Source organism: Chelonia mydas, chromosome 7 (assembly GCF_015237465.2).
Source record: "Chelonia mydas isolate rCheMyd1 chromosome 7, rCheMyd1.pri.v2, whole genome shotgun sequence".
NCBI classification, from domain to species: Eukaryota; Metazoa; Chordata; order Testudines; family Cheloniidae; genus Chelonia; species Chelonia mydas.
In genome coordinates, this window is record NC_057853.1 from 121,934,672 (window position 1) to 122,140,403 (window position 205,732).

Below are 205,732 nucleotides of genomic sequence, written 5' to 3' on the forward strand. Positions count from 1 at the left end.
GCATTAGTGTTGCTCTCATCCTCTGAGCAGATATTGCTCCATAGAAGAGGAATGTCAACAACTCTGATTAATACACGGAAAGCTTCCAATAACAGTAACTGTGTGCTCGCTGGCATCTTTCTGTATTTGGTCCTGAGTAACATTCAATATAGTGGCACCCTGCTTCAGCTGTTCCTGACTTTAGACCCAAATTTAGCTTCTTTTTACCTATACTTCGTGTGTACCACTTTTAATGTTAAACATTATTGATATTGGAAATGCTGACTCGTGAAAAGTAGGTTACTACACCAGTTGTACAAAGAAATGGAACCCACATAATTTCAAGCTGTTTCTGCTAAAATTCCTTATTTGGACCTAGATTGGGTGAAGGCAACAAATAGTAGAAATCTCCCTGTTGCGTAGACATTCTGTTAGTGCTATGGAAAATCTGATGTCCTGCAATTGTGTTCTGCCCCTTATCAATCAGAAGTTTCTTATTCATTAAGCTTGGGTACATAAGGGCCGACGTTTGCTAACATTGCATTCAATTCACAGTGAAAAATCCTGGAAGAGTAACTGCTAGTGTGCACAGTAGCCTGCTTTCAGTGTTTTACTAACCCTGGTACTATGAAGTAAAAGAAAATGCAAAGGTTACTTGACCATGTTAGACTAAAAAAAAAGGAGTACTTGTGGCACCTTAGAGACTAACCAATTTATTTGAGCATAAGCTTTCGTGAGCTACAGCTCACTTCATCAGATGCATACTGTGGAAAGTGTATATAAAAAGATCTTCTACACTTTCCACAGTATGCATCTGATGAAGTGAGCTGTAGCTCACGAAGGCTTATGCTCAAATAAATTGGTTAGTCTCTAAGGTGCCACAAGTCCTCCTTTTCTTTTTGCGAATACAGACTAACACGGCTGTTACTCTGAAACATGTTAGACTAGCAGTTACTTTCCAAATAATTCTTTCACAGTAAAATCAAAGTGCTTTTGATTGGAGGTGACACTTCATCTCAAGCCAGCAATAAGCCTCTTTATATTTATATAATTTAGAAACATCCGTTTCTCTTGAAAACTAATATTTTCCGTATCTTTATGCATGACTAGTGCACCCATCACTGTAAAATGTAGATGCCAAGCCTTTTAAAGGTGATACATGTGTCCCCTTTTGGGGTTCTTTAAAATGTATAAAGAAGGATTGAAAGGTTTTCGTCTTTTTTTTTTTTATTTATTCAAATAAAATTTTCTGCTGTAGGACTATCAGGAATGTCAAGTCTTTTTTTGCTGGAGAACACATTGGGAGTCTCAGAGATGTGAACTGAGAGGTTTTGTAGCCTTTCGTTAAAAGAGTGAGCTGTAGACTCTTTAATGAAGGCTTATTATTATTATTATTAATTTACTTATACTACAGCAGTGACGAAAGTATGCCAGGCACTTAGTAAAACTTAGACAGACACCATCCATGCCCTGAACTGGTTATATTGTAAAACTACAAGCGGAGAATACAAAGCATATTAAATAAATGGCCAAATCCCAGTGGCCTCTGTACCTAGCTATATTTAGCCAACTCCTTTCATGCAGGCATCATGATAGAAATGGGTCTTCAGGAGGGAGATAGGCCCTGGTTCACCCAGGTACTTAAGTATATGGCTACCTTTAACCCATTAAGTTCAAAGGGACCACTCTGCATGTGTTAGCACATGCCTAAGGTTAGGTACCTTGCTAAACTGTGACACTAATGAGCAGAGAGGAGCAGCCCATGGACAAGCTGAGGGAATGGCATTTTATGCACCATGGGGCAGCACGTAAGAAAGTGCAGCGATGATTTGGAGAAGTGGCCAGTGTTTTAAAACAAACAAAAAGAAAGTATTTCTTCACACAACGCCCAGTCAACCTGTGGAACTCCTTGCCACAGGAGGTTGTGAAGGCCAAAACTATAACAGGGTTTGTAAAAGAACTAGATAAATTCCTGGAGGATAGGTCCATCAATGGCTATTAGGGCCCTACCAAATTCATGACCATGAAAAACACGTTATGGACCATTAATTCTGGTCTTCCCCCACGAAATCTGGTCTTTTGTGTGCTTTTACCCTATACTATTCAGATTTCACAGAGGAGACCAGCGTTTCTCAATCTGGGGGTCCTGACCCAAAAAGGAGTTATGGGAGGGTCATAAGGTTATTTTAGGGGCGGGTCATGGTATTGCCATCCTTACTTCTGTGCTGCCTTTAGAGCTGGGTGGCTGGAGAGCGGTGGCTGTTGGCCAGGAGAGCTCTGAAGGCAGCACCCCACCAGCAGCAGCCCAGAAGTCAGGGTGGTAATGCCATACCATGCCATCCTTACTTCTGCGCTGCTGCCTTCAGAGCTGGGTGGCTGGAGAGTGGCAGCTGCTGATGGAGGGCCCAGGTTTGCAGGCACAAGCAGAGAAGCGAGGGTGGCCATGCCATCCAGCAGCCACCACTCTCCAGCCACCCAGCTCTGAAGGCAGCGCCACCGCCAGAAGTAAGGGTGGCAATACCGCAACCCTCCCTGCAATAACCTTGCGACCCCCCCCCCACACACACACACAACTCCTTTTTGGGTCAGGACCCCTACAATTACAACACTGTGAAATTTCAGATGTAAACAGCTGAAATCATGAAATATACGATTTTTAAAATCCTATGACCATGAAATGGACCAAAATGGACCATAAATTTGATGGGGCCCTCGCTATTAGCCAGGATGGGCAGGGATGGTGTCCCTAGCCTCTGTTTGCCCAAAGCTTTGAATGGGCGACAGGGGATGGATCACTTGATGGTTCCCTGTTCTGTTCATTCCCTCTGGGGCACTGACACTGGCCACGGTCAGAAGACAGGACCCTGGGCTAGATGGACCTTTGGTCTGACCCAGTCTGGCCATTCTTATGTAACGGAACATTCCAGCTGCTGCCATTGCGGGGTGGCGAGGGATGCTGCTGCTGCAGCCGGCGAGGGTGGGTAAGTGAGGCGGGGCGAAGTGTGTGGCTCCTCCAAGGCAAGTCCAAGAAAGTTGAAATGGATGCAGTGGAAAAGGAGGAGGGATTAAAACTGAGGCATGATGTCTTTTCAGTTAACAGTTTCCTCCCACATTCGAAGTAAAGGGGTGTTGGGATGACAGAGGAACCCGAACAAAGCCCGGTATTTGACTTAAAATCACGGCTCTCAAGCTGGTTTCCTGGCATGGCTTTCCAAACGTCATAACTAAGGCTACGTTTTAGTCACGGGTATTTTTAGTAAAAGTCATGGACAGATCACGGGCAGTAAACAAAAATTCAGGCCCTGTGACCTGTCCATGACTTTTACTAAAAATACCTGTGACTAAAACTTGAGTGGGGAGCCGCGGGTGCTCTGGAGGGGCTGTCTGGGGGCACCCCGGGTGCTGGGGGGGAGGTCCGGGCCCCCTGCTGGTGGGTGGGTGGGAGCTGGGGAGTGGGACCCCGCAGGTGCTGGAATGGGGCAGGCCATGGCATGTGGCCCAGGACCTATGCTGGGGGGAGGGGTGCATCCCAGGACCCTCGCTGATGCTGAGAGGGACCCCTGCAGGTGCCCGGGGGGGCATGGCGTGCAGCTCGGGAGTGGGACTCCCACTGGTGCTGGTGGGGGGGAACCAGGCTGCGGCGCATGGCCTGGGACCCCCGCATGTCCTTGTCCATAATAAAGCATCAGAAGAGTGCAAACTCTGTTTTTCCTCTTTGCATGCCAACTTCAACTTCATAGAAATTTTATAGGGATACTCAATACACAGGAGCATTTGATGAAATAAAAATCACTAGTGTTCCACTAAAATGATTTCTTCAGTCTCTCAGAATTCCCTTTTCTTCCCTGTTTCTCCATCTGCTGTTCAAAAAGTCTCTAGGGTGCTTACTTTATAAGTGTCTGTTCTCCCCTTGCTGGACTCTTCTTCTTTCTTGGGGAATTGTTTTGAAAGTAACTTTTTAAAAACAAAGAATTATTAAACAGGTTTATGGAAGGTGACAGGAGTTGGCATTCAGCTACTGATGATAGTTTTATCCAGCTCAAGGAATTGGCACTAAAACATTTCTTCAGCTCGGGCAATCACATTAAAAATAGAAAAAGGACATGGTAGCTGTTGAAAAAATATATAAAGCACAGCAGTTGATCCCAAAAATTAAAGGTGAGAGTTGGTATCTTAAGTGCAGAGAATATTTAGCTGCATAGAGGATTTCAATTGGGTTGCTTTTTCTAGCCTCGTGGAATCAACAACACAGACAAATTGAAGAAAGTGTCTAACACTTTTTTTTCAAAGCTAAGTTACATAAATGCCATTTCCTCAAAGTTCAGAGCTTGTGAGCATTAAAATGCAGCTCTGCATCTTCCCAAATGACTGGCCAGAGCCTCGGTGACTCAACTGTCTTAATTTGTTTCAGAATAAAATCTCTGGATTCTGAGGCTGCCTTTTTTGAAAGAATTGCTTTCTCTCTAAACCCAAAGCTTTAATGCTTTACTTCAGCACTGCTGAGCAGTTCATGAAGCAGGTTTTGACATTCATTGTTAAATTTTAATAGTGGGTTGTGTGAGGAGAGGATTGAGTCTATCCGATGCAGGTCAGCCAGCCATTTTCTCCTATGACTAATGCACATGCAATGTAGTTTTAAGATGTGGTGCTCGTGTATCTGATGAATTCTCCTGCTGGGAACCTTGTTGTAACCTGAATCTAAAATGCTTACATATTGGATCAAATAATGCAACCATAGTTTAGAATCCTGATGGGTTTTTCTTTGGCTGCACAATAAAACAGAAATGGTGACCATGTTCTTGTGTTTAGAGCATATCTCTGGCCGCTGTAATTTAGCAATACATTGAATTTGTATTTGTTACTTATACTGTTCTTTCAAAGGGAGGGCATGTTGAGGTTTTTCTATCAGACTGATTGGAAATACTGTCCTGTACAACCCAACAGTGACTTTACAGTTGTTATATCCACTAACAAAACCCCACTGTGGTGCTTGATCGAATGGTGATAGTGGAAGAGGCAGGTGGGACCGTTATGGCTAAGGTAGTGAAGAGGTGATTTCATTTCCTTTTTTTGACCTGTTTATAAATCTCTGCAATGCTCTATGTAGAAACATTGTTTTCTGCATGTCGTCAAGCTACACAAACCAGAAAGAAAAGGAGTACTTGTGGCACCTTAGAGACTAACCAATTTATTTGAGCATAAGCTTTCGTGAGCTACAGCTCACTTCATCGGATGAGCTGTAGCTCACGAAAGCTTATGCTCAAATAAATTGGTTAGTCTGTAAGGTGCCACAAGTCCTCCTTTTCTTTTTGCGAATACAGACTAACACGGCTGCTACTCTGAAACAAACCAGAAAGGCATTTCCAGTTCCTACAACCATGTGACAAGTTCAGAGGGGAGTTTCTGCCCCTCCTACTTCAGTAGTACACTGTTGTGGTTGGATATCTCATTTGTTCTGTTCAGCTTTTTATACTGTACCCATCACCATGGTACCTGAGCGTGATTACTTCCAAATCTTTGAAGAGTGTAACCACTTTTGAGATATTGACAGTGTTTTAAAATGTCTTTGAAAACTGTCTTTGTAAAATGGCATTGGGGATTCCGTTTTTGTGTAAGTAATTTCCACAGCAAATGCACTCTGTTTTTTAGATTTCTAGCCCTTCAATCTCAGCTGGGGATTTGAAAATCAAACTAGGTTTTTCTATCTCAACCTTATTCATCAGTGATAAAGTTTCCATAAGGCAAATTAGATTCTTGGATAGACAGGTGTAACCCCATTGCTGACAGTAGGTTTGCATTGGTGTAACTCAGTAAACAATTCTGTTAATGCACAAAAAGGAATAGAACAGTTTACAGAATATTTAGATAAGTTACATGTATGCTAGTTGGCAGGGCGTGGTGAAATTCACCCTAGGGTACTTAAGGAACTAGCTGAAGCAACCAGAACTGTTAGTGATTGTCTTTGAGAACTCGGGTTCTGTGTTTGCCCTTCTTCAGTCCTCTGGAACCTCACCCGTCCTGCCTATCTTTAAAAAGCAGAACAAAGAGGACCCAGGGAATTATAGACTAGTCAGCCTAACTTCAATACCTGGGGGCTCCCCGGACGCAGCGACATCCCCCTCGCTCAGCTGCTATGTGGAGGCATGGCCAGGCAGCTCTGCCTGCAGGCACCTCCCCCGCAGCTTCCATTGGCTGCCGTTCCCAGCCAATGGGAGCTGCGAAGCCAGCACTCTGGGTGGAGGCAGCGCGCAGAGCTGCCTGGCCATGCCTCTGCTTAGCAGCTGAGCAAGGGGAATATCGCTGCTTCCAGGGAGCCCCCCAGGTATGCGCTGCCCAGAGCCTGCCTCATCCCCTCCTGTGCCCCAACCCCCTGCCCCCTCCCACACCCAAACTCTGCTGCGGGGTGGGAGGGCGTAGGGGCCTAAGACTGCCCCACCAGCGGCCGGTGCGACTGGTGCAGGGGCTGCCTGTGCTGCTCCTGAGCCAGGCTCACTGGCCACTGCAGAAGTCACGGAAAGTCACAGAATCCGTGACAAACTCGCAGCCTTACTCATAAGCAAACTATTGAACAGGTTTATGGAAGGTGACGGGACTTGTCATTCAAGCTACTGATAGTTTTACCCAGATCAAGGAATTGGCACTAAAACATTTCTTCAGCTCGGGCAATCACATTAAAAATAGCAAAAGGACGTGGTAGCTCTTGAAAAAATATATAAAGCACAGCAGCTGATCCCAGATGAAGTTACTATAAGGTGGTTGAGCAACTGGTTGACAAACCGTACTGACTTGGATACTTGAGTAGAGTATATAAATTGGCCGTCAACAAGCTTAGGTTTGAAATTAGATGAAGGTTTCTAATCACCCGAGGGGAGACGTTCTGGAACAGCCTCTGAAGGGAAGCAGTGTGGGGCAAAAAAACTAAGTGGCTTTAAGACTGAGCTTGCTTGGTAAGTGTCTGGAGGGGGTGGTGTGATGGGACTGCCCACAATGGCATGCAGCTGATCTGCGACTGCTGGTAGTCAATATCCCCCAGTGACCAGTGATGGGTCACTAGGTGGGGAGGGCTCTGAGTTACTACAGCGAATTCTTTCCCAGGTGTCTGGCTTCTGGGTCTTGCCCACATGCTCAGGGTCTAACTGATCGCCATATTTGGGGACAGGAAGGAATTTCCCCCTAGATCAGATTGGCAGAGATGCTGGGGGGTTTTCGCCTTCCTATTCAGCATGAGCACGGGTCACTTGCTGGTTAGTGTCAATGGTGAATTCTCTGTAACTTGAAATCTTTAAACAATGATTTGAGGACTTCAGTAGCTTAGCCAGAGGTTAGGGGTCTATCTCAGGAGCAGCTCGGTGAGGTTCTGTGGCCTGCAATGTGCAGCAGGTCAGGTTAGATGATCACAATGGTCCCTTCTGGCCTTCAAGTCAATGAGCATGCTAATAAAATGTCCATCTGACACCAAGCGGGGAGGGGTTGCTGGCACTTTGGAAACCAGAGTCAGAAATCAAAAGGCCCTCAGCAAATAGGAGAATTGGTCTGAAACCAGCAAGATGAAATTCAGTAAAGACGAGTGAAAAGTGCTACACTAAGGAAGAAAAGGTCAGATGCATTATGAAATGAGGAATAACTGGCTGGGCGACAGTGCTGCTGCTAAGGGTCTGGAGGGTGATAGCGGATCATCAATTGAATATGAGCCGACAATGCGATGCGCCTGTGAAAAAGGTTTATATCATTCTGGGGTGTATTAAAAGGAGTGTCATATTGGAGACTCAAGGTGGGTGAGATCAGATCTTTTATTGGACCAGCTTCTGTTGCTGAGAGAGACAAGCTTTCAAGCTTACACTGAACTCTTTTTCACGTCTGGGGAGTGTTGTATGTAAGATGCAGGAGGTAATTGTCCTACTGTACTTGGCACTTATGAGGCCTCTGCTGAAGTTCTGTGTCCAGTCCTGGGCACCAGACTTTAGGAAAGATGTGGACAGATTGGAGAGAATCCAGAGGAGAGCAACAGAAATGATATAAGGTTTAGAAAACCTGACCTATGAGGAAAGGTTAAAAAACTGGGCATGTTTAGTCTTGAGACAAGAAGTCTGAGGGGAACCTGCTAACAGTCTTCAAATAAGTTAAGGGCTGTTCTAGAGAGGACGGTGGTCAATAGTTCTCCATGTCCACCGATAGGAGGAGAATAGGACAAGTAGTAATGGCCTTAATCTGCAGCAAGGGAGATTTAGGGGAGATGTTAGGAAAAACTTTATAACTCTAAGGGTGGCTAAGCTCTGGAACAGGCTTCCAAGGCAGGCTGTGGAATCCCTATCACTGGAGGTTTCTAAGACCAGGTTGGACAGACACCTCTCAGGGATGCTCTAGGTTTACTTGGTTCTGCCTCAGTGCAGGGGTCTGGACTAGATGGCCTCTCCAGGTCCCTTCCAGCCCTACATTTCTATGACTCCAGCTTCCATTTCTGCAGCTGTGTCGGCTTTACAGAGCACACAGGATTAAAAAGCAGTCAAAACATAAGCTTTACCTACATACAAACTTCCCTGGTTGAACTGTACCATTTTAATTAAACTGGTACTCATGCCTCTGGGGACACTCTTAGTTTGGTTTAAGAGTGGCTTATTTTCTTGTATCTTAAACTTGATTCCTAATTGACTTGAGCCCAACTGAAATAAGCCTGGTGTGACGGGTTCCCCCCGGGGTGCCACTTGGAACCAGGGTACCACTGAGCGGGCCTGTTCCACCAGCCTGGGCTCCCTTACACTGTCCTGCTGAGCCAGGCCTCAAGCCTCCTCCAGCATAGACACAGGTAGAGACATGCCCACTGCAGAAAGACACAGACCCTGAAATCAGCACTGCATGGGAAGGCTTCAGCTAAGGAATTGCCCAGCACTCAACTGCACACCCCCTCTGGGATGTAAGCCTAGAATTGTATTGTCTTGCACAGAGAACTGTATAGCGTAAGCTCATGGGGTTCGCTCCCTCCCTCAATGTGGAGGAAGATATGCACAGCTTTCTGCCCTCCTAGTTATGAATTCCACAAACTGGTTTTGGAGAAAACAAAAACAAGTTTATTAACTACAAAAGGTAGATTTTAAGTGATTGTAAGGGTTAGCAAACAGATCAAAGCAGACTACCTAGCAAATGAAACAAACACGCAAACTAAGCTTAATTCTAAAGAAACTGGTTACAAGGAGTAATTTCCCACCCTAACTGTTGTTTTAGGCAGATTGCAGAGGTTCTTGAAGGCAAGCTGCTCTTACTTGCAGCTTAAAATTCAAGGTATTTCTTTCACAGGCCAGACACCTTCCTAGCCTGGGCTCAGTCCTTCTCCCCCTGTTTGTCTTTGTTTCTTAGATGTTCACCACAGTCATTCTGGGCGGGGATTCAGTGAAGAACCCTGATTATGTCCCTCCCCGGCTTTAAATAGGTTTTACATATAGTGGGAATCCTTTGTTTTTCAGTGTGGAACACACACACATACACACCCCCAGTGGAAAAATACTGGTATTCTATCATGGAGTCCAGTACCAGGTGACTTAATCACATGACCCTGCAGTGTCAAAGCAGCCATGAGTCAGAGGTTGTTTGTAGCATCTCAGGAAAGCTTCTCGGGAAGGTGGGAGATTGGCATCTTCAATGACCTATTGTTCTCCCTAGTGGTTCGTTGACTTGTTGCCAGACCGCCAGACTGATTGCATTCTGTCTGGTGGGCATTCCCCAGGTGCAAACACTTTTGTAGTACAGATGTATAGTCGATATTCCTAACTTTAGATACAAAAATGATATAAATGGGATAATCTTATTCAATAAATCATAACCTTTCCAATGATCTCTCACATGCATTAGCTTGCACAAAATATATCATATATATATTTCAGGGGTGGACTAGATGACCTCCTGAGGTCCCTTCCAACCCTGATATTCTATGATTCTATCACAGTTATGCTATAATCATATTATAACAATCTATCTATGAAGAATATGGGGCATAGTATCACACCTGGTTTAATCCAAACAAACGTGTCCATGCAACCTCTTACAACAGTTTAACATAATCTGCTTAAAAATCACAACTTCAGTTAGAAATTGATGTCACGGTGCCTGTAGACTAGCCCACAGGGACAGCTCTGACTCTGAGCGACAGCATCAAAACTCAGCTTTTTCTGGAGGCAGAGGGAGGAGAGTTGTAGGAATTGGGGAATGAAAGGGGTGTTTGAATTTGAGAGTCACTAATGATTCCAGGGTTTTTTGCAAGGGCAAGGCTTTGCAGTGTTTCCTAAACATGGTCAGACTCTGGATTCACCTGATCTGAAGTTAGACAACAGTAGTAAAAATGCAGGTGTCCTGTAAAGGCTAGAGCTGGCACAATGCTGTCGGCAGTTAGGGACATATGGGTCCTAATTGCTCTAGCAGAGACAGGGCCTTCAGGGTTCAGACATATGTAATTCCCAAAAAGGAGTTACAAATGTGTTTGGCAGAAGAGATCCATGAGCCTTTGATGATCAGCCTGTGCTAACTGGCTGTCGTAGGCTTTGTGTAGAGTGAGAAGGGGGGGGATGTTCTCCTGGTTGGTAGCACCAGAGGAACTGCCTGGTGAGAGAATCTCTGAAAAAGTGTCTAGTAAATGCAGACTTTGTGTTATTTTGGCTTCTTCGTTCATCTTTACCCTTGGGTGTGGAGTGGCTGGTTACATTCACTTCTCTGAGAGCTCGATTCCCCTCAGGGTACAAGTTAGCGGGGATGAATTCTGACTTATTTTTTTATGGCTCAGGTTTTTTTGTAAATTTTAAACGGAACCGTTTTCTTGCTTAAATGAAAACTGCACAGAAATATAAAATATATTCTAACCACAACAGCTAATTACAAACAGTAAGTCGCTAAAATCTATTTATTTATTTATTTGTATTACCATAGCACCGAGGAGCCCTAGCCATGGAGCACAAGAAAACAATGAGATGATATTGGTCAGCATCATAGGTCCTGGGTGGAGTTTGCATGCTTTAAATATAATAAACCACCACAAAGAAAAATAGTTGTTTAAATGATGACAGCATGTTCGGGCTTTAAGTATCTTACAGTCTACCCAGGCAAAAACTGGACACTGAAACACCCTGGGAGACTTGGGCTGAAGTGCTTACTTGGAGGGATGGGAGATGGCATGTTCTGGACAAGGATTGGGGTTTGTGAGCCTTGCGCTAGCATTGAATTTTGTCCAGAGATATGGCTGGAGAGGGCAGGCACTCTTGGGCCAGTGAGCTGAGAAGGAAACTTCAGGGACAGGGAAGCAAAATCTGTAAGACGTAAGGATGAGCTAGGAAGCTAAAGAAGAGCTATCGGGGGTAATAAGAAACGAGAACAAAGATGTAGGTAGGAGGAAGATGTGCAGAGCTTTGAAGGTGAGGATAAGAAGCTTGAACTTAATAGGCAACGAGGTATGTTAGGACACAGGAAATGCTCCTCTTCATTGGAATGCATGAGAAATTCAAAGATTTCCTATCAATGTTTTTGTTTTAACAGATGTCTAACTACTGCAAAATTAACCTGTATCATTTAATAGCAGTTGAACAACAGCTAAGTTAACCCACATTTAAAATAGAACTTACTTTAGCCATCAACTTTGAGTTAGTCTTATTCCCCAAGCATTCCAATGGTGAAATGCATTTTCCTTGTCTTAACCTACTTCCCAAGCAGCAGTCCTTCTGATGGAGTGTCAGCAAAAAGTCAATTGCCACTTGAAGGACAACAGTTGGCTGGAGATACTGACATATTTCTGAAACTGGTCATTCATATTTCAAAATATATCCTTAGGCAGTACATTTCAGCATTTGTGGGTAGAGAATGCTAAAGTTGAGGTTACAGAAGTGTTTCTGTTACAGTACAGCCGTGTCTGTCCAAAGCTCAGTTATCTAAAACTCCCTGTTATCTGAAATGGGGTCACATTCCCAAACGTCAGTTAATTACGCCGAAGATTCCCACTATTCTCCGATCTTATTCGGCATCTCCCTCCTGACGTCGGAATAATTGCAGTTGTGCTGCTTGTATATTTTGCAGTCTCAGGTGCTATAGCTAATTGCTGCATCTGATCTTTTACATCTTCAGAGCAAAAAACCCTGCCTCATGTTTGCCTGTTTCTGCAAGAGTTATGAGACTGAAACCCTTGAAGTTTCCCTGTGTTGGATGGTGGCAGTGCTTAGTGCTAGGGCTACAGGGCTGGGTTCAGGAATGGCTCTGGGGTCGTTTGCACTGGAGATGTTTACACGCACCAGCATAAAGCGAGGCTCTCGTCTGTGAGGCGTACCCTGGTGTAAGCCCTGTGTGACCCTAGCGCAGGGCATCTCCGGTGAGGGTTTATGCTGGGGTAGCTACAGTGGTGCAAAAATCCCTAATGAACACAAGCTATAAGGTCCCCATCCTGCCACTGAGCCCCTACTAACTTCAGTGTCTGGGCATAGAGATCTGACTATAGGATCTGGGCCTTAGTGCTTCAGTTCCTGATTTACCAGAGCCCAAACCAGGTAGCAGCAATGATGTGTTTGGAGATGTGGAGTAGAGTTGTCTACACACTACTCTCCTATGGGGAGAGTTAGATGCCACTTGCCTCTTCTATGCTCATGGAATCATTCAGTTGGACAGTGCGTCCTCCTGCTTAGCAACGGGATTGTTCCCTGCATTGTCCTTCTCTAGTGTCCTGTCCAGGTGCTTTTACATTTAAAAAATGTGCAATGCTGTGAGAAGCCTTTGAAGAGCTCTACACGGCAGATGTGGTTTGCCAGCTGTCTTCTGGCTTTATAATATGCACCTCACTGTAGTAGCTAGGTACCACCATCTTCCATAATGCCATGCTCAGCGCTGATGCTATTCGAACCATCTCACACAGGAGCACTCGTGCTGATTTCTTTTTCCACCCCTTAAAAGAAAAATCCCAAATGTCCTTGGTAATTAGAGAAATCAGTCAGGACAATTCTGAAAAGCCCTTGAAAGTCAGTACGTGGGGCAATGTTTGCAGCTTGATAAATTTCCCCTGGTTTTAAACACACGGGCTCTATGGCAAGGTTTTTAATTAGCCCCAGCGAGGCTAATGTTAGATGTGTCACAACTGGTGATAAACCCCTGTACAGGAGTGGGGTGGAAGGAGCAGAGACAGGAACGCTGCAGAAACAGAGCGTATTATGGATTGTGTTTGGTTTTAATTGTGTAAAAGCTACATTGGCCTTTCCTGGCTTTGTTTGGATACAGGTGGGGAAGAAGGTTGCTTTAAATGTGTAATCCCACTACAAAACGAATACTCTGAAGGGTTAAAAGTCTGACCCAGGGTTGGGTGCCTGCTGTTTATCTGAGCCAGTTGATTCATTGTACATCCTGAGTAAATTGATGAGCCAGTGCAGTTTGCAAAAAATCCCTACAACTTTTTTTCTTTCTGCTTTTAGTTTAAACGCACGCTTTATAAATCCCCAAAGCACGTCACTAGGGGCAGCAGAAATCCAGGGGCCTTGAAAATTCAGTGGGCCTGTGGTCTTTTTCTGTAGCTATTTTGCTTGTGCTCTGCAGCACTTAAGCTTTCAATTTAAGTTAAGAAAACATTCTCTCACTTTCTCCTCGGTCTGCACTGCTCATCTGTTTCCTCTGCAGTCAGACTGAATCACCTCAGCACCAACAGAGCTGTAAACTACCCCGCTCTTCTACTGGGAAGCGTTAAGTTCAAAGCATATGCTGAGCACTGAAATGTGTTACAACTAAACTGGTTCATCCAAAACACACTTAATTACTGAGGCCTTGTATACACTAGAAAAGCTATAGCAAAAAACCCGCCTAGTGGAGATGCAGCTGCTACTGGGTGCAAAAGAATTCTTTTGTTGGTAGAACGTATGAAATAAGCTATACCGGCAAAAGGGCTTCTCTGGGTGGGGTAACTGCATGTACACTAGGGCTTTTGCCAGCATAGCTCTGTTGGTTAGCAGGGTTTTTTGTTTTGTTTTTTCACACTCCTAACTGCCGTAGCTATGGAGGCAAAACATTTAAACGTAGACCCAACCAGAATCTCCACCCAGGTTACAAGGACAATGCTTGTAAATACCTTTAAAGTACACTACTGTGTGTTGGATTGATACATTGCTGTAGAAATAGTCAGGTCGGGTATAGTAGCACTCGTGAGTCCTGAACAATGTCATCCGTTCCTTTAATTGTGTTCTAAAGGCAAACCTGCCTGCACCACTCAGACACAAAGCAGGGCTCCAGTGTTAAGCAGATTCCTGTTGCCCCGTTGGTTTGAGTGGTTGGATGCGCTCCCCTCCCTGCTTTGGCAGGGTGTAGTTCATTGTGCACTCCTGCCCATCACAGTCATCTGCATGATCGCAGCAGAGGGAGGGGGAAAGTCTGCCCAGTAAAATACTCAGCTGGATTTTATAAGTTTATAGCTATGTTTTGTTTCTTTTCAGGAACTATATACTCGTGGTGCTTAGAGTGGTCTGAAAGGAACAGAAACACTTAGCCTTGAACTTTTGTTCTGCTGCTGCTTCTTGTGCCTCTGAGGTACAAAACATACCTGTAAACTTATAATCTAGCCAACTGATGCTCGGGGCTTAAAAAAAAAAAAAGACCCAGGCTTCCCGTTCAATAGAGACTCGTGGGGTGGGAAATCGGAATATTGCGGTGCCAATGGACAGGTTTTTGGAGACCAGCGTTCCAGGTAGGTTGGCGTGAAACAGTCGCACTCCTCTCACTGCCCCCCTCCCCGCTTTCTCTTCCTCCCTGTCCCCAGAAGACACACACAGGATCCTGGGCTCCTTCAGCAAGAGGCTGCCCCTAGCCACGTGCATCCTGTGTACAAATCCGGAGGAGCAGGGTGACTCCATAAGCAGTAATGGCAAGGGCAAAATGAGTTAAAGGAAGAGCCTCTCAGAGCTACAGAGCGCACTGCGGATAATCAGTTGTTTCCTCCCTGCCCTCCGCTGCCGTGCTCCGTACCCGGGCAGTCCCTAGTTATTACTGAGAAATAAATAAGTGCCTTTTATGGGCTAGATCATTTATGTCTGCTCACCCTGTGTAAGAGCCCCTGGATTTTGTGAGAGCTGGGGAAGGAATGATTGTGAACTCTACAGAACAGTGGAGGCTCAATGCAAACAAATGGATTACAGCATGCAGCTATGCAAATTGCTTCAGAGCACAGCCCATTTTGCTGAGCATTAATTGCTACACCATGACTGTTGCATAGCAACAGCTGCATTTGTACAGCTAACAGCTACTGCCCCTGGATTTCTCTGCCACCCTCAGTGACAAACTGAAAAGAAGGGGGCTGTCCCAGGGAAAGCTAGTAGGTGCTGATAGCATCTGGGTCAGGCCAGGGAATCTACTAGGGCTGCCCAGTGCACACGTGAAATTGTGTACGCAGCAGTGGCCGCGGAGCCGTACTGTGACTGGGACAGCAGAGCGAGGCAGGGATTGAGGTGGTGCAGACCAGTGAACTAGTGGAGTGTGTGCAAGAAGGGGTCACGAAAACGTCTAGTGACAGCTCGGCGTGAGTGGCTTCAAAGCTGGAATGACTGGCAGCAATCACTGGTACTGCTGTAACTTCCTGGGGTGAGACTAGTAATCTTAGTGCTGGAGCAGCCCTTTCCCCCACGGAGTCAATCTCTCTGAAGAGCCCCTTGTTGAGTTCCTGACCAGCTGGCTGGGGCCTGTCCCCAGACAGGATGATCCTCGCAGATCCACATGAAGCTCCCGTGTTCCCAGCAGATACTCAGTCCCTCTGTACTCTGGTAGCAGAACTGCATTAGCAGGGACTCTCCCTGGCCATAAAAAGAACAGGAGGACTCGTGGCACCTTAGAGACTAGCTAATTTATTTGAGCATAAGCTTTCGTGAGCTATCGGTAGCTTCTCCAGAGACCGCCCTGAAAGGGTGATACATTCTTTGTGTGCATCCAAGTAGGAAACCCCTGAGCTCCATCCCCAGGGAAAGAGGACAAGTGGGGAAAGATCCTGGAGAGAAGGTCATAGAGGTTAAGGCCAGCAGGGACCATTAGATCATCTAATCTGACCTCCTGTGTAACACAGGCCATTATAATCCACCTCGTTACCCATGTGTTAAGCTCATTAACTTGTTTGGCTAATGCATGTCTTCCAGAGAGTCATCAGTCTGGGTCTGAAGCCACCAAGAGGTGGAGACTCTGCCACTTCCCTCGGGAGTTCATTCCACTGTTAAAAATGTGTGCTGGATTCTTAATTGTTCCTGGCTTCAGCTTCCAGCCCCTGCCTCTTGTTCTGCCTTTCTCTGCTAGATGAAAGAGCCCTCTAATACCCCCAGGAAGGTATTTATACACTGTAAAAAGAAAAGGAGTACTTGTGGCACCTTAGAGACTAACCAATTTATTTGAGCATAAATAAATTGGTTAGTCTCTAAGGTGCCACAAGTCCTCCTTTTCTTTTTGCGAATACAGACTAACACGGCTGTTACTCTAAAACCTGTACACTGTAAGCAAGTCATCCATCCACCTTCTTTTTCATACACGAAGCAGGTGAATGATTTCTGTGCAGTAATCTACATAACCTGCCTAAAGGACTCTGGGTGCCTTAAAGAGCCCCCCAAACACCATTTATCCTGAGGGGGTCACATGCCCAGTCTGTTTCATGCACCATCCATGGTTCACAGTGCTGCCAAAACAGAGACAAATCAGTGAGGAATGCAGCGAGGTAATGTGGAAACTACTGAGAGCCACTGTCCCCAGTAGACCCGAGAATGGAAGCAAGTAGCAGCCTGCATCTCATCTGCACCGTAACGCCTATAACCCTACACTCAGCACTGAAAACTATAGGGGAACCCAAAAGACCGAGTTATCCTGATAGATCTGCTCTGCGGAAGAGGAGAGTGTTGCTGCAGGTAATGGAGAGATCTCTACCCGAGTTCACCCTTTGCAGCCCAGGGAGCTGAGGCACAGTCAGAGGCAGAACTACTGTTTCCAGCTGAAGAGGGGATGGGTCAGCTGGAGATGAGATATTGAAGGGAATCCCCAGGACTGAAAGTGTTGAACTGGAGAGTTCTGAACAAAGGATGCCCCGAAACAGCTGAATGGCCCTGGGTGGCTTGGGAGGGGGGCTGTCAGTTTATTGATGATAAACCACCCCCCTTTATTTATTTCCTTTACAAAATGCAAAAGTTTTTCCTCCCTTGTAAATCTTCAAGTTAATGGAACTAGGAGTGAACCCCACCGGTGCCAGCTGAGTTATGGGGGTGTAAATGAGATCAGAATCAGGCCCCCAGCCTGCACACCAGGAATAAAATAAACTATGCAAAAGAAGAAGAGAGAAATGCCCCGTGAGCTGTTAAGAATGGGAGCTTGGTACCGTCTTAGTGATGCAAGCAGAATGTGGGCTCTGTGGACTTGCTGCTTCCCCACCGTACAGCCCAGAGAGTTATTCACACTGTGCAAAGGGGATGTAAAATGCCACCCCCTGCCTTGCACACTCACTGCACAAGTCCAGGTTACCGTAAAGCGGGGGAGAATCACCACCTTTCCTTTCCCAGGATTAGGGCTCCCAGATTTGGCCGTTGAGGACTCATAACCTCGTCCCTGGCAAGAAACTTCAGACCACAACATGCTTTTCCTTATACCAAGCAGATCCAAATAAATCCTGTACCTGCCTAGGGTCTTCCTTCACAAACACCATTGTTTTAACCCCCCCGACCAATCCTAACAAGGAAGAAGTTCATTGTTCTGCCACTGTAACCACTTCCTGATCCGCCATCATCCCAGCATTCTTTTGAGCATACTTCGCTAATTCCACAGTAGGCAAAGGAGTGTGTCACACAGGTGGGGCTAGGCGGTAGCCACGCCCCTGAGTGTGCTATAAATTCAGGCCAGATTGCTGGCCAACTGCTTGAAAATGGCTGCCATCCTCAGAAACTGGGCTTTCAAACAGGTAAAAGAACCCACGCCTCTCCCTTGTGAAATGGCAGTAGCGTTCAGTTGGAGTAGGTACTGCAGAGCCCCTTCTCTCTGAACAGTCAGGCTGAAACCAACCTTCTCCTCTCTCTAGTTGGGGTTTAAGGCTTGATTTCTCCATTGTTACTCTGCAGACTGGGGGAGGGACAAGCCTGCGTAAGGGATTTGCTCTGACATGCAGGGAAACCAGTTCCTATACAGAGACCTGGAGAGAGGCCAATGTTGTACCTGCGCCTTTTAGAACGTTGATCCCAGGAATCTGTCTCTCAGCAGGGTCAGCAAACCCCTTTCAGACAGTCACTGAAGGCAGAATGATAAAGGAGAGTAAAACTGCGTGTAGTAAAATGATACCTCTGGCACTTGTAAAGGGCAATGATGCCTCTCTAACCTGTTAGATGTTTTCTGAAGGAGCTAAAGCGGTGGCTGAAGGAGACCTACTAAGTGTCATGTAGTCATTCTTTCAAAAGTCTTTGCTAAAGCCCTACACGAAACCCTGGTAAGGACCCTTGGTAACCAGGGTGTGAGATAGGCTGCTTATGAATTCAAAGCTGGCTGAGAAGTGGGAAGTAAAAAGTAGCCAGTGGTTAATCCTGGGGTGCCCAGGGATCAGTTCTTTGAAATATATTAAAGAGCTGGAAGAAGGGGTGAGGAGATATTGAAAAGACTAAGACTGTTCAGCTAGGCAAAGAGACGACTAAGGGGGGATTTGATAGAGGTCTATACAATCATGACTGGTGTGGAGAGAGTAGATAAGGAAGGGTGATTTACTCCTCCTCATAACACATGAACCAGGGGTCACCCAATGACATTAACAGGCAGCAGGTTTAAAACAAACACAAGGAAGTGCTTCTCCACACGGCGCTCAGCCAACCTGTGGAACTGTTTGTCAGGGGATGTTGTGAAGGCCAAAACCATAAGTGGATTCAAAAAAGAACCAGATCGGTTCCTGGAGGACAGGTCCATCAATGGCTATTAGCCAGGGTGAGCAGGGATGCAGCCCCATACTCTGAGTGTCTCTAGCTTCTGACTACCAGAAGCTGGGAATGGGTGACAGGGGATGGGTCACTGGATGATTCCCTGTTCTGTTCATTCCCTGTGGGGCACCTGGCACTGGCCACTGTTGGAAGACAGGATCCTGGGCTAGATGAACCATTGGCCTAGCCCAGTCTGGCTGTTCTTATGTTCTTAAGGGGTGGGTTGTAAGATGCTGAACTTGTAAATGAAATGATTCCGTGGGGTGGCTGAGACTAGGGAGGAGAGCAAGGAGCTTCAGAAGGATCTAACAAAGTGAGATAACTAGGAAACATGATGGCAGATGAAATCCAGCCTAGACCAGTGCAGAGTCATGCATTCTGGGAAGAGTAGTGTGAGCTGCTTCCACATTGATTGGCCTCAGTATAACATCTTGAGGGTGGGAGTGCAAAAGGGCTTTGAATCTAGCACTTGCAGTCCATTGGGAGTGTTTGCACAGACTCCAGTGGGTTTCGGATCAGACCCTAAGGGTCCCTGGGGAGAGATCACTGAAGACACCAACCCAGTGTTTAGTAGCTGTAGAAAAGGGACTAGGAACCCACAAGTAACTGTGTGATACTCACTGGGGAGTGCTCTCCAGAGCTCTCTCACATAGACCAGACACTCATTGTGTTAGTAACATACTGTATTTTCTAACATGTCCAGTTACTAGCTTGATCTCTTCTTTCCCCATCTCCTACCCTTTGTCTGTCTGTAAGCTCTCTGGTTCAGGAGCATTGCCTTCATGTATGTCAAGAAGGGGCCAAGTGCATTGTGGGCATTATTGAAAATATAATAACGGCAATAGAATTCTAGGATGTATTACGGGAAACATGTATGAATCCTAAGTCTGGAAGGGACTTTGAGAGGTCGTCTAGTCCAGTCCCCTGTACTCATGGCAGGACTAAGTATTATCTAGACCATCCCTGACAGGTGTTTGTCCAACCTGCTCTTAAAAAATCTCCAATGAGGGAGATTCCACAACCTCCCTGGGCAATTTATTCCAGGGCTTAACCACCCTGACAGTTAGGAAGTTTTTCCTAATGTCCAACCTAAACCGCCCTGGCTGCAATTTAAGCCCATTGCTTCTCGTCCTGTCCTCAGAGGTTAACGAGAACAATTTTTCTCCCTTCTCCTTGTAACAGCCTTTTATGTACTTGAAACCTGTTCTCATGTCCCCTCTCAGTCTTCTCTTCTCCAGACTAAACAAACCCAGTTTTTTCCATCTTCCCTCATAGGTCCTGTTTTCTAGACCTTCCATCATTTGTGTTGCTCTTCTCTGGACTTTCTGCAGAGAAGCCATTATTACTGTTCTCTGCCCTTCCCTCGAATCCTGCAGTGAGTGGTGACCACTCAGCCCAAAACAGGATCCAGCAGAAAGAGAGAAGAGCTAGGAACGGTAACAAAATAATGAATGGTGGGGGGGGAGTTTCTTAAAGAGAGAGGATTAAAAAGACCAGAGCTATTTATTTAGCGTGAAAAGGGAATGAGGAAGAAGAGAGAAGCTAATGGCATTATTATTATTATTTTTATTTATTTATTTATTTATTTATTTATTTTTAATACCGTGGAACCTAGGAGGGCTAGTCAAAACCAGCCCCTGCCCCCATCTAATGGCACTGTGTGGTGCATTTTACAGGACTGACTTATGCAGCCTTCTCTGATCTGAAACCCAGCCACGGTCTGGCAGCCACACTGATTGTTTCACACAGGAGGCAGCGAAGAGCCCGGATCCAATTGAAATTGTTGGTGGAACTTGGGGAGTGATTTGGCCAGGCTGGGAGGGCTTGGCCATCCATTTTCCATGGGTTGTTAACAATCCCGGGCAGTCGAGCCCCTGAGCACCATGCAGGGATGGTTAGTCTGTAGTGACTGCCTCCCGTCACCAGCCTCGCTTCAGCATTCCCTTAGAGGTCTCCCATGCAAGTACTAATCCAGCCAGTTTAACCCAGGCGTTATGTCACAGGCCTATGTGGTTTGGTTGTAGCTTGGACCGTGGGGAGGGAAGGGGGTTAAATGTGGGGAGTCCAGGATAACAACACACCTTGCCCTCCAAACAGGCAGGGGCTGATAGAGGGAGGCCGGGACTAGCCTGGCACCAGTGGCCCTGATTCACTTCCCGGCTCTGCCAGAGGCTCCCAGTGTGACCCCAGCTGGGCCTGTCACTTAGCCTGTCTGTAACACAGGGATAGCTTCGCAGGGGTGTTACCCATTACACACTGTGGTGCTCAGCTCCGCCTTGGAGCCATGTGAGGAGCCTTCAGGGGAGTGAAAAGAGCACAGCCGTGTGATCTTCCCCAGGAAAGGCACCTGCATTCTCCAGGGCGCAGCAGGTGTGCTGAGTGGAATCCAGCAGTTCCCTCTTCCCAGAGCTTGCAGAGAGGACCCCGCCCGGGAGGGGGTGGGGGAGTACGGGAACATAGGCAGATGGAAGCAGACCCCAGGTCCCTCTAGCCCAGTGTCATGTCTCTGACAGTGGCCAGCACAGCTGCTGCAGGGGATGGTGTAAGATCTCCTGAGTAGCGGGCAGGGGGAGGGCGGTAATCTGCTCCTCACATTAGGTATGATCCTGAGTTCTAAAATGAGATACTGAAACATGGTGGGCTAAGGAGCAAAAGGGTCTAACTGTATATACAGGGGGCCATGTGCGTGGAACGATAGTCAACCCTCTGCTTAGTCTGGGGCAGGGCAGCTAGCAGTAGAAGTGACCTTGCTCAGGTTAGCGTAGGGGTAACCTATCTCAGTGCTGGAGAACAGCTGGAGCTACATACATGCAGCACTGTCTAGTGGTTGAAGCCATGAGTCCTGGTTCTCCTCCCAGCTCTGCCGAGACCTGCTGTGCTTCCTTCTATAAGTCACCTGCCCTCGCTCTGCCTCAGCATCCTCCTCCATGCTCCCCGCACTCCCAGGAGAAGGGAGCCGGGGGTGGCTGCAGACAGCACAGAACCTACTAGCTCTGCAGCGTGTGAGAGGGGTCTGAGCCAGGGGCCCCCAGGGCGGATGTGAGAGCAAGCGTTCCAGGGACGTTCTCGCTGGGTCCAGAGAGCAGGTGCAGAGATGTCAGAGGGGCATTAGTGCAGGGAGGACCAAAGGGGCTAAGAGGTTTGTAGCCAGCCCTTGGATTGCGTCCACCAAACTGTCATCCAGCCCAGACAGTTAATACCCGAATGCAAAGGGATTGCAGAGGATGTGATGCCTCCATTAGCACATGGGCACATCTGTCCTTGGTGTCGGACCGGCTACCAGAAGGCTGGGGGGGGACTTGTTACTTCTAGCTTTTAAAAGGGAGAAAGATGTTAACAAAGGAACTATAGGCCACTGCCCCTCGCATCTGACCCCGGAGATGTGCTGGAGACCAGGCTCGTTCGAAGGAATGGGTGGAAATTCAAAGAGCTGTAATTGGGAACTAGCATGGCTTTCATACTACACTGTCAAAGACTAGGACAAACATTAATGAGCCCTTAACCTCACCCCTGGTTAATCCTAACGAGTTGCCTCTGTGCAGCAGGTAAGTATGGTCACCCCCATCTTAGAGAGGGCTAGAGACAAGAGGAGCGTGTAGGACGATGATCATCCAGCCGTAGGGCCCCAGAAGTCCATGGTTCTTGGGCTGGGCTTGGACAGCAGCCCTGTAAATGGCACAGCAAGTGTATGCAATGGGAGTAAACCAAAGGTGGTTGTCAATGGCAATGAGCTGCAGTGGAGAACTCGCCCGTGGGGCAGGGTGTCTCGGAGGCTGGTGTTTGTCGGTTTGTTCGTGGCCTCGTCCAGGCGTCATCCTGCAGAATGGCCACAATTTGAAATCTTCCCTTTCCAATTGTGGGAGTGGGGGTGGGGGGGATGTCCCAGCTGACAGACCAAAGTGAAATGCAAGTCTGGATCTGAATGTGCATGGAGGATAAGTGTCAATCTCCACGAGTGGTCAGAGTGAGCTGCCAAACATATAGTGATAGGCCCCTTTCTCTGGCAAACAGATAAAGCTTTGCCTTCCTGAGTGGATTGCTTTATGTGCACCCCTGGCTAAGTATCAAGGGCGCTAAGGCCTGTTGTCATGTGAGAAGATATACTGCTAAGGGGGAGGAGAAGGGTTTCTGTAGGTTTTACAACACGAATTCTCTGTCCTCTGCTTTGCTGACTGTTTCTCTCTTTGTCTCTCTAGTGAGGATACAGCGGAGACAATAGCAATAGACCCTAACAATCAGCCGAAGTCTCCCCTGGAAAAGTTTATGGTCCGACTGTGTACACATCACCAGAAGCAATTCATTCGTGTGCTAAACGACATATACACGGAAGTACAGCCAGACTGCGAGGGCCGGCCGTTACCTGAATCCGAAAACATGGATGCAGCTACATGCAGCTCTGGTTGTAGCCAGCAAAGCACTGAAAATTGGAAGAAGTCTGCTCCCTGTTCTGAACTGAAGCCTCTTACTTCCTCAGACTCGGACAGAGACCCAGTGGGTCTTCATAGCCCTCTGCGTGCCGCAGGGCAACCCTTGGAGCAGCACACAGAGGTGAAATCCATGGACAGAACGGAGAATTTCAGTACTGCTTTCAAAAGAGACTTCTCTGAACTCTCCGCACCTAGAACTAGTTCTGTTAGTCCGAAGGATAGTTCCACCCAAGGATACCTCACCACTTCGAACTCTTCCTCACTGCACTTCCACCCTGGCACCAGGAGCCCGGAAGGACAAACCACTGGACAGGAGCAAGAGGCTGGTGTCAGAAAGTGTGAGGATGACAAAGACCAGATCCAAGGCAAGAGCTTAGCAGACAGCTACATTGCTGTAAAAGTGGCCCATGTGAACGGCAGTGAGGACAGCTCAGAGAGCTGCCTGGGATCTCAGAAGAACTCTTTCAAAGCTTTACCAGAAGAGGGTTGGGATTCAGGGTTTCCAGTGAACTCTCCTAGAAGAGCTGACAAAGAGAACGCTTTACAGTGCAGCTCCAAAGCATCTTTGCACCAGGATTTAGAAACAAACGAAGAAGATGCAAGACCAAAGCAAGAAAACCATCTCCATACCCTGGGAAAGACTAAGGGGGGCTTCCACACACACCCTGGCGAGAAGAATCCATGTGAGCGTTCCAAAGACGGGTGGATGGCCCCTGCACCAGTGCCAGTGATTCACAAAGCCTCCAGTGGGCGCTCAAGAGCTAAAACAGGGTCCTCGTCCGTCAAAACAGCTCGGAAGAACAAAAGGGCGTCGGGACTGAGAATAAATGACTATGACAACCAATGTGACGTTGTCTATATCAGCCAGCCAATAACTGAATGCCACCTGGAGAGCCAGCGGTCAGTGTCGTCCCGGAGGACAGCTCGGAAGAGCACCCGCGGGTATTATTTCAATGGTGAGTGCTGCGAGCTGCCAACTGTCCGCACGCTGGTGAGAAGCTCCCGAGTGGAAGAGAGAGGAAATGGTCCAGCCCTGAGGACGGAAGCATTAGTGAGCTCTAAGCAGAGCCCGGCGCTCTCTGGAGGTGAGCCTTCGGAGGCAGCCCAAGAGGCTGACAAAAGAGCTTCCCTCAAGCTCCTGTCCAAAGGGGCTCCCCCCAGCAGAGAAGCTAACGAGAGAGCAGAGAAGGAGCCCAGCGAGGGCGGCTCACTGAAGTCAAGAGAAGCTGCTTACACTCAGCCACTGCTGGTTCTGTCTGCTCCCTCCTGCCCTGACACTGCTCTAGCCGTCGGCCCCTCTGCTGCTGAAGGAAGTGGGGAGAGGATGTGCCAGCCGCTGGAAGACGTGGAGGCTAATGTTCTCCAGCAAGCTAACAGCGGTGCTGACCTCTCTGGGGGCTGTGGGCCCACAGAAGACAGCAGCAGGGAGGCTGCAGATTTGACATCTCTTTCTCCGCCAGAAGCTGCTAGTAGGGAGGAAGCTTCTCCATGCTCAGAAATACAAGCTATTCCGGCGCCTCCTGCCAGCCTGGACCCCACTCCTCCTTTGCAGCTTCCTACCACCGTGGACCTAGTGCTTCCTACCGGTGCAGACTTGGTGCACCATGCAGAGCCTCCTTCCAGCATGGACCCTGAGCCTCCTGCTGGACTAGACCTGGAGCTGGCTGGGGCACTTCCTGGAGAGCCCCCAACTAGTACAGACCTGGAGCTTCCTGCCACGCCCCCTGCCAGCATGGACCTGGATCCTCCCATGCAGCCCCCTGCTAGTTTGGAGGCCGAGCCCCCTGCTAGTTTGGAGGCCGAGCCCCCTGCTAGTTTGGAGGCCGACCCCCCTGCTAGCTTGCAGCCTGCTGATGTGACCAAAAGCATTCCTGCTGACCCAGAAGCTGACGTCAGGGAGATGCAGGAAGGCCCACCTGAGCCAGGGGAGACCATGCCGACTATTGCAGAGCTCAGTGGAATCTTGGCAGGCGAGACTGCGCCAGATAGCAGCAGGCTGTGTGAGAGAGAGAATGGCAATGGCGAAATGCCACCAGGACCTGACACTTCAGAAACGGATGGCAAGGGGACCGTCTTGTCCAAAGAAAACCCAGAGAAGAAGCAAAAGAAAGGCAGGAGAGTGCATGTAGCATCAGACCGGCGTCTCCGCAGCCAGCAATTCCAGCCACCCACAGAAGGCAGAGCTGAAAAGTCCGGTTCTTCCACCTCTCTGCAGCTTCCTTGTCTTCAGATTAAGCTTTCTAAAAGTCCCGGTGCAAAGCGTTTTAGGAGGGAGGTGCACCTTGATGGAGCAGCATCCGTGTGCTTCCCAAAGGATTGCTTCCACAAAACACTGCTGAAGAACATCCAGGGCCCAGGCACTGGGAGTGTCCTGGAGAGAGAGCCCATGCAGCAGGGAGGAGACGAAAATGGCATTACTACTAGGCAAACTTACAAAATCATGTTGGCAAAAGATGGTGCAGCAGAGAGAGAAGGGTCATCGAAAGATGCCCCCCCTGCTAACGCCAGCCATAGTAAGTCAGGGGAGATGCTTGAGATCTGTGTAGAGGCTAATTCTGATAAGAGAAGTGTTCTCCTTCCTAGGGAAAGTGGAACAGGTGTACAGGATGGAGAGCAATCGGATGAGAAACCAGGTGATGTGGAGAACCCAGACAATGCTGTAGATGCTGGAAAGGTACAGTATAAAGATCCGACTGATTCGCCTACAGGTCCCAGCAGTAAAAGTGGAAGCAAACACATCCCATCAAAGACTTGGAAGCATAAAAAGTTGGCCCACCCAGTTTACAACTTGAGACACACCCCTACCCCTGTGGACACTGCAAAAAAGAATATTCCAGGAATGGAAGTTTTGCAAGCAAATCAAAACCAGAAGGAAGAACGCAGTTCAGGGAACAAAGACCCCATAGGTGTGAAGGAGGTGGACACAGTGGCTGAGGACAAACCAAAGTTTGTGGAGTGGTGTGCTGAGGAAGAGAATCAGGAACTTATTGCTGACTTTAATGCCCAGTATGTGAAAGTTCAGAAAGGATGGATTCAGCTGGAAAAAGAAGCACAGCCAGCCCCCAAAGCAAAGAACAAAGCTGACAAGCTGAAAGAGATTTGGAAAAGCAAGAAAAGAACCCGGAAATGTAGAGCGGCTCTTGAAGTTCAAAAGCTTTCCCCTGTCCAGATGCTGTTTATGAAAGCCTTCAAGTTGTCCAACATTTGCCGGTGGTTCTTGGAGACAACTGAAACCAGGTCACTAGTCATTGTGAAGAAACTCAATACCCGTCTCCCAGGAGACGTTCCCCCCATCAAGATCCCCCTGCAGAAGTATTGCTCTTCCAGCCTGTATCCCAGCTCGCTGCAAGCTGAACGCTTAAAAAAACACCTCAAGAAATTTGCTGCAACTACCCCCGCTAAAAATAACTTGAAGAATCAAAAGTTATGGGCCAGGCTTCGGGAGAACGCTGACAGTACGGAGCCCGGGGAAGCTGCCAGTCCCAACCAGATGCCTGCTTGTGAGGCTAGCTCAGAAGAAGCTGGTGAAGACAGAAACATGCAGCCCCCTCCAAGTCTGCCAACGCAGGCCAGCACTAGGATCCTGCGGAAATACTCCAATCTGAGGGGCAAACTGCGAGCCCAGCACCGCCTGGCAAAGAATGAGAGAAAGGGAGACAGTGCAGCTGATCATCCTTCAGTGGAAAGTAAGCAAAGCCGGAAGAGTGTCTGCATCAACCCACTGATGTCTCCAAAGCTGGCCTTGCAAGTCAAAGCAGATGTGTTTCCTGCTAAGTCCATGCGAGCGGAAGCAGCAGTGAAGGGAAGAAAAGGGAAAAGCAGGTCCCAGGAGGACTCCTTGCCCAAAGCTGACCCTCAGCCAGGCAGAAAGAAGAGAACGCTGCGGGAGAAGAGCACTGTACCAGAGCTGTCTCGCCCCTCCAGTAAAGACCGCCTTCCAGCCACAAAGGGCAGCAAAGTAAAACATTCCGAGGTTCCCCCGAAAGCTCCTGCTATCAGAAAGCAGGCTGCCATGGAAAGAAGCAATAAGCTCGAGAAAAAGGTATCTTCGAAAGAGAAGAGAGTCCCAAAAAGGCAGCTTGGCAAAGGCAGGCTCCCCATCCCGAAAGTCAAAGAGAACCCCGTCAAAAGAGCTGCAGCCCCGCCCAGCCAGGAAGGGCTCACAAAATCTGCAAAGCTGAAACCGAGGGGGGAGCCCTCTACCAGGGCACAGAAAGCAGCCGATCAGAAGCCCAGCGGTGGGAAAACTCTGACAAGGTCTATGAAGAAAATTCAAGAGAGCAGCACGTCCCAGGGCAAGAGAAAGTTAAGGGCAAAAGTTGACTGTGCACACAGCAAGCGAACACGACTGGATGCAGAATAACCAAGAGAATGGCAGCCATGTAAACCTGTTGTACAGTAGTAACCCTTGATCATGCATTAACTAAAGCTGCTTTTATAAGCTGTAGCAAGCCTTTAAAAATCCACAGCTAAAGGATTACACCCGTGATTTTAGGCGTCAGAAGGTGTGTCTCAGACAGAGAGGAGAGCTGTCTGTCTCCACTGTTGAGGAGGGAAGTTCCTGCAATTCGAATGTTCCTTGGGTTTTAAGCTTGGAACCAGGCAGTTTTAGTTAAAAGTACAGTGCCTTATTTATCATTTTTAAACAAATAAATAAAAAAGCTAGTCTGTGTGATTTGAAGGCTTGCATTTTATACTTGATGCACAAGCACTTGTACTGTAGCAGAAAGGAAACCACCTTCATGCACATAAAGTAGCTTTCAGCAGCCTTTTGAGGGGCGTGCACACAAACCCTTCCCTTTGCATTAAACATCCTGACTGTTTGTTTGTGAGTGACATTGGAAGCAAAACCAAAAGCATTTTTCTTCTAGCCAGAGAGGGAAGGGGTAATTGGTCATTACTTCGTTCTTAGCAGCAGGTGGTGGGCTAGACAGTTGGTAACTATTTCAAGATATGAATTGTTGGCCACTTGTGTATAATTTATGGTCTTTAGGGTTAGACAGCTATTTCTACTCTGCTGCTTCTTAAGCCTTGAGGTAGTGTGGTCTGATCAAAACCGATGTGGCAAAGGGGTTACTGCTTGGAATATTGGCGCGAGCTCTGTAGCATCTCCCGCTGTTTGCAGGCACAGCGGGCTGAACTCATCCTTGGGGATCTCCAGTACATCAGGGATGAATCAGTCCCACTGTATCTGACTGTTGGGCAAAACACCCTCTCCGATCAGCATTTTGTTTCATAGCACCTCTCCATGTGGATTTCTACTTTCTCTGACAGTAGCTTTTCACTCATAATCGGGTATTTTCCTTCCTGTGAAAAGCCAGGGCAGATTTCCACTCGTTATTTAGTCAGTCTGTGTGAAAGGGAAATCTTTAGCCTCCCCACATTGTCTCCCCCACTCCCACAGAACACCTGTATTTTAAGGAAAAAAATTTTAATGTTGTCTTTGAATAATGCTGAGATTTAAAGTATCCGATTCTTTTTTTTTATTAACTTCAATCTCATTTTAAAATAAAGTGAAGCTGTTTTGGTTCCTGCCAGTGTTGTGGTGTGCTGTAGAGTCTAGGATCGGATAGTTCTCCTCACTGTCAGAACAGCCCGGGCAGTGTGTACACCCCGCCTTGCTCTGGCTTGCAAACATATCCTTGAGGGTCGAATCAACACAAACCATGCACTGCTTAAAGGTCAAGCAATAGTTTCCAGTGGAGAAACACTAAGAGTAACAGCTGATACACAGTAAAACCTATTAGAAATGCAAATAATCATATTCCCACAGCACACATTGGCGGTGGAGCTAATTGGGGTGAGGGTGGGGAGTTTTATATTGAAAATTCCCCCCCCCCCCCCTTGTGTAAGCAGCTGTAAGATGATGGCGTCAGCTCCCACTCAGTGCCTAAGTTTAAAAGCTCAAGGCCAGCCATTTTATTTCAAAAGCTCCACTTCAAGCCCGTACAAAAGAAGGGCTGTTTGCACAAGTTTCTAAGCAAACTTCCTTCCATTCACTAGGTTCAACACCTGAAATCTGATTGTGAAGGCTCTGAAATCTCCTGACCTTTGGAGAATAGCTTCCAGCCGCCATTGTCCTAGCAAGATCTGAATACACGTGCATATCTTTGTTACACTAGGCCCTCCCCTCAGAGAGGTTTACTGCCTGCGGAGAAAAGCATGCCTTTTGGGGTGTGCAGCCGGCCGCGTTGCGGAGGAATTGATTTTCACGGTTAGCGTTGAACCTCAGATACCAAAGCTCATTACTGGAGGCAGAAAGTGGATAATTAATTGTCTTTAATCTCTTGCTGGATCCATTTAGCACAGGGGATGAAACTAAGCTGGGGACTCCACAGCATCTTTTTCCAGTGCAGTAGTTCGCTCCCCATGCTCTGGAGAGTGCCGTGTGCTGAGACGGGCGGGCACCCGCACCAGGGGTGCTGCAGCCACAGCCCAGGGTCAGGTGGGCTTGGAAATCACTGACCTTTAAGGAGCTGTTATTTTTTAAATCATGCTGAATAAAGTAAATGCTGGACAGTTATTTTGTGGCTGCCAGCCCTGTACAGGTTAATATGAAGTTATCGATTACTTTAATTTTACTGTGCATATTAAATATGTCAGGCATTGCAACAGAACAGATCTAAAGGCATTTAAGGAGAGGGGGACTGTGCCTGCCGGTGAAGGATTGGTCCTCAGCTGTTACAGGGGAACGCTGGCTCTCTCTCTCTTTTTTTTTTTTTTTATTCTGATCTAGAATCTTCTTGTTTTCTGTAGTCTGGACTGCTTTCATAAAGAAACACTGTGTGTGCGTGTGTGTGCGTGTGCATGTGTGCACATGTGTGTGTGCGTGTGCACACGCCCATGTGCAAGGACCTCTGTTGTCTGTGTGCTATCCAACTTCATGCCAATAAACCCTTTACCCTCCCTATCATTTTTCTCATGAATGCCAGAGTGTAAAGAAAAGTTGGTAGGTTCCGTGGGGTTCGAATTTCAGAGCTTTCTGCTAGTCACGTGTAGCCGTCACAACCCGGCAGGAACCGTAGGCTCGTTTAATGTCCAGCTTCAGGCTGGGGAGTGACAGAAATAGGAGAACAAGAGTGAGCTGAAATAGCGCTTCTGGGCCTTGGAGTGCTGCAGCTCGCCTGTTAGGTCTCCAAGGCTAGCTACACGTGCGTGCACCGTGGCCGTGATGGGCGGGCTCGAGGGCATGGTTCTAGGCCTGGCGGTTCCTGCGGTAGCTTGTCACTGGTTCAGGTCGGCTCGCTGTCTGCCCTGCCTTTGGCCTCCTGTCCCTTTCTATGGGAGAAGGAAGCATTTGCCCAGCAGACTCTTGAGGGCACTGCTTGACGTTGCCCAGGGGCCTGGCTACATTACTCGTGGCATATCTGGATTAGAGTCTGACTGGGGTGAGAGACTGGCCAGTGTGCCCGTCCTGCGAATGGGGCAGCCATGCCCACCTGCCAGTGGTGTCCAGCTAGGACACAGTCACTGGAAACAGGGGAGACTCTCGTCCCAGGCGGCTACATAAAGAAAAGAAAATCTTCCTGTCTCCCCTGCAGGCCCCTGCCTGTGTCCTTGCACCTCCCCTTCTCGTGTGTGTGTGTGTGTTCGTGTGTGTGTTCAGTGCTGAGAGGTTTAAAAGAAGGCAGCCCAGAACTCGGAGCACGAAGCCCTGCCGGGGTACCCAGGGCTCAGCAGTGGAAACACCGCGGGGGCAGCTGAAGGCAGCACTGCTGAGCCGTGCCTCACCGGGCGGGGCACGTTGCTGCCCCGGGCAGAGGGGTCAGATACACACAGCTCAGCACAGGCTAGAGTACGGGTGTTTGTCACATGGGTCCAAGCAGCTCCTAGACCTAGAGCCTGTGTCCGAAGGTGTTACGGGAAATGTTGGTGTCCCTCAGCAGATATGAAGTGCTCAAAGCAGGGGTCCGATCCAACGCCCAGAGAAGGCAGTGGAAAGACGCCCTTTGCATTTGATGGGAGCTGGATTATCGGCCGTGTGTTAATCGGGAGTCGTACATGTTGTGTTTAATGCGGGAGCGTCTAGCTCCAGCCTGTAGGGACAGTGTAGGGGAAGGGAGGGGAGGGCTAGTGGACTGTGGGTGGGTGGGTGGGTGTGTACGCACGTTTGTGTCTGTAGAAATCAGGAGAGAGGGGGCAAAAGGAATTTCAGGTCTTTCAGCTGCAAAGCAAACCCTATTTATTTATTTATTTATTTGAGAGTGAGACTGGGACGCGGTGGGTCAAAGCCCTGCGTATAGTCGGTGAAACACGGAGCCAGGCAGGCTGCTGTGCCTCGAAGGTTGCCCTGAGCGGCTGGCGGGGCCCAGGACTGTTCCACGCCTTCGGAAGGGCCAGGCTGCACCGTTCCAGCATTGATGTAACCTTCCTGGGGCCTCTCCTATGGCAGCTCCCGTCCCCATGCCAGTCAGGGCCCGCAGCTGGCTTTCTCGCTGCGTTAACCCGACAGATGCTGCCCTCATTGGAGGGGCGTGGGGCAGACGTTACCGTTTGCCGCAGCCGCCCCACGCTGGTTCATTTGGAAGCTTTCAGTTGTTTGGGTACCCTCAGTGCTAACTGTGTGAGTCTGAGAATGTAAACCCTCCGGCTCAGAGCGAGCTGCTGTCCCCCCCACAACAGCTCGCAGCTATTTACCAGCAAGCGTTCGCCCCCAGCGCCTGCTCGCTCTCCTCTGAACCTCACGCTCACTCCCAGCACATCCGCATCACAAGCAAGCAGCCCCGACATGAACGCAGCCAGAGGTCTCCGCTACCATTCCCAGACACAGCTCCCGCTCTGGCTCTGCAGCCTGGCCATGTGGGCCTGCGTGCCTGGAGCAGCCTGTCCGCAGAGCGACTAGGCCTCAGCTCTTCCTCAGGGCCCAGGCAGCCTGGCTGGCTGCAGGCCTGGGAACCCTGGTCCAGCCAGGAGGCCCCTTCGCCCTCTCCTCTCTCACCCAGCTCAAAGGTCCGGAGTTGGACTTCAGCAGCTCGCCGATGGAGCAGTTGTGCTGACTCAGCGCACCACCTAAGCTGTCCCTCTCGGCCCTGGCCGGAGACGCTGTAGGGGCTAGCCCCACGGACTGAGCCGGGCATTGAAACTCGTAGATGTGTGTGGAGCGGGGCCTGGAGCAGCCCCAGCCTCCCGCATGCACGTTCTTGTGGAGGGGAAGGCCAGCGAAACCCTGGGCGTTCTCTGCGAGCACACCCTGGGGCTGATGGTAGGGAGGGGTTACGGGGGGACCTGGCCTGTGAGGAAGTGGCCATGACAGGACTACAGGCCACCCAACGCTGTGGACCCTTCAGTCATAGCCAAACAGTTAGCCTTTGGGCGGAGACAGCAGCATCCCCTTGCTGGTCCCTGAGCTGCAGACAGTCCTCTTAACCGGCACAGTCGCTGTCCACATGGGCTGTGTGGGCTTTTAGGGCATGGAAATCCCACAGGGCGTTCTCAGTCCCCATTGCCATGGACTCCTGCTACGGCTCAGTGCTCGGGGGGAGACACACAAACGTGCACGCTCCCCTGTCCGCCTCCCCTGGGTCGCTGGGCGCAAGCTGACGTGTACACCGGGAGTCACCACAGCTTCCAGAGTGCAGAGTCGAGCTCGTCGTCCGGCGGGCACTGGGCTCTGGCTTTCTTTGGCAATTCTGGGGCAGGGACGAATTAGAAACCACAGGGTCTGTTTTTTCCTGTGGGGCAGAGCTGTGTGGGCAGCCAGGCCTCAGGTGTTAGCCTCTTTTTCCCCCCGGCCATCTTTGCATCACACTGTTCCTCATCTCCCCTCGGCGCAGGCCTGTAATGTACTGTTGTGGGCTGGAGATCGGACATGCACCCAGATGATACTGTACAGAACCTGTCTGCCTGCTGTTAATTAGGTGCACGTGCTCCTCCTATCTACTCTGCGCAGCCTGACGGTGCACGTGGGTGGGCTGGCAGTGAGCTTTCTGCAGCCACCGGCTCCAAATTCCTGCAGCATTCCCAGAGTGAAGACACGAGGAGGCTGGAGCCGATGTTGGTTAATGGATGATGATAAGCCGTGTGTTTTACTGCCTTCATTCCATGCCTGGCCTGGCCTGGCCTGGCCTGCGACTCTGCGCTCTCCTCTCCCATCTGCAGTAAGGCCACTCTCGGCTCTCCAGCCTTGGGACTCCTCATCTTAACGGCCTGCTCGTCCATCTTCCCCAAACCCACCGTCTGGCCTCTGCAGAAAGCTGCAGCTGCCACAAGGACACATCACCCCGATCTTCAAACACCACCCTGACTCTCCTCAGGTTGGGATCCATCACAAAATCACCATCCTGGGGTTCACTAAAAAACACCCTCTTCGGCTGGCCCCAGACCTTCTCCTGGACCTTTCCTGTTAGTCTAGCACTGGCCTCCCTCGCTTTCCAACTCCCTTCAGATGAACTCAATACTTCTCTGCAACCCCATCCATCTGGAACAGCCTCCCGGGACATTTCCACCACATCAACTGGCCAGTTTTGGTCACATCTCCTCTTTAAATACATCGTCTCTGGCTAGCCCTCCTATTGTTCTCCCTTTCCAACTGGGTTCAATTTATTCACCATGCAGTGTCTTCAGCCCCACTGCATCTGTAATGTAGCATTTTACAGGGAACGGCTTGGTTTGCAGTGGGGGTGACATGCACTTTGCTGAATTCAAGTGAGATTTGTCCTGTATGTTTACATCAGACCCCAAAGCACCGCTAGGGCTCTGAACGGCTTCCAACAGCTGCTCCTAGCTGGGAGATGGTCCCTGGTAGGGAGCGTCTCTCCCGGCAGGGGTGGGGTATCTGTGTGTACACCTCTCCCCCCCACACACTTGTACCCACCACTCTAAGGTTTACTGTGTAAAGAATGGTATTGCTCTGTTCAGACACCTCCCCCCAAGCCACTTCGGTAGCACCGATTCACCAGGAATTTTTGGAAAGATCTGCCAGTCATGTGGTAACAGGTAGGACCAAACTTTCCCAACTGTCGTGTTTTGTCCTGGAAACCCCCTGAGGCAAAATCTTTTCCTGCTGTTCCCTGGCTGTCCCATGTTTGATGGGTTGGAAATTGTCTTCGGCCCCAAGTATCTTTGCACCTTTGGCAGGTGAACAAGGCCCAGGACCTGCCCAAATTTCAGCTCTTTGTCCCGGTAGATTGAACGATTGGAATTACTGTCAGTTTTGAGAGCTCTGTCGCCACCCCTGGGTGCAGCTGTGAGGAATTAAAACAATCGGAAAAGGACGGGACCTCATTTGTGCTGAGCTGTTTTTATCGCTGGTAGTGGAAGGTCCGTTTCCTGTCCCCAGTGACGCATCGCACGCTCACCTAAAGGAGCCAGTCACACATGGGGCCAGGCCATGAAAACCAAGGCAGAGAATGGGTCACTGCCCCACTGAGTTACATTCTCCTCGTCATTGGCTCCTCCCAGTCTGAACGTCCCAGCCCGATTTACTGATTGTGCAGTATGTCCAAAACGGGCTGGACCCAGCTGCCTTTGATGCCAGCTCATCCGCACACCCGAACGCAGGCGTCCGCACGCAGCACACCCCAACGCAGGAAGGGCCTCCTGGAGGCTGACCATAGAAAGTCCTGGCTTTGTGCCGCTCGGAGCTCTGCAAACCAGGGGCGCTTAGTCGGGCCCAGCCCTTTGCTCAGCATGATGTCCCTGTGCTGCTCGTCCGCTTCCCTTTGCTGAGACTTTAGCTTGGGGTTGTGATATGAGTCATCTGGGCTAAGATGTTCTCAGGAGCCATAGTCTGCATTGTGATCATCCCCAGGGTTGGAAGACGTTACGGTCTCCCCCGCCTCACCGTATTGGACTTCCCCTTATTCAAGAGCACGTCCGTCACCTTCCCTTTAGGCCGGGGGCCAGGGTGTTGGGTGTGTCTCTGGGCACGTTGGCAGTTTCCAGGTCCTGGCAGTCTGAGAACTTGAGTTGCAAGGTTTTGATGGCCTCTGTTGACCCTTTCAGCACATGGTCCCTCCAGTTGTGGTTGGTTTCTAAGCGTCTGTGTGTAAGAGTACCTCTCTCTATATGAATGACCGGTGCTGGGTAAAGTAGCCAGGAGCTAGCCATTGAAATGTGGAGCTCCTTGATAAGCTTTTGGGGCAGGCTGAGGCATTTCCTCCCACTTGGAGTTCACAAAAACTAGGCTTGTAAATAGTTTTTATATTTATTTTGTGTTCTTTCTGCAGCTCAGTGTTCCGAGTGCCGGTGCGTGGCCGCAGAGGGCCATTGCCTCGCATTGGACTCAGCTCAAGGCAAGCACCAGGCCAGTGACCTGTGCTGGAGTGGGATGATTTTTTTTTAATGATGCAACATTAAAAAGTCAAAGCATTAAATATTTTTCTTCATCTCGTCTTTTAAAGCTGGTCGTAGCTAGTCGGCAGGACCTGGCCGGCTGGGCTCTGGGCTCAGTAGGCCTTGGCACCATAAGCAATAAGATTCTTAGTAATAAGTTCAAGTCAGTAAAACTGAGTCTCCAGGGGCCGTGGAGGGGGTGGGGAATCTTGCTGCAGATTGGCTTGCCTTTGCATGGGGACCTCATAGCTTAGAATCATCATTTATGGTTCTGTGTGCACTGTCTCCTTATGAGAGGGAATCACGAACCTGATGGCGGGGCTGGACCCGACACAGGCTGGGGGAGTCTGGGGAGGAAAGCTAGCAATGGGCTTGTTTTCCAGTGGGCATCTGACTGCAGAAAAGCCCCTGATTATTTTAGGAATCCCCTAAAATGGCCAGGACAGACCAAGCTACTTATTAGCCTGTTGCAATTTAGGACCTCTTAACTAACGTCCCCATCTTGTGTCTGCTCTTCTGATTGTGGAGAACGTAATTCCACAGGCACAGAGGAGGTGACCTGCCCACCGGGTTCTTGTGTTGTGCTGATGTTCTTAAGGCATTTAGCCAGACTTCCTCTTGACCTGCCCAGGATGGCTCCCAAATGTCCCCTGGCTCTTTGCTAGTAGCTTTTGTTCTAGGGTTTTGTATTTATAAATGTGTTTAGAATTTTTTTCACTTTTTGTCCTTGATGTACGTCTTGGTTCTAGCCCCCAGGCAGAGCAAACCTAGCCCCCAAGCTGTCTGCAGTGGCGCATAGGAGTTAGGTTGGATCGTCTCGTGCTTCTATTCATTTAACTTCTTCTGATCTTTTAGACAGTGGAATCTTATGAAAGCTCCCAAACTTTTGTTTCCTGAGATTGGTTTTCTTGGTCACATAGGACTCTCCCCCGCGCCCCTCAAACTTCCTCCTTCGGGACATTGTAGAAACCAGTAATTTTCCCTTTTAAAGTGTTTGTCAACTTTGAAATGGTAGTTCCTTTTTAATAACAAAAATGTTTTTCTGCATCTACATCTGCTACCCTTGTAGAACTTTGTAGTTTCCCCATGACACTGATATGAGAAGCCCAGGACCATACAAGTCCCCTGCCACTCCCTGTCTGGTACTGTATGTATGAGCCTAACCAATGTGAACTTTAGAAAAGAGCTATGAGAACTGCAGGCTGGTGACTGTCTAGGTTTGAGGATCTGGCTTGGATCTGCATTTCCGTTCTGTTCTGGGTATTAGGAAATACTTCAGCATGACTGGAGAAAATGAAATGTCTGCTGTGAATTGCGGGTCGGAAGTGTTGAACAAGGTTTTCATTTGCTAATGTTTACATACCTCACCTGAAGAACCTTGGAAAGTGTATATAACAAAATAGAATTATATTGAGTTGCTTTAAAACAATACATAGAGCTATAAGAACTGGAGTGATCTGAATTGTGTCTCAAGTCTCTGAATAGTGACATTGTGAACTCTGTGTTCCTGTGTTTTATTTCCTGTTCGACTCTGGGAGAAGTTGTGTTCTTGTTACTGGTTAAACTCCTTCAGGATTCCCACCACCTTGTTTTCTTTTATTCCTTAGACATTGTTGATAACGACCCAACGAGCTTTCTAAAGGTCCTTATTTTATTGCAGCTTATTAAACTTCCCTTTGATATCGAAGCCTGCTTGGTGTGGTAACTGGGGGGTGAGTGGATGGGTCTGGTGGGTGTCAAGTCTCTTCAAGTTCCTGACTCCTAGCAGCTGCAGAAAAAAATCACCCGAGCTCTCCTGCCTTTCTGCTGGTGCTACCCCCTCAGCCATGCGTCCCCCCCTCGCCCAGGCCGGGGAAGCTGGGCGTGGTGCTGGTTCCATGGGGCGAATGGCACGGGACGTGCCTGGGGCCCAGCCACGACCACAGCAATGGCAGGCAATCCCTGAATCACCAGCAAAGTCCAGTGTAACCCCCGTGTGAGCGGGGCCGCCTTCCCAAGGACGTGCCAGGCCCCTGCCAGCAGCTTCTCAATAGAGCACATGGGGCGCGAGCCCTGGGGTTTTTAAACACGTGTGAGCGAAAGGATCCCTCCGCGTGGAACATGAAGAGGGAACAGCCAGGGGCTGCCGTCAGCGAGCAGAGCCTCTCTCCGATCCCACTCCAGCCTGGGCCCAGCCAAGCCCTACCCTGACCCTTCGGTGCTGGCAAAATGGCTGGTGGCCCTGCGCTGACACGGGGTGGGAGCTGGGAGTGTCCGACCAGGGGCAGGATATTGGTGCAGCCGTGAACCCGCCGCAAGCCGCGCGGCCCTGCCTGGAGGACTCACTAATTCCAAGGGTTGCTATACGGGGAATAGGGCCCGGCGCGGGTGGGTGCTGCAGGCCCACAGCCATTGGCATTAGGCCCTGCCCAGCTCACGGCTGGGGCAGCGGGAGTCTCAGGGCCCAGGCTCCCGCTCTCGGCTCGGCCCTGCACCCAGGGAGTCTCTGTGGGGCCCGGCCCCAGCACCCGCCCTCCGTGACTGGGCTGTCCTGCTGGGAGCCTGCATGGTCCTCCCGTGAGTCATCTTCCCATGGCCCCCTCTTGCAGCACGTCATCAGGCTCTGACTCCCGAGCCTTGGGCCCCCGGCCCCTACGCCAGCAGGGGCAGGTGTGAGGGGTTGCTGCACCTGGCTCACCCCAGCTACTCCTGTCTCATGCTGCTGCTCTTGGTTTCTGCTCCCAGCACCACCCCTCGGCCCCGTGCCCCTGGGGGTAGGGGCTGTTTTGTGACGTGTGTCCCTGGAGCCTTCTGCGGCTCTGGATGTCCCTAGTCCTCTCACCCCAGCCCCGTGCTTGAGTGGGACCCGCATCCCGGCCAGCGTGTCTGGGCTGCCCACAGGCTGCGCACCGCCGGGGCCATGTGCCGAGGACGCGGCCCGTGGAGAGCGCTGGGGACCGGGCAGTGTTCCACATGGAGCTGCGGGCTGCAGCGGGACGGGTCCTGGGTGGGGATCCCAGCTCCAAGGGTGCCTAAACTGGGCCAGGGCACGCCCCTTCCATGGCGCTGGCGGGCGTCCTGGGACAGGGGACCGGCCCGGGGCTGCTAGCAGGAAAGATGAGACCAGCCGGCATCGCGGAAGGAATAAATGTCATGTTCACATGGAAGACAAAGCGACAAGATCACACAGCTTCTAAAACAATACGGCCTCTGCTAGACACGGCCACGCAGGGCGCCTCCCTGGCCCGGCTCAACCCCGCAGCTCGACGCGTGAAAAACAAACAGGCAACCAGAGCCGGGGCCTTCGGCGGCGGTGCCGCAGCGGCCACCGAGCCGGCCTAGGCTTGCCCTGAACGTATAAAAATACTGTAACAAACTGAAATACAAATATATATTAGAATCTGTAAGTATTCTGTATAAAGAGATACTTTAGAGGTTAGCTTACAACGAGCAACAGAAAATGACCCCAGCCTTGGCATCGGGCGAAACACGGCGCGGCCCTGCCAGGCTCCGCAGTGGGCAGCCGGAGGGCTCAGGATGGGGGGGTGGGTTGCTTGGTCGGGGGAGAAGCCAGCAGCAATTAAAGCTCTTGACAGAACTTGCTGCAAACTGCCCTGGTGCCCCGGGGGGGGGGGTGAGCGATGGGGCCCAGGCAAACGGCAGCTGGCACCCGTGACCTGGAGCAGCCAGCCCGTGGCGTCTGGTACATTGGTGTAGAACTGGCTGGGGGGGGCCCTCAATGGGCCGGGGACCAGCCACCCCCAGGGCGAGAGGAGCCCGGGCCGGGGCGCTGAGGCTGAAACGGGGACAGGTGCAGAAGTGGGAAAGCAGCAGGGGTGCGTCTCAGGAGCAATGACCCCAGCTGGGGGACCAGGCAGGGGAGCTGTGCTGGCCGCAAGGCGAGTGCCTGGCCTGGGGTATCTCCACTCACCTCGCAAAGCCCCCAGGGACACATAAGTGCTGGGCCCAGGGGGTGGTGGGGGGTGGGCTGTGGCACCCCCAGGCTTGAAGTGGTTTCCATTATATCCAGGTTTTACAGTCTGGCTCAATGGCTCAGCCTCTCAGGACCCCCAATATACATTGGTCCAGCCCCCCCTGCTGCTGAGCGAATGGGCTGGGCCAGCCCCCCTTGTTGGGGTGCCAGGTGTCCAGTTTCTGACAACCCCCGGTCGAAAAGAGACCCTGGCGGCTCCGGTCAGCACCGCCAACCGGGTCATTAAAAGTCCGGTCGGCGGCACAGTGGGGCTAAGGCAGCTCCCTGCCTGCCCTGGCTCCGCACAGCTCCCAAAAGCAGCGGCATGTCCCTCTCCGACTCCTAGGTGTAGGGGCAGCCAGGGGGCTCTGCACTCTGCCCCCACCCCAAGTGCCAGCTCCGCAGCTCCCATGGGCTAGGAGGAGCTGCGAGGGCAGCGCATGTGCACAGGGCAGTGTGCAGACCCATCTGGTCGTGCCTCTGCATAGGAGCCGGTGAGGGGACATGCCGCTGCTTCCGGGAGCTGCTTGAGGTAAGCGCCGCCTAGAGCCTGCACCCCTGAGCCTCCCTCCACACCCCAATCCCCTGCCCCAGCCCTGATCCCGCTCCTGCCCTCCAAAGCCCTCGATCCCAGCCCAGAGCACCCTTCTGCACCGCAAACCCCTTATCCTGAGCCCCACCTGCGAGCCTGCACCTCCCCCATCCCCCCTGTGCCCCAATCCCGTCCCAGCCCTGATCCCCCTCCTACCCTCCCAGCCCAGCGTACCCTCCTATACCCCAAGCCACTCATCCCCAGCCCCACCCCAGCATCTACACCCCCAGCCAGAGCCCTCACACCCACCCCCTGCCCCAGCCCAGAGCCCCCTCTCCCACCCCTTATTTCTGTCCCCACCCTGGAACCTGCACCCACAGTCCAGGGCCCTCACTCCCCCCCTCCCTCAGCCCGCAGCCCTAAAATCCTCATCCCTGGCTCCACCCCAGAGTTCTGTGGGGCTGCTTCCTGCCCACACCAGAGCAGGACCCAACCAGGCCTTCACAGTGCGCCAGCTGGTGCCACCGGGACGCCCCGGCCTGGGCCTCATAAGCACTTAGCTGCTGGGCCCCCAGCCACAGGAGGCCCCTGGTTTTTCAAGTGCCCTATTCCAATGGGGTGCAGGGCAGTGTGGGTTTGGCCCTATCGGCCCCGCCCCTGCCACACACACACACTTCAGCGTGCAGGGCCCTGCGCCGGCCAAGCCTGGCCGGGGGGTTGGGGTCAAGGGGGGTTAAATAGCCCAGCTGTTCAACCATTCACTGTTCCCCCCCCACCCCACCCCCGGGCCCTTGTCACACAAACACTAGGGCAGTGACGCATGGCCCCATGTTAACTGGTGGGGGGAGGGAACACCCAGCCCCCGTGGCACCCAGCGGCTGACACAGGCGCGCCTTTGGTACTCGGCCCGGCCCGGGGAGGGGCTGCAGCTCCGGCTCCGGCCGCGCCCACAGGCAGGAACAGCCCAGCCTGGCTTCACGGCCACCGCAGCAGGCCCTGCGCTTGCCCGGGCACGTGGCCAGGCCGCCAGCCCAAACACTGACGTCCTCCCAGCTCAGCCCTGAGGCGGGGGCAGTGCCGGGGGCCTGGCACAGCAGGGGTGGCTCTGGGCTCAACACTCCCACGGCGAGGGGGTGGGGTGGGGCAGGGCATGTCTCTGGCCACCGCGGCTCCGGCGCGGCCCACGAACCAACACTGCTGCCGTTCCAGCCAATGCTGCACGGCTGGGACTGGCCTTGCCGCTGAGCCGGCCGTGTCCCGCCACCCCAGGCAAAGGCAGCAGGGTCAGAGCCCCCCGCCGTACCCCCGGCTGCCAGGCCCCCAGCCCATGGGAATTCACATGGCGGGGCTGAGCCCAGGGCTGGGGCTGTACAAAGCGGAGAAAGCAGAGACAGACAGGAGGGGGCTGGGGCGGCTCCCGTGTCCTGCCCACTATAAATACATTGGGGGAGCTGCAGGTTTAAAAAACCCTCCCTATCTACACGGGTGTTTCGTGCTGGCTCGCTGCATGGGGCAGCCCCTGCCCCAGGGCGGCCGGGCGGGGCCCGGCTCACGCCCGCGGTGCACACGGGGGAGGGACAGCGAGGCAGGCTTTGGGAGTGCCAGGCAGACGGTCCCGGCTCATGGGCGGTTCCTCCGGCGGCTCCGCCCCTCGGTCTCTATCGGCGTCCCCCGCCCGCCCCCGGCTGCTACATGCACCGGGCGCAGCCGCACTTGCTGGCCTTCTCCACCTCCTCCACGAAGGAGGAGCCGTCGCTGCACTCGAAGGTGACCTTCCTCCTCTTGAGGCGCAGCCCCGTGCAGCAGCCCTGGCCCTGGCAGGAGCCCCGGCACTCCACCCAGGAGACGGGGCGCGTGGTCTGGCAGATGGCATAGCCCCGCTGCACTTGGGGGTGGTCCCGCACCGGCTCGCCCCGGCACGCCGACTCTGCAGGGCCAGAAGGAGAGAGGCAGTCAGACCCCGGGCTCTCCGAGGCGCCTGGCACGCTGCCTCCTGCACACGGGTGAGGCCCCGGCCCTGGGTGCGCTGGGGCCGGCCCTGGATGGCTGCTCCGTGGCACCTGCTGGCTGAGAGGCTCTTTGCCTAGGCCCAGCCCACGGGGAGGAGCCCACGAGGCCGGCGCTAGCTCCCAACTGCCAGCAGCAAACGCCACCAGGAGCCCGGCTCCGGGGACATGGGGCCGACCTCACCCGGGGCAGCTGCACCGCGGCCGGCAGTGCTACGCCAGGGAGCCGCTGGGCCCACTGGCTCCACGGCGGCCCTGGGCACCTCTCAGCGGGAGGGGCAGGCCCGGCTTGTCCGTGGGGCTCTGCCGTCACAGCCACGCACGGGGCTCTCCGGAGCCGCCCGGGCAGCAGGGCCGACCCCGGCCGACTCAGGGCAGGAGCATGGGGGGCCCAGGGAGGGCGGGGCGCTGACCTTGGTCGCACAGCTGGCCGGCGTAACCGCTCTGGCACTCGCAGGACGCCTCCCCCCGGTCCGAGATCTGGCAGTGCCCGTGGCCGCACTGCAGGCTCTGGCAGGGGTTGTAGAGCTCCCCCTGCTGGCTGCACAGGGCGCCGCGGTACCCGTCGTGGCACTGGCAGCTGTAGGAGAGCGCGTCGAGGGGCACGCAGTCCCCGTGGACACACCTGCGGGAGCAGAGACACGAACCTGGGCAGAGCCGCCGGGAGCCCGGCCTGCCTGGCGGGGACCAGCTCCGCTGTCTGCCAGGGGCCTTGTCCGTGACCCAGGCAGCCCGGCGCGAGCTCGGCAACTGGCGGGACGGCGCCCGCGGGGCACCCCTGGCAGCAGAGGGCGTGACGCGGCCCCCCCCGCCACCCCCGGAGCTGGTACCAACCCAGCGACTCAGCAGATCCGAGCTGGCTACTCCCGGCCTGCTCCTTCCCCGGCAACACTCCTGCCGGGCCCGCTGGGACGCAGCCACCGGGGACAGGTTAACAGCGCCCAGCCGCGCCGCCCAGCCCCGGCCGGGCAAGAGCTCGCGCCTCTGGCTGCGCGTGGCCTCGGGGCTCGGGCAAGGGAGCAGCGGGCAGCACCAGCGGGAGTGCGACACAGCACAGAGACGCGGCAAGTGCCCGCTGCCCTCTACACTGCTCACTCCTCCTGCCGCAGCTCTGCCGGTGCCCCTCACTCCCGACCCGCAGCCCCCTGCCAGCCCAGCCCTGCTGGTGCCCCTCACTCCCGACCCGCAGCCCCCTGCCCCCCCCAGCTCTGCGGTGCCCCTTACTCCCGACCTGCAGCCCCCTGCCCCCCCCCAGCTCTGCGGTGCCCCTTACTCCCGACCCGCAGCCCCCTGCCCCCCACAGCTCTGCGGTGCCCCTCACTCCCGACCCGCAGCCCCTGCCAGCCCAGCCCTGCCGGTGCCCCTTACTCCCGACCCGCAGCCCCCTGCCCCCCCCCCCCAGCTCTGCAGTGCCCCTCACTCCCGACCCGCAGCCCCCTGCCCCCCCCCAGCTCTGCGGTGCCCCTCACTCCCGACCCGCAGCCCCCTGCCAGCCCAGCCCTGCCGGTGCCCCGCACTCCCGACCCGCAGCCCCCTGCCCCCCCCGCAGCTCTGCGGTGCTCCTCACTCCCGACCCGCAGCCCCTGCCCCCCTCAGCTCTGCAGTGCCCCTCACTCCCGACCCGCAGCCCCCTGCCAGCCCAGCCCCGCCCCCCCCAGCCCTGCCGGTGCCCCTCACTCCCGACCCGCAGCCCCCTGCCAGCCCAGCCCCGCCCCCCCAGCCCTGCCGGTGCCCCTCACTCCCGACCCGCAGCCCCCTGCCAGCCCAGCCCTGCCCCCCAGCTCTGCCGGTGCCCCTCACTCCCGACCCGCAGCCCCCTGCTAGCCCAGCCCTGGGCCCCCCAGTCCTGCCGGTGCCCCTCACTCCTGACCCGCAGCCCCCTGCTAGCCCAGCCCCGGGCCCCCCCAGCTCTGCCGGTGCCCCTGAACCCTCTCACTGGCTAGTCCAGTCCTTGGCCGCCCTGTGCCCCTTTCCATGGTGGTTTGAGACGCAGACAGGCCCAAACTGATTTGCTGTTGGCCCTGAGAGGGGGTTTAAGCCCCGGTTCCTGGAGGGGCCCGTGTGCTGAGCCCCCGGGGCCCGTGCTGCCCTGCTGGAGCCCGGCCTTGCTGCCGGTGCCCGGTGCCGCGAGGCCAGCCCGGGGGAAGGGCGCTGGCACCGCACTCACTTGTGGCCCTGGCAGGGGCTGTGGCCCTGCTGGTCGCAGTGCGGCCCTGCCCAGCCCGGCTCGCAGTGGCACACGGGGCCGCGGGCGGCGTCGGGCTGGCACAGGCCGTGAAGACAGTACAGCTTGCGGCAGGGCTCGCAGCCGGGCACCACCCCCGGCTTCATCTGGGTCTTGGTGAAGTCCTGCAGCTCGTGGTTGATGTAGAGGTTGCGGATGCAGCCGTGGAAGCTGGTGCCGTTGAGGATCTGCCAGAGGCGGAAGGCGGCCGAGTTCACGTCCACCGGCATGCCTGGCAGAGAGCGGGTGGGGCGGGCGTGAGGCGGGCGCTTGGGGCACCCAGCCCCACCCCGTCATCCCCCAGGCAGCCAGGGACACACGCCTGCCCCCCGGCGCGGAGGCCCCACCGGGCACAGAGATCCGAGCGCCGAGATCCCCTCCCTCCGGGCCCAGTGAAGCCTCCCCCCGAACGGTGCCACCCGTCCCGGCCTGCCCCCTGCCAGCCCCGTCTGCCAGCCTCCCCGACGGCTCCTGGCACCCACGGGCTCCCCCCGGCTGAGCTCAGCTCCTGCTCCTGCCCCCGGCCAGCCCTGGGACCCCTCCCCGCGAGGCTGGCACCCCAGCGCCGGGACCCACCTCCCACGTAAAGCGGCGCCTCGCTGGTCAGCGTGTGGGGCTTGCCGAAGCCGTCCATGGTCATGGGGCTGCCGCCGTCGATGGAGAGATTCACCATCTGCTCGAACGTCACCAGCTCCACCGTGTGGAACTGCCCGTCGTTGATGGTCTCGGCGCTGGGGGCAGGCCCAGGCCCCGGGTTAGTGACTGAGCCCAGCCCCCAGCCCCCTCGCTGCCCAGCCCCGCCCAGACCCCCACCTCAGCCCCCCGGGGCTCGTGACAGAGCCCAGCTCCCCCCCCAGCCCCCTCGCTGCCCAGCCCCGCCCAGACCCCCACCTCAGCCCCCCGGGGCTCGTGACAGAGCCCAGCTCCCCCCCCAGCCCCCTCGCTGCCCAGCCCCGCCCAGACCCCCACCTCAGCCCCCCGGGGCTCGTGACAGAGCCCAGCTCCCCCCCCAACCCCCTGGCTGCTCAGCCCCCCCCTGCCCCCAGCCCCCTGGAGTTAGTGACTGAGCCCAGCCCCCAGCCCCCTCGCTGCCCAGCCCAGCCCCACCCTGCCCCCAGCCCCACCCAGATCCCCATCTCAGCCCCCCGGGGCTTGTGCCAGAGCCCAGCGTCCCCAGCCCCCTCGTTGCCCAGCCCAGCCCCACCCTGCCCCCCATCTCAGCCCCCAGGGTTCGTGCCAGAGCCCAGCGCCCGGCCCCGCCCTTCCCCCAGCCCTGGCATCCCTGAGCTGGGCTCAGTCACTAACCCCAGCTCCCGGTACCCCTGGCCCCCTTGCCACACGTCCCCACTCTGCTGCCCAGCCCAGCCCCCCACCACCACCCCAGCCACCCACACTCGCTGCCTTCAGGGTCTGTCATGGGGGGGAGTGCCCAGACCCGGGGGGGGGTCTGTGCCCAGACCCAGGGGGAGGGGGGGCTGTGCCCAGGCCTGGGGGGGGCGCGTGCTATCCCAGGGCACAGACGGGTTCAGGGAGCGGCTCCTCGGCAGCTGGCCCAGTCCCCTCCCCCAACAGGGCTCAGGGCCTGCACCGCCGTCGGGGATGCACTGAGCGGGGGGCGCTGACCTTGTCTACACTGGGGCATCCCTGCCAGGCTGCGCCCCCCGTCACTGCCACTCCAGCCAGCCGTGCTGTGGGGCAGCGGGACGGCGCCGTGCCTGGAAGAACCCTCCGGCACAGAGGCAATGGGGCAGGGGGCTGTGCCGGGGCCGTGGTGCCCGCGGCTGGGCAGGGAGAGGGGCGCGGTGTGCGCCAGGTTACGCCAGGGTCTGCCCCATGCCCTGCACCATGGGTCCGGCTCTGGCAGGGGCATGGCCAGGCTGGGCGGTGGCGGGGGGCACGGGGGCTCCTAGACGCGCTGAGAGGAGCTGTCCCCTCAGGAATCGCCCCCCCATGGGAGGCCATGGGCTGCCCCCCAGTGCCGGGTGCAGCCAGCGCCATGGCTGGCGGGGGGTGGGGGGGGCGGGTACCTGTAGATGGCCGAGCTGGGGTAGCTCCCGGGGTCGTAGCTGACCCGCACATGGCCCTGGTACAGCTCCACGGCCATGTGGTCCCGGTCCCCATTGTACAGCAGGATCCCGTTGTCCTCGGCCGTGGAGACCTGGCGGAGGGCGTGGGGGGCGGGAAGTCACTCCAGGGGCCGCGGCCCAGCAGCCGGCCTGGGCAGCTCCCCGGCATCCCGGCCCGGCACTGCCTCCCTGCACCCCAGCTGGTACCCAGCCCCGCCCCCGGCACCCAGCCCACCCCTGCCTCCCTGCACCCCAGCTGGTACCCAGCCCCGCCCCCGGCACCCAGCCCACCCCCGCCTCCCTGCACCCCATCTGGTACCCAGCCCCGCCCCCGGCACCCAGCCCACCCCCGCCTCCCTGCACCCCAGCTGGTACCCAGCCCCGCCCCCGGCACCCAGCCCACCCCCGCCTCCCTGCACCCCATCTGGTACCCAGCCCCGCCCCCTGGCACCCAGCCCCACCCCTGCCTCCCTGCACCCCACCTGGTACCCAGCCCCGCCCCCTGGCGCCCAGCCCACCCCCGCCTCCCTGCGCCCCATCTGGTACCCAGCCCCGCCCCCTGGCGCCCAGCCCACCCCCGCCTCCCTGCACCCCAGCTGGTACCCAGCCCCGCCCCCTGGTGCCCAGCCCCACCCCTGCCTCCCTGCACCCCACCTGGTACCCAGCCCCGCCCCCTGGCACCCAGCCACTCCCCTGCCTCCCTGCACCCCAGCTGGTACCCAGCCCCGCCCCCGGCACCCAGCCCACCCCTGCCTCCCTGCACCCCATCTGGTACCCAGCCCCGCCCCCTGGCACCCAGCCACTCCCCCGCCTCCCTGCACCCCACCTGGTACCCAGCCCCGCCCCCGGCACCCAGCCCACCCCCGCCTCCCTGCACCCCACCTGGTACCCAGCCCCGCCCCCTGGCGCCCAGCCACTCCCCCGCCTCCCTGCACCCCATCTGGTACCCAGCCCCGCCCCCGGCACCCAGCCCCACCCCTGCCTCCCTGCACCCCATCTGGCACCCAGCCCCGCCCCCGGCACCCAGCCACTCCCCTGCCTCCCTGCACCCCACCTGGTACCCAGCCCCGCCCCCGGCACCCAGCCACTCCCCCGCCTCCCTGCACCCCATCTGGTACCCAGCCCCGCCCCCGGCACCCAGCCCCACCCCTGCCTCCCTGCACCCCATCTGGTACCCAGCCCCGCCCCCGGCACCCAGCCCACCCCTGCCTCCCTGCACCCCACCTGGTACCCAGCCCCGCCCCCGGCACCCAGCCACTCCCCTGCCTCCCTGCACCCCACCTGGTACCCAGCCCCGCCCCCGGCACCCAGCCACTCCCCCGCCTCCCTGCACCCCATCTGGTACCCAGCCCCGCCCCCTGGCGCCCAGCCCACCCCCGCCTCCCTGCACCCCAGCTGGTACCCAGCCCCGCCCCCGGCACCCAGCCCACCCCCGCCTCCCTGCACCCCAGCTGGTACCCAGCCCCGCCCCCGGCACCCAGCCACTCCCCCGCCTCCCTGCACCCCATCTGGTACCCAGCCCCGCCCCCGGCACCCAGCCCACCCCCGCCTCCCTGCACCCCAGCTGGTACCCAGCCCCGCCCCCTGGCACCCAGCCCCACCCCCGCCTCCCTGCACCCCACCTGGTACCCAGCCCCGCCCCCGGCACCCAGCCCACCCCCGCCTCCCTGCACCCCAGCTGGTACCCAGCCCCGCCCCCGGCACCCAGCCCACCCCTGCCTCCCTGCACCCCACCTGGTACCCAGCCCCGCCCCCGGCACCCAGCCCCACCCCCGCCTCCCTGCACCCCAGCTGGTACCCAGCCCCGCCCCCTGGCACCCAGCCCCACCCCCGCCTCCCTGCACCCCACCTGGTACCCAGCCCCGCCCCCGGCACCCAGCCCACCCCCGCCTCCCTGCACCCCAGCTGGTACCCAGCCCCGCCCCCGGCACCCAGCCCACCCCCGCCTCCCTGCACCCCAGCTGGTACCCAGCCCCGCCCCCTGGCACCCAGCCCCACCCCTGCCTCCCTGCACCCCACCTGGTACCCAGCCCCGCCCCCGGCACCCAGCCCACCCCCGCCTCCCTGCACCCCACCTGGTACCCAGCCCCGCCCCCGGCACCCAGCCCACCCCCGCCTCCCTGCACCCCAGCTGGTACCCAGCCCCGCCCCCGGCACCCAGCCACTCCCCCGCCTCCCTGCACCCCACCTGGTACCCAGCCCCGCCCCCGGCACCCAGCCCACCCCTGCCTCCCTGCACCCCATCTAGTACCCAGCCCTGCCCCCGGCACCCAGCCCCACCCCTGCCTCCCTGCACCCCATCTAGTACCCAGCCCTGCCCCCGGCACCCAGCCCCACCCCTGCCTCCCTGCACCCCAGCTGGTACCCAGCCCTGCCCCCGGCACCCAGCCCCACCCCTGCCTCCCTGCACCCCAGCTGGTACCCAGCCCCGCCCCCTGGCACCCAGCCCCACCCCTGCCTCCCTGCACCCCAGCTGGTACCCAGCCCCGCCCCCTGGCACCCAGCCCCACCCCTGCCTCCCTGCACCCCAGCTGGTACCCAGCCCCGCCCCCTGGAGCCCAGCCACTCCCCCGCCTCCCTGCACCCCAGCTGGTACCCAGCCCCGCCCCCTGGCGCCCAGCCACTCCCCCGCCTCCCTGCACCCCAGCTGGTACCCAGCCCCGCCCCCGGCACCCAGCCACTCCCCCGCCTCCCTGCACCCCAGCTGGTACCCAGCCCTGCCCCCGGCACCCAGCCCACCCCCTGCCTCCCTGCACCCCAGCTGGTACCCAGCCCCGCCCCCTGGCGCCCAGCCCACCCCCGCCTCCCTGCACCCCAGCTGGTACCCAGCCCCGCCCCCGGCACCCAGCCACTCCCCCGCCTCCCTGCACCCCAGCTGGTACCCAGCCCTGCCCCCGGCACCCAGCCCACCCCCTGCCTCCCTGCACCCCAGCTGGTACCCAGCCCCGCCCCCTGGCGCCCAGCCCACCCCCGCCTCCCTGCACCCCAGCTGGTACCCAGCCCCGCCCCCTGGCACCCAGCCACTCCCCCGCCTCCCTGCACCCCATCTGGTACCCAGCCCCGCCCCCGGCACCCAGCCCACCCCCCTGCCTCCCTGCACCCCACCTGGTACCCAGCCCCGCCCCCTGGCGCCCAGCCCACCCCCCTGCCTCCCTGCACCCCACCTGGTACCCAGCCCCGCCCCCTGGCGCCCAGCCCACCCCCGCCTCCCTGCACCCCACCTGGTACCCAGCCCTGCCCCCGGCACCCAGCCACTCCCCTGCCTCCCTGCACCCCACCTGGTACCCAGCCCCGCCCCCTGGCACCCAGCCCCACCCCCGCCTCCCTGCACCCCACCTGGTACCCAGCCCCGCCCCCTGGCACCCAGCCCCACCCCCGCCTCCCTGCACCCCACCTGGTACCCAGCCCCGCCCCCTGGCACCCAGCCACTCCCCCGCCTCCCTGCACCCCACCTGGTACCCAGCCCCGCCCCCTGGCACCCAGCCCCACCCCCGCCTCCCTGCACCCCACCTGGTACCCAGCCCCGCCCCCGGCACCCAGCCCACCCCTGCCTCCCTGCACCCCAGCTGGTACCCAGCCCCGCCCCCTGGCGCCCAGCCACTCCCCCGCCTCCCTGCACCCCACCTGGCATGCAGCCCCGCCCCCTGGCACCCAGCCACTCCCCCGCCTCCCTGCACCCCATCTGGTACCCAGCCCCGCCCCCTGGCACCCAGCCACTCCCCTGCCTCCCTGCACCCCATCTGGTACCCAGCCCCGCCCCCTGGCGCCCAGCCCCACCCCTGCCTCCCTGCACCCCATCTGGTACCCAGCCCCGCCCCCTGGCGCCCAGCCACTCCCCCGCCTCCCTGCACCCCACCTGGCATGCAGCCCCGCCCCCTGGCACCCAGCCCCACCCCTGCCTCCCTGCACCCCACCTGGCATGCAGCCCCGCCCCCTGGCACCCAGCCCCACCCCTGCCTCCCTGCACCCCAGCTGGTACCCAGCCCCGCCCCCTGGCACCCAGCCCCACCCCTGCCTCCCTGCACCCCAGCTGGTACCCAGCCCCGCCCCCTGGCGCCCAGCCACTCCCCCGCCTCCCTGCACCCTATCTGGCACCCAGTCCCGCCCCCTGGCGCCCAGCCACTCCCCCGCCTCCCTGCACCCCACCTGGCATGCAGCCCCGCCCCCTGGCACCCAGCCCCACCCCTGCCTCCCTGCACCCCAGCTCGTACCCAGCCCCGCCCCCTGGCACCCAGCCCCACCCCTGCCTCCCTGCACCCCAGCTGGTACCCAGCCCTGCCCCCGGCACCCAGCCCCACCCCTGCCTCCCTGCACCCCAGCTGGTACCCAGCCCCGCCCCCTGGTGCCCAGCCACTCCCCCGCCTCCCTGCACCCTATCTGGCACCCAGCCCCGCCCCCTGGCGCCCAGCCACTCCCCCGCCTCCCTGCACCCCACCTGGCATGCAGTCCCGCCCCCTGGCACCCAGCCCCACCCCCGGCCCCACCTCCATGCACCCCACCTGGCACGCAGCCCTGCCTCCCAGACCTCCACCTCCCTCCAGCTCTCAGCCTCACCTCCTGGCAGGGCCTGGGACACAAGGCCAGGCCCAGAGCCACGCTGCCCCTGCTCACCCCACGTGCCGGCCCTGCAGCAGCCCCAGGTGCAGCCCTGGCAGGGGCCGTGCCCGGTGCTGACGGGTGGGGGGCGGCGCGGGCCGTACCTGCAGCGTGATGTTGGCCCGTGGCCAGTTGTGCAGGTCGGTGAATTGCAGGTACGTGTCCCGGTCCACGAAGTTGACGCTCAGGAGCTTCTCGCACTCGGGGCCCCCGAAGCCAGGCCGGCAGCGGCACACGGCCCGGCTGCCCAGCTCCACGCAGTCGGCCCCGTTCTGGCACTCGGCCCGCGCGCAGAGACTGGGCTGGGCGCGAGGCGGCATCTCACACAGCTGCCCGCTGGGGAGAGGGACCGGCCAGCACGTGGTGAGAGGAGCCCGTAAGCCTGGGACCCCAGCGAGACCCAGGCCAGGGCAGCTGGTCCCCTCCCGGAGCTGGGAATGGAGAACCAGGCCTGGCCCAGATCAGCCACCCCACAGCAGGTGCAGGGGCTCTGGGTGGGTGAGGGCGACGGCCCCCCACAGCAAACTCCAAAGAGCAAGGCCAGGTTCTGGGCCCCCCCTCGGCTGCACTGGGGCAGCAACATGGGCAGGACCAGACTCCCCGGACCACGAGGTGCCTCCGTCTGGCTCTGGTGCGTGACGGGGTGCCTGGGGCCCGCTTGCAGCAGGGCACGGCCCCCCCGCCGCCCCCTCACCTCCAGCTGCATGGCCCAGGCTGGGCCCCGCCCGGGCCACGTGTGCAGGGGCATGGGATGGAGGTGCTGGGGCCTGTGCACCCCACCCCTCCCGGGGTGCCAGCGCGGCTCGGCCGGCCTGACCTGTAGCCCTGTGTGCAGAGGCAGGAGTAGCCGTTCCCCTCGTCCTGGCACTGGGCACCGTGCTGGCACCGGTGGTCCCGGCAGGCGTCGTAGTCCAGGCTGCAGTTGTCCCCCCCGTAGCCGGGGGCGCACTCACACCTGGGGGGAAGGGAACCTTGCTCCGAGATCCACCGGGCCCCGCAGCCCAGCTCCGGGCCAGGGCAGGGTTAGGCCCCACTGTCCCTGTGCTTGTGTCTCCGAGGACTGGCTGGCTGCCCCACGCCCCTTCGGGGCCTTCCCCCAGGTTCCATGCCCATGCATTGCCCTGGCCTAGCCCCCGCCCCATGCCAGCACAGCTCCCCCTCCCGCCCGTGGGGACCTGGCAGAGCTGAATCTGCCCCTCAGGCTCTGCCGGGCTCTCCACGCCTCGCGCCGGGGGATCCTTTGACTCTCAGGGGCCGTTGTGACCCAGGGCCCCGGAGCGCTAGGTGCTGGCCGGCCCCAGAGCCCGACAGCCCCAGCCCCGGAACGCACAAGGGGGATCTGTGCCCAGGCCAGGTGCCCCCGACAATTCCTCCAGGCTGCCCTCCGGCACCAGGGCAAACCGCCCCAGCGGGACGTCCGGGCACAAGCAATTTCAAGCCAGGCCAAAGGCACTCGGCACCCCGGGTGTCCCCCGGCTGCAGGTCCATCTGGCTCGTGGCTCTGCCCCTCTGGTGTGAATTCCTTGCCCACCCTCTGTGCCCCCTGCAGCCCGGGGGGAGTGGGGGGAGGCCCTGCACAACGGCGAATGGGGTCCCAATTCAGATGCTGCGGTGACCGGCGCTGCCTCTCCCCAATGCCTGGGGACTGGGGGGGTCTGCGGGCTCGTGCCCACGAACATGGCATGTCTGGGGCAGCCCCAGGTGCCTTGTGCCCAGCCACACGGGCAGGGAACAGGGGGATTTAACTCACCGGGGCCCCTCGGCGGTGACGACGCACTGGGCACTGTGCTGGCAGGGGCTGAGGTCCACGGAGCAGAGATCCACCAGTTCCTCGCAGGTCCGTCCTGGACAAGGGAGGGGAGAGGCCGGGCTCGTCTGGCTGCAGCCCTCTGCTCCCAGAGCTGCAGGGGCTGGGCAGTGCCAGCACTGACCCTTCCGAGCCTGCTGGCCCCCCGGGGCCCCGGCTCCGCGAGGCGGAAGGAAGGGAGCAGCCAGGCCACTGAGTCACCGCTGGGGCCTGGGAGCTGTCCCCACGGCCGCGGGGAGCATGCAGGGGGTCTGCGCGGGAGGCTGGCGCAGGGCACCACAGCCTAGCAGAGAAGGTCCCCAGGCCATGTGCACGCCAGGCAAGTCCCCCCGTTACCCAGCCAGGCCTCTGCTCCAGGCGCCTTGCCCGTTCGGATCTGGGTCAGGGAGATGCTGCACGGAGGCCTGGCCTGTGCTAGCCGGAGCGTCCTGAAATGTCCCTCTGGCACAAGCAAGGAGTCCCAGCCCTGGGGCCTGTGCCCGGCTCCCAGAGGCAGGGGCTGGGACCCTGGCCAGCGGCAGGGCCAGCGGCTGTCTGTCTGCACCAGCTGCTGCGTGCTCAGCCTCGCTCAGGTGAGCAGGGCGGGAGAGGGATGGCTGGCTGGGGGGGTATGCAGACAGACAGACGTGTGTGGGGCCAGGGAGAGCATTCTCCTCCTGGGGGAGGACAGCGCCCAGCTGGGGACCTCGGAGGCTGATTCCCAGGTGGGCTGTCCCCTGCCCCGGCCCGGGGAGGGCCCCTCCTGCCCCGTACCTGTGTAGTGGGGCTGGCACAGACAGGTGTAGTTTCCGGGCCCCTGCACACAGGTGCCCCCATTGGCACAAGCGTGGTCCTGGCAGGCGTCGCTGATGCCGCTGCAGGTCGGCCCCTCGAATCCTGCTGCACAAAGGCACCTGCTGGGCGGGGAGGAAAACAACCCACAGGTTAACGCCCCGGCCCCCCGGCTACCCCCCCGCTGAGCTGGCAAGGAGCAGCCACCGGTTCTGTGTGGCCCACCAAAACCACTGCGCAGGCTCCCCGCTGGCTCTGCAGCAATTGTCACCTGGCCCCCCCCACCCCCCCCGCCTGCTTTCCCAGTGGGGCACATCCCTGGACTGCCAATGGAGCGAAGCACAAGGGGCCAGCCGCAGCACGTCTTGTCCAAGGGAGCCTGCGCCCTTTGCAGACACGACTGCCTTTGAACCCCCATTGCTCTGTGAGAGGGAGACCCCCATCCCCAAGGGAACCGACGCCCAGACTGCGAGGGGACGTGCCCCAGGAAACACCCCAAGGCAGCGGAAGAGCTGGGGCTAGAAACAGCCGCACCCACCAGCTCCCTGCTCTAGCCCCTGGCGCGCAAACCCTTGGGGCAGGACCCAGGAGTCCTGCGCTCTATGCCCCTCCTGACCAGAGCCAGGCCTGGGCAGAACCCAGGAGTCCTGCCTGCCAGCTCCCCGCTGCAGCCAGGCGCCCCTGCCGGGCCCATGGCATGACTGTGGCAAAGCTGGTGATCAGACCCTGTGCCCAGCCCTGCTAGTTCTGAACTGGCACAGAGCTGCAAGGGGAGCGAGCCAGAAAGGCCTCTGCAGGAAGCTCCCCGAGGCCCGGCGCCCTTTGCAGGGTGGGCCCAGGGTGGGGCTGTGGCACCACGCAGATCAGCGGGACCCCAGGACAGGCCCAGCCCGGGATGCACTCAGGGCCAACTGCGAGTCCCGTGGTTGTAAAGGGGCGGGAGCGGGGGACAGCTTCACAGGACGCCCCGTCCTGAGCTGGGCCGGGGTTCAGCGCTCCGGGAGAGAGGAAGCCGTGAGGGATGAATTACCGGGAAGCACCAAAACTAGCAGTGCCAAGAACCTGCCTGGCCCGAGATCTCTGCCAGTGTGTACGGCACATGCACAGTGCGTGCGTGGCAAGTGCACGCCCTGCACGCGTGTGTGCAAAGGAGGCTGGGGGTGGCTGGCTGACACGAATGTTTGGCTGTGGGCCCCGGGGCCAGGGCTGCTTGGCTGGCCGTGCCCGGAGCCTCCGGCAGCCCCGGCTCAGAGCGCTGCATCCCCCCAGGCCAGGCTGGCTGGCGCGGCGACTGGGCTGCTGTGGCGACGGGCTAAGGCCGTTCAGCATGGGCACTGGTGTCCGGGGGTGGGTGGGCGCGCGGGGGCAGGGATGGCTGTGCCAGGAGCCCATTGGCTCTCCCTGCCTCAGCAGTGAGTTACGGGGCGTTTCTCTGGGGCGCGAGAAGATTTTTTAGATGGGGTAAGATCCAAGTTACCCGGGAAAGAATTTTCTGTAGTATCTGGCTGGTGAATCTTGCCCATATGCTCAGGGTTTAGCTGATCGCCATATTTGGGGTCGGGAAGGAATTTTCCTCCAGGGCAGATTGGAAGAGGCCCTGGAGGTTTTTCGCCTTCCTCTGTAGCATGGGGCACGGGTCACTTGCTGGAGGATTCTCTGCTCCTTGAGGTCTTTAAACTACAATTTGAGGACTTCAATAGCACAGACATAGGTGTGAGGTTTTTTTTTTGCAGGAGTGGTGGGTGAAATTCTGCGGCCTGCGTTGTGCAGGAGGTCGGACTAGATGATCATAATGGTCCCTTCTGACCTTAGTATCTATGAATCTATGAATAAGAGACCCCGCTGCCTCCGGCTTGCAGTGGGGAGTGCGTGAGCCCCGCTCCCGGGGCTGGCTCCTGTGCCTGGCGGGGCCCCCCTGCAGGGACCGGCCTGGCACACAGACCTGCTTGGACTCGGGCTCAAAGGGCATCGCGCCCGGGCACCTGCCCTGGCACTCAGCTCCCCAAGCTCCGCTCTCATCGACGGGGGAACGGGGCGAGCGGCTGGGCCAGGCCGCACTCGGGGCTCCTCTCTGAGGGGTGGAGGGGCCGCTCAGCACGGAGCGGATGCAGGGATGGAGGGGGGGACCCAGTGTCCCTGCCACACGGCCCCTTGGGCTGCAGCATGGCCTCCCAGTCCCTCGCTGGGCCCTCTTCAGCAGCTCCCCGCTCCCGCCCCCACAGCCAGCCCCACCTTTGCCACAGCCGCCAAGCCCCACCTGGCCTTGGGCCGCAGGGTCCCAGCCCCCGGGCGCTATTCCTGGCTCCGGGATGGGGAGCTTGGACAAGGCCGCTGGGCCCAGGTCTCAGAGCTGAGGCGCAGCCCATGCACACACGCGCCCACTCAGCTGCGTGGGCGCCCAGCGCCATCCCCTGGTGCCCCATCTCCGGGGTCCCACAGCCGTAACCCCCCCACGCTCGCACTCACGTGAACCCAGCTCCCTCCCGCGCCGGGGGCTGGCAGGTCCCGCCGTTCACACAGGGGCCACTGGAGCAGCTGTCCACGGGCTCCTCGCAGTCCTTGCCCTGGGGACGGAGAGCTCAAAGCTAGGCGCTGTGGCCACAGGCCGCGAGGTCCCTGCCCCGTCCCCCGTTGCCAGTCCCGTGACGGTGTCATGAGCAATACCCTGGCAAGGCCCCATCCTGTGGGGAGCGACGCCCCGCCAGGCAGGATTGGGGGCAGCAGCTGAGCCCAGCAGCCAGTGGGTGCGAGTGCCGCCCCCCGCCCCCGATTTGAGCTGTGGGCAGAGCCCTGGGCTCCTGCCCATGTCTTGCTGCCCGCGACTTGCAGCGGGAGGCCGTGGCAGTGAACGAATGCCCGGTCCACCCGCCCAGGGGCTGGCGCCCGCGCCCTGCTCACCTTGTGCCCGCTGGGGCAGGTGCAGCGGTAGGCAGCCAGCGGGTCATTGTGGCAGGTGCCTTGGTTCTGGCATGGGCTGGAGAGGCAGGGGTCACACTTGGCCTGGATGCTCAGGGCCGGCGGACCTGGTGGGGGGAAGGAAGGAGGGAGGGTCCCTGGAGCCCACTGGCAGCGTGCGGGGGGGGCTGGCAGCAGGCGCCTGGCGCGGGGGACACAGGCGCAGCTGCTGTTTCAGCCAGGGCACTTTGGCCTTGGGGCCACACTCCCAGGGCTGGATAATCCAGGAGCAAGCCAGTCCCACAGCCCCAGCCCCTAACACACGGCTGGGCTACGCAGGGAGGTGTTCAACCCCAGTGCAAGGCAGCCAGCGCCGAGCGCAGCTCGACCGTCCCTGGAGCACAGCTGGGCAGCCCCCCGCACTCAGCCACCGGCTGCCATGGGCCGGGGGGCAGGAGCAAGGGGTCCCAGATCAGCAGTGTCTAAGGCCAGTCTGACCTGGGGCACACCCAGGCCAGGGCCCCGCCCCAAGGCCCTTCGTCCAGCGTTCAGAGAGCAGCCCCATGAAAAGCCTCCGGTGATGGAGAACCCGCCCGTTCCCTGGGAGGGGCCAATGGTTAATTACCCTCCCCGTTAAATGGGCATGTCGGGCTTCAGCATGGTCAGCGGCAGGGCTGTCCCTAGCCGAACCTCTCCTCCCCAGGGCGACACTTACACACCTGGATCCAGGCACCTGCCAGCCACCAGACACTGAACAGCCCGAGCTCCAGCAGCCTCTCAGCCTATGGCAGGTGCCAGCCCCTGAACCAGACTCAGAGAGTCCACGGCCAGGAGCCCTGTGATCAGCTCCTTGGAGCTCTGCGCAGCACAAGCCACGCGATGGCCCTGGATTCATTGCGCTCTGCACCAGGACAGAGCATTCAGGGAAACCGCCCACTTCCATTAAACAACGGCCAGTGATGCAGAATCTGCCCAAGGCTGGTAATGCGATCCAGTGGCTAGTTACCCTCACTGTTAAAGAAACACCTTGTTTCCTGTCTGCGTGTCTAGCCTCAATGTCCAGCCACTGGATCATGTGAGACCTTCCTCGGCTGGACTGCAGAGCCCGTGGTTAAATACCTGTTCCCCAGGCAGGTGCTGGCAGACTGGGATCAAACCATCCCTTCACCTTCTCCTCGTTAAGTGAAACAGATTGAGCTCCTGGAGTCTGTCACTATCAGACAGGTTTTCTAATCCTTTAGTCACTCCCGTGGCTCTTCTCTGACCCCTCCAATTTATCAACATCCCTCTTGCACTGTGGGCACCAGAACTGGACACAGGATCCCAGCAGCCGTCGCACCAGGGCCAAATCCAGAGGGAACATAACCTCTCTGCTCCCTCTCGAGAGTCCCCTGTTCATGCAGCCCAGGATCGCATTGGCCCTTTTGGCCTCACACTGGGAGCTCCTGTCAGCTGATTGTCCACCCTGACCCTCGTCTTTTTCAGCGTCGCTGCTTCCGAGGACGGAGTCCCCTCTCGGGTGAGTAGGGCCGAGTCTTTGTTCCCCGCTGTCGTTACAGAACCGTCCGAAACACAGACACAGAATCACAGACCTGTCGGGCTGAAGGGACCTTGCGAGGGCAGCGAGGCCAAGTCACCTAACCAGCCCTGCCAGGCGTGTGTCTAACCTGCCTTAAAAACCTCCACAACCTCCCCCGGGAGCCTGGCCCAGAGCTTCGCTGCCCTGAGCGTTCGTTTTCCGAATACCAACCCAACATCCCCTGGCTGCGAATTAAGCCCCTTGCTACTTGTCCAGCCTGCAGTGGACACGGGGAACAACCGCTCCCCGCCGGCTGGAACAGCCCTGCTCACAGGTGTAGGCTGCTCGCAGGCCCCCTCAGTCTTCTTGGCGCCGTACTGAACTGGCCCAGCTTTTAGCCTTTCCTCAGCGCTCAGGGTATCGACCCCTCGGGGCACGTTGCTGTTGCTCCTGCTGCTTGTGCCCAGCTTGCCAAGTCACCGCACACCTGGGGCTAGTGACCGCGCTTGCGGGTTCTCCAGGTCACCGATCCAGATGTTACCTGCCGTAGGACCAAGAACCCATCCCCGTGGGCCCCCATGCCGATCCCCCCGTCAGTCACGCTGCGGACCGACCAGCCAGCCAGCTCCTGCCGCAGTCCCCGTGCGCCAAGCCCAGTTTGTGAGGTTCTCATTTGTAGTGGCCGTGTCGTGGGCCCCCAGCCACTAGCACGCCCACACCATGAGCAGTATCAGCCAAGCCTGTAGCCCATCGAACGGGAGCTCTGGCTAGGCTGAGCGGCTCCCTTTCAATCCCTGCCAATCCTGGGGGAAGCGGGGGCAGCGCTGACCCGCCGGGCGGAAGCAGGGGCCCACGCCTGGCAGGGTGAGTCTCACCCTCTTTGGGACAGTTTGCAAAGCCCCAGGCCTGGCCCAGCGGCAGCAGCCGCGCTGGGTTTCCTTCCAGCTCTTTTCTTTCAAGCCCTCTTTGGTCAGTGCAGTGTGGGCCAGCTCTGGGACCGAGAGGTTAAAATGGGCTCATCTCCCCAGCAGGCCGCGAGGGGGGGGCTTTCCTGGCCTAGCGAGGGTGGGTTCATTTCTCAGAGTCACAGGGTTGCCATACAAGACCCCAAAGGCCCCTCTGTGGTCTCTGGGTAGCGATCGGCCAGTGGAAGACGGCCACGGCCGGACCATGTCCGTGTCCGGTCTCTGATGGGCCAGTGCAGCCACTGTGGGATAGGCCCCCTCCCCGCAGGTCTCGTCCTGGTCTCCAGTATCTGGCTCAGCCCCTGGAGCCGGGGGTCTCACACGCGGCTGGAATTCTGGCTCTGCCCCCTCGGGGTGGGGGCTCCTCTCGCCCCTATAAATATCTGCTCCTCATTGGAGAGCGTGGCCCGAACTGGTGCCTCTCGCTGCCGGAGCGTCAAAGTCCTCCTGGGAACGTGGGACCAGCCGGCCCGGCCCCAGGCCCCCGTGTCCCTTTCGCCCTGTGGGGCTGTAACGGTGCAAACGCCCAGGCCTGGGCTGTGCTGGGGGCTGGCCCCAGGTCAGGGCTCCAGGGACCCCCGACCCCACAGCAAGGACAGGCACTGGGACAAGGCAGTGTCCGCACCCGCTGAACCAAGGCCAGGCAGGTGCAAACCCCGGTTAGCTCAGCGGCCTGCACCCAGGTGTGTTTGCACGGCGCTGGCGAGGCACCGGGCGTTCTACCACGCTGCGGCCAGTGCCGGGGGTCGGTTACTGACCGTGACTAGCTACAGCCGGGCCTGGGCCCTGCTAGGGTCTGACCCAGTGTTAGCCATCTCCACAGAGTGTCCTTCTCTCCCCTCTGAGGGTCTGCTCCGGCTGGACTGAAGCAGGGCTGCAGCCGTCAGACCCTCTAGGTTCAGACTTACCCACTGGCCGGCATGGGCTAGGGGTTGCAAGTCACGGACAGTTCGAGCCAGGCCCTGGCAGCCCCTGGCATTGCTCAGAGAGCAGAGCTGCCCTTCTCCAGCCAGGCACCTTTCCTGGCACAGCCGCTTTGCCAGGCTCCGCATTGTCCAGCCGGAGCTGAAGCCAGACCCATTCCGACTAGAACTAAGGTGAACCCCATTTCCACCCAGCAGGGAATTAACCCACCGAGGGACGTGGGGTTCACCAGCCCGTGGTTGGACTCTTCTCCCTGACAGACACACTCCAGCTCAGCCAGGGGCACGTCCACCCAGCAATCAGACAGCCGCTCTCCACTGGCGGGGCTGGAGAGACGTCTGGGGCCTGGCTCTGGGACCCCAGGAGGGGGGAGGGTCCCGGAACCCGGGCTGCAGCCTGAGCCGGAAAGTCTACACAGCCGTGCTCAGCGCTGCAAGCCCGTCGGCTGAGCCGGGCCCGCTGCGGGCAGGGGTAGACGTATCCAGTGTGACTGGGCTGGAGGCAGAATCTGGGGCAGGTTCTCCAGCCTGTGCTGTGCAGGACGTCAGATGGGCTGTTTGGCAGGGTCCCTCCTGGCCCTAGCGTCTCTGACCCTCGCAGCAGCCCAGGAGGCTGGTCAGGATCAGCAGAGGGAAACTGAGGCACAGGGTGCGGGAGGGGCTTTGCCACATGGAGAAGGTGTCTCAGAGCTGGGCATTGGACTCAGGACCCCCGGGTCCCAGCCCTGCATGGGACCCACCATGGCACACGATCCCCTGCCCGCAGTGACCCCACCAGGCGCATTCGCTCCACCATTAACCTGCGGGGGGTGACAGCCAGGGCAGAGCAGGGCAGGGGTCAGAGTCCACGGGACCCTGTCTGTGCCCATCCACTGGGCACAGCCCCCAGTAACCGGGCGCTGAACGGGCCCCTCACCTTGGCACTCAAACTTCTTGGCCGGGGTGGTGAGCAGCAGCTTGCCTTCCATGTCGGGCGGGCCGGCACAGCGGGCAATGCCGGGCTCCTTGTAGCCCGTTTTGACCCAGCCCGAGAGCCAGCGTAGCTGGCAGTCGCAGTACAGGGGGTTGGCCCCGATGGCGCTGCACAGGGGAGACAAGAGCAAAGGTGAGTCAGCGAGACCTGGCCCCTGGCCCCGGGGCGGGACGAGCCCGCCTGGCCCCGCTCCCTTCGCAGCCCCTGGGCTGAGCGAGGCCAGCCGGCAGGGCCAACTCCCAGGGCTGGCGCTCACGGGGAGCTGCTGGTTCTCCCGCCACCCGCGGGTGTGGGGAAGACAAGGGTGCAGTGCCACGATACCTCCTCCAGGGGGCACACCACTCCCACAAATCCATCTCCAGCCCCAGAGCCGGGAGCTGCTCCAACACCGGCTGGCCAGGCGGGAGCCCCCCTTTCCCCAGAGCCAGGCGCGTGGCGTCCCTCTCGGCGGGGCGGACGTTTCTCGGGGGCTCGGCACTGAGCGCTCTGAGGGCCCACGGCACGGTGCCCGGGGAAGGAGACAGTCCCGGCTCCCGGGAGCCATTCCCTGAGCACCCCCTCTGGGGCCCCCCTCCCCCAGGAGCTGACTCTGGGGCCCCTCTCCTAGGAGCTCGCAGAGGCTGCTGGCCAGGCCATGCCCCAGGGCACGTCAGGACGTGTGGGGCCCGGGCACTTCCTGCTCACCGGGGTTTCGGCCCTTGGCTGCCCGCCTGCCACGGTCTCCCTGCCACGGTCTCTCCTGTAGCCGATGGGTGCCCAGGTCAGGGGCTGGCTGTCCTGGGCCAGTGCACATGCCCTGCCATGACGGGGACCGGAGAGAAGCTGCGTGGGGGCTGCCAGGGGTGTTCGGGGTGAGAGGGGGCCTCGCAGACCCTGTACTGACCCCGCTCCCAGCAGCACCTCTCGCCCCCCGGCTGGGAGCCTGGCTCCGCTCATTCCCAGCGAGGCTCCTGATGCCAGGGGTTTGCCGGGGGATCCCAGCTGCCGTTGGAGCCGAAGAGCTGGTCCTGCCTGCGAGGCTGGCTGCAGGCAGCTGCTCCCGACTCGCCTGGAGTGAGAGCAGCCGCACGGCCCCGCGGCGCAGAGGGGCTGGAGCGCACCGGCAGCATGGAGCAGCCGAGTCCCCTCTGCCCGAGCCAGAGAGCCGGGGGCCTGGCTGGGGCCCGCGCTCGTGGCACAGCTCACACGGCGGTGACGGCAAGGCCTTGGTCACATGTCGCCGGCCAGGCTGCAGAGAGACCCTGGGACCTGGCCCCAGGTGTGGCCTGACGGCGCTGACCCCAGAAGGAAATAACCCCCCACCCCAGCAGTGATTGTCTCCTGCCCTTTGGGGCCCGTCTGCGATCTCTGAGCTCTGTGGGGAGCCTGGCCCGGCACCGGGGGGCCTTCCCGGGGCAGCCGGGCGCAGGGAGCTACTCACAGGTGGGACAAGGAGGTGACGTCGGCGAAGATGCCCTCTGGCAGGCTGGAGATGTCGTTGCCGTGCAGAGACCTGCGGGAACGAGAGGCTCTGAGCCCAGAGGATGCCGGCAGCATGGGATCAAAGCTCATGGCAACACAGGGCCAGAGTGCGCCACCGGGCAGCCCGTGCATTTCCATGAGAGCCAGGCATGCGCCCACCCAGCGCAGGGCCCAGAGGGACACCCAGGCACCTTAGACCCTCGGGCTGCATCCACCTGGAGGCAGCCCTGCCCCTCGCCCGCCTCCACCCCCCGTTCCCTGGCACTGCACCGCATCCGCCCGGCACCTTCCCCAGCCCCCCCGTCCCCTGGCACTGCACCGCGTCCGCCCGGCACCTTCCCCAGCCCCCCGTCCCCTGGCACTGCACCGCGTCCGCCCGGCACCTTCCCCAGCCCCCCGTTCGCTAGCACTGCACCGCATCCGCCCGGCACCTTCCCCAGCCCCCCATTCGCTGGCACTGCACCACGTCCGCCCGGCACCTTCCCCAGCCCCCCGTTCCCTGGCACTGCACCACGTCCGCCCGGCACCTTCCCCAGCCTCCCATTCGCTGGCACTGCACCGCATCCGCCCGGCACCTTCCCCAGCCCCCCAGCCCCTGGCACTGCACCGCGTCCGCCCGGCACCTTCCCCAGCCCCCCGTTCCCTGGCACTGCACCGCGTCCGCCCGGCACCTTCCCCAGCCCCCCGTCCCCTGGCACTGCACTGCGTCCGCCCAGCACCTTCCCCAGCCCCCCGTTCCCTGGCACTGCACCGCGTCCGCCCAGCACCTTCCCAGCCCCCCACGGCTGAGCCGAGCTGGGACACACGTCCTCACACCACGCACCTCGCCCCTGGCGCTGTGGGTGCTCAGCACCTTTCCAAAGCAGGCCACTGACAGGGCCACGGAGGTGCCACTTGGGCCCCGTGCTGTGAGCAGGGCAGGACCCCGCCCTGGGCACGGGGACGTACTTACAGCAGCCGGAGCGCCCGGAGCCCTTCGAAGGCCAGTGGGGGGATGCACTGCAGGGCGTTGTAGCTGAGGATCCTAGGGACGCAGGGGAGGAAGCAACACGCGGTCACGTCCTCCGAGCGCCGACACGCACCCGGCGAGGGGCGGCGCCCCGGTGGGGCTCCCCTGGGCTGCTCCCGCGCCATTCTCCCTTACGGGATGCCTCCGAGTCACCCCCGGGCAGAGGCCCGGCACCCCCCGCTCACGGCCTCTGGGGCGCCCTCCAGCGAGGCCACAATGACGGTTCTTCTTCGTACAGGATCCGGCCCTGGACTGCACGGCCCAGAGGCCTCAGCAGCAAGCCAGGTGGGGCTGCGTTTGGAGGCAGAGCCCAGTCTACTCTCTGCAGCACTCCCAGGCCTCGCCCTCCCGCCCCTCAGTGGGTCAGTAGCCGCAGCCCCCTCCCCGCGGGGCCGGGACTTACAGGGTGGTGAGCTGGCTCGTGTTGCTGAAGGAGGAGTTGCTCAAGGAGCTGATCTTGTTGTTGCTCAGGTCTCTGGAAAACACGAGGGCAGCAGGGTGCCAATTGGGCTGGGCTCTCGGCCTCGCCCAGCCTGTGGGGTGGTGCTGGCTGGTGTCACGCCATGGGGGGCGCAGGACGTACAGGCGGGCGCAGCCCCAGGGGCCAGGGCAGTGGGAAGGAACCGTGGTTTTGTAGAGATGCCACCCCCTGTGGCCAGGCTAGGGCAGGCGGGCGCTGTGGAGTGAGCGCTCTGGGTGCCTTGCAGGTGGTGTGATTCCTCTGCCACCGCGGGCTCCCCTCGTCCACTGGGGCCCCGGGACACGACGCGCCGGCAGCTCCAGGAGGAAGCTGTTTCCTGTGGCAGTTTAACCACGTGCCACTCGATTAACCAGTGCTGCCAATGCTCAGGTCACTGGCAAGTCTCCTGGCTGTCGGTGTTTCTCGTGAAGCCCCAGCTGCCGATCAGGCGCTGAGCTGAGCGTTCACTTTGCTACGCTTGTTTCCAGCCCTCCGGGTTGTACAGCAAAGCTTGAAAACGTCACCTCCCCGTGCCGGCACCAGGAGGCAAAGGAAAGGCACCCGGATGCACTCGCTGGTTGCCCTTGCGGGCACTAAGCCAGCATCGTGACTGTTTGCGGCCTGGTGTGACTTTTGCAGGGGACGGTGATGCAGGTTCCACTCGCCCCGTGTGGGTGGCGGGCACAAGCCCTAGGGAGGAGAGCGGGGCTGCTCCGCTGGGTACGTAGCTACTGCGGTTCGGTTCCCTGCTTTGTCGCAGACTTACCCCGAGAACAAATGGAGACAAACTGGCCGTCAACAAGTTTGGGCTCGACATGAGGTGAAGGTTTCTAAGCACTGGAGGGGTGAGGGTCTGGAACAGCCTCCCAAGGGGAGCCGGGGGGGCAAAACACCGAACCGTCTTCAAGCCTGAGCGTGATACGTGTGTGGAGGGGATGGTGTGATGGGACTGCCCACAATGGCCAATCGGCAACTGTTAGTAGCAAATACCCCCAACGGCCGGTGACGGGACGCTGGACGGGGAGGGCTCTGAGTTACTACAGCGAATTCTTTCCCACGTGTCTGGCTGATGGGTCTCGCCCACCTGCTCAGGGTCTGGTCGCCATATGGGGGTGGGGAAGGACAGACTGGCAGAGACCCTGGGGGGTGGGGGGGGGGGGAAGTTGCCTTCAGGTTTAAACTAGTGTCAATGGTGGATTCTCTGTAACTTGAAGTCTTTAAACCATGATTTGAGGATGTCAGTGACTCAGCCGGAGGTCTGGGTCTAGCACAGGAGCGGGTGGGCGAGGCTCTGGAGCCTGCGATGTGCGGGGCAGAAGGACCAAAAGACTCTATGGCTGAGAAGCTCACCCCAGGGCCTGGGGGGTGTTGGGGTCTGCGATGGAGAAAGGGGGTCACTCCTAGTTTCTCCAAAGAGAAGGGAGTTGTTTTTTCTCAGACAAGGGACTGGGAGCACCCACCTACCAGGAAGGTTCCCTGACACGTCCCCATATAAGCCCTAATTTTCAACTGTTTATAACTTTCCCAAATGTCAACCAGGGGGGCTGAAACTTTCCTCCCCAGGGGCTGCCTCAGGCTGAATTTTCAGGGAAAGTTTCAGCCAAACCAGCGCAGCCCTTTCTGAGAATGAGGCTGGAGAAACAGACACGGTCGGCCCAGGAGTAGATTGGGGTAAGGAGACTGGTGAGCCTGGCCCTAGAGCACGGGGGCTGTTGGGGGGTAGGAGACTGGGTCTGGCAGGGCTAAAAACTGGGTGAAAAGAACAATAGGGAAGTTGCAGAGCCGAGCGCTCGGCCGATAGGAAGCGCCAGAACAGAGCCTGCGCTACCTTTGTTCACCTCCATGGAGAGATGAATTTTCTCTCCAGGACTAGCACGGCCCCAATCCTGCAGCACCGGAGCGCTCCGCGGCTGGTACCCCATTCATCCTCTGCCCGCCCTCTGCCCACAATCCCCTCTGGGGCCCAAGTCAGCCCGGTCCCGTTCCTGGTCACAGCGCAGGGGACGGAGACAGAGATGCCCAAGCCCTGGGCTAGTGCCTGGCCCCCGGTGCCCCCTCGGTCTGTGATTCCACCATCGCCCAGTGCGCGGGACGGATGGTCTCCGCTCGACAGGGGCGCGCGCTGTTCTCCCTCAGCACCCGCCTCTGCCAGCGCACCGGCTGGGCCTGCTCCGGGGCTGGCTCAGGGCTGGGCAGCGACGGAGGCTGCTGCCTTGGGGCCCTGCCTCGTCCGTTGGCGCCGCGGGCTGGGCAGCGAGCGAGCTGGGGACTGCAGGAGGAGGGAGGACGATCCCGTGGTTAACCCAGTTGAATGCTGCCCTGGAGAACTGGAGTCTGTCCCTGCCTCTGCCACAGACTTCCTGTGAGATGCTGGGCAAGTCACTTAAAGGGGCCACTAAGGTGCGTGCCCGGTTTTCTGGGTGCTAATGGGAGGCGCTGGGGGCTGCTCTGCAGAAGTGCTGGGCTGTGCCCTGAACAGCGAAGGGCAGCATCAGGCTCAGTGCTCTGACCAGCCAGGTCCTCGGCAGCTCGGAGCCCCGGTGGGTGGGCACTTCGGACATGGCTGTCTCTGCGTTTCTAACAGGCTCACAGCCCTTCCCCAGGGTGCCGGGGGAACAGGACGTGGGACTGGGACGGGGGCAGGGAAAAGACAGGACGGGGACAGGGCAGAGGGGGTGAATTTGGGGGCGAATGGGCAGAAGACGCTGGGCCTGCTAGAGCACACGCCCTGCCATCGCCTGGCCGGGCCCCCGCGGTCCCTGCCCTCACCGGCCCCCTTCGGGAAAAGCAGCTGAGAAACCTTCCGCGCCGCAGCGAGAGAAGCGGCAGGTTGGAGCCAGGAGCCCGCGAGGGCTGATCCCAGCTTTGTCACGGCTTCCAGGCTGCGCGGCCTTGAGCGAGCGCCCAGACGCCGGGCGGCTCGCTGCCCCCACCCCGCGCACTGCCCGGCCTTCGCGGCTCGAGTCTCAGCCAGCCCAGCCGGCGGGATCCCTGCCGCCGGGGCCCACGCAGCAGCAGAGCCGGGCCGGGATACTTACACCAGCTGCAGGGATCTGAAGGAGGAGAGCTCTCCAGGGACCCGCGCGAACTGATTGCCGTCCAGGTAACTGCGGGCGAGAACAAAGGCCCGTCACCGATCGGGGCTGGGCTCAGGAGGCCAGTGCACGGGCAGTGAGGGGGCAGGGCTCACGTGTGGGGTGCAGCACCAACCGTACCCAGTTCGGCCCTGGGGTCCGTCCGTGCAGAGACCCCCCGACCCCACGCTGAGGGGAGCACTGTCAGAGCCACGCAGGGGATCAGGGTCCCGCTCTGACCACGGGGGGCACACGTGTGTGAGCGTGCAGGAGTGTGTACGTGTGTGTGGCTCCAGGTGGGCTGGAAGTGTTTGTGGTTCCCGGCCAATGGGAGCTGCAGAGCTGGCGCTTCGGGCAGGGCAGCGTGTAGGAGCCGGAGGGGGGACGTCGCTGCTTCCAGGAGCTGCCTGAGGTGAGCCTGCACCCCTAACCCCCTCCCGGGCCCTAACCCCCTGCCCCAGCCCTGATCCCCCTCCTGCCCTCGGAACCCCTCAGCCCCAGCCCGGAGCCCCCTCCTGCACCCCAAATCCCTCATCGCTGGCCCCACACCAGAGCCTGCACCCCCAGCTGGAGCCCTTACCTCCCCCCCTGCACCCCAACCTCCTGCTCCAGCCCAGAACCCGTACCCCCTCCCACACCACAACCCCCGGCCTCAGCCTGGACCCATCTCCCATACTCCAAACCCCTCGGCTCCACCCCCAGCCCGGAGCCCCCTCCTGCACTCCAAACCCCTCATCCCCAGCCCCAGCCAGAGCCCTCACCCCCTCCCGCATCCCAACCGCCTGCCCCACCCCAGAGGCCCCTCCCACACCCCGAACCCCTCATTTCTGGCCCCACCCCAGAGTCTGCACCCCCAGCCGGGGCCCTCCCCCCCCGGCCCCGCACCCCAGCCCAGTGAAAATGAGCGAGTGAGTGAAAATGAGGGTGGGGAGAGTGAGCAACAGAGGGAGGAGGGGGTGGGGCCTCGCAGAAGGGGCGGGGCATCACAGAAGGGGCGGGGACTCGCAGAAGGGGCGGGGCCTCGCAGAAGGGGTGGGGCATCACAGAAGGGGTGGGGCCTTGCAGAAGGGGCGGGGCCTCACAGAAGGGGCGGGGCCTCGCAGAAGGGGCGGGGCAGGGTGTTTCGTTTCGGGCGCGTAGGACGTTGGAGCCGGTTCAGCAGCCCCCGCCGGGAGCAAGGCCCATCGCTACGGCGCAGCACGAAGCGGGCGAGGTCACAGCCCCAGTGCAGCGGGAGCTGCGCGAACACCCGGCGAGAGACGGCCCCGCCCCAGAGTCCCAGCTGGCGCATGGGGCGCCCCATTGCTAACGAGGATTTGTTCTGCTCCTGTTTATTTATGGGGCATGGGGGGGTCACAGGAGCAGGAACAGCTAATGGGAGGGTGAATAATTAATGCCCCCCCTGACTTTAATGTGCAGCCTCCATTAGCTGCGTTTCCTGCCCCCCCAGCCCCCCGTCTCCTGCCGGGGGGTCACACACCTGGTCGGGGCCCGAATGACGTGGCGCTACCCTGACCCCTCCTTGGAGCAGCGCAAACAGCTTCGTCTGGCCCAGGCATTCCCGCAGCACCCACGTGCGGCCGTGCCTGGACGTGCCCAGCCGTGCCCCAGGACACCAGGGAGCGTTCACGGGACTGGGCTCTCGCAGACTGTGGCGGAGGGGGAATCCCCTCTGGCTCGGGGGTAGCCCCCCCCCCTCCCCACGACACTGCCGTTGTCAGCCCGCTGGCTGGGCCAGTGCTGGCCTGGGCACCTCTCCTGGGGCGGGAATTCACACCTCCAGCTCCCCATCGACGCCCGCTCCATGGCCAGGCTCCGCTCTTGGGCTGCCGGGGTAAATGCCACTGAAGCCAGTGGGGTCCCTCTGGATTTACACCAGCGTGCGATGCACGCGGCTCTGGGCCCGTTGCCGGGCGGATCAGCTGGCCTGAGCGTGCAGGGTGTCACCGTGACCTCCGGGGGGGAACGGCTGCAGCAGGGGGGCCCGGCTGTTCTGTGACTGTCACCCCCTCCCTCCTCCCAGCCCCTGCTGGGAAATCTGTCCCGCTCTCCCTGTGCCCAGCAGGCCTGGCCCCGCAGGCTCCCTGCCCCGTGAGCCGGGGCCTGGGGTGGGCGGTGAGAGGAATTGGGCCGAGCCCTGGGACACTCACAGCTCAGTGACGTTCTTTGGGATCCCCTTGGGCAGGGACTTGAGGTGTTTGTTGCTGCAGCGAACGACCGTGTCCAGGCAGGTGCACTCCTGAGGGCACTGTGGCCGTGGGACGCAGCCCGTCTCTTCCTGGCCTGCAAAGGGGGGCGGGGGGCACAGCAAGTAACGGGCCCATCCAGATCCAGGCTCTCGCCCCGTCCTGGGGGCAGAGATTCCTACACTCCAAGGCCTGCCCCCCAAGTGCCCCAAAAGCAGATCCCATGCTGGAGAATCCGCCCGCCCTCGGGTCACTTGTTCCAACAGCTACTTCCCCTCCCTGGCACAGATCCACGCCTGGTTTCCAGCCTGCAGGAGTCTCGCTCCAGCTTCCAGCCCCTGGGCCACGTTAGACCTTCCTCAGCTGGTCGGCAGCCCACCGCCCAGGACCCGCTCCCCGTGGCGATACCTGTGGGCCGTAATCAAGTCACCCCTTCACCGTCTCTCTGGGAAACTGAGCAGACGGGGGTCCAGGGGTCCGGCACTACAGGGCAGGTTTTCCTCACTCTCGTGTGCCCTTAATCGAAACCAAACCAAGGCTAAAAATCAAAATAATGCTGTCCCTGACGCCCTTGGGGCGGGTATAACTCCCCAGCCTGAGTTAATCCGGCCCAGCCACCCGCCTGCTGGCCCGCGTGCCTGGGCCCTGGGTAGCGTCCCAGCGCCAGCCTCCACTCTGAGTCTGAGACCGGCCGGGCACGGCGTGGTGCTGGGGGCTAGGACTGAGAGGCTGGCGTGGGGTGGCAGCGGGGCCCGACGTGGCCAGCCGGGAAGCACCCGCCGGGGGACCTGCTGCGGGGTGACCCACCGTCGGCCGCCCCGCTCAGCCCCATGGCGCCTGTGAGTTACCTTCCTCACACCTGAAGTCGGGGAAGGCCACGTCCTGGAGCGGGATCTGCCGCAGGAAGTCGGGGTTCTGGCAGCGCGGGTTCCCCGTCACAATCTTCCTCCTCCGCAGCCAGTCACCCAGCCAGGCCAGCCGGCAGTTACAGTCGAAGGGATTGGCCAGCAGGTTCCTGCGCAGCAGAGGGGAGCGAGGGGCTAACGTGGTACCCGGAGTCCCCCTGGCTCCCAGCTCTCGAGCCAGCGGGGCCTGGGCCAAGCCTCAGGCGTGCGCATCTCTGACGTTATGAGTGTAATATAATATCTCATTGAAAGGTGACAGGGCCAGAAAGAGTTAATGAACTCCCAGACTGACCTGACCCCGGCCGAACTTGAAAGACTGGTTAGGAAGAGATGGAAATGGAGAGAGCTGGGAAATGCAGCCGGCATGGTGAGAGAGAAGGGGAGCTGTGTGCTCAGGGCTTGTGATGTCAGCAAACGAGGCTTGGCTATGGCTATGGCTTTGATTCAAAGATCGAAAAAGGAGGATTAACATTTAGGAAGACACTTGAGTGACATAGTATTGTTGTCTATGTGCCTCTTTGAAGGTTGTGGTAACCTGTGTCTGAACTGTTAATGGATAAATGACCCTGTGCTAATTGCCAGGGTGTTTGGGAGAAGGAAAGTGAAGCCGATTGTCTTCTCGGGCCAAGAGGCTGCTGGAAATGTATAAAAACCTTGGGACATGATCCTTCTTCATCTCAGATCTGCTTTGGGTTTCAAGAAGGGGAAACCCTGAGCCATGAGGATTGAGATCCCCAGTCACTGACTGGAGTCACCCTGAATATGGACATTGGACTGTAACCTGTGGACTATTTCTAAAAGGACTTTTGGCCACTACACACTCACCATCTCTGCCATGTACCTGGACCTCAAGAACTGAACTCAAGTCTGCCTGTATATTGATCTTTCAGGCAACTCTCTCTCTTTTCTTTTTAAATAAACGTTAGTTTAGTTAACAAGAATTGGCTCTAGCCTGTATTTTGGGTACGATCTAAGTTATCATTGGACCTGGGAGTGTGGCGGATCCTTTGGGGTTGGAGAATCTTTTTTTTTCTAGGATGAGATAACATGTTCAGTAACCATCCTCGTGTCTGACAGGTATGTCTGGAAGGGGGCCTGAGGCTGGCACTTTAAGGGCAATGTGTCGTGTGGACGTCTGAGTACCCGGGGAGGTGATGCAGAGGCTGGTTTGGGCTGGTTTGGGAAATCTCAGGGTTGGAATATCCACCAGCGTGTGGGGTTTGTCTGCCCCGGTCTGTTTGCAGTTCACCCCGATTGAGTGACCTCAGCGGGCTCCCCCATCGTTCCAGCATCACCCACCCCAGAGCCCAGAGGCAGCGTGGCGGGGCCGTCAGGCAGGCAGGGAGAGGGAGGGAAGGGTCCCCAGGCCGGGCTGAGCCGGCTGGGAGCGGCAGGGACGGCGGGACGCCCCGACTCACAGCGTGGAGAGCGACTGCAGCGTGTCGAAGGCGCCGGGCGCGATGGTGCTGATCTGGTTGTCGTAGAGCGAGAGCAGGCGGACGCTGCGCAGCCCCGTGAAGCTGTCGTTGTGGATGCAGCTGATGCGGTTGTTTCGCAGCATCCTGGCAGGGAGGGAGGGAGGGTTAACGGCCCCCCAGCAGCGCCCCGGCCTGGCTCCCTGTCGCCACGCCAGCCGCACCCGCCCGCTGCCCGCCTCGCCCCCCACGAACCCTCACTGCAGTGAGACTCAGCCCTGCCCGGGGCCGGGGCACCGCCTCGCGCACGGGGCGCTGGGCGCACGGACCCCCCAGGAGCAGCCCCGGCGACTCAGGCCAGCTGGGGCCGGGGAGGCAGCAAAGGGCCTGGCCCAGACCAGCAGCAAACAGACGCCCCACGTCAGCGCAGCGGGGGCAGCGCCAGAGGGTGCCACTCCCCGGCTGTTCCCCATCCCTCCCGCCCCCGGCCCCGGCAGGGAGGAAGCAGGCACGGGGCACCCTGCTGCCCCGACAGCGCCGGGGTGAGTGGGGGGTCTCCCTCTCGTCCCCAGGGCCAGGGTGAGTGGGGGGGTCTCCCGCTCGTCCCCAGGGCCGGGGTGAGTGGGGGGTCTCCCGCTCGTCCCCAGGGCCGGGGTGAGTGGGGGGTCTCCCGCTCGTCCCCAGGGCCGGGGTGAGTGCGGGCGGCAGGCAGCAGTCAGACAGAAGCAGCAATGCTCAGGCTCTGTGCCAGGGCAGGGGGTGCAGTGGGAGGCTGCCCCGAGTGGGGAGAGCCGTCTGGGTCGCGCCTGCCGGGGCAGCTGCAGGGGCCCGATCTAAGGAGCAGGCAGCGTGAGGGCGGGTGCGGCACCGGGGGGAGGACGCAGGCACTGGGGCGGCACGAGGCACCCAGTGAAACCCGCCCGCAGCCGCCCCAGCCCCCCAGCCAGATCTGGCCCCGGCTCCACTCACAGGGTGCGCAGCCCCGCCAGGCCCCGGAACATGCCGCCGCGCACCGACTCCAGCTGATTGGCCGTCAGGTGCAGCTCGCTGACGGACGCCGCCCCCTCGAAGGCCCCGTCCTCGATCTCCGTCACCTTGTTGTTGCTCAGGTTGCTGGAGAGAGAGGGGAGCGGCAGGCTGGGCCTACGTAGGGGATGGGGGGGTGCAGCCCCCCCAGAGAGCCACCCCTGTGCACTGCGGGCCATCACCTGCTGGGTCCCACCCCTCTATCCCCTGGGGGCGTCCAGTCCTACATGCCGTGGGAACACGGGCAGGCTGGGGGCGTCTGTCCAGCAGGGGCCAGCACCAGCTGCTGCAGAGAAGGTGCACGGCACCCCCTAGGGGGCACTAGTAGAATAACCGGTCTGGGGCGGGGGCAGTTCCTCCTGGCCCTGTCCGTGAGAGGCTGGCTTGTGCCCTGGAATGGGAGGTTTACAGTAACTCTGGCTGTTCTTACTAGCCACAGAAATGCCCACTCCTGCTCAGTTTGTGGCCTCAGTGACATCTTGCGTCAGTGAGTTCCACAGGTAAACGATGCAGCGTTGGCCTCCCCCTTCCGTTGGCCGTGCCCCGTTCCCCGGCCCTGCCTGCGGTGTCTCCCATGCCCTCACCGTGGCCACGAGGACTCGCTGGGGTCGCACTCACATTTTTTTCAGGTTTGGGAGGTTTTTGAAGAGCCCCGTGGCCTCCAGGACCGAGATCTCGTTGCTGTTCAGGCGTCTGGGGGTGGGGGAGGCGGGGAAGAGAAGAACAAAGAAGCTGACGATGAGGCCCAGGCAGGGCTCGGCCCCCCCGGAGGAATAAAGGAAGCCCCCAGCCCCCCCACGGGTGTGACGCATGCAGCCCCCTGGACCGGGCGGGGGCTCCGGCAAGGCGAGTGCGTGTGCGACAGACAGACAGACCCGGGGCAGGACGCCCAGCGCGCGGGGAGCCGCCGGGGGCCCTTACAGCTCTGCCGTGGCCTGCGGGATGCGCTCCGGGAGCTTGGAGAGTTTCAGGCTGGAGCACTCCACCACGCTGGCCTCACAGCGGCACTTCGGGGGGCAGCTCACGTCGCTGCTGCACTCGCGGTTCAGCTGCTGATCCTCCGTGCCTGCCACGAGAGACACGCCGGGGAGGCCAGGACGCCAGCCACCGCCCTGGGGGGGCCAGGGGGGCGGGCACTGGGCTGGGGGGGGCTGGCCTGCCCCAGTCCTGCCCCAGTGCAGCGAGGCCAGCAGGGGGCAGCGCAGCCTGCCGCGCATGGAGCTGCACCTCCTGCTCCCCCGGGGTTTAGGAGCAGATGCCATTTCCCTGCAGCGATCAAGCCCCCGGGCCGGGGGGTTCAGGGCCACTCCTGCCCCACATGGGGGTTGAGATTGCAGTCCCCAGCTGCTCTCTGCTAGAAGCCCAGCCAGTGCCCGGCAGCCAGGCGTGGGGAGGGGCCATGGCTGGTTTTCTTCTCTCATTCAGCCTCCATCCCAGCCCCTGCACCAGCACCGTGCCAGTGTGTGGGGCTGTGTGGGGCGTGGGCCAGGCTGGGTTAGGGCCTTTGACTGCTTAGCAAAAGGCCATTCGCCCACCTCTGGAGCCGGACCCCAGGGTGCCAGCAGCCGGTGGCAATATCTGTGCCGGGCCGGAGAGCCGGGCCATGCGCGTCCTGCGGGGCACCGTACCCAGCGACTCAGAGCCCAGGTACCCGGGAACCCAGTGACTGAACCTTGCAGGACGTCACACGGCAAACCACAGCCCCTCCGAGAGAGGCCCATGGACAGTCCCTGGGCAGACACGTCCCCTCAGCCCCGGCTCCCGCCCGCAGGCCTCTGCTCGGTCCTTACCTGGGATAAAGTACTGCTCCTTGGCTGCGGAGAGAAAGGCACAAACACGTCAGCGGGGCAGCCGGGCGCCGGGGCCCGCGTGGGGAGGGGGACAGCTGGGCACAGCCAGTGGTGCCTGGCGAGATCTCCTCCTTCCCGCCCTCGGTTCGCTCAGTGAGACAGGCTCTGGTGGGCTGGCACTCAGGGCTCGAGCCCCGGCTCTGCCACTGACCGACCGGCTGAGCTTGGCCAAGTCCCTCCATCTCCGTGCCTCAGTTTCCCCTCCTCCCTTGCAGGGCAGGGCGTGACGTGGTGTCTGCGGCGCCCGGCACCTCATGGCTCCGTTAAGGCCGCGATAGCGGCGGGGAGGACGGACGCTCTGGTTCCCCAGGGAAGGGCCCGGGGCTGGCGGAGCAGGAGCCTGGGCTCCAGCTTCCCCGCCCCCTTTGGCTGCATGGAGACTCCATGCCCCAGCTCGCCCCTCTGCCTGCTCAGCACCCGGGGGCACCGGCCCCTCGCTCCCTTCACCGACGGGGCCAAGATCCTGGAGGGACCCCGGCTGCCTTCCCCGGTCTAACAGCAGCTCCCCGACTAAGTGCCTGCGTGCCCCAGCCCCGGGTCCCGCGGCGGCAGGGGGCAGGGAGGGCCCCGGGCAGAGGGGAGGGACGCACCTGAGCAGCGAAACTTCTTGCCCTTGATCTGGCCGATGCGCTTGTTGGCCAGGCGGCGCGGGCTGGCGCAGCGGGCACCGCTGGTCTCTATGGGGTTGGCGCGCAGGAAATCCGCCAGCCACCGCAGGTGGCAGTCGCAGACGAAGGGGTTCTGAGCCAGGTGCCTGGCGGGGGGACGCAGAGGGGAGGAGGGTGAAGCGGGCCCCAGCGCTGAGCATTATTGGCCAGGCCCTGAGCGGGGGGTGCCGGCCCCACATGGGCAGGGCCCTGGCTCTCAGCTGGGCCCAGGCAGGGAGCGCCAACCCCAACAGGGCTCTAGGGACTCTGTGGGCAAATCACAGCAACCCCCGGCCTGGCCCCTTTGCGCTGCCCGGGGCCTGCAGAGCAGCTCATGACCCCCAGCCCCAGCTAGCCCTCCATGCTGCCCCACCAAGCCCTGCTGGGGGGCCTGCAGCACGTGGTGCTGGGACCCCCCAGGTGCCGCTGACTTACCCGGGTCCAGGGTTTTATCCCCCTCTCAGCCCCGGGGGAGCCCAGGATCCGAGGGCGTGAAGGCCCCTTTGCCCACCCCCCAGGCTGCACCTCCTGGACCAGAGCCTGCCCCACGTGGGCCTCGCAGGGGGGCAGGCACCCCCCGAGCCCGGGAGCTGTGGCTGGCGGGGCGGGCGCTGCCTGGCACTCACAGCGTCTGGATGGCCCGCAGGGGGGCGAAGGTGCCCTTGGCCAGGCACTGCAGCTTGTTGTCATACAGCGAGAGCAGCGAGAGGCTCTGCAGGTCCCCGAAGGTGTCAGCACGGAGGCAGCTGATCTTGTTGGCGTTGATGAGCCTGGGGGGGCAGGGAGACGTCAGACAGAGACGCAGGCCGGCCCTGCCCTGGGCCCAGCCGGGGCCAGCCCGGGGGGGCACCGCAGACACCGGGGCTGGCACTCCGGGCTCCCGAGAGCAGAGCCGGGCAGACCCAGCCCCTGCCCGAGCCGCCGCGTCCTTACAGCAGCTGCAGCGCGTGGAGTCCCCCGAAGACGCCCCTGGGCAGGTCTGCGATCTTGTTCCCATACAGCACACTGGAAAAGACAGAGCCCGTCGCTCGCACGTGGGCATCGGCCTGAGCCCCCGGCCCCGCGAACCGGGATCCCCACAGGACCCCAGCCAGGAGCCCCGCAGCCCCCAGCTTTGCTGACCCCCAGCACGGGCCACCCCACGCTGCTGGGGCCCCCAGCCTTGGTCCTGGCCAGGGATCTTACCTCCGCCTCCAATCCAGACCCACCTCCCAGTGCGACGGGCTAGCCTCAGCCGAGGGGCCGTGGGTCGGGAGCGAGGGGCGTTGGGGGCGCGGTGGGGGCCCAGGGCTGGGGGCCGCGGGTCGGGAGTGGGGGCATTGGGGGCGCGGTGGGGGCCCAGGGCCGGGGGCCGCGGGTTGGGAGAGAGGGGCCTTGGCGGCACGGCGGGGGCCCAGGGCTGGGGGCTGCGGGTCGCGAGTGAGGGGCGTTGGGGGCACGGCGGGGGCCCAGGGCTGGGGGCTGTGGGTCGGGAGTGAGGGGCATTGGGGGCGTGGTGGGGGCCCAGGGCTGGGGGTCGGGAGTGAGGGGCGTTGGGGGCGCGGCGGGGGCCCAGGGCTGGGGGCCGCGGGTCGGGAGTGAGGGGCGTTGGCGGAGCGGCGGGGGCCCAGGGTTGGGGGCTGCGGGTCGGGAGAGAGGGGCGTTGGCGGAGCGGCGGGGGCCCAGGGTTGGGGGCTGCGGGTCGGGAGTGAGGGGCGTTGGGGGCGCGGCGGGGGCCCAGGGCTGGGGGCTGCGGGTCGGGAGTGAGGGGCGTTGGGGGCGCGGCGGGGGCCCAGGGCTGGGGGCCGCGGGTCGGGAGTGGGGGCATTGGGGGCGCGGTGGGGGCCCAGGGCCGGGGGCCGCGGGTTGGGAGAGAGGGGCCTTGGCGGCACGGCGGGGGCCCAGGGCTGGGGGCTGCGGGTCGCGAGTGAGGGGCGTTGGGGGCGCGGTGGGGGCCCAGGGTTGGGGGCTGCGGGTCGGGAGTGAGGGGCGTTGGGGGCGCGGCGGGGGCCCAGGGCTGGGGGCCGCGGGTCGGGAGTGAGGGGCGTTGGGGGCACGGCGGGGGCCCAGGGCTGGGGGCTGTGGGTCGGGAGTGAGGGGCATTGGGGGCGTGGTGGGGGCCCAGGGCTGGGGGTCGGGAGTGAGGGGCGTTGGGGGCGCGGCGGGGGCCCAGGGCAGCGTGGCTCCGTAGCAGCTCCCAGGGACCGTGTGACGATCAGTGAGGCTGGAGGTCGTGACTCCCGGGGCTCTGGACGTGGCGAAGCCCTTGGCCGGGGGTGGCCCGGGGAGCCGGGGACTCACAGGGAGTTCAGCGAGCGCAGCCCCTGGAAGGCGTCACGTGCGATCTCCGAGATCTGGTTGTTGCTCAGGTCTCTGCAAGGCAAAGGGGGAAAGGCCCAGCGTTGTCTTCCCTCCCCAGCCCCCCTCTGCCACACCAGCCCCGCCCAGCTGCAGCCCTGGGGGGCCCAGGGAGCGTCTCCCCCAGGGCTGGCCAGAATCCCACTGCTCCCCACAGCACCCCATGGAGGGGCCAGGTCTTTGCCCAGTCGCCCTCCGCCGGGCGGGCAGGGACAAGGCTGTGGGGTGGCTGGCCGCCCTGGGGCAGAGGGGCAGGAGATGGGTCTCTCCCCCACGGGCGCTGCAGGGATGACAGGGGTTACGGGGCCGTGGCAGGTGCCCTGAGGGGAGGGTGATGGGCTGGCGGATGGGATCGCAGGAGTGGGGCTGGGGGTGGGTCAGGAGGCAGAAGCTTCAGCTGTTGCTCTTGTGAGCTGGCCGGTTGCGAGTCCCGGTCCTTAGGGCTGGCAGGCCAGCGATGGGGGCAAAGGGGGAATTGCCCAGGGGCCTGGGCGATGTAAAAGGGCCCGGGGAGGTCCCTGGAAGCGGCACGGCCATGCAACAGCCTAGTTACCACCGTGCAGGTGCTCAGGGAATCCACCCAGGGACCTGCCGCGGCTCGGGTACCCCTCCCCCAGACCCCACCTAGCCCGGCCCGGCCTGGACGCAGCTGGGGTACCCGAACTCTGGTGTGGTGGGGGTGCCCCTCCCCAGGCCCGAACCCAGCCGCAGCCCTGCTGCGGGGAGAGAGAGCTGGGGGGGGGTGTCTTCTCTCCTGCTGTAGCCCTAGGGCAGCCTGCACCCCAAACCCCTCATCCCTGGCTCCACCCCAGAGCCCGCACCCCCAGCTGGAGCCCTCATCCCCTGCACCCAACCCTCTGCCCTGGCCCTGAGCCCCCTCCCGCACCCCAAACCCCTCGGCCGCACCCCCACCACATGGATTTTGTTATGTGCACGAATACGGAGGTGATGCATCACACAGGGTCGTGTCCCACCTCACCTCCATATTGGGGCATGTAACAAAATTCATTCCACACACAGGTGGGAAACATTCGAGAGAACTCGGCAGTGGGGCCGTTTTAAATTGCCCGGCGGGCCACAGGGCTCCTAGGCGTGCGGGGTGGTACCGGCGGCCAGTGGTGCAAGTAGAAATAATTTCTTGCCAGTACTGCACTCATGGGAGGGACACAAGGGGGGGCACGTGACCCTCCATGTGACCCCGCCAAGCCCCAGGCCCCCACGCTCTCCCCGTCCCCTCTGACACTCCCGTTACCTGTCTACAATTTAACAGAGGCAGGTGTAAAATGATGCTTTGGGCCCCTGGGGCCACCTGTACCTCCAGGTGTCATTGAGGGTCCAGCAGCCCCCCACATTGAATGACAGAAGGCTAGGGGGGACAGCCACCCCACTTGCCGGTAACACACTATCAGTGCCTCCCTTTTGTCCAAACTAAGCTTCTGCCAGCCTGCCTTTCCCAGCCCCTGTGCCTTTGACTTGGCCCTGACCAAGGTAAAACAGCTGTGCACATGCTAAGGAAGCCTTCCTTTAAGTTTGTTAGCATAGGGATTGTGCTGTTAAGAATGAATGGCCCCAGAGGCACAGCCCTGCCCCCCAGCCACGTCCTCTGGTGGGGCTCCGTGGGTGGGTGTTGGAGCTGCTGCCATGGGGCCGTCTGGTGGCCCCACGTCTTCCCAGTACCCCTTACCGGCTAGAAACCTCCTGCAGGTTCGGGGGCCGGGGGGGACCGCTGTCCTGGCACTCCTGCCGGCGCGGGCAGCCGGGCGGGCACGTGGAAGCCCTGGCCGTGCCGGAAGAGCGCGCCCAGCAGCGCAGCCAGCCAGGGCCGGCTCCAGGCACCAGCCAGCACGGCTGCAGCCCCGCCCGATGTCAGGTGGCCCCTTCTAGGGGCCCATGGACTGTTCTGCCCTGGGGCCCGGAATTGCTGTTGGCGGCTGGGAGGGCTGGTTTCGCCCCACAGGCGCCCTAAGCCCCACTGGGACCTGCTGCGTGAGCCTGGGGCAGAGGGGCCCAGTGCCGGGGGCCCCGCCCTGCCTCCCCTGGGTGCGGAGCTGAGAGACCACAGGGCACCCAGGACAGGACCAGTGCCCCTTGGGCTCCTCACGGGCTGAGACTCCAGACGCGGCAGCAGGGACGCGGGGCAGGCGCTGGGGGCAATGGGGCAGAGGGCATGGGGGCAGTTCTGGGCACGCCCAGGGTCAGGCTCGGGGCACTTACATCCGCCGCAGCTTCTTGTAGGGTGAGAAGGCCCCAGGGGGGACAGATCTGATCCCGTTCAGCTCCAGGCGTCTGTGGAGAGACAGAAAATGAACCAAACCCGCCTGTCCTGCTGGCTGCCTACTGCAGCCTGGCCTCTCCCTGCAGGGGGCGCTGTGGGGAGCCCAGGGGGGTGCTGGCTGTGGGGGGAGCTGCCCCAGCCCCACCTCTCCCTGCAGGGGTGCTCTCCGCGGCGCGGATTTGCCCTGGGCTGGCTCAGCTGGAGCTCCCGATGGAGATTCGCTCTAGTTACAGTTTGGGCGAAGTCCTGGGGGAACCGGCGAGCAGGGCCACTGCCCCCCCGGGGGGGGGGGGGTCGTCGGGAAACCGGGTGTGATGTTATTGACATAATCTGTATAGATCACAATCAAAGTCCTGGAGTGGCACCAAATCTTGTATAAAGGGGGTCAAATGAGGTGTCTAAGGCGAGATTATGGTTTGCTGGTTAGGATTATGCGATCTGTATGTGGGTATCATTTCGTAGTTGAAGTTATGAATCTTGGCTCTGTACTGTCTCTATTTCAAACTTATGCTCTGCTTCTGGGTGACACCCCAGACAAGTTGTGTCAGCTCTGCCTAGCCTGCTGGATGGCCCATTAAGGACCATCAGCGACACAACTGACCCACTGAGAGAAGGCAGACACGCCTTGGGACTCAGCAAGGTGTGCAGGGACCTGCCTATGGACAGAACTCTGAGGGTTTTCCAGGCCATGGGATGGGCAGCTTGTCCTTGGGACAAAGAAAGCAGAGACCACATGGCAAGAGACTATAAAAACCTGCTGCAGCTCCTCCATCTTGTCTTCAATCCTGCTTCTGACCTCTGGAGGGACTTTGCTGCACTGAAGCTTTGAACCAAGGACTGAAAGATCCACCCCAGCTGGGGATGTTCTCCAGAGACTGGATTTGAAACTGCTGTTTATTCCATCACTGCTACAAACCTGAACCAAGAACTTTGCCATTGCTGTCTGTCATTGATTCCATTTCACCACTTCTAGCTCTCATCTCTCTCCTTTTCCTTTTCTGAATAAACCTTTAGATTTTAGATGCTGAAGGATTGGCAACAGCGTGATTGGTGGGTAAGATCTGATTTGTACATTGACCTGGGGTGACGGTGCTGCCCGTGGGAGCCAGTTGAGGTCACTCAATCGGGGTGAACTGCAAACAGACCGGGGCAGACAAACCCCACACGCTGGTGGATATTCCAACACTGAGATTTCCCAAACCAGCCCAAACCAGCCTCTGCATCACCTCCCCGGGTACTCAGACGTCCAGCCTCAGGCCCCCCTCCAGACACACCTGTCAGACACGAGGATGGTTACTGAACATGTTATCTCATCCTAGAAAAGAAAAGATTCTCCAACCCCAAAGGATCCGCCACGCTCCCAGGTCCAATGATAACTTAGATCGTACCCAAAATACAGGCTAGAGCCAATTCTTGTTAACTAAACTAACGTTTATTTAAAAAGAAAAGAGAGAGAGTTGCCTGAAAGATCAATATACAGGCAGACTTGAGTTCAGTTCTTGAGGTCCAGGTACATGGCAGAGATGGTGAGTGTGTAGTGGCCAAAAGTCCTTTTAGAAATAGTCCACAGGTTACAGTCCAATGTCCATATTCAGGGTGACTCCAATCAGCGACTGGGGATCTCAATCTTCATGGCTCAGGGTTTCCCCTTCTTGAAACCCAAAGCAGATTTGAGATGAAGAAGGACCATGCCCCAGGGTTTTTATACATTTCCAGCAGCCTCTTGGCCTGAGAAGACAATCGGCTTCACTTTCCTTCTCCCAAACACCCTGGCAATTAGCACAGGGTCATTTACCCATTAACAGTTCAGACACAGGTTACCACAACCTTCAAAGAGGCACATAGACAACAATACTATGTCACTCAAGTGTCTTCCTAAATATTAATCCTCCTTTTTCGATCTTTGAATCAAAGCCATAGCCATAGCCAAGCCTCGTTTGCTGACATCACAAGCCCTGAGCACACAGCTCCCCTTCTCTCTCTCACCATGCCGGCTGCATTTCCCAGCTCTCTCCATTTCCATCTCCTCCTAACCAGTCTTTCAAGTTCGGCCGGGGTCAGGTCAGTCTGGGAGTTCATTAACTCTTTCTGGCCCTGTCACCTTTCAAGGAGATATTATAACATCACACCTGGGTCTGGGGCTTGGTCCTTTGGGATGGAGAGAACCTTTTCTCTTTTACTGGGGTGTTGGTTTTCATAACCATCTGTCCCCATAACGAGTGGCACGGATGGTGATACTGGGAAACTGGAGTGTCCAGGGGGAATTGCTTGTGTGACTTGTGGTTAACCAGTGGGGTGAGACCAAAGTCCTCTCTGTCTGGCTGGTTTGGTTTGCCTCGGTGTGCACAGAAACCCCAGCCTAGGGCTGTGACTGCCCTGCTCTGAGCAGTTTGTCCAAATTGGCCCTCTCAGTGGGGTCCCGCCAGAACCAGCCTCGTTACACCGGGGCAATGGGTTTGTCCAAGGGCCGGCTCCAGCCTGGCTAGCGGCACCACCCTCCTGCTGCCGAGGGCTGCCCTGACGAGCGACTCCTTTCCCAGGCGGCAGGCGGGGGCCACACGCGGGACGTGACACGCCTGGCATGGCCCTGGCCGCCATCGGGAGCCGGCCTGTTGTGCGCCGACGCCAGGTCGGTGTCTGCCGGGGGCTCCCTGGGTGTCTGCCGGGGGCTCCCTGGGCGAGCAGGATGCCCGGCGCCCGGCGGACACAGGCGGGTCTGCTCCCTCAGCCCCACCCGGCCCTGCAGAGCCGTCCCCGGCCCTGTCCCCTGGGGGCGGGGCTGGGCCCAGCTGCCGCGCCCTGTGTCGCCGTGGGGCTGCTGGGGGTCCGGTGGGGGGCACTGGCGCACTCACATCTCTGTCATGCCCTCGGGCAGGTTGGCGGGGATGGCCGTCAGCCCCTTGCCGCGGCAGTCCACCACGCTGTTGCTGCAGGTGCACATGGCGGGGCAGGAGCCGGACGAGAGGCTGCAGACCTGGGCGTGGGAGGCGTCCGTTTGTCCTGCCGGGGAAGCAGAGCAGCGGCCGAGTGAGACGGGGACACGGCCTGGGCAGGGGCAGGGAGCTCGAGGGCGCGGCTGGTGCTGGGCCGGGCGGAGACGCGGCCTCACCCTCACCTCACCTCCCAGGGCACCAGCCCCCCGGCAGCCCAGAGCAGCTCCCTCCCCCCAGGCAGAGCCCCCCGCAAGCCAGACACCCCCCCAGGCAGGGCCCCCCCAGCCCAGACCCCCGCCCAGGCAGGCCCCCCAAGGCCACAGCAGCCCCCTGACCTGAGCAGCTGAACTCGTGTTTCTGGAGCTCGGGCAGGCTGGCGCCGCGGAGGGGGGGGGGCCCGGCGCACTGCGTGAAGAGCCCGATGGTGGGGCGCTGGCGCAGCCACCCCGCGAGCCAGCCCAGGTGGCAGTCGCAGAACAGCTGGTTGGAGTGGAGGCGGCTGGGGAAGGGCAGAGGGTCAGTGTCGGGGTCTCCCCGCGGGGACGTCCCCAGCCGCCCGTCCCTGGGCTGCCAGCTCCTGCGGAGCCCCCAGCCGGGCCTCCCGAGCGCCCACAGCCCAGACCCCAGGTGCAGCCCCCCAGAGCCCACAGCCCAGTCCCCCAGGGCCCACAGCCCCAGCCCCCCAGGTCCAGCCCCCCAGAGCACACGGCCCCAGCCCCCCAGGTCCAGCCCCCCAGGGCCACGGCCCCAGCTCCAGGGGCGCGCGGGGACCCCGGGAGGGGCAATGGCTGAGCTGCGGCAGGCAGCACCAGAGCGTGGGAACAAAGGGGGGGCCAAAAGCTTCTGCAACGCGCTGGGTTGGAGGCAGCAGCACGTCCCCCCGGCCAGCTTCCCCCCCCATGTCCAGCCCAGCCCCGGGGCCCTGCCCTCCACCCATCCCCGGGACCACCTGCCCCCACAGGTGCTGGGATTAGGGGTGCGGGAGTGTGGGGGGGCTGCAGTGCCCCCTGGCTTGACTGGGTTCCACCATATCCAGGGGTTACAGCCTGGTTCAATGGCCCTCAGCCCCCCACTGTGCACCCTGCTCCAGCCCCCCCGCCCGCCCCCCAGCCCCCCCCGTACTCACAAGGTCCGGAGTCTGGGCATGTGGTTGAAGCTGGACACGGGGATGGCGCTGATGTTGTTGTTGTTCAGTGTCCTGCAGGAGGCGACGGAGACGGGTCAGGGCCCCCCCCGCCGGGACAGACCAGCCAGAGCCCGCCCCCCCCACGTGTCCCCCCGCCGGGACAGACCAGCCAGAGCCCGTCCCCCCCCACGTGTCCCCCCGCCGGGACAGACCAGCCAGAGCCCGCCCCCCCCCACATGTCCCCCCGCTGGGACAGACCAGCCAGAGGCCCCCCCCCACGTGTCCCCCCGCCGGGACAGACCAGCCAGAGCCCGTCCCCCCCCACGTGTCCCCCCGCCGGGACAGACCAGCCAGAGCCCGCCCCCCCCCACGTGTCCCCCCGCTGGGACAGACCAGCCAGAGCCCCCCTCCCAGCGGGGACCCCCAGGCAAACAGACAGATGCACAGACGGGTCCGAGTGGCTAGGAGGAGCCACTTGGCTCTGGCTCTGAGAGGCTCTCGGGCGAGTGCAGGGGGCCGGGGAGGGGGCAGGCACTGGGGCAGGGCTCACACGGGCTGTGAGAGGGCAGAGGTGCCCAGGGCCAGGGAGTTCCTGACCCCCCAGCTCCGTGCCCCCTGCTGCCCGCACTTGGGGCTGATCCCCCCCCCCAGCTCTGTGCTGCTGGCGACTGGGGCTTGGGCTGAGCCCCGGTTTGCTCAGCGAGGCTTGGCCAGGCTGGCCACCCCCAGACAGCCTGTTCCCGGAGCTGGCGCCTGGAGGCCGGGCAGGTGGGAGCCCCCCTCCCCCCCAGGACAGCCGAACTCACGGCTCCGAATCCCGTGCCCCATGCCCCGTGCCCGCCCCACTTACAGAACCTCCAGGCCCCGCAGCGCGCGGAACGCCCCGTCCTCGATACAGCTGATCTGGTTCTTGTCCAGCTGCCTGCACAACAAAAGGGGACCCAGCTTTGCCGAACAGACTCCAGGCCCCAGGACAGTCTGCAGGCTGGGCCGGCGCCCTGAGCTGGGCAGAGGAATGTCAGGGCCCAGAACAGCCACAGCAGGGGCTGCAGGTCGGGAGTGAGGGGCACCGGCCGAGCTGGGGGGAGCCCAGAGCCGGGATAGCAGGGGCTGCGGGTCGGGAATGAGGGGCACCAGCCGAGCTGGGGGAGCCCAGAGCCGGGATAGCAGGGGCTGCGGGTCGGGAGTGAGGGGCACCGGCCGAGCTGGGGGGAGCCCAGAGCCGGGATAGCAGGGGCTGCGGGTCGGGAGTGAGGGGCACCGGCCGAGCTGGGGGGAGCCCAGAGCCGGGATAGCAGGGGCTGCGGGTCGGGAGTGAGGGGCACCGGCCGAGCTGGGGGGAGCCCAGAGCCGGGATAGCAGGGGCTGCGGGTCGGGAGTGAGGGGCACCGGCTGAGCTGGGGGGAGCCCAGAACAGCCACAGCAGGGGCTGCAGGTCGGGAGTGAGGGGCACTGGCCGAGCTGGGGGAGCCCAAAGCTGGGATAGCAGGGGCTGCGGGTCGGGAGTGAGGGGCACCGGCCGAGCTGGGGGGAGCCCAGAACAGCCACAGCAGGGGCTGCAGGTCGGGAGTGAGGGGCACTGGCCGAGCTGGGGGAGCCCAAAGCTGGGATAGCAGGGGCTGCGGGTCGGGAGTGAGGGGCACCGGCCGAGCTGGGGGGAGCCCAGAACAGCCACAGCAGGGGCTGCGGGTTGGGAGTGAGGGGCGCTGGCAGAGCTGTGTGGGAGGCTTACGCAATATCTGCCCCCATGGGGCCCCCTCCTGGCCTGAACTAAGCAGATATTGCCCCAGGTGTGCCCCAGGGCAGGGCTGGAGACCCTGGGCACCACCATGCATCCTGGCTGTGAGCCCGGGGCTTTGCCCAGGGGCTGCCCCCGTGCCATGGAGACGTGGCTCTCCGGGGCTGAGCCCCCCTCGTTGCCACGCTTGGTGGATCATCCTGCCCCTTGCTGCCCGGCACCATGTGCCATCGGTCACGGCAGGCAGAGGGGGCAGGCTGCTGGGGCGTCCTGCTGCCCTGTGCGCTCCCACTGCAGAGGGTGGGAAGGGCCGGGCGGTGCAGCGCTCGGCCGTCTGCATCCCTGGGGAGCAGCAGAGCACGGGACGCCCCAGGGACTCACGGCTGTCTGCATCCAGAGACCCGCCCTTCCCCAGCTGGACTCCCCACGCTCCAGCACCCCCAGCGTGCGTGATCCTGGAGCAAAGCACCGGGGAGCCCCTGACCCAGTTCCGTGGCCCATCCCGGAGGAGAAGAGGAGCCGGGCCAGAGGAGGGCTGGACCACGGCCACTCACAGGTTCTTCAGGTCGGTGGCTCCGCGGAAGGCTTTCCTCGGCACAGCCTGGAGGAGGTTCTCGCTCAGGTCCCTGGGGAAACAAAACGTGGGCGGCGAAATCAGCGAAGCCCTGAAAGCGACATTCCCTCCCTGTGAGTGGGGCAGGTGCCGGGGGGAACCGGGACGCGTCGGGTCAGCTCAGTGCCCGCGGCTGCTATCGCCAGGCCATGGGGCAGGGACAGCGCCTTCCTAGCCGGCAGCATTCAGCATTAGCGATCAGTGTGATAGCTGGGGCCTGCGACCCCTGGACCTGCCTAGCACACCACAGAGTATCACCTCCTGCTTTAGGGGGCTCGGGGAATTTGGGGCTTCCCGTGTGACCCCCGGACTGACACAGGGGCTCCCCCAGGACTCTCCGGGCCAGGCTACGCTGCAGTGAGGTAGGTTAATTCTGCCATTATGCTGCCCGAAGGCCTGGGGCGGGCGCTGGCAGGCGGATGGCAGAATTCGTCCCTCCACCTGGCTCCTGTCTCTTGTGCTACGTCTACACTGCAGTGCTCCAGGGTGGGATCCACCTACGCCGATGGGGGGTCGCTGCAGGTAACCCTGTGTGATGAAGCGGGACTGTTCTTAATGTTTCCTCTGAATAGTGTGGGGGTGCCTCAGTTTCCCCTAGGCAGTTCTTAAGTATCTAGGGGGTGCGATAAGGGTGTATGAGCCTTGCAGAGCCTAGAGGGCAGGTGTGTGCAGGGGTCTGGACACAGAAAAGGGCCGACACCCTGTTTCCTGGCAACTGATGGCCTGGGCCCTTCCCCCCTGCAAGGTGAGAGCTAAAGGGTTGGAGACCAAAGGAATCAGGTGACCTCCTGGCCCAGGAAAGGGACAAAGCCCAGAGGAGGAGGGGCTGGAGGGAGTTTCAGTTTGGGGCTGGCTGGGACATGGAGTGAAGGGCAGACGGGGTTGTCTGGCTCACGGCCCCCCAAAATGGACCCAGCTGAGGGGTCCTGTTCTCTGCACCTACAAGCTCTGTGTTAGACCATGTTCCTGTCGTCTAATAAAACCTCTGTTTTACTGGCTGGCTGAGAGTCCCCTGGGCTCTGGCTCAATCCCATATGCACCAAAGCCCATTCAGGGCTCAGTGCAGACACCAGCGAATGGCCCCAGGGCAGGAGCTGCTCTGTCCTGGCTGGCAGGGGCACCAGGAACACGTGGGCAGAGCCGTGGGCAGCCCTCGGCAGGAAGCTGGCCAAGAGCCATCCCATGCAATGGGATCCAGATTCCAGAGCACACGGACACCACCCGGTCACGCTAATCGGAACTGAATTCTCCCAGGCTTGACTCTGAACCACAGATCTGGCGGGGGCCGGGCAGCACTGACCGGATGAGAGCCAGTGAGAGGCAGAGACACCCAGGGGGATCACGGGGAGACTCCACTCCTCCCGCAGTCCTGACCCCTGCGGGCTGGGACTGGCACCCCCGGCAGGCAGCGCTTTAAATCCAAACCAAAGAGGAAACGTGGAGCAGCTTCCCTGCAGCCAGGAAGGGCCTGTGGCCCCAGCAGCCACTCCCAGCCCAACCATCTGGAGGGGAGCGGGTCCCAAAAGAAATCAGGAGAGGGGGCATTACGGCTGCTAAGCCCCTTAGGGCGCGGATCTCACCAGCCCCAACGTAGAGCGCTAGCTCCCTCCGAGCGGCTCTGAAGCTCTCTGCTGCTCGTGGGTCAGCCAGGCGGAGATGGACAGACAGACAGCCCTGCTGTAGGTCAGGAGAGAGCCAGTGGGGCTGGGCCCAGGCCCTGAGCAGCCAGTGACTTGGAAAGTTGTTTCCACAGAAGACTCTGTCCTGGCCTCCCAGGGAACCAGGGGATGGAGGAACAGGGGCGCCTGCAGCCTCCCCGGGCTCGCGGCCAGGATGAACGCTGGCCCGGGATGGCTAAGGGTGAGGTGGAGCTGCATGGAGCCGGAGCAGGGCATGTCCGAATGGATCTGGATGGGACACGTTAAGAAAACCAACCTGAAAGGGAGCCTGATTGGCCTGCACTGTCCCTAGGCCATGTGACCCAGAATCAGCGCCCGCCCCTCCTGGGACGTCGCCAATCATCCAGGCTGTGCGCTGAGGGAGAGGCGCTCTGCCTCAGTTTCCCCATCAGTACAACAGGAACGATGGTCCTGCCCTGAGGATGAATTTGCAAAGGGCCTTGCCAGGCACAGCTTCCCTGGGACTAGGAGGCAGCAGGTCTCCCAAGGAGAGAGGGGCAGGCGGCCTCGGTCCCCCAGCAGTGACGCAGGGGGGAAGACTGGCCTTCAGCTCCGAGAGCCAATCCAGGCTGCACAAGGAGGCAAATCCAGCGTGGGGGACATGGGGCCAGAGCAGAGGGGCCCCTGCCCCAGAGTAGCCGGGTGTTCAGGGCTCTGGCTGCAGGGGGGCGCCCGCAGGCCCAGCGAGCCCTTGGCCGGCCGCGAGCAGCTCTCAGGGACACACGCGGGGCGGGCAGGATGCCGGGGCAGTGGCAGGGAAGTCAGAGGAAAAAGCTCTTTTGACACATCGGAGCCCTTTGGAGAGCCGGGCCCTGGGCCTCGCACCAACCGGCCACGGGCCCAGGTGGGGTTTTAAAGGGCCTTCTAGCTCTGTGAGCGCTGACCTGCAGTTCATGTTCTGCCCAGGGGGTGGCGCTGACAGGCTGTCCTGGAGCTGTGGGGACAAACCTGGGTAAATTACCTCGTCCCCCCAAAGAAGAGCCCGGGGACCTGGGGTGGGGGCTCGTCTCTCTCACCAACAGCCCTCGGTCCAATAAACGACAGAGCCACGGGTGTAGACAGGATCACAGGGCTCACCTCGTCTAACCCCCTGCCGAGATGCAGGAGTTATTGGGTCTAAACCATCCAAGCCAGATAGCTTGTGAAGTCCCCAGGCGTCTGTTCCCCTGTCCTACTGCTCTGGCAGGTGGGAAGCTTTTCCTGAGATTGAATCTAAATCTGCTGTGCTGGAGTTCAAGCGAGTTGCCTCGTCATGCCCTCTGTGGCAAGAGAGAACGACCTGTCTCCCTCTTTTTGAGGGCAGCCTTTCAAGTGTTCGAAGGCTCTCATGTTCCCCTGCAATCTCTTCTCTTCCAGGCTAAACATACCCAGTTCCTTCAGCCTTTGCGCCCTGGGGAATACTGACGAATGAGAGGAGTCAGGGTAATACGGAGCCCCAGACCGGAGACACTGCAGACCCCTCCAGAGTCCAGCACAGCTCGCCCCACAAACACTTCCCCCGCGGGAATCGCGTGAGGAAAAGTGGGCCTTTTATTGTAAATGAAAGGGCTTGTTCCTTGCTGCTTTCCTTTTCTTCCCTGATTTCATTTCTTTCCCAAAGTTTTCAGTTATATGAGGAAGAAGAAAATGTTTTGTTTCAAATGCATTTTTTGCACAGAAAATATCACTTCCCACCCAGCTCTATTCACACCCCCTCCCGCCTTCTCTTTGACCTCCAGAGACAGTCGCTGTGTCCTTAGCACGCCCCGTCTCCAAGCTCCGACTGGCCCAGCCGCAGCGTATCGCCTCCTAGTGGGCACTGCCAGCACTGTGCTGAGCGCGTCGGCACTCAGCCGTTCCAGGCCACCGCACGCGTTTGCTCAAAGGCTGACTCCCGAGACTGACGTCTGACGTCTCAGCCCCCTGCGATGTGCCCGTGCCGAAGGAATCCAAAGTATGAAACGCCAACAAATGGCCTGACCCTGCCTGTGAACCCCACTGGAGAACCAGAAAACGTGCGCCCATCGGCACCTCCCTCCCCTGCCCGCCCGCCTTGAGTCTGTGGCAAGTCTGTAATTCCGGGGGGTCTGTGCAGCGATGAGGCCTGATCCTGAGCGGGCCCCCGGGCGCTGCTGTGACACGTGTGCTAAATAACCCTTCCAGCAGACATGCCTTGGAAGGGCGCTTGGCCGGCAGCTGCCTGGGAAGGAGAGCAGCAGCCTCCCTGCTCTGGCCACCAGGGAGCTGTGACAATTCATTGCCCTGAACATCCGGCTAATCCCCGGCGCTGGCTGGGTGGGCAGCGAAACCTCCCAGCGAGACTCTGGCAGGGAGGGGCTGCAGCCTCTCCCCGGGGCGGCTCGTGTGCCCCCGGCTGCTTTGCCACAAGCTGTGAGGCTGCCCAGGCCACGCGCCCCCCACGCACTAGACGCCAGGCAGGGCTCAGATCTGGGGGCCGAATTCCCGGCCCCACGGCCGGGGCGACCCCTGCAGGGACACTGGGGGTTCCCGTCTGCCCCGTGCACAGGCCCCATCCCACGCTCAGCCAATGGCCGGCACCGCAGCACGGCTGGGCTGCAGGCACCAGCTCAGCCCCCCACAGCCTCTATTCTGACTGCTGGGGCCCTCCGGCCCGTTCCCAGCGCTCCCTGCCGGGCAGCAGAGGCCATGTCCCCCAGAGGGGCTGCTCCAGGGGGCTCGGTGGGGTCCTGCGGGGTCAGGCCTCTCAGAGAAGGCCGGGACTCAGGCGTACCACAGACTCTGTGCATGTGAGCGTGGGCGAGGCGCGTGGGCCCAGATCCACTTGCAGTGCCCGGGGGGACGACAGCACATCCTGCCCTGCGCTGGGACATGCAGCTCCCTGGCGAGAGCAGAGCTGGGCCACATCCTGCAGCTTCCCTCTGTGCTGAGCTGCCTGCCCGAGGGTGCTGCCCCGTCCGCTCGCTGCTGGGCTGCGGCCGCAGGATAAAGCCCTGTGCTGCCCGGCTCCGCGGCAGATCTTGGTCGGGGCGTCACGGGGAAGCCTGCAGCCCCCAGCGCGCTGCCCGGCCTGGCACTCAGCGGGGCAGCAATGGATAACTTCACTAGGACACGGCTTCCCGGCGGGGAGCCCACTCCAGCAGACAAAGCAGGCAGGGTTAATCTCCGGCCCCCGCGGCGAGCGGCAGGCGAGGCCAGGCAGGGCTGTTACCACAGCTCCGGCTCCGGGCTAATCCTGCCTTCACACTTTAACCTGATTGAGCCTTGTTTGGAGAGCGGGCGCTGGGCCGCCGGCGGGATTACAGCAGGGTGCAGCGGGGAGGTAATTGCAGCCTGGCGGCCTGGGCCCTGCATTCTCTGATCCCCGCTGGCTGCCGGCCGGGCAGCAGAGACCTGGCCTCAACTGCGAGACGTCTCCTCGTGGCATGGAGTTCCCCACACCCCGTCTCCCAGTGCTGGGCGGCTGGGCCTGGCGGGCTCCCCTCCCCATCCCCTGAAATCAGGGGCCAGATCCCCACTGGGCACATCAGTGTCACAGCTCCATGGAGAGCCCCTCCGGCAACGCCGAACCCCCCGGCCACAGCGACCCCAGGCCAGCGCCCACCCCCTGATCACCCTGACCCCAGGCCAGTGCCCACCCCCTGACCATGCTGACCCCAGGCCAGTGCTCCTTCCCCCGGCCACAGCGACCCCAGGCCAGCGCCCACCCCCTGACCACCCTGACCCCAGGCCAGTGCCCACCCCCTGACCATGCTGACCCCAGGCCAGTGCTCCTTCCCCCGGGCCACCCCGATCCCAGGCCAGCGCCCACCCCCTGACCACGCTGACCCCAGGCCAGTGCTCCTTCCCCCGGCCACAGCGACCCCAGGCCAGCGCCCATCCCCTGACCACGCTGACCCCAGGCCAGTGCCCACTCCCTGACCACGCTGACCCCAGGCCAGTGCCCACCCCCTGACCATGCTGACCCCAGGCCAGTGCTCCTTTCCCCCGGCCACCCCGACCCCAGGCCAGCGCCCCAGGCCCATGCCGACCCCAGGCCCACACGGACTCACAACCTCCCTCCCCGCAGTCCCAGGGCTCAGCATCTCAGACATGCTCAGCTCCTGGGGGACCACAGTGGCTGGGCCAGCCCTTCAGACAGCAACGCGCGCTCCCCCGCAGCTGGTGGCTCCAGGGGCCACGGCCCAGCCCTGCTCCTCCCCGGCCCCCGCCCAGCCCCCCTACACACAGCACTGGGAGTGACGGGAAGGTTCCCTTGAGGGAGGGCTGGGGCCAGTAACCCCCCCAGCACCCCAAGATGGGCGTACACCCCCTGCCCCCTGGCGGGCGGAGCTGAGAGACCTGCGGGGCCCAGAGCAGGAACGGCGGGATTTCCCACGCACCCGCACCCACAGCGCTGCACGCAGCCTGCGCAGGACGCCCAGAGCCGGGGCAAAGGGTCCCGTTAACCGAGTCGTGCAGAGCAGCCCCATGAGCAGTCCCCCGCCCCCCAAACAGCACGTCAGGGCAGGCACGTCACAGACTCCACCTTAGCCCAGCGGGATGGGTCACTGGTGCCAGGCACAAACCATCGCTTCCAGAGTCCGCAGCGGGGGGCTGGGCCGGAGCAATCTGCGGCACGCTGGCCCCCAGCTTCCCGAAAGCGCAGCGCTGGGCGTGCTTGGAGACCCTGGTTGCAGCGCGCCCGCAGGGGAGGTGGTGACAGCTCCTGCGGGATCTCAGGGTGCTGGCGTTCCAGCGGGGCACGGGCGGCCGTGAGCCCAGCCAGCGAGTGCAATCCCGTCTGCACGGGCAGGAGGCCGTGGGTGTGAATCCCGGGTTGACTGCAGCGGGGGATCACACCCGCCCTTTGCAAGCCCCTAATTCTGAAAGCCAGGCTCTGAAGTACCAGATCCCGGGTCCTGCCACACACACAAAGATGGCTCTGGGCCACCTCTAGCTCCCTTGCATCCTGGGCACTGCCTGGACCGAGCTCCTGGCCTGGCAGCCCTCCAGGGGCGGTCAGCAATTGCTGGAGCACAGGGTGCTCCCGCCTCGTCCCCTACCCCAAACGCGGGGCAGGTGAGGATCAGGCCCTGACTGCAGAGCCAGTGAGATGCCTCCCTTCCCCTGGCATTACCCTCCGTGCCGGCGCTCTGTGCCCCTGCGCCCACGGCGGGTCTCCGCCCGTCCCCTGCCTGGTGCCAAGCAGGGAGCAAGGCAGGACTTTGCCTCCCTCCCAGCTGGCGTCTGAAATCGTCCGCTGCCGGCTCCCCATCCTGCCCCCGCCCCGAGCGCCGGGGTCTCTCCTCCCCCCTGCACTGGGCCCTTCACATCCCCCTGCTCCAGGCGGGTCCAATCAAATGGAATTTCTATTGCTCGTTAATTCTTGCCTCGCCAGGCCTGTGTGCTGGGAACTCGTTAGCATCCAGCGGGCGCACAGCTCCCGCTCAGCATGGGCAACACGCTCGCGAGCAGATCAAAGGCATTAACCCTTTTGCTGCTGCCAGGCTTCTGCTCCCCAGACGAAAGGCTGATGCACCACGGCTCTCTGCTCATCCAGCAGGCCGGTTCTGTCAGCTTCGGTACTTAACTCCTTCGTGCCCCCCATGCCGGGGACAGGGTGGCCCAGCTGTACCCCAGGAGCTTTCCAGGCCTGGAGCAGGACGCTGCGCCCGGCTCCTCTCTGCCCTGCCCATGAGTGGGTGCCAACGCTTCCGGAACGGGGGTGTTTCCAGCCTTCCCTCCAGTGGGGCTGGTCTGGGGAGAGGGACCCAGCTCCCCGCGGAGCCCGCGCCCCCCAGAGAGGGGGATCTGCTGGGTTTAGCTACAGAAGCGGGGCCAGAGCCCACCTTCAGCAGCATCAGCGTCAATCTGCAGTGACCCCCAGAGAAGCCAGCGGAGTTGCACTGGTGTACGGGCCAGCAGGACCTCACCCGGGCTGCCTGCCTCACACGAACTGCGCCAGACACTGCCAGAACAGAGACCGGGTCAGCCCACAGACCATCCAGCCCAGCGTCCCCTATGCCAGAAGGCAGCACCAGCTGCTGCAAAGGAAGGGCACGAACCTGCCGTGGCAGCTCTGGGACCACCGACTAAGGGGGAGCTAGTCAGGGGTTGGCACATAGCTGGATGCAGGAGAGGTTACAGCCCCATGTAACGGGCCATCAGATGGTCTCATTATCCACAGAAATGTCCAGTCTTTTGCTGAATCCCACTGATCGCCAGGCTTCAATGCCATCCTGTGGCAGTGAGTTCCACAGGCTAACAGCACAGTTCACAGAAATGCACTTTGTTTTCTCAGTTTTAAATGAGCCGCTGTTTCATTTCCCATTGTTTGTTTATAATGAGACTGGGTCAGGCCAGCCCATCAATTATTCACGGCTAATGGCTCATGGCCGCCTAACAGCTGTGCAACGGCCCAGCCGAAACGGGCCAACCTCCTCAGTGTGGCCAAGGCCTGAGCAAGCGCCGGAGTCCGAACACCCCTCTTGCCCCTTGAGGGGGCTCCAGCAGGGCAGAGGGAGCACACCAGCAGGGGCTGGGGGAAGCCAGGGTCTCCTGGAGCCTAGGCCCTGTTTGGTCCTAAGCTGAAGCAGCACCTGGGGCCCCCAGGGACGGTGCAGGGGGCTGAGGAAGGAGATTCACTGAGGGCCAAGTGCAGCCTTAGCGTAAGGGGGAGCAGCGCCGCTGGTTGCAGGGGATGTCATGCTCTCTTACCCCAGGACTGATCTGGGCCCCGCCAGCGTGTCCCCCCCGATCCCTGAGCCACGGCGAAGGCTGCAATTAGCACAGAGGCCGCACAGCCAATTGTGCGAGGCCGTTTCACAGCTGTTGGTCTCCCTCTGTATCTGGGGGGGATGCAGGCAACAGCTGGCAGGCAGGACTGGGTGGGGGCGGGGCTGTCTGCAGCCGGTAGCCCTCTGTGCTGCAAGCAAGCCCCTTCTCGGGGAGCGCGGCCCTCGCAGGGGGCCCAGGCAGAGGGAGGGTGTCACGGGGTCCCCGGGCGATGCTCTGGAACTGCTCCCCATGAAGCCAGGCAGGACTCTGGGGAAGTCTCCTGTCTGTGAGCAGCCTGTCTGCAGGACACACAGCTCACCCGGCTCCATCTTCCTGGGTCTGACCTCGGAGCATTCAGCCTCCTTTGCCCCTCCGGGCGCTTCCCACAGCGAGTCCGCCCAGGCGGGGTCCTGGGGAAGCCAGAGGGTCCTGCCCCCCAACTCCACAGTCAGACGTGACTCTCAGCCAGCCAGTAAAACAGAGGTTTATTAAACGACAGGAACATGGTCTAACACAGAGCTTGTAGGTGAGGAGAACAGGACCCCTCAGCTGGGTCCGTTTTGGGGGGCAGTGAGCCAGACAACCACGTCTGCCCTTCCCTCCATGTCTCCAGCCAGCCCCAAACTGAAACTCCTTCCAGCCCCTCCTCCTCTGGGCTTTGTCCCTTTCCCGGGCCAGGAGGTCACCTGATTCCTTTGTTCTCCAACCCTTTAGCTCTCACCTTGCAGGGGGGAAGGGCCCAGGCCATCAGTTGCCAGGAAACAGGGTGTCGGCCATTGTCTGTGTCCAGACCCCTGCACACACCTACCCTCTAGGGCTCTGCAACAATCATACCCCTTACCCCACCCCCTAGATACTTAAGAACTGCCTAGGGGAAACTGAGGCACCCCCACACTATTCAGAGGAAACATTAAGAACAGTCCCACTTCGTCACACCCTGCCCCTTCATCTCACTCGATGGCCAGGCGACCTCAGGGGCACGGGGGCTGGGATGAACGGAGCTCGTTTCATAAGGGTGATTTGGCCCTTGAGCTCAGTGGACAGGAGGGTTGGCGCGGCCGGCTGGGAACAGCTGCCAGTTTGGCAGAAGTCCGGCGGAGCTTGTGCCCAAAACCCCAGGCCTCACCCCTGCCCCACACCAGTCTGCTCCTGTCTGTGCCCGGGCTCAGCTACGTATGCGAGGTCCGTCTGGCAGGCTGGCCCGTCACCCACACCCCCGCCTGCAAGGGGGCAAGGCCGCACAGCCCGAACACAGCCCAGGTGCCCCTGATTCCCACCCCCAGGGGCTGGGCACGCTCATGGCCACGTCCGGCGTATGTGTGGGACGGGAGGACTATCCCCGCTGCTGAGCGCCCAGCTATGCCGCTGCAACCCTGGGAGCGTGGAGTAGGTCTGGCTAACTCAAGCTCGTTAAGGCTGTGGGAATGGGAGGGGTAACTGCTGTCACTCTTGTACTCGTCCCCCTGCCTGGGGGATTCAGCACTGCTGCAGCGTAGTTGCCATGATCTGGGATCAGAGCCCCGTTGTGCCCAGCCCACGACACCACGAGGGTCCCTCCCCAGAGCTGCTCCCACGTGCCGTGTAAGGCAAGAGGCTGGAGGCTACACCAAGCCCAGGAGAGTGGGAGCACAGGGGGATTAGGAATGAGAACCCCCAAGAACCCCAAAAGGCAAAGCAGGCTGCTCCCTAAAACGGAGAGGCACGTTCACCCCCCTTGCCCTAGGCTGGCTGGCTGCAGAACTGCCTGCTGCTAGGCCCAGCTTGCCCGCTTCCCCCAGAGCCCCTGGCCTGCAAGGAAAACCCCGGGGGACTGAAAGTGACAGATCGCGAGTTTAACACTGTTTGAATGGTTTCAGAGTAACAGCCGTGTTAGTCTGTATTTGCAAAAAGAACAGGAGGACTTGTGGCACCTTAGAGACTAACCAATTTATTTGAGCATAAGCTTTCGTGAGCTACAGCTCACTTCATCGGATGCAACCTTCAGCACAGACCTCTGTCACTTGAGCTAGCAGGGAAACTCCCTTCTCTGGCGGCTCGTCTCTGGGCAGCCCAGCCCCACACTCTGCGAGTGCCTTGCACTGAGCTGGCACCGCTCGTACGGACGCCACGCTCAGCGCCTCTGAAAACAAGGCCCCTGCACTCTGCAGAGAGGAGACAGGACCAGGAGCTGGGACATCTTAGCGCAACCCTGCCTGAAACTCCGGGCCGGACGCAGTGACAGCGCAGCGGGGCTTAGCACAGAGTTTGAGACGATGCCAGATACTTCATGCCTGGCGCCCAGACCCCTCACCACCTTCTCCGGCAACAGAGACCCCCTCCAGCTTGTGCCCAGAGATGACTCCTCCCCGGCAGGCTTTGTACTCTTTGTCCCCCCCAAATCTCGACGCTCAGTTGACACCCTCCTCCCCTGCCCACACAACGTTCACGAAGCAGAGCGCTCTCCAGCTTCCCCGGGCACTGCACGTGCGGGGCTGCTGCGAAGGGCTGCTGCGGGTACTGCCCACGCTACGGGGTGAGTGAGTCCACACGGGCCCCGGCATGCCACACAGGCTGGCTCACCGCACAACAGTGCCGAGCAGCCGCTACCCAAACCGGTCAAACGCCCCGTGGCTCTCAACAGAGGCCGGGATGGGGAGCGACACCGGACAGCAAGAACTCGGTTTGCGGTGCCCTTTCATCAGAGAAGTCTGGCCGGCTGGTGACCCGCAGGCGGGAACACAGGGTGTTGGGAAGTACCGGGCACAAGGATTAGCCCCCGAGTGTCCCGGCTGTTCTGGGGGGTGAGCTGACCTGTGGTGGGAGCCGTGCAGGGCTGTGGTTCTGAGACCCCCATCACCAGCACCACGTACTGCCCCGTTCCTCCGAGGATCCCCACACGGTTCACAGTCACTGGGCTCCGTTGTACTGATGAGATGGTGCCGAGCTGCACTGCCCCATTGGGAGCGCCAGGAGGCGCCGTGCCTCAGGGAGCCCCTGAGCTCTCTCCCGTCCTGCCGGCTCTGGCTGGGGCTGGAAGGGGGGTCCCGTCAGCTGAGAGGTCTCCCCGCCAGCACTGCTCCTCTGAGGTGCAAATGGAAAAGCTAACAGCCCTTCCTGCCAAGCCAGTGCTGAGCCCCTTGGGGAGCAGGCTGCCGCTCTCCATAGCCAGCCAGCCCATGGCTTTGTGTCCTGGCCGAGCTCAGAGCTAATTTACTTCTGGGCTCTGGGGCTTTTAATTGCTAATAAGTGTGAAGCCGGCCCCGCTCGCCCATCCGGATTCAAGTCAGGTGAGCGTGAATCCGAGCGGAGCTGAGAATTGAGTCCCAGCTGGTCCCGGGCTCTGGCAGCCTGGCCAGCCAGGGTGTGATGCTGCTGGGGGCCTTTCCTCACCGCAGGCTCTCACCCCATGCCTAGACCCCTGGAAAAGCAGACTGGAGCCCTCTGCCAGGCTCTGCTTCCCACAGTCACTGTATCATTTCACAACCCAGCTCCTCTCCCAGGTACAGATAGGCCTCAGCCAACTCCCAGAGCCAAACCCTGATCCAGATCCAAGTCTCTGTAATGGGCTGAACCAAACCTCCACATCCCAGGGATGCAGGGTTTGGAAGGTTCTGAAACTCAGATCTGAACCCTGCATCTTGGCAGAAAGAGAGTCATCCCGTGAGCAAACTGTGCTTGGCAGAGATGAGCTGCCTCAGTGGGAATTGAAAGCACCTTCTGGGCTCCCCACACTCAGTGTGCATACTTGGAAATAGGCAAAAAAGAGGTGGGGGGGGGCAAGAATTATTGGTCCAGGTTCCCTGAAAGGTTCCCACCCATGCAGGATCCCTATAAAGAGGGATTTGAATGTACAGATGAATGTTTGAACTTCCCAGGTGTCTCCTAAATTAATATAAATGAGAAGCTAGAAATTATACAAAATTGATGAGGGAAGCAAAGGGACACTAGGAGACCTCAATGGTTAGGTGAGTTAAGAACAATAAGGAGTTTTTTTAAAGTATATTATGAACAGTAAGAATCCTAACAATGATATTGATGCATTACTAGATGGAAACAGTAGAATTATCAATCATTCAGAAAAGGCAGAAGTGTTCAATAAATATTTCTGTTCTGTATTTGATGTAGTTGTGACGAAGCGGGACTGTTCTTAATGCTTCCTCTGAATAGTGTGGGGGTGCCTCAGTTTCCCCTAGGCAGTTCCCCCCTGCAAGGTGAGAGCTAAAGGGCTGGAGAACAAAGGAATCAGGTGACCTCCTGGCCCGGGAAAGGGACAAAGCCCAGAGGAGGAGGGGCTGGAGGCAGTTTCAGTTTGGGACTGGCTGGGGACATGGAGTGAAGTACACACGGGGTTGTCTGGCTCACTGCCCCCCAAAATGGACCCAGCTGAGGGGTCCTGTTCTCTGCACCTACAAGCTCTGTGTTAGACCATGTTCCTGTCGTCTAATAAACCTTCTGTTTTACTGGCTGGCTGAGAGTCCCGTCTGACTGTGCAGTTGTGGGGCAGGACTCTCTGGCTTCCCCAGGAGCCCCGCCTGGGTGGACTTGCTGTGGGAAGCGCATGGAGGGGCAGAGGATGCTGAATGCTCCGAGGTCAGACCCAGGAAGGTGGAGCCGGGTGAGCTGTGTGTCCTGCAGACAGGCTGATCACAGAAAGGAGACTGCCCCAGAGTCCTGCCTGGCTTCGTAAGGAGCAGTTCCAGAGCATCGCCCGGGGACTCCGTGACAGTAGTCATATCATATGATGATAATGCTCTTTCTATTCCACTAGTATCTTGGAGAATGTTAAACAGCAGCTAATAAAGTCAGAAATTTTTAAATCAGCAGCTCCAGATAACCTGCATCCAAGAGATTTAAAAGAGCTGGCATTGGTCTGCCAGTGTTGATTTTCAGTAAGTCTTGAAATACTGGGGAAGTTCCAGAAGGCTGGAAGAAAGGTAATGTTGTGCCAATATTTGAAAAAGGTAAACAAGATGTCAGCCTGATATGGATCCCAGACAAGCTAATGGGGCGGCGGATACAGGACTCAATTAATAAAGAATCAATGGAGGGTAATGTAATTAATGACAATCAACAGAGGTTTATGGAAAATAGATCCTGTCAAACTAATTTGCTATCTTTTTTGGATGAGATGATAGGATTGGTTGAGAAAGGTAAGAGTGTTAATGTGATACACTCAGATTTCACAAAAAGAACAGGAGGACTTGTGGCACCTTAGAGACTAACCAATTTATTTGAGCATAAGCTTTCGTGAGCTACAGCTCACTTCATCGGATGCATTCAGTGGAAAATACAGTGGGGGGATTTATATACACAGAGAACATGAAACAATGGGTGTTACCAGACACATCGTAACCAGAGTGATCAGGTAAAGTGAGCTATTACCAGCAGGAGAGTGGGGTGGGGGGGAACCTTTTGTAGTGATAATCAAGGTGGGCCATTTCCAGCAGTTGACAAGAACGTCTGAGGAACAGAAGGGGGGGAATAAACATGGGGAAATAGTCTGTCTGGTAACACCCATTGTTTCATGTTCTCTGTGTATAGAAATCTCCCCACTGTATTTTCCACTGAATGCATCTGATGAAGTGAGCTGTAGCTCACAAAAGCTTATGCTCAAATAAATTGATTAGTCTCTTAAGGTGCCACAAGTCCTCCTTTTCTTTCTGCAGATACAGAGTAACATGGCTGCTGCTCTGAAACTCAGTTTTCAGTAAGATGTTTGCCTGGGCACCGCATGGCACTTTAACTAAAACACTTGACTATAAAATTCACACGACCCATTCAATGGACTGAAAACTGGCTGACTGACAGGTCTCAGCATTTCACTGTAAGTGGGGACTAGGTGTGAGTGATTTTACCGCATGAAAACTATTTAGAGTCACAGATTCCAAGGCCAGCAGTGACCATTGTGATCATCTCATGGGACTCCTGTGTAAGGTCTTTTAGGAAAACATCCCATCTTAATTTAACAATGGTCTGTGCTGGAGAATCCCCCTGGCCCTGGGGGAGCTGTTCCAATGGTTAATTCCTGTCATGGTTAAATGGACGCCTTATTTCCAGTCTGAGTGTGTCTAGCTTCAACTTCCAGCCATTGGATCACATTAAACCTTCCTCGGCTGGATGGAAGAGCTCAGGATTAAATATCTGATGCCCCTGTAGGTGCTGACAGACTGTGATCAAGTCACCCTTTAACCTTCACTTTGTAAAGCTAAATAAATTGAGCTTCTTGAGTCCAGCTCTATAAGGCGGGTTTTCTAAGCCTCTGATCCATCTCATGGCTCTTCTCTGACCCCTCCAATTTATCAACATCAACAACTGCCAGACTGCATGGAGCTAAATCAGGGGAGGCGGCTGGGGAGAAACAAACAGGAAACGAAACGATGACAGAACTAAGGTACCTTCAGAGGGAAGGCCCAGGGTCCTTCAAGGAACGAGGTGGGAGCTGTTAATTGGGAAGTGCCCACCTGCCTGGCTCCCACCAGACTAGCAGGTTCGGTTTCCCAAGGCCTAGGATCAAAGGGGTACCAAACCATGAAAGACCCCAGCCTAGAGAGGAGGGGGACAAGGGGGCAGCAGTGGCTGGAGATGAGTCTCTGGCAGAGACGCTGGGAGAGCACGACAGGGGCTGTCTGTCTCCCCCAGGCCAGGAGTAGGGGTCTAGGCTGAGTGGAACTTACCCAAGCCTTGCAGGGAAAAGATACAGGTTTGGTAGGATCTGGCATACAGGCCTTTTATTGTTTTATCTCTTTGATCTGCTGGCTGTGGACCTTTGGGGGAATAAATACTTTGCTTCAAAGAAGCTATTTTTGAGTAGCTCACGAAAGCTCATGCTCAAATAAATTGGTTAGTCTCTAAGGTGCCACAAGTCCTCCTTTTCTTTTTAATCAGTTGCTGGTCACAGGCTCCCGCAGGTAAAGGGCATTCAGGTGCCCAACCCAGCAGGGCCTGTCGTGTTATCACAGCCGGTAAACGGGGGTGCAAGCCCAGAGATCCAGTTGAAGAGTGCTGGGACCATGTGGTTGGACGAGGGTGAAGGTGGCACAATCTGTCACCAGACGGCTGCACGCGGGAGGGACTCACAGGGGCCCAACGCGCAGGTCCCCATCACCGTGACACTGGGCCTCCAGGAGGATTCTCAGCCTGGCCATAACTGCTGGGGGGGTCTGCACACAGCGATCCCCTCTCAGGAGTCCCAGAGACACAGCAGCTCGCTCTGTGCAGCGGTCCAGGGGCTCTAGGACCCAGCGGAAGGAGCCACTCCACCCCATTACCCCGGCGGGTTTATTTTAACAGCTCTGATTGAAGCCAGTCTCCCGCTGACAGTTACACTCCTTCCTCATTATCAGCTCCCAGCTTCCAACAGCCAAGATGAAAGGGGGTGAAATCTCCCACCAGCGGGGTCCTGGCTGCAGGAACCAGAGAGGGAGAGATGCCCGGACTCAGGCTGCAGAAGCTCCCTGGTGGGGGAACAGATCTGGCCAGGGACCTGTCTCCCAGGGGGCAGGTGGGGAGCCCAGCACTTGGGGCATCGAGCGCTGGCAGAGCCAGGTAAACGTGCCATAGGCCCCGCACTGCACAGCCCCCGGGAGACTGGCCTAAATGGCCTGTCCCCTGTCCAGGCTCCGGTTCTGTGATCCTGTCAAACAGGCGCTCTGCAAGGAGCCAGGGCTAGTGAGGGCTGGGCGCGGCCGGCCGGGGAAGCCACGTCTCAGCACAGGGTAGGGCGCTGTGTTATCTCGGGTACACCGCCCCCCGCCTGTCACAGCGCCCGCGAGAACGCGGCTCCCCATCCGAGGAGCTCTCGCTTCTGCAGCGCCCTAACCAGGGCACCTGACCCGCGCCCGCCACCCCTTGGGAGGGTCTGGAGGAGCCGGGCTGGTTGGTTTCAGCAGGCCCCATTCTTCCAGGAGCTGCGGGTTTGGGCTGATGCCCAGGGCTCTCTGCCACTGGCCCCGGTGGGCTCCGCTCCCTGGATTCTCTCTGCCCCAGGGACAAGCCTGGATCAGGGTATGCGTAGCTAACACAATCCTTCTTCAAGCCCATCTCCCTCGGGACTCTGCTTCCGGGGTTCCCAGCGGCTCAGCTGTCCCCTGCTGATTTAATGTCATTCCAAGACCAGCCTCCTTCGGGGGATGCTGCCTGCACGGCCCGGGGTCACTCCCCTGCTCTGGGGAGAGGGGTCCCGCAAAACACGCAGGCTCCCTGGGTAGGGAGGCAGATACAACAGCCACCTCCCTGCAGAGCGTGCAGGGCAGCACAGCCCCTCACCCGCCCTCGCTGTCCCTGGCTTCCTCTGCGTGCTCCTCTTTTCTGAGGTCAACAGGGCTTGCCCAACCCCGTCTAGGCAGGGATTCCTACAGCCGCCATCTCCAGAGCACCTGAGAGCTGCCGCCATCCCCATCCTCCAGCACACAGCCGAACCCTTCGCACCGCAGCTCCCTGGGCTGATGGACACACAGCCGAACCCTTCGCTCCACAGCTCCCTGGGCTGACGGACACACAGCCGAACCCTTCGCACCGCAGCTCCCTGGGCGGACGGACACACAGCCGAACCCTTCGCTCCGCAGCTCCCTGGGCTGACGGACACACAGCCGAACCCTTCACTCCGCAGCTCGCTGGGCGGACGGACACACAGCCGAACCCTTCGCTCCGCAGCTCCCTGGGCTGACGGACACACAGCCGAACCCTTCGCACCGCAGCTCCCTGGGCGGACGGACACACAGCCGAACCTTCGCACCGCAGCTCCCCGGGCTGACGGACACACAGCCGAACCTTCGCACCGCAGCTCCCTGGGCGGACGGACACACAGCCGAACCCTTCGCTCCGCAGCTCCCTGGGCTGACGGACACACAGCCGAACCCTTCGCACCGCAGCTCCCCGGGCTGACGGACACACAGCCGAACCCTTCGCACCGCAGCTCCCCGGGCTGACGGACACACAGCCGAACCCTTCACTCCGCAGCTCCCCGGGCGGACGGACATACAGCCGAACGCTTCGCTCCGCAGCTCCCTGGGCGGACGGACACACAGCCGAACCCTTCGCTCCGCAGCTCCCTGGGCTGACGGACACACAGCCGAACCCTTCGCTCCGCAGCTCCCTGGGCTGACGGACACACAGCCGAACGCTTCGCTCCGCAGCTCCCTGGGCTGACGGACACACAGCCGAACCCTTCGCACCGCAGCTCCTTGGGCTGACGGACACACAGCCGAACCCTTCGCACCGCAGCTCCTTGGGCTGACGGACACACAGCCGAACCCTTTGCACCGCAGATCCTGGGGTGACTGACACACAGCCGAACCCTTCGCACCACAGCTCCCTGGTACAGCTGAAGCCTTTGCACTGCAGCTCTCTGGCACAGCATCACCACCCAAGGACGAGGAGGCGTTGGAGAGAAAGGGGAGCTGGATTTGGCTGGGAAGGTTCCTCCTAGGCCAGGCCGGCAGGGATGGCTGTAGGGAAGGCCCCAGGCGCCCAGCCAGACCATTTCCTGGTGGCCAGAGAAGTTCCCTCCTGCCTTGTCCATCCAGAATCCATGTCTGAGCTTTCCCCGGAGGGACTGTTTGGCAACAGGTCTCCTCTGGGGCACCTGGACTCCCGCCCTCCCCTTGCACAGCCCAGCACCGCTCGGTGGCCATTCTCCCTCTCTCACCGTCAGGACAGCCTTGCCTTGCCGGCGGTGGAATAGTGACAGCTCCTGGCCGTATCCCAGGAGATCCGTGACGCTGGGCGTCACGGCAAACGCAAGGAGATGGCGCCGCAGTCTGGGCCCGCAGGGACAGCTTGGCAGGGCCAACGCTCCTTCTCTGAGCCTGGGATCGTGCTCGCCGACGGCGGGGCTCTGGCACCAGCTCTGCCCATGGCGTTAGCATGTCAAGCCTGCGCCCAGGTATCAATCTCACAGCCAGCCTGAGGCCCGCGGGAAGCTGCTCTCGCCTACCTCCCACCCGCCGGGGTGGTAAACATTCGTGCCGAACCCGGCACTCCTCCGCACAAGGCTGGAAGCAGCACACTGAGTGCCAGCTGTGCCGCACTCGGGCCACGGGGGCTCCCCCCACAGCGAGGGAGCAGGGGGGCTAAGGAACCACCGGGGACAGGACTGCTCTCCCAGCCGCGGGCTCTGTGCTGTAGGCCAGCAAGCACTGCTCCTGAGCCAGGAGTCCAGGGGCCTGGGGCCCCCTCTCTCCCTAGGCACCCCTGCGCTGGCTGGCATCAGGTGAGAGCCCCTGCTCGAGGGCTGGAGACAGGCTGCTCCTTCTGGCAGGCCTGTCCCCTGGGGCCCCACATTTCCTGGGCTTCCGCAGGGGGAGCAAAGCCTGGCATTTCTTGTGGCAACAGAGCACATGGCGGGGGGCACGCCAGCAGGGGTGGTACCCACCACGGCTCTGGTCTGCCATGTGGCCAGAAGGGGGGAGCTCAGCCAGGAAAACACTAAGCGCTGAGCACTGCTTGGCCCAGTGCCTGTGGGGGCCCTGTGGGGACACCCCCCTCTGGCCCCTCCATGCAGCAAGCAGCCGTCACGTGTGTGCAGGGCAGTCGGAAAGTGGGCTCCCACCCAGTGGAGCCTGCAGAGCTCGCTGCCCCGAGGGGGCATGTCTGGGCAGCATGCGGACAGGGCTTGGGCTGTCCCCACTGCCCCCCAGGCACAGGGCCCTGCCCCCAGGGTCCCCCGCCTGCCCTGCCTTTCCACATGCAGAACTTTCCCTGAGCACACAAAGGGGCCGGGGCCAGGCACTGCACCAGCCGGAGCAGGCGCTAACCCCGCTGCGATGCACAGCCTGGCAGGGAATTTACACAGAGAAATGTGGGTCCCAACGTGTTCACGACGGTGAAGTGACCCAGGCCTGCTCCAAAAGCCGCCCCCTCACTCAGCAGTAACCTATCACAGCTGCCACACACTGCAGCTTAGCGGGCAGTGCCGTGGGACGCCGGCTCTGCCGGGCTGCCCATACCCCGGGGCCCAGGTGGGGAGCAGGGCCCCAGTCCTAGAGCCGCACCCCGGCCCCGGCCCAGCAGAGCCAATGGGAGGTGTGCGCCTGATCAGCTAAGCAACCATTCCTGAATTGTCTGCGAGCCCGGAGATGGGGCTACAGAGGGAGCAGACGTGGGGCGCTGAGCAGGGGCGAGGAGGTCGCAGGGGCTGGTAGCCAGCCTGACGCGAAGGCTCCCCGAGCAGAACGTGCTGCCCAGTCTCTGGTTTGTCCGGGGCCAGGCCAGCTGGACAAGCAGAGCCCTCGGGCTCGAGCCAGGAGCGCTGACAACAGGCAGCGTCTCGGCCTGGGGCAGCGTGTGAAAGGGGCTGTCTCTGCACAGAGCCCTCTGAGCCCTTCGCCCACCACGCACAGCCGGGAAGCCCTGTATCCCAGGCCCTGGGCGACCCTGCCCGACCCCCAGCACTCCACTAGCCCCCGGGGATGCCAAGCCCATACGGAAACTGCGGTGGGAATGAGGTGCCAGCCGCTGCCCTAGGACACGTCAAGTGACTCCCTCCCTCCGTCCCCTCGCCAGGAGGCTACAGGCTCCCCTCTAGCAGGATGCACGCGCCTGCCCAGTGACTCACATTGGAAGGCCTACGGGGCCAGCGAGGAAGGACCGGCTGGTAGTGATGGGGGTAGGGTGTAGAGAGCTGGTTCCTGGGTTCTAGTCCCAACTCAGACAGTCCCTTCCTCCTTCTATGACTCAGTTTCCTCAGCTGTAAAACACCCTCAGGGACTGTGAGGCTCCACTCACTGAGGCCCATGGGTAGACAGGGAAATTGTCACCACAGCCCTCTAACCAGCAGCAAAATTAAAAGCCTCTAAAGCAGAGGAGTTTGTTTGGCCTCCTCCATAGCCGACAGTCTGGAAAGAGCCGGTGCAGAATTCATTGACTTTTCCCCATGTAGATTTGGGGATGGGGGCGGGAGCTTAGACTATTTGTTTAAAAGCTCCAAATGGACTTTTAGGAGCCAAAAGAGAAAACGCACAAGGACCCACCAGGCAGAGTCCAGTTTTCATAACACTCCTCTCAGCTCCCCCGACTGTTTTAGAAGGCCCGGGGTTCTGGGCTTGGGGGGAGCTCCCGGCTACTCCAGCCCCAGCCTGTCCCAGCAGGAGGTGCTGTGGGGCACAGGACCGGTGAGCCGGCAGGGGAAGAGGCCAGCAGTTGCTCCAGAGACCAGTGCTGGGGACTGGGCTGGAAGTTTACTCGGCTGTTCAAGCTGAAGCCCTGGGGCCAGGCTTTGAGCAAGAAGGCGTTTCGTGGTCCTGGCCTCCCGCCAGACCCAGAAGAACGGATGAAAAGAGACAGAAGTGTTTGAAATTCACCCTTCAAAGTACATCTCTGAGCAGCCTTGGTGGGCGCTTCCCAGCCGGAGAGCTGGAGGTGAGCGAGCGAGGACCGACCCTGGGCTCCCCGAGGATTTTATGCTGGCTCAATCGCCTGCTCTGCCTTTCCGGGCAGTCGGAGAGGAGGCTGAGCCACGGGGACTGCCGGCAGGGCAGTCAAGAGGAGGCTTCCAAGACACCCTGGGGCGGAGCAGACAGCCAGCCTAGGACGCTCTCTGGAACGGCTGTAAGCCCTTGAGAAAGACAGATGCCAAGAATGGACTGCAAAGGGGCCCACGGTGGGAGCTGACGTAACCCCGCGTGACCTCTGTTCCCGGCCCCGCTCCTCGCAGACTGACTCATGCAGCCACTAGGGAACGCGAGAGGCCTTTTGGCCACCCGAAGGTGCACTGGAGTGCTCCGGACAGACAACGCTCCTGTGAATACGCCCAGAATGACAGTCGCCTTTTACACCCCTGCATCCCAGGGTTGGCTCATCTTCTTCAGCACCAGCGACCAGTGGTGAGAAAGAAGTGCCCCTGACCTGCCAGTGTTCGAGGCACCTGTGCCCAGGGGAGCTGGGACGGTCACACCAGGAAGCTGTGCTGCCCCCCTCTGCAGCCCCAGGGGCCAGAGGAACCGCGGCCTCAGGCAGGAGCGCAGTCCCCGCGTGTCCTTCCCAGGGCCCCCTCCCTGGGAGCGTCCCATGGGGGGTGGAGGGGGGGGTGCGCCTGCCACTGGTACCGGCTCTGCGGGAGGCCGACTCTGGAGCTAGACGCAGGGAGTGACACGCTGCTGCACCAAAGCCATCGCTCGGGCCAGAAAAGCAAATGTAAGGGGTGGACAGGGCCCTCTGTGCCAGGCAGGAGGGGCAGCACCCCCAGCAGGGCAGAGGTGGGGACTGGGCCTTGGTCTCTGTACCCGCCTCCAACCATTGCCAGCCATGGGGTGAAAATGAATCCCCCCCGGATTCCCTGGCAGCAGGAGAATGGAGCCGTTTGGGGTGGGGAGGTGGGAGGTCTGCGGTTGGTTGTTTAACCAAGTGCCCCCGTTTCTAAGCATCAAACCCACAGTCTGTTTCATGGTTCGTCCCAGGCTACCGGGATGCGGGGACCGTGGAGCGAGCTCTTGGCCTGGGAGCGCTGCTCTGGGCCCCGTGCTCAGTGACGGCACCCCGGGGCTGAGGCCAGGAACCGGGGGGTGAGGCTGGGTTGACACCATCTGTGCACTCCATCATTCGGGGGCACTCTGCTGCCGTGGCCCTGTGAGCTGTGGGGACGGAGGGACGAGCCCGAACATGGTGTCCGCTCTAGCCCCTCCCTGCTCCCGCGCTAGGGGCTGGGGTGGGGAGTCAGGCTCTTCCCCGCTAAAGCACGAGTGCAGCCGAAAGGGGACTTGCCCCCACCCCGGTCAGGGATCTGGAGGAGCCATCTCCCAGCCCCGCTCTCCACCAATGGAGCAAACCCGGCTCAGAACCCGGCTCTGCAAAGCCCAGGCAGGCACTGCCCTGCGCCCAGCCGAATGCCCCGACGCTCAGGCTGCGTCCCACCGTGAGCCGAGCGCGAGGGCTCTGACCCACTGCCCGCTGGACTCAACGGGAGCCATTGCAATGGCCTCGCTGGGGAATCATGGGTCCGTCTACACTGCAAAGAAAAACCCGCCGAGCTGGGGCTTGGGCTGCACAGCTAACCAGGGCCGTGTGGGTGTTCCCGCTCAGGCAAGGGTCCTGGAGCCGAGTTCCAGCCCAAGCGGGAACAGCTACACGCCTCTGGTTAGCCCTGAGCCCTGGGAGTCTGAGCCAGGTGACCCAGGCTCCCCGTCTTGGTGCCGTGGGTTTTTCTTTGCAGTGCAGACGTGCCCTGGGGATCGGCAGAGGCTGCAGGAACCTGCATGTCAGACTCCAGACAAATGGGAAACTGCTGCTCAGCTCGGCTCGGCTCAGGGGCTGGCCAGTGTGGCTGGCGAAATTCCTCATGTCAGCCTCCAGAGCTGTATCTGGGAGCATGGGGAGGACAGCTGGGTTGGTCTGTTTTATAATAAAATATCGGGGACCACGCTCCCTGCTGCTGTAACTCGAATGACTCCCGGAGAGCACTCCCCAGGCCCCGCTCCCCACGTCCCACAGCCACGAGCCAGGCCCCAAATCACGTGCTTTTTCAGAACAATCAGTGTTTGGCTTCACTTCTTTGCCGGCTGTTTTTGGAGCCTTTCGGAGTCACATTTTTAGGGTTCTCTCTGCAACCTGGAGGGCTAGAAACTGACATTATCGTAAAACCCACGCAGAGATGATCACCTGGCTCCCGGAGCTGGGGCTTGAAGAAAAAACCTCAGATCCTGCGAGACTCGAGAGCTGGCAACACTGGGCGCGACGGTGCCCTGCTGCATGGCTGTGCTCCTTTGACCGTTCCCATTTCTTGTGCATGGCAGGAGGACCTGGAGCCCAGCACAGGCCACCCTCCTGCTGCGCTCCGGCTCCTGCGTTGCTGGGTATCCGAACTCCCTCCCATCAGCCCCCAAAGGATCCCGGCAGGAAGCCAATGAGGGAATAAGGCTGCTGGGCTGCCCCCAGACAAAGCTGGGAGCCTTTGCTAGCAGGTGCTGCAGGGGAGCAGAGCCCCCAGCCTTCGCGTGGGTCTGTGCCGCACGGCTGCCGCAGGGGGGGGACGGGGACGCAGCAGCTGTCTGACAGCTGGGGTGACGCTGCCCAATATCTTAGGACAGGGACAGCAGGGGGTTTCTGCACCTGCGTCAAGCTGGGGAGGCAGAAGAGAATGACGAGCACTGGACCCTGCCCAGGCCATGGGGGTTCACGCGCCAGCCCTCGGGGGAGTGCTGGAGAACCTTTAACGACCACAGAGCCAGGACTTCACTTGCCACACCACTTGTGAGAGCCAGCACCTCCGTCAGCACGGCGCCCCCTGGCACCACAGCACGGTGCCCCCCATCAGCACGGCGCCCCCCGTCAGCACGGCACCCCCTTGGCAGCACACTGGGGCATTGGTTCTGTGCAGACAGCAGGAGAAGTGATTCTCCAGCCCCAGTCCCTGCAGCCTCCTGCATCAAGCTGAGGTCTCCCTTCCAAGCACTGACCGGGGGTGACTGGGCTTAGCTTGTGTGATCACAGCTGAAGGGGGAGTTGCTGCCTAAAAACCACCCTCAGGAGCCCACTACAGAGCCAGTCGAGTTGGGGGGCACCGGGTGGGGGATCACAGCTGTGCATCGCACTGGCTACCCGGCATGACAATGCCCCTGCCCTGTCAGGACCCAGCCATGGGACTGGGCTCACGCCTGGCTCTGAGTTAGGTGCCTTGGCTTTAGTCTGGCTACATGATCCCTGGTTTCCATCTGCCCATCCTGATGGAATCACAGTAAAAGATGGGACCAAAGTGAATGTAAGATGCCCAGATACTGCAGGGAGGGCCACCAGGCCAGGCGGAGGGCTGGAGGTGAAGACACGGCCGTGCTCAGGATGCTTGGCTGGGCTCCTCGTCAGCACTGGGCTCACCTCTGCATGCCAGGGTACGCTCCATTCGCACTGGCAAGTTTGGCTTTGCTGCTCCTCTTCCCGCTAAGTGCTAGGTTGGGCACCAAGGGGGCAAACCCCGGCCCGGGATCTAGCTACGGCGAAGATTCTGTCAGGGATATTTTTAGTAAAAGTCATGGACAGGGCATGGCAATAAAGTTCCCGGAAGCCCGTGGCCTGTCCCTGACTTTTACTGAAAATATCCCTGACCAAATGGGGCGCTCAGCTGCGGGGTCCCCACACCCCCTGCAGAGTCTGGGCAGCTGTGGGGGCCGCTCAAAGCTCTGGGGGCCCCCCACTGCCTGTGGGGGTTCCAAGCTCTGGGGGTCCCTCTACAGCCTGTGGAAGGCAGAAGCTCCAGGGGTCCCCCCGCCACCCGTGTGGGCTCGGAGCTCCAGGGGTCCCTGCACCACCTGCTGTAGCCAGGAGCTGCAGGGGGGCCTCTGGCTGGTCCCGGCTGCCGCAGGCTGAAGTATTGGTGGCTGCTGGAATCACGGATTCTGTGACTTCCGCAACCTCCGTGAAAAAATCGTAGCCTTAATTATAGTCAAGAATAAGACTTTGCACCTACTCGCTGCTTTACACCGGGGATCTGAAGCGTTCGCTTCATTTTACCGAGAGGGGGAAACGAAGCCCAGGGTGGGGACACGGGGACAAAGCCAGGAGTAGATCTCCTGTCTCCTGTCTCCCAGCCTAGGGCTCTAGCCACTGGGCCATGCTCCTCCCCCCCCCCCCCACGACCCCCCCCTCCAAGCAGCTCGGCTTTTCAAAGCAAAGCTTTCCCCGCTGCAGGCGGCTGTCGGAAGCCCAGGAAAGTCTGGATAAGGACACTTACTAGCAGGAGTGTGGCACCTGCCCCTCGCTCACCGGGCAGCCTGGGGCTCCCATGGCGTCCCACGGAGCTGGAAGGAGCGGACGCCCAGAGCACGGCGGTGGGATCGGGGAGCAGCTCGCTGGATCTGGGGCGGCGGGGCAGCACCGCTCCGCGCAGGGCTCTGGGAGGAAGGTTCAGCTCCAGTTGACGCTAGTGGGTGGCTGGGCTCCAGGGGAGAGCTGGGGAAGGGGGAGGAAAGCGGAGTGGCCAGGTGGAGAAGGCAGTCCGGCAAGCCCAGCCGACCCAGAAAGGGGGCTGTGGGTGAGGCGAGAGGCCCAGGGCTAGATCTCCGGCGGCTTTCAGTCAGCACAGCTCCGCTGAGCCGAGAGGGGAAGTCAGCGGAGCCAAGGATCTGGCCCAGCCCATTGTACAACCAGGTAGGAAGCCCCGGCGCCAGCTCTCCAGCCAGTAGCTTATTCCAGTGCCTTTGACAGAGCCTGCGAGGGGCAGGGCAGGGCAGGACCTGTCTGGCTCTGATCCCACCCAGCGCGGCAGGTCTGGAGATCTGTCGGAGCCAGGAACAGATCCTAGGGAGCGAGAGAAAGAGATGCCATGCCAAACGGAGCGGAGACCAGGAGAAGGGCTGAGGAGGGAGGCCTGGCTTCTGGGTTGGGACACAGTCCGGCTTGGGCTGGCAGCACCATCCAGGAGGGGAAAACACACAGTCCTGCCTGCCCAGGGCCTGAACGCGCACAGGACAGCCCAGCCTGGCCCTGCACTGACATGCTCATCAGCCACCCGGTCAGCCGACTGGCAGGGCCAGGCTGATGGGGGGTTTAAAGCCACAAATGGGACGGAGCTGCTGCCTGTTCCAGCCCCGTCCTCGGCCCATCCTCGGCGGAGGTGCAGCCCGAGCGTGAGCCATGCAAACAGTTCTCGCCTTCTCCTTGTTACTGCAATGCAAGAACGACCCTATAGCTCATCAATAATTCACGGCGACAAACGATAATGTAGCTGTCACGGGCGGGGAATCTCCATTGTGCTGAGGGGGGAGGGGGCAGTGGTGGAGAGGATAAATATTTAACAACATGCTCTGAGCCAATGTCCGGGACCAGGTCTGAACACAGGTTTGACAGAGCTGCTGCGGCCCTGCGAGAGTCATTAGCATGGTAAAAGCCAGCAGTGCCGGCTGCGGGAATATCCCCCGCAGCCCTGCACGGGCAGCTCCAGCCTCATGGGGGGTGGCTGGATGCATTTTATTCCTGATGCTGGAACACAACCATCTCCTTCCTGCCGAACGCCCCTGGCCTGAGCACAAAGGGCTGCGCTGTGCCAGGAATGCCGCTGACTCTGCTCTACGCTCATGGGGCTGGAGCAGGATCTGCCCGGGCAGAGGCCTTGCTGTGCACACTGGGCTCTAGGCCGGGGCAGCTTCTATTGGCCCCAGGAGGGCACCTCAGGTTCCCTTCGTTCGGGGGGTGGCCAGGGCAGTTCACTGTGCTGCAGAATTACACAGTAAAGCCACACACACGGCATGTCATGTGAGCTGCCCCACCCAGCCAGCGGGGTTTATTCTCCTGCCAGGGCGAGCTTTCTGTGCAAATCCCCAGTGTGTTAAGAGGAGAATAGGTGCCTTTGTTAACTGGGGCTGGAAAACATGAACCCGTCCCAGAAACCGAGGAGGAGAATGTAGCAATTCCGAGAGCCTGGGACCAAATTCCTCCCACTCGAGGCTTAGGGGTCAGCATGCCACCAACGAGCAACTGTGCTGCGCTCAGGGAATTCGACACACACATGGGAAGTTAGGTTCCCCACATCCATGTGCTTCCGACGGCCATGCAATGCCGCGCAGGCTCTGGCCACATCTGACACGCTCAAGAGGGGGGTGGGATCAGGGCTGCTTGTTCAGAGCCACCTTCTGATGGGTCACCTGGGCCACTCTGGTGATGTCCCAGCCACGCAGAGGGACTTCAGCACGGCAAGGTATGTAAATGAAATAGAAATGACTGCAGAGACAGGCACTTCCCTGCCCCTACACTGCCACGGCTTGCAGGCAGGAGCAGCATGAGGAGGGAGACCCCCTGCCCTCCCCACTCCTGGGGCCACAGGGCTGCGCTGGTTGCTTCTGGGAGCGGCGTGGGGCCTTAGTGGAGCCCCGCTGTGCTGCCGGAGATCGTGATCGACTGGGAGATTCTCTAGGGTCGACCGGTTGGTCACCACAGCTCTATAGTCTGATCTCCTGCAGAGCACAGGCCAGAGTCTCACCCAGCGATTCCTGAACTAAACCCACAACCTCTGGGGAGCCAGCACCGAGCTAGCAGAACGGCAGCCTGTCTGGGACCCAATGCCGGGGAATGCACCACATCCCAGGGCAAACTGTTCCAATGGTTAATTACGCTGTTTGTTTAAAAAGACACTTCATTTCTAATCTGAATTCAGCTTCCGAGCCTTGGATCCTGTCTGCCTTTATTTACAAAGAGCTGTCTGCTCTCAGAAAACTTCTTCCGTGGCCCCCTCCAACTGGTCAACACCTCTGCTGAAGGGGGGCATCCAGAATGGACATAATATCCAGCAATGAGGTAATACCACCTCCCTACTCCCATTTGGTATGGCTCTGTTTATACACCAAGGATCGGGTTCCCCCTCTTAGCTACAGCATCGTGCTGGGACCTCATGGTTAGTTGGTTTCTCTCATGACTCCAAAGTCCTTTCCCGTGTCACTGCATCCGACACTCCTGTCCCCCATCTGGACTATGTGACCTACATTTCTTGTTCCTAGATGTCTGCCCCTTGCATTCAGCTGTATTACATGCATGTTTTCCAAATACGCTCACCTGAGCAAATGATCAAGGCCAGGCTATAAAACTGACCTGTCCCCATCATCATCTATCACGCCACCAATTTCTGTGTCAGCTGCAGATTTTACCCACAGTTATTTTATATTTTCTTCCAGCTCACTGAACGACAGTCACTAGCACTGGGACCCTGAAAGCCCCCGAGAGTCAGCTGGCACACTGCTGTTATGATAGACATCCAGAACGGGGCATGTAACATGCCCTTGGAAAACTAATCATTAGTATTTGTCTCGGAGTCCCCGGGTGATGCTCTGGAACTTCTCCCTACAAAGCCAGGCAGGACTCTGGGGAAGTCTCCTTTCTGGGAGCAGCCTGTCTGCAGGACACACAGCTCACACAGCTTCCACCTTCCTGGGTCTGACCTCGGAGCATTCAGCATCCTCTGCCCCTCTGTGTGCTTCCCACGGCCAGTCCGCTCAGGCGGGGTCCTGGGGAAGCCAGAGGGGCCTGCCCCCAACTCCGCAGTCAGACGGGACTCTCAGCCAGCCAGGAAAACAGAAGGTTTATTAGACGACAGGAACATGGTCTAAAACAGAGCTTGTAGATGCAGAGAACAGGACCCCTCAGCTGGGTACATTTTGGGGGGCAGTGAGCCAGACAACCCCGTCTGCCCTTCACTCCATGTCCCCAGCCAGCCCCCAACTGACTCACCCTCCAGCCCCACCTCCTCTGGGCTTTGTCCCTTTCCTGGGCCAGGAGGTCACCTTTTTCCTTTGTTCTCCAACCCTTTAGCTCTCACCTCGCAGGGGGGAAGGGCCAGGCCATCAATTGCCAGGAAACAGGGTGTCGGCCATTGTCTGTGTCCAGACCCCTGCACACACCTGCCCTCTAGGGCTCTGCAACGATCATACACCCTTATCCCACCCCCTAGATACTTAAGAACTGCCTAGGGGAAACTGAGGCACCTCCACACTATTCAGGGGAAACATTAAGAACAGTCCCACGTCGTCACAGTATTCTTGCGTGATGTATGTACAGTAAACCCACAAAGAACTGCATAACTCTGTCGCACAACTCCTGGAGATATGTTCTTCAGATGTATGTGGCAAGCAGTGCCCATGCCACACCTGTTCCAGAGAGAGGAATGTGGATCCGCCTGCTGCAATGTGTCTCCAATGTAAACGGAGCAAGAGGTGACCACAAAGCAAAGCACATTTCCACGCAAGGTGAACAAAGCCATCAGGAGAGCAAGAGGGGAAAGACAACCACCTAACAGTCTCAACGGGGATGCAGATGGCACCCCCAGGAAGCCCTCCTGCCTCTGGAAGCAGGGCAATGAGCTTTCAGAAGATATAAGGAGAGAGAAAAAGCCACTCTGGCATCCATCACTTGAGGGACTAAAGGGGCCAGAGCTCTTGAAATGACAGTAGGTTGGATCCTTCAGCCAGGGAGTGGGAGTCTCTGGGAACCGAGGATAGGTGAGAAACTGGCTTAGGCCAAGATTGGCACTTGCTAAGTTTTAGTCTTAGAAGCACATTGGTACTTTTGTTTGCCTGTAACCCTTCCTGTCTTTGTTCCTTATCCCGGGTCTCACTGAAATCTACCACCTTTTGGTTGATAAACGTTAGGGCTGTCAAGCGATTAAAAAAATTAATTGCGATTAATCACACTGTTAATAGTAACAGGTTTCAGAGCAGCAGCCATGTTAGTCTATACCCGTAAAAAGAAAAGGAGGACTTATGGCTCCTTAGAGACTAACAAATTTATTAGAGCATAAGCTTTCGTGAAGCTCACTTCACCGGATGCATACAGTGGAAAATACAGTGGGGAGATTTTATATACACAGAGAACACGAAACAATGGGTGTTACCATACACACTGTAGCAAGAGTGATCAGGAAAGGTGAGCTATTACCAGCAGGAGAGCTCGGAGGGAGGGGGGGACGGACACCTTTTGTAGTGATTATCAAGGTGGGCCATTTCCAGCAGTTTACAACAACAGTAAGAGGTTGAAATAAACAAGGGGAAACAGTTTTACTTTGTGTAATTACACAAAGTAAAACTGTTTCCCCTTGTTTATTTCCATAAAATCTCCCCACTATATTTTCCATTGCATGCATCCGATGAAGTGAGCTTCACGAAAGCTTATGCTCTAATAAATTTGTTAGTCTCTAAGGTGCCACAAGTCCTCCTTTTCTTTTTACTGTTAATAATAGAATACTATTTATTGAAATATTTTTGGATGTTTTCTACATTTTCAAATATATCGATTTCAATTACAACACAGAATACAGTGTACAGTGCTCACTTTATTTTTAATACAAATATTTGCACTGTAAAAAACAAAAGAAATAGTATTTTTCAGTTCACCTCATACAAGCACGGTAGGGCAATCTCTGTATCATGAAAGTTGAACTTACAAATGTAGAATTATGTACACAAAAACCTGCATTCAAAAACAAAACAATGTAAAACTTTAGAATCTACAAGTCCACTCAGTCCTACTTCAGCCAATCGCTCAGACAAACAAGTTTGATTACAATTTGCAGGAGATTATACTGCCTGCTTCTTGTTTACACTGTCACCTGAAAGTGAGAAGAGGCGTTCGCATGGCACTTTTGTAGCCGGCATCACAAGATATTTACGTGCCAGATGCGCTAAAGATTCATAAGTCACTTGATGCTTCAACCACCATTCCAGGGGACATGCGTCCATGCTGATGACTGGTTCTGCTCGATAACGATCCAAAGCAGTGCGGACTGATGCATGTTCATTTTCATCATCTGAGTCAGATGCCACCAGCAGAAGGTTGATTTTCTTTTTTGGTGGTTCGGGTTCTGTAGTTTCCGCATCAGAGTGTTGCTCTTTTAAGACTTCTGAAAGCATGCTCCACACTTCATCCCTCTGAGATTTTGGAAGGCACTTCAGATTCTTAAACCTTGGGTCGAGTGCTGTAGCTATCTTTAGAAATCTCACATTGGTACCTTCTTTGCATTTTGTCAAATCTGCAGTGAAAGCGTTCTTAAAACGAACATGTGCTGGGTCATCACCCGAGACGGCTGTAACATGAGATATATGGCAAAATGCGGGTCAAACAGAGCAGAGGCGTACAATTCTCCCCCAAGGAATTCAGTCACAAATTTAATTAACACATTATTTTTTTAACATGTGTCATCAGGATGGAAGCATGTCCTCTGGAATGGCAGCCGACACATGAAGGGACATATTGATCTTTAGCACATCTGATATGTAAATATATTGCGACACCGGCTACAACAGTGCCATGCAAAGCCTGTTCTCACTTTCAGGTGACATTGTAATTAAATAGTGGGCAGCATTATCTCCCGTAAATGGAAACAAGCTTCCTTCTCTTAGCGATTGGCTGAACAAGAAGTAGGACTGAGTGGACTTGTAGGCTCTAAAGTTTTACATTGTTTTGTTTTTGAGTGCAGTTATGTAACAAAAAAATCTACATTTGTAAGTTGGACTTTCACGATAAAGAGATTGCACGACAGTACTTGTATGAGGTGAACGGAAAATACCATTTATTTTGTTTATCATTTTTACAGTGCAAATATCTGTAATAAAAAATAATATAAAGTGAGCACTGTACAGTTTGTATTCTGTGTTGTAATTGAAATCGATATATTTGAAAATGTAGAAAAACATCCAAAAATATTTAATAAACTTCAATTGGTATTCTATTGTTCAACAGTGCGATTAATTGTGATTAATTTTTTTGAGTTAATTGCATGAGTTAACTGCAATTAATCAACAGCCCTAATAAACTTGTTTGACTTTGAGTAGAAGCCAGTTTTAAAACAGAGTGTTTGTTAGCCCTAGTTAAGGGAATAAGCTGCTGAACACTCTCTCTTTAAGAAAGCAGGGAACTACTTCACTTTGGTGATGGTCCCAGGAGAGAGCTGGACACTGCAGGGCAGACGGTTAGGGGAAGATTTGGGACTGGGGGGTGTTGGGGTCACCCTGCCAACAGTAACTGGATGGTGGCAGCCAGGATGTGACCACATGCTTGTAGGCTGGCTATTAGTGTCAGGGCTGTGAACTTTGCAGCAAGCGTTCCAGGCACCCAAGGTTGATGACACAACCTCTTAGTGATCTGGGTTGAAGCCCAAAGTTTCACAGACCCCACTAGAAAACCCCCCAGGGGACGAGAGTTCCCTTCCATAGTGACTTTTTTGAGTCTATCAGTTTTTTGATTTGGCTCCACAGACTGTGTATCTGTGACGAAGTGGGACTGTTCTTAATCTTTCCTCTGAAGAGTGTGGGGGTGCCTCAGTTTCCCCTAGGCAGTTCTTAAGTATCTAGGGGATGGGATAAGGGTGTATGATCATTGCAGAGCTCTGGAGGGCAGGTGTGTGCAGGGGTCTGGACACAGAGAATGGCCGACACCCTGTTTCCTGGCCACTGATGGCCTGGGCCCTTCCCCCCTGCAAGGTGAGAGCTAAAGGGTTGGAGAACAAAGGAATCAGGTGACCTCCTGGCCCGGGAAAGGAACAAAGCCCAGAGGAGGAGGGGCTGGAGGGAGTTTCAGTTTGGGGCTGGCTGGGGACGAGGAGTGAAGGGCAGACGGGGTTGTCTGGCTCACTGCCCCCCAAAATGGACCCAGCTGAGGGGTCCGGTTCTCTGCACCTACAAGCTCTGTGTTAGACCATGTTCCTGTCGTCTAATAAACCTCTGTTTTACTGGCTGGCTGAGAGTCACATCTGACTGCAGAGCTGGGGGGCAGGACCCTCTGGCTTCCCCAGGACCCCGCCTGAGTGGACTCGCTGGGATAAGCGCACGGAGGGGCAGAGGATGCTGAATGCTCCGAGGTCAGGCCCAGGAAGGTGGAAGCTGTGTGAGCTGTGTGTCCTGCAGACAGGCTGCTCACAGAGAGGAGACTTCCCCAGAGTCCTGACTGGCTTCATGGGGAGCAGCTCCAGAGCATCGCCCGGGGACTCCGTGACAGAATCCTGCTAATGTTTTATGAGGCTGCCCACAGGGCTCAGCCCTGTGCCGCACAGAAGTCGATGTTGACTACGTCAGTGCAGAGAGTTACCAACCAGACTGTGATCTGATCAAAACATGACACCAGGTACGTCTGACAAGACCAATTGTCCATGAAACCATTTGGATTGGCGTCAATTCTCGTTTAATTCTTCACTGAACACATCCCATATCAGTCTTCCCAGGATTTTGCCCAGGATCGGTGTCAGACTAACGGGGCTATAGTTATTGGGTCAATAAACCTCGCAGAGAATCCAGCAGACTCCACAGCACTGAACCTCCCTCCAAGAGCCCAGCTTGCTCTGCGAAATGGCAAGCCAGGCTCGCAGGAGTTAACACCTCCCTGGAGGGTCTCCAACAGCAAGGGGAGTGATGTGCAGAAAGGGTCAGGCGGCAGAGGCAAGCCCCAGGTGCTGGCCAGAGGCAGTTGCTAAGAGACAGAGGATGCCCAGCGGGAGCAGAGACTAAGGTCTGTGCACAAGCGAGCGAGGAGCGTTCGAGGCGCTCGCTGTGATGGATCTCAGCTCCGGCCAGAGCCTCCCAGAGGGAGCAGAGGTTTCGCTCAGCACTATCTGTGAAGTGCATCTCAGGCCGCAGCACCGCTGAGCTCCTGGCTGACTCCTCCAGCACAAATCACACGCTTCATGGAGCAGCTCCTCCCCGGCTCTGCCACAAACACATGCAGGGCCAAGCAGGCAGAGAGAGGAGCTGCCAGAGACGTCTGTGGGAATTCGTCCAGTCTGTGAATCAGCCGCAGGACGCGCCGGGGGCCCTGTGCTCACTAGCACTGTCCCTCTGACCGGGCTTCGCTCCCCAGGAGCTCTTGGGGAGCAGGGCACCAGCAGAGCGCTCTCAGCTTGGCGCCCCTGCTAAGGAAGCGAGACCCAGCAGGCACCACGCAGCAAGGTGCCGCACTAGGACGGAGCCCAGCGATGCGAGCTCCTGGCGCACGGGACCCAGAGCACAACTAACCCCTTGGAGCTCCAGCGGGCCCAGGCTGAGACCCCTTCTGGGTGCGAGTCCAGAGACAGGCCCAACCCAGACCCACACAAGCGACTGACCTCCCTGAAGCCCAAATACTGGCATCCAGCCCCAGCTCCATGGCCCTGGGTCAGGTCAGATGCAAACCAGAAGGGCCTGCCCAAACCCTGTGAGAACAACCCAGCCCGTGCAACTGCCACCATATGAGCCACAGCACCCTGGGAACATCCTGCAACGACGGGTCGGCCCTGAGCCCAACCTTAGACCCCCTCGGAACCGTGTCCCAGCCCCCGGGGCCATCACCAGTCTGTGGGGAGAGAGGCACAAGCCCTGGGAGTATGTCGGGAACATGAGGGTTTACAGCCAAATCTGTGGCTGGCGTAACCCGACTGACTGCGGTGCAGCTGCCCCAGTAGGCCTGGCTTGGGCCCATGCTTATCCGCTCAGAGAGCTGGGCCCCTGCTCGCCCCAGGCGGCCAGGCTCACCCAAGGGGGCCTGCAGATGGGCTTAAGGCAATGGCTCGTGTCACACAGATGCCCTGTCCCAGCTCGTCTGCGGCCCCCAGCCACATGGGACCCCGAGTCCTAGCCACGTGCTGGGGGGCACTGGCGAGGAGCAGGCCCCAGCTGGGGGCTCCAGTGAGAGGGAAGCGAATGTTTGCTTTCTCTCAGGTTAAGCCTTGGAGCAGGGGGATGTCGGGGTCATCGCCTGCTCGGCTCCCGGGAGGGGGGGCCTGCATGTGGAGGGAGCCCCCTTCATCCTTTTCACGCTGCTCTGTTTTGTCAATATTTGTGGAAGGAAATGAGAGCTGGGGGCCGGGGGCCCAGGCAGGTCGCCGACAAAAAGTCTGCGGGAGGTCGACAGGCTGGGTCCCATCCCCCACGGCAGCTACGGGTGAGGAAGGCCCCCCAGATCAGTGCAGACGCCAGCCCTCCCGGCTCACAAAACCCTCCACGCCTGCGCCTCATTCTGAGCCCCCCCGAGCCCCTCTGCTGCTCTAGCGCCAGGCCCCATCATCCGGGCCCAAGCGCCTCCCGCTCCACAGCCCCCGCAGCCGGGAACAGCCGCCCTGTGTCTCCGTCGCACCGACGCGCCGTCGGCCTCCCCAGCCGAAAACGCACGGCCTCCCCAGCCTCCGCTGCTCCCATCAGCTGCGTCCGGAGGCACAGTGTGCGTGGAAGCAGCTGTGGCAGGTCTCACGGCATCGCGCAGGGCATCCCCGACATGCATGCCCACGACTGAGGGGGGCTCCGGGCCAGCCCGCCCAGCCGCAGGGCTTTCAGAGCCCCTGGGCATGGGATCCTGCTCTTCCAAACAACTCGGCATCTCCAAACAAGGGGGGCTCGCCCTGGGAAGAAAAGTCCAGGTCCTTTCAAGGGGCACGGCCTGCCCTGGGGTCTATGCTGCTCCTACAATCGGGGCAGGGACCAAGGGAGGAGCAGCAAACCAAGTGTCCTGCGAAAACCAGCGCAGAAGAGAGGCAGCGAGCGTGGTGCAAGCAATGCGGGTCCCCACATGGACGGGGGAAGGCCAAGCATGTCGCAAACCCCAACAGCTGTTACAATGCAAGAGGCGAACCCCGACCCCCTGGGCAGGGGGACTCCCTGCTGGTCTCCGCTGGACCATCTGGAGACCAGCACCACGCAGGGCCAGTTAGAGCAGGGGACACGCTGCCCCCTCTGCCACGCAACGTGCTCTCAAGGAACAGGGGTGCTCTCTCCGTGGCCCTGCGCGTTCCAGCCATCCCGTCGGCCCGCCAGGCCACGCAGGCAGCCAGCTGTCACCAGAACCCATAAGGCCTCAGATCAGCTTGATGGACAGGGAGGTTCAGAGGGACGGAGATGAAGAGTAACGTCAGGGAGAGAGGCAGAGATGGGCCCTCCCCATATGTGAGGGGCTGACCCACAGCTGTGTTCTGCTTCCCTCTCCTCGTCAGATCTCCCCTATAAGAGATGCTCTCTGACGCCTTTATGTTCCTCTTCTCCCAGACCCCCTCAGTCCGCACTGTGGACGGGCATTTCAGTTTTAGGCAGGGCTGAAAGTAAGTTAAAGGACTTACCAGTATGCCAGAGTCCTGAGCAGGGGGCATGGCCTCAACTGGAAAAGGCAGGGCCTTAATTCCCCGGCCCTTTAAATCTTGATTTAAAGGGCCCGGGGCTCCAGCTACAGTAGTGGCGGCTGGGAGCTACCAGCTGCAGAGGCGGCTGGGAACCCCGGGGCCCAGGGGTGATTTAAAGGGCCCAGGGCTCCAGCTGCTGCTACTGCAGTGGAGGCCTGGGCCCTTTAAATCACTGAGGAGCCCTGGGGGCTCCCGGCTGCCACCGCTACCCTGGGGCTCTGGCCTCTGGCAGAGCTTTAAAGGGCCCCGGGGCGGTAGCGGGGGCTGGAGCTCCGGGGCCCTTTAAATCCCCGCTGGAGCCCCGCCGCCACAACCCCAGGGCTTTAAATTGCTGTCTGGGAAAGCCTGTCCCAGTACGGCGCACCAGCTCTTGCCGGTAGGCCGTACCGGGGCGTACTGGCTTACTTTCACCTCTGGTTTTAGGTACTGCCATGTGTCCAGCCTACGGACGGAGATGTGCATCGAAACGCTGCAGGGCTTCTGTGTCAGGTGCTGGGTTGGGGAAAAGGGTGTGTGGGATCTGGCCCTCTGCAATCTGTACCCAGCAACGTACCTTCCACCTTAGGACTTCGCGGTGGAAAATGACCTTCGTTCACATTGCAACCAACTGGCTGCTTTACAACCCAGACATCTCCAAGGGCGTGAATGCTCTTCCCAGCAGCAGTGGCCTTGCTAGACTATGTCCCAACCCTGCTCTAGGTCATTCATGAAACCGCAGAGCGACAGGCCTGCCCGTGCTGCTGGAGATGCACCCCTGCAGCCCACGGCCATTCGCAGCACTGTGACTCCCGCACGTTTTATCCCATTTGCAGTGGACACACCTAGCATGGCAGCGCTGCAAATGAGAAGCCCTAGCAGCCTGCAGAGAGCCTCTCAAAGACGCGGCATCGTTAGAAGTCACGACCAGGTACATGTGGGGAACGGAAGAACTCCGCACCCCCAGGGCTGTGAGGCAGTGAGCTCAGTCCTTGGGCTGGATGGGGTGCCTAGTGCTTCTTTTCTGCTCCCTTCTGACCCAGCCAGGAGCTGGCTTCAGCCTGAGACTCGGGATGGACTCGCCCAGCAGGAGGTGGTGAGCTCACAGGCTGGACTCCCGGGCCTGTGCCCAGCTCTCCCACCGACTCCTCAAGCCAGAATCATAAGCAGGTGCGATTCCACTGGCTTTCTAGACTCATAGAGCCACAGGGGCAGACGGCACCACGGGGGTCAGCTAGTCTGACCCCCGGCCGAGAGGCAGGATCTGTGGTGTCTAACCCATCCCAGAGAGATGGCTCCAGCCTCCTTGGGAAACCTCCAGCAAAGGAGCTTCATGACCTCCCGAGGTGTCTGCGCCATTGGCCGACTGCTCTGGCAGTTTGGAAGCTTTTCCTGAGATTTAACGAGGGGCAGGGAAGTGAGCCAAGCTGGGACATGGGGCAGGTCACCTCACCTCACTGGGCCTCTGTTTCCTGACTAAGGACACTGAGCTGCTGCCAAGGGCACGAATGCACGTCCACAGAGCGCCTTGAGAGCCAGAGCTGGAAGGCACCGGAGGAGGGCTCGGTATTGCTGTGGTACCACTGGGAATGGAGGCCCCCATCCCACATGCTCCCCAGTCCCTGTGCAGCTGCCATGGGGCTTGTCCGTTGTCACAGACCATGTCCGCTGGCACCATGTCATAGCCTAGAAGGGTGCCAGAGGGGCAGGCAGCCTTCCCCAGGGGGAGACGGAGCAGAGGGGAGCCTGACAGCCGGGAGGTGGGGTCACTGCCCCGCTCCCCATGGGAAGATGGCCTGCAGAGCCCTGGCTATTGGGAGTTAGACACGCTTCAGCACAAGCCCCAGGCCCCAGCACAGCAGAGAAGAGACTAACGCTCCCTCCAAGCTGCTCCCGCCTCCCCATCCCCAAACTGTGGGGCTGCCCACAGCCACCAACCCCTTCTCGGCCCCCAGACAGCACTTCTCATTGTGTGGGGACGCCCAACTGGAGCCCACCCCCTGCCTTTAATCCCTGCTTTAAATTCTGCAGCCGTCTGGCCCCCCAGGACAACAAACATCACCATTCTCGCAGATAATGCAAACAACTCCTCTGCGCTCCAGCGGCCCCGTCGAGGAGCAGGCAGCAACGAAAATGCCAGACTGTGCAGAGCAGGCAAAACACACACTCAACGCTGGCTGGCACCCAGCACCGCACCCAGGGCTCCATTGAGCCCTCTGGCCGGCTGGCACCCAGCGCCGCACCCAGGGCTCCATTGAGCCCCCTGGCCGGCCGGCACCCAGCACCGCACCCAGGGCTCCACTGAGCCCCCTGGCCGGCTGGCACCCAGCGCCGCACCCAGGGCTCCATTGAGCACCCCAGCCGGCTGGCACCCAGCGCCGCACCCAGGGCTCCGTTGAGCCCCCTGGCCGGCTGGCACCCAGCACCACACCCAGGGCTCCATTGAGCCCCCTGGCCAGCTGGCACCCAGCGCCGCACCCAGGGCTCCATTGAGCCCCCTGGCCGGCCGGCACCCAGCGCCGCACCCAGGGCTCCGTTGAGCCCCCTGGCCGGCCGGCACCCAGCGCCGCACCCAGGGCTCTGCCGAGCACCACGGCCGGCTGGCACCCAGCACCATGCCCAGGGCTCCATTGAGCCCTGTGGCCGGCTGGCACCCAGCGCCGCACCCAGGGCTCCGTTGAGCCCCCTGGCCGGCTGGCACCCAGCGCCGCACCCAGGGCTCCATTGAGCCCCCTGGCCGGCCGGCACCCAGCGCCGCATCCAGGGCTCCGTTGAGCCCCCTGGCCGGCCGGCACCCAGGACCTTGCCCAGGGCTCTGCCGAGCACCACGGCCGGCTGGCACCCAGCACCATGCCCAGGGCTCCACCGAGCGCCCCGGCTGGCTGGCACCCGCACCGCTCAGAGGAGGACACTGGGCACCCTGTGTGAGTGAATGGCAAACCGACGGATAGGGACAGCTTACAGCTCATGTCTAACCTCATTAGCACACAGCCCGGCAGAGGGTGTGAAATCTGAGGATGCAGGAATGAGCAGCACAACAAGTAGCAGGAGAGCCAGCGCGGAGCGATACGGGGCCGGGGGACAATGGAAGTAGGAAATGCCCCAGACCGACAGCAGTGCTCTGGGCTGAGCTGACGTGGGGGAGGGGAAAGGGGTAATACTCCCCTTCTGATCGGGTTAGTATCACAGAAATGTCGGGCTGGAAGGGACGCGGAGTGGTCGGCTAGTCCAGTCCCCTGCACTGAGGCAGGACTACGTATTATCTAGACCAGCCCTGACAGGTGTGTGTCTAACCTGCTCTTAATCACCTACGATGGAGATTCCACAACCTCCCTCGGGTCCGTCCCCCCAGCCTTCTCTTCTCCAGACTAAACAAACCCAATTTTTTCAATCTTCCCTCATAGGTCATGTTTTCTAGACCTTCCATCATTTTTGTTACTCTTCTCTGGACTTGCTCCAATTTGTTCAAATCTTTCCTGACGTGTGGCGCCCTGAACTGGACCCAAGACTCTGGCTGAGAGCTATCAGTGCGGAGTAGAGCGGAAGAATTACTTCTCGTGTCTTGCTTACAACATTCCTGCTGATACAGCCCAGAGTGATGTTCGCTTTTTTTGCAACAGCGTTACACGGGTGACTCATATTTAGCTTGTGCTTTGGGCAGGACTCCTTCCCAGGCAGTCATTTCCTATTGTGTATGTGTGCAACTGATTGATCCTTCCCAAGTGGAGTACTTTGCATTTGTCCTTATTGAATTTCATCCTATTTACTTCAGACCATTTCTCCAGTTTGTCCAGATCATTTTGAATTCAAATCTTGTCCTCCAAAGCACTTGTAGCCACTTCCAGCTTGGTATTGTCCACAAGCTTTATAACTGCACTCTCTATGCCATTACCCAAGTCATTGATGACGACATTGAATAGAACCGGACTCAGGATAGATCCCTGCAGGTCCTCACTTGATAGGACCTTCCAGCTTGACTGTGAACCTTTGATGATTACTAGTTGCGCACCACCTTATGGGTTTGTCTAGGTTGTATTTTTCCAGTTTGTTTATGAGCAGGTCACGTGGGACAGTATCAAAAAGCCCTACTAAAGTCAAGATATACTACATCTACTGCGTCCCCCCATCCATGAGGCTTGTAAACTCTTCGAGGCAGGGCCTGTCATTAGCTGTGTATGCATTACCCCTGGGCTTCTCCCCCTGCTCCCCCTCCCGCCGGGTCTCAGGTAGGGCATCTAGATGATACAGAAATCCAAACAGTAATTAACAGGGCTAGTCACAATTGCTATCTGGCTAGTCTAGATAATGTATTTATATGACCCCCATCACCATAATATCTGGCACCACACACTCGTTAATGTATTTTTCCTCACAACAGGGCAGAGCTGTTATCCCTATTTAACAGAGGGGAAACTGAGGCACAGAGAGGCTAAGGCCCAGATCCTCAAAGATATCTGCTGTCCTAAGTGACTTGCCCAAGGTCATACAGGCAGTCTGTGGAAGAGGCAGGACTTGGATTCGGGCTCCCGAACCCTAGGCTAGTGCTCGAACCACTGGACCAGCCTCCCTCTCCTCAGGGAGCTATGGGCCAAGAAGGGGGCAAAGCCAGGGCTGCTCTTAGCAGAGGGCCTGCCTTTCCCACCCTTTTCCTTCATGTCGCTTCACATGTGGCTGTGTCACCCCTGGTCCATGTGCGTTATGCGGCCCCCTCCCGGCCTGATCCACAGAGGATGCGAGTCTGTTACAGACTCCGCACTGGAGCCTGTCTCTACAGGCAAGGTGCAGAGACACAGGTACACAGTGTTGGCTGAGATGGCGGCTGTCACATCAGACCAGCATTTCCTGTGTTTTGGGCACCACTGTGTGAAGAGGACTGGAGTCTGAGCAGCCTGGGAGTCAGAGCCACCCAGTGACGCTGAGCACGCTGCCCGGGCCAGTGGGGATGGAATGATTCTTATGGTAACTAAGGGCTGAACTGATGCCACTGGGAATTGCGGGGGCTCAGGATCAGGCCCTTTCCCCAGTCTCTCTCTTCCGACAGGTTTTTGCATTGTAGTGGGCTGGCAGGTGGCCTGTCCCTCTCCTGGTACATCACACGTCAATATCTGCACTTTAAAAATGACCTGCACGGGAGAAAGAAGCCAGGCTCAGCCCTCTTTACACAAGAGAGGCATGAAAGGGATTTTATCAAAAAACAGTTTTCTCTCTTCCAGCTTCTTTTTCCACTAGAAATCCAGGCTGGGCTTGCCCTGGGGCAGAGCGGAGAACTACTGAACTGAGGACATAGAGCCCAGAGCCACGCTGAGAGGGGGAGAGAATTTTAACCCCTTGCTGTTCAGTTAACACCATTTAACTCTAAAGCCTGAGAACTCATGGGAGAAAGGACATCTCCGTTAAAATCTCAACCAATCCCACCAATTACATTTTGAGAGCAGGCAATTCACAGCTGAGTCCCTCCCGGAGTCCTGCAGCAAAGCCAGGGCAGCACAGGACTTCACATTCCAGAGACTCCTTTATGGTCATAAAAAGCAGAAAATATCATTTAAAAAACTTTAAAAAATAAAATATAGCAAAGCAACCTCTCTGGTCTCTTTTATCCATCAAAACAAAGCAACTCAGGACACAAACCCAACTTTAAAATGCCCCTGCAGGTCACCTTTAGCTAATGAATCCCTACAGCCTTCCGAGGGGTAGGTCAGGACTCTTCCCCTATTGCACAGCTGGGGAAACTGAGGCACGGAGAGCAGATGGATCTCTCCCCAGGTCACGCAGCAAGTGGGTGGCTGAGCCAGGATTGGGAAACAGCAGGCCCTGGCTCCTAGGCCCGTGGTCAATCCACGCCACATCCCGCCGGGGGTTCCAGCTCCCCAGGCCTTTGCTCCCGCAGTTCTGCCCATGGCGACGGAGCCAGGTGGGCTAGTGAGCTGCCAGGCACTGTGCTGCCAGGCGGCCTGCTCCCTCCCCTGCCCAGCGCCAGCGTCACACACGTCCCCACCCCCAGGCTCCGCGGCAGACTGAGGAGGGCCCAGAACGCCCAGCCCATTGCCAGGCCTTTCGTGTGCCTGACCTACGGCCAAACACCCAGGCCTTGTTCCCCTGGCGACACCTGAAGGCCGACGTCTCCTAGCAACTGGGAACAATGGCTCCTGGGAAAAGCACATGCAGCATTTCCCCCCTGAGCTGCTGGGTCCCGCGATGGCTCCGGGCTCCTGCCGCGAAGCCCAGGGAGGAATCCAAGCCGCCACCGCGGGCCCTGCCTGGGCCACGGGGGGCTCGGTGCTGAGCTGGCCAGGGCGGTTGGAGGAAGCACCCACCCACCTGTGCAGGAGTTAGCTGGCGCTAAACAAAAGTCTCTTTGAGAACGCGTCCCCCTCCCTCGGCCGCACTGAGACGCCCAGCCCCGGCCCGGCCTGGCTGCAAATCCACCCATTCGTGCCGGTTTTGGGGCACTGATTTATTTCTGTTTCCAGGGCTGCGCAGCTGGATCACACTCGGATAAACTCAGCTGCCACCGAGTGCGTGCTGGGAAGGGGATTGTCCCCCAGAGCCCTTCATGCAGCCACAGCAACACGAGCGCTGGTTGCCTCAGAAATGAAACACTAGTCTCTAGTGTTTAGAGCACAGGGCTGGGCGCCAGGACGCCTGGGTTCTGTTCCTTGCCCTTTCACTAGAATGTGGGGTTGGGCAAGTCACTTGGCAGCGTAGTGCTTCAGTTTTCCCAGCTATATAATGGGTATAATATTTCCCACCATCCCGGCCAGCTGGGAAGACGTTTGCCACCAAGCATTCTGGGAGGCATAGGTTGGAGGGAGCATATTAGCAAAAGTCATTCTTGCTGTGAATCAAACGCCGCTGGAGAGGAAGCTGGGCAGTGAGGAAGAGATGGGGATGGGAGGGAGCTGAGGACACCCCATTAGAAAACCACCAGTGTTGGTTCCTGCCTCCCAGTTTACAGAAAACACATCTTCAGTAACCAACAGCTCTGTCAGGGGAGTAACAATTCATCCAGCTTTTCCTGCCTTTAAGAAAAACATACACAAAGTGGGACTGAAGCCTGGGGGGGATGAGGGGGCAGCCGATGAGACACTGTAATCCACAGGCTGTTTAATAGCACAGACACTCCAGCCAAGGGGGAATTAACGCCAGACTTCTATGTCTAGGTGTCTAAGTGGGGATAAGCACGGATGATCGTTAATTTAACCCAGCCAAGAATCTGGGGAACAAATTCCCTTCTTCCTAGACCACGCCCGCTCCATGACAGGTTTCTAGCACACGTGTCCCGCACACATGCATGGACACTGCCAGAGACACACGCTCCCTTACTAGTGCATTTCGCTCCACCTTAGGGTGAGCATGCCTCAGGTGAACTCTCTCAGGCTGGCGGCTGGCACTGAAATGGCACCCTGCCTGGCACAAAGAATCAGAATCAGAGATGTGTAGGACCGGAAGGACCTCAGTAGTCACCTGTCCAGTCCCCAGCACTCGAGGAGGGGCTACGGAATAACTAGACCCTCCCTGGCAGGTGTTTGTCCAACCTGCTCTTAAAACCTCCAATGACAGAGAGTCCACAACTCTCTAGGCAATTTATCCCAGGGCTTAACCACCCTGACTATCAGACCCCCCTTAGTCTTTGCTTCTCCAGTCTAAAGGTTTTGTTTCAGCGTAACCAGCTGCCAAGCTATCAAGTCACCCGAGGGTGAAACAGGCTCATTTTCCTCACATTGAAAAAAAAAGGAAGTATGCAGGTTGTTACTGGGCTGGAATCATTCTAGCTCAACCACACGATGCGAGTGATGCAGGACTCTGGCCTGTGCTCTGCAGGAGGTCAGAATGGATAGTCAGGCTGGTCCCTTCCGGCCTCATCATCTAGGAATCCATTAAATGGATCCACTTCCTCTGTAGCACGTCTGTCTAGCGACCGGCTTAGAAGCAGTCTGGCCCCAAATGATGTAGGGACTGGACAGCACGACACGGGCCCGGCCACGGACCATATTTGTGTCTGGGTGGTAACAACATCCCTTAGTTCTCTGTGTCGCTGCTGGCCCCACGTCCCCGCTGTGCCGCCCGGGAGGCTCTGCCCACAGATGGGTAAGGGAGCTGGCAGGCGAGGCTGCTGCGTGTGTGGGCAGGCCGAGCTCTGCAGAAGAGGGAGCCGTGGTTCAGCTAATGAGGAAAAGGCGATGGCACCAGGCGGATTCTGCGCAAGGCCCCACGTGGCAGCACAGCCAGGCACCCAAACCGTGTAAGTGGTTGGCCCGGAGGGAGAGCAGCCAGTTAGCGGTGCCAAGGGAGGAGGGCCAGGGCTGGAGCCGACAGACAGCAGGGGAGGGGAGAACAGAGAGCCAACAGGGGAGGCCTTGAAGGAATTTAGTCCGCAAGGCAGGAGGGGAGCCAGGCGAGCGCAGTCCCTAAGGCCAAGGGAAGGAGAGCATCTGCGGCAAAGGGGGAAATTGGTCACAGGGACGGGTAAGAGTAACACCGTATCGAGAGCGCCCAGCTACCGGCCTGCGCTAGGGGCAGAAGGCTGCTCCCTTGATTAAAGGCACGGCCCTTGGACCCAGGGAGGCTCAGTTCCCAGCTGTGTCACAGACGCCCTGCATCTCTGGCCTCAGCTCCCGCCTGAGAACTAAGGGTAATAATTCACCCTTTTGGTGGCATGTCTCTGCAGCCCATATGCTCTGCTGGGCAGGATTCGGTCAAATAGACAGCACCCATTGGGACGCAGCCCTGAACTCAGCCAGGGTCTCCAGGCGCCACTGTCCTCCCAAGGATTAATACTCCCAGCAAGCGTGGCGTGGCCGCAGGACTCCTGAGCGAGTTGCACTGGCCTCCACATCATGCCGCACTCAGCACATGCCATGCACAGCAGGAAAGCCAGTCTGAAAGAAGGGTTCAGAGGGATTTTTTTAAAATTGCACTGGGTTTATTTCTTGCATCCCTCACTCAGCTTCACACTCACTTAGCACCAGGATTCGAACTGCTCAGGCCTGCCTCGGGATGGGAGGGAAATCCTCGCAGCAGTTTTACTGGTGAGGTCTGATAGTTCATAATATCCAGAGAAACAGAGCATCCGGAAGTGGAACTTCGGATGGGATAGAGAGCACAGTTTTAGCCCCGATGGCTGTGATGTACTGGAGATTATTATTTATATTATGGTCATGCCCTAAAGCCCGAATCAGGACCAGCCTGCCGGCATAGGACACTGCAACAAACCCATTGTCAGACCCAGTCCCAGCTCTGAAGAGCTCCCCACGTCACTGGGGCAAGCCTGAATCCTCCTCATCCTGGTGGAATTTATGGAGACAAATTTGCCATCTGTAGGACACAGGGGGGAGGAGACATTTCCTCGGAGAGGCTGTTTCAAAAGGGGGCTGTTTGAAGCAGCTGCTGGGTTTGGCTTGTTAGAAGTATTCTCGATGGTGAGAGATCAGTGGGCAGGTGAGGCAGTACAAAGTGCATCATAAATGAAGTTTAATCAGAAGGCTCTGCAAATTCCTCTATCTGCTGGCTGCCTGGGCATATGTAATGAGTTGTCAGGCGGTTGCCTTGTCTCTCCATTTCCTATCCTCCAATTACTGAAGGACAAGAATCTTTTCTTTTTTTACTATCTGAACTGAAAAAAACCAAAGAGAGAAGGTGTTTTTATTCTGCTACTGACATCGATAAACAAGGGATTAGCTCTCTTTGTTTAACTCTTTCGGTGGAACAGCGACTAGGTGGGCAAACATTCTGTACCGTACGGGAGGAGCTGAAAGGGGATTTGGAGAGACAAAAGAGTTCCTTCATGCTTTAACAGCTCGGTATTCAGTATTGCTGCCCCAGCATTGGGAAATTAAGCTTCTACTTGCTGTTGATTGTCTTGTGAGCTGCAAATATCCATTTGTTGGAATGAAAAGGGAACTCCGGGGCGAGCAGGCACCACCTAAATGGTGGAAATGACGGTACAAAATACCAGGGGTAGTGGATGCTCGCTGGACGTGGAGCTGAACCGAAAACTGGAGCCAACGTTGGTTTTTTTTGCCTCAGAGCTAGATCCAAATCCAAACGTTCTGACTCGTACTAGAACAACCCTAATCACGCGTTCCTGATTATTAACCATCTGTTTCTGGCAGCGCCCACAGTGTGCTGGGTAATTTCCAGACATGAACAAATGCACAGTCCCTGCCCCAAATCACTTACCAATTAAAGAAGGACAAGCAAAGAGAGGACAAGGAAAGCGGGTCGGATCTATGTCTACTCTACAGCTCAGAAACACAGAACTGTAGGACTGGAAGGGACCTCGAGAGGTCGTCTAGTCCAGCCCCTGCACTCATGGCAGGACTCAGTTTTATCGAGACCATCCCTGACAGGTGATTGTCCAACCTGCTCCTACAAAGCCCCAGCGACAGAGATGCCACAACCCCCCTCGGCAGGGCTTAATCACCCTGAGAGTCAGGAAGTTTTTCCTAATGTCCAACCTAAGCCGCGCTTGCTGCAATTTAAGGCCATTGTTTCTTGTCCTGTCCTCAGAGGTTACGGAGAACAATTTACCTCCCTCCTCCTTGTAACAACCTTGTGTGTACTTGTTCTTACGTCGGCATAAGGTGTGGCACTCAGGGAGATGAATAAACCCCTCCTCTCAGCAGCACCAGTGACCCCGGGCGAGCTCTTTCCTGGCGGCTTAGAGCAGCTACGTTAGAGAGCTCACACGGCCTGGTGTAGCCGCGCCCCGAGTAAAGCAGGCCAGGGGGCAGTTGGCCGCAGTAGGGGATATAGGGCCCAAGCCTGCACATTGCTGGAGGCTAACGAACACCTAAAGGCTCAAGCCTGTGACGTATTAATTACACCATTGTGTGAGAGGGTTGGGCAGGGGGAGGGGTATCTCCAAGCAGCGGACTCAGTCACACCGTCTCTCTTTTCTGACACCCAAGATGCACGAAATGGATAATGGACCAAAACAAAACCCCAGAGCCAAATGCCCACAGACTCAGGGCGGGTTCAGCTTTGGACCCCAGACCTGTGCCGTGGGCCCATCTCAGACCCTAACCAGGGAGAGGGCCAGGGGCTGGTGGGCACTGCTGTGGGAAAAGTGTTCAGACAAGTCTTTGGAGAGGCCCCTAGCGTTCAGCTTGTTCGGTGAGACGCACGGGCATTTCCCACCGTCAGCGGCGTTCAGGCACTCATAAGTCATGAGACGAGCTTAAAAAAATCAGGAGACTTAAAAAAAGAGCTGGGGGGGGGCCTTTTGCTAGTTGGCGTCTGGCTTCTGCACCTGTCGAATCCCCATTTCAGACTTTTCTCCACAACCACGAGAACCAGAAACTTTTTCTGCATGAAAGCGGTGATTCCCCTGGAACCGCCTGACGCAGGAGCTGGGGCTTTACAACCAACCTGTGAGCGCTGGCGACCCTGGTTTGCTCCTCTACAATGAGCCGGGGACAAGACACAGCCTCTGGAGACTGCCGCCCAGCCACACGGCCCGGGCCCAGGCTTTACGGCTAGAGCAGCACATAGCCCAGTGCCAACGCAGAGCTGCCCGGGGGCAGGAGTGCTGGGGCTCTCCTCCTGCCCCGCTCAAGGCTCCTTCTGGAAGCACTGGCCAGCTCCAGCCTGGGGGTTCAGGACAGCGTTCAGACCGCGGACGTCTCCGATTAGCGGGGAGGGGGGCCTGGCCCTCCTTCCAAGCCCTGCTCCTGTGACCTCTGGGACCGGCCCTGGCTCCATGGAACAGCTGTCCCAAAGTCACTTCTTCTTCCCTACAGTTCCCCAGCAGCCAGCTGGGACATGGGGCAGGTTCCCCGTGACCGAGGAGCTAACGCTAGCTGAGCCCCCCAGACCTCGTACAGGGCAGGGGAGGCGGCCCGGGGGGGGAGCAAGCAGCTGATAACTCAAGAGCAGCCTTCTCAACCGAAGGCCTGACTCCAAGACAGTGGGTGGCTGCCAGTCTCTGGGACCTGCGTCTCCGGAGCCTGCCCTACTGCGGTCAGGCTGTAGCCCGGGGTCTCCTCCCTGGGGTCTCTGCTTTCCCCGTGGCTCAGCGCTTTCATCTCCAGGCCTGGCCGCAATGCTCCCATCCGTCTGCGTGGCACTCCTCCTCCGGCCCTGCTCGGCCTGGCTGTCTGTGCGCTGCCTGACGCCCTGCCAGGAGGGCCTTGCTCTGCCAGCTCGGCTTGCCCCGTCTTTTCCTAGGTAACCTCCCCACCCATTAGTGGCTCATTTGTCTCCCTGCATTTCCTTGGAGCTGTCACCAGGCCACAGTGACTCTTTGTTCCTCTGGGGCTTGTGCGGAGCCCTCCCTCTCCGGAGTCAGACACCCGGGGGGGCGGGGGGGGAAGAGTTTACATTCTCAGAGCCTAACACCCCCGCCCAGCAGAGCAGGCGGGGGGGGACTCAAACGCCCCCTCCCCCTGATTGGTATTCGGTGAACACCTTCCAGCCAGGCTCCCTCTGCCACGCCGCCTTGCTCCTTCCCTAACAGAGGGGCCTTTGTTGGGGCGCAGGGGGGGTGCAGCACCTGGCGTGCGAGCCCAACGGCACCCCCTGCAGAGGGCGAGCGCAGCCCCGGCTGAGGAGGAGCCGCCTTGCCCTCGCGGGGAAGAGTGAGAGGCTGACGGTGGGGGCACACCGCTCCAGAGCGAACATCACGGGCACAAAAGCCAGGCTGAGGAGAGCCCAGCCTGGACAGCCACCTGCATTCCCCCTCCACTGCTCAGCCAACGGACCCCAGAACAAGGTCCAGTGACCCAGTCTCCCAGAACCCAAGGGCTTTCCGGTCCCAGGGCAGGACCCGGGTGGTGAGCTCCTCAGGGCAGGGCCCGTGACTCAGACTGGTCCACGCACCCCCTCAGCCCTCAGCAAACAAGTAGGAACCCATGCCCGATGGAGTCAAGACAGCGTGGGCTTGGCCTGGCTCTGGCCTGCCCCCTTCAGAGAGGTTCAGGCCTCCGGCAGAGCACCCGCCCCGTGATTCCTTCCTCCAGCCCGGATGGAGTCCGGTGCACCTGCCCAAAGGGAGTGTCCCCCGCTACCAATGGTGCAGGTGCATGGAGAACCCCACTTCCGGTGTCGCACTGCTGTGAGCGGAGAACCCAGCCCCTGCCAGGCCCAGGCTCTGGGCGTTCGAGGGACCTGGTGTGCCTAAAGACCTGGGCGTACGTGCAGGCATCTGTGAGGCTTCGTAGGGAAACGGACACAGGAAGAAAAGAACTTCAGGCTCCCCCGTGAGGGTTCAAGGGCCTCCGGCCGCAGCATGCACCCAGCAAGGGCTGCGGCTCCACTGGGAACCTGGAGGAAATCCCTCACCCCCTCTGGGGGGCAGCGATGGTGGGAGCACTCATGTAGAAAGGACTTGGGCATCCTGAGCAGCGTCACTGGCAGAAACCAGTCCCTGGCTTACCACAGCACTCCCAGCATTGCTCCCACCGGTGGAGCTGCAGCGGGGACGAGGCCATGGGGCACTGCCCAAGCAGGCAGAGGCCAGCAGTGAGTCAGGGCAATTGTCCCAGACACAGGACAGACTAAGCTCTAGCTAACCTTTCCCAGCGCTTTACACACTTGTCTCCGGGGCTCAAGTCAATGAGATTTCCATTGGGAAATCCACTCACTGCTCAGCCTGGGTGCAAAGCAAGTGCAACACGCTACCAGACTGGGGCGGAGGGCAGGGCTACAGGAGGGGAGGGCGGTGGAGAATCAGGCCTGACGAAACCCAAGTGTAGCCAGATGCACAGTCTGGCAGCCAGGTGTCCAGGAGAACTTAGCAACAACTTCATATTACAAGCCTCACTCTGTATGTGTTTCGGGGCGGAGGGGGGGGCGGGGGGAGTAGGGGAGGGGGTTTGGTACAGGAGCCAGGAGCCTGAGGCCGAACAAACCAAACCCAGTGGCAGAGATTCCAGTCAGCCAACAAAGGCTGAAGATCATCAGGCGGATTTTAACGAGCTGTTACCTCGGGCAAGTTCTGCAGCCGCCTGCCGAGGCTGCAACGAGATCAGAGATCAGCAGTGCACCTCTTGGCGCAGGGGAATACGTGTAAGCACGCACCACGCCTCGGGGCTGCAGCGGAGGGGGGGGGGAGGGGGTCTGGGTGCACGTGGAGCTGCCAGTGCGCGTGTACAGACCAGGTGTAACTCAGATGGCACCCGCTGACGCCAGCGATGCTTACGCTGGGCTAGGACAGGCGTCAGACCAGAGGCAAGCTCTCCAAGTCCGCGCTCCGGCTGAAGGGGCAGGGAACAATTCAGTGACAGGCTGCTCGGGGCGAGTCTCAGAAATGAGGCAGGGTTTACGCTGGTCACGTCTAATACCTGGGCTCCCCTTCAAAGGGAAGGAGAGAGACGAACTCTCCCAGGCAGGGGAATGGTGCCGGGGCTCCCATGTTCCTCCCAGCGGAGGTGCTGAGAAGAAGGGTGCAGGAACCCAGGCGAGGCATGCACTTCACACAGCAGCTCCTCTGCTCCCTGCTACAGACAGATGCAGAGTCCAAAGAGGCACTGCTCCCAGTCACCACCTCTGGCTCTGCCAATGCCCCTCCGCCCCGACCTGCGGCACCCCTCCTATTCACCGCCTGGGTTCCCGGCCTTCCTTCTGGCTGGCCAAGGCTCTGGCAGCTGGCCGTTCTCAGCCCCCTGGGATAGCACTGACCATGGGCTGTTGCCTCTCTAGGGGCTATGGAGTTGCCCGTCGCCTCCATACAGGCCTCCTCCAGATGGGCAGCAGCCACCGGTGCCAAGCGTGGGAGGAGGCAGAGTCCTCTGCCCCTCCCTGTACGGCACGGATTCACGGGGAAGCGCGGCCACGCTGCTGGGAGACACGTCACGTTGCTCATATCCAGACCTCCGCAAAAGGTGGGGTGAGGCTGCTTCAGGTGTCCACTTGCCTTCCAACTCCCAAACAGTCCCAGGCACTGTTCCCGCTCAGCTGTGCGTGTGCACACACCCCGCGCACCTGGCGAAACACCGCGCGCACAAACATGTGCACACCAGCACAATAGTTTGCACAGAATAAATTTTTTGCGCACACGGCCTGTCAAAAATTAGAGGGAACATTGGTCCTAGGTGCTTCTGATCACAGCTGCCCCCCGCCCCTCTGGCACCCAGGAAATGCCCCGCAGGCAGCTGAGCGCAGACGTGGCATTTCTGTCCCAAGCAGCCCTTCCACAGCACAGGGGTCACGTACAAGCGGTAAGGCAGGGGCTGGGGCCGCTGAGTGGAAGGATGGGGGCGGATCAGAGCCCACCATATACAACCAGACACAGAAACCTCTAGCAGGGTCCACCCCGCATGCCCACGCTGCCCGCCGAGCACCGGGGACACACAGCATGGGCAGCACAGGGACCGGAGGAGTCAGCAATCGGGCAGCTAAGCAGCCCTGACGCTGGAAGGGATGGCTCTGGAATAGAAACCATTTCACGGACAGTAAATGATAGAGCTGGAAATGGGAAAGGTCTCTCAGGTCCCATCACGTTAATTTCCCCAGGGGTCAGTTTGCAGGCTTGTCCCCAGCAGTCTGTTCTCCTGGGGGAGGCGTTTTCTCGTCTCGCGTTAAATTACCCAAGTGACAGGCTTTCCCTCATTGCTTCTGGGAGACGAACCCACAGCCAGAGAGCATCCAAGTGCTAGGGTTACTGGAGAACAGTTTATTTCACTGTAAAGCACAAATCTAACCATTTGGACGCTAACACAAAGTGGGGCCCGCGGAGAGGGGAGGTGAGGGGATGCTATGACTCCGGTGGGAACCCAAACCTTGGATTTCCCGACTGGGCTGTGTTTTAAGTTTGGACCCCAGCACTGCGCTGACACGGGTTTGCTCTTGGCTTTGATCTATGACTTCTGTTTTGGAGCACTGGTCCCCCGCAGGGTATTGGGGAGGCCTGCCCTGTTCTGTGCAGGGGAGCCCTCACTGCTCGGGACTCACCAGCTGCACCTTGCCTGGACACAGCCCACCTGAGCGGCCCATTTTGCGATCACTCTCTCGGCAGGCTCACGCTGCAATGGCCACCTTGCTTTGTTACTAATCAATGAATGGCTTCCCACTGTGCCGTCCCACCAGGGTATTGTTCCACGGGGAGGGATCCTTTGCACTTCTCCAGATCACTTGCCATCACTGGGTGAGTCTTTGCCTGCTCTTCCTAACACATCTGGGTCCCATTCAGGCCTGGGGTAAGAGTTAAACCCGCAACGAATCTCCCTCTAGTCTCAATGTTTTACCCCGCTAGCCTCTCGTGTGCCCACAAGACATCCCGCTGCGGGCCGTCTGCAACTCGACTCCACCAAATAACCCGCTCCCAGCAGCGACCCCTGCAGGGCACCGCTGGTACTTCACCACGCACCGCTCTCCCGGTCCCGACCAGAGCAATCCGGGAGCACCTCTACTACGCTCCGGCTGCAGGTTCCTTCCCAGGCTGCGGGGCTCAGACTAGTCACGAGGAACGAATGCAAGAGCCCCAACAGCATTTCCCACCTCCCCCTGCCAAGGCCGCATCACAGAGCGAGGCTGGCCCCAAACCACCCGGGAGTTTTGCTATTGACTCACTGGCAGCAGGAGCAGATCCCTAGTGTGGCCCTGGGATGAGCATTCCTGCCTGTGCTTAGTCGGCTCCTGGTAACCCACTCCAGCCTCTTGGCTGGCACAGAGCTTCGGCGAACCAGTGGGCCACATTCTCCTTTTGAAGACTGCTCCCTATTTCCTCACTCCCCGCTGTCTGCTTTCAGACCTGTGCCGGTCCGGGCTGGTGAGTGGTGGCTTACCGAGATGCGCACTCTCGGCAGAGCTGACGGCAGCCTTTGCTTTCTCCTGTTGACCCGTACATGGAGGCCGACATTTCGACAGTGCCCAGGGAGGCTGGCGGCCCCACTTCAGACACCGGGAAGGGCCCCTGGGCTCCAACACCCCCAACAATCAAGCCCAGAAGATGTCTCAGGTTCGCCCCCAAACTCAGGAACCACTTTGGAACATGCTGGTCTCGCCATCCCCAAGCCGTCTGTCCCCATCCTACACGTGTTCTCACACTGACCTTGAGTTCACAGCTCCCTTCGGCAGCATCCTCTGACAGAGCGGTTCTGTCTCCCAGCCATTGCAGGACCATCTGCTGCTGGATTGCTAGCAGTGTCTGATCATATTGCTCTCCGCCTCCCCCGGCCCTTTGCTGGCTTTTCCTTTTAACATCCTCTTATTTATAGTATTTCTTAACACCTCTGGCTACCAGTTTTCCACCCCACGCGCCTGCCTCCCTGACACTGTTCCTGCCATATTTAGCCGCCACCATACGTTCTCGCTCTGCTGTTGTAGCCTTTTCTCAATCTCTCTCTATCACAGCGCCTGGTGGCAGCTGCTAGAGGGAAGCAATTTCTGGAGAGAGGTTTAAAGGCAGGGTGGGGAAGCAGAGAGAGAAGAAATCCGGGGCAGTTATAAGAAACATCCCACAGCCCCTTCCCAGTGCAGGATTCTGGGAGATGGGGGCCTGGGCCAAAGCCACTGGAAAAACACTCACAGGCCTGGGATCAGGCACTCTCAGAAAAGCTGGGGAAAAGCCTCCAGCCCCCGCCTCCCCTCCTTGTCTTTCAGCCTGCCGGATGCACAAGGGGGGCCGGGAACCGCATGCATGGGGAGTGAGTGTAAATGTGTTTAGCTGTGCAGAGCCCAGCCCGAGAGCCAGGGTCACCTTCCTGCCTTGGTAATTTTCCTTGATGGAAAGAAAGATCCATTTTTAACAGCTCTGCGTTTCGCGGGAGACACCGTTCTCCCGACTGCATTAGGAGGGGGAAACCACAGGCCTTTGTTCTTCCGTCCAGCGCTGACAGTTTAATTAAACCCAGTTTGTGACAGGGTCAGCGGGGTCGCGCGTTCTCCAGTGAAATCTCAGATCGCCCCATTTCCAGCCACTGGGGGCGATTAATGAGCTAGCCCCTCGTTCCGGCGGAGGTGTAAACAAGGGAGCACAACGCACTGACTTGCCTGCCTGGCTCTTTCTGCAAGCTAGTCCAGTGCCCTCCAGCCCCCAGACCCTTCCCTGCCTCACACCTTGGCACAGACACAAAGGATTTGGGCTACCTGTTAGCAGCGGCTTTGTCCCCACATGCAGCTGGGGCTGGCGAGAGAGAAGGCAGGGGACAAGGGCAGAGTACAGCGCCGTGCACAGGGGTAGACCAAAGCAGCAAGATACCCATCGGCCCATGGCGAGCTCTGCTCACGTCAATTCAGGAAATGAGCCACTGGATATCCAACCTCTCCCTGCACTTGCCCTGCCCCAGATCTGATCGTTGTCTGCCCCCAACCTCACAATTAACCCCCCCAGCCTGACAAGGGAGGGTCCTGTAGCATCAGACAGGTGCCCCTGCCTTCTCAGCTGAGGCCTGAGCAGAGCACATGGCCGGGCCAAGGGCACAGGGCAGCCACCCCACAGGAGTGTCTGGGAGAGAAGCCTTCGTCTTAATTCCAAGAAATGGCTCATCAGAGAATACGCCCTGAGCAGTGCCTGACGGGAGAGCCATCAGCCCGGGCTGTCCCTAGCAATACAGAGGGGGACAGGCTGGGAAAGCCAGTGGCCCTGACCATTCCCAGCAATTCAGGGGAGTGGGACTTGGGGAGTCGACAGTCCTGCCTGTTCCGAGAGGTGGAGGTGAGCGAGGCCCCTGCGCATGCATCCTGGGATCGTCTCCGCTGGTTCTTGCCTGTCGTTCCCGGAGTTCAGTCCAGGTCAGAGGCTCAGAGTGAAAAACAACCCCCTCCATGACGGTGGTGGAGAAACGTTACTTGCGGCACAGAGCCGAGTAACTAATGGCAGTTGGAGCAGGGCTTTCAGACCATAACGTGCCACAAGAGTGGATGATGATTTGATACTCCGGCCTGGGAGACAGCAGAGCTGGGCTCTGCCAGGCTCCGACCCTACCCAGCGTGTGCCCCGGCAGGTCACCCCCCACTGCGTGCCTCAGGCTCCCAGCTGCTCCTCCGGCTCACTCTCCCCGGGCTCTGGGGGGTGGTTTGTGAAGGGCTTCGAGACCACCATACAGTGGTGAGCGCTGCACTGCCAGCATCTACCTGCCTCGTTGCTTTACTACCATGGCAATGAAGAGTCACAGATGTCAAGGCCAGAAGGGACCGTGCTGACCCTGCAGCCTGGCCTCCTGCAGGGCCCAAGCCACAGCACCTCCCCCAGCATCGCCTGCCTGCAGCCCACAGCTGCTGGCGGACCTAGCGCGGGTGCTTTACACACGATTTAACGCTGCCAAGGGACACAGAATCCACCCTGGCCCCGGGTACGTCGTTTCCATGGGTAGTGTCTCTCACTGTTAAAAATGTGGGGTGCATTTTTAATCTGAATTTGTCTAGCTTCAACTTCCAAGCACTGGAGCTCAAAATGTCCTCTGCTCCCAGCGATCCTTCCCCAGAGCATGAGGATGTCACCTCTTAACAGATAAAGCAAGCGTGCCTCGGGGAGCTGCGGCCGGTCCACCAGGTGGGCGAAGCCTTGCCTGGAAAGGTTGCTCAGGACGCAGACAGCAGGCCAAAAGCATATTTATTCCCTCGCTCAGGTTTTGGGCTTTTCCAGTGATTGAAGAGCCTTATGGTCCCTCTCTCTGCAGCTCTCATGCCAAGCCGCCTCTCTCCTGCCAGGGACCCTCAGCCTCCTCCCCTCTCTCCCAGCTGACCCCCGTTCCCTGGCCCTCCCACGCTCTTATCACTCATTGCAGGCAATACATCCGCGTAGTGGTCCCTGCTGACACAGGAGCCAGAAACCACTTCTGCACTCAGACCGGCCTCTCTCTCCATAGCTTCAGCAAGGTAGGGAGGTGCTAGGGATTGCAGGGCTCAGGTGAGACGCAATCGGAGCCTGTCACCTCTAGGTCAGCAAGCTGCACCTCCCACCCCTCCCAAGGTGAGACTGACCTTGCTGCCATCTGACAGCTGGGCAGTGCCCTAGGAGTTCCAGTGCGAGCAGCCACGCCATGACTGGCTCTTGCTGGCCCTTGGCTGCCCGGAGGTCTCTGCAGGGCGGGCCGAGGTACAGTGGTAGGGCGGGGTCTGTAGCACTATGGCCCCAACCCCAGCAGAGCCAGCTCAGCTCCCTTTATTTATCAAAGGCACCAGTCCCAACAAAACAGCCACAATCTGATCCACAAGACTCCCCACGGGAGATCTCCCTGCCCAGCCACCACCTGCCCCGCAGGGCAGCCTGAGGCAACAAAACCCAGCACCTGCTCTGCAGGTCAGACAGGTCGGAGAGGGGCCATACTGCCTTGTCCACACACTCAGGCTGCACCAGTTTCTACTTAAATCGGAGCAAAGGCCCCTGCTGACACTCTAGGTTTGGTTCAAGACGAGCTTATTTCAGTTTAACTTAAACCTGTTCCTAGCCAAGCTATATCCACATAGCCCGAGCCACGTATACAGAGCGCTAGGAGCATCCACGTGGCCCTTGGCACTGGCTGGACTAAATCAATTTTAAATCTCACCTGCAGGTAAACCAATGTGATTCTGCACGTAGACCAGCTCTGCTCTGGGACTCGCTCCCCCCTCAGCCCCTCCCATCTAAACCCCGAGTCTCCCGCTTGGGAGCAGTGTGGATCCGGGAGGGCCAGGGCAAAGCAGGCCCCTATGGGAAATGGCTGACAGGAGCCCCGGGCAGCGAGTGTTGCCATCAGTCTCCTGAGCCTCCCACTCAGTCAGCCGCTGCCTTCCTGACTGTGCTCAGGTCACTAGCCCTTTCTGCTGCCCGGGTGGGAATCCCAGCAAAGCCTCCACGGGCTCCAGTTCCCCCTGGAGCTCCAAGCTGCACAGACTTTGGAGCACTGAGTGTGCCCCATGCTCTCAGCCCTACAGGGACCAGTCGCACCCCACACCCACCTGGGCTTGCACTTAACACTGCGGGGCACGGGACAGGCTTGGCTGGCAGCGACGGCAGAGTAAAGCCGGAGTAATTTAACAGACAGAGAGCGCAGTTTCTCTGGACTGACACCAGCGTAGAGAAGCAGAATCTGGCCCAGTGTCTCTGGATTCAGGATTACAGCACTGCAGACGCGTCCCAGACCCTTCCTGGAATACCCTCCAATCCTTGGAGCTCCATGGTTACTGCTAGAACATACCAGCTCATAGCGAGGACAGCAATTGTTACGAACGACACCCTACAGCAAGGGAGCGTTTGGTTTCACACACACCTTCCTCCTTCACGTACCCCACAGCACTTCACTCAGCGAAGGATTAGACACAGGACATGCAACAGCTCTCTGGTCAGCTCGCCTGAGCTCATGCACAGCTTGGGATACAAAAGCCAGCACAGAGACAGTGGAGTTAGCAGCAGGAGATGCCGTTTGGACCATCAAAGAGCAGCCGGAATAGCTGCAAAATCCGGATCCGGGGGTAGTCACAGTTTCAAAAAACAACATTTCAGAGAGTTCCAGCAATGGCTATTTTCCCCACCAAGAAAGGCCTAAAACACACTCATAAAGGAAAGGGTTGGAACAAACAAACAAAAGAAGAACAGGGAGGCCACAGTGAAACAGGCCAAGGGCTAAGAGCTACCACACTACACAAAGTAAGGTCAGAAAGGATTTCAAGCTGTCCCTGCTGCCCATTTGCATCTCTTCTGCACCCCCTTTGTCCGGACACTTGCATGTTAGACCAGGAGCTGTTCAAGGCAGGGATGGTCCCTTCTCAGCTGTCTGCACAGCTCCGTGTGCACCAGCATGGACTATAAATAATCACACCGCAAAAAGAGACAGAGAGGGAGCCGTGACAGCTCTCACCATCCCAGCCCCCGCGGGGGCCACCCCACATCTGTATCCCTCTGGTGGGATTTTATTTCAGAGCCTGGTATTAAAACCCAGCACAGATTAAAATGAAAATGTTCCTCATTACCTCAATTGTTTTTTCTTTTTATGTAATAGGAGCCTTTGAAGCAGGACGGCCCATCCTCATGCTCCACCACCGCAGAGCTGAGACCAAGAGAAACGCCAATCCATAATTAATTGGAAGGGTGCATTATCAGCTGCCATTACATATGCCAGTTTTGGGCACTGCTCCACCGTTTCACACACTCCAAGCTGGCAGCCCCCCGGCTGGTTTTAACCCTTTTCAATACATTTGTGAACGGACTCTTGGGACCAGCTCTCTGGCAGGCCAAGGAGCTTATTCAAACCCGCTGGCTGTGCCAGCAAAGACGCACTGCAGAGGTGGTGATACGTCTGTCTAGGTGCTTTCCTGGCCCTCAGCCCCCTAGTGCTGCAGCTCCTCACGCTCATCCATGGGCTCTAGCCTCGCACACGCCTGTGAGGCAGGAACTATTATTGCCGCTTTACAGCTAGGAATTGAGACAGAATAGAGGAAGCGACTCGCCTGAGGTCTCCCAGGGAGCCTGGGCCCCAGCCCAGTGCCCTGTCCACTAGCCCACTCTTCCCACTCACACGAAGTACAAACCGATCAACCTGCTGAAGGAGATCACTGGGTCAGCAGCACCAAAGGACACTGCTCTCAGCTATGGGGTACACCTAGAAAGAGTCTAGGACCACACCGTGTGACTCATCCGCCCTCAAGCCCCCCGCCTCTAGAGACAGCCAACTTACGTTCAAGCCAGGCTGTTGCTCAGAATCCTATTAGCATCTGGTGTTTACATTTGCCGGGGAACTTGGATGGAGACAAGAGGATGATTATTATTTAGAATTTGAATTGCTTTGTTAAAAGACTTTCCCCCCACAAGAATGGTACCAAGAACCCAGCCACCCACAACGGCCAAACTGCCCCGACAACCACAGCCTGGGACAGGGCAAGAAAATTAATAACAGTTTAAAAAGCACAAACTCTTCCCCAAGTAGAGTTTTTAACCCTCAAAAATGAGACAGGCCAGACGCTCCGTGGAGTCCCCTAGGGCTATTGACTTTGCATGGGAGGCGCCCAGATACCACAGTGCTGGGCAGCAGGCTGGACGGGCAGATAGAACGTTTGTAAAAAGAGGGACGCAGGACACGCACACAAGGTCCCTTGTAATGTATGGCATACTCCTCCCCCTCCTCCTAGCCGCTCAAACTCAGGCTCCCGACTCCCGGCTAACCTTCTGCTCAGCTTGGGTGCAATACAAACCACATCCGGGAAAACCACAAACTAGCCTCATTGCAGCTCTGCTTCTCCAGCATTCCCAACAGCCCGGCCTGGGTTGATTCTGTTCTTAGCATTACGGGGACTCGCTGTCCATCTGGGCACTTACGCAGCACCCAGGGCCGCAGTGTCTGAGCAGCGCTGCCTCTGTTTTGTTGCACCAAGTCTGTATCAGCCCCTGTGGCATGGGGGGGTTATTCCAGCAAGAGCTGGGGTAAGAATCAGCGTGCTCTCGGGCTGGGGAGACGGGGGGTCGAGCCCAGAGTCTGCGCTCTGCACGGGGCGGGGGAAGGCCAGGGTGGACTGACCCCTGGGACATCCGCAGCCCTGAAACTCGCGTGGGAAGAGACTCTGGGCTGGGGGATCAAACCCGCCGCCAACCGCTCATGGCGTTTCCGAGGTAAAGGAGCTAATGGGAGCTCAGTCGCTGACCAATGGCAAAGCGCCAGATCAAGTCATCTGGTGCCATAGTAACGGCTGCCTCATAAACGGGCCCTTTTCAGGGTGCTTGGCACAGGCCACCCCGTCTCTTGTCCTTTTCTCTCACACACAAAACCGAGGAAACAATCTTCCAGCCACTTCCCCTCGCCCCCTCCCGCCGGCCTCCGCACCTGGAGGGGAGCAGGGCCCGGCCTGTGCTGAGAAATGGCCTGACGCATATTCTCCCTGTCCCCGGGGGAGCCCCTAACAACGGGGCCAGCGCTGTGCTCCGAGCGAGGCAGGAGGCTCCTTCGCCAGCGCTCTGGAGATGCCCCTTGCCAGGACCCGCTGCCCAGCGTGCCCCTCCAACGCAGGCCAGAGCAGCCCAGGGGCCGCTGGGCACCGAGTGGCAGCAATCCACCTGCCAAGGGCCCGTCCAGACCCTTCGGGGAACGCTCTCCGGGGCGCGGTGCCAGGGGAGAGCCAGCTCCCGCTTTGTCTGAGCCTGAACAGCCACCCCCGCCCCCAGCGTCCCACCACCAACACGGGAGCCATGCAAATAACACACGGCGCCATGGTGGTTCTCCCCGGCACCTCTCCTGCGCCAGGTGCAGCCTCCCCAGAGCCCCAGCCCTTGCTGCGGCTCCCACCTGTGTCCCATCCCGCCTCCCCCACCCCACCCCACCCCTTTTGATAATACAAGGGCCTTTTTCCTTCTGCTGAAAGGCTGTGCAGATCCAGATGCATCCTGACGCACTAATTAGTGACTGAAGGTTACTGCTGCCTTTGCATTCATTATGGTTTTATTAGCAGCTGCCTCCTTGGTTTCACCTTCCCTCCATCTCCCGCCTCCCCGTGGGCCAGGCACACTTCACAGGCCAACAAAGCAAGAGCCTGCAGGTCTGGGGATGGAAGGGCTGAAGAGATCATTAAGGAGACACCGAACAAGGGCACTCAGTTCTCTCGGGGCCAGCACGCCCTCCCAGGCTACAGGTCTCCTACACTGAGAGAACAGCAGCGCAGCTGTGTCCTCCCAGTGCTTCAGCCCCCCTGGAACGAGGCTGAATGGGCAGGCAGAGGGTCTAGATAGTGGCCCAGCCCAGTACCCAGAAAGCACTTGGCATCTCTCCCTTCCCCTCTGTGCACACACAGAACAGAGGTGGGAAAAGGAACCGCAGCAGATTTAGGTCACACCCCAGCCACCCAGCGTCCACCCAAAAGGGGCCCTGAGAACATCCCCCCCCAGAGAGGTTCCAGCTCCGTCCTGCCCAGCTCTTGGTAAGCGCTGAATGCACAGACTGCTGTCTCCATAGATCACATGCTGCCTTCTCAGCCGGTCCCTGCCCGGCAAGAACCAAGGGCAAAGGCACTCCAGAAAGATTCACGCAACGACACGTGCTAGAAATTCCTTTCTTAATCCTCAGAGCTCAGGCCCAGCCTGCGCGGGCTCCCGACAATACCGTTCACACAGGATCAGCCACTCACAAGTCGTGCAACCCAGAGACACGCTGCACCAACAAACCACGCATCCTGGGAAAGAAAGGGCACAATGGAGACTCCTGGATTCCAAGACAAGCGTGCCCCTGAGCTGGAGAAAGCGCTTCCAGCACTTCCAGCATTAGCATCTCCTCTAGCTCGCTCCCCACGCTACACACCATGATATACACTTGCAATGGAAATGCTCTCCAGGCACAAGCAGAGCTCCCGTCACTACTGGGGAAAGTGTCCCTACCAAACTGTTCCATGACAGCCGGGAGAAACCCCAAGTCTGACACTGGCTTTGCACCCCAATACCTCAGCCCTCTCCTTCCAGTTCCTCCACCGCCACGCTTCTCTAAGGCCCAAAGAAACACTCGCTTCCAATACAGCTGCCTCACTAGCCAGCCAGAACATGTCACACCTGGAAACCAGCTCCTAGAATGCCAGCTGGAGTTCAGCATGGCGGCACAAACTGAAAGCCAGCAGCACGCCCTTCAGGAGCAAGTCTAGCTATGATGCAATCGACACAGCAGCTCAGATAGCACATCCGCGCAGCCCTGACGGTCACACAGCACACACAGCTCTACCAGAATCAGCTCCATCAGAATCACACAAAGACGGGCTTTGCTGCTGGCCATGGCCTTTGCATTTGGTATCTCCAAGCTGCAGATAATTCAACCCCCTGCTTAGGGCTCGCCAGAGTGGTTCATCTCTCGTAGACAGCAGGGTAAATCCGAAGTAGCTCTGTCCAGGTCGATGGCGTTACACCAATATAAGCGAGTTTAGAAGCATGCCCACAAGAGGATCCAAATGAAAGACATAGGAAAGGTATTGGAGAAACCAGAGCTGACAGCCTCACTTCATATTTAAAAGTGTCACATTTCAAGGTCTCTGGGACTCCAGCTGGACAGGGCCCCAGGGCGTTTGTGTTCCTTTAAATTTCACATTAGCACAGACAAACCTGCATGTCACAATACTAACATTGCCCAGCCAGCCTGAATACTAAGCAGTTTGTTAGGCACTGCTCTTTTCTTTAATAACATTTAACAGCCTTTAAAGATGCTGATCCTTCAGATCTTCCACGGCTGATTTCTTTTCATTCTGCAGACGCCGGGCAATGAATTTACGTCACTCCAATTAAACATGTTTCCTCGCATCCCAATTAGTTCCCCTTCTGATAAAACCCCAGTTAACTCCAACGCAGCAGCCGAGAACTCTGGATCTAATTCCTAGAACTCTGCTGCATTCCCACCCAGAGAGCTCTGTGTGGCGAGCCAGGGCCCCCCCAGTGTCTGAGCCGTCCAAAGACAGAGGATGGACCCTCGAGTGAGAAGAAAGGTACTCACAGTCGCGACAGGGCCTGGTTGTGCTGGAACAGAAGCTCCGGCAGCGTGTGCAGCTGGTTCCGATTCAGCCGTCTGGGAAAGGGGAGAGAAAGGGTCACAGGGAGTCACATGTTCAAGGAGGAAGGCAATGATCCCAGCCCAACCAGGAGCCCCAGTGCCCAGATCTGAACCCCTGGAACTGATGCAGGGATGGCTCCAGTGGGAGAGGAATGCTGGGGGGACGGGAAGTGGAAGGAGCCAGCAGCTGGAAAGGTCAAGGTTTGCTGCACGGGCCCATAAGGGGTCTCTCTCATAGACATTACCCTTCCCCTTACAGAGTAATTACAGAGTTACTGGGCCAAAATCAGGGCGTTCCTCACATTCTCTCTACTGAGAACCACTTGTCTCCTTAATGGTTAGTCTTCTTAGTCCATAGCTAGCCGAGGGGTGCGTGGGACACCCTGCCCAAGAGTCTCTAGGCTCTAAGAGATTTTTTTAAATGGGCCCTGGACGTTGGACTCCTAAGTCCACCTTTAGGTACCTAAATATGTGGCCTGATTTTCAGCAGCTCCCGCTGAAATCATCGTGAGCACGGCCAGGTCTGAGCTTTGGTGCAGCGCAGCCAAAGGCAAGGCGGTCTCCTGCCTGCTCTAGCAGACTCCAGCAAAGGGCAGTTACATTCAGCCTGTCGCTCAGCATCTGCTCTGCTCCTTCTTCAGCAAAGCCCCAGACCCCCATACTCCGTACTTCCTAGCCACCAGTGCTCACCCCACCCTTTGCCGTGGCCTTACTCCCTGCTGCAGGTACATTACACCACCACCCTTTACGGAAACGCCCCGGCAGTGCAACGGCTGAGCAGGGGCCTGGTCTGTGCACAGAAGTCGCTCTGGTTTAACGGAGCTGGTTGAGGAACAGACTTTGTTTCCTTGCCTGGGCACTGATTTCAGTTTGAGAGGAGCGGCCACACACGAGGGTTGCAGGGATGTGTCTAAAGCAGACCATCGTGATTAGTCCATTGGTCTCAACCCACGGCCCGATCAGCACACAGCTGCAGCCCATGGGACCTCCTCAGGGCCACACAGGCAGGATACCTATTGTGTGGATGCGGCCCATGTAACACACAGAGAGCTACACAGGAGACTCGCAATGGCAAACAGGTTGAGACCACTGACCTAGTCTGACCCCCTGGAGAGCACCAACAACAGAACGTCCCCACAACAACTCCTAACACAGGGGCTGGAACTAGGGGTGCTGGGGGGCTGCCGCACTCCCCGGCTTGCCATGGTTTCCATCATATCCAGGGGTGACAGTCTGGTTCAGTGGCTCTCAGCCCCGCACTGTACACACTGCTCCAGCCCACCGACTCCTGACCAAAAGCATATTGTTTAGAAAAACATCCCAGCTTGATTCAAAAACGGTCAGCGATGGAGAATCCAGCACAGCTCTTGGTAAACTGTTCCAATGGCCAGTTACTCTCCCCGGTAAAAACTGACGCCTTATTCAGGCTCAGATGTGGGGTCCCCTTCCAGAGGGTGCACAGTCAATATCTGCTGCAGCTTTGCCTGGTGACCCACTGCTCAGTCAGTTTGCCGAGTCTCTTTCTTTAGCAACGATTGAAGTAGAACAGGTATCGCCCTTGTTCGCAGTACTTTACATATACACGGTTAGTATCGGTTGTATCTTATTTCCTCCACCATTAAATGCAGCCGCCTCTGGGGCAAGACAAGCAGCTGTTTAAAAAAGCACCCAGCAACACTACGTTGCAGTTTAGGACAGAAAGTGAAGACCACCTCCGATTAAAATCCCTTGCAGTTTCGAAGAGGCAAAATATAATTGCACAACTTGGACTTTGGACAGGACACCCCCACTCCTGTGACAGGTGCTGCGGGATCATTAATGGTCACAATTTCCGTTTTCTAGCTCACCTGAAAGGTGGAGCACCTCCTTTAGCACAGCACCCTCTAGTGACACTGGGTTCAGGCCTAAGTTAGATCTACACTGCGAAAAAGATCTGCGACTGCAAGTCTCAGAGCCCAGATCAGCTGACTTAGGCAGCTGTTCCCACTCGGGCTGGGGCCAGGGCTCTGAAACCCAAAATGGGGGAGGGTCTCGGAGCCCAAGGTTCAGCCCAAGCAGGAAGGTCCACACTGTTATTTTTAGCCCTGTCATGAGAGCCCAAGTCAGTTGAGCCAGGCTCTGAGTCTGAGCCATGCTGCCACGCGGTTTCTGGGGGTTTTTTTGCTGTGCATGCGGACGCTAAGAAGGGACAGGGCCCCCACCGAGCCGCATGCTCCACTCTGCAGCACGGCGCCTTGCGGGAACGTGAGTCAGTTCTGATTCGAGATGAACGTCCGCTCCTGAGTCATCACCACGCTTGTGTGAGCCTTGGAGGCTGCCCGTTCCAGCCCTGCCTCTGCTTCCCGGAAGAGAGCGGACGGGGTCACAGCCCAAGGCGGGGTGTCCGCGGGCAGCACTTCGGCTGCCAAGACCTACCTGAGCTGGTGCAGGTTTTGCACGGCACTGAAGGAGCTGCTAGGCGAGGTCCCAGCTGCGCTTGGGGCTGATTTGCACACAGACGCCTTAAGCACATCGCTAAGGAGTTATTTTGATCCACGGGGGAAGAGGAGCAGATTGGGAAGCGTCTGAGTGCAAACGGCGGGCAGCTCTGCGGTTGGGGTCTGGAAAGGTTTGTGCTCCAGCCATCTGTCTGTGTTAGCGAGAGAGCAGGGCCTGTCCCGCAGCACAGCGCCAAGCCGAGACACTGCCATGCCCTGCCCTCAAACGGGGTCTGACTTCGACCATTCCCACAGGAGTCCTGCCCCCCAGATTATCCTGCTGGCACCTGAATTGTACTGGAGAGCAGAGATGGACAAGGGTCTGCTCCAGACCCCCACCCGATTCTCTTTATGCCCTCCCATCCGCACCAGGGTCTTTGCTCAGGCTGGTCCTGGATCAGCCAGAGGGAGCTCAGTTCAGAGCAGTCAGGAGCTCTCTCTTCTCCAGAGCATGAGTGCAGTGCCAGGCCCTGCCAGCACAGGGAGAGCAGTGGGCTGCACCCAAATCCCCCCCACGCAATAGCAAAGCCAGTGGCCTCCCCAGCAGCCTGCGGGACCACCGACCCTTCTGCTGTCTGCAGCAATAACGGCCATTCCCCCATACCCCGCCCCGTCCCGCAGTGCCCAGGCACTCACAGCCGCTCCAGCTCCTTCATGTCATCAAACGCTCCCCGCTCCACCATGCTGATCTGGTTTTCCATCAGCTGCCTGGAAAAGGGAGGCAGAGAGAACAGGTCAGAGCCGAGACGCACCGAGGGCAGCGCGCTCGCTCGCCGGCAATCCACGGGAAGCCCCCGCACAGCAGCCTGGGGACCTGCCCGGGTACTGGCTGGGCAGGGCATGCTCATTCTAGGGGTGCAATGGACCATGTCAGGGGAGGGCTGAGGCCTTGCCACGCTCCCTTGGAGCAGGGGCCACCTTCACAGGGACCCCAGCCACCTCCCATCAGCACCACTGGGAGCCAGCCAGGGAAAGGGCTGCTTTGTTCAGACATCTACCGGTGCCCCAGCTAGGCCACTCGCGGTCACACGGCTCCTCCTTGGCACCACGTTCGTGTTTAGCGCTGTCGGACGTGCACCGCAGAGCAGCTCCCAGCCGCGCCCTTTCCCATCACCCGATTTCCACGCCCCTGGAGGGCATGCAGGCCTTGTCGGCAGCGAGTCAGCCGGAGGGCGAGGGTCGAAGTCCCTCCAGGATACTGGGGTCACCCGGCAGCAGACCCAGTCCCCTTCCCGGGAGGTGGCCCAGTCAGTGCCCCCAGGCTCACTCTCGCTGTTTCTTGTCTCCCCCCGTCCCTTTCATCCCAGCCCCCTTTACCGTCAGAGGAGTCGCCCACCTCCCAGCCCAAGCCACCCAGGAGGCCAGTGACCTCTGACCCCCCTCTACACCGTGTTTCCGACAGCAGAGGCCCTACAATGAGCCTGGGACCTGCTGAGGTCCAGCAGCCCTTCCCCTCCCCGCTTGCCCCAGTTCTCTATTAGCCTGGGCTTTAGCGGCACCAGTCTCCCAAGGCTGAGTCCCACCTGGGTCAGCCCTGGCCCGGTCAGGCCTCTGCCCCAGGCAGTGCTGAGCCCCAGCCAGGCCTGGCAGCACCCCCCCGTCACAGACACTGCTGCAGAGGGGGCCAGCGCCCCCCACGCTAGCGCTCGGGGCAGGGGACTCACAGGACACGCAGCTGCTTCAGCCCCGAGAAGTCGTTCCTGTTGATCCGGGTGATGTTGTTCCCGTTCAGCTCCCTGAGGAGAGAAGAAGGGATGGTCAGCGAATGGGGGCGGATGTACGGCAGGGTCGGAGCCCTGGGCTCCCGCAGCCAGTGCTTGGGCCGGGTGGGGGGGCTGAGGCCCCCCAGAGGCAGGCAGGTGCCAGACCACAGCTAGATTTAACAGGGCTTCTCCATGGACCTGGAAACAGGCAGCTCGCCCGCATTCCTGTCTGAGACACCGGCCAGCACCAGCTGCTGTCTGGGAAGGTGTGAGGACCCCTGCGGGGAACGTTTCCTCCAAATGGCCAGTTGTTAATGGTCAGCTAACGCCCCGAAGCAGGAGGGTTTACAGCCCTTCTCAACACCCCAGCTGTTAGTCTGGCTTTGGATGTTCCCACTGTGACGGGTTGGACTCCTTGGGAAGCCACCTGATGTGCCGAGATACCCCTGAGTCTCCCTGTTCTGCCAGCCTGGGCCCCCTTGGACCTGTCTTGCTGAGCCAGGCCCTTAAGGGCTCCTCTAACCCACACACAGGCAGGGCCACACCAGCTGCAGATCAGCTCTGGGAAGATGCCGCTTCAGGGACTTGCTCCAGCGCTCAGCTGTCCTCTCCCTTGGGGGGCAGACCCACAGATATATTATGAAATTCGCCCCCTCCCTCAGTGTGGAGAGAGGTGTGCACACTTCTTAAGACCCCTCCTCCAGTTAGAAATTACAGAAACTGGGTTAAATAATAAACAAAACAAATTTTATTAACTATAAAAGGCAGATGTTATGTGGTAAAAGGGGTAACAAACAGAACAAAGCAGATTACTAAGCAAATGAAATCAAACACGCAAACTAAGCTAGTTTCACTAAAGAAATTGGTGACAAATAGTATTTCTCACCCTAGATCAGGGGTTCTCAAACTGGGGGTTGGGACCCCTCAGGGGGTCATGAGGTTATTATGTGGAGCGTCCTGAGCTGTCAGCCTCCACCCCAAACCCCACTTTGCCTCCAGCATTCATAACGGTGTTAAACAGATTTTAAAAAGTGCTTTTAATTTATAAGGGGGGGTCGTACTCAGAGGCTAGCTATGTGAAAGGGGTCACCAGTGCAAAAGTTTGAGAACCACTGCTCTAGATATTGTTGCAGGCAGTTTGCAACGTTTCTGCGGTTCAGAGTTCCAGGTATAGTCCTTTTCAGACAGGACCCCTGTCTCAGCCTGAACTCCCCCCTTGCTGTCAGTTTTTCTTCTTGGGCAGACAGGCCATGGAGAGGAGGAGCCCTGTTTGCCTTCCTCCCCACCCTTAAATAGGATTTACATAAGACGGGAATTCTTTGTTTCCCAAACTTGACAAGACCACCTGACCCTGTAGAATCACAGCATCTATGAGTCAGGGGCAGTATGGAGGGTCCACAGGAAGGCCAAGTTTTCACAGCCTATTGTCCTCGCTGATGGGCCATCTGCCCTGTCTGGCTTTTCCATTGTTGAACCCGAAGTGTTAGCAGTGGGCATCACCCAAAGCAGCATAGTTGAAATACAGATACATAGTCAATATTCCTAACTTCAGATATAGAAATAACACAGGCATACAGACTGGATAATCCAATTCAGTAAATCAGAACCTTTCCAATGAGATCTCACATGAGCCATCTTGCATAAAAGCATATCTCAGCTATGTCATATTCATAGCATAAGCATATTTTCATAAGGAACGTGGAGTGTAATGTCACACCCATTATCCATGCCAATGGCCGTCGCTTGGCTCTTGGCCTCAGTGAGATCTTGTAGCAGCAAGTTCCACAGGCTCCTTGTGGGCCGTGTGTAAAAGCACTGCCATGTAGTTTTTAATCTGTCCCCCTTCAATGGCATTGAATGCAGGGTGGGCAGGAGCAGGGCAGCTCCCTGCACCCCCCTCCCCCGCCCCCCACCCCACACATGTGTGCGGCTCTCTGGGTGGGGGGGGATAACGTCGCTGTCACAAAAGCAATGACCGGCTCAGGAACAGCGACAGCTGCCCACAATATGTGCAACAAAGCCCTGGAACGCCGTCCCCTTGCGCCGATGCAGCAAACATCGAGCGTCTGCAGAGACCCAGACGCACGGACCCACAGATGTTTCTGAACTCCTATAAATTAGCATGGAGGCCCCCCAGTCTGCCTATCCGCAGCTTAGAGCCAGGTTTATGCCACGGCACAAAACTCGAGTCACATCGCACCTTGCTCTCAGCCTCCCCCAGCTGCCCTGGAACAAGCCTCTGTAGGGAGAGCCGCCTGGACCCCTGGAATGTCTGCACTGGAGACTGGCAGGCGCTGCCAGGGCTTTCGAGTCAATGGAAGTGTTTCCCTTCCCCCATACACACTGCGGTTGTTGGGAGCCCTGGGCTCCCCCCCACACAAACCCAGCCCACTGCCCTAGGTTTGTTTTCAGTGGTATCAAAGCAGCTCCCAGAAACGTCTGTTTGGGAAATAAACTGCGTTTAAAGTTTCCCATGCAAGAGACACTAACACAAACCCCATTGTTTCTTCTGGAGTCAGGTTTCCCCCACAAAAGACATGGGGCTCAGAGCCAGCCAGAACTCCAAGGGGAGCTGCAATCCTGGCTTGCCGGGGGCTCAGTCGCTCCTCCTGAAGTCCGGAGGCCATGCTGATTCATTCCCAGGTGTCAGGAGGGTGTGGGAATGAGGGGCAGCAACAGACAAACACCCACCCAGCCTGGCTCCGGCTGAGACACACACAGAGCAGAGAAGGGGAGTGTTTGTACTCGGCACCACCCTCAGAGCAGCACCTGTGAGTAGAACCAGGGGGCCACACAGGCAAAATCATCTTTGCTAGGCCCGATATCGGCCCCACAGTTAGCTGCTACAGTCTGGTGGGAAAGGCCTTCTGCATGCAAATTATTTGTCATTAGCCACTGCACCAATTAATATGGCCACCATTTTGGTGTGACACACACACACACGGAGAAGGAAGCGCCCGACGCCCTAGTCAGGTCCTGCAGAGCTAGAACCGTGGGTAGAGGAAAGTGTCCGTACCCAGGAGCGGTAGGTACGCGCCTAAAGCCAGGATGGGGCCCTTTGTCTTGGGGGCCCTTTAAACAGGCCCACTGGGGATTAGGAGGACAGGGAAGGCTGGCTGGTTCCTGGTGCAGAGATGGCCACTGTGTGTCTGCCAGTGGAGAAACCCCCACCCAACTCCAGGCAAACCTCCCACGATCCCCGAGGGGTCAGTGTCTCCCCTGCCAGTGAGGGCACTCCTGGGTAACACTGCAGGAGCCCCAGCTCCCCTGACACCGGGCTACTCCCACCTCCCTGCTAGTCAAGGTGGCATCTAATGAGCCCCACCTGCCCCACTGCAATCAATGACCTGCAGGGCTGCAACTCCGGCTAGCAAGCCAGGGCAGAGCCCTCCCCAGTTACGGGTCCCCCCTCACGCACTACAACCAGCCTGGGTGCTCCCCACAAGCCCCATGCTACCTCTGCCCCATTACGCTACTCCCGGCCCAGGAGGGCGGGACACAGCTCCCTTGCAGCGATGCCATTCCCCAGGCTACCAAAGGGGTCAAAGTGCATTGTCTCCTGGCTACTGCCGGCCTTTGGGGCCTCACCCAGAGCAAAGGAGCAAACCGGGACCCCAGGCTCTGACCTCCCTGCGGGCAGCACCCTGCCACACCTGCACTCGATGGCTCTACCCCACCTGGCTGGTAGAAGAGCTGCAGGGCGCCCCAAACCGGCGACACGAAGCATATGGGGACGCACAGAACTTGGCTGCGCAGCGCTGAGGGGGCCAATGGGCCCGGGAATTCCTGATCGGCAAGCACCCAGGTGTACTGGGGCCATGAAGCCCTGGCGGGGGGGACCTTAGAAATCACAGTGCCCCGCCCTGCCAGTCTGCAGCAGGCTCTCTCGGGGGACGTCTACACAGCCCTGACAGCGAGCGCCGAGCCGGGCTGACAAATGCACGGGGCTCGTGCCGCCGTGCGGAGAAACGGCCGTGTAGATGCTGCGGCTCGGGCTGGCGCTCGGGCTCTAACTCCCCCGCCCCAGCCCGAGCCGCAGCTCAAAAGCGCCGTCTACAAGGCTGCTGGCAGCGTGGCGCTGCCCTGAACGTACCAGGAGCCGTGAGTACGCAGGGCACTGAGCACAGCGCCTCCGTCCCAACCCAGACACGAAGAACCTCTGCTCAGCCCCCGCTTGCTGATTGCTGAGAGCCGGCGTCGGGCAGCGGGTCCCCGAGAGCCGGCGTCGGGGCAGCGGGTCCCCGAGAGCCGGCGTCGGGGCAGGGGGGCCTGGGGCCAGAGCCTTCAGCGCAGGGTTTGGGCAGCCGGGTCTGTCCACTCACACTGGGGGCAGGACATCAGACACTTTCAATCTGGGGCGGTGCGGGGAGAGGGCTCGCTCCCACTGGACCCAGAGCAGCGGGGTCCGTACCGCGGGGCCAGCGCAGCGGGGTCCGTACCGCGGGGCCCGCGCGCTCTCGGACCGGGCCGGCGCAGCGGGGTCCGTATCGCGAGGCCCGCGCGCTCTCGGACCGGGCCGGCGCAGCGGGGTCCGTACCGCGGGGCCTGCACGCTCTCGGACCGGGCGCGTACCATGGGGCCCGCGCGCTCTCGGACCGGGCCAGCGCAGCGGGGTCCGTACCGCGAGGCCTGCACGCTCTCGGACCGGGCCAGCGCAGCGGGGTCCGTACCGCGAGGCCTGCACGCTCTCGGACCGGGCCAGCGCAGCGGGGTCCGTACCGCGAGGCCTGCACGCTCTCGGACCGGGCGCGTACCATGGGGCCCGCGCGCTCTCGGACCGGGCCAGCGCAGCGGGGTCCGTACCGCGAGGCCTGCACGCTCTCGGACCGGGCCAGCGCAGTGGGGTCCGTACCGCGAGGCCTGCACGCTCTCGGACCGGGCGCGTACCATGGGGCCTGCACTCTTGGACCCGGCCAGCGCAGCGGGGTCCGTACCGCGGGGCCCGCACGCTCTCGGACCGGGCGCGTACCATGGGGCCTGCACGCTCTCGGACCGGGCCAGCGCAGCGGGGTCCGTACCGCGGGGCCCGCACGCTCTCGGACCGGGCGCGTACCATGGGGCCTGCACGCTCTCGGACCGGGCCAGCGCAGCGGGGTCCGTACCGCGAGGCCTGCACGCTCTCGGACCGGGCGCATACCATGGGGCCTGCACGCTCTCGGACCGGGCCAGCGCAGCGGGGTCCGTAACACGAGGCCTGCACGCTCTCGGACCGGGCGCGTACCATGGGGCCTGCACGCTCTCGGACCGGGCCAGCGCAGCGGGGTCCGTACCGCGAGGCCTGCACGCTCTCGGACCGGGCGCGTACCATGGGGCCTGCACGCTCTCGGACCGGGCCAGCACAGTGGGGTCCGTACCGCGGGGCCTGCACGCTCTCGGACCGGGCCAGCGCAGCGGGGTCCGTACCGCGGGGCCCGCGCGCTCTCGGACCGGGCCAGCGCAGCGGGGTCCGTACCGCGAGGCCTGCACGCTCTCGGACCGGGCCAGCACAGTGGGGTCCGTACCGCAAGGCCTGCACGCTCTCGGACCGGGCCAGCGCAGCGGGGTCCGTACCGCGGGGCCCGCGCGCTCTCGGACCGGGCCAGCGCAGCGGGGTCCGTACCGCGAGGCCTGCACGCTCTCGGACCGGGCGCGTACCATGGGGCCTGCACTCTTGGACCCGGCCAGCACAGTGAGGTTCATACCGCAGGGTCTGCGATCTCGGAGCGGGCCAGCACAGAGTGGGATCTGGCCTCTCCCGTGCAGAGGGGAATGAAGGCTAGATTCATTGCCCGTTGCTCCCCACACCGGGAGCTGGCAGAGGCTCCTTTCCAGCTGTGTCAATGGAACGCACCTCTGGCAGTGCCAGGCCCTGCCCTTGGGGTTCCTGCGCAGCGCGGGGCCCGAGGGAGGGCTGAGGTCAGAGGCAGGACGGCCTCCAGCCCCTCAGCAGCGTGTATAGACACTGAGGCCGTGCAGCCTGGGGTGGTGGCATTGTGCTGCTGAAATGGCTGATAATGGCTAATGAGTTCCAGCTCGACCGGTACAGTCTCATAATTACACAGCTCAAAACCCCATTCAGCTGCTGAGATTGCCTGGCTCCTTCCACTATGGAGCCGTGTGCGCCTGAGTGCGAGGGGGCTGGGGGGCAGGTTACTAAGACACTGATGAATGCCTCGGTGGGAATGAATAGACGCTCCCTGCCCTGCTGATTAAACCGAAACCCAGCAGCGCATCCAGCTCCCAGCAGGCCCAGCAAAGGCACCAGGCGGGCAGAGACATTTGGATTCCTGCCCCCCGCCCCCGCCCCCAGGAACAAGGGCCAGATCCTGCCAGGAGGGGAGTAACCCCAGAGGCACTGAGCACACAGAGGCTGCTCATCCCCTTGCAGGATGGGGACCAAGCAGAAGTTCAGCAAGGCTGTGAGCCCAGGGCAGGTGCAGAGTCCCAGAGATACCGGACTTGACTGCCCCAATCGGACTCAGGGTTAGAAGGAAACACGCACACACACGCCAGAGCTTTATGTTTGAGTGCTGATTTTCCACACTGCTCTAAAATGCACCCACAGATGCAGATTGTGCCACATCAGAAGCGGGGGTAGAGTTAATGGTGCAAATTTGGGGTTGTTGGGTTAGGGGTTTCTCAGGGTTCAGACTCCCACCTATCAGGACCTCATTTTAAACTGCCGTAACATTTACATGGCTGGAATACATAAGCCAGCAGGGCCCCACTGTCCCAGACACTGCACGCACGAAGCAAATGGCAGGCTTTGACCCAAAGAGCTCCCAGTCTGAAAGACAAGACATAAGCCTCGGACTGCAGGATCCCAGGCAACTCCCAATCCCTGGGCTCCAGGGCCCCCGTGGCACACACAGCTCTTCCGCTGCTGAGCCTGCTCACCAAGGACGTAGGAAGTTGGTGGTGTCCCACGCCAGGTTTTTCAATACTGTGTAATTTGCAACTATGCAGCATGGACAGATCGTCTTAGATCGTTAGCATCTTTAGAGCGATTTGTCTGATCAAACGGTCTCGTTCTGCCCCACACTCTTAGGCCAGGGGACTCTACATCAAAAATTACATCAGCTGTTCCGAGTCACTGATATCTTGGAAGAAAATTATCCTCTCTGCTTATGGATCAATGTCCTAACACATAAAGCACCAGAGGCAGTCCACAGACCCCCAAACCACACCAGGGAACAGGACGACTGGCTCTGTTAGGATATAGATATTCAGGCCTGTCTGTAAAGGCCTATACTCTAAGAATTTAGGTGTATTCTTATCACTTAGCTAGTTCTAGAGGTATAAAAGAAAGAATCAAAATCACTGTCTGGCAAGAACTCACATATCAATAGCTAGGATGTGAAATCCTCATTTCTGTGTTGTTCTATCATTGTAGCCCCCATTTCCCTATTGTCTGTCTGTATAATCTCTGTCTGGTTCTGTGATTGTTTCTGTCTGCTGTATAATTAATTTTGCTGGGTATAAACTAATTAAGGTGGTGGGATATAATTGGTTAAATAATCATGTTACAATATGTTAGGATTGGTTACTTAAATTTCAGTAAAATGATTGGTTAAGGTATAGCTAAGCAGAACTCAAGTTTTACTGTATAGTCTGCAGTCAATCAGGAAGTGAGTGGGGGGGGGAATGGGAACACGGAATGGGGTGGGGAAACTGGACTCTTGTTTTGCTAAGCGGGGAAATGGGAACAGGGACACAGGTAAGGCTCTGTGGTGTCAGAGCTGGGAAGGGGGACACTAAGGAAGGAAACTGGAATCATGCTTGCTGGAAGTTCACCCCAATAAACACTGAATTGTTTGCACCTTTGGACTTTGGGTATTGTTGCTCTCTGTTCATGCGAGAAGGACCAGGGAAGTGAGTGGGTGAAGGAATAAGCCCCTAACAGGCTCCTTACACACCTACTGGTAGTGTGTAGGAAAAAGCACTGTGTGATCAGCGAGAGTGACATATGCTGGAGGTATCATGCAGCCAGGACTAAAACATCCATGGAGTTTCTAAACATTCTAGCTGACAATTTCCTAACTCAAAAAGAGCTACAGCCAACATGGGTGAATTCTGTATTAGACCTTGTCCTGACAGATAGGCTACCATTAATTTTTAGGTCTGTGATCCGTGCTTCTAAGTACAAGTGATCATGCTGGTCACATTTATAATGTGCAAGCAGAATAAAGACTAGACAAGTAATATAGATACATTTGGTTCTTTAACAGGGCCCATTTCACAAAGATGAAAATGACTGTGAGCCAAATCAGCTGGGAGGAAGAATTTAATCAGAAAAATGTGAATAAATGGAAATCATTTAAGAACACCTGACGAGATGACTAAAAAGCCACAATTGAGGAAGAAGGTTGGGCTGGTTAAAAAGAAAACCTGGGTTAGAGGGGAAGTGAAAGCAGATGTAAAAAAATAAAAATAATCATAGAATCATAGAACTGGAAGGGACCTTGAGAGGTCATCTAGTCCAGTCCCCTGCACTCAAGGCACTAAGTATTACTAAGTAATACATAACAAATGGAAGAAAGGGGAAGTTGATAGTAATGAATATAAATCAGAAGTTAGGAATTGTAGAAAACTGATAAGGGAAGCCAAGAGACACAAGGCGACATCTATAGCCAGCAGACTTAAGGACAACAAGGAGTTTTTTGCATACATTAGGAACAAAAAGAATCCTGACAATGGTACTCGTCCATTACTAGATGGAAATGGTAGAATTATCAATAATGCAGAAAAGGCAGAAGTGTTCAATAAATATTTCTGTTTTGTATTTGGGGCAAAGCCAGATGAAGCAGTCTCTTCATATAGTAGGGTGACCAGATGTCCCGATTTTATAGGGACAGTCCCAATTTTTGGGTCTTTTTCTTATATAGGCTCCTATTACCCCCCACCCCGTCCCGATTTTTCACATTTGCTGTCTGGTCACCCTATCATATAGTGATGCTAACTCTTTCCATTCCATTAGTATCTCTGGAGGATGTTAAACAGAAGCAACTAAAGTCAGACATTCTTAAATCAGCAGCTCCAGACAACTTGCATCCAAGAGCTTTGAAGAGCTGCTGAGGAGCTCGCTGGTCCGTTCAGTTGTGGAGCACTGGGAAAGTGCCAGAAGACTGGAAGAAAGCGAATGTTGTGCCCATTTCTAAAAGAGTAAATGGGATGACTTGGGTAATATAGGCCTGTCAGCCTGACATAGATCCCAGGCAAGATAAATGGAGTGGCCAATACCGGGCTCAATTAATAAAGAACTAAAGGAGGGTAATGTAATTAATGCAAATCAACATGGGTTTATGGAAAATAGATCCTGTCAGACTAACTTGATAGTGTTTTTTAATGAGTTTACAACTTTTGTTAATAAAGGTAATCGTTTTGCCGTAATATACTTAGACTTCTGTAAGGTGTTTGATTTGGTACCATAGGGCGTTTTGATTAAAAAACTTGAATATAAAATGAACCTGGCACACATTAAACAGATTAAAAACTGGCTAACTGATAGGTCTCCAAACGTCACTGCAAATGGGGAATCATCAAGCGGGTGTGTTTCCAGTGGGGTCCTGCGGGGATCAGTTCTTGGCCCTCGGCTCTAACATTTTTACGTGGAAGAAAACACACGTCATCACTGATGTTTGCAGATGACGCAAAGACTAGAGGATTGGTAAATAATGAAGAGGGCAGGTCACTGATTCAGAGAGATCTGGGACGTTTGGTATACTGGGTACAAGCAAACAATATGCGTTTTACTAAAGCTAATATGGGATACACCTAGGAACAAAGAGCATCAGCCATACTTACAGGATGGGGGACTCTACCCTGGGAAGCAGGGACTCTGACAAAGACTTGGGGGTCCTGGTGGAGAATCAACTGAACACGAGCTCCTAGTGTGATGCTGTGGCCAAAAGAGCTAATGTGATCCCAGGATGCATAAACAGGGGATTCTCGAGTAGGAGCAGAGAGGTGATTTTCCCTCTGGATTTGGCACTGGTGCAACCGCTGCTGGGATCCTGTGTCCAGTTCTCGTGCCCAGGTTGCAAGAAGGATGGGGGTAAATTGGAGGGGTCAGAGAAGAGCCATGGGAATGATGAAAGGATTAGGAAACCTGCCTGATAGTGACAGACTCAAGGAGCTCGATGTACAAGGAGACGGTTAATGGCTGACTTGCTCACAGTCTATAAGCACCTACATGGGGAACAGAGATTTACTGCTGGGCTCTGCAGTCTAGCCGAGAAAGGTTGAGCACGATCCAATGGCCGGAAGCTGAAGCTAGACACACTCAGACATTTTTAATGGTGACAGTAATTAACCACTGGAACAATTTACCCAGGGCCAGGTGGATCCTCCATCACCGGCCATTGTTAAATCCAGACGGGATGTTTTTCGAAGCTCTGCCCTAGGAATTATTGCGGGGCAGGTCTCTGGCCTGTGTTACACAGGAGGTCAGAGGAGATGATCACAATGGGCCCTTCGGCCTCGGAATCTCAGATAACAACAATGCAAGGCTAGCAAAGCACTTCACTGAGCCCCAGCCCGGCCCGCGGGGAGGGAGGCTGGAGCCATTATCTCCAGACGGGAAGGCAGAGGCTCTGACAGGGGACGTACCTGGACCAAGCAGCTAGTCAGTGCCACACGGTGGAACTGGGTGCACTGGAGCCCTAGCACCTAGCCCAAACTGCCTCCAGAGCAGTGGTTCTCACCCAGGGTATGCGTACCCCTGGGGTACGGAGAGGTCTGCTGGGGGACACAGCAACTCGTCTAAAGATTGGCCTAGTTTTACAGCAGGCTACATCAAACGCACTAGCGGAGTCCGTACAAACTAAAAGTTCATCCAGACAATGACTGGTTCATACTGCCCCATACACTGTACGCTGACATGTACCTACAGTATTCGTATTCCAATCGATTAACTTCCAATTATATGGTAAAAATGAGAAAACCAGCAATGTTTCGGGAACAGTGCGCTGGGACACTTGTATTTTTACGTCTGATTTTGTAAGCAGGTCGTTTTTAAGTGAGGTGAAACGTGGGGAAAAGTCAGATCCCTGAAAGGAGTACAATAGTCCGGAGAAGCTGAGAGCCCCTGCTCCGGAGTGTGAAACAGAAAAGCTTTGCAGGGACTGAGGCTGGCCACTGCAGGGTGTTTGGGGTAATTTAGCAGATAGTTCAGGACTACATTTTGAGCAGGGGGCAAGAGACACACCAGGCAGCGCGGTGCAGCGAGTCGGGGCAGCACCACCGTCTCCAGCGCCAGGAACCATAACCATCCATCCAACTGCCAGCAATTGAAGTGTGCATGTGGGGGGGGGCGGGCGGGGTGTGATCTGCAAGGGGTCACAGACCCGGCCAGAGACCCCATGTTTTCCTCGAGCCGCGGCGCTGAGGGGTGCACTTTCAGCACTGTCTCCCCAGAACTGTAGCTCCCACATGATGACAGATCCCCCCCATTTCTTCCAGACCACTTAAAGCTTCTCCAGTCTGGTGCACCAGCTACCATCCCATTTGCAGCGTGTTCGGGGGCTGGGCCATGCTCACAGCTGCACACTGACCTGACCATCATCCCACTGAACATTCATACCCCCCGCCCCGCACTCCTCTCCCCTCTTTGTTCAGATGAGCGGCAGCCTTGGAACCCAGAGGGGAATTAGCAGCAGGTGAAAGCGTGTTTAGACTGCTGCCAAGACAACAGCGCTCTGATTTCACTTCACGCCACTTTCTCCCCTCCAACCCCCACCCAGTGCCTCAGATACTAAATTACAGCCTGTCAGGCCCCGGCCTCTGAAATTCTTGCTGCTCAATAGCTAACCCTTTGCCTTGATGCCCTGTTCCAGCAGAGTAAAAAAACACCTCCTCGGCCATGTGCCATGCAGCTATCAGAGATCACCGACACATCCCGAGGCCTGTCTGGGCACCTGCTCGTATCTTCTTGGCTGGGAAATAACAACACAGCCTTGCTCTTCCCGGTCGTTCCTAGAGGTAAAGGCCAGAGGCAACCATTATGGTCCTCTTGCCTGACTTCCCACATAACACAGGCCAGGGACTCCCCCCAGCCCCAGTGCTTCCTGCCTTCAGCCCAGAACCGGTGGCTATGCTAGGACACAGTTTAGACAGAAATGCCCAAGCTTCATGTGAAGACGTCAGGTGATGGCAAATCCCCCACATCCCCTGGTAAAATCAGTTCAAATGAATGAGCCCTTTCTTGCCACATTAGCAGGTCACACCCTGCGTTTATTGGCTTACAGGGCTCTGCATTTTGATGGCTTGATTAGTTCCTTGTGTGTTTGCTGGATTTTACCACAGCCACTTGGAGGGTTTGGGGGCTGGCTCACCCTGTAGCAACTGAATGGAATGGAAACGCTGAAAGATAATTAGCCAGACATGGTCACAATCAAATCTATTCCCCAGGGACTTGATTTCTGGGGAAAGCGGCACAAGGCAGGCAGACAGACACGGCGATTCCAATCGTCTGTAGTTCCTGGCAGTGCATGCCCGAAGCCCAGGAATGCCGAGGGTGCCCACCACAACAGAGGCTGGCACACGCTTGGCTCTTGCCACCATGCTGACCCACTTAGTTTTGCTTTCTTGATGCAATGCGTGATCAAGTTGGGGCTCTCAGGGCCACGCGTGCAGCCGGCCTTGATTCAGCCTCTGAAATTGCACCAGATACGGGGGTGGAATGAAAAACCTGCATTTGCATGGGGAAGCGGAGCGACATCTCACTACGCGATCGGCGAGTGCCAATGCAGAGTGTGTGCACCAGCATATGGAGCTGCCATTTCAGAGGCGTGTTGTGAAAGATCTGGTGCTTAATCCGTCACCAGTCAGACGTGATCACATGGCTCTCGCTTCGAATGGGGCTGGAACAGCCCATCTGCCTGGCCACTCCATTGTTACCCTGTGCTCCTCACCCCCAGCCACTGTCTACTTGCTGTGTCTGACACTTGCTTAGAGAACCCTTCTGCTTACACTTCGGTTGCAAGCTCCTCTCGTTAGATGTGTCTGCAGCGCCTGGCACCGTGGGCCCTAGTCCCTGCCTGAGGCTGGGTGACACCGCCGCAATATGAATCGATGATGATGCCACGATCAGCACCAGGGGCCTGAGCAGCTGCAACTTCACAAGCTCCTTTCATTGCATTCTGCAAACCTCCCCAAGCCCAGTCGGCTTCTGGAAACCACCCACTGGCCGCTGGGCCCAGCCCTGCCCCATGTTGCCAGAGGAGCCCTGGGTGTCTGGCTGGTCAGTCTTGCCCACCTGCTCAGGGTTCAGCTGTCGCCATATTTGGGCTCAGGAAGGAATTTTCCTCCAGGGCAGATTGGCAGAGGCCCTGGGGGTTTTTTGCCTTCCTCTGCAGCATGGGGCACGGGTCACTTGCTGGAGGATTCTCTGTTCCTTGAAGTCTTTAAACCACGAGTTGAGGACTTCAATAGCTCAGACATAGGTCAGGGGTTTGTTACAGGAGTGGGTGGGTGAGATTCTGTGGCCTGCGTTGTGCAGGAGGTCAGACTAGACGATCATAATGGTCCCGTCTGATCTTAAAGTCTCTGAGTCCTGACGGCCAGCCCTGTGCTCTGTCCACTAGTCCAGCTGGACACACTAAAGATTTGAGTTCTGCGGTTACTGCCTTTGCCGCTCCTGTTTCTCAGACACAGGGGAAGGATAGCCAAGTGCTTAGAGCACTACCATGGCACTCAGAGCTGGCTTCAGTGCTGGGGTCTGCCACAGACTGCCCGTGTGACCTTGGGCACATTGCTTAGTCTTTCTGCCCCCGTCAGCAAGGCGAGAGCAGTGGCATGTCCCTGCCTCGCAGGGGGGCGTCCAGAGAGCACACGGGAGATTAGGAGGTGCTCAGTTGCTATGGAATTGGGTCATGGAAGTACTTAGACAGGACATAAAGCAGGACTCCTGTCACCCCCGGTTTAGGAGCGGTAGGGATCTGCGGCCCCAAAGGCGGCTGGGACTGACTCCTGTGGGAAGCCTCGGCACCCCGATATGTTGAATGATCCACATCCATTTGCTCTCCTGAATCCCTGCATCTCCCAGCTTTGCCCCTGCTCCAGTTAGGGAGCCAAGAGGTCCTGTTTCTACTCCAGTCTCCAGCCTGGTGACTCAACCTCGCTTTGCCAAGCCTCAGCTCCATTGGTGCTCTTGCCCTCAGCTGGTGAGCTTGCATTCCTCCGATTTCAGAGCCCAGTGGCCTGAAAATTCATTTCTCTTTTTCTGCTCTACCCATTCCTAGCAGAGTCTCTGTTCCCTAGGGCACTGCCTCTGCTATCTGGAGCTGCGTTTGCATCCAAAATTCATGCCGGGAAAGAAGTCTCAGCAAAGCCTCAGGAAGCCTGAAATGGCCCCGGCCACAGGCCAGGATCTGGGCCAGATCCTCCGGTGCTGTAACTCAGCCTGGCGGCAGCGGGTCCAAGAGAACTACCCTGATACACACCACCAAGGGGTCTTGGTCTCACATAATTTATCTTCTAATTTAAAGCAACACCGTGAATTTAACAGCCATGTTCTCGACAAACCCCTTTCTCTGCCCGAGTTACCAATGGGCCCTCGACGTTAATGCTGGGAGAAATCCAACGCGCCACTCTGGCTGCTCCGAGTCACTTAACCGTCTCTCCAGGCTGGGACAGAGAGATCCAGGGAGCCTGTCTGCCTTTGCTTTAGAGTCAGTTGCACTTTCAGCTTCTTAGCAACAATCTGGGTTTTGGACCCTGCAGGGGAAGAGCCCCTTGCTGGCACTCAACTGGCTTTATTCCTTGTTATTTGAATCTTCGGGAATGTTTCTATGGCCCCTTGGCTTTATGAAAACTCCTTTATAGAGAGTTAAAAAGGCAGGGCCCCATTTAAGCTGAGGGTGCTGAGCACACCTCGGAAGGGCACAGAACCACGCAGGATTGGGCCCTACTAGGGGATGCAGACTCTGTTCCAGCATTTGCCATCTTGCCGTTCTCCCCAATCCACACGCATCCCATTCCCCATCGCTTTAACGCTCCTAGCGATGAGCCAAAACAGAGCCCTGGCTCTGTACAGACTAAACCCCACCCAAAGGTGGGCTTCTCTTCCTTCGGGGCAGCCTCTGTACACTGCTCGGTCAGCCAGGAACCTGCACAGAGCTCTGTGATTTCCCATCTCCCAACGCTCGCCTGCTCCATCCTGCGCGGGCTCCATGAGAAACTCCAGCCGTGATACTTCATTACACCCCGGGCAGAGACTGCCTCGCCCCCGCTGCTTCCCAGCATGGGGGGAAACGCTGAAGGAAAGGGAGCATGACAGTAGAAATAAATGCAAATACTGTAATGAGCTGGCTGGAGAGAGAGAGAGAGTGTGTGTGTGCACGTACATGCATGAACCCCCTTGTCACATTTTCAAACAAGCACCTTTGTGTTTCCTCCCTGGCTGCCCTTCTCACCTGGGAGAAGCTCCCTGTAAACATCAGCAAAGCCACCTCACTGTCCTCCTTCAAATCCCTCCTCAAAACTCTCCTTGGCCGTGACGTCTGCACAAAACTCAGCAACGGTTCGGCCACCGGCCTGCTGAGCCCCCCGCCCACCCGCGCCGAGCCCCCCGCCCGCCCACGCTGACTGAGGCTCTCTCATTGTTTCCTGCTACTCCTCCATCTGATCCCCTTGTCTCTCGTCTTTTCACACTTAAATTGCCAGCGCTTTGGGGCAGGGGCTTTCTGTTCTGTGTTTGTCCAGCGCCCGGCCCAATGGGGTCCTACAAGTACTCAACAATAACACCCCCTGCTGGACAGACTCTGAACTGTTCCACCAGACATCACCGCCTCTCTACTGCCAATGGGGATTCTCTCTCAGCTCCTGGGCTTTTGGAGCCAGAGGGCCCGGGTGCTGCCGTTGGTGAAAATCGCAGTGAGGCCGTGCCCAGGGCTGGGCGTGCGGTACGGGGAAGCAGCAGACAGACAAGAGCCTAAACAACCACCAGGTTTTGAGGTGATTGTACAGGCCGACCGATTACAGCTGCGGACAGCTCTCGCTCCCAGGCCTGTGTGGCTCAGAGGAGCCGATGGCGGCAGAGCGGCTCCACTCCGGAGCGAACAATGCAGCAGCACATTTAAGACAAAAATACGTATTTGAAACGGTGCAATAAACCAGGGACGGATCAGACTTTCCCGGGAAACCACCGCTGCTTGGCGTGAAAAGTGGCCACCCGGGGCCAATCCGAGAGGCTTTCATGTCTCTTACCAGTGACTTTTTCCGACATGGGGACAACAGATTCTCCGCAGCCAGCCTCAGCTCCAGTCAATACAAACACAACGTAGTTTTTTAAACTAATATTTTTCCAGCACGCAATTCCATGGGGAGAGAGGCACAGCGTTGCCATGGCGACATATAGACAGCATCTGCCTTGGAAGGAGCTGAAGGGAGAAATGGGAATAGAATTGCAAATTTGCTCAGTCCTGAGGAGGACTCCACGGGAATCCAGCGAGCTGGACTGCAGCAGCCTGGCTGCCAGAGAGAGCCCTGCCCATCGCAGCCCGCGACCCTGGGGCCCCGTCGGGCAGCTCGGCCAGGAGCGGAGCCATGCCGGGTGCTCACTCAGCTGGAAGCTGGTCTCCTATTCCGTCCATCGAGGCCGCCTGAGGAGAAGCACTCCCACGAACAGCCACAGGGCTCCACTCATGTCTGCATCTCCCTCCGTACCCCCCTTGGCAGACACCGCGCGGAGCATCTCCATCCTCAGTGGCAATTCACTGCCAAGCCCTGGCACCCACTCAGTGCATACCCCTTTGTCCAGCGAGCAGGGCCAGCGCCAGCTCTCTCTGCACTTGCCTAGAGCAAGAGAATCCTTGGCAGCTGGCTACGGCATAAGACACTGCAAGCCCTTCACCGGGTCCCAGAGAGAAAGGGGAAATTTCCTCCTCCGAGCTCTCCTGCGCCAGCCCCCACACTGGTGACAACAGCTCTCCCCAACCAGCCCGTGGAGATGGAGCGCGAAGAACCGGGCGTCACTTTGGGCTGAGGTCACCCGTCTGGCTGACCCAGGTAGCGGTGCTGCCGTGACACGCCTCGACTTGGTGCCACGCAACGTCCCTGGAACGACAGCAAATCAACACCCCACACACGGAACAGCTTAACAGCTGCCTGGCTTAGCGGCCCCAAAATGTAGCTAAACGGGGAATCCTCATCGAGCCTGGCTGGTTCCAGGGGGGTCCTGAAGGGTTCTGGGCCCCAGGCTAGTTAATATTTATGCTCTAGTTCAACCCCAGCTACTGGACTTGAAACAGGAATGGACTCGGGGCCGGTCTCTGGCCTGTCCGAGGCAGGAAAACATAAAACCAGCCCTGAGAAAGTCTGCAGATGACACAACGACGGGGAAAGTGGCTCATAATGCAGAGGTCACGGACACAATCCGGATCACGTGGGACGCTGGGTGCAAGCAAACAATGTGTGTTTTCATGGGGCTAAATGCAAAGTCATACATGTAGGAATGAAGAACGCAGGCCATGCTTATAGGATGGGGGATTCTGTCCTGGGAAGCAGGGATTCTGACAGAGATTTGGGGTCCTGGTGGGTAACCAGCTAAACACGGGCTCCCAAGTGTGATGCTGTGGCCAAAAGGGCTAGTGCGATCCTGGGATGCAGAAATATGGGAACCTCGAGGAGGAGTGGAGACGTTATTTTCCCTCTGTATCTGGCAGTGGTGCGACCGCTGCTGGGATCCTGTGTCCTGTTCTGGTGTCCACAACTGAAGAAGAATTTAAAGAAGAGCCACAAGAATGATTAAAGGATTGGAAAATCTGCCTTGCAGCGAGAGATTCACGGAGCTCAGTCCAGTCAGCTGAACAAAGAGAAGGTGAAGGGGGGACGTGGTCACAGACTATAAATACCTACATGGGGAACAGAAATGTGGCAGTACAGGGCTCTTCACTCCAGCAGAAGAATTATAAGAAGACCCAGTGGCTGAAAGCTGAGTAGACAATTTCAGACTAGAAATAAGGCGTGCCGAGGGGCATCACCCCAGGAAGAGCTGACCACAGGCTGGGGGCGCATCTCCATTGCGGGAAAGGTTTAAATCAGGATTGGATGTTTTTCTAGACGTTATGCTCTAGTTCAACCCCGGCTACTGGACTTGAAACAGGAATGGACTCGGGGCAGGTCTCTGGCCTGTCCTAGGCAGGCGGTCAGCCTAGATCAGAGGTGGGCAAACTATGGTCCGCGGGCCACAGAGGGGAGGGGTTAGGTAGTGGGTGGGGTCCCGGGGGGAGAGGTTGGGGGGGTCCCAGGAGGGGGTGGTCAGGGGACAAGGAGCAAGGGGGGTTGGATGGGTCAGGGATTCTGAGGGGGGCAGTCAGGGGCAGGAAGTGGGAGGAGGCAGGGGCCAGGCTGTTTGGGGGGCACAGCCTTCCCTACCCGGCCCTCCATACAGTTTCGCATCCCGATGTGGCCCTCGGGCCAAAAAGTTTGCCCACCCCTGACCTAGATTATCACAATGGGCCCTTCTGGCCTTAAAAGCTACCCATCTATGTCCTGCCCTCCCACATAAGTGTCTGGCCGCCTCTGAGCCAACAGCTAAACACTTCAAAAGCAAAACCAAATACAAAAATCACGCAGACGCGATTCACCAACCCCCAGCGAATGGCTGCTCGGACAGCAGCATCGGAGCCCTGCGCGGCTTCTCTGGCTGACGGCCAGCACCCCGCTCGGGCAGAAGAGGGGCGGCTTTCTACAGAAGGTCTCAAAGAACGAAAATTAACAGGCCAGGAGAACGTCCCCATCTGGCCACGATGTTCTAAAGCAGTCCAGGCACCGGGGAGCTCCCAGCGCGGGTTAACACGGTCGTGCTGAGGCCGCCTGCCAGGCCCTTCGGCAAAGCCGTCTTGCAGCGCTGCCAAAGGCGTGGGCAGGAGCCCAGGAGGCAGCCTTGCAAATCTCAATGCACGATTCCGGTGCGTCCTTTCCTCCGCAACGTGAGCCTCTCGGATTCGTCCCCAGAGGGCTGATTCAGAGGCCCCTTGACCTTTCAGTCCTGGTGCAGGAGGAAGAGGCTCGGAGATGGCCTGGACTCTGCCATCCTGTCTAGGCAAGCTCCTAGAGCCCTACCCGGCACAGCCCCAGTCAGTGCTGCCAGCGTACCCGGCTTGCGGCCGCCCTGCTTTTGGAGAGAGCAACGTGACGCTGGAAAGCCAACTTGCGCCATTCTGGCCTTTCTAGCTCCTCTTTCTCTGATGCTCACAGACTCAGAGACTTTACGGCCAGAAGGGACCATTGTGATCACCAAGTCTGACCTCCTGCACGTCGCAGGCCTCGGGCACCCAGGTCTCTCCTTTCCCCAGTAAAAGAAGAGCAACGTGAACAGGTGACAACCCACCTTGCACACAGCGAAGCCATGACCCCACTGATGCCAGGCTGCGTGAGAAAACCACGGCTGGGATTCCCGGGCCATTAGCTGAGCCGCTGTGAACATTGCACAAAGGAAAAATAAACACGAGGACAAAGTTCCTCTTCTGCCCGGCCTTCTTGCTCCGTGAAGGCTGCAGATCTGCAAGAGCCGCACACGCTCCTGGGCTGCGGACGTGAGGGGGTGAGTGACACTGACCAGCAAAGGGGAAGGATTTCGCGCCCTCCGGAGGCGCTGGTCCGAGGGAATGGAACAGCCCAGCCTGGGCTGGGCGAAGGGGGGTCTGTTGGACAGACACGGGCTGTTTCTCCGCGGTGCTGACCATCCGCAGCCCCCACTCAGCTCAGTATTTATGGTGATTTGTACCAGGGTCGTGCCTAGGACCCTGCTGCGCTAGACGCTGCACAAACACAGAGCAAAACCTGGCCCCCGCCCCATGGGACGCTTGGGAAAGTCACTAGAAAGGCCCCAGGAAAGTAACTTTCTTTCCCCCAAAGGCGAGGGAGACCGAATAGAGCCGTGCCGCTTAACGAACGGCCCTGTCCCTGAGCCCCAATTAACATTATTAGGCGCACACGTCTCTACACAGCAGCGTCCAGGAGGCGCACACAGGGCTTAGAAATACACTGAGCTTTCACGAGAGGCTCAGCTCTCCACCCTCCCGCAGCTGCAGCTCCTCTCCCGGCTGGATCCAGACCAGATGGCAGGAGTCCAAGAAAAGAAGATCGGCAGAATTCACAACTCTGCTAGGGAAAGGCAAGTCACCGGCCCAGATCTCCACTGGCTAAAACCCACGTGGCTGCACTGCCTATAGCTGAGGGTCAGTCCAGAGAGGCGGCTCCGGCATTAGATCCCAGAGCCAAGGGAGGCTAAGGGCTCCCCCAGCAGAACAAAGGGACCAATGGGCCATGAAATGCCAGGACAGAAGGCCGCAGACTGGCTGATGACATGACAGCAGGGAAGCAAATAGCTGAAGGGCCTTCCTGGGAGAGAGGTGAGAAGGGCTACCTGGGAGATACAGGGCTATTTGCCTTGAGCAAGGGTGGAGCAATCTGGCCTAGTTCGTTACCTGCTAATTAAACCCAAAGTTTCCATTGATTACGGGAAGCAGGAGCCAAATGAAAGCAGCCCCCCAGTCTGAAGGTGCAGCACGCTGGGTGGAGTGCTGACGGGGAGTGTGCCCCCCCAGACCCACACATCAGGGCCTCCCTGCCTCAACTTCCCCCGCCACTCCCAGACCCAACAAGCAGAGCACCCCCGGGGACTCTCCTCAAGCTGCACCAGGCAGTGAGAGGGGCTGGGGACCCCAGTGGCTCTGCCTAGCTGCGCCCCATCGCAGACCCCTCCAGACTCAGCCACAGCAGCCGGCTGCGACATTAACTGCCAACAGGGGTCCCCTTGGAGTGCCAGCAGGTGCCCCCAGACCACAGGAAGGTGGCAGGTGCATAGGGCCGAATTCACAGCTGGCAAAAACAGGCGCAGCTCCACTGAGCCCAATGGGCTTTGACACACTCAGCCCAGCAATTAATGTGGCCCATGGACGCGATACAGGGCCGGCTCCTGGTTTCTCTTGGCCCCGTGTGCTGGAAAATTTATAGGGCTCCATCAGACCCCTACAGCATATGCATCTGATGGGGGGGCAGCTGGCCAGGTGGGGGACTTTGGCGAAGAATTGGCATTTTCCCAGCATGCCCACTCCCTGCCCCCTCTCCACACGGCTCCTGGGGGAGTTCAGGAGACCCCTTCACAGAAGGACCCCACTGGGGGCAGAGAATGGGGGCAGGCCTGTCCCACTGTTAATACAGCTCCCAGGTATAAATGCCATGTGCCCAAGGCGCGTCAGGAATCAGGCCCCATTGGGCTAGGCGGCCCCATGGAGTTTACCGGCTCCAAACAGCTTGTGAGCTGCCGTGCCAAGGAGTGACAGAGCAGAAGGAGAAGTCGGCTGCACAGAGCCCCAAAGCCTAGGGCATGGGGCTGGGAAAACCCACAAGCGGCGCCTGCGAGAGATGAGAGCTCTCAGCCCAGCTCAGCCCAGGGCTCCAAGCATGCCAACGGCTCAGTACGAGACGCTGCGCGTGGCAGGCTCTGGGGCAGAAGTGGAGAGAGTCCAAGCTCTTGACGCCGGAGTCCATCGTAAGTGCCAGGGCTGCCGACCACAGGGGCTCTCTGCAGAGGCGGGTGCTGGCTGCAGTCATAGGGGGGATGCTGGGCTGGATCCACTGAATGAGGAACGTCACCCGTGGGACTGTTTCCAGCTCAGGAGTCAGAGCCCCGCGTAGGAGAATGCCTTACGCCCCTGAACAGACGGGGGGGACTGCAGCGGGAGAGGCACTGAGACCGGCCGCTCCCAGAGATGCCGGTGGGCGCGCCTCTCGTGGCTGTCAGCGTCACCCGCTGCCCATGCTCCGAGCGCACGGACGGGCGGGGGGCTAGAGAATGGATGCTGTGGGTCCTGCCGAGCTCCCAGAGGGACGAGCCTGGGGCTGTGCCGGACCAGAGTGTCTGTGCAAACCCAGCCCCGCGCCCCCCGCCCCAAGGCTTAGTAAAGGGTGGTTCGGTCATTAGAGCTTCCCTGTGTCCACAGCTCGTGGCAGCCCTGTCACCGCGTGGCGTAATCATCACGGCTCCGAGGATCATTACAGCAGGAGACGAGAAAATCCCATTAAAGGGGCGCCCTGCAGTGCTGCTGGCAGGGCCAAGGGCTGCGCTCACACCGGGGCAGGCGCAGGAGGCTGGCTGCCATTCCTGACAAGCCCCTGACCTCATTAGGCTCAATCCCAGTAAATGAATTGGTCTGGGGAAGGACTGGTAATGAGAGGCACGGTTCCAGCATGGGTCTCTCACAGAGAGCGCTCCATGGGACTGTGGCAGCCTCATCAGGCCGGCCACGCTGAGCCCAGCTAGCCCAGGGTCCTGTCTTCTGACGGGATGGGGCCAAGTGCCCCAGAGGGAATGAACAGACCAGGGAATCATCGCATGATCCATCCCCTGTCACCATTCCCAGCTTCTGGCAAACAGAGGCTAGGGACACCCAGAGCATGGGGTTGCATCCCTGATCATTTTGGCTAATAGCTGTTGATGGACCAGACCTCCAGGAATTTATCTAGTTCTTTTTTGAACCCTGTTATACTTTTGGCCTTCAACACCCCCTGGCAAGGAGTTCCACAGGTTGACTGTGTGTTGTGTGAAGCACTTCCCTGTGTTTGTTTTAAACGTGCTGCCTGTTGATTTCATTCGGGCAACCCCTGGTTCATTTGTTATGTGAAGGAGTAAATAACACTTCCCTGTTCACTGTCTCCACCCCATCACAATTTTATTGACCTCGATCACATCCCCTGTAGTCCTCTCTTTGCCAAGCTGAAAAGCCCCAGGCTTTTCAATCTCTCCTCATACCTGAGCTGTTCCATCCCCCTAATCACTTTTGTTGTCCTTCTTTGTACTTTTTCTAATTCTAATATATCTTTCTTGAGATGGGGCCTCCAGAACTGAATGCAGTGTTCACGGTGTGGGCGTGCCCTGGATTTCTATAGTGGCATTTCTGTCGTATTATCTCTCCCTTTCCTACAGGTTTCTACCATTCTCTTAAAGAAAAGGAGTACTTGTGGCACCTTAGAGACTAACCAATTTATTTGAGCATGAGCTTTCGTGAGCTACAGCTCACTTCATCGGATGCATACTGTGGAAAGTACAGAAGACATTTTTATACACACAAACCATGAAAAAAATGAGTGATTATCACTACAAAAGGTTTTCTCTCCCCCCACCCCACTCTCCTGCTGGTAATAGCTTATGTAAAGTGATCACTCTCCTTACAATACAGACTAACACGGCTGTTACTCTGAAACCTGTCATTCTCTTAGCTTTTTTGACGGCCGCTGCACATTGAGCAGATGTTTTCAGAGAACTCTCCAAGGTGACTCCAAGATCTCTCTCTTGAGTGGGAACAGCTAATTTAGACCTCTTCATATTGTATGTACAGTCGGGATGATGTTTTCCAATGTGCATCGCTTTGCGTTTATCAACACTGAATTTCATCTGCCGTTTTGTTGCCCAGTCACCCTGGTTTGTGAGATCCCTTTGTAGCTCTTCGCAGTCTGCCTGGGACTTAACTACCTTGAGTAGTTTTGTATCATCTGAAAATTTTGCCACCTCACTGTTTACCCCTTTTACCAGATCACTTATGAATATGTTAAATAGGACTGAGCCCAGCACAGACCCCTGGGGGACACCACTATTTACCTCTCTCCAGTCTGAAAACTGACCATTTATCCCTACCCTTTGTTTCCAATCTTTTAATCAGTTACCGATCCATGAGAGGATCTTCCCTCTCATCCCATGACAGCTGACTTTGCTTAAGAGCCTTTGCTGAGGGAACTTGTCAAAGGCTTTCTGAAAATCTAAGTACACTATATCCACTGGATCACCCTTGTCGACCCCCTCAAAGAATTCTAGTAGATTGGTGAGGCATGATTTCCCTTTACAAGAACCATGTTGACTCGTCCCCAACAAATTATGTTCATCTATCTATGTGTCTGACAATTTTGTTCTTTACTATAGTTTCAACCAGTTTTCCTGGCACTGAAGTTAGACTTACTGGCCTGTAATTGCTGGGATCACCTCTGGAGCCTTTTGAAAAAGGTCCCGTAGACACCCAGGGCATGCTGGGACAGCTCTCTGCAGCCATTCACACTCTAAGCTCCTCTGCACACAGCCCATGCCCTTCCTTTGTTCCTGCCGCAGATCCAAGCCCGTTAGCAACAAAGCCCTGCACCCAGTGAGAGAGCCAGCCCTGTGATGCCCCTCACTGGCACTGACAGTCACCCACCCCACTCCAGAGTTTGGGAAAGGCTCCAACAGCCCCTCCTGCCCACACACCTCCTCACACTGAAACCAAGGGTCTCCCCTAGAGTCACCCCCGAGCCATCTGGGGAGCTGGCTCTGCACCTGAGCTGGTGAGCCCCCAGACAGGTGGGGAGTCACAGGGAGAGCGCACACCCCAGCAAAGACTCACAGGGGCCATGCACACCTGAAAGAGTCACAATCCCAGAGTAACTAGACATTCCTGCTAAAATGTTAACAACCATGACACTTATGCCACTGCCATCGTTAGGTTCCAGGGTTATCATTCCATTCTGAGGTGTGAGGGTAGTTCCCAGGTCCCAGAGCTGCTCTTTCCCACAGCCTGCAGACTCCATGGCCCAGCCCTGTATCGGGATCACAGTCCCAAGGCTAGGCATGTAATACGGATCTAACGCCAAAGCTGTAATTCTGGGGCCAGAGACGTGCACCCCCTCCCCTCCCAGTCCAGAGTCTGTGCCGATGCAGCAGGACAGGCTGTGCATGGAGGCTGAGTGCTGACAGGCCAGGGTGGTGTCTGCCTTGTGCCATGCAGAGAAGATTAACGAAAGCAGCCATGTCTCCCATCACTTCCTGCTGGGTCAGCCGCAGGTGGCCAAGGAGCAGAGGGGAAGCCCAGAGGAGCTGTGGAGACATTGAGATGCCCCAAGACACCCATTTCCTGGGAGCCTGGCACCCGGAGCTGATGCACACAAACTAGGGGTCACCAAGTGACATTACTAGGCAGCAGGTTTAAAACAAACACAAGGAAGTGTTTCCTCACCCAATGCACTCTCAGTCAGCCTAGGGAGCTCTTTGCCAGAGGATGTTGTGAAGGCCAAGACTATAACAGGGTTCAAAAAAGAACTAGATCAGTTCCTGGCGGACAGATCCATCAAAGACTATTAGTCAGGATGGGCAGGGACGATGTCCCTGGCCTCTGTTTGCCAGAAGCTGGAATGGGCGAGAGGGGATGGATCCCTTGATGATTCCCTGTTCTGTTCATTCCCTCTGGGGCCCCTGGCATTGGCCAGGGTCGGAAGACAGGACACAGGGCTCGATGGACCTTTGGTCTGACCCACTCTGGCCGCTCTTATGTTTCACCCACTTTACAAATCTCCCTGCCACGCTTGCCGGAGTCATCCTCAGCTGAGCTGCACTGGCTCACCCCAGGGCAGGACTTACCCTAGTGCGTTCAATGCAGATGAGGCCTCCTCTCCGCCTGGAACAGACTTAGGTCCCCGGTGGGGTTGCCCGGCCACCGGGCTAAGTGGGAGCAGCTGAGCAGGCTGCCAGCCAGACACTGTGGCACACCAGGTCTAGGATGGCAATAACTGGCCAAGCAGAGACTTCGTGCTCCAGCCCCCGCCCCGGTTCAGATCCTGGGCAGGGGCCCAGGGCTGGACCCTCAAGCAGACCAGCAGAGCTGCAGGGGCGGAATTCGCACTGGAGGCAGGTCAGGATGGGGGGTACCCCAGAGCTGGGGGGGCGAGGGGTGGGCAGGGACAGCAGGTGACTGAGGGGCAGGCAGAGCCCAGCTCACAACCCCCAGCAGATCCAGCCCTGCCCCTTCTCTGCCGGTGCTCCCGCAGGGAACACCCCTCCGGAGAACCCAGGACTGCGCTGGAGAAGGGGGGGCGGCCCTCATGGGCTTCCCCCGGGGGTCGGGGGCTGGCCCGGGCAGGGCGGACCGCCGGGGGGCGTCCACCGGAGGTGCCGGGGAAACTCCCCGAGGACAAAGGGCGACGCTGGCTCGCTGGAGCTCGCCCCCCTCCGGACCGGAGCCCCACGTCCTGCCCCGCGGAGCCCGGCTCCGCTCCCGACCCGGCTCTCGGGGATGCCCCCGGCGGGGAGCGCACTGCAGGCGGGAGGGGGCCGGGCCCTCGCCCCGGGATTTGCAGTTACAGGCCGGGCAGCCCCCCGGCTCGTCTAGACTGGGGGGCTGCAAACTGGGCTGAGCCGGGCCCCCGGCAGCCCCGCTCCGACGCAGCTCAGCCCTCCCTGAGACCCCCGGAGCAGGGCGCTGCCCTGGGGCTGCCTCGTCGTTCCCATCCGCTGCTGCGCCCGGCTGCCTGTCCCCGGGGGGTCCCATGTCCCCCGCGGGGCCCCTCCAGCCCGCTGCCGCCCGCCCCTGGGCTGGGGGTCCCCGGCGCAGCGAAAGAGGGGCACGGGCTGGCTCGGACACTGCGCCCCGCGCTGGGCGGCGCGGGTTTAATAGGAGAGAGGTTTACCCGGAGCCCGCGGGTCTGTGGGGAGCCCGGGACCCCGTTACCCAGCCAGCCCCCCGGCGCAAACGGCGTGGGAACGCGCGGGGAGGGAGCGTGGGACGGACACCGGGGGAGCCCCGAAAGCCAGAGCTCCCCGGCGGGCTCCGCATGACACAACGGGGGGCCGGGGGCTGGCGCCCGCGTGTGCGCGGCTGGAGAGCGCGGAGATCCACGCGTGTGCGCGGCGGGGTCCCGCTCCGACGCCCTCCCACAGCCCCACGCGCGGAGACACAGACGCAGCCGCCCCCCCCCGCTCCGTAACAAAGACAATTGGAGGCTGGCTCGGGAGCTTCAGGACAAAAATCCCGGTCTGGCTCCCCCGCCCCCTTTTGTGCGCCCCGCGCCGGGACTGTCACCCCGCCGGGGTCCCTGCAAACCCGCTGCAGGGCGCCTTCCCCGGCCCCAGCCCGACCCCACCCATGGGGGGTGAGTAGCTGTGACGCCAGGCTGGAAGGGGGGCGCTACAAAAGCAGGCGCCCCAGACACAGGGGCTGCCCCGGGGGCAGGGAGCGGCGCGGGGGGGGGCACGGGGGCTGCCCCGAGGGCAGGGAGCGGAAGGGGGGAGACACAGGGGCTGCCCCGAGGGCAGGGAGCGGCGCGGGGGGGTCCGTACTCACAGGCGCTCCGTGCTGCGCGGGATGTTTCTGGGGACGCCCCCGAGCCCGGTGCCGTGGCAGTCCACGCTGGTCCCGCTGCAGGTGCAGAGCGCGGGGCAGCCGGCGGCCCGCACCCCGCACACCGCCGCCCAGGCCAGCAGCCAGCCGCCGGCTCGCCGCCACCTGCCCTGCGGAGCCATGCCGGGCTCGGAGCCGCGCCGCCGCCGCCCAGCGCCCTCCCGAGCCAGCGGCGTCTGAGCGGCGGGCTCGGGGCGCGGGGAACGCGCGAGCTCCGCGCCCCCCGGCCCGGCCGGCTCCGCCCCCGCGCCAGCCCCTCGCCGCGCCCCGCCGAGCGGCCCCCTGCGCGGGGCGCCCCGCCCCGGCCCGGCCCGGCCCGGCCCGCACACAAAGGCGGCCCGCGGCGGGGAGCTGCCCCCTGCGCCTCCGAGGGGCTCGGCTGGGGGGCTGCGGGGGGAGGGGGCAGGTTGGCCGCCGCCCCCCACGGGGGGCTCCAGGGTCTGGGCCGTGTAATGGCCCCAGGCGGAGCCTGGCCCTGCGGGGGACAGGGCGCGGGGGCCAGAGGGTCATGGCCTGGGAACAGCAGAGGCGCTGCCCTGAGCCGCCTGCCAGGCCCCTTGCCTGGCGCTGCCCAGGTTGACTGCGCCTTTGGTTTGTCTTAAACCCGCGGCCTGGCAACGTCATTGGGTGACCCCTGGTTCTTGTGTTACGGGAAGGGGTAAACAACACTCCCCTGTTCAGGTCTCAGAGCAGCACCCTGTTAGTCTGCACCCGCAAAAAGAACAGGAGGACTTGTGGCACCTTAGAGACTAACCAATTTATTTGAGCATGAGTGAAAAACACAGTGGGGAGATTTATACACACAGAGAACATGAGACAATGGGTGTTACCATACACACCGTAACCAGAGTGATCAGGTAAAGTGAGCTATTACCAGCAGTTGACAAGAACATGTGAGGAACAGTCAGGGGAGGGGGGGAATAAACATGGGGAAATAGTTTTACTTTGTGTAATGACCCATCCACTCCCAGTCTCTATTAAAACCTAAGTTAATTGTATCCAGTTTGCAAATGAATTCCAATTGAGCAGTTGTGACGAAGTGGGACTGTTCTTAATGTTTCCTCTGAATAGTGTGGGGGTGACTCAGTTCCCCTATGCAGTCCTTAAGTATCTAGGGGGTGGGATAAGGGTGTATGATCGTTGCAGAGCCCTAGAGGGCAGGTGTGTGCAGGGGTCTGGACACAGAGAATGGCCGACACCCTGTTTCCTGGCAACTGATGGCCTGAGCTCTTCCGCCCTGCAAGGTGAGAGCTAAAGGGTTGGAGAACAAAGGAATCAGGTGACCTCCTGGCCCGGGAAAGGGACAAAGCCCAGAGGAGGAGGGGCTGGAGGGACTTTCAGTTTGGGGCTGGCTGGGACATGGAGTGAAGGGCAGACGTGGTTGTCTGGCTCACTGCCCCCCAAAATGGACCCAGCTGAGGGGTCCTGTTCTCTGCACCTGCAAGCTCTGTTTTAGACCATGTTCCTGTCATCTAATAAACCTGTGTTTTACTGGCCGACTGAGAGTCAAGTCTGACTGCGAAGTTGGGGTGCAGGACCCTCTGGCTTCCCCAGGAGCCCTGCCTGAGCGGACTCGCTGTGGGAAGCACACGGAGGGGCAGAGGATGCTGAATGCTCCGAGGTCAGACCCAGGAAGGTGGAAGCCGTGTGAGCTGTGTGTCCTGCAGACAGGCTGCTCACCGGAAGGCGACCGCCCCAGAGTCCTGACTGGCTTCATGGGGAGCAGTTCCAGAGTATCGCCATTGGACTCCGTGACAACTGGTGGCAGCGGTGGGATGTACTGCACCCCGTGGATGGCGCTTCCTGCAGTAAGTGACTGGGGAGCAGTAAAACGAAGGGGGATTGACGAGGACCAGGCGTGCTGAAGGCTCAGAGAGGAGCGGTTTCAGGGGGCGGTAAACCCCTGGGAGTGTGTGACCAGCGAGAAGGACTGTGCAGTAATGGGGTCCCCCTGGGGACTGCAGTGAGCAGGCTCAGGGGTGGAGGAGCCTGCGGCTTGGCCCTGGGAGAGAGAAGGACTTTTGCAGTAACAGGGTTCCCCGGGGGATTGCAGCGAGCGGTCCCAGGGGCGGAGGAGTCTGCAGCTTGACCCTGGCAAAGAGGTGGTGACCTGGAGAAGGGCTGGCACACTAGGGGTTCTCCCTGGAAACCGTGGGGAGCTGAGAGCACACCGGCCTGTGAGTCCACAACAACGTGGGAAGAGCGGAGTGACGGCCTGTCACCATCTCCTGAAGAAGGACATTGTAACCCTGTGCAGAAAGCAAGGGTTGAGCATTGGAAAGGTCACCAAGGCACAGTTAATCGTGCAGCTGGAGGAGGATGACCGCTCTAAGGAACAGATTCCTGACCCAAATGGGGCTATCGCAGGATCTGGGAGCAGCTGGAGTGGTAGCCAGGCATCGCCAAGACTCCTGTCCCCGACCAGACGAGGGTCTTCACGATCGGGTTCCCCATCCGGGGATCGGAGATGCATGGGTTGGAGCTGAGTCCGAGAGAGCAAGAGGACTGTGAGAGACAGCGAGAGCCCGAGAAAGAGCTGCAGAAGCAGCAGCAGCATGAACTGGCGGTGGGGGAGCGGAGAGGCCTAGGGGACCCCCCAGGGGTGAGTGGGGATAGACCCCGGGGGGCCAGTTCCGCAGGGAACCTCGAGACTAAATTGCTGCCCCTGGTTAAGGAGGGGGGGGATGTGGATGCCCACCTCACTGCCTTTGAGCAGGCTGGAGATCTGAACCAGGGGGACCCTGCGGAAAAGCCCCAGTGTCTAGCTCCCTCGCTGGGTCCCAAGGCCGTAGACTCCGTCAGCCAGATGGATGGGGAGGTGGACGGGCTCCCACTCCTGGTCCCAACCTATATGTCTGTGTGGAGTTTCCTGGGGTCGGGCCCCTCGGACCCCCAGGGGGAGCGGAAGGTGATGGTCAATGGGGAGACATTCGTGGGGTGGCGAGATCCTGGGACAGAGAGAACTGTTGTCAGGCCCTGGGTGGTGCAGCCTCAGATGCTGAGGGGCTGTGTGAGCTGGGTAAGGGTCCCAGGGATGAAGCCCCTCGCCCTGCCTACTGCCCAGATCCCTGTGCAGACCCAGGAGGGGTCAGGCTGGCTGGTTGTTGGGGTTCTCCGGGATATCGGCTGCGAGACCCTGTTGTGGGGTGACTGTGTCTCTTTGGGACAGGATCCAGACCCTGCTCCTGTAACTGCCAAGGGTTTGAATTTGAATCCAGGGAACCAATCGGTGGAGAGGGAAATGGTCAGTGAAAATGCAGATGACCTGGCGGGCAGCAGGGAGGAGCGGCTAGGCTCAGGCTACCTGCCTGCCTGTAACCAGACCCCTGGGCTCCCTGCCCCCTTGCACACTGGAGAAGGGGCTCACGCTGGCTCTGATGCTGTGAGGAAAGCAGCGAGCTCGCTGCCTACCCTCACTGGGACAGCAAGGGCAGTGCTGAGCAAGGGGGAAGATAAGACCCCAGCTGAGTGGGGGGAGACACAGGCAGGGCAGGGGATCTGTGGGGAGTGGCAAGGTGCTTGGTAAGGAAAGTCTGGATGAGCCTAGGCAGCCTTGTGAGCCGATGGCTGTGTCTAGTCAGCAGGGTGGGAAGGCGAGGAGAGTGGAAGATGAGTGTCCCTGGCCCTTACCTGTTAGCTGGGTGGAGAATTGGGACAGGGAAGGAAATGTGCCTGTGTCTGTCAGGGGTATTGACTTGCCTATGGAGGGAGCTACCCTGATCTCCAAGCAGTTGTCTGTGACCAGCCCTGTGTGCTGGGACAAGGGGAATGAGATCCCAAGCTGTGTGTCTAGGAAAGGAGAAAGTGTGTCCGGCTCTTCTTTGTCTGTGGAGCAGACAGAAGGGGCCTTTCAGCCTGTGATGGTTGAGGGTCGTGCAGTTGTCTCAGAGTTGGTTCTGGATTCAGCTAAAGCCCAGGAAGGGAAGGGTCCTAAGTTTGGGTCTGCTCAGGAGAATGGCCCTGAAACTAGGTCGCATCCAGTTAGTGTCTATGTAAAATCCCAGAGCCCAGACAATTCTGGTGCTTGTATTTTGCCTGTTGCTAGTGTTTTGTTGGGAAAGGGTGTCGCAACTCTGTCTAGTCAGGGTGAGATCCTAGCCAGGGCACAAGGAGAGCATGAAGGTGTGTGATTGTGTTACCTACTGAGGGTGTGGAAACCTGTAGCAAGAAGGAAAAGATTCCTGAACTTGTGTGTGGCAAAGGGAAGGAGAATGCTTCTGACCTTTTCTCTAGGAAGTCTGTCAGTTTGCCTGAAAGGGGATTGTGTAGGAATCCGCCGGATGGGCCAGAGGTAATTCTGGATATAAGGGAGACCCAGAAAGGGTCTGTTGTTGCTCAGGAAAGTGTTCCTCTAGAGCAAGCCCTAGGTAAAGAGGGTAAGGGCAGAATTTCTGGGGGGGGTGAATTGTTGCATAGAAAAGCCCTAGGGAAAGGAATCCTCATGGAGTCTTTGCAAGCAGTTTACTGCCACTGAAGGGTGTGAAAGTGATTTAATCAAGACAGTTTCAGTTCCTAACAGCCAGAAATTTTCTGTTGTGAATGGATCCACTGACTGTCCTGTTGAAAGATCCAGTGTGGAGAGCCTTGAGAAGGTCTCAGATGAAGTGAAAGTGGCCAGCTTGATGGGGAGAAGACCCAATCCCAGTTTGACCCCCTGTGGTTTTGGGGTGGCCAAAGGGCACGGGCCGCATAAACCTTCCCACATGCGGCCTGTGAGTGCTATCGACCACCCCCGACCTAAGGGAGGGCGTGAAACTGGAAGGGCCTGGTGTAACTCCTACCAAGGAATGGGAGAGATGCTGGGGCATCCATGGGAACGTTGGTGGCTTCGAACTTCCCCAGGTCACTGGCTAAAGTGACCCCGCTCAGTTCGATCTCGAAGGGGGGAGAGATGTGACGAAGTGGGACTGTTCTTAATGTTTCCTCTGAATAGTGTGGGGGTGACTCAGTTCCCCTATGCAGTCCTTAAGTATCTAGGGGGTGGGATAAGGGTGTATGATCGTTGCAGAGCCCTAGAGGGCAGGTGTGTGCAGGGGTCTGGACACAGAGAATGGCCGACACCCTGTTTCCTGGCAACTGATGGCCTGAGCTCTTCCGCCCTGCAAGGTGAGAGCTAAAGGGTTGGAGAACAAAGGAATCAGGTGACCTCCTGGCCCGGGAAAGGAACAAAGCCCAGAGGAGGAGGGGCTGGAGGGACTTTCAGTTTGGGGCTGGCTGGGACATGGAGTGAAGGGCAGACGTGGTTGTCTGGCTCACTGCCCCCCAAAATGGACCCAGCTGAGGGGTCCTGTTCTCTGCACCTGCAAGCTCTGTTTTAGACCATGTTCCTGTCATCTAATAAACCTGTGTTTTACTGGCCGACTGAGAGTCAAGTCTGACTGCGAAGTTGGGGTGCAGGACCCTCTGGCTTCCCCAGGAGCCCTGCCTGAGCGGACTCGCTGTGGGAAGCACACGGAGGGGCAGAGGATGCTGAATGCTCCGAGGTCAGACCCAGGAAGGTGGAAGCCGTGTGAGCTGTGTGTCCTGCAGACAGGCTGCTCACCGGAAGGCGACCGCCCCAGAGTCCTGACTGGCTTCATGGGGAGCAGTTCCAGAGTATCGCCATTGGACTCCGTGACAGCAGTCTCTCGTTGGAGTCTGTTTCTGAAGTTTTTTTGTTGAAGAATTGCCACTTTTAGGTCAGAGATCGAGTGACCAGAGAGATTGAAGTGTTCTCCGACTGGTTTATGAATGTTATCATTCTTGACGTCTGATTTGTGTCCATTTATTCTTTTACGTAGAGACTGTCCAGTTTGACCAATGTACATGGCAGAGGGGCATTGCTGGCACATGATGGCATATATCACATTGGTAGATGTGCAGGTGAACGAGCCTCTGATAGTGTGACTGATGTTATTAGGCCCTGTGATGGTGTCCCCTGAATAGATATGTGCGCACAGTTGGCAACGGGCTTTGTTGCAAGGAGAGGTTCCTGGGTTAGTGGTTCTGGTGTGTGGTTGCTGGTGAATATTTGTTTCAGGTTGGTTTCAGAGTAACAGCCGTGTTAGTCTGTATTCGCAAAAAGAAAAGGAGGACTTGTGGCACCTTAGAGACTAACCAATTTATTTGAGCATAAGCTTTCGTGAGCTACAGCTCACTATGAAGTGAGCTGTAGCTCACGAAAGCTTATGCTCAAATAAATTGGTTAGTCTCTAAGGTGCCACAAGTACTCCTTTTCTTGTTTCAGGTTGGGGGAACTGTCTGTAGGCAAGGACTGGCCCATCTCCCAAGATCTGTGAGAGTGATGGGTCGTCCTTCAGGATAGGTTGTAGATCCTTGATGATGCGTTGGAGGGGTTTTAGTTGGGGGCTGAAGGTGACGGCTAGTGGCGTTCTGTTATTTTCTTTGTTGGGCCTGTCCTGTAGTAGGTGACTTCTGGGTACTTTTCTGGCTCTGTCAATCTGTTTCTTCACTTCCCCAGGTGGGTATTGTAGTTTGTAAGAATGCTTGATAGAGATCTTGTAGGTGTTTGCCTCTGTCTGAGGGGTTGGAGCAAAGGTGGTTGTATCATAGAGCATGGCTGTAGACGATGGATCGTATGGTGTGGTCAGGGTGAAAGCTGGAGGCATGTAGGTAGGAATAGTGGTCAGTAGGTCTCCGGTATAGGGTGGTGTTTATGTGACCATTGCTTGTTAGCACCGTAGTGTCCAGGAAGTGGATCTTTTGTGTGGACGGGTCCAGGCTGAGGTGGTTTTATAGACCCCCCCCCCATATCCCCCTCCCCTCCTTAGTCGTCTCTTTTCCCAGCTGAACTGTACCAGTCTTTTTAATCTCTCCTTGCACAGTAGCGGGTCCATCCCCCTCATCATCTTTGTTGCCTTTCTCTGCGTCTTGCCCAGTCCTAATCGACCCTTTGGAGATGGGGTGAGCTGAGCTGTGGGCCGTGTTCAGGGGTGGGCGTACCAGGGCTGCCTACACTGGCATTAGGATAGTCACTAATTATCCGTTCCTTTCCGCCCACTCCACTAGCTCTGGGCACGCCCCGAGGCTACACAGGAAGGCTGTGGCTGGAGCAGGAACGAACCTGGGTCTCCGGCTAGTGTCTGGACGTAGAAATTAGGCCAGGGGGGATGCAGCTCCCAGAGGGGATTATGTTAGGCCCACGCTGGAACCCCAGATCTGAACACCCCAACTTTGGGCAGACTCAGGGCTGAATCTGAGCTTTGCCGCTGGCCTCCATGAACTGAACCAAAAGCCTGTCACATCCGATCAGGGAACAGAACCAGTGTCACAGGACTGGCGTCCAGGATCTGAGTTTCGAATCGATGCAGCAGCACCATCCAGGCAGTATTTCCTGATGCAGTTACCTGGGAAATGATTTCAACAAACAAAAAACTCTCAGTTCATCACGAGAAAGGAGGCAAAATCCAGCCGATGCCAGTGTGCCGGTGCCGGTAATCCTGAGTCATAAGAACGGCCCTACTGGGTGAGGCCAAAGGTCCATCGAGCCCAGGATCCTGTCTTCTGACAGTGGCCACTGCCAGGTGCCCCAGAGGGAATGAACAGAACAGGGAATCATCAAGGGATCCATCCCCTGTTGCCCATTCCCAGCTTCTGACAAACAGAGGCTTGGGACACCATCCCTGCCCAGCCTGGCTAACAGCCATTGATGGACCTATCCTCCATGAACTGATCTTGTTCTTTTTAGAACCCTGTTATAGTCTTGCCTTCAGAACATCCTCTGGCAAGGAGTTCCACAGGTTGACTGTGCCTTGTGTGAATACTTCCTTGTGTTAATTTCATTTGGTGACCCCTAGTTCTTGCGTTATGAGTAAATAACACTTATTTACTTTCCCCACACTGGTCATGATTTTATAGACCTCAATCATATCCCCCCTTAGTCGTCTCTTTTCCAAGCTGAAAAGTCCATGTCTTTTAAATCTCTCCTCATATGGCAGCCATTTCAAACCCCTAATAATTTTTTGTTGCCCTTTTCTGAACCTTTTCCAAGTCCAATAATGCTTTTTGAGATGGGGCGACCACATCTGCACGCAGTATTCAAGGTGTGGGCATCCCATGGATATACAGAGGCAATATGATAGTCTCTGTCTGATTATTTGTCCCTTTCCTAATGGTTCCCAACATTCTGTGGGCTTTTTTGATAGCCGCCAACCCTCCCAAGAGACTGGCTCCAAACTCATGAGATCGTACACAGTAAGAAATGGGGTTCTTTCTATTCACCTGCTGCTCTTAGAGCCACTGGGGTGTCATTTCCAAGCTTTTCTCCTCAACCAGAAGGGCTGGAAATGCACAGTGTTGTAGTGAAAGCTGAGAGTCTCACAGAACCCCAGGACTCCCAGAGCTGGGGCTGTAAGAAAAACACCAAACACTGTGAGATTCATGATAAAATCAGGGCATTTGCAGCACCGAGATCAGCTGCCATGAATGATCCGCTCCGTTCTGAGCGTATCGCCCCAGAGAGCAGAAAAGGGACAAGGCTGGGCCCACTAGGCTCCATGCAAGCGTCTGGGGCCAGACAAGGATTCGGAGGAGGGCTCTGACAGCGCAGAGGGAGTGACTTAGTATATAAACCCCCCCATGCACCATTCCTCCTGGACTAGCCCTTTCCTCGCTCCCCTGGCTGGGGGCTTCCTTCCCCCTCTGGTTTGTTACGTAGGTCAGGGCTCTGCCTCACGCGACGCCAGTGGTTATTTCCTGGCTGCGGTGTATTGCTGAACCCCAGGGACCGGCTCTTCGCAGCAGTCTGGGCAGCACCTAGGGGGTGTCAGAGGCACCATGCCAACTTCCCCCTCCCTGCCCCAAGTCTCCTTCCACCCAGACCCCACCGAGAACTCGGCATATTACAGACAGACACGCGGTCCCTGCCCCACGATGGGCCTGATCCTGGTCCCATGGGCGTCAATGGGAGTCGCCCCATTAACTTCCAGGGGAACAGGATCAAGCCTGCAAGGGGCTCCTCTTTCTTCCTGCGTCTCTTCCCTCCCAACTGTGACGAAGCGGGACTGCTCTTAATGGTTCCTCTGAATAATGTGGGGGTGCCTCAGTTTCCCCTAGGCAGTTCTTAAGTATCTAGGGGGTGGGATAAGGGTGTATGATCACTGCAGAGCCCTAGAGGGCAGGTGTGTGCAGGGGTCTGGACACAGAGAATGGCCAACACCCTGTTTCCTAGCAACTGATGGCCTGGGCCCTTCCCCCCTGCAAGGTGAGAGCTAAAGGGCTGGAGACCAAAGGAATCAGGTGACCTCCTGGCCCGGGAAAGGAACAAAGCCCAGAGGAGGTGGGGCTGGGGGGAGTTTCAGTTTGGGGCTGGCCGGGACATGGAGTGAAGGGCAGACGTGGTTGTCTGGCTCACTGCCCCCCAAAATGGACCCAGCTGAGGGGTCCTGTTCTCTGCACCTACAAGCTCTGTGTTAGACCATGTTCCTGTCGTCTAATAAACTTTCTGTTTTCCTGGCTGGCTGAGAGTCACGTCTGACTGCGAAGTTGGGGGGCAGGATCCTCTGGCTTCCCCAGGACCCGACCTGGGCGGACTCGCTGTGGGAAGCGCACGGAGGGGCAGAGGAGGCTGAATGCTCCGAGGTCAGACCCAGGTAAGTGGAAGCCGGGTGAGCTGTGTGTCCTGCAGACAGGCTGCTCACAGAGAGGAAACTTCCCCAGAGTCCTGCCTGGTTTCATGGGAAGCAGTTCCAGAGCATCGCCCGGGGACTCCGTGACACCAACTCCCCCTGCTTTTCCTTTGCACCTGCTCCTTGTGCTGGGGGGCTCGTGCTGCTGGGGTGCGTGCTGATACTCCCCCTCCAGGAAGGCTGATATTCCGCAGAGGCTGCGCGGAGGGTGCCGGGAGCAGGCGTGGTTTAAAGCAGTGCTCCCCACGTATCTCCCCACACCAGCGCTCCTCCACCAGACACACGTCTGCGCCAGCTCCGGAGAGGGTAGCCAGGACACACGCTTGGCCCACCAGAGCATCCTCTCCCCATGCCTCGTTTACAGGCTCCTCATCCATCTGTGTCTCTGTGACATCGCCTTCCTCTGGCCCCAGCCCTGGAAGAGAGCCGAGGCCCAGACGCATGAAAGGGGATGTTTTTTGTTGCTACACAGAAGCCCTGACCTTAGGGAAGGAGTGCTTCTTCCCAGGCCTCCAGGAGCTGCTCCCTCGCTGGCAGGGCCCCAGGCCGAGATGGCTCCGGGAGAGGAGGAAAGCCGAGCGGTCGCTCAAGGAAGTGTCCCAGCTGGCACAGAAGAGGATCCCAAGGAGGGCCAGGCACTGTGGGAGCCCCATGGACTCTACCTTCCCTCTCTGCTGTACGTATCCTCTGGGCCCCAGAGCCGCTGGCCTAGGGCCAGCCTGCCCGCGCCAGCCCTTGCTCAGACAGAGGGGTCCTGCTCCTGCAGTGCCCCCGCCCAGCTGGTGAGAGAGGGAAGCCAGCTTCCCCAGCCATTCGGGGCTCCCTGTCCAGGGGAACCTGGCAGCGGGACCAGGGTGGGTGCAGGGCAGAGCAGGAGGAGCAGGAGCCATTGCCAGTCACTCAGCCAGGGAGCCCCCTCCTGCTGTGTAGGATGAATGGGCCCCCGGCCAGCCTGTCCCTGCAGCCACGGAACGAGACCTGGCTCATGGGTCCAGACGCTGCCCGGGCCAGGGGCTCAGGGAAGCAAGGGGGCTGCAGGAACAGCCCAGGGTGCCGCTCAGCAGGGCAGGAGCGGCTGGGGAAGAAGGGTTCAGGCGCTGGGCTGGGCCTGCGGTAACGGGGTTCAGTTCCCAGGTCTGTGACACAGTCCCGGGTGTCCTTGGGTGAGTCACTTAATCTCTGGGCCTCGGCTCCCCGCTGGAACCTGGGCTCCCCGATGCTGATGCTGGGAGGGTAAATGCTCTGCGTGCGCAGGCGCCCAGAGGCTCTGGTGATGGCACCCCTGTAAGAACCCACTTCCGTAGGGCTGGCAGCCATTGCCAGCCGCTGCCTCAGCCTCGCCCTGCGGAGGGCAGGTGTTCTGGGTGGGCTGAAGTGGTGACTCCATAGCTAGGAGGGGTGGAAGGCTGTTATCCTATGGGGACAAGCAATACGCGTGAGTATGGGTGTGTGGCTACAGCTGGTCATTTTGAGAAGGGTGAACACAGGAGGGGCTGGCCTGGGAGCTGGGAACTGTAGTAGGAAGCGACCCTGAGACATCAGCCCTGTAGCAGGGGCCCGGTGTGAGGCCTGCACGACAGTAGCGGCCCCGCTTTGCTGGTGTAAAGCAACGGGAGCAGGAGGCAGGTCTGCCTGCTTGCGAGCTCGCAGAGTCTGGCAGGAACGGGGGTGGTATGGTGCCCCCTGCGCTCCGGGGAGGGCCGGGGCGCAGCGCGGTGTGGGGGGAAAGGGGCAGTTGTGGGGCAAGTCGGGGTGCGGTGGGGGAGCTGGCGGTGACTCCGTGTTGGGCGGTGTAGGAGAAGCAGGGTGTTAAGGTGGGGGTCGGTGTGGCAGGGGGAGGGGAGAGTCTGGGTTGAAGGTGGGGGTTGGCTCAGTGGGGGGGGTCATAGACAGAAGGGAGATGACAGCCCTGGGGAGAAAAGGGGGGGGCAGTAGCAGGGAGACTGAGGAGGGGATAGTGGGCGGGGGGGAGCACCAGGTGTGAAGGTTGGGGTAGGAGCTTGAGGCTGGATTGTGGTGGCCTTTGTGGTAAAGTGTGTGTGTGTCTCAGCGGCCCTTTCTCCCTGCAAAAGACGGGCACCCGCAATTTTCCTCCCCCCACGCCGCCCCAGTGTTTTGTAAACGTTATTGTACCAAAGTAGAGAATGCAGCTTTCAACAAATGTTATTTATGAAACGTAACTTTGGGTGGAGGAGGTGGGGGGGTGGGTAGGCCTTTCCTTCCGTCCACACTGCCACGGGTAGCTGCACCGAGTTTCAGAACGGCCTCGCTCTCTCGGTGCCAAAGGCCAGCACCCTGCGGACATCCACAGGACGCAGGGTTACAGCCCTCTCCAGGCTGCCCCGGGCTGGCCGATACACTGACGCCTGCGGAGGTCGAAGCCTGAGCCTGGCCTGCTGCTCTACGTAGGAACACGCAGCCATGGGGCCCAGGAGCCTCGGGCAGCGCCGTGCTGTGGGGTGGGGAACTGCCTGAGACCTTGCCTGTCTGCGAGGGGCCAAAGCCGGGCTTCCGGCACGTACGCCCTGGGCTGGGTCGAGTCCCGCCTTGCCCCTGTAAACTGGGTCCTGCGAACCAGGGACAGCGTTGATTCCCCCTGTTCAGGAGAAGGCCCAGTTTGTGGCACTTTGCTCGCATGAAGCCGGACTGGGCCTCCTCCACCCGCACCCTGGAGCGGCCCTGGATCAGCCAGCCGTCAAGCTGCGGGAACTCCTGTACCTGCTGCCCACCCAGGCACGCGGCCACGACCGCCCAGCACGTGGCAAAGACACGAGGTGCCACTGACAGGCTGAATGGGGGGACTTGCGAACTGGCAGTGGGTGTTGCTCACCACAAACCTGAGGTATTTTCTGTGGGACAGAGTTATTGCGATGTGAAAGCAGGCGTCCTTCAAGTCGAGGGCGCCGTCCCCGTCCCCTGGATCCAGTGAAGGGATGATGGAGGCCAGAGAGACCATGCGGAACTTGAGCTTCTTCATGAACTTGTTGAGTTCTCCCAGATCTAGGATGGGCCTGAGCCTGCCCCTGGCTTTCGGCATCAGGAAATACTGGGAATAGAAACCCTTGCCCTTCTGCTCCTGAGGAACCTCTTCTACTGCCCCCAGCGAAAGAAGCGAGTGCACCTCCTGCATGAGGAACTGCTCATGAGAAGGGTCCTTGAGCCCTGGATGGGCCGATACGGAGTCGCGCAGGCAGCTCGGGGTGCTGGCACTGCAGCAAATCTTGCCCGGGTAGCGGCGGTGGCAGCTGCCGGTGGGGGAAATGTGACGAGGGGCAGCTCTTCCCAGAGGCCTCCTGACCCAAGCCCTTCCTCCAAGGACAGGGCAGGTCGGGAGCCTCTCAGGGATCAGTGACTCTCCTGCAGCCGTTCTCTCAACTCACCTGGTTGAACCAGACGGGAGCCGCTCCCTGCTGCACGGGGCAGCTGGCGGGCTCGGTGTTCTCCTGCCTCGCTCTTCCTGGAGCATCTCCCCAGGGGACGTAAGTGTCTCTCTCCCCACTGCACGGGGGGAACTGAGGCACAGAGAGCGGAGACTGGGCCACGGCTACATGGTGTGATGAAGTGGGACGGTTCTTAATGTTTCCTCTGAATAGTGTGGGGGTGCCTCAGTTTCCCCTATGCAGTTCTTAAGTATCTAGGTGGGGGGATAAGGGTGTATGATCATTGCAGAGCCCTAGAGGGCAGGAGTGTGCAGGGGTCTGGACACAGAGAATGGCCGACACCCTGTTTCCTGGCAACTGATGGCCTGGGCCCTTCCCCCCTGCAAGGTGAGAGCTAAAGGGTTGGAGAACAAAGGAATCCGGTGACCTCCTGGCCCGGGAAAGGGACAAAGCCCAGCGGAGGAGGGGCTGGAGGGAGTTTCAGTTTGGGGCTGGCTGGGACATGGAGTGAAGGGCAGACGTGGTTGTCTGGCTCACTGCCCCCCAAAATGGACCCAGCTGAGGGGTCCTGTTCTCTGCACCTACAAGCTCTGTGTTAGACCATGTTCCTGTCGTCTAATAAACCTTCTGTTTTCCTGGCTGGCTGAGAGTCACGTCTGACTGCGGACTTGGGGGGCAGGACCCTCTGGCTTCCCCTGGACCCCGCCTGGGCGGACTCGCTGTGGGAAGCGCACGGAGGGGCAGAGGAGGCTGAATGCTCCGAGGTCAGGCCCAGGAAGGTGGAAGCCGGGTGAGCTGTGTGTCCTGCAGACAGGCTGCTTCCAGAGAGGAGACTTCCCCAGAGTCCAGCCTGGCTTCATGGGGAGCAGCTCCAGAGCATCGCCCAGGGACTCCGTGACACATGGCAAAGCCAGCTCAGTGCTCTCAGCCTGTTCCCAGCCACGCTCATGCTGTGTCATGGTTCCAGCATCCAGCCCCAATGCAGCAAAGAGCAGAGCATGGGAGAGCAAGGCCCCCGTGTTCCTAGGAGAGACCTGGCCATTGTGCATTGGAAAGCGACGGCCTGGGGGGTTCCAGGACCCACCCCAAGCAGCCAGTCCGCATGGCCCCGGCCGGGGAGAAGCAGGGCACTGATCCTGTGTCACAAATGGAGAAACTGAGGCAGGTAGAGCTAGACCTAGATCTTCACAAGTGGGCTCTGATTCTGGGTGCTCAGCTTCAGGCCCCAGGGCCTGGCTCTTGGGGGCCCAAGGCTTCCTGCTGTCAGGGGAGCTTCGGGTGCTCAGCACCCTGGAATTAGCCCTGGGGTCTCAAAGCAGGCAGCAGTCACAGGCCCCGAAAGGGAATTGGTCGCAGTGCGGGGACTGGAACCCAGGAGGCCCCCGCTCCCAGCCCTGGGATCATAGCAGGTCTCACAGGGGCCAATCTCAGCACCGAGCTACCCCCTCCCACCGCATTCACCTTCCTGGGCTGGGAGGATGCACCACATGCAGCCTCTGGCCCGCCCCTGCTCCGGGGTCCCCTGGACACGTCTCACCAGCAGCTGCGAGGAAAGAGGCCAGAAAACTCTCAAAGGCACCGAGAGGGGGCGAGAGCGTGGGACAGGGAGGGACCCGTCCCTCCAGCTCCAGCTGCATGTGCCCCTGGAACTCCCCGAAGGACCCTCGGCCCTGGAGTTCCTACAGGCATCGAGTGCAAGGCCAGCACAGATCACAGGCCGGGGCCCTCGGCCAGCGATCCCTGCACCCAGCCCAGATCCTGCAGGTGAGAGCGCCTGCCCCCAGCTCCTCTCCTCTGCCGTGCCCACACGTCTCTGTGCTACTCTGCATCCCGCTCCCTGCTCTTCCGATCCCGGGGACCTTGGCCAGGGCTTGGTCAGAGCTGTGAGGCCCAGCCCACACAAGGGACTGCCAGCCCTGTGACATCCCGGCGGGAGGGGCTGAGTGAGGGAAGGGGGGGATCAGACTTCCTGGGGCATATCCTCCCTCTGGTTAACCTCAGCAGCAGCGTGTGGCTCTAGGGGTGTCTCCGCAGCCCACCCGGCAGCAGTGGGTACATCAGCCAGCGAAGGGAGGGCGCAGAGCTCACAGACACTGGCATGCAGGACATTGCAATGAAACGGCCCAGTCCACCCCAGAAACACACACTCCGAGCCCTGTGCACGGAGCGCCTCCTGGGGGCTGGCTGGGCCAGGGCATGGAGGAGGGGTTTGAGAGCCCCCCCAGGGGCTGGCCCATGGTGTTTGGAGTCAAAGGCCCCCCAGGACGGGCCACTTGCTCAGCCTCCCCGTGTGAGCTGGGCCGAGGGTCACCACCAGGTCCCACGACAGGCGTCCACCCCCCAGAACCCGCCCCACCGCAGGCGTTAAGGGGTCTGCTTGGGGGTCTCTGTGGAGAAAGGAACGAGCTCCCCTCGCAGGCCAGACGAGGCTCCGTGGTGGCAGAAGCTGGCTGGACCCGTGCTGCTGGGGGGGTGTTTCAGGCGCCAGCTGCCAGCACTAACTGGCTGTAGCCTGCAGCTACCCAGAGGCGTGTGCCAACCACGCTCGCCTCAGAGACGGCAAATCTTCAAAGCAAACTCCCTGGCTGCGAGTCACGCTCGGTAGCCGCAGCACAGAGAGCCGACCGCCGCTCCCCACCCGCTCCCTCGGCGCCAAGGGAGGAGCCGGCCCAGAAGGCAGCTGCATTTCCCGGGTGCACCAGGTTCAAAGTCCCCCCCAACTGGCCCATCTAACCATGGCAAAAGCAAGGCACGGGCCAGGCCCAGGCCCAGAGCCCCTCTTCAGTGCATCCCTGGCAGGCTCCAACGCCGGACAAGCCAGGCACTGCGCCTGCCCCGCAGGGTGGGCTTTGCCCTGCCCCACGCGCCAAGCCCCGGGGCCGTGGGTCGTTTACGTCCAGGGCTGCCCCAGTGCTCGTCGCTGTGGCCTCGGAGCACACGAGTCTCAGAAATACGCCTCCCGCCGGCGCCTGGCAGCACGGCTGGGCGCTGTGCTCAGCTGCCGGCTCGGGGCTGCAGCCTAGCCTGCGTAGCATGGTTCATCCAGAGGATCCCAGGGAGTCCTGCCCCCTCCGCTCGCCTTCCCTCCGACAGACACCATGTTTCTCAGCAGGGACCAGGGGTGCGCGCGTCGCCAAGCTCCAGAACAAGTCAGGAGACTAGCTGGCCAGGGCTCGGCTCCTTGGCAGGGTCCGTCACGGGGCAGGATGAAGGCCGTGCCCTGGGTGAGTGCCCATGCGCTCTGCTCTCGGGTTCGCAGTGCTGGCTGTAGTCCGCCCGTGAAAGTTTGGCTCCAAGCATCCCCAGCTGGATGGGGAGAGTCCACCCCAGCATGCAGGCTTCCCGGGAGCTGTACCACCCGGCACGAGGTGGGTGAAATAAACCACGTCAGGAGGCAGTTCTGGTGCAACGCACCCATGGAAAGGCTGTTGTTGCTGGAGCGTGGGCTCCTGCTCCAAGGGGCCCCGGCTGCGTGTGCCCGTCCGCTCACACGCTGCCCGCAGCCATGACTTAGCCCTCTTCACTGGAGACGTGTTGGAAGGATAATTGACCATTTAATAGACTAACGCTCCATTTGCTGCTGGCGAGCACAGCCGATGCATTTCTCCGCAGTGCCATAAACCGCAGCCTCTCTGCAGTGACCCCATGCCGCCTGGCGGGTTCTGCTGATGACCCGGGCCCTGGGACGAGCAGACACGGTCCACTCCGCTTTGAAAGGAGCTTGTCTGGGAGCCTGTTCCCAGCAGCCCCCTTTAGCCCCCTTTCGATTCCCCTTTGCGCCAGCGTCCCTGAGCTGGGAACCGATCTCACATGAACCAGGCACTGCTCGGCCCAGGGACACAGTGGGGCTGCCCTGGCTTTGATCATGACGCTGCACCGGATACGGACGAGCCCGTCTTTGCTCCATATTTATTGCTCGCTGGAGGCTGGTCCCACGCTGGGAGGGAACCGATTAATCGTGTGCCAGGTGTGCTTACTCTGCACTTACCCCAAAGCGACAGGTCGTGCGCTTTCGACTGGCATTGGGGAGGGCAAGACCAGGGCCCGGCAGCCCCAGGAGACTGTCACAGTCCCTCCGCCCGGAACCCGGCCCCACTGACGGGTCCGGCCAGCATCCCGGCCTCCTGCCCCGAACCGCTCGCCAGGGACATTCTGCAAGGGATCGCAGCAGATCTCCGCCTCCCGGGGCAGTGGTGAGGGGGACAATTTCCTCTCGCACAGCAGTGGCAGGCTCTGATGTTACAAAAGCAGGTGCTTCATGGGGCTGGGTCCGGGTCCGGGCCCAGGTCCCTCCCTCCAATGCCCCAGCCTGGTCGGCCCTGCCCACTTACTGGCCTGGAGGCCATGGGGGCATTTTTAAGTTTAGTGAAATTTACCGGAAATGTTCCTTGAGTGTTTTCGAAAGTTTGCTGGAAATTTCTCCCTGTCAGCCCTGCCCTGGGCACCCCTCGGTCACCATCACGGGCCCCTCCTGGATGCCGTTCGGCCAGGGGCTGGCAGCTCAGCCTCCACCGTGGCTCCAGTCCCTGAAGGGGGTTCCCATGTGCTCGCCCCCGGTGCAGCACTGGCCCTGGCCCAGCCAGCCCGGCTCCCCTTCCTCCTCGCCAGCTGCCGTCACGGGAATCCAGGCCCTTCATTTCCTGGGTGCCTGTAGAAGCACCAGGAGCCAGCCCCATGCGTCTGCTCCGTCCTGGGAAGGGCTTCCCACACCCAGAGCAAGGGACGGGAGCCACGGGGCAAAGCCGGAGCAGGAAGGGTGCCCTGGTGGTGATGCTGTGTCCTGGGGGGAGGGGGAGCCCTGTCGCTCCCTGACAGGGCTGGATCTGGCTGACACCAAACGAGGAGAGCAGCCAAGGGGTCCCCGATGCCTGAGGGAACCCCAGAAATGCCCCTGCAGCTGAGTAACAAGGAGAGCACCAGCGGCACCGAGTGGCTGATTTGTCCCTCCCGGCTCATGGTCCCAAGCAAGGGGGAGCAGGCAGGCTGGGCCCTGGCCACAGGCTGCCCGTCGCATGGAGGCCCATGCAGAACCAGGGCCCTTGTCTGCTGGGGTCCAGGCTGTGAGCCACAGTCGCAGGGCATCTTAGGCACCCAGGGCAACAGGGCAGGCGGTGGCACAACCCCTCCCTGCTCTGAACCCCCACAACGTGACAGAGCCGGAGGTGGAGTCTCAGTGTGGGGCCAAAGGCAGGTCCCCAGCCCCATGGGGTCCCCAAAGGGCAGGAGCGCTGGGAAGCCAGCCAAGCCCTGTTCCCACAGGAAGGTCTGGAAGCCCTGGGGCTGAGGGAACCCGCCGGCCAGCATGTGCTGCGTGGCCCCCACTGCGCTCGATCCACAAAGCAGCCAACTGCTACAGCCCTAGCCCGAGGCACGACGCCTCCAGCTCAAGCTGGGGACGCCGGTCAAGCACGGCTTCGCTCTGGGGGCGCCCAGTTCCATGCCCAGTCGCCAGCAGTGTGGAGTTCTCACGTGGGTACCGATGCTGCTCATTGCCTCCCGTCCCCGTAACGGCCGCTCACGCCGGGTCCCGAGTTCCCAGGGCTCTGCAGAGCGAGCCCCACGCTGGGCATGCAGCGAGCTCTGCCCCAGCAGTGCTGCAGGTCCCTCTGGAGGGAGACAGCAGAAACCCAGCACCCCGCGGACGCTGGGGGAGAGCTTTAGGGACGCGGCAGTCATCGTCCAATCAGACCTGGACCAGGGCCGAGGGCTCTTTGCTTGCGGGGGCAGCTGTGGGCTGCAGTGCCCAGGGGCTGAGGCTCCTGCAACCAACCCAACAGGGCACCAGCTGTGCAGAAGGGGGGTCCCGGGCGCCCAAAAGGGACGCGACGGGGGGTGGACAGGAGCTGCCCTTTCGGCAGCAGCCTGGCCCAGGGTTCTCCCAGGCGGGAACTGACAAAGGTCTCTGACACCTGGGCTCCCTGTACAGCCCCGGGGACCAGGCAGCGGCCCCATCACTGGAGCCCCGTCCCCGTGGGAGGATCTGCTCGTTGGCTGAGCCTGCTGGCGCGGAGCTGCCCACCCTTGGTGGCTGCAGCGGCCGCGGGGTCCTTTGGCAGCAGCTGAGGTGGCGTCACCGATGAACCTTGCTCCCGTTGTCCCCAGAGATCCCGTGGAGCGGAGCCAGGCGCGGGCAGGCTGCTGCACTGAACCCCGCTAGCCTGGGTCAGGCCCTGCCGCCGGGAGCCCAGGGCGGGAGCTCTGCAGGCGTCTGCATCGCCCAGGGTCAGAGCTGGTGGCCGTGGAAGAGAGACCTGGCCCCGGCCGATCTGGGGGGTCCAGGCGGAGGAACTGCAGGGCCCGCGGGAGCTGGCTCCGCACCTCACGGGCAGTGGGCACCGACAACGCCAGCCTGTGTCTTTGCAGGAGCAGGAACGGTGAGCAGGGCGGGAGCCGGGCAATGCTATGGGGAGGGTGAACAGGGAGCGAAGCGCCCAGCCTGGAGCCAGCAGGGCCTGCAGCACGGAGCGGCTGCTGTCAGCCGTGGACGGTCCCCGCAGGGCAAGGGTCAGGATTTCCCAGCTCGCAGTGGGACACTGTGCGAGGGACCCCGGGTCTCCACCCAGCAGCTCACTGATACCAGCAGGGCGTGTGGGCTGGGGGACCCATGGAACCGCCCAGGAAGCTCCCGATGGGAGGGGATGTCTGGCCACGGCTCACTGTTTAAGCCAGAAGGAGACACAGGAAGTTGTCTTGACAACCATGTGAATCCTTGGCCAGCTGTTACATTAGACCCTGCGTTCCTGCCTGACTCCTGAGCCCTGCCTTGTTCAGATCCCTGCTCCTACGCCCCACCCCTGCCTACGGACACCGCCTCCGACCCACCGAGTCCTGACTGGATCCCTCGCCGACCCCCGGCTCCAGTGCCCGTCTCCTGCTCTGACCAATAGGCCTGACTGCCTACGTCCCGCTCTACAACCTGCTACGGCCCAGCCAGCCACGAGCCTGTCTCTTGCTGCCCTGCAACGGTGTCTCGCCTGGGACCTCAGTGCAGCTCCTAGCAACCTCGTGTATCCACTCAGACCAGGGGGCAGCGTCCATCCCCTGGGGCCCTTGCCCAGAGATGCCACACGGCTCGGTCGTGAAGCCAAGCTGGCCTCCAGGCAAAGGGCTCCCGGCACGCTGAGCTACGGAGCAAACCGGCCTGTATCCAGGTCGGCCGGCTCCAGGCAGAGCCAGGGTCCCGGGAAGCGCTGCTGTGGTGGCTGGGGGCATCAGGAACTGACAGGTCAGAGGGCTTTGCCGATCATGCGGAGAAGCCAGGGTTACATGCAGGGGCCTGTTCGTCCAGCAGCAGCCTGGCCCAGTGCACTTGTGAGCTCCAGGGGTTGCTGAACGGAGTCCCCCTCCTGGAACCTGACCCTCTCTCGCGAGTCCCACTCGTCCCAGCGCTGCTCAGCTGCCTTTGCAAAGCCCTGCGAGATCCAGGGGGAATGGGCCCGACCCTCGGCTGCTGGAAATCAGCCAAGCCCTGTGGACTTGGGTGGAGCGTGAGGTTCATGCCAGCCGGGCTCTGAGCCGGGGAGCGCCAGAGACAAGCGTAGTATTGGGATTTTCCCCAGCCCCTTTGTCCAAAAGGTCCTGCCATGGCCCCCACCCCTCAGGCTGGTCCTACATTAGCCCAGAGTCCCCGGTCCAGGGGCGAGTCAGAGAGGGGCCCGGCTAAGCCAGGCCCCTGGAGCCCTTTGCTAAGGGCAGGGAGGATCCAGGATGCAGCCTGCTCTCCCCGCTGGGAGCAGCAGGCCATCTGGGGGGAATCGCCAGGCTGCTTTACTGCAAGGGGGGGCTAAAGGGACTCTGCCTGCTCTGCCCCCGAGGGCAGCGATCCTCGCCCACCCGCACTGCCCCAGTGGGGAGGGAAGCTGCGGTCCTCGCCTCCACTTGCTCTCTGCGTTTCTGTTTTATTCACAGCCCAAACTCCCTCCCTCCTCGCCCTGCAGGGACCCCAGACACTAAACCCATGTCAGAGCGAGCGGCTAGGCCCTGAGCCCCTGCCCCTCGCATCCCCCCAGCCTGCCCCACATGTGACTGTCCCTCGGGGCCCGGGGGGCTCGTTTGCTCTGCTCGAGCTCCCCCCGGTGGTTCCGCACTAGAAAGGCGGTCTCTGCAGCGTGTGATGGAGCGGTGTGGTCCAGCCCTGAGCAGATGGATTGTCTGTAGATACCCTCCAGAGGAGAGCCCCTGGCCGCTCCCTCCCCCGGGGTAGGGTGAAGAACCGGCTCTGAATTTTGGGTTTTGCAAGAAGTCAGGCTCAGCCCCACAGGGAAGCGCGTGGGGTCTCGCTCTCTCTGTCACACACGCGTACACACGTACAATCTCACACCCAGCCCGATTCAGTGTGATGGTAAAAGACGGTTACGCACAAGACGTGTTGCTCACGTCCAGCCCAGTGAGCTGTATGCGCCACGTGCCCCCTGTTCGGAAAGTTTCCCCCAGCAGCTCCCGTCGGGTCGGCTGTGGAGCCCTCTGGAGTGGCACCTTCATGGTGCTGAACATAGGCCCCTGCCGACCCGGCCCCTGCTTGCCGGCTGCTCCGACAGAGGGGAAGGGGGGTGGGTTTGGAACGGACGTGAGCCACACACCTCGAAGAACAAGAGTTACGAGGGGGAGGAACCGTTCTTTCTTCTTCGAGTGATTGCTCATATCCATTCCAATGAGGTGACTCCCAAGGCCTACCCAGGCGATGGGGTCGGAGTTATGGAATCGCTGACTGCAGCTCCGCTCTGCCGAAAGCCGCGTCGTCTCTGGCGTGCCGGACGATGGCGTAGAGAGAGGTGAAGGTATGCACCGAGGGCCAAGTCGCTGCCCTGCAGATTTCTTGTATCGGGACCTGGGCCAGGAACACCGCTGAGGCCTGGGCGCTCGTGGAGTGTGCCGTATGAGCCGGGGCTGGGACCTTGGCCAGCTTGTAGCACGTGTGGATGCAGGACGGGATCCAGGAAGCCATTCTTTGAGATGAGACTGGGAGGCCTTTCACCGGGTCTGCCATGGCTACGAACAGCTGGTTCGGCTTCCTGAATGGCCTAGTGCTCTCGAGGTAGAAGCCTCGTGCTCGTCGAACATCCAGGGAGCGCAGCTTCTGCTCACGGCTACTGGCACGAGGCTTAGGATAAAAAACAGGGAGGAAAATGTCTTGGCTAGTATGGAAATGTGACACAACCTGAGGAAGAAAGGCCGGGTGAAGCCGGAGTTGCACCGTAACCCTGTGGAAAACCTGCTGCGGCGGGAAGAGGAGTCTCCATCAGAGTCGGACGAGACTGATCTCGACCGTGATGGCCACGATGGCGCTGAAGGGTATCAATAGCGCTGGGGACCAGTGTCGAAGTGATGATACAGGGGACCAGTGCCGACGTGCCCATGCTGGGAATCCAGTGCCAGTGATCAGTGCCGAGGGTCTGGTGCCGTTCCTCTCGCGGTGCCGGGGAAGGGGAGCATTGCCCCGCTGGTGCCGGGGAGCCATGCCCGGGATCTGGTGCTGGAGAACGGTGTCTTGGCAACAGTGATCGGGAGCAGCGCCGGGGCAAACGGTGCTGGACTGGCGATGGTGATCTCCTCAGCATGGCCGGCTTGCCTCCAGGCAGTGCCGGATGATGCGGTGCCGGAGGCTTATCCCTGACCGCCGGGGGCCGTGGTGCCTGTCACGGAGTCCCCGGGCGATGCTCTGGAACTGCTCCCTACGAAGCCAGGCAGGACTCTGGGGAAGTCTCCTCTCTGGGAGCAGCCTGTCTGCAGGACACACAGCTCACCCGGCTTCCACCTTCCTGGGTCTGACCTCGGAGCATTCAGCATCCTCTGCCCCTCCGTGCACTTCCCCGAGTGAGTCTGCCCAGGCGGGGTCCTGGGGAAGCCAGAGGGTCCTGCACCCCAACTCCGCAGTCAGATGTGACTCTCAGCCAGCCAGTAACACAGAAGGTTTATTAGACGACAGGAACATGGTCTAACACAGAGCTTACAGGTGCAGAGAACAGGACCCCTCAGCTGGGTCCGTTTTGGGGGGCAGTGAGCCAGACAACCACGTCTGCCCTTCACTCCAAGTCCCAGCCAGCCCCAAACAAACTCTCTCCAGCCCCTCCTCCTCTGGGCTTTGTCCCTTTCCCGGGCCAGGAGGTCACCTGATTCCTTTGTTCTCCAACACTTTAGCTCTCACCTTGCAGGGGGGAAGGGCCCAGGACATCAGTTGCCAGGAAACAGGGTGTCGGCCCTTTTCTGTGTCCAGACCCCTGCACACACCTGCCCTCTAGGGCTCTGCAATGATCATACACCCTTACCCCACCCCCTAGATACTTAAGAACTGCCTAGGGGAAACTGAGGCACCCCCACATTATTCAGAGGAAACATTAAGAACAGTCCCACTTCGTCACATCTCTCCCCTCTTCGAGATCGAACTGAGCGGGGTCACGTCAGCCGGTGACCTGGGGAAGTTCGAAGCCACCAACGTTCCCATGGATGCCCCAGCATCTCTCCCATTCCTTGGTAGGAGTTACACCAGGCCCTTCCAGTTTCACGCCCTCCCTTAGGTTGGGGGTGGTCAATAGCACTCACAGGCCGCATGTGGGAAGGTTTATGCGGCCCGTGCCCTTTAGCCACCCCAAAACCCCAGGGGGTCAAACTGGAATTGGGTCTTCTCCCCAACAAGCTGGCCAAACACAGCCACTTGGTTATAGGACGGTTTAACTTTCTTAACAGCTTTCACTCCATCTGAGACCTTCTCAAAGCTATCCACACTGGATCTTTCAACAGGAAAGTCAGTGGCTTCATTCACAACAGAAAATTTTTGGCTGTTAGGAACTGAAACTTTCTTGATTAAATCACTTTCACACCCTTCAGTGGCAGTAAACTGCTTGCAAAGACTCCATGAGGATTCCTTTCCCTCGGGCTTTTTTATGCAACAATTCACCCCTCACAGAAATTCTGCTCTTACCCCCTTTACCTAGGGCTTGCTCTAGAGGAACACTTTCCTGAGCAACAACAGACTCTTTTTGGGTCTCCCTTACATCCAGAATTACCTCTGGCCCATCCGGCGGATTCCTACACAATCCCCTTTCAGGCAAACAGACAGACTTCCTAGATAAAAGGTCAGAAGCATTCTCCTTCCCTTTGCCACACACAAGTTCAGGAATCTTTTCCTTCTTGCGACAGGTTTCCACACCCTCCATAGGTAACACAATCAAATCACCTTTCTGCTCTCCTTGTGCCCTGGCTAGGATCTCACCCTGATTAGACAGAGTTGCGACACCCTTTCCCAACCACACACTAGCAACAGGCAAAATACAAGCACCAGAATTTGTCTGGGCTCTGGGATTTTACATAGACGTTAACTGGATGCGACCTAGTTACAGGGCCATTCTCCCGAGCAGACCCAAACTTAGGACCCTTCCCTTCCTGGGCTTTAGCTGAATCCAGAACAAACTCTGAGACAACTGCACTAACCTCAGCCATCGCAGGCTGAAAGGCCCTTTCTGTCTGCTCCACAGACAAAGAAGAACCGGACACACTTTCTCCTTTCCCAGACACCCAGCTTGGGATCTCATTCCCCTTGTCCCAGCACACAGGGCTGGTCACAGACAACTGCTTGGAGACCAGGGTAGCTCCCTCCATAGGCAAGTCAATACCCCTGACAGACACAGGCACGTTTCCTTCACGGTCACAATTCTCCACCCAGGTAATAGGTAAGGTCCAGGGACACTCATCTTCCACTCTCCTCGCCTTCCTGCCCTGCTGACTAGACACAGCCATCAGCTCACAAGGCTGCCTAGGCTCATCCAAACTTTCCTTACCAAGCACCTTGCTACTCCCCACAGATCCCCTGCCCTGCCTGTGTCTCCCCCCACTCAGCTGGGGTCTCAGCTCCCACTGTGCTCAGCACTGCCCTTGCTGTCCCAGTGGGGGTAGGCAGCGAGCTCCCTGCTTTCCTCACAGCATCAGAGCCAGCCTGAGCCCCCTCTCTGGTGTGCAAGGAGGTGGGGAGCATTTCTCTGTCCCACCCAGCCCCAGGGGTCTGGTTACAGGCAGGCAGGTAGCCTGAGCCTAGCCGCTCCTCCCCCCTGCCAGCCAGGTCATCTGCATTTTCACTGACCATTTCCCTCTCCGCCTATTAGTTCCCTGGATTCAAATTCAAACCCTTGGTGGTTACAGGAGCAGGGCCGGGATCCTGTCCCAAAGAGACACAGTCACCCCACAACAGGGTCTTGCAGCTGGTATCCTGGAGAACCCCAACGACCAGCCAGCCCCACCCCTCCTGGGTCTGCACAGAGGGCCATAGGCAGGGCGAGGGGCTTCATCCCTGGGACCCTCACCCAGCTCACACAGCCCCTCAGCATCTGAGGCTGCACCACCCAGGGCCTGACAACAGTTCTCTCTGTCCCAGGATCTCGCCACCCCACGAATGTCTCCCCATTGACCATCACCTTCCGCTCCCCCTGGGGGTCCGAGGGGCCCGACCCCAGGAAACTCCACACAGACATATAGGTTGGGGTCAGGAGTGGGAGCCTGTCCACCTCCCCACCCATCTGGCTGACAGAGTCTACGGCCTTGGGACCCAGCAAGGGAGCTAGACACCAGAGCTTTTCCGCAGGGTCCCCCTGGTTCAAATCTCCAGCCTGCTCAAAGGCAGTGAGGTGGCATCCACATCCCCCCCCTCCTTAACCAGGGGCAGCAATTTAGTCTCGAGGTTCCCTGCGGAACTGGGCCCCCGGGGTCTATCCCCACTCACCCCTGGGAGGTCCCCTAGGCCTCTCCGCTCCCCCACCGCCAGTTCATGCTGCTGCTGCTTCTGCAGCTCTTTCTCGGGCTCTCGCTGTCTCTCACAGTCCTCTTGCTCTCTCGGACTCAGCTCCAATCCCATCCGTCTCCGATCCCCCGATGGGGAACCCGATCGTGAAGACCCCCGTCTGGTCGGGGACAGGAGTCTTGGGGATGCCTGGCTACCACTCCAGCTGCTCCCAGATCCTGCTATCGCCCCATTGGGGTCAGGAATCTGTTCCTTAGAGCGGTCATCCTCCTCCAGCTGCTCGATTAACTGTGCTTTGGTGAACTTCCCAATGCTCAACCCTCTCTTTCTGCACAGGGTTACAATGTCCTTCTTAAGGAGAAGGTGACAGGCCATCACTCCGCTCTTCCCACGTTGTTGTGGACTCACAGGCCTGTGTGCTCTCAGCTCCCCACAGTTTCCAGGGAGAACCCCTAGTGTGCCAGCCCTTCTCGAGGTCACCACCTCTTTGCCAGGGTCGAGCTGCAGACTCCTCCGCCCCGGGACCGCTCGCTGCAATCCCCAGGGGAACCCTGTTACTGCAAGAGTCCTT

At 59.0% G+C, this 205,732-nt stretch overlaps 2 protein-coding genes across 4 annotated transcripts; one reads left to right on the top strand and one right to left on the bottom strand.

Moving 5' to 3' along the window:
* The first annotated feature begins 14,530 nt into the window (after nucleotides 1-14,530).
* LOC102946581 lies at nucleotides 14,531-37,274 on the top strand. 3 transcript variants are annotated; one of them, XM_037903451.2, is made up of 2 exons: nucleotides 14,531-14,662; nucleotides 23,084-37,274. In XM_037903451.2, the coding sequence occupies exon 2, from the start codon at nucleotides 23,151-23,153 to the stop codon at nucleotides 27,675-27,677; it is 4,527 nt and encodes a 1,508-aa protein (XP_037759379.1). In that variant the 5' UTR covers nucleotides 14,531-14,662; nucleotides 23,084-23,150; the 3' UTR covers nucleotides 27,678-37,274. The 3 variants fall into 3 exon arrangements, with proteins under 3 accessions (XP_037759379.1, XP_027686152.2, XP_043406466.1); XM_027830351.3 differs by lacking the exon at nucleotides 14,531-14,662 and adding an exon at nucleotides 17,774-17,890; XM_043550531.1 differs by lacking the exon at nucleotides 14,531-14,662 and adding an exon at nucleotides 20,214-20,323.
* Nucleotides 37,275-40,434: 3,160 nt separating this feature from the next.
* Nucleotides 40,435-179,609, bottom strand: SLIT1 (slit guidance ligand 1). The gene is made up of 37 exons (XM_037905500.2): nucleotides 179,372-179,609; nucleotides 152,268-152,339; nucleotides 151,240-151,311; nucleotides 148,070-148,141; nucleotides 85,813-85,884; nucleotides 84,371-84,442; nucleotides 83,521-83,592; nucleotides 82,730-82,893; nucleotides 82,314-82,461; nucleotides 79,401-79,472; nucleotides 77,130-77,201; nucleotides 75,783-75,854; nucleotides 75,476-75,619; nucleotides 74,793-74,956; nucleotides 74,143-74,166; nucleotides 73,274-73,418; nucleotides 72,971-73,045; nucleotides 72,296-72,439; nucleotides 71,330-71,473; nucleotides 69,855-70,021; nucleotides 68,971-69,103; nucleotides 66,785-66,853; nucleotides 63,690-63,761; nucleotides 63,230-63,301; nucleotides 62,237-62,308; nucleotides 60,760-60,923; nucleotides 56,440-56,564; nucleotides 56,008-56,105; nucleotides 53,524-53,663; nucleotides 52,714-52,807; nucleotides 51,781-51,918; nucleotides 51,068-51,299; nucleotides 46,329-46,459; nucleotides 44,878-45,032; nucleotides 44,245-44,533; nucleotides 42,491-42,702; nucleotides 40,435-41,998 (listed from the first exon to the last, which is right to left on the bottom strand). Exons 1-37 carry the CDS (start codon nucleotides 179,548-179,550, stop codon nucleotides 41,760-41,762), a joined length of 4,581 nt encoding a protein of 1,526 aa, XP_037761428.2. The 5' UTR covers nucleotides 179,551-179,609; the 3' UTR covers nucleotides 40,435-41,759.
* Between the last annotated feature and the right edge of the window lie 26,123 nt (nucleotides 179,610-205,732).

What these genes read in the sequence shown, in the direction of transcription:
- LOC102946581 (XM_037903451.2), top strand. Translation starts at nt 23,151, where the DNA reads ATGGTCCGACTGTGTACACATCACCAGAAGCAATTCATTCGTGTGCTA.
- SLIT1 (XM_037905500.2), bottom strand. Translation starts at nt 179,550, where the DNA reads ATGGCTCCGCAGGGCAGGTGGCGGCGAGCCGGCGGCTGGCTGCTGGCC. An exon ending in GCCACCGACCTGAAGAACCT is followed by an intron (nt 84,443 to 85,812) that starts GTGAGTGGCCGT and finishes TTTGTTGTGCAG; the next exon opens with GCAGCTGGACAAGAACCAGA. An exon ending in CGGCCAGCTGTGCGACCAAG is followed by an intron (nt 41,999 to 42,490) that starts GTCAGCGCCCCG and finishes CTGGCCCTGCAG; the next exon opens with AGTCGGCGTGCCGGGGCGAG.